The sequence below is a fragment of the Vigna unguiculata genome, chromosome 7 (assembly GCF_037176805.1).
Source record: "Vigna unguiculata cultivar grain cowpea cultivar isolate G323 ecotype 2 chromosome 7, ASM3717680v1, whole genome shotgun sequence".
NCBI lineage: Eukaryota > Viridiplantae > Streptophyta > Magnoliopsida > Fabales > Fabaceae > Vigna > Vigna unguiculata.
Window position 1 is genome coordinate 4,076,687 of NC_140798.1, and position 287,137 is coordinate 4,363,823.

Here is a 287,137-nt window from a genome sequence, read left to right on the forward strand (position 1 = left end):
TTCGATCTTCGATCTTCCCATGCATAGGATCTGCTCTACATGTTATGCGCCGATCGGTGTCATGCAAATTACTTTGGACACCGACCGGCACTTGATTGGCTGACTGCCCTTACGGTATAGATAATATATTTAAATGATCTTACTTTTATATAATAAAAAAAATACAAATTAATAAAAAATTTATAATATGACACAATAAAATACGAATACATATGTATGCAACACCAATTATAAGTGTGATGTTACATCATCATGAACAACAAATCCAACGAGTTTTATTTCATAAAGTTCTAATAAAACAAAATAACAATACATTGATAAATCCGAAACAATCCTGGAGACAAACATAAAAAGAAAAAAGGTGACTGGAAAGTAGTATATTTGTTGTTGTAACTTGAAGCAGCAGTAGTTGTTTGAAAGGGAGGAGGTAGTGTGTAGCTATTTTTAGCAGTAAATGGTTTGGATTAAAGTGAGGACGAGGCCCAGAAGTGCAGCAAGAAAGGCAATGATGGACCATGGGTTGCTGAAATAGGTGTTATAGCCAAGAGCTATCCAAGTGGGCAAAGATTTATGAGAGTAATGCTTCTCAATTTGAAACATGACATGAGCATACTTCTCCATGTTAGGCACCAAGTTACTACTTATGGTAGTGAAGAGGTTGAGCACATCTTGGTCACTCCCTAGATTGTTAACAAGAATTCGTGCTGATCTCAGTGCCTTCACATCATCAGGGGTCTCTATGAGGGACTTCAAGAAGGATATATGATCACAAAACCCGTAATTCGCAAAATCAGGACACATCTCATATGCTATCACGTTCAGTGTAGAAGTAGCTGTTGTCTCATCCATAATCATCACTGGAAGTCTCAATTTCGAACGGAACCTTCCACGGGAGAAAGATATGTCACTTAGCCTATTCGTCCTGCTTGATTTTAGCTCCACCCCTGCCGCTTTCAGTTCCGTTATGTTTCTGTAAAGGGACACTCAGATTTCTTAGTAATAACCTTTTTAATAATTATACTACGATAATGTCTGAGTAGCGTAGTTTGACGTGGTTTTACCTTGACCGAGATGGATCTCGGTAGGGACCATTCAAATTGAAATAAGGTTCAACCTTGATCAAGAAGGGTGTCCACAGAAAAGGGACCATTCAAAATGAGTGTTGTGAAATAAATAAACTCCGTACCTGTATGTCATCACAAAGCCCTCAGTTGCACTATAATATTCTGTCTTTACTGGACGGACGAGTCCAGTTTCAAAATATTTGGTATCTTTTGGAGGGCTGTCATACAAGACGAGAGAGAGTTGAAGATGGAGAAGATGAGTAGGTTCTTCGAATTCCATCCTCTCTTTATACCCATTTGCAGCGGCCCATTCATCGCACCTGAGAAATTTTTTCATGGTTTCCATCAACTCTCCGTCGTTGCTTCCTCTCCATAGCAGTTTGAGCAATGGGTACGGAAGCTGGTTCTCCAACAACAGAACATCCTGCACCACCAGCATCAGTTGCTCAACCCTAACATTCATTTTCTTTTCCCACTGTTGGGCGTATTCCAGGATTCGTAGCAGGGCACAGCCATCCACCAACAGCGTCCAGCTTATCATTTCCTCCATGCTGCTGAACCCTTGCTCGGAATACTTCAAAAACAGATGGTTTCCGGTGAAAAGATCCGGCGCAAACAGCTCTTTCAGAGCTTCAACGTTTTCTGCGATCTTTCCGAACAGAAACTGCGAGGTTTGGTCGGTGGATCTGAAGAACATTGCTGCCCACATTTGCTTGTACTGCTCTCCTAGCTGCAGTTCGGGAGCACCGTAGTGGATGGGACCCAAAGACATGAGCTTCGGCGTGAAGTGTTTCTCATAATGCATTGTTCCATCTCCCACAAGATGACGTGGTACGCGTTGTATCTTAGCCTTCAAACCTGCTTCTGATCTATCAGAAGTGTTTTGGAGTCGCGCCAACCTCTCTTCAATTCTTACTTTTTTTGAGTTCTCAGCCATTGAGGGATTGATCAGTGTGATGTAATAATATTACAAAGCTTTGATTTGCTAAGCAATGAATTCATATATAAGTGTCTTTACTGTGTTTAGTTGCATAGGAATAAGCTTAATTTCCAGTAATACCAAAAGTATATTGCACGCAAGGGATAAAGATTCTCACTTTAATTGCTGTTATCTGCCAACTCTCCTTACATTTTCTTCGTTCTTTATTGCTTCTTATTCTTAATGCACTTCTAACCTAATTATATTAACATATGACATGTGTTTTTTTGGTAAAACAATTTGTTTGAGTTTCATGTTGTGTAATTATTATTTTTTTTAATAGATCAAGATAGTTTATTAACTCCGACCAGATATAAGATTGGACTAAGCCAGAAATATTACAGCTTGAGAGAAAAAAGGAAGAAAAAAAAAACAGCTTACATCTTTGGATGAATACTGCACCTATTTTCAGCTGCTTGTCCTATTAAATAGTTTCCAACTTTCAGATTTTCATACCTCAAAAGTGCAACCCAAGTATATCATAGTTCAAGGCAATAACTGAATGAGAAATAAGAAATATAATTCACATGTACGCCGATGAATCTATGTATTAGACAAAAATAAACAGCAAGAAATTTGGAAATCCTTTAGAATACTAGTTTTATTCCACGATAAAAACTCACAATACAATGTCATTTAGAAATTATGCAGAGTTTGGGAGATGTACAACATTCCACAAACTACCTATTGGTCTCTCACACTTCACTGCATTATTTTCTCATTTGTGTTATGTTCCGTTTTGCAAGACTAATTAATTAAGTAATAAAAGATATCACATTTCAGCAACCAAATTTTCCTTTTGAGCTCGAGATTCAGCAAGGCTTCCATTAGTCCACTTCTTCAGCATCTCTAATGCAGCCTTGGGCTGGTCCATTGGAACCATGTGACCCGCATCATGGACCTGTTTTAGTTACAGAAAATTTTGAACTGAATAAACATTTTCACTGACCACGCGCAAAGTCGAAAAGGAATTTGATAAATAAATGGAGTGTGTATTTCTGGGGAGTATTAACTTGTTAAGTTTGGTGTTAGCACTGCACAAGCACGAATTTAAATTTGAACATAGCAGAAAAGAGTTCGATTAGCCCGCCGCACACAATGGCTATTCATTCATTAGTGTAAACCAATCGCTCTTAATTTCAACATGTCCGAATTATTAACATTGAAAGCACAGCACTAGTTATCTTTTCAACCTTTATCACCTTTGATTTGTGTATAAAGTTAAAATTGGGGTAAATTGCACAGCTAGTATAGTATATCATAAAAGTTTTGGGGTATCTCACACACAATGCAATGTTCAAGAAGGTAATTTATAATTTCCTGCTAATGTAGAATATGGTCTATTCAAGATGGTATTGATTGATAGTTTTCATAGTGCAAGTGTTAATAAGTTTATGTGGGTGAAGAGAGAAAAGAAGACCTTAAGGAAACTCAGAGGTCCATAGCTCTTCAATAATCCAGCTTCTGACCCATCAACAACGAAAGGAACTTCAAGTGAGCTTGTAAATTCTTTCTTACCAGACCATTCCAGGGCGTGAACCCATCTTGAATTACCTACTCATTGCCAAAAAAAGGTCCATCAATTCATTCATTGCAAGGTTATAATAAATAAGAATATTTAATTTCTCAACAGATCTTAAAATTTATTGCAAGGTGTCCATCATTCATTGCAAAGTCCATCAGTTCTTCGTCAAGCAAAGAGTAAATACGTACCAAGCCAGTTGCAGATTAGATCATATTCCCCGGCATAAATAAGTAAATTGATTCCATCCTCAAGAAGGGCAGGAATACCAACTTCAAGATTCCTCATCCAGTCCACCAACATGGCCATATAAACTTCAGTGCTACAAGAAACAAAATTAATTTTCCCAACCCCTAGTGAGTCCCGAACAGATTTTTGGTTCAGGAACTTCTCCACGTTTGAAAAATCATAGCAAAGGCTCCCCTCGCACTTTTTTCTGATATCATAGTACTGCAGCATAAGTATATTTAGTTGCTGGTAACAGTGATGAATATACCGATGCATTGCTTCAAGATCCAACGGACCATAAGTATAAGCATATGTTTCTTTCTGATATGTTAGTAGCATAAATGGCTTTTTTTTAACATATTTCATGAAATTCCTCAACTAAGAAACAATTAAGGTGTTTATACAAAAGATCTTTTGCTTGGAAAATGGTTAATTATCTGCTTGCTTACTTGTAGAGAGGGGAATAAATCAATTTAACTAAACGTGAAAAAGTCAGCTGTCAACCACGCCAGAAAAGTTTGTTTACTCACATTTGTGTCTCCGGCATGTAACATAATGTTACTGAATATGAGATTGCAAGCTACGTATGCAGCCACGCAGGAAGTTTTTCCATTAGTGCCTGAAAGGATAAAAACAAATATTATGGAGTTAACAGGCAAACCAGAAGGCTCCAAACAAGGGAAAGCACTGGTTTTCAGTGAAAATCAGGCAGTGATCTTGACTTTTACTTCCTGTGAGAATGATCACTTGATCAGGACAATAAGTACCTTACATGATCGCTAGAAATCAACAAACTTGTAATCTTACTATACACTTCCATTCCTAGAGTTGTCCGTGGATTTCATAAGATTTCCAAATAATTCAGAAATAGCAAATTGTTAGTAAAATTTACGATAATTATACATTAAAAAAATAATAGTTTGTGTACAAGGAATACACACATGTGTATATGTATATGGGGTTTGATGCATAATATAGAAAATAGTCGGAAAAAAATGGGACTTTCTAACTGACAGAACGCCCAATTTATATATTGAAGAACTATATTAGATATTTTTGATAAAAAAAAATACTGTTTCTACTTTCTACCAATAATTATCGTAACTGCCCCAAACTCTCAGCTCCTATCATTACCCCGCTGAAAAATCAGCCGTAATAAGGTTCTTCTATTCCATTCAATAGAAATGTTGTCAACTCCTCACTCCCAGGTCTTGTAGTCTTGATCGAGGAAATATACTTCCCCACCAAAATCACTACAATTTACACACTATTAAAGGTTTAGTTTGTCTACTAAACGTTATCATTGGATATAAATCTAGGTCAAGCAGATGTCAAGAGCGACAGGCCAACTCATGAGCGAACGTTAATTGGAACGTTTACAAAACAAAGTGATATTTTGTCCATTATTTCAAATATTATGGTTTAAAATACTGGAAATGATTTGTAGGAGCTTAAAAAATCAATCCAACAAATTCAAGCACTCGGTAGCTGGACTCTTCAACCCATCATAGCTCTCATTACACACATTCCAACGTGACAAGAAATGTAACATCTGTAAAAAGGTAAAAAGCCAAAATGTAAATTATTACCACATAGTTTTATAGCCAATTCACAGGCTGGAACCAGTACTTTGTTAAGGCGGTTTCGTGTAGCCTTCTTAATGATTCCCATTTCCAATGCATAATCTGGGTAAGCTTTATACTGAATTGCAGGGTTAGTAAGTCCATTACCAATGGCAAATCCCTGTTCAAACAATAATACTAAGATAAGAAATTATTCTTTCCTTCAATGAAATTCTGTCACTGAAAGTTAAATTGGTTTATCACGTGATGTTACAAACCTTCAGGTTTATATGAATTCCTTCTTTAGCTTTGTTGCCCCGATGGATCCGTGATGCAAAAGCAGGAATGTAGTGTCCAGCATATGATTCACCTGTAATAAAGAAGTCATTTTTTGCATATTGAGGATGCTCCGCGAAGAAGGCCTGAGGGAAAAAGAAATTAACTGTTAAGACGGTCTTTTAATCTAAAATTAGTTTTACTATGCTATACATATATATCACTCTTACTTCCATGCCATGCTCTACATATACACACACGTGTGTTTCAGAAGGTGGCTGGGATTGAGATCAACAACAGAAATAAATGAAGCTTACATGGTTAATCTTTGTTGTGAATTCATCAAGAAAGACAAGGATTGGCCCAAAATTCTTGCAGCTAGAGTTCTTTTAAAAAAGGTTTAATTACTCGGATGGTATCCATTTTGGTAGGAGTGTGTCAATTTGGTACCCACGCGAAAAAAATTGTCAATTGCGTCTCCACTTTTGAAAAGGTAACTCAATTAGGTCCCTTTCAAGAAAAAATAATTAAAGCCTTTAACGGCAAGCCACGTGTCACTCTCTGGTTTTTTTTTATTTTTTTATTTTTTTTTTGCAAAATTTTTTTATTGTCACGTGTCAAGTCTCTATTGTGACATGTGGCAGTGTCAGTGCCACGTGGTAGGATAATGCCACGTGTGGCAATTTTCATTATATTGATTTCAATTTATTATCCATATATACCTCATTGTTTCAATTTAGTCTCCATTTTTGTGTCTATGGTTCAATTTTGTCCCAATTTGTTTTAATAATTGAAGTACATTTTCTAATTCACTTTTACATAAGATTAAAAGTAATTAATTACAAATATTTTTACAACATTAAGTGTTGATATTTACATTAAAATTTAGTGGTAAAAAAAATGTTATACTAATAGAACAATATAGTCATCCACTTTTTTTTTTCAAAATAAAGCAATATTGTCTATCTCCAATTCAAGACCAAATCTATTATTTTTATACATGTTATACTAATATTTTTTTTATTAAAAATGACATTTTAGCATATTACGTTATTGTATATTATTATCTCATATCTTGTCAATGTATTCTTTGACCACTAAATTTTAATATAAATATAATTACTTAATTTTGTAAAAATATTTATACTTAATTAGTTTTAATCTTATAAAAAAACGAATCAAAAAATATACTTCATTTATTAAAAAAAATTGGGACAAAATTGAACCACAAACACAAAAGTGGGGATTAAATTGAAACAATGAGATATATATGGTTACTAAATTGAAATCAGTACAATGACATTTGTCACACATAGCATTATCCTATCACGTGGCACTGACATTGCCACGTGGCACTGACATTGCCACGTGTCACAACAGGGACTTAGCACGTGGCAACAAAATTTTTTTGCAAAAAAACAATTAAAAAAATTAAAAAAACCAGAGAGTGACACATTGCGTGACCTTAACGGCGTTAATTATTTTTTTCTGAAAGGGACTTAATTGAGACACTTTTGCAAAAGTGGGGACAATTGACACTTTTTTTTTTCGGAAGTGCCAAATTGATACACTCCTACCAAAGTGGGTAACATCCGAATAATTAAACCTTTAAAAAATGATTCTATGGTAACTTTTTGTTATTTATTCTATATGGGAAAGTATAAAGAAAATTTATTCTCAAATAAGGAAAACAAAGTTAGGCAACTTGATAATGACGGATTGATTAATTTTTGGTCTGACCCATGGTTCACAGATTCTCTTGGGACCATGATGAGTATTGACAGAAGTGTACATAGTATTGACAGAAGTATACATAGCAACTAATATTCCTATTCAGCAGCAAACACATGTACCTGAATAAAGTCATACAGGTCATTGCTGACACCATCTTCATTATGACGAATGTCGCGCAAATCAGTACTGTAGCTAAAGCCAGTTCCAGTTGGTTGGTCAACATACAAAAGGTTTGATGCCTACAAGATTACCAACAAACATCATGTCAGAAAAAACTGTTTCTAATATTGTTCTTAGAGGAGCCATTGCTCATAAATCGAATACAAAGGCATAATAACTGAAACTCTTAATTTATGATGGTATAACCCATTCATACAATTCACGATCAATGATCATGTACACTAAATATAAAATATACAATCAGATCAGACCTTAAATATGGAATGCAATTAAATCTCCTAATTATGTAATTAAAATTGTACAGGGAAATATTGCCTGCAGCATAAATCATTGGATTCTGACACTTTACTTCCCATAAATAATTTTCACATGAAACGTACCTTGCAGAAGCAGTTTAAGGTTATGACAACTAGGTATCTTGTTTACTTTTATCCTCAAGACATTAGCATTGAAGACAACTCTCCACGTGAAAACATATTGAAACACCATATTTTCTTGTACATATAAATTTAATAAAAAAACATAAGCAAATTAAATTGGTTTGGTTCAGTATGACAGTTGAATCCTGTCTTATGCCTGTTTTTCAAGAAGATGTGAAGCCTCTTAAGAGATCATATTGTACAAAAATAAAACCTTAACAATTGGTCAGTAGTCACTTCAAACAAAGAGCCCCAATTATGACCACTAACATGACACCAAATAACAACATACCAATGAGTGATTTCAATAACAAACTTGATGTTTTTTGATCAAGTGATATCATTGTTTCTTAATGACAATTCTATTATAATAATGATTCACTATTTTAATAAAACATAGTAGATCAGTTCAAAATGTTTTAAAACATTATATCACGGTTGTTATTTTGGCTCTAAATCATGATTGCCTAGCGAAGAACACAAAAGTTCGTTTACAAGAAAACATCTAGAAGTGTTAATTTTAGTTAGACCGTCTATTGTCTCCCACCTGTATTAGATGATGTTTTGCCTTAACAGCTTTATGCTATCCCTAAGTTCTACATACATAGACATGTTATACTCTTCGGATTACACGGTGTTGATAGCTACTCTATGTATGTATAGAACCTTTTGTTATGATACACTTGCTTCCTTTCACTCTTGTTCTTGTGTTTTCTTGTATTGTTGAGCAAACCTAACAATTGGTGACATCTGTGAGGAACTAGATGAAGAAAGTTAAGAATAGCAAGGTTTGAAGACATGGCCACCAAGTGTGACATTGTTTTGTGAGAACGACTTCAAATTATGGAGGAAAAAGATGGAAGCTATCTTGATAAAGCAAGGATGCGTTGATGCAATAAAGGGGATGTACATCAAGTCCACACACAAAAATTTGATTGTAAAAGTCATTCTATGAACTCTTAATTTACCTTTAGTGGGTCTCCAGTTCACGCCACTTTCAAGACCTTGTCATTTTTACTCTAATGGAAGACTCTTATAAGACTCACAAATTAATTAATGTATTCTTTGGTTGTGCAGCATACTCCAACAGGAAGGTTTTAAACTTGTAACACATGCAATGGAGATGGCCTAAGGTGTGGGCAGCTGTCCCTCAAGAAGCAATATGAATTCATTCAAAATTAGGTTTAGATTGTTTCCAACACACACACACACACATAAAATTTATAAAATGAATGTCAAATACCTTGTCCCAACCATACTCGTTCCAAACAAGAGACAAGTCATCAGCAACTTTGAAAGGGCCATTTTCATAAAACAAAGCCAATTCACTGCTACACCCAGGTCCCCCTGTCAACCAAATAACGACAGGATCCTCCTTCCTGTTGCGTGATTCAAAGAAGAAGTAGAACATCCTGCAGAACGAACCAAATGTAAGAAACAACTGACTTAAATATACTAGTCATTGAAATCTACAATTTACAACACTACTACAGCTCATGAAACAACTGAATAATATCACACAATAAAATTTTAAATGTACAAGGTTACGAAATCTACAATTTACCAAACTCGTGCAATTATAATTGTCCCAAAGTTCAAGACTTTATATATAACTTTTGCAATTTAATATACAATTTGACCATAAAAGTAGCAAAATGTGTTGCTTTGACCCTAGTAAGTGCACGTTTATAGATAATGATCTTCAAAAGTGTCAGCATGGTCCAAAGTTTACCCAGACAAGTTTTCAACTTGCTAAGAATTTCATAAGTCAACAAAGTGACTTGCGTAGACAAAAACTCTCACGGAACAAACCAACACAAGTTAGCACTAGAGAGGACTAAATTGCACATTAATTTACAATTTATAGTGAAGACAATGCTATTTAATATTAAGAAAACGATTCTTTTAAATAAATAATACACATCTTTTAAAATCTTAATACTATCTTTGTCTATATCATTTAAATTTTATCTAAACTATTCACACACATCTCTTTGGTAATTTTTCTTTCCTACTAATGAAATATAAGTTAATATACAATCTAATCACTTAAATTAACGAGTAAAGCACGTAACAGGTCCCTACAAATTGAAGGCGCTAGTCGACTGGTCTTTGAATTTTCTCTCTTTGCCTTTTAGTCCCTAAATAATATTTCCTTTAGGGAAATTAGTCCTTTTGTCGGCGAGTCTAATAAACAAAGTCCAAATTAGCAGTCAAGTGTCATGCTGACACTTTTCTACTCGTAGTTAGCATTCAAGTCCCTAAATCAAATGATAATTAATAAGCAATTTATTCCATGATACTATATGTCATTGATAAAATTCAGTTTGTTATACACATGATCACGCATGTCCTTCTACAATAAAGTGAGAAACCACCTCCAATTGTCCTTGTTCTCTAAATCCACAATTGGAGTAAAATGATCGGCAGTTATGTGGGAAAACATGGATGAGGTCTACATTGAGTGCTAAAGGACTTGTTTGGTTTGTATAAAAAGTATCATAAGGTTTAGGACATGTACTTTGTCATGACAAGGAGGGGCATGGAGGATGGTCTACACTTCATTGTGGATGATGCTAACATTATTTTGTTGTTGAATTGTCTTGCGATTAATGTTTACTTTGATCATAGAGGCGATCAAGAAGAAAACAATGAGGAACAAGATGTTGAAGAAGAGAACAAAATGATGAGGAAAAAGAAGTTGTTAAAGTAAATGGCAAGGAACAAGCAGCTTATTAAAGAAGAAAGTAGCAAGGAACAAGAAGTTGATGAGAAAGAACCTGGTAGAGAACAAGATAATGAGGAATAAGAGATTGAGTAGTTTTATGATGAAGGTATGGACATTGATGGGGAAGAAGGTGGTGGTGACGACTCATTCTTATGAATCAACTGAGGACAGTCTATTCATGTCACCACCTCCTATGTGAGACACCAAGATATTTAGAGCTATGAGAGAAGGGAGAGAATAAGGATAACTGTGTGGAGCAATATGAAGATGTAGTTGATTATGCTCATGCAGTGTTAAGAAGCAATCTAGATCAACTTGTGAGATAGACTACACATCCACACTAGGATTTATGCCTTGGTTTGAAAGTTTCAATGTTTGTCCAAATTCTTGCAAAGAAGGGTTCAAGAGAGGTTGTGGACTCTTTATTGGTCTAGATGAATGTTTCCTCAAGGGTTACTTTGGTGGCAAATCGTTGTTTGTTTTGGGACATGATGCTAGGAACCACAATTTTGTGATTCTTTATGCTATTGTGGATGTAGAGAACAAGGACAATTGAAATTAGTTTTTGACTTTGTTGAAAGAAGACTGGGGAGACTATATGCATAACAAACATGGAATTTTATCTATGACATGCAAAAGATACATGCAATATGGTTGACTAAATTTATCTTTTATCATTTTATTTATGGACTTTGATGTCAACTAGGAGTAAGAAAAGTGTCAGCATAACATTAATAACAAGTTCGTTTTGCTAACCATGGTATCGTATTGGTATGTCGAACGAGTGCCCAAGGTAGTTTCCTATTCCAACATGGTTTATTTCAAACATCACCATGATTCAAACCTTAGACCACTTGATTTAGAGACATAAGATGCTAACACGTGTACTAACCAATGTTGGTATTAGATTGATAATCTTTTTACACTGGAGAGGATCCATCATTATAGACGTGGATTCAATGCAACAGAAATTGTCGCTATTAGGGATCAAATTATATATTATCTCTATAAATACTTTCTTTTTTGTTTGTTTTCCTGAAATTTTATATAGTTTTTGAAAACAAAGTGTTAAAAAATGTCTTAAATTAAGTTAAGGAAAGAATTAATGCATCCAAGAAATATTTTGAAACACTTGAAAATTAAATTATAAAATAACTTCTCTGTCCTCTTAACCAGTACTCAACCTGCACTCGTGTTTAAAAAATAAAAATGAGTTTTTTAAGGCTAATATTTAGTGTGAATAAATAAAGGTATTTCCATTAAGCAAATAAATAAAGTCATTTCAAGTTTAAATCTGAATTAAACTATCCCATAAACTCTAAACAAGCAAGAAAAGTCAAATTAATTTAATGGCGGGACCCTTCATTGTTAGTGCAACAAATTATAAAGAGAATACGGCCGTCCCCATTGCGTTAAGAAGCTAAGTTGCATGCACAAACTAACATTTTCGCTATCTTCTAAGAAAAAAATTAAGAGAATACTTATTTGAAGTTATCTTAAATACGGAGAGTAAAAAAATATGTAAATATGTTTTAATTTTTCCACTCTCACCTAATCACGAAGTGAAAATTAATTCAAAAAACTTAAATAAATATTATCATCTAATCACGCATTGTCATATATATGATAAATTTGTCAGTTTATTTCAATAAATTTTTTAAATATCATGCCTAAATTAATTAACTGATAATGCAAAAATATTGAGTGATGATTTTGTTGTAGTTTGTGTATTCCAAAAGACAGATGTTTCCCATTGTCTAGTTCACTCTATATATCATGACACTCTTTTTACTTTAAAATGGGGAGCATAAGTTATGGGAGCTAGCACTAAGGAAGTTTAGGCATCAAATTGGATCTCCTTTGAACTTTCTTTTGTTTTCCTCCTAGTTTTAGTTGTATGACCCTCATAGTTAGTATGCATTAGTTGAGAGTGTAAAATTCATTGACGCCATCAATTATTTCTCAGATTTTATGAAACTAAACAAACTGTTCCTGTTTTCATCATACTATTATTATCATACTATTATTACATCATATAGCGCAATATAATATTTTTCAAACAACTAAGCAAATTAGTGTAATACATAAAAAATATCACATAATATTTTTAAACAATCAAGGAAGGAAGGTTAGTTTATGAGTAAGAAGGCTAGAAAATTTATGTAATAGGAAAGTTGTGATTAATGCAATTTACTCTTCAAGTTACATTAAAATTAAACTCTATTTTTATTTACTAAAATTGATGAGTGCATAATTAAAAAAATAGTTGCTAAAATCCCTTAGCAGTCAATTTCATCAGTTGAATCAAAATTAGAACCATGCTACTTTCATTTACAAGCATTTCCGAGTAACGGCAAATATGGCAGAAGTGTATAACTTAAAACGAGTAAAAGACAAAACGAAATTAGGGTTTAATTAAGAGTAAGACAAACTCAGAAACTAAGTTAAACATAAAATGGAGTTCACGAGAGGCGCACCTAGCAGCATGTGAATGTTCAATGGGGTAATAACCAGCATGGTGACCCAAATCCTCAACCGAAGGCTCGGAATCCGAAGCTACCAGGTTCGGGAACCTGAGGCGCTTCTCGACGATCTTGCGCGGTTGGAGCGAGGAATTAGCAACGGGAACGACGTTGACGGCATCGTCGGGGAACAGATTGAGGTCACTGATGAGCCTCTTCGCGAGCAGCGCTGCCTCATCGGATGCAGATGCATGAGTTGATGGAGAAAAGAAGAGAAGAAGAAGAACAAGAGTGCAGAGAGAGATTATAGAAGAATGTCCCATTTTTCTGAAGCTGCTCAACTGAAAGAACTGTGTTATGTTATTTGAATCATCGCTTGATCGTTTGACTTTTGAAAATATTCTAAAAGAAAAGAAATTTTAAAAATTTTAAAAAAATAATTTTTTTAAACAAAAATTAAAAAAAAAAAAAAAAAAGAAGCTGACACGTAACCCTGTGTTAATTTTATATTAATGGAAATGACCTTGTTACGGACCTAATTAAGACGAAGTATTTTAACCAAAAAAATATATATGACCAAGTTTCTCCTAAATTATTTTAGAGAAAAATAAAATAACAAAATAAACTTATCTATTGATTAAAATTAATTAATTTGTACATTCGACACAAATGTTTCAAATAATCTATAAAAACTATATTTATCTATTTAAAAATATATTAAAGAAACTTCTCCAAACACCGCGATTTGAAGAAAAAAATGTCCACGTAAAATAAACGAGTTTTCATGGTGATCATCCAGATCTTAAATTTGTGACGGAAAAGGACATATTGCGATTTTATTTTATTTTATTGTTATTTTTTAATTTATTGTAGAATTATTTTATCGATTATGAGTATGTCTATTTTGGACATTATACAAAAGTTGTTTTAAAATACAATTTTCCATTATTTCTTTAAATGAGGACCGAGTTTAAGATTTTTGGTTGATGTCATGCTTTTAAATTAACTTTTGTAAAGAAAATGACTTGTATTTTGTTAATTTTGAATGAAGATTTCAACAAATAGAAAAGAAAAAACAAAAATTAAGGGAGTCAATGTAGTATATTATATTTGAATACATGAGACAATGATAGACGACATAGGGTATTATACATTGATCCCATGTTTATTGACATAAGTATAAAGGCTAAGCCACACTAGTTTAGTTTACACACGATAAAGAAAATAGTTTGGAACAGATTATATGTCTAGATGGACATTCTTTAGTGCAGATTATTTGCTCCATGCAGCTGATATGTTCTGCTCGGAACAACTTGGAGAACACCTGGTTGCTCTGCACAATATCAAGTGTTAAAAAAATTAAACATGCATCCACTACTATACTATTCATAGGAGGAAACATTTTCCACAATGAGAAGAATCAGCACAAATAGTAATAAATCAGCACAAATAGTAATAAATCATTTGCAAGACAAAATAATATCAGTGATTCAATGAGTCCTTAAGTTACTTCAAGTCTTTTAACTTCTAGGATTAAAGTTTTTGTCCCTCAAATTTTACTGAAATTTAAAATTAGTCTCTTTTCAAAAATTTTGACCAATTTAATCTTTCATTTATCAAAATACGTGAATTTAATTCTTTTAATCAAATTTTGTTAAGTTTATGTGACATTTCAAAAATATTTCATGATAGTATTTGAATTATTTATACCGTTTGACACATTTTTGCTTCAATGTTAACTCAAATATTATTATAAATTACATTTAAAATGTCAAATAAATTTAATAAAATTTGATAAAAATGACTAAATCCACACATTTCTAAAAATGAAGAACTAAATTAGTATAAAATTTTGAAAAGACACCAATTCCAAAATTTAATAAAACTTGAGGGATGAAAAACATATTTAATTCTAACTTCTAAAATCATTCAGTGAACAATTTTTTACTGAAATGGAATGTTTATTCATACACACTTATAAAATCTTATGTATAACTACTTTCATTGTTCCTCATCCATCTAACACTTTTCAAATTCAGTTTTAATCCTAAAAAAAATGCCTTAGTTAGTTCCATCCATTGAATATGAAAATACTCCATTCTTTTTTATCCTCAAATGTATACTTTCTGGTGGTCTATAACTGCCATTAAGTACCAATTATAACAACTTTCAGAACAAAAGTAGGGTATTTTTATATTAGAAGAATGCGAATAGGACAAAAGGAATGAAAGACTAAACCAGAATTTGAAAAATTTTAGAGCGACAAAACACATATTTTACCCTATGATAGAGTAATAAAATAACATCTGAATTTCCTCCTCCATCTGTCTGTAGATGGGGAGAACCATGATTTCCAATAAAGCCAGAATTTGAAAAGGTCGAAATTCTCAGTATGTTTTAGGGCGCCTCTTAACCTTCTGTGAAACTTTAAGAGCATGGGAAAGAGCATTTTGTGGAAATAGACATGCATGGCACACACAAGAGCGTCATGAAAACTTTGGTTCAAAAAGTTCTATCAGTTGAATGTTTGAAACCCTTTTCACGAGATATCAGAGCATGAAAGAACATCACAATAGTGTTTCCCCAAAAGATCCAAAGACAATGCCAACCGGTTTAAGAGGGGTAACATGTTACATGTACTATAGGAATGCAAAGGTACCAGAAACAGCTCTCCCATCGATTACTAGTTTACTTGACTCAGGTTGTCTAGGAAAAATAATTAAAAAGATTTTGGTTTGAATCCGTTCCCAATATTTCATAATAAAAGCTGTGCATCGAGAGAATTCAGCTAAAAAAACAGATTCTGCATAAAAACTAAGCAAAAGCTAAGTGATACTTGTCTGACCAATTCCACAGAATTAAGTCATACTAACAAAACTAATCCAAGTTCCACCAACTACCTCAAACCAAAAGGATTATTATTGTTTGAATAATCTATCTTTAAACATTAAATAGAATCTGATAACAACAATCACATTGGAAACTATATAAATTAAAACGAAAGAACAAAGATCTCAGACATTCATCCAAAATATTTAAATGCAAAAACATAAAAGAGTCACTATATATCAGGGATTTTCAAGATAATAGTCATTAACCAGAAGGGTAAAAAATAAAGTAGAAAAAATGAAACACAAAACACCATGCATGTTAAAAGAGGGGGAAAAAACAGATTGAAAACAACCAAACTTACTTGAAATCTGTTCAACCTGCTCTGGAGTAAGCTTAGCAGAAAACCCACTAGCTGCAGATTTGTAACTATACAACAAAGCTTCCTTGGCAGCCTCCTCGCTGCAATCGTTAACCAATCACACCATTACGTTAAGAAAACACACACACTGAATCAATCAGGTCCCTTAAGTATTTACCTTTTCTCCTAAGTAATGTGGTTAAATTAAAGTATGAGTGAGGACAGCCGTCGCTTTACAACACTGGTTATATAGAATTGAATTAAAACTCAAAACTAATTTTCGAATATGGCATTGAAGCCTATCATATCAATTGTTGCTGGCTTTACGAGCCACCTGGACTACCCACAAACATTCAGTCTTACAACCTTCACATTCAACGGTCTTATAACCTTCACATTCAAACTATTGAATCCTTAGCATGAAAGGTTTATTGAAGATTCCATTTGACTAATAACATAAGCAAATTAAATTACATAAGCAAAAGAAAACACTCACCTTACAAACAAACTGATTTCATATGGTTGAGTTAGATCCTACACTCTAAACCCAAATTCTAAGCGCAGTCTATAAAGTAACAAAATCATACAAGTAGGCTAAGTATCAGAAATCATGTCACTTTGTTATGAATAATAATTTTATATAACACACTTTAGGTATCAAATTTTCTTCAAATTAGTCCCAATTCAGGACAAAATCGATATAATTCAATACTCTAGAGACCAACTATACAATCCCAACAGTGTGAAAACTACTCAAAAGAGAAAAAAATCGATGGTTTATTCTAGAATTAAGGCATTACACAGTTCAATTTGTGATTTCTTCACAGAAGCATATATCGAATAGCACGATTTTGTATGAAAAGAGCGAACCTGCCAAGAACAGCGGAGAGGGTTCGGATGTGGTAAGCCTCAGGCTCCTCATCCTGTGGCCTCTCGGTGTAGATGATGTGAACCGCCGGTGCAGGGGAAGAACCGGTGGCGTGCTGGTCCAGCGGTGTGGCGGCGGAATCCGACATTGTTAAGCAAACTGAAGCGAACAAAAGGAGGATTGCGAGTTCTGAGATTCTGAGGTTAAAGGGCGTGTCCATTGTGGTTTTGGAATCGCGTTTTATAAGGGAGAATAGAACGATGGAAGCAAAGCACACGACAACAGTTTTTCAAAGTTGCTTATCGCTTAAGTATGAAGCGACAACGCGTTGTGTTGGTGTCACCGCCTGATTCTGCCACGTGGAAAACGTGATTTGTCAACGTTCTTTCCTGCACAGATTCTGTGTGAAACAACGGGATTAATAAATTAAATAAGACACTATTTACGGAAAAATTATAAATACAAATTGTATTAAAACATATTTTGTACAAAAAAAAATGTTATATAAAAGTTTATTCTCTTAATTTAAAAAAAAAAAAACATATATCTTTTGTATTTGAATACAAATGTTCAAACCAATGAGTTTTCATCAAATCTATGCAAAGATTCAATTAACGAGAACATCCATAGTATCAAATGTTCTTCAAAAGAAAATTACCACAAACTACCACATTGAAATTAAAATATAAATTTTCAATTCAGCATTTCCCATAAAAATAAAATTTGGAAGTAGTGAAATTGAAGTTCCTAAAAAATTTTCCGAATTTGACATGAAAGCCCGATATTACTAATCAAAATATTATATTTTTTGAATGTTAATTATTTTAAAATAATTAAAGTCGGAAAAAGAATTATATTTGCATAAATATTAAAGAAAACGTTCGTTTAAGTGAACACATACTTTATAACATTAGATTCATTTCAAAATATAGTATGTCAATTTCATTTTAACATTATCTCAATAAATTGTGAATTAAATAAACATAATGAAATATGAATAAAAATTTAGGCTTAAATACATCATTGTTCTAATTTTTGTTAACTTTGTTCACTTCCATCATCATTTTATTGAAATTTTAAAAAAGGTTCTAATTTTGTAAATTGTAGTTAATTTGATATTTTTTTAGCCGTCGTTTAATATGTTACTTCGTGATTTTCTAATTTTATTTTTTAATTTAAAAGAAAATGTGTTCACGTGTCAACTCATCATTGTAACACGTGGTAGTGTAAGTGTCACGTATCAAGCTAATATTATTGTCATGTGTCATGTCCGTGTTTCGTGTCTTATATTCAATTCAGTCCCAATTTTCATTAAATTTATTCAATTTAGTCCAAATTTTTGTTATTTTTGTTCAATTTAGTTTTACTTTTGTCTCTCTCCAAATTGACCAAATTTATTTTTTATATAAATGTTATACATTATTTTTATTAAAATTCACATTTTATTAAATATTTTTTTCATTTATTTTATACCAAACTTTGACACGTGGCACTAACATTACCATGTGTCACAATGTTGACTTGACACGTGGACAACTTTTCTAAAATTAAAAAAATTAAAAAATTTAATTAAACCACGAAAGGACATGTGGTAGTCATTGTTCATCTTTCGTTAACAATTTAAACGGCATCTAGAAAAAGGACCAAATTTATTTTTTATATAAATGTTATACATTATTTTTATTAAAATTTACATTTATATTAAATATTTCTTTCATTTAGTCTCATACCAAACCTTGACATGTGACACTGACATTGTCACGTGTCACAATGTTTATTTGACATGTGGACAATTTTTTTTAAGTTAAAAAAATTAAGAAAATTCACAAAGTGACATATAGCCATCATTGTTCACATTTTGTTAACAATTTAAATGGGGTATAGAAAAAGACCAAATTTACCAAATTAATTTTTTATATAAATGTTATACATTATTTTTATTAAAATTCACATTTATATTTAATATTTCTTTATTTATTTTTATACCAAACCTTGAAAAGTGGGACACTACCACGTTTCACAATGTTGACTTAACGTGAACAATTTTTTTAAAATTAAAATAAAAACACAAAGTGACACATGACAGTCATTATTTACCTTTTGTTAACAATTTAAACGACGTCTAGAAAAATGACCAAATCGACCATAATTTACAAAAATTATTATCTTTTTGAACATTTTTAAAAAATGAGGACAAAAGTGAACAAAATTTACAAAAATTGAAACTAATAATATATTTAAACAAAAAAATTAAAAGGAACAAATCTCATATACATTATATTAAAACAAAAATGCAATGTGTTATTTTTCTTAAATGCTTAAATACAATAAAGTTTAAAATTATAGTATAAAGAAGGTTTTTTTTAATAAATGTTCTATAAATTATGAGTACATGTGCACTCTTGCTCAATTATTTTTCTAGCACGATTTGTGTTTTTGTCACTTTTTGAAATAGAAACTATGAAACATTACTTTCAAGTATCATATAAGTTGTATAGAGAAGAGAAGAGCATGTAATGTTACATGAAACACATTCAATGTTTCTCGATATCAAAGTTTGATAGAAAATATCAAAGAGAAGAAAAAGATATTCATCTTAGTTCAAAGCTAATCAAGAGGCAAACAAAGAATTACAAGAGTTACTTTTTCATGGACATATATAAAGACACTATTTGAAAAAGAAGATAAGAAGTATAGTCATTGCTTATAAGTACCAAAACTTTGTTGAAATTCTTCCTTGTTTTTAAAAAGCGTTATAAAAACATTATTTGTGTTTTTTTAACAAATTAGTAGATCGACTCTAAACCTTGTATACATAAAAAATTACATGTCTAGTGAGAGCAAATTAGGATAATTTGATCACCAAAAAGCATTGTACTTGTCTTGAACTAAAAATACTTAGTTTAAGCTAAAAGTGATTTGTGAAAATAATATTTAAACGAAATAAATTATGAATGGTTAAAATCCGATTAAAATTTATAATAAATTTAGATATTTTTAATTGAATACTTATTATTATTGATATGAAAATTTAAAATTTATATATTTTTTAATCGAGTACTTATCAAGTTTTATCGGTGTATATTAAGTATTCAAAACATTTATATTTTGAATTTAGCACATGTTATTTGATTTTTCAATATCAATCAGGTGAAGTGATTGTTATCTCACTTTGTTATATTTATTACTTTTCTCTACTTAAAGAATTGTGAAGTTATGTATTTTATATAAAAATAATTTTGAGTGGTAGTGAACGTGATAGTCTTGGTTGCTGTAGGTTGGCCATCAAAGAGTATGACCACATCGGTTCCACTAATAGGGTAATAGAATGATTTCTCTTGTTATAGGTGCTAACATAGAAAGTATAATGATCTTATTATCTACCATGTATTAAAAATATAATAAAGTCATTCATATTTTATATTAATTGCAAAATTACTTTTTATATTATCCATATAACCAAACTCGTATTTCATGAGAGACAATTAAAAAAAATAATAAGGTAAAATAACACAATAAAAATTGAATTGAAAAATATACAAGTTCTGGATACTCAATGTATTAATAAAATGGTTAAGTATGTTTTTTTAATTTTGGAATTAGTTTATTTCGAAACTTTAGACCAATTTAGTCATTCATCTTTCAAAATACATGAATTTAGTCATTTTAATCAAATTTTGTTAAGTTTATTTAACATTTCAAGTACGTTTTATAATAGTATTTGACTTAACATTACAACAAAAATGTGTCAAACAGTATAAACAACTCAAATACAATACTGAAATGCGTACGAAATATCAAATAAACCTAATAAAATTTGATTAGAATGATTAAATCTATGTATTTCGAAATATGAATGATTGAATTTGTCCAAAATTTCGAGATGAACTAATTCTAAAATTCACTAAAAGTTAAGACACCTCCAAAAACATATTTAACGCTTAATAAAACTTAATAGAAATACAATTAAAAATGCTCAAAATTTTAAAGCTCGATTAAACCTCTAACATAACATTATTATTATTTTATTCATCCTAATATCCATCTCATATTTAAGAAGAATGCGTCATGAACGAGGTGTCATTTAAATCAATCTATCTTGAAAGTTGTACTTCAAAATTGTACGAAAGTCTCCTATGCCTAAATAAATTTGTATTGCTTTTGCGTGCCTATAACAACTTATACATGCATTGTTATATCAACAATTGGTAATTTCATCGTTGAGTGATCTTTTTCCACTTTAAGAAAAAAAATATTGGGAAGGGATTATTAGATTAAGAAAATAACAATAAAATATCTTTTTTTATATAGAAATACATACCATGTTCAATCAAATATTCTAAATTATATAAATACGTTCACTACTATTTAATTAAGATATGTAAAAAATATTAAAAATATAAACGTGGTATTTAATAAAGTGCTTTCTTACAATTTATTGAAAAATATGTATTATTAAAAATTCAGAATTTTTGGCAGACTATTTTTTTTTTTCTAAATTCCGACTTCGATAACTTCCACGTAATTTGTCTATTAAACAATCTCATCTAAACCTTTGAATTTTGAGACTTTTCTGGCTATGTTTCCTTTTATAGTATCTTTTTATATCACACGTTATCTCTTAATATCTTTACTAGAGGTGTATAAAAATCTCGTGCAGTACATAATAATCTTCTTTTTAAATATCATTATAATGAATTTCTTATTAAATTAATAAACCAATTAGCATGATAACAAACAAACTACTATTGAACTTATTGTTTAATCCTAGGAATATAACTAACATGTTCGTGCATAAAAGTATGAAAATATACTTTAAAATCAAGGTTAAAATACTCTAAGTTCACTTTTTTTCTAAAATCTCAAATAGATTTTAAGATATTTTTTAGTTTCAATTAGGTCCATATTTTTAAAAAATGCATAACAATTAGGTTCATTCTGTTAGTATGATGTTAACCGTGTTAAGGATGTATCACGTGTCAGCTCCTCATTTTTTTATTTTTTTTTAGAAGTTTTGATTTTTTTTTTGAATTTTTGATTTTTTTTTTAAAAATTATTTATGTCACTTGTCACGTCAATATTGTGTCCATGTTAAGTCATTATGGTGACACGTGTCAAGTCATTGTCTTAATATTTGGTCCATATATTTGTTATTTTGATTACATTTTAGTACCATTTTTTAAAAAAAATTCAATTTCATCTCTCCAAATTGAAACCAAATTTAACTTTTATATAAATATCATAATGATATTTTTATTATAAGTAATAATTTTGTGACATATTTTTAACAATATTAAGTTTATTTAAATTTAAATTTTACATTAAGTATATTTATTTTAACTTGTTACAAAATTGTTTTAAAATTTTATATTTAAATTTATCAAATGGTTATTTTTAAACCAACTCTAACATTTGTATATAAATTATTTAAGACAATTTTATAACAAGTTAAAATAAATATATTTAAAATTTTAAAACAAAATATAAGTAAAGTTTAATGTAAAATATAAATTTAAATCAACTTAATATTATTAAAATGTTTATAAAAACATCATTATAAAATTTATATAAAAGTTAAAGTTGGTCTCAATTTGGAGGGGATGAAATTGAAAAAGTTTTAAAAAATTATGAATGGATCAAAATAACAAATATATAGACCAAATTGAGATTCAGACAATAACTTGACATGTGTCACCTTACTGACTTGACACGTGACACAATATTAATATGACATGTGACATAAATAATTTAAAAAAGAAATTTAAAAATCTAAAATAAAAAAAAAAATATTAAAAAAATGAGGAGCTGACACGTGATACATTTTTGACACCGTTAACACCATACTAAAGAATAAAGTTATGCATTTTCAAATATATGGACCTAATTGAGACTAAAAAATCTTAAAATTTATTTGAGATTTTGAAACAAAAACATATACCAATGGAGTATTTTAACCTAAAATCAATTAGTAGTAAAAAAATGTGTTAATTTTAATTTTGACACTACACAAAATATTTATTTACGTTTGCTAATACTCTTAAAAAAAAAGAATATAAGTAACATTCAATCTACAACCACTTTAATCATACTCAAGTGCATTTTTATGAATTGAATTTTAATGAACTCGGTTAAATTTAGGGACAGGTTCATAAATTTCAAATCGATAAATCCAACCCAATTTAAATTAATAGTAAAATATTAATTATTTAACAAATATATCACAAAAAATGTTTTATTATATGAATATTATTTAATGTATTTATATAAGTAATGTCATTACCATACTGAAAACATAAAAATATGCATCTCAATGTATATTTTTATTAAGAAGTTTTTTTAATATTATTTAGATTGAATTAAATTCGAAGCTTTAATTTTTCAATTTTGTATTATTTCATAGATGCTATTAGTTGCATGAATCTTGGATTTATAATATTATGATTGTAAGATAAATTCTCTCAAATTTCTTATTAACTAATTTTGTCATAAAAAAAATATAGATGAGAGTAAATTTTTTATAAAGGATTTGTAATATTTTATAATAAAATAAATTATTTAGATAACAAATTTTGAAGAAAATTAAAATTTTAAAAATCTATAGAAATTTATTAAAATTAGAGAACTCTAAATTCTATCTAAAATGTAAAAATTAAAAAATTTTCATAGTTCTCGTATATCAAATGTGTTTCTTTTTTCCTATATTCTCACTTTAACTTGATCTCAATTGGGATAGTGTGGAGTCAACTTTTATTATAGGTTAAAATACTTTCTTGGTCCTCATTTTTGTACCAAAATCTCAATTTGATTCTCGTATTTTTATTAGTCTTAATTAGGTCCTCAATTTTGTAAATTAGTATTAATTAGGTCATTTCCGTTAGTGTAAAACTAACATAGTTAAGTAAGTGTCATGTGTCAACTCTTCATTTTTTTGAATTTTTTTTTGAATTTTTAAATTTTTTTAAAATTTTTTATTTTTTTTAAAATATTTATGTCATGTATCACGTTTGTAGTGTGCCACGTGTCACATTTATATAAAAATTAGACTTGGTCTAAATTTGGAACATATAAAATTAAAAAAATTTTAAAAGAAAATTGGGATTGAAATCAAATCAAATTAACAAATATGAGGATCAAATTGAGATTCATACAATAATTTGACACATGTCACCATATTAGATTGACACGTGACACACTACAAACGTGACACGTGGCATATATTTTAAAAAAAAATTAAAAATTTAAAAAAATAAAAAATAAAAATTCAAAAAAATGAGAAGCTGACACGTGACACCTACTTAACGATGTTAGTTTTACACTAACAGAAATGATCTAATTGATACTAATTTACAAAATTGAGGACCTAATTGAGACTAATAAAAATACGAGGACCAAATTAAAATTTTTGTACAAAAACGAGGACTAATGAAGTATTTTAACCTTTATTATAATGTTGTCAACTCAAATGAGATTGAAACATCATAACCTTGATAATATATTATACATACATCAAACAAAGTGTATAAAGCAGCTTCTAATAAAGAAGTTAAATTTAGACAATAAAAAGATAAAAAGGACAATACATATAACAACATCTCTTAGAAAGTGATTAAAGCAAAATAGACAACATTGTCTACCAATAGATTATTGATTTACTTTCATACTATCATGAGTTTTATATATAAAAAAAGTTAAAATATAAATAATTTAAATTCAATATATCAATTTCTAAAAATTATAAGGTAATGAATATATTCCTACAACATTTCAAATTATCTTACACATATTCAAGTCCGTAAATTCTTATGCAAGTTGTATTCTTAAAAAGCCTTTAAGAATCCTCAAAACTATTCGTATTAAATATATATTTTTTAATTTCAATCCAATGTTCGATTTTCATCTGAATAGATTTTTTTTTTCTAATTCTAAATTCTTTAAGTAAGAATTAAATATGAATAATTTTTTTATAGAAAATTAAAATTAATTATCATAATTTTAGGGACCATAAACTTTTTCAAGACAATAAAAATGCATACATTTCGATATCCTTTTATCCATTCCAAGAGTAGTTAAAGCATAAATTATATATTGATTTTCTACAATATTTTTACTACAGCTTAGGTTTTTCTTATAATTTTGCACTGATCCGTTGTTAACAACAGAAGAAATGTCACCATGAAGCTACATGTCATGATTTTTACAAGCTATATACACTGTACCCGGTGTGTCAGTGTCACCATCACGATATCCACAAGTTGTGCATGTTATGCAGTTGGATCATATCAGTACCCTTCAGGGACATCTTGTAGAGTTCTTTGATCTTTCCACCATCTCCAAATCTGCTAGAAGTCGAAGATGGTTGACAAGTAGTTTTGTTTGCACTCGATGAAAGTAACGTGGCCAACATTTTCTTCAAAAGCATCTGTAACTGACTCCAATATTTTGCATGTAATTCGGGATATCTATTACTGAAAGTGTCCTCAGTAGTATCTGAAACATGGCGCCCTTCAAGCATATGGGCCAAAGCTGATTCCAGCACCTGAAACAAAATTCTGGAAGAATTAGCGGATGACAGAAATATATACACACCTCATTAATGAAATTTTGATTGGTATATCAAAAACTAAATTTCAATAAAATCTAGAGTGAGGTCTTCATTATTAATGTATAATTTTAATGAATATCACAAGATATTTACGGCGACTAATTGATTCAAAAAAATGCAAGTCAGAAATTTCATCATGTTATGTATTCTTTGATCCACCTTATTCCCAGGGTGGTCGAGTTTGTCAACTAGAGTACTTCAGCACATTATGCAGTTGACATCACAATAAAACATATCTAAGATATCAATTTGACCCAACACGTCGGAGACATTTTTTACCAAGTTTCTGAGGAAGTAATTCTAAGTTGCAAATACGGAACCTAATTTCGTGAATTTTATAATACTTTTGTAGCTGGGAAGTGCCTAAGTTACTTCTATAAGTTGACAAATAAATCAATGTATTCTGCCCAAGTATGTAAATTCTCAAGGAGTCTTTATTAGTAACACACACATGATATTAGATAGAATAGAGCAACAGAAAAGGTTAATGATGGAATTAAATCATCTCAATGAATATTTCAGTAAAATATAGAAATAAAGAATTTAATTAATGTGTAAAAGAAGTACGGGACAATACCACATTGGAGTGTAAATAGCTTGAAAGGCTTAATGAAAGAGCTGATCTCTCCATAACAATAGTCAAATACATATTAGGATGAGTTGTAGGGCCATAGAAGTCCAGCGCTTTTTGCCAGTTCCTCTCTGCCAGAGATGCATACTGTTTTACTCGCTGTAGAGCACTATTTTCTCCTTTTTGCAAAATGCTTTTCTTATTTCCAGAATTCATAAATTTCAAACAACAGTCTCTCTGATAGCAAGCCAACTGGAAGTAAGCATATGCAGCCTCCTGTTTGCGCAGTTCACCAAGTGACTCATACACAGATAACGCTTCCCTAATGGCCTCATTAGCTGAAATCTCATGCTTTCTCAAATCTTTTCTGGCTTTTCTGTCTTGGGGCTTCGTGTGACTTACACATGTATCTTCCAGTGATCCATCTTCATAAACTGCTGTAGTATTTTCTCTTGCCAAAAGCATTCCAAGCCGCAGATAAGTATGAGCAAACTGTGTATGTGCCTCATTCCTCAAGCTGCTTGTCACAGAATCATCATGATCATTCATGGCATTCAGTTCTAACCTTGCTGCCCCATAATATCTAAGGGATTCTAAATATTTCAGTTTTGCAGTTTCCAATGCATGATTGTATGCACTGTGGAAAATATTATGTAGCTTAAGATTCTCTATTTTAGATACCATCTCCTCAGCCAATGCACGTCTGCCATGGCCTAAATTACAGTTTATTAATATTATGTTGGTATGATCGGAAACTTCTCTGAATGCATCTATAGCATCTGTAAATGCTAGTTCAGCCTTAATTGACTCTTTATTCTCAAGTCTGATTCGGCCCAATTCATTGCAAACCCACCCTTTCTTTTTAACCACGGATTGTAACTCAGACAAACTATTTGGAAGTTTAAGTAATGCTTGTCTAGCTTCTTCATAGCACTTTAGAGCAGCTATAAGATTTGACTCTACACTTCCCACTAGAGGTTCAACTAGGTACTCAAATATCCCACCATTTTTTAGTTTCTGTGTTTCAGTTGAATTATTTTCTGGTTGAGAAACAACACTAGAACATGAGGCATCCATCTCTGAGGATCCCTCAAGAGTTCTAGGGTTTATAGCAGCCAAAGATTCGATTTCCATTCTACTCTCAGGAGTATCTGTCTGATTCAGATCTCCACCATAATGACTATGCTCAATGTATTTGTTGTCAAAATCTTTTCCATTGTCCCTGCCATTAATCAACTCGTCTCCTGGGTCTTTTGGAGGCGAGTAATTGGCATTTTTAGCAGATAATCGTTTACTATGCTTTCTACCATGAGTCATGAGGCCCACAGCTGCACTACTACTGCTTGCACTGTTTCCACTGCTAGCTCTGTCACTCTGGCAGCTGCAGTTTACCAAGGAACATGAACTGCAGTTCTGATTCATTTGAACCAACTTCTTTTTCAGCCTTTTAACTTCCTTCACAACCTCAGATGACATTCTCAATTCTCTGGTTGCAGGTCTTTTCAGATCTTGTATTGAAATTTCTTTACCTTTTATCCTATGGAATTCAATATAAATATCTCCCACTAGTTCCCATGCCTTTGCCCAGAAAAGGTAAACAGAAGACTTTCTTTCAATATAGCCACTAACAGTCTCATCTTTTACATCATCCCGCCATGTGTTTTCATTCAGATCAATGAGTTTTCTCTCTAAGGATGAGCCACTAGCCATTGAAGAAATAAATTTTGTGTCTTCAAGATGTGGAGGCATTGATCCATATACAGAACATGATAGCTGAATGACCTTTAATGCTTGATGCAGTTGGCCATCCTCCTTATAAGCTTCTGCAAGTGCCAAATACGATTCTCCAAGCAAAAGAACAAGCTTCCACAACTTATGATCCAACTTGGATGTGGGAAGCCATTCTCGAATGTCACAAACTTCAATACAGTCAGCATCTCCACAAGCACAAACAGAAAGATTAAAAGATGATGACGGTCTATCATGATTTTCAGTGAATTGATCCATCACCTCTGGTTCTGAGCTCTGAAGCTGTCGCATCCATCTCAGAGACTTAATGGCCTGCGAAACATGATGTACAGCAGCTAACTTAGATGAGATTGGATCGGCAACTGTCTGAACCACAGGTGTTGAAACTGGACACACTTCACAAACTGAAGAGCTAACATCAGGATACGTGAGTGGTACATCCTCTTCGTGATTGCTCAATTCTATGTTACTGACCACTATCAGTTCCCCAGATGAGGATTTGTGTCCTTCAGAAACCATCTTTACAGAACATTCTGATTCTAAGTGCTCAATCAGATTTCCATGTTCACCTGATTTGTCAGCAGCATGCAGATAAAATACCTCATGGGCACCTTCTCGTTCAGAATTACTGTTTTCAACATCCCAAGATGACTCTTTGGCTTCAGTAACAGTCAGTTCACACTCTAGGGCCAAAGATTCAGACGTTAAATTCAACTCATCATCATAATTTAAAATCAGCCTTGCAAATTGTTCATGGGCTATTGCTCGCACTGCCTGTTCAGTACAGCATGTATAAGAAATACAATTAACTTAACAAAGGATAAGTGGAAATACTACTAGGCAAAAGGGGTGTGAAATACATCAATTTTGTTGTTCCAAAAACATACCAGATGGTCTGAATCATCAAGAAATTCCAAACACTTTCTAAAGAACCTTACACACCTAGCCCTATTTGTAGCAGCCTACAGCAAAACAGAGAGTAATTAGTAAAAAATTAGTAGAAACTACCAAAAGCAGCATTAACCCAGAAATATGTTCCATTTTTTCACACCATTGATAGTGAAAGCCTGTGCGCGATTCGATAAAGGAGAGTTCCCAATGAATATACTGCATCACTTCGACCCCTACTGATTGATGATGGCAAGGACCTTGAAGAGTCATCACTATCATCTGATGAACGGTTTTTGGGGATAACGGAAAGATCAAAAAGTTGTATATCATCTTCACCAGCACCTTTATAAAGCTGTAAAACTGTAAGTCAGATTTCCTACAACTAATAAGGATAATAAATTTGTTAAAAAAATTAACACAGTAAAGCTAAAAACAACAAAGATATAAATGTAATGAAAAAAAAAATAATAGTACCCAATAAGCTCCAGGATCCTGTTTGCAATTATCCTGAAGGAATCTCAAAACAGACAAACCATTTTGCTGTACAACATGAGGATGAAATGCAGGTGTCCCATCCTCTGATATCCCTTTCAAAAGAAAAATATCATCGGTTTTCAAAAGCTCATACCCCTGAACAACACCATTGCGATGATAACATATAGCCAACTCAGGTACACTTGCCATGACATTGTCTAACCATGCTTCAAGCCAAGTCAAAGGTGTGACCTACAAAAATTGGGAAAACTTAAATATCAACAATCTGCTAATACAGAGTTTGACGCATCACCTTTTTTAGAAGAACGTTGCTCACCTGTCGTGTGACATCCCATAAATGCAAGCTCACAGCAACATACTTTTCATTACTGAATAAAAGTAGATCACTTCCCAAGAGCATGCGGAAGTTATGAAACTGCCAGAATAAAATCCTAAGAAAGCTATCATTACCAACTTTTCTTTGTTTTTCAGATTCTTGCATTGATGATCTGGGTTTTTCACCAACTTGTGACACCTTTTTCACTGGACTCCGGTTCTTATTTCTCCTGTTCTTCTTGCTACCCCAATAGAAGTTTTCCGATTCAACCTGTGAGTACTCAGAATGGCAATTGTATCCTTCAGCTTGAACAACATCATCATTTTGTACCACAATATGGGGCGGTTTCCCTCCGGGAAGTACAGAAGAATTTGATTGATCTTCTGATGGAACATGATGTGTTGGTGGACAATCACATGCCTCCATTCTGACTGAATGCATAGCAAAATTCAAGAATAAAGATTGATCCGCACATTTTGCTTGATTGTTATGCCTCCTTATAAGTTTTTCTCCCTCTTCAACGTCTGGCCTGCACTTCATAAATACTTCGTCACTATTTAATCAAATGCTTGAATATTGTTTGGAATATTGTAGTTATGTTATATGTTGTGTAAATTAGGGATTTTATGAACTGCATAATTATATAACCGTTGTACTTAAATAAAAGCCTCCTCCCTGTAGTCAACAAAGATTCATTCACATGACCTCCAGTTTTTCTCCATGACAAATAGTAGGTTGCCAAAAACATAGAAAAATAAATAAATAAGTCAATTAGCAAGCTTCAGAATAAAAAATGATGATTAACCTAGCACAAACTAATAACCAAACATTCTTAACTAAGATTTTTTTTGCCCAGATATAGTTGAATCCGTGTAAAACATCTGAATGAGTTCTAAGAAAAAAATCATATTTTAAGTATCATAGATCATAAACTAGAATGCACAATTTATACACAGTGGATACAACAAAACCAGAATATGCGACTATTTAGCTGTCTGTACATTTCCTTGCTTGTTGAATCTTATAATATCGTAATCACCAATGGTTAATGATTTCTTCTAATGAAAATAAAGATTCCAATTTCTAAAGAGACAAATATATCATCAATCAAAAGACAAATGTCAACAGCAATTGTAAGGGGCCACAATCAAGTGGGAGTTAGTCATGGCAACAAAATGAAGTCCAGAGTGGTCAAATACACACCCTGTGAACTAGAATGCAAAATTTATACATGGTGGATACAATAAATGCAGAATATCAACTATTTAGTTGTCTATAATACATTTCCTTCCTTGTCTAAGCATATAATATTGTAATCATCAACTACTAGTATTTTCTCTTGGTCAAAATATAGATTTCACTTCTTATTGCTTCAAAAGCCAATGTATAGGGAAGCTCAATTTTCTAAAGTGAAAATCTCATCATGAATTACAAGACAACTGCAACAGTAACTATAAGGGGCCACAATTAAGTGGAAGTTAGTCATGGCAAAACAATGAAATCAAGAGTTGGTCAAATATACACCCTGTGAACTAGAATGCACAATTTATACATGATAGACGCAATAAAACCTAATTCCTTCCTTGTTTAAGCACATAGCATTGTAATCTTCAACTGCAAATATTTTGTTTGCATCAAAATAAAGAATTTGGTTTCGTATTACATCAAAAGAGAATAGACAGGGAAGCTCAATTTTCTAAAGTGAAAAAAAATTATCATGAATCAAAAGACAGTCAGCAAAATGAAGTCATGAGTAGGTCAAATACATACCCGGTGTTTAAAACAAGAGTATGACCAATGCGACGAACGGCAATTGATAGTCGAGCCTTGGAATATGGCATTTTAAATATCTGCTTTAAAATGTCTACTGGGGCAATGACATCAATCTCATCTCCATAATCAACCAAGCCAGACACTGCAAGGGCCTCACATTTCCTATTGAAATTTGATGCAACAGCAGTGCCTTCCGAAGGAAAATCTGTCAACAACAAATTGAGATTTAGAAAAATTGAAATATCTAGCGTATGAATCTACCATAAGGAAATGGAAACCAACCATACACTGGTATTTCACAATAGCATGCATTTGTATTTCATTACAGCACTCTTTTTTCAGTGACTAATAATGAGAACAGTATCAACCCAAGAAGGAATTATAGATTTAACTCTCTCAATGTGCTGGAAAGAAATAATACATGAACAGTGTGTTTGGTTTGTGAGAAATGCAAAGGGGAAGAGCTCCATTGAATAGATTTGCTTCATTTGTGTTGACATGGTCTCAAAAGAGGATTAAACCTGTTTGATTCCTGATTAAATTTGATTTCGTATTTATTCCTGTATAGCTAATTAACTAGTAATCATTCAATTCCATTTTAAGGTAATTCATTATTGTCATATTTTCTTTCCTTTATTAGGATTTTGTTACCCTGTTTTAGGATATCACCTTAAGTAGTTCCCCTTTATAAAAAGGAAAAATCCCTGCAAGTTATTTCCATTCAAAAACAATACTCCATATTTTCAACTTGGTACCAAAGCACAACCTCTGTGCCTCTGATATGCAGAGCCCTGGGTGACAGCTCCTCAGCCACCACCGATGATCAAAATTTGCATCCTCCAAAATAGGAGCAGAAGGTTGTTTTCCAGTGATTCTAATTCATTTTAAATCACCTCTTTTTGACTTAATGGGTTAAACTATCTCCAGTGGCCCCAATTTGTTTGGATATATATCCATGGTAGAAGTTTAGATAACTCACTGGCAGGCAACTCAAGCTCAACACTACAGATCAACAATATGATGTGGGTTGCTGAAAACTCCATGCTTATGACGTGGTTGGTGTCCACAAAGACATCAGTAGCAACTACATGCGTTATTCAGCAGCCAGAAAATTGTGCGATAGTGTCACAGAAGTATACTCAGATGTTGTGAATAAATCTCAGATATATGAACTCAACTTACAGGCCAGAGAAATACAGCAATGTCACAAGATACTTCCACTCTTTGAAGTGGGTGTGGTAGAAGCTAGATCTCTTAAGAAATTCTCAAGTGGAAGTCAACCGAGAATGCCAAACACCACCAACAAACAGGGGAAGAAGGATGAATACTTCAGTTTCTTCCAATCTCAATGAAAAGCTAGATGAAGTTTATCGTAGAATCACAGGGAGAGCAACATTGCCTTCATTAGGTGAAACCTTTGAAGAGATCAGAAGAGAGGAAACTCACAGAACGGTGATGATGACAAAGACAAAAATAGATCAATAAACCACAAAACTCCTCAAATCTCTAGCATGATCATGGCAATAAATCACGTCACACCCGAGAAACATACTAGAAAATTCACGGGAGACCAACACAACTAAAGGGCAGTAATTTAGGTTCTAGATGAAGACCTAAATTTGGCCTTACAACTCATGAGGCAGAAAATACCTCTTTACGTGAGGAACAAGTTGATGAATCGACAAGGTTGCTTAAATATAGCTCGCTATTGTATTGGTTCTCTAGTACAAACAAAGTAATTTTGGTACCTCCGATTCTTTTACTTGCACCTCAAACATGTGTGTACCATGCATCATGGGTTCAAGTGCTTGATCAACCTTTCTTATTTAAAACATATTTCCTTCTTGTGGAAATAAAATATTAGAATGAAAGAAATACTACGCTATCCAAAAACATTTACTTAAATGTGCAACATGCACTGAAATTCTCAGGAAATCTCTCTATTAGTAAAATTTGCAAGGAATCCAATTGTAATGAGAAGTTCTCTATTACTCATTACATTTTTCAGGACTGGACATCAGGGAAGATGATTGGCAATGCTAAAATGACAAATGGTCTTTATTACTTTGAAGATGTTTTCGAGAATAAAGTAGCCCAAGGTCTTACAGTTATTAATTCTTCCCCTGTGTGGGACTAAATAATGCTGCAGCATAATAGACTGGGGCACATCATAAACATTTGTTTCCACATTTATTGAAAAATGCTGATTTTATTTGTTTCAATGGGAAAGTTGTCTTCTAGCTAAAAGTCATAGAACTCCTTACTCTTCTCAACCTCGTCACGCATTTAAACCTTTTCATTTAATCCAAATCAATGGTCAAGGTCCATAAAGAATTAAAACCCAATTTGGAAATAAAACAGTTTGTAACCTTTATTGATGATCGCACTGGGATATGTTGGATTATTAGAATATTAGAATAAAAGAAAATAAGACATTTTCTTCTGTCTCTTTGTGTCTTGCTGTTACATTGTTTCTCTCTAATTTGTTTTTCCCGCTGTCTGTCCCCTTTGGTGAGTCTGTTTTGGGTGTTTTGGTCTTTTTGCTTTCAAGGGTAGCTTCTATACAGGCTCCCTTTGTATTCTGCTTTATATCACATCAGTTTCTCTGAGATGGATCTACCTTATGCATTAAAATCTAGTATCCCTAATATATTTAAATGTTTTTCACAAATTGACAAAAAAAAAAAATCTCTATTTTCAGAAGTGACAACACTGAATAATTTAATAAGAATCTCAATTAATTCCTTCAAATAAAGGTTTAGTACAAGCATATTTAGGCCTTTGGGTCACACTTCAGGCTTAGTACCAGAAAAATGCATGATGCAAGTTTCAGCAAGTTACTGTCAGAATTGTGTAACTTATTTGGATGGTTTAACTTGTTAGAATAGGTTAACTAATACATAGTATTACCTATCTGACCCATATGTGTAGGATTAATCATTAACTTTTTGTGTATCTTTGATATAAGGAACTCCATAAATGAATGAATGATCTAAGAGATGGATTACTCTTTTAAGCATACTTTCCATGCTTTTATCTCAAGTTGGTATCAAAGTAGGTGGATCCTGCTTTGTTTGTCACTGTCCAGTGAGTCCACTGCCAGCCACCATTGTCATTTCTCTCCGACAAGCACCTAGTTGAGTTCATCTCGTTGAGGGACACAAAACCCAAGCGTAACTGGTCACCATTGTTCCCCATCGGCCACCACAGTTTTTTCTACTGAGCACCACTCCGAGGAGCAGGTAACCCCACTAGTCATGGAAACAGATTCCTCGTCATGCATAGCCACATACATCTTCACATGGCCAACCTGTGCAGTCCACCCACCACTTCCAATCACTGGAACAATGGTGTGTCCCTCTTGTCCCTCCCCCAACATCCTTTTCCTCCTTTCCCACTAATTAGACTTCAGGACGCCATTTGAACACCTTGTAAGTTCGTCTTTTACACCTATGGTCTCTGTTTCTAATCTGCAATGGCATCTGATCTGTCCACTGATTTTCTGGTCACCCACACTTCAAAGAAGCTTTAAAGGAAATTTTTTTTGTCTCAGTATAGGTTGAAATGTGGTTTGTTGGCAAGTTTTCATGACCTCTCAAAAGAAGATGGTAATAAAATGCCATCAGACAAATTTGAACAGTGGGAAAAGATGGATTTTCATCCTTGTAACTTGTTGTGGCAATCTGTCTAACCCAACATACACTGAGAACTCTTAGAGTATTCAAATTGTGTCACTCTTTTTGGAAGAAGGCTAAGAGTATATTTGCAAATGATATTTAACACCTCTATGACATCTCTTAAACAAACACAATTCTAACATTTACTACCTCAGTTTGGCCATCCATCTGATAGTGTAAGCTTGAGGTGCCTGGTAGTCTAGCTGATTTGTCCAAATAGGACTAATGAAGGCATTGTTTCGAGCAAACAATAGTCTATGTTGGCCTGGCATCCATGCTAGGCTGCAATCACCATAGAATCTGTGTCAACTATTAACCATCTGACAGACAGTCAGCACTGTTAGTAATAGACCAGCATCCCAACTTTCCATTATCATCTTTTTATTCCTAACATAGACCCTAATAATTGGAGACCCAATAACAATAACCACCCTTGGGCCCGAAAAATAAGTTTCACAATATCCTCAAAGTTTAAAATAGGAAAAAAGGTCCTAAACATCTGATGCTAATTCCCATAAATTCTCACAATCAGAGAGATTTCTGACACTTATCAGCACCTTGGCCCCTCAAGAAGACCAATCTCTAAAATTCAAAACCTGTGAGGTTGAACCTCTATAACTGAGTAATCGCTGAGAATATGTTTCCAAAGAAAGTGCCTTCTTCAACACAGAAATCTGAAACACTGGATGCAATTGACTCACCAATAAGCACAACCATGAGCAGCTGGGCCAATACTTTTGAAAATCTGGAATGAGACATAATTTTGGGCTTAACTCCCCACTGGTTGCTTGTGACTGTAGTTTGAATCTGTGAGGTTGAAACTTTAGAAAAACCTACTCTCCCTCTAACTGGACCTCAATCCTTGGCTTACTAGATTGGACTTTCATCCTTGAGTCCCAAACCTCTACTGTCACCCTTGCTAACATAGACCCTTTTAACTGTACGTCAGCTAAAAAAGTCCCATTACTATAAGGCCAATAAATACAACAGATAGCATACTGATCTCAGAACCATGATATGACAGCCTTCACAAGGCCGTCAACTAACGTTCACTTCAAGACAACAACCAAAACTTCTCCACAAGGTGTGATAACAAGACTAAAGACTTTCACTTTATTCAAATATTACTAAAGGAGACTCTTTGTGGCGTACATTGATAGCATCCATTTTCAAATGATTACAACTAAATATATGCATCTAAATTCAATGAAAGTCCACAGAACTAAGAATGGAAAAAATAAAAATCAGATAACAAACTCTAAAAGAGAGAGATCAAATTACAATGAGAACTTCCATCAACACACCCTAAGTAGTATACTAGAATACAATGGAACTACAGATCAAGGAGACTCGTCAAATAAAGAATAAGACCCACCAAATTATGTTTTCCTATCATGTCAATTGCAATTTATGATAGCTTTGAATAACATGAAAACAAAAATACACAACCACCAAGTGCCAAAAGGTAGAATAGAACATATTCAACCATTGAACATGAATTTCCACTTATAAAATATAATTAGTTTGCTCCAGGGGTAAGGAGTAAGCACCTCCGCCGGTTGTCTTGGAGTGCACAGCGCCAACAGGAAGAACCTTGTCTGGAAAATTGGCCAGAAGCGGGGGAGTATTCAGATCAGTCTCAGTCGGCAGCATCCGGTAACGGTAACGCGGAGCATTCACCCTGAAACAATCACAAGCAACAGTTAATTCTCAAAACAAAACACATAATTCAAAAGAAAGCAAAAACAATTATTGAGTGAAAGACAGAGAGTATATGTGTGTGAATACGTTTGGGGAATGGGGAGAAGAGCCGAATGGAAAGCATGGTGGAAGGACTTGTCGGTTGGAACGGGGATTGAGCCGCAGAGAAACCCGACGGGTTTGGGAGTGGCGATTTCCAACGTTCCCACGCACACTAGTTCCCTGGAATTCTCCGAATTCGAAGAAGATGACGACAACTTCGCCATGTTGATTGCTCCCTAAAACTGCTGAGCTATGCGCGAAAGTGAGTTGAGACAAACAATTGAAAGCAAAAACCCTCGATAATGAATGCAGCAGGGATTGTGTTTGACGATTGGTTTCTGAGGTTTATGAGGTCGCGTGCACGCGCTCCTGAAGCAGTTATGGTTGATCTTAGATGATATGTTTCTGGATTTTTCCTTCCAATAGTTCTGTTCTTTGCCTCACTCCCTGCAATCACTTGGCACAAACATTTTCACAAAGCATCTACAAAAATATTCATAATGGTTATACTTATTCAGGCAAAAATACATTAAAGTTGGCCTAAAATTTAATCTGAGATGAGTGTCTATATATATAAAATTTAATTATGAAAATAGTTATTTTATCAAATTTAAATTTAAAATAATGATATTTTATTAGACTTAATGTTGAATTTTTAATATTTGAATCACTTGGCACAACCTTTTCATAATTCATTTACAGAAATATTTATAACGGTTGTACTTGTTCAGGCGAGATTACATTACAAGTTACGCTTAAAATTTGACGAGAGTGTATGATAAATTTAATTATGAAAATAATTATTTTATATTATTAAAATATATATATATATATATATATATTGCTTTCTTATGACAATAAAAAAATAATAAAATTAAATATAAACATTTTTTTATAATTTTATTATATATAAATTTTATTTATTTTGAAGGTAATTTTGTTATAAAAATGGTTAAGTTTGAAAAACGGCTAAACAGAAAAAAATAGTAAATTTTAAAAATATTTTTATAGACTAAAATAAATAAAATAATTATTTTAATCTAAAAATTATTTAGAAAGTAAAATGGAAAAATAAATGTGAATACAAAAAGAAAACTTACATAATTTAAATTTAAAACAATGATATTAGAAAAATGTGCTTATAATATTTTTAGTTACAACTTATTTTTTAAAGACTTAATGTTATATTTTTAATATTTTGTCTGAATGTTTGTAATGTTATGTTGGAGTGATCTGGTAATAAAATTTTATTTTGTTACATTTTGGTTTTTAAATTAATAAAAAATGTATGATCACATAGAAATCATAATGAAAGGTAAATAATATACATATTTGACTTATATATATATATATATATATATATATATATATATATATATATATATATAAAAGAGATCAAACACTTCTAAGCGTCCAAAGTTTAATTATCGATACAAAGAGACCAAATATATTATAATTAAAAAAATAATATTTATAGTTATATATTAATTTTTATATATATATATATATATATATATATATATATATATATATATATATTTTGAAGGGTTAAGAATATAATATTTTATTTTATGTACGAATATATAATAATCAAGGTTTTTTTTAGTTTTTATTTGCATTTTTGTGTTTTAAAAAAAAATATATGTATGTGTAATTTTAGTAGTTAATATAATTCAATGATATTTTGAACTTAAGAAAATTTATGTTTTTACTTTTTATAAGGATACAAAAGTAAGAAAAAAACAGTCATTGGCTTTAAAAAATATGAAAAAAAAATGTTTGCATGTATATACACCTTTATGATCATGGTAACTTTTTTCCTGTAAAAATAATTCAAAATAAAATTTTAAAATATAAAAGAGTTAAGTAAAATTTAAAATTAAATTATAATTTATAACAAATACACTCCACTTAGAGAAATCATTTATGTTGTGTTTGTACGAGGCAATTTGATGGAGCAATTTATTTATTTTAAAATTTTAAAATTTTTTGAAGTAAAATCACTTGTTTGGATGAGGAAATTAAATTAAAATTGAAATTAAGAAATTTTAAGAAGGTATTTCAAATAATTAAAATATTATAATTTGAAATTCATTCAAAAAAGAAAGAAATTTAAAAATTCACTCATTTTCACTCTAATATCACTCTACTCACAAAGGTTGAGCTGAGTCGGCTTGTGATAAGATTGAGTCGAGTCAACCTAGGTTGAGAATTGAGCTGAGTCAGCCCGAAAAGAAGGTCAAGTCAAGTCGGCACAAGCCGATGGTCGAGTCGATTTGACCTAGGCCAAATGTACAGTCGAGTCGGTCTAGGATGAAGGTCGAGCTGAGTGGTCTAGGCTGAAGGTTGACTCAAGTCGGTCAAAGCCGAAGTCATGCTGAGTCAATCTAGGCTGAAGTCGAGACAAGTCAGCCAATGTCAAAGGTCGAGCTGAGTCAGGAAGGTCAAACCGAGTCAAGTTAGGCCGAAGGTCGAGCAGAGTTAGCACGTTTCGAAGGTCGAGTTGAGTCGTCCCAAGTTGATGAACGAGTTGAGTCAGTTCGACCAAACCAAAGTCAAGTTGAGTCTGCTAGAGCCAAAGTTGAGCGTAGTCGGCCCGAGCCAAAGGTCGAAACGAGTTGGTCTGAGTCGAAAGTCGAAATGAGTCCCAGGAGGTCGAGTCAAGTTGACCCGACCCGAAAGTGAAGCCAAATCAACACGGACCAAAGATCGAGTCAAGTTGACCCATACCAAAGATCAAGTGAGTTTGTCTTAACATAAAAATTTAAATTAGTTTATCTAAAAAAAATTGAAATATAAGAATTCTAATTACTGGATCCAAACAAACTATTTAATAAATAAAAAAAAAATTAATTATAAGTAATTCAAATATTACGTATATCAATTTCTTAAAATTTTTGAAATCCTTCCTCGAAACACATGGTAGGATTTTAAAATATGACAATAGACTTATACGTCACCATAGTACATATACTGTAACTAAAATACTTATTTTATTAAATAACAATCGACTTATATAAAACTTAAATATAAAAATATTATCCTTACCATGTTGTTAAGTTATAACTTATGCTTAAATGAAGATTGTGTTAATTAATTATTTTTAATTTATTAAAATATTTTGAATGTTACGTTTAAATTTTTTTGAATGTTTTTTATTGTCTTATGATTTTGTACTAAGTAAAATTAACTTAGCAACCAAGTTAGTTGGTGTACTAGTTAGGCACCATGTGCTCACACATTGTAGAATAATTTGTGTAGCTTGTGTTTGATCCCACCACGTGAAAAACTTGTTGAAATAATGAAAGTAGAAAAGAAAAAATTATAGATGACGAGTAGGAGTATACCCAATAAGTGTAAAAATGAATATTAAAAGTATTACTTTCACAACTCTAACATCAATATGAATGCCTTTTCAAAAATATACCTATGAAGACGATTCTACCCAGATTTTATTCATTGTGATCCGGAATTTTATTCTATTGTGTGATGCGCCTTCAATGTAATTTAAATATGAAAATGAGTTTTATTCAATGTAAAATAGTAGTAGTGATATCATTAAATTAGTTAGGTCATATCATTAAATTAGTTAGATCTAACATGTGTACTAGACTTTTTATTTGAATGTAGTACTTGACAATGCAAAACTTATAGTTTACCTGATAATCTTTTTATTTTATTTTTTTTATCTCGCATCTTTAATCTTTAAATTGAATATATCTCTATCTAATTGTTATAAATTTGAATTTTCTATTTTACTCTTGCAATTTTAAATATTATTTTTTATTTTTTTCTTACACAAATCGAGATGATTTCAAAATATTGACTTTTTATTTACTTATTCTTATCTAAATGTTCTCTTATTTGCATGTTACAATTTGATATGTTTTGTTTTTGTTTATGGTCTGACATTTATTTGCAAATGCATTCAACACTCAAATCAACAAAATCAAAAGAACAAGTAAGATACTAAATGTGTAATAAATAAAATGATGTTTTATCTATGTGGGTCTAGGTTGATTGTACCACTCGTTCTAGCATCTTATTAAAGTTAGTTTTGGAAATTAGGTACATAATTAATTACATTTTAATCCAAATTATTGTACTTTTTTTTCATAAGCATAATTTTGGACGTTGAATAACACATTGACTCCTAAAGGTATTGGTGTATTCAAAGGCTTTTAGAGAATACTTTCACGTCTTTAGTCTAGCCTTTTAGTGTCATATGTACATTGGCTCATTAAGTTCAAGAGTGATTAAAATGACAATAAGTTGGGAATGATAAAGGGTCAACATGTTTTGAAAGACAAGTGTCATATATTTGATCGAGATCACCTAGATGTCATTTGTACACTAGTCCCCTAGTTTCAAGAGTGATTAGAATGACAAAGTTAATAAAGATGAAGGACCAAAATGTTTTGAAAGAAAAATGCCATATCATCGGTCGAGATGACCACAATGTCATTGTACATTGATATCTGAAGCTTAAGGAGTGATTGGAATGATGAAGAGTCGTATAGCTGAAAAGATGTGATTACCTAAAAGATCAATGTAATGATTGCTAAAAATTGTTCATATCTCTCTAGCTTGAGGAGTCATTCTTAGCAATTACAATGATTGCCTAAAAGCTAAAAATGATTTAGTTTGTGACCTTTAGATCAAAGAGATATAGTAAATGTAGATCATTGTGACAATTTATATGATTACCCCATTTTTCCTATAAATACGTAGTGGGTAGTTATTACAGAGACCACCTATTATTTTGAAGAGGACCAATAATTGGCTAGGTGTAAATAATTTACTTTTATATCACATTGATAATGATGTCCTATTTCAGATCTTACATCCCATTATATAACATGAAGTGTTAATTGTTAGCATTAGACAATCAGTGGCGGAACTTGGACAAAAATGTAGGGGAGCCAAATAGATTTGTTATATATAATTTTTTTTTAGTTAGAAAAAAAACTCTTCATCTTTTCTCTTCATTTCCTCTGCTTAAAATAAGCACATAATAGTAGAATTCAAAAAAAATATTACTATCATTCACTATTATATCATGCTATTATTTCATGATACCAAATTATGAACACCATTTTAGATAAGCCTTTCGTACCTTATCAATTTGATTTTGTGGTATTGTCAAATTTGAGGCCGTTTTTCTCTCGTTGTAATGAATTTTTAAATTCAGTATATTATAACTCTAAGAATTTTAGATATTTGTTTTTTATTTTCTTGAATTTTGGTTCTCATGAAATTTCTCAAGTTTAGTTAACGTAAATGCACATTTTTTTTATCTTTATCACAAGCCTACCTCTTTAAAAAAAATCAATTTTTTTACTTTTTATCATAATCTTTCTAATATAAATTTATCATCTCTCGCCTATGTGAAAAAAATAAAATTTATATTCACAAATCACAATCATCACAATGCAAAACATAACAAAACTCATACCACTTTAATTAAATAAACAACACCGTATGAGTTCAAAACTTAAAAAAAAAATTACCATAGACAGCAAAAAAATACAAAATCCCTAAATTTCACAATTAAGGATTATAATAATATGGGGAAAATTATAATTAGGGTTCATACCAATTTCATAAAAGAATCCCTAAAATCATAATTATGGTTTTATTAATTTGGGATAAACATTCTAAAAAGAATCATAAATTTAGCATACATAAATCATAGTAAAATACTAACTTTGATCTGAGAGATCATGCAATAATGTATACTTCAATATAAATTTATGTGTTTTCCAACCTCTATTTCCCACTCTATCTCTTTGTATTTATTCCTCTTCACACACTTTCATTATAATTTACATGGTGGAAAGATCTTATAACGAGAAAAAACAAATTTAATCTCTTTTATAAATCAATGTCTCCATTAAATTTTTTTATTTTATCTTTTATTATAATTTCATAATATAAACTTAAAATAAATAATATATAAATATAATTTAAAATATATATAAATATATATAAAAAAAATTAAAAAAAAAATTGGGGGAGCCACGGCTCCCCCTGGTCACCACATAGGTCCGCCACTGTAGACAATGGAAACCCTATTAGACAAGTCTGAGATCGAATAAGTTTTGATGATAACAAAACGTATAACGAAACAAACAGAGATAAGTCCATATATATGTTCCAGATAAGCTTAAAATGATTAGAATTATATATTAGATAAAGCTATGGATATAAGAAGGGTCGGTCAATGAATATAATTCATTAGACATACATACATGACCATTAGACGACCCAAAAATGTGTGCAATGATTGCTTGTGAATATGAATATATGTGTGTGTGTTTAAGCCAAGCATTACTCAACAGGGAACATGTTAATGTTTGAAAGAAATAAACAACATATTAAAAAGCAAGGCTTAGACAAGCTTAGTTGAAAACACTTGTTTAACGAGTTGAAGGTTGGATCAGACGACCAAGCCATTAGACAACTCAGGTTCTACACAAGTGTCAAACAACTTGAATTAGTTAAACGTGTAAGAGTGTAAAACGACTCAAGACTATGAGTGACATTACAAGAACCAAGTGACTCAAACGGTAAAAGAGAAAAATCAATGTATAAAATGTCTATGTTAAGCGACTATATGAGTCAATTTAGAAATTATTAATAAAGATGATTTGTTTTATTGATGTAATTAACATAATCTTAGTGTCAATTTTGATAAAAGAATCATTGATTCGCTTCAATAAATTTAACAAAAATAACCAAATTGCATCAATTTTTTAAAAATCGGGACCAAATTAAAACTTATAACAACTCGAGGACCAATTTGAAACTTTTAAACAAAAACAAGGACAAAAAAGTAATTAAACCTATATTTTACTACAATATTATTATTATTATTATTATTATTCCTAAAATATATTTTAAACTAATAAAATAAAAAAATTCAACATAATGTCATGAATTTTCTACTTTTATGTTAAAAAATTCACATTTTTTTAAATTGATTATAATTTTTTTTAAATTGATTTTATGTTTTATTGTCTGGTGTTAAAGTGAAATTAGTCTCAAATGTTATTATGATCATATACAACAAATATTTAATACGTGGAGAGTTAGGTTAATAATTTTTGATTTTTAAATATCAATAAATACGAAGTAAGTATATAGTTTATAATGAAATAATCAATGAATATTTTATTTAATAATAACAAAAAATTATAAATAACATGATTAATTTTTTTAATAAAAATAAAAATAGTTATAATATCTTTAAGATATCATTCACAATACACACTAATATAGATAATATTTATTATTATTACTCACACAAAACATAATGTTGAATACAATAACTAATAGAATTAGTTATATTTATAAAGGTAAAAATTATAAAAGGAATATGCAGCTAAAAGTAACAGTTGCAAAATCTAATAATATTTATAAAGACAGAAAGGTAAAAAGAACAAACAAATATCAACAATTGGACATTACCTTATTTTACATATATACTATATATAGTTACAAATTAATAGAACTTTATTTGAAATCATGTAACATCTGTGCCTTAAAACTGTCATGTGTGACACGGAATCACTTTTGTAAAGATGGCCAGTGATAATATCACAAATGTAATACTTTTTATTTTTAGAATTAATTTTTTTTATTGAAAAAGGGTATTTACTCAACATAAAAGAATGGGAGAATGAATAAGGAGAAAAAACAGTTTGTTCAGGGAAAGAGGAATCACCTTTCGACTTCGGTCTGAAAGTTTTTTCCATGTTTGGACATTTGAATAGCGAATTCCAGTTCTGATAAAAGGAGGAATGTATAGTGATGCTGCTGCTGAGGCCGAATCTGAATCTGAGCGCAACAGAATGAGTTGTGGCGCTGATGAAGAAGAACAAGGCTCCTTCAAGAGCTTGGCCAAGCAAACGGAGCAGAGTTATCAGTTGCAGCTAGCGCTCGCTCTTCGTCTCTCTTCTCATGCTTCTGCTTCATCCGATCACTCTTCGTCTCCGGCTCAGACATTATCACACCGTTTTTGGGTATATTGTTATCTTATGAAAATAGCTGTTTCTGTTTGTACAAGTAGGATCATGTTTAGGTTTATTAATGTTAAAATTGATTTAAGCTCCTATTATTTGGATTTAGGATTTTTATGTTATGTAGTGGATGGATTTTTGTGTTTTGTTTTTGTAGACCTTGGAATACTAAGGTGGAAACCCAACTCCACGGGATTTTCTAGTATATGATTAGAAAGATATCATTATTTATAAAAGAATGGACTAACATCAACTCGTTTTATTATTATTATGATTATTATTATTATTTAAGTAAATTAGTAGGTATCTGAATTCAGAATACAGAGTACACAGAGGGGAGGGATAAGGAGAGAGAACAAAGAAAGAGGACGGGACTGAGGGAAAGAAGAGATAATAGAAGACATAATACGGAAAGAAGTTGACTATTTTTTTTTTTTTTTTGTTTAGTCAAAAGCTGTTGTAATTTATATGCAGCTTTCAACCCAAATAACTATAAATCTGCAATCTCAGTTATAGGAAATAATTGATTTCCAAAATATCCTCAATCTCATGACACATTACATATCACATAATTACAGAAAAGTTTATTTTATTTTATTTTCTTCTAAATATGCTTATGGAGGATTTTACCCAAACAGACCTAAGTTATATTGATTTGACAACTTTGTCTTTATTCAGTTCATTTCTTACTTGTGAGATTATACCATTTATTGATTCAACTCAGCTTAGTTTAGTGTAGCCTGTTTACCAGTTATAAGTAATCTGGATTTTGATACTGTGAAGTAACTTTAGAATCATCCAGGCACCTTTAAATTGAATGCTTAATACATGAAGCTATACTTGTCATGTGCACATGTTTTGTGTTTAAGCATTAAACTTTTCTTCAACAGTAAAGATATTGAGTGTCCATATGCTTTCATATTTGTCAGGTGGATGGTTGTTTGCTATACTCTGACCAAATTCTAGATGGCTTTTACTTAATCCATGGGATGGATGCATATACATGGACTCTAAGTACTGATTTGCAGAATGTTGGTATTATTCCATCGTTTGAATCACTCATGTCAGTTGAACCTGGTGATGACTCGTCAATTGTTGTGGTTGCCATTGATAAATCTAGAGATCCTGGTTTGAGAGAACTGCAAAACAGGGTAGCAAGTCTTTCAAATAACTGGATTACCACTAAAGATGCAACTGATCAGCTTGCAAGTCTTATTTGCAATAGGATGGGGTCAGTAAACTGTCTTCATTTTTTGAAGAAATGAAAAATAATTGTTTCGGAAAGTCACAATTACATCTTCCTAATGAGTTTTATTGTGTTTTGAAGGGGAGGGTCTTTAACCGAGGAAAATTTAGGTATACGCTGGAAGGAATGCACCCAACTTCTTAAAAGCTGCCTGCACTCTGTCATTCTTCCAATTGGAAGCTTACCCATTGGCCTTTGTGTCCATCGAGCGTTGCTGTTTAAAGTATAAATCATTCTTTAATGCTTTGTTTATAATGATTTTCTGGTTACATTATTTTTACATCAATATCACTCAGATTAACATACCTGTATTTCTTTATTTATTATTTTCATTGTTCCATCGTAAAGCAGATAACTGGGAGTTTCTAACAGAGAATATCCTTTATTTTACATATTAGTGAAGTTTGATTGTTGAATGTTCTATAACAATTTCAATTGTAGGTGTTGGCTGACTTAATCAATCTACCATGCCGTATTGCAAAGGGCTGCAAGTATTGCAGAAAGGATGTGGGAGCTTCATGCATAGTGCAATTTGGTTCTGACAGGTTTGTTGCATTAGTTAAGTAATTAAATTTACACATGGTAAATTTGATAATGAATATATATTTTTTAATTATTTGCATCATTGAGAGGTAGGTAAGGAATGGTAGAAAAAGTAAAGATGGGTGTTTGAGATTTTTTTTGTCAAACTTAGCCGCTTTTGAATTAAGTAGTATTCAATAAGGAAATGTATATTAAACTTTATATTTTTTCCATTTTCTATTTACAAATTACGTTTTATTTGGTTGATAAGTTAAATAGGTAGGAAAGAAAAACAATAAGAGAGGAAGGATTTGAACTTTGTTTGGTTGAGAAGTTAAATAAGGAGGACGAGAATAGTGTGAAAAAAATGTCATTGGATGGATAGAAAGAAGTGCAGAAAAATTTTCTGTTATTTAGATAAATAGATTGTATTATTTTTTTTTACCATAATTTAAAATATTAAAATTTTCCCTTTTTTTTTAAAACTTTTTAATCTTTTTATAAAAAATGTTTATCATTAATCATTATTTTTTTAATGTTATAGAAATATTTTTTAAAACAAAAAATAGAAGTACTCAATCAAAAGACAATTTTCCTTTACTTGAAGGGAATGATGACTTTTTCTTGTCTATGACGTGGAGTGCTTACTGTTGCCTTTCCTAAATTATGTGCGCGTGTTTGCGGGATAATTGAAGGTTGAAATCTTTCACTAGCTGTGATTAAAGAATGAAAATTATGCAGTGATGAATTTACAAAGGTACTATTTGAAGAAAATTTTATTGGTAAAGTTTGAACTTTAAACTACATTCTTCCCAAATATTGGCTGGCCAACAAAACAGGGAAAAAGATTCTTTTTCTTACCGTTATTGACAACCTAGGTTCTGCTTATTTTTACAAATGAATAATAAATAAAGCATAATACTTATTCAGAATAAAATAGAAAAGACAAATAGTAATTTTCATATTTATAAAATTAATATATTGAAAATAGTTTTAAGTACATTCTTACTCTATTCTTTATAAAAGAATTATAAACATAAATTGCAAACTACTCTATAAAGATCCCGACATTTATATACTCCATATGAGCTTATACGTATTTTCCTTTGATATATTTCTTAAAAAATAAAATGGCCCAAGATATATATCTACATTTTTATGTAATTTATGACACCTTGGAATTTGAAAATAAATTTAAGAAACATCAGTTAGAACTTCGATTGTTTCTTTCTTTTGTTCTCTTAGTTTTTCTCTTTAATGTTTTGTTTTATCTTCTGGTCTTTGTTTAAAAGGATTCTTTATAGCTGATGGTATCTAATTCTTTCTCTTCATTTCAATGTATTTATTCTCTTAAAAAAAATCGTTGGTGTGTGTTTGAATCTTGTAAATATGTTAGAATCCTATAGATATAGTAACAAATGATATTAGGATCAATCGATGATATTAGGATAAATTAGATTGATTCTGTATTTGTGTTATTAGCCTAAAATATGGCAATTGAATATTCTGTAATCTTGTTCTCTCCCCTATAAATTGATTAGCTTCGCTGTGGTTTAAACACAAGAAATTCATCATATGCCTTGGTTTCTCAACATGGTATTTAGAGCCTAATGAGGAATGAAACTTAATTTGTTCTTTCCTTGTGGGCACACTGTTCATAGGTGTAGATTTGGCTTATCCATGGGAACCCCGAAACTAAATGCGCTTGTTTTCACCAACTCTGCCACTGAATGTTATCTACTGACAAGTAGGATTGCAGTAACTATGATTCTCGAGTCTCAAACATCATACTCTGGCTCAAGGGTCAAGGTTATCTTGACCATCTCACTAATAAAGAAGAAATTGTGGTTGAAATTGATTAATCTAAATGTAGTAAAATTGATGCTCAACTTTATGGGATCGTCAAGTCTACTATTCATCTTTCAGTCAATTAGATTTTCTACTCCCACCCAGGACATGTCTGAATCGGTTTGGACATAGGCCAAGTCGATTTACATTATTGATGTACAAAATCTCTATAGTATGTTAGCAAGCACCTCATGGATGTGAAAGCATTGACACTTAATGGAGCAATGTTGACCTGTTTGGGTAGTATAAGCGGTTTTCTTCTAGATTTTATTGAACTTTTGCCTGCGCCACAACCCCTGCTGAGGAATTGGAGAATCATCAGACCATTTTTGTGTTACTAGCTTTTATGGATTATTTGCAGAGTATTTTCGACATCAAATTTTAGGATCTCCCTTTGCCCACACTATGTCTATTCCTTGGTCCTCTTTCCTTCGCATTCTTGCTAAAGCAATCATTGACTGGGCAACTAGTCTGGCCTTTGTGCCATCTATCCTTATTGATTTTCAGCCTTAATCTCAAACAGAGGTGATCGCAGTCATTCTCGTAAAAACAATGGTGATCATTAATCGCGATTCAAGAGTGACCATTGCCACAAACTTGGTCACACCATTGATCGTTTTAATACCTGCATGGTCCCCCCTAAAACAGTTAATCTGGTAAACTTTGCTCTTACTGATTCTTCTGCATAGTTTACTCCTGCAGAAGCTGCTTCTACTCTCAATATACCGCCAACAATTTTTTCAATGATTTCCTTCAATGGTATGGGGACCATTACTCTTTGGGTCCTTAGTTCCTTTCTGTGGCTATTGATCATATAACTATTAATAAATCTTTTGTTTCTTCTCTTTCTACTTTTAGCCATTTATCTTCTATCACCAATGCAAATGGTTCTCACACAGTCCTGAGGTGTTAGCATTGTCCATCCTCCTCCCTCTCTTTCTATTCGTAAGTTGTTTATGCCCCTGTGGTTCTCTTTAATTTATTTTCCATCAACAAACTTACAAGGTCCATTGATTATGTCATTTCTTCTACCACAAATTATGATTCTTTGTACGACTACAGGATGGGCAGACGATTGGTTTCAAATATAAGAGTCTCCATCCCCCTCTCAACCCATCTCCCCCACCCTTGCAAGTTTATCATTATTGCACTCGTCTTATACTGTTGGCACCTAACCAACAACATCACAAAGCCTCCTCCGATATACACACAGGAATGGCAATTTGGTACAGATAGTGCCTACCCTCTACTTGTTCTGTCTAAAATAATGTGTCCATTACCCGCTTTACCAATCCACGAAAAAATGTCTGCGGATATTTTTCACTTTTTTTGTTTTAAATAAAATTATTTAAAACTAGTTCTTTAAAATATAAACTTAGATAAAAGAATTAATTTTAAAGTACAATTCAAATAAAATTGCACAAGAAAATATTAATGCAAATAACTTGATCTTTCTAAAATACAAATTTAAATAAGTTGCATCACAAAGTATAAGTTTAAAAAAATAATCTTTTTGAAAACAACTTCAATTTCATATGTCTAAATAAAAAAATATATAAATATATAAAATTAAATTCTAAACAATTCTTCAATGATTAATATCTCTCTTTCTAAGAACTTTATTTTGATCACTTGATCTTTAAAAGTGGGTGTCCATTACTAAAAGGAATTATCTCACAATGATTAGTGTGTATACATTGGTTGGATACCAAAATTGCCTTTGTTCCTTACTCCTATATTTGCTTTAGTTTGAAGGGGGAGTATTAAAATCTTGTAGATATGTTAAAAATCTTAAAGATATGATAAATGATGATATTAGGATCAAGATTGATGTTATATTTATGTTATTAGCCTAAAATAGCACAAGTGAATATTTTGTTATTGTGTTCTCTCTCCTATAAATTGAATAGCTCCACTCTGGACTTTTAAAGAAATTAGAGAAACACTAACAAAAATTTAAACTAGTAATATTTTCTATTCCACCAAAAATCTATTATTATGTAATGCATTTTCAAATGGGGGACTGAACTTATCTGCAAGCTATGTGAAGGAAGGTTGTGCTTATGAATTTTGGTTAGGGGTGGAAACTAATTTTTCTGGTACATCAGTTCAATGGTATTTTACTATGGTTTGTTTTTTGGTCGTAATTAAATATCAGGGTAACCGGAGGGAATCTTTTTTACCAATGTGTTTCATTGTTTTACTTTTTCTTATTATATATAAAATGTGTATGGCATGGTTTTATTAGCTGAAACAAAAGCAAGCTCAATTAACATAGAAATATGCGTATGCACCTCTGTAGGGAGTATATGATTGATTTAATTGGAAGGCCTGGGGCAACATGTCAACCTGATTCTTTTCTGAATTCTGCTTCTTCAATGTTGGTTGCTTCACCATTATGTCATCCAAAGTTCAAGCCAGTTGAAACAGCTGAATATACAAAGACACTTGCTCAATTGTATTTCTTGGACAGTCAAGCACTTCATCTTGTATTTGATACTACATCAGGTTATTATCTTTGCGCTCGATGCTTTTTAAAATATATATATATATATATTTATGATGGAACTAGTCTTGTGAAAAATAAAAGTTATTTGTCTTTATACTGAAAATTACTAACTCTTCCTTCTCTTGATTACCTTTGCTTTTACAGTTACATTGCTCTATTTTTAACCTTAACTGAATTTTACCTTTGATTTTACGTGAAACATTGAAAGATACCCTACACACAGAGCAAATTATTTAGACAATTTGCATCCTTTTTTTTTTTTTTTTTTTTTCCTTTTTGTGCATTTTCCTCTAGAAGCACATGATTGTTGAAGTTGTGGGGTGCCAACCTAGTTGGGTTTGTATACAACGTTAAAATATATTGACTAAATTGAATAATTATTTTCCAAAAACATGTTTTACTAGTAATCTGCCATAATAGTTTTACATTAATTAATTTTTATATTATAGTCAATATGGGACTGTTACTATATATAGTGTATGATAGTTTGTGGTTTGTGGTTAAGGAGGAAATAATATAATCATGATTTCAGGATATAAAGGTTGTATGAGGAGTATTAAGAGATTAACATGGTTTCTGTCCATACAGCTCTAAAATTACTAATTTCCATCATAACAGGACCTGCTGTTAATCACAGTGACAAAATGGATATGCAGCGAACTGAAGCTTTGGGTGCAAATTATGCCGGTGGAAACAACCATCTGATTGCTTTGAGTAAGAATCAAGTGTTTTTCTTGTCCCATATGAAAAGTAGAGAAATAGTGGAACCATGCCTTTCTCAAAAAGAGCATACAATACATGACAAGGACTGACTGATATATATACTAGCAAGTAGGATTTTAATAATTAAGCTCAAAATGCTCTGTATGCTCTATTTTTTATTTGTAGTGGCATTGGATTCTCCACATTTTATATTCTTATGCAGTTCCTGGTGCAGAGGAGTATGAGTATTTCAATGAAGTAGACCAGACAGTCTTGGATTATCCAAGTCATGAAGTTGATCTTGACGAGGAGGATCTGGATATTCCTTGGAGTGAACTTATTTTGAAGGAGAACATTGGGACAGGTTTTATATTTTAATCCTCACACATGATGCATACACTAAAAATATACTGATTCTGTGAAAGCTATCATTTACTTAGGAGAAAATGTATCCTGAAACAATGAAATAAGGACAATGATAATTGTTTTTCAGGGTCATTTGGAACTGTCCTTCGTGCAGACTGGCGTGGTTCCGTAAGCATTTCTTTCTTTGATTCTTTACATATTCCTTTGTCCACATTTTAATGATGATAGTATTCCTGCTAATTCTATTCCATTTATTATGGTTTGTGGAAATTAAGCATGGGAATGCAACTTGATTGGATTTGTCCATAAAAAGAAAGAAAACCTTCTTACCAATATGACCATCATTAATATCATGCTCATTCACTTTGTTTTCACGGTGTCATTTTTTTTATATAGCCATGGTATACAATCTATAGAAATTGAATTCTAGACAAAATTCAACTTAGATGAGTGGAGCTTTTCTCCTTAAACCATACAAGAGTCAGTTCCATGAAACAGAACAAACAGGAAGCAAAAAAGTTTAAGGAAGTAGTTGACATTCTTCCTTAGGCATAAGCTTTCTTCAATACGAAAAAATGATCAGATACCCTATCATATTTTATCCCCTCCCATGATTTCATTCATCATTTCATTTATGGTTCTCCAATTACCAACCCCCAATCTTCTTTTTGTCAGCTGTTCATTCTATTAAGAATTTCCCTCTCTTTTCCAGGTTCCTGATTCCTCCACTTCTTTACTTTTTTCGTCAATTTTCCTTTTTTATGTCTTTGCTCCTCTATACTCATACACCAAGAGGTCTTACTGCTACTGGTATGCCCACTTTTCTGGTTCTTTTCTCTCCTATATATTGGGTCAGTAGCCCACCCACCCCACCCCAATCAGTTTGACCTTTCCCCCTGGGGAAAATATGGTAACCACCTGTGGATATCTTGAAAGTTCTCCTGAGTACTGTCATGATAAGTTTTGTTCGAATTATGAAATAGGCTAGGATGTTAGGCTTGAATCAGCAAACAACAAATCATAAAAGAGATTAACAAACCCATGAACCTTTTTAAACTTGACTCATATATTCAGCTTTTTAACTTTTAAGAGTTTATCTAATGTAAAAATAATATTAAAAATCGATTAATGACATATATGCGTAATATAATACTCTTAATGCAACTAAAACTCAATATTTCCACACCATAATAAAGAAAAGTAGAAAAATCACAATAATAAACTATGATAGCACATTAATGCTAAATAAGATTAAACTACTTGGGTGATTAAATCATTTATAAATTCTTAAAAATTGTAAGTTCTTAATATTAAAACAATTCAAAAAGGAATTAATTTCTTCAAGTAGTTTGAATGTAATAAATTATTCATTGTTGGGTAAAAATTGGACAAAACATACATTTGATTTCAAACTTGTTAGCTTGCTTCTTGATTCCATAGTTTGTGCGAGTTTAGCACAAGTTTAAAAAGATTACCTGGGTGTATTCAGAAAAGAGCTTGATAGTGAGTTAACTTGTTTTCTCTCAAGGCTGTTGCGTCTTTCAGAGCAGGCCACTTCCAGACATTGCCTCCACTTTTTTCGTGTCAGCAAGTATGCCTAGACCAGATATGATATGACACAAATATTCCAAACTAGGATCGTCAACATATTCTCTTTAATCACCGAGAGCACTTGTGTTAAATGTTGGACATGTAGTTCAATAGTGCCACTATCAACTAAAATATCATCGAAAAAACTAACACATGCTTCCTTAAGAGAGGTCGAAGAATCTCATTGATTAAAGACTGAAAAGTGGCCGAGGCATTAGTCAACCCAAACAGCATTACTAAAAACTCGTAATGACCTTCATGAGTCCTAGATTCTCTTTTCTCAATGTCCTCTTCCTTCCTTAGGATTTGATGATACCCTGATTTTAGATCCAATTTAGAAAAAAATGGTAGCTCGTGCCAATTCATTCCAATAATTCATCTATGATAGGCATGGGAAATTTGTTAGGAACAATTATCTCATTGAGGGCCTTGTAATCTACACAAAACTGCCAACCACCATCCTTTTTTAATTTGAATCATAGGTCTGGAATAGGGGGTAATACTAGGTCTACTCATTCCCGCTTTCAACAACATATCAAGGACCAACTTTTCAATTTCATTCTTTTGATGATGTGAGTATTTATACGACCACAGATTTAGAATGGAAGCTCCTTCTTTTAAATGAATAACATGATTTTGTGTCCGGCTAGGAGGTAATCTGGTTAATTCTTGAAATACCTTGGTATGTAAATTCAACACATGAGCTACCTCCTTAGGTACTGGTTGGATATGGAGTTCTTCTTGCACCAGGTCTACCAAATACCTTATATCTTCTTTCTGTAATTGGCTGAGCAATCTTTTCAATGATGTTGATGTGGTAGATGACACAGGATCTCCTATAACCATCCACTATGACCTCTTCCAATGGTCAATTTTAGTTTCCCAAACTCCACCTTAACCTTTGCTAAGTTGGCCAGCCATTCTAATGCCAAGACCACATCAGCTCCTTCTGGATCTAAACTGAACAATTCCTGTTGAATGTTCAAGCCTTGTAACTCCAAAACAAATCTTGTGCATTTTACATGACAATGCACCTTGTTACTGTCTCCTACCTCCACCACATAAGGACGGGTTTCTTCAGCCTTTAACCCACATCTATTGACCACTTCTTGAGAGATGGAATTGTGAGATGCCCCCCAATCTAACAAGACTACAACCTCTAAATCTCCAATCTTGCCCCAAACCTTCCAAAACTTCTTAGTGGTAAGTCCTACCATAGTAAACATGGATAGTTGCTAAGCTTTATCTTTTTTGACATACTCCTTTCTGTCGCCTTTGCAAGTCACTAATTCGTCATAACTTGATAAATCTTCCTCTATTGTTAACATGTGTAATTGCTTATTTCTACACAAATGGTTAGGTCCAAATTTCTCATCACACCTAAAAGACAATCCTTTCCTAATTTTATCTTGCATTTCCTCATCCAATAATTTTCGAAATGTGGCTCCTCTGTAACGGTTGATTCCTTGAGTTTTAATGAGAGATTTCATGGCTTCCACCGGCTCCCCTTTTCCCCTACCAAAACTAGCTACCTGATTGCCTCTTTCCCATGAATAACTTCTCACCGGCCAACCTGATCTATACCCTATGTTCCCCTTATTCTCTTCCAACACTCCTCCTCTGGACATAATACAAACTTTACTCAACCATCTGAGCCTTCATCATCAATTCTGCGTGATTCGACGGATCATGTAACTTTACCTCCACCTTAATTTCTTCCTTAATCCATTCAAGACTATTTCAGTCAAGTCATTTTGTTCGATTCCTTTTAGAAGCCCTGCATATTGCTCAAATTGTTCTATGTAATGTTCTACTTTATTTGTCTGTGTTAAAGCAATCAACATTTCAAAAAGGATTCTTTAGCATATTAGGCTGGAACCATCTCACCACCGCCATCTTGAAAGATTCTCAAGTTGGATTTGGATTACGGAACGCCCACCCAATATCTTGACAAAAAATTTTGGAGGGGCCAAAATAGTATACTTAAAATTTACATATTAACATAACAAGAGTACATAATTTAGTATTGATATTGAAATCTTCTTGGATGTTTCTCTTTAAAAAGTTATAGTTTTGAATTTGTATTGAATATGGACCCCATTATAAATGATAGCTTAGATATTCTCATACTTAAGAACGTTTTCCTATATTATGTTTCAAAGAATTAATATGAAACTTCTCATTTGTAACTCTTTCAATCTTAAAAAACGACTGACTTTTCTAATTGAACAATTGAAGTTGAATCGGTCATTTTCACAAGTAGCTTCCCTTTTATCATTATGAAAGAAATGAATGTAATAGGTTATGATAAGTAAGTCACAGTTAAGAATCGGTTATGAAAACACACATAATACATTACATTTCCTTTTATATTCATACAAAATAATATACAAAAGGTTCTTGAGATTAAAAACAAATACTAACTTTTAAATTAATATTTTCCGAGACAAGAGAGAATTAAATTTTTTTCTTCAATAATGAAAGAGAAAATATAAAAATCAAGATTAGTTTGTGTTTAACTTCATGTTTTTTCTTGATAAATAAAAGAAAAGATGTGAAAATAGAAAAAAAAGTACAATTGATGAAAAACTGAAAAAACAATAAAAGAAAAAATAAATAATATTTTATGTTTTTTTATTCTTTAATATATTTAATTTTATATTTTGTTATTTATTAATATTATATATTGTTTCATAAAAAAAATAATTTAAATTTCATTAATTTTTAATAATATATTACATATAATTTAGGAAAATTTTAAAAAGTTGGGGGACATGGCCCCCTCCGGTCACAACTATAATCCGCCACTGTCCCACCATTGAAACCAATTTAACGTCTTCCCTTCTAAAGCAATCATAATTGCCTGCATTCTTTCATCTTCCGATACTTCTTTCAAACAAAATATCTTTCCAACCTATTCGTCCAACCATAAGCGTCATCTCTTACAAAGATTGCAAGTTTTGGCTTCTGCCATTGAGAGTGGGACTGTGATGACCACACTTCTTCTTCATCCTTTGAACCCATCTTTGTTTTCTTTGAACTATCTTCCATCATTGATTTCGACCCACTCGACATTCTTTCTACCACCACTATGAGCCCACTGATAAAGTTTTATAATATTTGACACCTCTCCTGTTGTTCGTTTACAGCCTTCTCTCCATCAAGAACCATCTCTTGACACATGCGCACCAAACCGTCTAATCTTGATTCCATCCTAGTATTGATCATACCACCGAACCCACGCCACAAATATCAAGAACGAGGCTCTGAAGGCCAGTTGATAGAACTATTATTCAAAACTAGATGAAACACACTAATCTTGGCAATCTTTATTATTATACTGAATCCAGTTCTTGCCACTGTCATAGGAATAGGATGGATTCTAAAAGAGTTACAATTGTTATCCAGCGAGGTTATTCAAGAGAACCCCACTCTCCTCACTCCAATTACAAAGTTTTTCCCCTTCCCCCCAAAACTTTCCCTGAACTATTTAAATAGTTCAGATACAATATACAATACCAAACTTATCACTGACAGTCAATAATGTTAAACCTTCATAAATCAATTTGATGCAAGAGTTTGAAGATGATGTGTTGAGGAGTCGGTGACACATGGTGGTGGTTGGCAATGAGTCAGGTACTGTAGTGGTTGGGCAGTTTCAATAGCAAGGTCATGTTAGAGCTACAAGGATGCAGCGGCTGTTGGAGAGAAAAATATGTTTGGAGGACATGGCGACTGATGAAGAGCAAGAATACTCGGAGAGTGTGGTAGCCCTTGCTAAAAAGCAAATATTTTTGGAGGACATGGTGACTGACGAACAACACAAATGCTTAAAAAGTGCAGCAGTTGCCTATCAGAGAGAAAAATGCTCTGAGGGCACAAGTATTGGAGAACAAGAAAAACACTCAAGAGTGTGTTGGTTAACGAAGAGAAAAAAAATACTCTAAGGGCATACTAACTATCAGAGAGCTAAAGGAACACTTGGAAAGTGTGGCAGTTGCTGGAGAGCAAAAGATGCTCAAAGGGCACAATGTAGTGAACAAAATGTGGCACCTGGTATTGTTTACCCGACAGAGAAAATCAGAGTGATGAAGTCAGGGTCAGTGTCTAGGGAAAAAAGGTATATCCTTACCGTGGATTAGTGACAAAGGAGGATGGTATTGCTCTGATGTCAATTGAAAGAGTTACTGGTGGTTGTGTGTTTTGTACACACGAGCATTCTTATTTATAATAAAGAAGACATACAATAATAAGGAAAAAATTCAATACCTAATAATGGGAAATATTTAGTTATGCATTCCCTATTTAATGTAATCAAAATCATATCTCTAACAAGATTCAACAACAATCACAATAGATATGGGAAAAGTAAAGTATAGTAAATTAGTATAATGTCCTTGCCATTCCTCACTTCATGAGCTAGTTTGAGTTAAGCTTAGTCCAATTTAAAGAACATTACCCATTTCTTTTTCTGCTTCTTTTCTCTTTTTCTATGTCTGGGTCAATCACAATCCAATCACTAAATGTTAACTATCTAATCTCTTAGGATGTTGCAGTGAAAATTCTTAAAGTGCAAGGTTTTGATCCTGGGCGATTTGAAGAATTTCTAAAGGAGGTATCGTTATTACTGGTTTTAATATGTATTTAATTTTCATGTTCATTTTTATATTTCGAATGAGGTTGAGGAAAAATTTTGCATTAGTTTTGTACATATAATTTTTTTTGTCCATGTGGATTGCTATTCATTCCCAGTTTATTTCATAGGTCTCACTCATGAAGCGCCTACGGCATCCAAATATTGTACTCTTGATGGGTGCAGTTATTCAACCCCCTAAGTTATCAATTGTAACAGAGTATTTATCTAGGTACAAAAGTTTCCTTTAACAATAAAAACTGTGCTCCTCGCTTATTTTTATAATTGGAGAAGATTTGGGGTGAGTGTGATATTCTTATGCTAATTATTTCTTTGAATTGCAGAGGCAGTTTGTACGAACTTCTGCACATGCCCAATGTTGGATCATCACTTAGTGAGAGGTGTCGCTTAAAAATGGCTTATGATGTGGTATAAATTTGATGATTAAAACTGTTAATAGTTTTACTATTTATGTGTTTTTAGGCAGACCTAAATGTTCATATGTTTGTCTAGGCAAGCGGAATGAATTATCTTCATCAAATGAGACCCCCCATTGTTCATAGAGATTTGAAGTCTCCAAATCTTTTGGTTGATGATTCATACACTGTTAAGGTAACTGTTTACTTTGTTGGAGTATCTGAAAAATATGTCATCATGTTATTGTTGTACGAATAAAATATGTTAATCTTATATGATATCATGGTAATATTTTGATATTTCGCACCATGCTTATTTAGGTAGGATTGGGAGGTTATCATCTGTAACAATATATAAAGAGATACTCCCACCTTGTGCACACAATTCATATTCATATTTATGTTTAATTATATTTTAAATTTTCACTATTTTGAACCTCAAACTATATGTTACATATCTATCTATCTATAACAATATATAATGTGATACCCTTATTTTGTGCACACATTTAATGTTCCTATTTTGCCCTTAATTAGATTTTAAAATTTCAATATTTTGAACCTCAAAATCATTATTGCTACATACATATACCAATATATAATGGGATACCCCATTGTGTGTACATATTTCATGTTCCTATCTTGTCCTTAATTATATTATATTTTAGTTTTTAATATTTTGAACCGCAAAACTATTAGTATGTTGCCTTTACATCTGTAACAATGTATAATGCAATACCCCAATTTTGTGTTCACATTTCATCTTCCTATTTTGCCCTTAATTATATTTTAAATTTTTAATATTTTGAACCTCAACCTGTCATATTATGTATTCAGCAATCAAAAAGAAAAATAGTGCAGATAAACTACTTCACAACACAGTTGATATTGCTTCTGCAGTGTTGTTTCTGATTCAAATTATTGATTACAAGTAAAATATAGAAAATAATAATACATATTTTTTTTATTTAAATAAATATATAAAATTAAAATTAATTTATGTATTAAATTTAACTCATTAAAAAAAGATAGTGTAATAGTGTGCCTGTGTTTCAGTTAGTTAGTATAAATAATATTAGTGCCTTGTCTTTCCTTTTGGATCATCACATCAAGCCAATATCAATTTAGATTGTTCAGTATCTATAGATTCCACCTTTTCTTTCTCCCCTCCATTACTGTATACTTCTTGACATGCTTCCTTATTTAATTAGGATTGGGAGTTTAGGATTAATATAAACAGGGTTAGTTCTGTCTTTTGCTTCTTGTCACATCTTATCATCACATTAAACCAATATCAATTGCACATCATTCAGTCTATGTTCACCTTTCTTTCTCCTCTATCTAAAGGTCCTATATTTTCAACATAGTATAAAGCAACAACATCCTTTATGACTTAGTGAGAAACAGCAGAAACACTCTTGTTACGTATAAAATAAAATTAGAAAGGGTTCTCCCTGATTTTGTAACTCTCCTTTTCTTTTTCTGCCCATAAATTATTAGCCGAATTTTAGGATGTATCTAGCCATGACAATTGATGGCTGCTAGGGTTATGTTAACTGTTCCCCATTTGGAAGAACCTAATTATTAATGCTTAACAGTGCCTGGATTGCTATTGCCTGCTGTACTAACAACCCCACCCTTACCAAAAACGAATATTTTTGCTTAAGCTAGCAATTTCCCATGCAGCCATTCACTAACGGCTCACATGTACATTTATGGATTTATATGAGCGTGCAGATAATTGAGCGTTGATGTTTAAATTATGTAATTCAGGTATGTGACTTCGGTCTTTCACGCACAAAGGCAAACACATTTCTTTCTTCTAAAACCGCAGCTGGGACGGTAAGTTCTTTTTATCAACTGAATCATTCCTGTGTCAAGTTTTGTTAAATTTCTCTTAACTACAATTATTTGATGATTTGACATTATAATAATTTATTCCTTTTCTTTTTTTCTTTCTGGACATGACAGCCTGAATGGATGGCACCCGAAGTCATCAGAGGCGAACTGTCAAACGAAAAGTGTGATGTATTCAGCTTTGGTGTAATTTTGTGGGAACTAGTGACCCTGCAACAACCATGGAGACATTTAAATCCTTCTCAGGTTATTTGCTTCTCCCCTGTGATTTTGATTTATTTAATTTCTAGAATACTGGATACTGTAGATAGAATAAAAGAATACTCTGAGCAGCTTGATCTATCCTCAAACACATACATAGCGTGTCCAATACAGGACACTAACCATGTTCTGGTCTTAATGTTGGAGTTGGTGTTTCATAGGTACCGATTCTACTTTTTGGACAGGTCCAAAATTCTTTGCCTTTGATTTAGATCATCTATTGCACAAAAGTAGTCATTTCCCTAATCACTTGAGATAACTTTTAGTAAAATTCTCTCCTATAGGTTGATATATATTAGGATATCTCACATGGGCTAGAATAAGGTATGTAATAGATTTTTTACCCAAAATAGCATGGGTCTTTTTTTATTTTCCAATAGCATACTATGCCTATTACTTACATCGATAGCACACTTTCTTTTTATTGGTTGCAATCTCATTGGAAAACTAGCCGAAATTCGGTTCTCGAGAAACTAAATTCCACGTTGGGTTTTCTATTCTTTTTGTTTTTCGACTTTTAAAATATTGGGACAGGGGAGAGGAAAAATTTAGGAAACAAAAGAAGAAAATGATTAAATTCTGAAATTATTTAATTTGATAATTTATAAATAAATAGATTTTTTAAAATTGAAATTACATAGATATGTAAATAAGATAAATCTTATGAAAGAAAAGGAAAGAATTGTAACAGAGCAATGAAAAGTCTGATATAATTTAGTTTAAATGTATTTATTTTAGAAAATAATTGTATGTAATTTATAAATGTAGAGAAATAAAATTTGAATAAATATTTTTTTAGAAACAGACATGTCTTAGGAAAAAATAAATAAGAGAAATGTGTAACTAAGAAAAATTTGTGAAGAAGAGGGAAGAAGGAATTGTAAAAAAAATCAATAGTAACTGTTTGATATTATTGAAATTATTGAGTTGTGTGTAATTAATAATAAAAGATTTTTGAATTGGGAAATTTGTTTCTTAAAAATTGATGGAAAGGTAAGAAAAAATTATTGAAAAATATTTTTGAATTAACATTTTTTTATTTCATTAATAATTTATTCTTATAATACTGATGTTTATGAATGTAATAAATATAATATTTGTATATTAAGTAATTGACTGGGAGTATTTTATTACCATAGGATTTAGTTTATATATATATATATATATGTGTGTGTGTGTGTGTATCTATTTATATATATATATATATATATATATATATATATATATATATATATATATATATATATATATATATTAATAATTTAATGTAATAAAATTTGGAAAGAAGTAAATTAGAAGTACATAATGGTAGAATGGATAAGAAAACATTTGGATATTTATGTAAAGAGGAATTGAAATTTAACATCAAATAATTGTAAGGGAAATGCACGTGATTGGATGAACATTAATATAAATGAGATTAGACTCATAAACACTTAGAGAATTTTAGATCTTCTAATGTTGTGATGGTTGATATAGGTAATGTCTTTGAAGTCATGAATGAGTTCCTAAGGAGTTGGTCTATGTAAATCCTTCGTTTGGATAAATAGTTTAATGTTGTCCCAAAGTGTTCATATTGCATGCTTGGATGTTGAAGTTGAGTCTTTTTCCAACAATTGTTCGTTGGTGCAACATTCTTATCACGTTTGATTTCTACTATGCACAATGTGGTAATTAACCACTCTAATTGGACAATGGTAGTTGATTTTAGTGACTTGTTTATAGTCTCCGCATAGTATTATTTTGGGTTATGTTCTTTAACAATTGATGAAAATACTAGTTGTGTTGGAATGGCATTGATTTTGGGTTGTCACATGTTTAGGTAAGACCATAGCTTTTTGGCCTTTCTATTATGTTGGCTCTTTGTATAGGTCCTCCGAAGTAAACTATTGCTATGCTTGTGTGGAAGTGATGTGGTTGGAGTTTGTGGAAGAGGTTGCAGTAGGTGAGTTTTAAAGCGTTAGAATTTGTTTTTGTAGATCTTGCAAACTTAGCATACAATTCAATGATCGTATTGAAAGGAAATTGAGACTCACAAGTTATCACTTGATAGGCATGGACATATGTTGATATTTCAACATCATACGTAATTAGACTATCATTGTTGAGTTTATGTTGTTAAAAGTACAAGTTTTTTAAATGTTGTATTCTTTGGAAGGTCCAAATATGTGCACATAGTCTCGCAATGATGCCGAAGTGTTCCATTTGAAGATGAAAAAGAATGTTGATTCTTTGGAGAGAAGGATGTTTAATTAGGTTTGTTTGGGGACGAATTGTTTTGTTTAGGGTTTACATGTTGTATATGGTGGATTTTCTAGCGTTAAGACCCCATCTAAGTTCACATGTGATAAGCACGCATTCCCTATGAGGTTGACAAGTGCACGTACAAAGCAAATGCTAATGTGCATGTCAGTGTAACATCTCATCTCATCCAAAGTCATCTCATCTTTGTTGAGCAGGCCTTCCCATTAAAGTTGATAAGTCTTGTTTGCATGGTAGAGTACGTGTTTATTTGATGACATGTGTCCTGGGTCGCTCATCCACCCAATGCATGTGAGAGTAACATTTCACCCTAGGTCACCTTTGTTTAGCATGCCTTTCCATTAAAGTTGGCAAGTCTTGTTTCCATGACAAAGTGCGTGTTGATTTGATGACACATGTTTTGAGTCATCCCATCTACCTAATGCATTTCAGGGTAACATGTCATCCACCTTTTATGCTTCTAGTAGAATAGAATGCACTTGGTTGATTGAAAAGGTGTCTTTTGGATGTGATAGAAGTGAAAATGGTTCACTTTGAAGAAATGAATCCGAACAATTTGTTTGGTGCCTCACTTGATCATTTAGTCATATGAAAATGATAATGACTTAGTGTAACACCATTTCAAAACCTACAGAATGCATACATCCCACCTTTATAATCAACTAAGACACCAAACAAATTGTAAGTATTAATTTCTTTAAAGTGAACTACTTTCACTTCGAGATTCCACACCCTTTCAATCAACTAAGTGCACTATTTTATACATGAAGCATACAAGGTGGGATGAGATGTTATCCTATGGTGCATTGGGTGGATGGGGTGCCTTAAGACATGTGTCATCAAATTAGCATGCACTTTGTCATGAAGACAAGACTTGTCAACTTTAATGGGAATGTGTGTTAAATGGAGGTGACCTTGGATGAGATATTACCCTTACATGAATTGGGTAGATAAGGACACGTGTCATTAAAGAAACATGCACTCTGTCAGATGGACAAGACTTGTCAACTTTAGTGGGAGTGTGCTCAATAGAGGTGATCTTGGATGAGATGTTACATTGACATGCACATTAACATTTACCCTGCACTTGTCGACTTCATTGGGAATGCGTACTTAACACATGTTACCTTGGTGGGGTCTTAACGCTATGAAACATATCATATACCACACCAGAACAATTCGTCCCCTGTCAAACGCCATTCTCTCCAAAGAATCAACATTCTTCTTCTCCATTTTCACATGGAACATTTCAACATCATTGAGACTAAGAATTATTTCAATTCTTATCTCACCGCTCTATTTGCAAATGGCCAAATTACCCAATGTGTAGACTGTGTGCACTACTAATGTGCATCTCCTAAATTTTTTAGGATATCATATAATTGCACCTTCAACCTCCTAAAAGACAAAGTCTGCACATATTTGGACCTTCCAAACAATAGAATATTCATGACTTTGTACTTTCGACAACCTAAACTTAGTGAGGACGGTCTAATTAATTACGAATGATGTTGTTGAAATGTCAACAAATGTCTATGTATCAAATGATAACCCCTTTAGTACAACCATTGAGTTGTATGCTAAGTTTACAAGATCTACATAACAAATTCTAACTCTTTTAAACTAACCTATTGCAACCTCTTCAACAGACTCCAACCCCGAGCCACCATAGTAGAAAACCCAAACAGCTACTGTCTTACCTATACACGTGACAATTCATCACAAATGGTTTTTTCATCAGTTGTTACATAACATAGCTCAAGTAATATAATGTGGAGACTGCAAATAAGTACCGAAATCAATTACCACCATCCAATTAGAGTTGTTAATCACTAAATTGTGCAAGATTTAGCAAAAATCAAATTTGACAAGTATGTTACACAAATGATCAATTGTTGGAAATAGACTCAACTTCAACATCCAAGCGTGCAACAAGAACACTCATGGGGCAACATTGAATTATTTATCCATATGAAAGATTTATGTGGACCGACCCCCGAGGAACTTGTTCATGACTTCAGTACCGATATAAACCGCCATGGCATTGGAAGATCTAAAATTCTCTAAGTGTTTATCCATTTATATTATTGTTCATCCAATTACATGTATTTCCTTTACAACTATTTATGTCAAATTTCAATTCCTCTTTAAATAAATATTCAACTTTTTTATTCATTCTACTATTATTTACTTCTTTCCAAATTTTATTACATTAAATTATTAATGTATGTAAATTAAATTGTACAATAATAAAATATTCCAAGCCAATTTTCAATTTACTTTTATACAAATGTCAAATTTGTTTACACTCATAAACATCGCTACTATAAATAAAAAAAAATGTTGTTTCAAAAATATTTTTCTTACCATTCCATCCTTTTTAAAAAAACAAATTTCCTAATTCATTGATATTTTTTTTATCATATTGATTACACACAACTCAATAATGTCAACCCTTTCCATTGATTTCTTCTTTCAATTCTTTCTTTCCTCTTCATAATTTTTTCTTATTTAAGCAATTATTTTTTAATATAAATATATTTTTAACAACTGAATAAAATTAGTTATATGACAATTTTAATTGCTTTGTTACAATTCTTTCTCTTTTTCATACAATATATCATATTTATGTAACGTAGATCTAAGAAAAAAAATCTATCTATTTATAATTCTTTTATCTAATTAATTAATTTCTGAATATGATCATTTCCCTTTTTTTCCTAAATTTTTCACCCACTAATATATCAAAAAAAAAAACAAAATTATCCAGCTTGGAATTCGGTTTCTCATGAACCAAATTCCAGCTGGTTTTTAGGTGAGATTGCAACCAAAGGTCAAAATTCGGCTCTTCAAGAGCGAATTTTGTTTTGGAAAAAAAATATAAAAAGTTCGCTATCTGTGTAAATAATAGGCATAGTATGCTATTGGGGAAATAAAAAAGAAACCAACTGTGTTGTTTTGGTGAAAAAATCAGACAAATTAATCTGAGAAACGGAGTATAATCCTCCCTAGTTAACTGTTGAGATTGAGTTTAGCTCAGTCTATTTGTATATGATATTAATGTGTAGTCTTAATGGGTAACCTGTAGATGTTTACTGCTGCAAATTTCTTACTCAAGAATCCGTCCTTGGGCACAATGAGGAAGGGTGTTATGATGTCTCACATTAACTAGAACTCTGGCCAAACTGTAATAGTATGATGTCCATCTTTAATATAGTATTAAGACCCTATTCAGTCCTAATATTGGATCAATTGCATACGTCTAGTTCTACAAATTTCATGTCTATTTGGATGCTATAAGGCTTGGTTTGTTGTTATAGCTTCCCCCTACCAGAATTAAAATTGAGAGTAACATTTAAATAATTAAATAATGGTAAAATGGTTTAATAGCAACAGAGATAAGTTAAGATAGAGAGAACAGTAAGAAATTTCGGGAAGAGGATAAGTGAATTCTCACTGGAACAGTAGATTCTTTTCTCTCTTATTGGGATATATTGGCTGGCTGATCAACCACGTTTTTTTCCTTAAGCAAATTTGACTTTCTTATTGGCCTTGTGTCTGGAGATTCCCTGGCACAGATGTTGGTAACTTCAAGTGCTTTGTTCCAATGATTTTCTCTTTTTTTCTTTGTTGTTTTTTTGTTTTTGTATTTTTCCAAGGGGGATTCCCTATCTTACCTTCTGTTTGTGACTTTTTTCTCTTAATCTTATCAAAGTCTTCTTCTAGAAAATAATTGTTATTCCTAAGCACAATATCATTCAGTTAAAATTAGAGACTGAGGCAGTTAGGTGTTATAATTGAGTATTTTCCTGGGTCATTTTTCTAGTAGCCTCTCTCTGCATGATGTTTTGTAATATGCATCAAGTGGCTTTTAGTTTGATATGGGAGTGCCATCTTTTTAATCGAAATGAGAGTGCTAAGGCATCACTATGTTGTTTGCCATTAGTGTAGGTTGTTGCGGCTGTTGGTTTTATGGACAAAAGGCTAGATATTCCAAGACATGTGAATCCTGAAGTTGCAGCCTTGATTGAGCTCTCCTGGGCCACGTAAGTAGATTAAATAAATAGTTTTGATTTCTTCTTTTTGTTTACATGAAAACTTTGGTTCATGGATGGCTGTTTCTCCTATGATCAAGGTAAGTGGTACTTCTGAAGTAATTACAGACTACCCATCAACTATGGCCATACTAGTTGTAGATTTTACTGAAATAATGTGTCTAGTCTATATACTATTGATTTATTTACAATAAAGGAATAAATAATGTAATAAAGGGTACATGGAAAGTAAATCGATAAAGAACCCAATTTTTAGTTTTACATGTTAATATATTTACAATCCAATCATATATTTAAGAACCACCTGATGCTAGAGCTTATGTGTGTCATATGCATCAAACTATTATTACATATGTCATATACATGAAAGCTTATATATTTTAAAAAATAAAATAATTGTAAAGTCTATATATAATCCTCTTCCTTGGGGGTGCAAGGTCAGGATGGATAGTAGTATTGTAAACAGGAATGCTCTGTGAAAGGAAGATTAGTTCCTTCTTAAACAATTATTGAACAATAATAATAGTTATATTCAGTGGAAAAGGGTCCTACCTACGCTTTCTGAGAATTATTCCGTTTTTCGGTCAAGGCGTGTAACAAGTACCACATAGGTTTTACTGAAATAATGTCTCTAATTCGGACACTATTTATCTTTATTTTTAATCAAGGAATAAATAATGAAATCAAGGACACAACGAAAGTGAATAAAAAAGGGATCCCTACGTTCTAGCTTTCCAGATTTCTATATTTACAGTAATCTATGCATATCTTTAACAGTATGATTTGAACTCAAATCAGTAATTAACTTGATTCGTATTTACTACTTTTACCAACTAATGTTGGTCAATTAGTTTTAATTCTTTGTTCAACAGATTCTGACACTTTTCCTTTTACCTTTCTTAGTTTTGAATCTGAAATTATTGTATGATATTGTGACATCCACGTTCAAACTCCTTCACAATCATTCTATTTAATATCTGTTGGTGCTGTAGGGAACCCTGGAGACGGCCTTCTTTCTCCTATATTTTGAAATGTTTGCAGCAAATAATTGCTGATGCTAGAGGTTGAACAAGTTCATACCTCATATCGATAGTCTTCAGCCTATATATACAGAGGAGAAACAGCAATATTGAACAAGAAAATAAATGGCATTGCGATTCATTCAGGTCAGGTGCTTTCTAATTTGAATAATATATTTGCTGCAATTTTATTTTTATGTTCAGTATAATACATGTTCAATCTCAAATTTAAAATAATTTATGAACATAGTTTGCACTAACTAAATAAACAAATGGATTGAGTGCTTTTTGATTTTTCCGGACTCAATTTTTAAATGCTTCTCTGCGGTTTTGGCTTATTTATTTAGGAGAAATTAGAGTAACATCAAAACAAGCTTAGAGGGAATCTAATGACATGTAGGGAACATACCTAGGAATATTTTCTTACAAACCAAACAGATGTGAGTCATTCTTAGGATTCATGATTCTCGGGTATGAAATAATTTCCTTATCCTTTAACTTATTGGGCTCAGGGGTCTCATCAGAACTACTAATACAAACATATTTGCCGTGATTAGGCATTCAAGAAATTCTCACAGTTGCGGCAATGACAGCTGAAATATCTATAGATTTTCTGTTTGAAATATTGTGAATAGGGAAGTGAGTTCTGTGTATTATGGTAATCACTGCAGTAGTTTGTATTTACTACTCTAATTATAAATAAGACTCTGCTGTGTAATTGTGACATGAATTTCACAAGTTTCTTGCTTTTTATCGTGCTCGAAAGAGCCTAAATAATAGGTTACCCAATCTTTAATACTCAAACTACACTTACACTGCTTTAGTTATGCTAAAATATATACCTCAAATGTGCTTGTGGCATATCAGATTGATGATTTGTGTGTATGTTTGGTTTGACAGGACCTTGCTGAAGAACAAAATACACCATTTTAAAATAACCTGCATTTTTTGTTGTATATGCTGTTTATATAAGCATACTCAGATTGTCATCTATATTACTGTTTGCTTCGGGTGCACCTATAATAATAGTATGACACTGGGATTCTAATTTATATTTACAAATAATGCTTTTTTATCTTATTAAAAGGGGATTCTAATTTATATATACCAGTAATTATTTTTATCTTTTAAAAACATAATGATGTGTAATTTGCTCATCATTTTTATTAGACCGAAAAGCATATTTGTACGTAGGAGTCCACTCTCTGCAACTCGCACTCTCCCCAAACCATTTATGTACATATCATCATCACCGAGGAACAAAAGATTTTATATATTAGTTTCAAAAATTTGAACAAAAATTTTGAAATTTGATGTTCTACCACTCAATTAAATCAATAATTTCAAGGGAAAAAATTCAATAATAATTTGTTCTAAGAAACCTTGGTTGCTTCCACTCACTTGTGTTGACTTCGTTACCCCACGCGTAAGATGTGTACATATACTTAAAACAAAGTAATCCCTAGTTTTTTTAACCCATTGAGCCTATGATATAAGTTGGTTCAGAAGCCATAATTCACATTCAATACTTTAAGCTTGTATAAATAAGTGTATAAAAAATGCTTTTAATATTGTAAAATGAATAAATTTTAATTTTGATTCATGTAATTTTCTTTTTCATTTCTATGTTTTTATTGTTGATATGACATAATTTTAATTAATTATTTATATAATGAATTCAAGGTCAAACAATCATCGTATTTAATTTCAACCCTTATTTGTAATATGATGGCAATGTAATATTTCTAATATACTTTAAAAATTTTAAAATATTTATCATGTTAAAATAAATGTTAGATATTAAAAAAAATATTTTAAATTTAAAAAAATTGAATTTTAAAAATTTTTCTATAGAACCTAAAATCAAATTTGACTCAACGACGAATCTTGACAAATATTTTGGAGTGTTAAAATTGTATTTAAAAGCGTATAAAATTTGAGAAAACCAAATATGGTAGAATTAAAAAAAATATATATATATATATATATATATTTATATTAATTTTTATGTATGTAAAAGAAATTTAGCTAGACATGAAGCTCCACCACTTATTTGACTCATTTCATAAGAACTAATAATAATCAAATTGTAGAAAGATAAAATATATATTAGTTTAACTCTGGCAAAAATTATTTTTTTAATAAAAACATTAACAATGAAATTTTTATTTAGTGAAAGTTACACAAAACTGAATAATCAGATTTTGTGATCCAACTTATTATAAGATTATAACAAACACCACTAATTTTGTAGTATAAACTACTAATTATGTGGATGGAAAATTAACATAGGAACAATTTCAAAACGACGCATACCTCAGTCGCACAATCCCATGCACACCACAGAACGAAGTAGATTATAGCATATCTGATTTCAATTCTCATTTACTCCACCATTTTCTTCCTTCTTCGCCTTTCCATTTTTTCCCAAAATCCCAATATTTGATGTAACTGCAACACAGTGATGAAGAATGCTTTGATAGGGTTGAAACCCTCACTCTCAATTCCTCTTTCTCACTCTTTTCAGTTCTCTTCTTCCCTTTCTCTCACACCCCTCCCTTTTTCTCTCTCCACGAAACCACACACACTTCTCGCATTCGCTAACAGCAACAAAGATTTGAGGGAACAGGAAAACTCACAGCAGCCACAGCCACAGCCACCCAATGGTTCCAAGGAACAGCAAAAGCCGCAGCAAGAGAATAGCAATGATGGGAGTAATCAAAGATTGCCCCTTTTGGGTTTCAATTGGAGGAACCTGTTGGACCCTGACCCCGACAACGTCCTTGCACTTGGCCTAACGGGAATTCTCACATGGGCAAGTGTGCAAGTTCTCTGGCAGCTCTTGTTCATCTCTTTCGCCATTCTTGTTGCTGCCCTCAAGTACTCTTTCATCGCTGCTCTTCTTGTGTTCATTCTCATTGCCCTTCTTTGATAATTTTAGTTTCTTTTCTGCTTTCTGTGATCCTATTTGATATTATGGAAGGTATGACTTTTGAAAAGTAGTTGGGTCTGTGATTGAATGATAATGTAAAAAGCAATTAGTGAAAGTAAACAAGCTTATCTTCTTGTTTTCATCATCACTGCCCTTCATTGAATTGCTTTTAGTTCTTCTTCATCGCGATGTGACGAACCAAAGTTTGAATCTTGGTTCATGCCCATATTTCGTGTCTGGAAAATGGGATTGTGTGTGTATTTTGGTTTTATTTACCGGTTGTGGTGTTTGATAGGATGGTGTTTTTGTATAGTATGATGGAAAATTTGTCTATGGTAAGTATCCAAGCATTTGAGGAACACAGTTACCATGAAAGTGAAGCACTTCTCTCTTCTTTCACCCCTACCATGGTTGAATATGCTACTTCGATTCTTCTCCTCCTCCATGACACCTATCATCAACCACCTCAATCATTTCTAACTGTTCCACCTGTTGATTCTCAAACATCATCTCGTGCTCCAAATGTCCTTTTACCAATTTCACTTGCATCAAAACTTCCCATTTTCATACGAAAAGATATTTGGTCGGTCCTCTTTCAACCTTAAACCTTTATATGCTTGTTATCTTCATTATAATCATTTATGCCTTCTTGTTTCCCCTTCACGTTTTATTTGGATTCTCTATCTATTCCTAAGCCTACACTTGGCAACAAATCGTGCAAGACATGGTGGCTTCTTTACAAGCCAATGACACACATGAACTTGTTCCCTTGTCTCATGGTAAAACTATTGTTGGTTGCCGCATGGTTTATACAGTGTTAAGATTGATCGGTTTTTAGAGCTTGCTTGGTGGTTAAGGGCTATGTTAAAATATTTGGCCTCATTATGGGGACACCTTTTCCCTTGTGGCCAAAATTACTTATGTTCATTTGTTTCTTGATATGACTATTGTTTGTGATTTTCTTCTTTACTACTAGAGATAAAAAAATGTCTTCTTGCATAGTTAGTTGCAAAAGAAGGTTTTACTAGTTCTGGTGACACATGCCTTGTCTACATCTTTTTGTTTCTCTTTCTATGAGCTGAAGTAGTTTCCCTGTGCTTTGTTTGGCTGTTTTAGCTCAGCCTGCTTTGATATTAATCATTTTATCTTCTCCCTCCATTCTCCATCTGGCCTATGCATTCATCTTGTTGATTATGTTAATGACATTGTCATTGCTGGAGATGACTCTGACGGTATCCACCACTAGCTCAAATCCCACTTTCACAATTAATTTTGATCTAAAGACTTAGGGCCTCTAAAATATTTCTTAAGCATTAAGGTCACTCAATCCTCCTCTGCCATTGCTATTTCTAAGTAGTCTTTGAATATCTGTAATCCTATATTCTTAAGTGAGAATTCATTTGTCCTTTTCCTGAAATCTCTTACTCTTCTCTCTCTAAGCCTTTTCCCTGTTTCTATTAAACCATTTTACCATATTTAATTTTTAAAATGTGATTCTCAATTTCAATTCTGCTAGGGGAAAGCTATTATAATAAACCAATCCATTTTAACATCAAAATGGACATGAAATTTGTAGGACTAGACGTATGCATGCATGTGATCCAACATTAGGATTGGATAGGGTCTTGAGGCTATACTAAAAATGGTCATCACAGTCTTACAAGTTGGCCAGATTTCTAATTAAACGTGAGACTTCTGACACGCATCCTCCTTGTGCCCAAGGATGGTAGGCACTTGAATGAGAAATTTGCAGGAGTAACCATCTAAGGGTGATCCAATATTAATCTTATATTAGAAAGAGACTGAGCTAAACTTAATTTCAAAAGTTAGCTTGTGAGGATGATTGCCCTTGTCTCAGATTATTTTGTACCATATCCAAGCCCATGTGAGATATTCTAATATATACCAACTAATAGGAGAGATTTTTAATAAAAATTATTTCAAGTAATTAGGAAAGTGACTACTTTTGTAGAATAGAGCTAAATCAAAGGCAATGAATTTTGGACCTGTCCAAATTGGACATGCTATGTGTGTGTTTGAGGATAGATCCAGTATTCTGAAAATTAGCCAAATCAAAAGCACTGTAGTAAACCTGTGAAGGATTTAAGTGTCTTCATGGTTGTTGGAGAGTCAATAGTTCCCACAAGATTACACCAAAATAAATAGATCTCATTGTACGTGTTTGGTTCTGTCGAGTAGAATTGATTTTTTAACGTAGAATCGATCGTGTTTGATTTTGTCACGTAGAATTGATTTTTTAACGTAAAATCGATCGATTTTTTTAACGTGTGTTTAGTTTTTAAAATCAATTAAAGAATACAATCACGTCATAAGATGTAACTAATTTACAGAATTAATTCAGCTTAAATAAGTTTTCCTACACATAAACAATCACATTTTTAGTTTGACAGTTCACCTGTCATGTCCTGAAAAGAAAAAGGGAAAGTATAATGTTATATCATCAAAGAGTTATTGTACTTGAGAAAAATTTAACAAAATCTGACACATGAATGCTTCAGTTAATAAAAAAGAAATGCCTTTGGTTTTAGATGAAAGAAATTCGTTTGCCTTTGTACCTGAAGTAAATATTTTAAACAAGATGATCTCATCAACGCCCAATTATCTGCATGTTCATATATACATACATAAATAAAGAAGTATGTTAATAAATATGATGAAAGGGGAGAAAAAAAAGGTGGAAATATAGATGCTCAAAAATTTGAAATTGATATTGGTTTGATGTGATAATCCAAAAGAAAAGACAAGAAATATTAAAAGATTTTGAGACTGCAAAAGATTTGTTAATTAACAGAATTGTGTTTTGAGTGTTTGTGAAAGTCTGATTGCTTTATCCAATAACTAAGATCTATTGTCAAGAGTTTTGAAAAAGTTTTTAGAATATCTATTAAAACATTTTCAACCCCTCTTCTTGCGTTTGCCTTGTTTTACAGTAATATACTAAATTAAAAATTGTACTTTATTACGCTATTTTGTGAAATCTTGGAAAGTTAATGTTCTTCATGGCAATTGATTACATAACAATTCAATTGATTGCACCTATTGTTATATTTTTTTTAGAAATCCCTTGGAACAAAGCAATTCTTTACAAAACTTATAACGATTTTTCTATACAAAGTCCACATCTTTGTTTTTTTTTTTAAACTAAAATATGAAAGTGGTAAAAAAGCATTGGAGAGAAAGTCAGGAAATATTAACTCAATTGTAACAACCTTTGAATTTATGGAATTTTGAATCAAAAATGAATCTTTGATTACCAACCTTTAAGAAAGGAAGGATTTGTAAGTCATTGTTTCTCATTAAGTTGTATCTTTCATTTTCTTTATTAGATTAGTAACCCAAAATTTGCGAAACATCATGGTTTCCCAATCTTTAAGGGTAGAGTAGAAAAAGTTTACTTTACTTTTATTTTGGATAAGGTTCAAGGAAGGATAGTGGATAAGAAAACAAGAACTTGAATAAAGCAAATTATGAAAGCCTGAGTATGTAACATTCCATGAGCAACCATACGATCTACGATTAAGGAAGGAATAAAAGAAGAAAATTAGATTTTATAACGATAGTAAGCTTGTTTTATAACATTGTGATGCTTTCTATAAGCTATTTGTTTAGTTTCTGTACATATATAGATATTATTGTTGAAAAAAAGTTTATGTTGCATTAGAAATTTTTTTGGATATACATTTTTTTTCATTTTATTAGAAACATTAAATAACTCGTAAGCATATTCATAATATAATAATTAATTCCATCTCTTTATGTATATTTACCAAAGTTAGACTATCATTTTTAATATTTCACACAATTTTGAATGAAAAAAAAAAGTAAGTGAACTTAACATATTTCTCTTGCTTTATTTTTAAATAAGTGAAAGTAAATAAAGAATCCAAATTCTCTACTGTTTTTTTTTTATATATTATCATCAGTTGAATATTAAAATTATATTATGTTAATATTTTAAATATTTTTTTAATATAATTTAAAAAGTTAAATTAATATAATAAGTATATTATAAAAATACAATAAAAAAATAGTAAAAAAAAATTCAACAGAAAATCTAAATTCGTAAATAAGAGTTCACCATTCCATTTCCATAGTCACTCTTCTCTTCTCCATGAAGAAGATAGCAAAAGAAATCAACCAGCTTAAAAAAAGTAAAAAACTAAAATTATAAATTTAACATAAATTAATCTATCTGCCGCCACTTAGAAGTTCATTTTTCAACTAGATTCACGTTCACCAAAAATTATGAACGATTCTTTTTAAGTAGTAAACGTAACATTAAGACAGCGCCACTCTCCTCGTGACCGCGAGTGAAGCACGCTTCTATCTCTCTTCCTTCTCACTTTTCTTCTTTCATTCCTTTCCATGACTCGCCTCAGGCGACTCGGCACCGCCGTCGGAGCCGCTGTTGCCACCGCATACGGTGGCTCCATCCTCCTCTCGCCTCCTGTATCCGTTAGCGACGGGGGATCGCACCTAGCCGCTGTTCGGGAGAAGATCCACGATCCATTTGCTGCTGTGCCGTCGAGAGAGGTCCAGCGGTCGGCGCTGATCGGCGCGGGTGCCACAAGTCCTCTGGACGTTCTCGTTATCGGCGGCGGAGCCACCGGCTCCGGCGTGGCTCTCGATGCCGTCACTAGAGGACTCCGCGTCGGCCTCGTTGAGAGAGAGGATTTCTCTTCCGGAACTTCCTCTCGCTCCACCAAGCTCATTCATGGAGGTACAAGTGTGCGTGCTCGGTTACCTGTTCTTTTTATCTTATTAATAAATGATTAGAGATACTTTATCTATTGAATATCCGATAATCGTAAGATAGTGCTCTGTTTACGCTTTTCAATAAAATAATCCGGGTAAAAGTCGAGAAAGTGTACAGTACTTTTGCATTAGTATCCGAAAATGTAATTTGTTAGTAACTTTAGTTCAAAATTCATTATGTCTGTTCAACTACCAAAATAATAGAAAGTGATTAAATTTAATGACATTTATTCTGAAAGGAGTGATGTGATCAGGTTTTATATTTTCAGGAACTGTTTATCCGAACAGCTTTCAATTTTTTCTTTAGTTTCCTTAGCAAGACTCCTAGATCTTCCTAATAGAAAAGAGCAAATAGTCTTTGAGCTACAAGTGTTGTTATACTTTAACCATTGAAGAATTCTTATACTTTAATTAAATCACAAACTGCTGCTAAAAAGATCTAACTTAAAATAATGATGATTTCTTAAATATTTTTCTAATACCGAAAGTAGAATTGAACAAAGGGGGCTTTAGAGAAGACTGTTTCATTAAATGATGACGATGGATTTTTTTTTCTGCTAAAGTATGTCTATTATTGAAAAGAACACATTGAGTATATTATTTAATTGATTGTAAGGATCAGCAGAAGTTCTGTTATATTTTGGTCAAAAGGGAATCAGTGGAAGAATGGAAAATTCAAGAATCTGAAAGGGAGATTCAAGAACAAGGATATGAGAAGGAAGGTGTGGTCCGAAGTGGCTAATGACTTTGGGGGATATGTTTCGTTGCGTGAACAGGTTGGAATGATACTTCCAGGTAAGTAAAGTTGTGGGAGAGGAAAGGGTACAGGTTCCAAGTGGTGTTGGTGGCTCTAAAAGGCAGATATTTTAGTTGGTTCCAATGGTGGGAGGTTGGTTTGTTCTATCTATCTCTGAAATGGTTCAAAGCTGCTGTAATCTGAAGGTTTCGACCATTTATTATAAGGGATGAAATGAAACAAAATATCCAAATATCAATTGTAGAAGAACTTTAGGAGAAATTTGAGTTGTGTCATATGACAGTCCATTGAGGTGTACTGGTGTGAATATCTCAGGTATTTTTTTGAATTGGGTTGGCAGAAGAAGTTAGGGCAGTACTTAATAAAATCTTTACAGGAGAGGATAAACCATGCAGAAATTGATAAGAAAAAGTGGATATTAAACAAAGAAAGGGGATATTTGGACAGTTGGAATATTTAGTTGGTTAGATGATTAGTTAGAGAGGGGAAGAAGACAGGGTTTAAATGACTGGAAGGGTATAAGGGTGAATTTTAGATTTGGAGTACATGTTGGAAGGGAAAGCCTTGGTTTCTCAAATAATTGAGTGGAAGGGTAAAAGAGGAGGGATAAAAAAAATGACTGATGTATCAAATTTTTTTATTTGTATTTGTATCTCTGTTCTTATTTGTATCTTGGCACTTTCATCATTCTCATTATTTACTTAGATATTTATTAAACCTTGGAAATATACCATGCTTATAAATGTAAAAAACCTTGTGATAATCTGGTAGGCCAATCAATTTGTTTTTGTAATTAATATTGATGTGTTTATAAAGGGTATGCCATAAAATTACTGTTTTTAAATTGTTTTTCATACTCTTTCAAAGGACATGAAGCAACATTAAAGGTAAAAATCTACAACCTTCTAATACTTTTGGGATTTGAAATTTGCAGGAAGAAATCATAAGGAAGCCTGTTTTCATTTGAGCCTTGTGAAATTTGCTTTGGTCTAGGTTGTCAAATAAGATTAATAAAACCAATCTGCATCTTAACACTGTAGATTGTTGATTTTGACTGGCAGAAATTTTCAGTCCTACTGGGAAATACTAGTCATTTTATGTGTCCTTATGTTATAAGTCGAAAGTACTTGTTGCTCTAACATTTCCATGTTTGTGTAAACTCTTAGGTGTTCGTTACCTAGAGAAAGCTGTCTTTAAACTTGACTATGGCCAGCTAAAGCTAGTATTCCATGCACTTGAGGAGCGTAAACAGGTTATTGACAATGCACCACACCTATGCCAAGCTTTGCCTTGCATGACACCATGTTTTGACTGGTTTGAAGTACTGTACTACTGGATTGGCTTGAAAATGTACGATTTGGTCGCAGGAGCACGACTCTTACACTTATCAAGATACTATTCGGCTAAGGAGTCTGTTGAACTCTTTCCCACTCTGGCAAAGGAGGGAAATGGTAGAAGTCTGAGGGGCACAGTTGTTTATTATGATGGACAGATGAATGATGCACGTCTTAATGTTGGACTGGCTTGCACTGCAGCATTAGCTGGTGCTGCAGTGCTGAATCATGCAGAAGTTGTATCTTTGCTGAAGGATGATGCTGGTGAACGGATAATTGGTGCACGAATTAGGGATAATTTAACTGGTAATACTTTCTTTTATTAATTTATGTTACTGTAGACATTCATGGTTTACATTTTTTCTAGTTTGGACTATGGGGTAAGTTGGCAGAGTGTATCATAGGATATTATATCTGATTAAACAAGGGATCTGAGATATTGTGAGGAACACACACACACACACACAATATGAAGAACCATTTGGTGGAAGTCAATCATTTATTCTTCAACTGTTAATTTGTGTCTTTTAGGGGTTGCCTTTAATTTGCAAAAAGAAAAAACGATGAACGAGATACCACAGTAGCACTTTTCCCATGTTTGACTTTTAAATTGATCATTGGACAATAAAAAATGAAATGAAGCACAACATAAGATCTAAATTTTTTATTGCGTACCAAAACTTGAGACAAATTTTTTGTTGAGTACAATTTTATGAAAAAGTCAACGTTATTTTTCCCTCAAAGCTGTAAACCGGCACTTTCACTCCCACACCAAAACACTGTAGGTTATTTGATTCTACGAACAGAATAAGTATTAAAGCATTTTAAAACTTCCAACCAGCTCAGTATATATCACATGAATGTTATACTACATACATAGTTCCATTGACATATCATATTTTCATTGTTCAAAAACTCATTATGTGTGTATAAGGGATTTTTTGTTGTGTACCTATGTGCACACCATGAAGAATTAAAAATAGAACGAGTTCTATTGGAAAAAATATTTTATTATATAAAAAAACACGTAAGTAATCCGGTACTTAATTTAAGTAATTTAGCACATTTAAGTATTCACAAACTATGTGTTCATGGGCAGACAGCTGATAACCTGTGTAAAAAAGTTAGAATTATGTAATTAATTAGAATGTAACAATAATTGAATGAGAAACTAGAATGATTAATAAGAGTACCAAAAGGATGGCTTTATGCTTTGTAATAGTGTAAAATAAATGTCATACAATACAAATGGTATTTAAGTACATAGGGCATCTCTAATGGAGCAACTCATGAAAGTTGCTGAACTGTATTGTTTAGATTTTTTATGCAGGGTCATGTCTTGACATATTTTTTTCTTTTTTAATTTTATGTCACTTAAGCAATTGTACTTTCCAATGGTGCAACCGTCTTGATAGGTCACTAAATATGTTCTATTATTCATCCTTCTTCTGCGAAAGGGCCCCAATTGGTAACCTTTGCTTATTTGTTAGAGTTGGTTAAAAAATTTGCATTTGAGATGTTCTTATGCACATGAAACAACAAAGTACAAAATTGGTTATGTTGCATCAATCACCTGATAATAGACATAACAGCAACTTGAGTACCTCTACTGTGCTGTTTTGCTCGTACTCTCCCTTCATGTCCATTATAACGCACCTCAAGCTTAAAGAATAATGTCTTTGAAAAGTTCAATAGTTAATTACTTCTATTCCTTATTTTGCATGCTGTAGGCAAAGAGTTTGATACATATGCAAAAGTAATTGTGAATGCTGCTGGGCCTTTTTGTGATTCTGTAAGGAAAATGGCTGACAAAAGCGCACGTGACTTGATTAGTCCAAGCAGTGGTGTACATATAATACTCCCTGATTATTATTCCCCCGAGGGAATGGGCTTGATTGTTCCGAAAACTAAGGATGGACGTGTTGTTTTCATGCTACCATGGTTGGGAAGGACAGTTGCTGGAACTACAGATTCTAATACTAGCATTACCTTTCTTCCTGAACCACATGAAGACGAAATACAATTTATATTGGATGCCATCTCTGATTACCTTAATGTTAAAGTATGTCATTCCTGCCAATACAGGCAATTTTTAAGCTCATTAACTTTCCTTTTCTTTCTAATGTTCTTTGCAGAAATAAAAGGATTCCATGCTAATTGCATGTTTGGAAATGTTTTGGATAATCCTAGGCAGAAGAAAAAAATAGTAAATTGCATCTTATATCTGTTAGCTCCATTGCTATAGAATTAAACCTTTCCATCTTATATCTTGTTTTAAATTAACTGGGTCTGTCAATCTCTGTTTAAATCGAAGGACAATGATCCAATTGAGTTATCACACAATCTAGATGTCCTTTTCCTTCATCTCTTTCTCTTCAAACTTCAAGTAATGCTTTTAAAATTTAGGTCCGCCGCACTGATGTTCTTTCTGCCTGGAGTGGCATTCGTCCATTAGCCATGGACCCATCAGCTAAAAATACCGAGAGTATCTCTAGGGATCATGTTGTCTTTGAGGATCACCCTGGTTTGGTCACCATTACTGGTGGCAAGTGGACTACCTATAGAAGGTAATTCTTTAATGGTTCAAAACATGATGTAATTTGTTCAGATACTGGTTCCGCAGTTAGGTATTGTATTAATCATGTTAACTGTTCAGTTAGTCCATTTAACAAGTGTTTAATTTCTTTCCAACTTCTGCACCAGTTGTTGTTGCCTTTCCTTCTTGATGTTCCCTTCCGACGTGCAATATTTCTTTTGTACATGATATTATTCTGATTCCAATGTGTTTCAGCATGGCAGAAGATGCTGTCAATGCAGCTATAAAGTCTGGGAAGTTGACCGCCACCAATGGATGTGTCACCAACAATCTCAGGATTGTTGGTGGTGAAGGGTGGGATCCTGCATCTTTTACCATTCTTTCTCAACAGTATGTACGCATGAAAGTAACATACAAGGGTAAAGTTGTTCCTGGTGTGATGGACACTGCTGCAGCAAAGCACTTGTCTCATGCATATGGAACATTGGCTGAACGTGTTGCTGCCATTGCTCAGGTTAGCTTGTATATATTTCATATTGTATATAGTAGTAGTATTAGCACATGAACTTTTGAAAATGTCTTTGATTGATTTTATTGAAAATTTTGTTTTTGATACAGCCTAGTGGCATCATTTGATCCATGTGACTGGCTCACCTAATGGCATATGACTTCATTGTTTGTTGTAAGCCATGAGCTTGAATGGATATCAAATATTGGTGAATCTTGTTGAAGATCTAAAAATTATTCATTGGCTCGCTAACTATTTAGATTAAGATTTTAGGATAGTTGGTTCTTAACAATATCAAAGTCTCTATAATTAAGTGGTCAAGAGTAGGATCTTTGGTGTTTCCATTTTTTATAATTCAATTCAACTTTGGAATACGGAAAAGTAGATTTGATCATTGTCCATGCTTTGAGCTCAAAGGAATCTTGCATGCAAGGTTGTTTAACTTTAGGTTTATTATGTGAGCTTAAGAGTTCACAGGGAAGAGATTAGAGAAATGAGGAAACCCATATGTTGCCGCCACAAATTCCATCCCTAAATACCATATTTGGATTATGCATCAACTTATCAACTTAACTTAAACTGTTAGATAATCCTCATCAGGTGACATTACTGTTACCATCTCTATTACAGAACCGTACATGAGAACCAAGAGTTTACATGCTTGACTGGTAAATTCATAACAGTTTACCTATTTGTCCATGCTTTGATCACAATGACAGATTTCCATTAGTTAGTTAGTCGGGGGTTGGGTTTGGGATGATTACAGAAATAAGTCATATGTTGCCAATAATAAGAAAAGGGGTTCAGAGGAGAGTTGTATTTTGTGATTTGAAAGGAAATTTGAATTGTGGGGGAGAATTCAAACTTCTTAACTCGCAGGAATCATTGTACAGTTTTTTGTTAATAATTAGTTATTTTTTTTATAATTCTGATCCAGTTTTTATAGTACGGAACGGTCTTGCAGGAAGAGTTGTTAAATGGGAGAGTTTACATACATTTGTTGATGGTCAATAGATTTAACTTGTAAATTATACTTTATGCAAAAATACTACTAAGAAAGTCTTATGAGGGTATCCAAACAAAATATAGTACTCTAAAATTATAAATATCCGTCATTACAACTTGATAATAAAGCAAACAATTGTAAGAAAGTATGATATGCGGAAGAACTCTAGATATGCTGGAAGACTGAAATTATGTCAAACTGTTGAACTTATTTTGACCTTACTGGTTCTGAAAGGTAATATAATCCATTACATGATAATTCGTTTCAAACCCTCACCTTATGCTTCTATTCTAGTTTGACAGATCAAAATCCAATAGAATGTGCTACCCATTGATGTAAAGTGTGCTTATGCAGTTTGTACAAGTTTTGGTCAGTTTCATGGTTTCGTAAATACCAAGGTTTAAATATATATTTCTTATGCAGAACGAAAATTTGGGGAAGCGACTTGCCCATGGTTACCCTTTTTTGGAGGCTGAGGTGGCCTACTGTGCTCGTCATGAGTATTGTGAATCTGCAATTGACTTCATTTCGAGGAGGTCTCGACTAGCTTTCCTTGACACTGATGCTGCAGGGCGGGCATTACCTCGTGTCATTCAAATATTGGGAGCTGAGCACAAATGGGACAAGACAAGGCAAAAACAAGAGTTGCAGAAGGCTAAAGAATTCTTGGAGACTTTTAAATCCTCCAAAAATGCTCAATTCCATGATGGGAAGCATAATTAGTAAGTACTGCTTCATCTACTCTTGACTTACATAGAATCTTGGCTTCATTCACATTTTAATTCCCATAATATACACCTCTTACGGTTCTGGTCCCTAGGAAAATTTATGGTGGGTTTTGATTCTTGTTAATTTTTTTTCCAGCTGTTACTGTTTTAGTCCCTATAAATTTATAAATTTGATATAGGTCCCTCTTATCTTGAAAGGTTTTTGTTTTAATCCTTCTTATTTAGAAAACTTAATATCTGTTTACTAATCTGTCACCCTGGTTATCAATGAAAACGAGTTGGACTAAAATCGAAAAATAAAAAAATATGGAATTTTTTCTATCTAAAGTTGAATGAGGTGTATATTATTGGGAATAAAAAGTTAATTAAGCTTAGAAATTTAGTGTATTAATTTTAGAAGTTCAGTTCAAAGCGATGAATAATTTATAACCATATACACATTTTTAGGCTTTGAACTTGGAATGAGAAGGGAGGAAGTTCCAAAAACATGGTATTATTGCCTAGAGATTGGGTCAGTAAAAGATTGCAGCTACTGTAAGTAGCTTGATACATCTCAGAAGTCAATTATTTCGTGATTTTGTCAAAGCTGTCTGGCAGAATGCATTCAAATTTGATGAGTTGTCTGAGCTTGAACTAGCGTTTTTCTCTTGCAAGAAATGCCAGTAACACATTCTCTGACACTCTTTTCTTTTAATGATTTATCTTCTATTGGTTGAAATTTTTAAAAATAATAAAAGTTGTGCCATTGTCTCATTTAATAATTTCATATTATTTTGAATAAATTTCAACCAGAGGAATGTATAAATTGTGTTAAGAGTATGTTGCTAACATATATCTCTTCTGAAATGGTTGTGTTATGTCATGTGTTTTTAGGAGTTGTGACTGTTGGTGTGGAGGAACATAATCAAAGTGTCTGGTCAAAAGGTAAACAAATAGAATGTTGCAAACCACTTCCTGTTAAGAGAATCTTTGTTTCAAACAACTCATTCGGAAAAATATTGTCCTGGTCATTATTATGTATTTGTTTAAACTTTTCTTTGTTGTAAATATTTGAGAGATATTCTGAAAGTAAGATGAAATATAAATATGTTTAACTTCAAATTATATTAGGACCATTGCTGCAGAATTGTATTAAAAAAGATACAAATCTTAGTTAATAGAATAAACCTGACATTCTAAGACTTGTTCATATTGCATACACTGATCTTAAATGTTTTTCATATTCTAAGGTTTAACTTCCTTTTTTTCTATTTGTACACCAATCTTATTTGTTTGGAAAAACACTGACATGTTTATGAATTACATAAATTTTCTTAATTGATTGAAAAACATACACAAAGGAGTAGACATTTTAAAAATACGAGAATTGTGTTTCGTCTGAAGAGGATGTTAATGTAATTTACTCTAGTTAATATATCTGAAAAATATATTTATGCTATATTCTAAGCTATAAATATCACCAAATTATAAATATATCTATTAACATTTTTACAACACTCATCATATCACCTTCAACCAAAACATATACTCAACAACCAAATTGTAACAATTTAAAATCTCAATCCATATGGTCATACCATTGCTCCAGCATCAAACTAAAAAACATCACCAAAACATAATACTATCAGTGCCTCTGTTTACAGTGTCTTCTCTCTTTACGCAAAACCTCCTTCTGGTACAGCTGCCTATACAATCCTGCATGGCTTCACTTCACTCTTCCCGCTGCACATTTTTGTTAAGGACGTCACTTTGATAGCATTTTCCATAGTCCCTTCGCTCATTTGTTGTTTCCCTTGTCATTTGGTTATTCACCACCCTGGAGTTGGCAGCTGCTGTTTGTTGGTGGTTCTGCAGTTTGATCTACCTTTCCTCGTCCCCCTTTATCTTTTCTATTTAATTAAAAGAAGGTTCCAAAAGGTCAAATAGTTAAGGATAAAACAAATTCCCCAGGTGAAAGAGTGGTGTAGCTACGTAGCATTCCCCATCATTTTCTTTTTCTTTTTTCTTTTTCAAAATTCTCTTAACTAGGTCAGAATTTTCTTTTGTACAGATTCTCTTTAGAACACCAAAATCCTTCAATTTTTAACTGATGATAGAAACACATTGTCTTTTAAAATAAACTAAACACATGTGATAGATGATTAATTTAATTCTCAAAAAGAAAGTTAAATTTTAATGAATAGCCATTTAAAAAATAAAATGATAGATAATTTTAATTTAGAAACAAATAAATTTAAGTTAATAGTTATTAAAAAATAATTATAAAATGATTATATCAGTTAAATAGGGTTATTTCAAAAAAAAAATTGTGTATATTTGAAGAGTATCTTTATCTAATAATATATATACACAAATTTACTAATCTTCCATCAATTAAAAAATTTGAAATAATTCACTTTTTCCTAACACAAATAATCCCAAGTTTTTTTAAAGTTGTTTAAATTATTAAAAACTAAAAATTAAAAGTTAAAAAAAATTACAATGGAAATTTTTACTTGCCACAATGTTTTACCATTTTATTCTAAAAATCATTTTTTCTAAGATTAAAATAGCAAATTATAATTAAAAAAATAAATTTATAAAAAAAATACTTTTATAGATTTTATAAAAAAAATAATAATATTTTATTTGAAATAATTCACTTTTCCCTAACAAATAATTCAAGATTTTTAAAAGTTTACATTATTAAAAACAAAAAATCAAAAATTAAAAAAAAATACAATAGACTTTTACTTCTCACAAATTTTTACCATTTTATTCTAAAAATAACATTTTTTAAGATTAAAATAACAATTTGTAATTAAAAAATCTATTAATAAATTTATGAAAATTATTTTTTTTATTTTTTTTTATAAAAAGTTATAATTTAATAATATTTTATTTTAATAAAAAAATTATTTTGTTACCGTACAAAAATGTACATGTGCACATGTTTCCACTTATATGAATTACTAAAACAATATTTTAATCACAGTCGGACAAGATGATTTGAAAGATTCTTAAACACCAAAACAAATCTCATACAAATTAGAAGTGAGTTTTAGAACTTTAATTATAATTGTTGTTTCACTTCAAAAGGTAACTCTAATTTTAATTATAACTGCAATCTCAATAGAAGACATTACACAAAGAACTGTGAAGTTTTATAAGCATAGCTACCACAGGTAATCTGAAGTTTGCATAGAGAAGTGGAAAAAGTGCAAAAGAAACATTTTAAAATTAAATCTTCTCCTGTTTGGGATTAATAGTTAAGAAAGGGAAACAAAATACCAATGTCAAACTTCAAAATTTTTCTCTAACAACTTGAAAATTACATTGAAGGTCTATCAAACAATCTTGAATAATAAAAAAAGTCATGTTAGTTTCAGTCTCATCAAGTACCAAGCTTAGCTCTGTCGACAATATTGTTGTCCATTATTCCACTGTATAAAAGATAAATTTTCTGAATGGGATTTTTCATGTCCTGCAAGATGTCCGAATTCCAAACTTAGGACACCTATCACCTCTTCCACTCAAAGCTGCCATCTAAATTCCAACAAAGTAGAAGAAATCGAAATTTGATCTTACAAAAATTCCAGACTTAGGACACTTATCACCTCTTTCACTCAAAGCTTCGGTCCTAAATTTCAACAAAGTAGAAGAAACTGAAATTTGATCTTATAAGCCGCAGAGACAGAATGAACATAAGAAAATGATGTTCAAACACCTTCTACATTCAATCTTCAACCATCTTTAATGAATGATGCAGATCCAGCAGGGTCTGAGGGACTTCCTGACCACATTGTTCAAGAACTGTAATGAGGGGTGAAGCAAGTTCTCTATCTCTTTTAGTTAAGAAACTGTACAATACACCCTTGGCACTTTGGCGAGCCATGTTAGTCAAAATATGCACATAAGTGTCAATGGAGGGTACAAAACTAGGTAGGATTACTATATCATATGTCCCTATATCTGTGGTAGAGATATGCTCCAGAGCAATGGCAGAAACCACTTCTTTGTTGTCTGAATCCACACTGTATTAAAAAATAAAAAAATCAAGTCAATAAGCTCCTATTGAGAGTTAAATAAAAATAATAGCCTGAAAAGTCTTTCTCCAACAACAATCTTCACCTTCCTCCTATCAAACAAAAAAATCAGTTATGCCAAAAATAACTGAGCATTTTCTGATAAAAGGGACCAAAAATCATTTACATAAGGGAACTCTTTCAAACAAGAGGGAAATCCTCTGGAGAACACAGTAATACTGCATTTTAGACCGAAAAAAATGTCAAAATATAAAGGTACCTAGACATTGTAATAAGAGATCTTTAACCATGTTAATGGCCATGAATTTTACACCAAAGTTCTCTTCCTCTCTCCAAAACCTCACATACCCTGCCTATATAAGCATTTAGATATCTCCTTGCTAGGACCCTTTTATATTATTCACATGCTGCCAGTTATCCTGTTCCGTTATGCTCAGGACACACCAGTCACTTTGGGCTCACTAGTGAAACTTTTCTCCATTCTCCTACGTTAACCCTTGTTTCAGACTATAGTGCTAAACAACATTCCTTCATATACATCCATGGTAAGAATCTTACTAAGAACCAAATATTCTTATTGAACACAGACCATTGTTAACTACTAGAACAAATCTGTCTTTCTAGAAATAGAAGCAGTAGCATTAATGGTGCTCAAAATATGGAAAAAAGAATTTGGTGATTTACCTATCATCCAAACTTGCTGAATTAGAATCCAGACAAATGGAACAACCCTTAGATTTGAGAATCTTGAGCAATTTATGGCACTTGACATCTTTCCTTAAAATATATAGCATGTTAGAATTCTGATTACTGCTGTTCTGAAATTGTTTCAGGGTCTTCATGCTCTGCAAGAATTAAAGATAATTGCATCATGAGTGCTTTAAAAATTACTCATCTTAACAAATGCATGACTGACTACATGCAAACAAAATTTCAAAGCCTAATGTCTGTAAGAATTAAATAAAACCAGACATAGGAATCTGTACAAATAAAACTAACAAATGGAAGATATGAAAATCCGATTGTGTGAAACAAGATGCAAGTTACTGAAAAATATATTATTATTTGACAATTTTGAACATAGAACGACAATGAACAGATACCAATTGGAGTTTCTTAACAAAATAACAAGGAATTTTTCTAATGAAGTTAAATCCATTTAAACCTAGTTCTTAGTTTCATCATATAGATAATAAGTACAACCAAAGCCTAGTAGCCAACAAATAGAACCTAACCATTTAAAAACCAAAGCCAAGACATGTTGAACTCATCCTGTAATTTCTAGAAATTACAATATAACCAATCCCTATCCAATGGGTGAGGTTGTGTATATGAATCAAATACCATTGGGTTCTATTCAATACCCAATTATCTCTAAATCCATTTAGAACAAGGACTTTTAGCGATTGCTCTACAAGTTCTGGGCTTCCACCATTCATCAACTGGACTAATCTACTTTCTCACTGGGACTCATGGACGTCTTCTCACATGACTGAACTACATTAGACAAGTTTCTATCAAATCCTAAATAGGTGCTGCTCTGAATTTATCTGATGCACAAAATTTTAATCATATTTTATCTTTGTAACCATTCTATATTAAAGATATGATTTGATCTTTATAAAGACGAAAATATGTATAGCTGATAAGTGGAGATTATAACCATGATTAGACATTATCAGGTTCCTTAACTAGTATTCTTCATTATTATAAATAGAAAATTACTTGGGTGGTCAGAAAAGACAATCACCGCAACATATTCTACATGGTATATGTTAGAATAGACTTAGAATCACTTAAGATTAAAACAAAGAAAATATATGTTTAGAGAGCTTAAAGGACCCTTCTCATGTTCTGCTATTTATATTGATCAAGAGACCGTCCTAGACTGCTAGTTACAAAACTAGGAACAATAATTAGAGATAACCCAACACACAATTCCCTACTTTAGGCCTACACAAACATAAGTATACCTAATAATAATTCCAACACTCTCACTCAAGCTGGAACATACAAATTGTATGTACCAAGCTTGGAACAAATAAATTCAATCTGAGGTCTCCTTAAAGACTTTGTCAACACATCTGCGAGTTGGTATTTGATCCTACAAACTCAGTACATATTTATTTCACCAACAACTTTTCACGAACAAAATGACAATCAATTTCTAAATGTTTAGTTATCTCGTGAAACACAGATGTAATGTGGAGAACAGCTTGATTATCGCAATACATCTTCATAGTCTAGATGTCACAGAAGTTAACCTCTTGAAGGAACTGCTTTACCCATATAAGTTCACAAGTAAGTGATGTCATTGCCCTATATTCAACTTCAGCTATAGATCGGGTCACTACATTATGTTTCTTACTTTTCCATGAAATAATGTTTCCTCCAAGGAAAACACAATATGAAGTAGTAAATTGTCTATCAATAGGCGAACTTGCAGCACAATATCTAGAGACCTAAATGCTTCCTTTATCTTCATATAACAACCCTTGCTTGAAAGCCTTTTTTGAGGTACCTTAGAATGTTAATGATAGCATTCCAATGGCCAACACACAGACCTTGCCTGAACCAACTAACAACTCAAACTACAAAACAAAAATCAGGCCTTGTACTAGTCAGATAAATTAGTTTTCCAACCAGCCTCCTATATCTCTCTGGATCGAAGAATAATTCACCTTTTGTCATTAACTTTTGATTTGTGTCCATAGGACTGTCTACTAATCTACTATCAATCATACTTGTTTCTTATAATATATCAAGGGCATACTTTCTTTGAGAGATTACAACTCCCTCTTTTGACTGAGCTACTTCAGTGCCCAAGTATTTGATGCCTTGGTTTGAAAATGTCTACACAAGTACTCCTTCAGATGAGATATTCCAGTAGAGTAGCATCATTCCCTGTAATTATTATATCATCGACATATACTAACAAATAAACACATTTCCCAAGAGATGTATGATAGTAAAAGACTAAATGATTTGTTTCACTATGTCTTAGCCCAAATTTTTGAACCAATGAATTTTCCAAACCAAGCACGTGGTGATTGCTTGAGGCCATATAAAGAGCAATGCAATTTGCATACCATACCAAACTTCCCTTGAACAACAAACCCAGGAGGTTGCTCCATGTAAACTTCTTTCTCAAGATCACCATGGAGGAAGGCATTTTTTATATCCAATTGATGAAGTGGCAAATGACTAATTGTTGTCATTGCAAAGAAGAGGCCAACAATAATTATTTTGGCCATAGGAGAGAAAGTGTCACAATAATCAAGAGCATAAACCTGAGTGTACCCTTTTGCAACTAATCAGGCTTTAAGCCAATCAACTTAACCATCTAGGTCAACTTTAACAGCCAACATATACCAATCGACAACCAACAACCTTTCTCCTGATGGAAGGGGCCCGAGCTCCCAAGTATTACTGTGGTCAAGAGCCTACATTTTTGCAATCATGGCTTGTCACCATCCAATATGATCAAGTGCTTCATTCACACTTTTAGGAATAGCAACACAATACACTAAGGATAAAAGGGAGAAATAGGAAGGCAACAATTTGTGATAACTAAGAAAATGATAAATGGGATATGGGTTTCGAGTGGAATGAGTACCTTTTCTGAGAGAAATGGACCATCTTGATCCGCTTTCACCAGAAGTTGTGGTATAAAGTGACGAGGGAGAAGAATTTGAAGTAGGGGATTCACCATATTCTTGGAAAACTGAACTATGCATCGAGGTCCTATTGGAGAGTATTGATATGTGGAGATGATGGTTTAGGAGGATTCTGATCAAGACTTGGATTAATAGAAACATTGGAAATATTGGACTCAACCACTAGAATAGGCAGGACTCAGCCAAGAAGACACATTTGATACTATGAGCAGAAAACTTGTCTAACCTTGGAGACAGGTCATGAACAAAACATACACAACCAAAAACTCGAAGAGAAATGTGAAATGGAGGATTATTTGGAAAAAAATGGAGAAATGAACCTTATGATTGAGAGAGGAGGACGGCATCCTATTAAAAAGAAAACATGCAGTTAAGATGCAATACCCCAGCAATGGACGAGAAGATGAGCATCAAGCAAAAGAGTACGAGCAGTTTCAACCAAGTGTCTATTTTTTCTTTTTGCTATACCATTTTCATGTGGTGTATGAGGACAAGTGGATTGGTGTAATATACAATGTGAACCCAAAAATGCAAAAAATGTGGATGAGAAGTACTCTTTGGCATTTTCACTTCTTAAGGTTTTGATTACTTGACCAAATTGATTCTTGATTTCATTCAAAAGAGATGTGAAGATGGGTAACATCTCGAATATTCATCAATGAACGTAACAAAATATCTAAAACTAGACGATGAGACACAACTAGGTCCCTAGATATCATAATAGATTATAGAAAACTATAATTACACTATGATGGAGACATTTTAGGAAAGGTAGATATGACATGTTTTCCTAGTTCACATGGCTCACATTCTAAGGTCTGGAGACCACTAAGTTCAAGACACTTTTTTTTAATTTTTCCAAATGAGGATGACCAAGTCATTCACGAAACATTTTAGGACTAGGAGTTGCAACACAGAACACATGTGGATGAGATCCAAAATGGTATAAAATCCTTCAGCTTCATATCCTTCTCCAGTCTGTCTCCCCGAACCAAGTTCCTATATAACAAAAGATTTGTTATTGAAGGTTATTGAACAATTTAACGATTTGCTTAATTGGCTTAAAGAAATTAAATGAAAGTACAATAAGGGACAAAACTTAAATTCAGGGAGGAAGACAGGGAGAATTGATTGACTCCCTTTGAGGAAGTTTTAAAGCCATTTGCTAGGGTTATGAAATGATGTTTTTTCTTGAAAGGAAAAGGTTGAGAACAAAGAGGCATTACCAGATATGTGATCACAAGCACCTGAGTCAATTATTCATGAATTTTGACCTTCCATGGATTGAGAGACGCAAGTTGTTGATGCACTTGGTGTTTCAGATGATTGTGCAAAGATGTTAGACTTGAGTAGTAGATACTCTTGATATTCATCCTCAATTAACTTGGATTCGACAATTTCAGCCTTAGAAACATTGGTTGTTTTCGAAGGAAAACCATGTAAGGAGTAATTGTTTTCTTGGGTGTGACCCATCCTTTTACAATACGTGCATTGAGGACGCCCGCGACCTCCATGTCCGCTGCCTCTAGTTCCACGTCCTCCTCTTCCTCCTCTTCCTCACGTGGCAACAATGACAGATGGTTCCACTAGATCATGAGCTTTCTGAGTCTGAGGAACTGGGACACAAAGAAGGTGAGCGGTCAAGGTATCCACGGAAGAGACCTCATGACTTGTCAAAAGTTGATCTCTGATATGATAGAAGTCTAGATGTAGAGCACAAAGGATCATCACCATATAATATTCGTCAAGTTTGTTCATGACATCGTCCAAAGACTTGACCTCAATGAACATCTTCAGTTTTTCCGCAATTGATTGGGCTTCAGCTATGAAGGACACCATATCATGGTTTGTCATTTTAAGAGACTTTAAGAGATGCTAGCCTGTTTGCAAAATCATAGAGGCGTTGGATATCGTTGGCATAGATGGTTTGAGCTTACTTCCAAAAGGAGTGACATGTTTTGAAAGCTCTAGAGGAAATCAGAAGCCTTGGTTCCACAAATTGCCACTACAGGGCACACAACTAGAAATATGCTTGTTTCCATTGCTCAGCTTTTTCAGCAGACACAAGGCTTCCATCTTTCTCAAGGTGATCATGGTGTCCTTGGCCAAGAAACCACATTTTGCCGACAATTGTCCGCCACCGGCCATCGTCCCAATTTCGACAACTGACCACTGGATCTAGATCGTCTCTCCAAACGACGCACAACACCGCTAGTGTCAGAGGCCTATCTCGCCGAACGTTGTTGTCTCCATTTTGACAGTCAAAGTTCCGTTCCAACGTGGTTTGAAGTCACCCCTTGTGAAAAACCCCCTAGGGCTTTCGTTTTTTTTTTTGCCGTTTTCACACATTCTCGCCAGTTTCTTGTTTTCGTCAAATAATGGCCACTAGAAATCCTATTTCATTCTTTGGAAGCCCTTGCATTACCTCCAAGAAACTAAATGGCCAAAATTATCTCTCTTGGTCCGCTGTAGTCGAAATGTGATTTCTTGGTTAAGGCCATCACGACTACCTTCAGAAAGATGGAAGGCATGTACCTACTGAAAAAGTTGAACAATGAAAACAGACATATTTCCAACTATGTGTTCTGTTGTGGCAATCAATGGAACCAAGACTTTTGTTGTCCCTCAAAGCCTTCAAAACATGTCACTCCTTTTGGAAGAGAGCTCAAAACATCTATGCCAATGATATCCAACTCCTCTATGATTCGGTAAACAAGCTTGCATCTTTAAAAATGACCAATCATGATATGGTCACCTTCATGAATGAAGCTCAATCAGCTGTGGAAGAACTGAGGATGTTCTTAGAAGTCGACTCTTTAGATGAAATGAAGAAGAAACTTGACAAGTATTATGGTGATTATCCTTCACGTCGTACATCCAGACTTTAGTCATATCAAACATCATCTTCTAACCTCTCGTGAGGTCACTTCCATGGATGCCTTGATCACACACTTGATTCATGTCCCAGTACCTCAAACTCAGGAAGTTCTTGCTTAGTGGAACCATTTGTCATGGTCGTCAATCAAGGAGTAGCACTAGAGGAGGAGGACGTGGAGGTCAAGGGCGTCCTCAATGCACCTACTGTAAAAGAATGGGTCACACTCAGGAGAACTCTTATTCCTTACATGGTTTTCTTCCAAAATTGCCAATGTCTTAAAGGCTGAAAATGTTGACTCCAAGTTCATTTAGAATGAATACCAAGTGTATCTACGGTTGAAGTCTAATAGCTTGGCACAAACTTCTCAAAGTCCAAGCACATCACCTGCTTGCGTTTCTCAATCGTGAAGGGTCAAAATTCATGGGTAATTGATTCAGGTGCTTCTGATCACATATCTTAAGTGTGAATGTGGTCGTCTCGACCACCTTCAACATAGTTATCATTTTGACCACCTTCATAGTGGTTATCATCTCGACCACCTTCATAGTGGTTATCATCTCGACAATCTTCATCGTGGTTATCTTTCTCGACAACCTTCATTTTGGTTATCGTTCTTGACAACCTTTTAGCCTGGTTATCATCTCAATTAGCTTCAACCTGGTTATGGTCTCACCATCAAGATGACCACATTCACATTCAACGTACGTGCTGAGACCAAAAATACCAAAAGTGAAAATAGAAGTGTTAGAATTATTACCTATTGTATAATTAACCCTATGTATTGGTGTTGAGTGTGGGAAACCCATTACTGCCATATCTACTGCTGCATCTAATCATGCCTAGTATCTTAGAGTAGTCTTTTCATATGTACTTGCTTCATTATAAATAGAAGAGAAGGAGAGTGGTACTGTTGTCCACTACTCATATATTTCAAAGTCTCAGTCTCAAGTTGGTATCAGAGCGGGTTGATCCCGCTCTGGTTTCTGTCTCATCTGGTCGGCGGTTAATCGCCGTTAGTCACCGCCGCTGTCCGCGGCTGTCCAAGTTGTTTAACCTCGTTTCTGAACTACCCAACACTGTCAAACAACATTTCAACACTGTCTGCCACTGTCTGCAGTCCTCCACCGCTGACCGCCGCCGTCCGCCGTCCACCGATACAGTTCCGTCCGAAAACCACCGCCTCTCCGCGCGACAGCCAACCCCGCCGGTGTCGCAGGCAGTGCCGTCGCCACGCGCCTCCACGCGCGTCATCTCTGTTCGCTCCAGTCAGGCGCGTGACGCTCACACGCCACCTTCCAGTCGCCGGTTCGTCGCCGCGCCACCTCCGTCGCCATCGTCGGAGCTTCCTCTACCCGTTTTGACCCTCAAACCTCTGTTCCGGTGAAGTCTAGTAGCACCCCTTGTGGAAATCGTCACTTTCGAATTCGAGAATCATCACTGTTTCACTGTTTTCCGAGATCCTCTCTGTTTTTGTTTATTCTCTTGATCATATCATGGCCACTGGAGGTACTGGGAGTGCTATTTCATTCTCCGGAAGTCCCTGCATTACATCCGAGAAACTAAATGGCCAAAATTACTTATCTTGGTCCGCTGCCGTCGAGATGTGGTTTCTCGGTCAAGGACATCACGACCACCTTGAGAAAGATGGCAGCCACATTCCTTCTGAAAAGGCTGAACAGTGGAAACAAGCAGATTTCCAACTATGTGCTCTATTGTGGCAGTCGGTGGAACCACGACTTTTGATGTCCCTACGGGCCTTCAAAACTTGCCACTCATTTTGGAAGCGAACTCAGAATATCTATGCAAATGATATTCAGCATCTCTATGATTCGGCGAACAAGTTGGCATCTATGAAAATGACTAACCATGATATGATTTCATTCATGAATGACGCTCAAGCTGCTGTGGAAGAACTTCGAATGTTCTTGGAAGTCGATTATCTAGATGAAATGAAGAAAAAGCTTGACAAGTACTATATGGTAATGATCCTCCGCGCTATACACCCAAACTTTAATCATATCCGAGATCAGCTTTTGACCTCTCATGAGGTTCCTTCCATGGAAACTTTGATCTCCCGCATGATACGTGTTCCAGCTCTTCAAACTCCAGAAACTCTTGCTATAATGGAACCATCTGTCATGGTCGCCACCCGAGGAAGAGGAGGTCGTGAAACTAGAGGAGGTGGACGTGGAGGTCGTGGGCGTCCTCAGTGTACGTATTGTAAAAGGATGGGTCATACCCAAGAAAACTGCTACACTTTACATGGATTTCCTGCCAAAACAGCCAATGTCTCCCAGGCAGAGACTACTGACTCCAAGTTCACTGAGGACGAGTATCAAGAGTACCTATGCCTCAAATCCAACAGCTTAGCACAATCATCTCAAGCTCCAAGCTCCATGGAAGGTCACAATTCGTGGGAAATTGACTCTGGTGCTTCTGACCACATTTCTGGTAATACCTCCTTGTTTCAACCATTTCATTCCAAGAAAAATCTTATTTTATAACCCTTGCGAATGGTTCTAAAACATCCTCAAAGGGAGTCGGTCAAGCCAACTTATCTTCGTCCTTAAATCTAAAATATGTCCTTTTTGTCCCTAATTGTCCTTTCAATTTAATTTCCTTAAGTCAGTTAACCAAAACATTGAATTGCTCTGTAACCTTCGATAACAAATTTTTTGTTATACAGGAGCGTGGCTCGAGGAGACAGATTGGAGAAGGATATGAAGCGGGCGGATTATACCATTTTGGATCTCGTCCACGGGTGTCATGTGTTGCAGCTCCCAATCCTAAAATGTTACATGATCGGCTTGGTCACCCTCACCTGTCCAAGTTAAAGAAAATGTTTCCTGAACTTAGTAGTCTCCAGACTTTAGAATATGAGTCATGTCAACTAGGAAAACATGTTAGATCTACCTTTCCTAAAAGGTCTCAATCAAAGTGTACTTCTAGTTTTTCTGTCATCCATTCCAATATCTAGGAACCTACTTGTGTCTCATCTTTTGGCTTTAGGTATTTTGTTACTTTCATTGATGAATATTCGAGATGTACTTGGGTTTATCTTATGAAAGATCGTTCTGAATTATTATCCCTCTTCACATCCTTTTTGAATGAAATCAAGAATCAATTTGGTCAAGTAATTAAAATCTTAAGAAGTGACAATGCCAAAGAGTACTTTTCGTCTACTCTTTCTAATGTTTTGAGTTCCCATGGTATCCTGCACCAGTCTACTTGTCCTCATACGCCACAACAAAATGGTATAGCAAAAAGAAAAAATAGACACTTAGTTGAAACTGCTCGTACCCTTTTGCTTACTGCCAACGTTCCTGTCCATCACTGGTTAGATGCCATCTTAACTGCAGGTTTTCTTATTAATCGGATGCCATCTTCCTCTCTTAATCATAAGGTCCCTTTCTCCATTCTGTTTCCAGAAAATCCTCTCTTTCACACTTCTCCTAGAGTATTTGGTTGTGTATGTTTTGTTCATGACATGTCTCCCGGGTTAGACAAGCTTTCTGCTCGCTCTCTCAAATGTGTTTTCTTGGGCTACTCACGTCTTCAAAAAGGGTATCGATGTTACTCTCCTAGAACCAAGAAATATTACATGTATGCCAATGTTACATTTTTTGAACAGACCCCTTACTTCTCTCCATCTGTTCAAGATGTCCATGTCATACAGCAAGTCCTTCCTATTCCCGTGGTTGAGTACAATATTTCCAATGTCCCTGTCACTCCAAGTCTCGACCAAAGTCCTCCTGAGCCATCATCTCCACCTATTGATTCTCTCCAAACAGGACGCCGACGACTAGTCCAGTTGTTCAAGAACATGGTGAATCCCCTACTTCAGATTCTTCTCCCTTGTCTCTTGATCCCACGACTCCTGGTGAAGGTGATTCAAGTTGGCCCATTGCTCTCAGAAAAGGTACTCGTTCCTCTCAAAATTCACATCCTATTTATAATTTTCTTAGCTATCACCGATTATCTCCTTCCTATTGTTCACTTTTATCCTCAGTGTCTTCTGTTGTTATTCCCAAAAATGTGACTGAAGCACTTGATCATCCTGGATGGCGACAAGCCATGATTGCAGAGATGCAGGCTCTTGAAAGCAATCATACTTGGGAGCTCGTGCCCCTCCCTTCGGGCAAGAAGGTTGTTGGTTGTCGATGGGTGTATGCAATTAAAGTTGGCCTCGATGGTCAGGTTGATCGACTCAAAGCCCGATTGGTTGCAAAAGGGTACACTCAGGTTTATGGCCTTGACTATTGTGACACCTTCTCTCTCGTGGCCAAGATGACTACTATTCGCCTCTTCTTTGCAATGGCAGCAATTCGTCACTAGCCGCTTCATCAATTGGATATCAAAAATGCCTTCCTTCATGGTGATCTTGAGGAGGAAGTTTACATGGAGCAACCTCCTGGGTTTGTTGCTCAGGGGGAGTCTGGTATGGTATGCAAATTGCATCGATCTTTATATGGCCTCAAACAATCACCACTCAGTCTTTTACAAACATACCTCTCCTGGGAAATGTGTCTACCTAATAGTATATGTTGATGATATTGTTATTACAGGAAATGATACTACTGGAATATCTCAACTGAAGGAGCACTTGGGTAAACATTTTCAAACCAAGGATCTCGGAAGCCTTAAATACTTCTTGGGCATTGAAGTAGCTCAGTCAAAAGATGGAGTTGTAATCTCTCAAAGGAAATATGCTCTTGATATATTACAAGAAACAGGTATGATTGACTGCAGACCAGTAGAGAGTCCTATGGACCCAAATCAGAAGTTAACAACAAAAGAAGGCGAATTATTCTCCGATCCAGAGAGATATAGGAGGCTCGTTGGAAAGTTAATTTATCTCACTATTACGAGGCCTGATCTATCTTTCGCAGTTGGAATTGTTAGCCAGTTTATGCAGACTCCATGTATTGGACATTGGAATGCCATCATCCGTATTTTAAGGTACCTCAAGAAGGCTCCAGGACAAGGTTTGCTATATGAAGATAAAGGAAATGTTCAAATCTCGGGGTACTGTGATGCTGATTTGGCAGGTTCTCCTATTGACAGACGCTCTACTACGGGATATTGTGTCTTCCTTGGAGGAAATGTTATCTCTTGGAAAAGTAAGAAGCAAAATGTAGTGGCTCGATCCACCGCTGAAGCTGAATATCGGGCAATGGCGTCTCTCACGTGTGAACTTATATGGGTAAAGCAATTTCTTCGAGAGCTTAACTTCTGTGAAATTCAGACCATGAAGATGTACTGTGACAACCAGGCTGCTCTCCACATTGCATCAAATCCAGTGTTTCATGAGAGAACTAAACACATAGAAATTGACTGCCACTTTGTTCGAGAAAAATTGATGACCAAGGAAATTTGTACTGAGTTCGTTGGGTCAAATGACCAACTTGCAGATGTGTTGACCAAGTCATTAAGGGGACCTCGGATTGAGTTCATTTGTTCCAAGCTTGGTTCATACAATTTGTATGCTCCAGCTTGAGGGGGAGTGTTAGAATTATTATCTATTGTATCATTAACCCTATGTATAGGGTGTTGAGTGTGGGAAACCCACTACTGCCATATCTATTGCTGCATCTAATCATGCCTAGTATCTTAGAGTAGTCTTTTCATATGTACTTGCTTCATTATAAATAGAAGAGAAGGAGAGTGGTATTGTTGTCCACTACTCATATATTTCAAAGTCTCAGTCTCAAGTAGAAGTGTTAGAGCTTCCACATCAACTAGAGATAAGAAAAGTTTATAGTATATAAGAAGATGCAAACGTCACCTTAGAAGTAGGTTTTGTGGGGTTAAGTTAGGTTTAAAGTTCACTTCTTAACATCGTACCAAAATCATGGATTTGAGCCTATCCTATAAAGATTTGAAGTTGTTCTTAGTCATCTAACGCAATGCACATGGCAGATTGTTCCCAACGTAAACCAAAAGTCAATCACATGGCTATTGTTAAAGATATGATTTGATCCACCGTCAATCGGGAAATATGTATCGCCACTAACAGGGCATATACACATTGGTCATTATTGAGTTTTGCTTAATAAGGAATTTGCTTATGTTGTTAAAATACACAATTAAAACAACACTATATTGAGGAACCAAAAAGACTAGGTAATAAGTTTAGTTGATATTAACACCAAATATTCCACTTTTATGGAATTCATTAAACATTGCCAAAAGATAAGTTGTAATAATATCCTAACCACCCTATAAAATACAAAAGGTCATAGTTTTTTGGTATACATACTCCAAGTAGCCCTCTCTATTTCCTCTTCTTTAAAGGGTCTCTCATGGAACAAAGCCATTTAGTGAATAGCCCAATAAACCAAAATATCAAAGAAAGCACTACATGACTAAATTAGTTGATTTACATATTTGAAAATCATAATGGCTCAATTAAGTCGTTTTCCCTATCCTAAAAGATTGCAATTTACACATCAAATTGGAGAAAAGTTCCAACCCAGGTGTGTTTTAAATTTTAATTAATATATTCACATTTGATTCATTTATTTGGTGCGACTTGGCAATCTAAAATTTTACTTAGATCTTCATTTTCAGTCAGTTGAAAATATCATGATTCATGACAAATCAACTAGAGTTTTGAAACAAGCTTCCATAAAACTAATCAAGAGCCTGTTTGGTTAAGAATTTGCACTGCAATAGGTGGATTGACATGCCAATGCATGTAGGCAAGAATGAGAGGTATTTCCAAGGAATTTACATGCCTTCAAATTCTCAGTTATACATTTTCAGGAAAATAAATCTGAATTTCTTAACCAAACAGACTAGAAAAGAATGGGCACGGTCATAAGTAAACACTAGTACATGATAAGTTTATACATCTAGAAAGGATACTATAGTGAGGCTTGTAGATTATCAAAACAGAGTAATAATTACATAACAAATAGTTTCATGGAGTCCATGAGGTCAACATTGATGCATAGATAAACTATTCATGTAATGCAACTGTAGCCTCATAGAAAAATAAAATATATCCTGTTTTAAGCCAAATATAATTTGATCCTGTCATCCGATAGAGGAGATGCAAAAATATGTAAGTTGTTATATTATATATCATTGTACTGTTAAATTTCCCTTTGTAAAAAGTCCCTGGTACTAAGTACTAATCCACAGCATACCAATAAACTTACCTTAATAACTATATCTTCTTCTGATGTACACACTGTAGCAGACTGGATAATGCTTGAACTTAGGCTGGTAATTGAATTATTGAGAGAGAGTCGGCAGATTGATCCAGTCAGAAGATACGGAACCACTGGAACAGATATGCCGCTGAGGCAATCATTGAAAATCACCATATGGGGATTGCCAGAAATACACTTCTTAATGGATTTTAATGCATCAGCGTGGCCAGCATTACACATTGCATTAAGCCCATCGATAACCTATTAATATGAAAACAGTAATTAATGAACCATGATAAATAAAATAAATTATATTAAGAGATGATAGGAACTAAGGTACCCCTTTTTACGGATTACTTTATTTGTAGAAACATGTATGCCAGCACATACAGTAATACATTAATTTTCATACCAAAAGATGCTTACAATTTCCTACTCAATTCCCAAATATATGAATTCTGCTAAAGTAATAATGAGTAAGCACAACTGTGGACATAACTTCAGTAAAATTAACCATGTCTCAACATCATTCTTTCTTTTGATTAAAACAATATATCCTATAGACTAGATGAAAGCAACACAGATTAAAATTTAAAATACATTTTGAAGCCATGAGATAAAGTATGAGACACACTCATGAATTTCATAGCAGGAGTAGATGTCTCAGTGTAATCATGACCAAACTGCCAATGAAACCCCTCGGCCAGACTTTACACTTATGAAGCAATCAAAGTTTTCTTTGTTGCAAAATACCCATTTGACATATGGGATGGTGGCCAAGTAGGACATGGAAGTGAGTCCATGAGTTTTGAGCTAGAAGTTTGACTATTCAGTTGGCACGACAACTAACCAAGTGGGACCAATCAGAGCCTATATGGTGGATTGAATGTTGTATTTGGTGTGTTTGCATGGGTGTGTTTTGAGGACTAGACAAAACAAGTGAGGGAGGTGTTGTTGGTATGGATGGTTCAAAGGACTTGAAAGGAATAATATGAAAGAAAGAAGATTTTTATTCAATTGATTAAATTGAAATAGTACATCAACCTTTTTATGTAGAGAACTCTAACCCTATAGTAATAATAATTACAGAGATACTCTAGAATATTCTAACAGCTTCAAAGAGATTCTAGCGGCTTCTAGTAGTACACTTAATATCCTACTAACAACACTCCCCCTTATGCTGGTGAGTAGATATCTATCATTCTCAACTTGCATGTCATAATGTTTAACAGAAGTGGACTTAGACAAATGGAACACTAGAAAGAAAACTTACCAGCATGGAAATACCAGAAATATCAATCGCCTTCACAGAAACAAGCTCCAAAAGCCTCTCCGGAGTAGAAACAAGAAACTCAGGCTCGCAAGTTTTCATACTGTTGAAAACAATACAAATAACAATGAGATGGATACCATAACAGGCTAAGAAAACATTTAAAACTTATATATATGCAAATGCCCTTTGTTTGTTCAAACAATTATCTTTTCCTGTATCTCCTTACAACTGCCTATTTATTCCACAAACAGAGACATGTTTCTCCATGTAATGTCGCTTGCAAATCAAAGGATCTTTCAAAAGTAAATTAATTAATTTGAACTGCAGTAATTCAAAGTAGTTAAGTTATTGAGCCAATCACATGTTAGAGAGGCAGGTAGTAGACTTAAAATTATTCTGAAAACACTGTAGAAATTTTACAAAATATCAAATGACTTACTTACCAATAAACTTGAATAAATGAGGAGCATGCCTTAAAAACAAAAAATGACCAATACAGAAGATTCCCTATTTACGAAGTATAGCATGCCTTTTCATCACACCCACATAATATTTTATGCAATGAAAATATTGAAGTTTCAACAATTACCCTTGAATTTGATGATCTAAGGAAGCACCTGGATGAATACTCACTGTATGTATTCCAACAGATTTCAAAGGCTTGCAAACTGTCCGAACCTATGCATCATTTTGTTAATCTTAGAATACAAGCTATAAAGGACAGATCAATAGTTTGTAAAGGTCCACAGTAACAGGAAATGAATAAAATAGCAACAACAACAACAAAGGCCTTTAGCCCACCAGGATCAAGCAATGAAGCAAATTAGTGAAACTCTCTTCACTTTTATTAAATAGACAACAAAAAGGTCATGTTGTAAACTGTGATGACCAAGTGCATCAACCATTTTCATTATAGAAAATTTAGTTGTTTATAGGAAAGTGAAATCCAATATCACTCAATATATAACCGTAAATTTAAAAGAATAAAAACGTAAATCTCTGAAAACAAGGTCAAGTGCCAAATTTAAACAACACAGAATATAATATCGAATTTAAAGACAAAAATGACATCTAGGGTCCCATGACTCAATTTGTTTTCAGAATAAATCGGGGAGGAGTGAAGACAAGCTAGTCATGTGTATGTGTAAGTAATGATTTTTATCTAAGGAGAGCAAAACCAAAAAGATAAGCAAGAAAATTTTAAGCATGAGAATGGAATTTAACTAACCTGGACAGCTTTTTCTTGAGAAGGTACAAGGAATAAAAGAAAAGGTCCAGAAAAGGACAAGTCTTCTTTCTCATTTCTGCTAAATGTATCAGCTGCACTAGAAACCATCCACGCAATTTGCTCAGTCGTAGCAGAGGTCCCACTAGTCTCCATCAGATCTTTTCCAGTAGAATAACACTTTAAAAACTCTAATCCCCATGGATTCAGAAAGAACGAATTACCCTCTCCATCAGTGTAGGCATCACCACGTCGCAATGCATTTTCAATTGAACTTAGACACCAGAAGACAAACTTAGAAGGGAACTCTGAAATGTCACAATCATGCCTTTCGGTGCTGGGATGATGAGCTGTCTCAGTCGCCTTAAATTTTTTCTTTTCTGAGTTAATGATATGTTTCTGACCCAGATCATTGTTGGCTTTGACAAACTCCTTTTTCCTTTGGAAATCAAGCAATTCTTGATCAATATTCCTCCCAGGAACTGCACCTTTCTTTCCATCTGCACTCTTCTCGTTAACCATCTCATCTATTGGTTTTGATTTTGAATGTGTTTTCTTTTTAGGACCCTTTGTTTTGAATTCCTCTTTCCCACCTCGATCATTGAATGGATCCTCCGGTGTAGGTAGACTAAAACACATCCCCTTTAATATCATCAAAAAATCAGGTTTAATCTCATTTTACTTAAGTCAAGAAGAAATCACAATAAATACAGTTATAATTGCCAATGTTACTTACTCAATCTAATATGCTAAGTTGTCCATTAAAATCAGGGAGAATAAGAAATTTTCAACCATTGCACCAACAGTAACTGAAAAAAAATTGTACTTCATCTTCCAAAAATGGTGGGTGATGATAAGGGGCTGTAAGGGTACAATCTACAGTAGAGCATCATTGTTTTCTTATTCATATATAAGTTAATCTGTAGAAGTTTTCTAGTTTAACTTCTACAAAGTCAGATTTTTAACTTAAACGGTCCCTCAGACATAACATGAATTATGGTCAATGTCATGTATGTCATGCATGTAGATTCTGATTTTGGTATTCTCAGGTGAAATTTGAATTCATCCGCATTTCAAACTTTCCAAACCATAACACTCCAAATGCGCCCGTGCTCGCGCTAACATACCTTACGTTAAACATAAAGTGTTAAACTAAGACCGAACCAATAAAATCATCATAAACCATAGTTGACATGTTTCCATAAAACACATAACCACAACCAAGGAAAGCATTGCAATCATATAAAACCAGACAGTTCAAAAGAGATTAACCAAAAATGAGGAAAATGTGAACACGGCAGCGGAAATAAAGAGAGGGAATAAAGATATTTTTCTAATGAGAACGATACAGAGTAAATGAATAGATCAAACAAAAAACACGACACTAAACCCCCAAAACCAAAACTTAAATAAATAAACATTTTAGAGAAGAGAAAGAAGTGGTAGGTTTTGTACCTGGCACATGCGGCGTTTGCCGGCCTTACGGCGCTTCTTGGCGGCGATAACGGCGGCGACCTTGGCAGAGACTGAGGAAGAACTGTTATTGTTCTTCTTTCGAAGCTTTTTGTTCTTCTTGCGAAGCACAGCATCTTCACCCTTCACCATTGCTACTACCAGTGGAGAAGTAGGGTACGTGTGGTGCGGCTATGGCGGCGTTTATCTATGGATTCCTCGATTAATAGCGTTTCACATGCGCCTTTGATTTTGCGGCATGTTCAAATTGAACCAACACTGTTTGTGAAAACAAGAATGGGTTCAACTACTAAATTGATCTGTATATCAATGTAATCTCATTAGGGTTTAAAGGCAAAACCCTACATCTTAAAATCATTTCACAGGAACAGAACAAATGATTATTTGACTTTTAAATACATTTTATAAAAAGTAGTAAATATATTATAAATGAAAATTTCTGATTCGATAATAGTATAAAACAAGTTTACACTTGTTTATAAAAAAAAAATTCTCATCTAATTAAATTTTTAAATTAGATCTTTATAATTTGTTAAGCAAAAAATACTTTTATAATTTTATTTGTCCTCGTTTACATATTTTCAAAAATTTAATATTAATGAATATGTTACGGTGTTATTTATTGAAAAAAAAATGTGTTTTGTTCAACTTTGGTTTTAATCATTAAATGTTTAAATATATAAAATTTGTATTATATTTGTTTTTTTTAATGTGATCGTGCTACCATTACAGGTAGTGAGGTAGTGGAGAGGATGAAAATCACATCAAAATATAAAAATTAGAATCAAGTTTATTGAAACCTGCAAAGAGACATAATCGGCTCGTGTGTATATCCATATTTTTTTTATTATACTCTTATAATTTTTTCATAAATAGATAAATGTATATAAATATATATATATATATATATGATTTGTTTATTTTATGAAAATAAACAATTAAATATATTATTTACTTTGTATTATATTGAAGCTATGTTATAGAAAGGTAGTGATTATAACAATTAAACATTTGAAACACTAATAAATTAGTTATGTATATACTTAGAAAAAAAAATCTTGAACGTGTATCTTTGAACAGATAACAAAATTTAAGTGGTTGTTTGAATGTTCTTAATAACCATAATCCAAACATTCATTGTCCAAAAAGAAAATTTCTTATGCAAAATATTGTGACGCTAAAGTTGATAAGAAGAATTTTGGATCTCTATGAATATATAGGTGAGGTGAGTAATGAGTAAGTGATTGTACTCTATTGTATAACACGTGTATTTATAACTTTTCGGATCATATGAAATTTGTTACAAAATAAAAGATAATAAAAAATAATTACATTTATGATAAATCTTATTAAACCAGATTAATCATGTATTGTATTGTGTTAATATATGGTATTAAAAAGGTATTTATGATATAATTAGACTACTTATATTTGATCATATATTATACAATAAATAAATATTTCTACTAATATTATTTAACTATTTTAAGCCAATAATATTGAATGAATCTGCGTGAACAGCAGCGAAACTTTACAGTGACACGCGGTTCCAAAAATTTTGGAATTTTTTTATATATATTTATATATTTTTTAAATTATAATTATATATTATTTATATTATGAAAAATAATAATAAATAAAATAAAAATTTTTATGAAAACATTAATTTATAAAAAGATTAAGGTTTTGTTTTTGTTATAAGATTTTTCTACCATGTAAGTTATTATGAAAGTGTGTGAGGAGAAAAAAAATATCAAGAGATAGATTAGAAAATCGAGATTGGAGAACACATAGATTGAAATTCAAATATACATTTTTGCATGATCTCTCACATATAATTATTTATGTATGTTAGATTTATGATTCTTCTTAGGATGTTTATCCCAAAATAGTATAAACCTAATTATGATTTTAGGGATTCTTTTATGAAATTGGAATGAACCTAATTATAATTTTTTCTAAATTAGTATAACCCTTAATTATGAAATTTAGGGATTTTGTATTTTTCTGCCTATGGTAAATTTTTTTAAGTTTTAAATTTATAATGTATTGCTTATTTAATTAAAGTGGTATGGGTTTTGTTATGTTTTACAATGTGATAATTGTGATTTGTGAATATAGATTTTATCTTTTTCTAAACACGTGAGAGGTGATAAATTTATATTAGAAAGATTATGATAAAGAGTAAAAACATTGATTCTTTTTTTAAGGAGGAAGGTTTGTGATAATGATGAAAAAAAATGCATATACGTTGACTAAACTTGAGAAATTTCATGAGAACTAAGAATTTAAGATTATGAAAAACAAATCTCTAAAGTTCCTAAAGTTACATATAATGAATTTAAAAAATTTATTAGAACGCGATCCGGGAAAAACGTCCTCAAATTTCACAATACCCACCATATCAAATTGATGATGTACGAAGGGCTTATCTAAGATGGTATTCATGGTTTTGTATCATGATATAATAGCGAATGGTAGTCATATTTTTTTGAATTCTACTATTATGTGTGTTTGTTTTAAGAAGAAATGAAGAGAGAAAATGAAGAACTTTTTTTTTAACTAAAAAAAATTATATATAAAAAATCTAATTTGGCACCCCTAAAATTTTTGTCAAAGTTTCGTCACTGTGTGTGAATATGACGCTTTATATAGATTTCGTATACTCTTCTTTGTAGATACCTAAAACATATAGATGAGCTTAAGAAAGTACAATCTAAATAGAGTTAAGAAAATGTGTCGAAGATTTTCACAATTCGTCCTATTAGAATTTTGTAAGGGATTGTAAAGGCCTTTTAAAAAGTACACAAAGAAACATCGAATAGGAGCAATGCATAAGTAATAAAAATAGACGGTGAACACTTTATTTTTTATAACAATTCACCATTCTCCCATTCAAATTAAAAATGATGTTACTAAAATGAACGTTTACAAGTATTTTTCTAACTATTTTAGTATTATTTATACTCATACGTAAGTCTAATCAACGTGAGTATTCTCTATCAAAGTCATATATAATTTTGAAGAATACTTGTCAATGTGAGTTTAATTGTCATCCGTAATTAATAGAAAAACTCTCAACAAAAAGGATATAGATTATAAGTACGCCTTGTTGGAGAGAAAGGTAAAGTTACATAGTTGGTGGATTTTTTATTTTTTTTTGCAAATATGACATATTCTCTTTATCATCTTGTTAATCGTTCTATAAATCTTGCACTAAGAGAATTTTCATACTATCATTGAATGGAAAGACCTTTTAATTCTCATGAAATCACTTGCTTACTATACACTTCATTCATTGGTTATTTTCTACATGGAGAGCTTTTATATATGACATATTGAAAAAAGATAATTGGAGTTTGAACGTAGAGATTTTGTATGTCAATGTGTTTAAAACAAGTTGGTAGTATTTTAACCCATACATTTTTCTATTGTATTCAATTTGCATGCAAATAACAATTTGTTTCTAAACATACCTTTATAGTACTAATAACACCAACATATAATCTCATGATGAATTAGTCTATTCTTTTAAAATTAATTGATGTGTGATATGAGTAGAATAACAAATTAAATTTAAGTTACATGTATCTTTAATGTCTACTTATTGATCATTGACTTTGAAAGTTAGCGTCTAGTCAATGTATTCGCGAGCATCTACAGATAACATCTATAATGAATAGTTAGTAATCACGAATATTGATTACCGATTACCTATGCGTAGGGATATTTTAATATTTTATAAATGGGTTGGATGCAATATCACACTATTCGTATCCCTGATATATGTTACTCGCAAAAAATTAAAATTAAGATTTCATTTATATTTTATTAAGTAAAATTAATTTATATTTTATTAGATTTAATTTATTTAAACTTAAATTTTAATTTATATTTAATTTATACTCATTTATATTATTTTGTAATTTTATTTAAATTTTTTTTAAATGTTTTACAAAATATATTTTTTTAGATATATGTGAAAATATATTTTTTTAGATATATGTGAGTATCTACGGATATTCGCGAGTTTTTTAAAACTCATGGATATTTTTTACACAAATATCCATCAAGTAACAAGTGATAAATTTTTTTGATTACAGATCAAATTGCGTGTAAGTCGTACTCAACCCGACCCATTGTCATCAAAATCATGTAATTTTGTCTTAATAACTTATTTTCTCCTAGGACAAACACATTATTAAATCTAAAAAAATTAATATTATCTATTATAATAAAAAAATGCAAATAATATTTATCTTATTGATTAATAGAAAATGATTTTTTATGATAATTCATCCATCTACTTATCTTCAAATAATTTATAAATCTTCACTTGGTTTTATCTATTTCCATAATTATCGGATTATTTGTACATTCGTATACTTTCTTAAACCAGACTTGGTTTGATTTATTTCCACCAATGTCTCTGACAATAATAAAGTATAAATTTGAAAAAAAATTATATAAACCTTTTAAAAATATGATGAATAACGTTATATAACCGTTTACTTATAAATTTTAAATATAATGTTAAATTAATTTATAAGAATAACTTTTATAAATTAGTTCATGGATTTATTTTTAAAAAATTCTTACGGTGTAGAAATTTTCAATATAAATGAACTGGTTGAAAGTTATATTTAGAATTTAATTTAAGTGAATAAATAGTCAATTGGTAGTAATTGTATAGTACAATATTCTAGTGACACATTAACACAGATCCAACGTATTTTTACACATGGTATCTCTTTTCTAATCTAAATACATTATACATACACAATTTTATACAAATTGTTTTAGTAAGATCATTATAATTAATTATAAAAAATCTATTTTGGAGTATAATTTATGTCATTATCAAATTTTAGTACAATTTTCAGGGGAAAATATAAATATTATTACGTTTTTCAGTATAATTTTTTAATCAATCTTTGCTTAATATTGATTTGTAAAAACTATAAAAAAATAATTTACTAATTTTACCAAATGATAAAATAAGTTTGTCTTTACTAATTTATAGGTTTAATAAGTTTCTTACTAATCTTTACTTATGTATAGGTTTAATATACACACGTCGATTTCCTGTCACCTATGACCTTCGTATGACATGATATTTTGTAAATAAATTATGTTATATGTACCTTTATGTTAGACTAAAATAGTATAATTTTTAAATATATTTGAAAGTGGATAAATTTATGAAAATCTCCATTTAAATATATTTCTAAATCATTTCAAATGTATTTAAAAAATTATGTAATTATATTTTAAGAGATTAATTACGTGGTTATCAATCTGCATTTTTATTAATTAATGAAGTTACCTTTTATTTGGTAAAAGAAATAATTTAATTTCAAAAATAATGTGTTATAAAAGTGTATTTTTTTTAAACAATGATATCAATTACAACGTTAAAAATAATAAAATTTAATTATCTACATCTGAATTTAAATATTTGAAACTCTTTCTACATATACGAACAATTATAATTTTTGAATGATATCATTATAATAAATTTCCAAAATAGTTTATTTAGGGCATTAAATTTTAGTTAGTTATAAAATTTATTTGTGATTTTTTTAATACAATACCAATGACAAAAAAGTATAATCATTTTATAAAAATTAAAAACACGTTTTTTTTTACTTTTTGTTTTTTAAACTATTCTTTTAAGTACAATTTTGAAATTTATTGCAAGTATAATTGTTATAAAATAACTTGTTTTTTTTATATTATATGAAAAGTCCAATATTAATCATTTAGTACTTACTAAACTACTTTTAAATTGTTGGAGTGACACTTTTTTTTTCTTTTATAAAAGAAAAAAAAAAGTGAAACACGATCTAATTTTGCAGAATATTACTCATCCTAATATTTAGTACGCTAATTGTAAAGTTCTTATAAGATTTGATACATTATGATAGTATGATAGTATCTAACACGGCATTAGCTATTTGTATTATAATTTTTGACAAAAAAAATCAATAGTAATAAAATATATTTCAATGATCTTTTCTTAAAATAAATAGACAAAGAACAAAAGAAAATGATGAAGTAAATGATAAGGAGTATTATTTATATTAAACATGATATTAAATCCTTACAATAACAAATGTGGACACCTACTTATATTGAAAATACTTGTTGTTACACTTGTTATTGTGAATAGACATGAAAGATAACAATATTGCTAGCATAATTACTAATACATAATTCAAAATTTAAACCATGATTTAAGATTTGATCGATAAATCTAACCTTCAAACTTAAAATGGTTGGTTCCCAATATTATACTGATTTCTCATAAGGCTACCAAGACTTGGACGAGCCATGGTGGCTCCATTGGTTGGATTAAATGAATGAACTTGGTTATGTTCAAAACCAAACCCTAATCCTCTTTGATATACACTTTGTGGAGTTTCAACACTTATGCCTCCAAGGTTTGTCATCCCAAATCGTTGCCCTGAAGTGGAGGTGTTGTGTAACCCTTGATTTCCATAGCTAGGTACAAGTGGCCATGGCATGGTTGACATTTGAGTCATAGGGTGCATGTTAGGCTCATAATAAAAGGGTATTGGACCACGAAAAGGGTGTTGATGAGCCATGGTTGAATAAGGGTACATATGAACACCAAGTCCAAAAGTTCCCATATCAATCTCTCTATCTATTCTTGAGAGAACTCTTTCGCGTCTATGAGCATTTTGATGCCCTCCTAGGGCTTGGGAGCTTGGAAACTTTTTGTTGCAAAACTTGCACGAGAATTGTCGTTGCTTAGGCACAATCAATTGATGATTAGGGTTTTCTACTGGTTTTGGTGATGAATTTGGTGAATCCATTGAGTTTTTCAATGATTTGTAAATGGACATGGATGAAGGCTCACCAACCATTTTGTTGTTGCCAAGACTCATAGATAGTAATAACTCTGAATCTACAATTTCAGAAGAAGATGCTTCATCGATCTTACGCTTGAGTTTTCTACTCTCATCACCTCTAACAAAGAATTCGTCTGACATTATTTTGATAAAGTACTTTCTTAAGAATATGTATATTTATCTTGGTTGGTGTTATGTGATTTGAAAGAAGAGGTATTTATTAAGAGATAATTAAACATTGCATTTTGTATAAAAAGAAATTTGTGTGTTGGTAAATGCATCACATAACATTGGAAATTAATAAATATTTAATTATAAAAGAAAAAAAATAATTTAAATGGTATTTGAAAGTCAAACTTTAGATTTAATACATTTTTCAAACTAAAAATAATACAATATAATTAAATTTTTCCAATATTTCAAATTAATAGGAATATTTAATATATCAATTAATTATTACTACAAACACAAGTGATAAGAAGTCAAGTTTGAATTGTTGAGAATTCTTTTTACATGTTTAATTTAATAATGATCCATGTCTTGAATCCATTTCATTTGTAGCCATTCCTTCATGCAAACATTAAATTATACTTTGACTAGAAAAATAATACAAGTATGACATGTTTTATTTCAAAGTACTTTGAAAACTCATTGACAAAAAGAAAAAATGAATAATTGAAAACTAATAAGCTCATTAATGTAAAAGAATGTATAACAAACAGTCTAAAAAAGAATTATCAACAATTCATGACTTTTTAACCTTGATCTTTGTAGTAATTATTAATTGATATATTAAATATTCCTATTAATTTGGAGTCTGGGAGAAAATTAATTATATCATTTTTAGTTTGAAAAATGCATTAAATCTTTTGATCATTTTAAGTTGACTAAGGATCGACCTTGTTGTTCAGTAGATGTGATTCATAGTGGATAAAAAAAATTGTACCCACAAATATTTGTAGTTAAAATTAAGTTCAACTTCTGAATAATTTAAATATATATAAATATCTTTTTACTCATTGTTAAATCAAGACAATTGTCCTATACGTAGTTGTTATTACACAATTTAATGAATTTTATTAAATTTAGTTTCAAAAATTTGTATTTTGGTTAGTGTGATTGTGTTGAATATTTCACTAACGTATTTGTTTGTATTTAAACCATTTAAAAAAATGAATAATTTAAAACTAAGGTCAAAGTGTATTTGAAAAATATTTTATTGAATACATGTATACATTCGAATATTGAAAAATTAAAAAATGTGTTCAATGGATACATGCATAGAGGTAGGAAAAAACATAAAATAAATATTTATGGAAAACTATACTATGAATGAGAAAATGGGTCAGTCTAGTCCTTTTTGACACGCAAAGTGTGGGTCAGGTTGGTCTGCCTCGTAGTTTAATATCAGGTTCATTTTTCTGGCCCGCCCTGCTTACGGGTTGGTTTGCAGGTCCGCAGGCTAGTCCGCATTTGTGATGAGCGAAATATTTTTTTTTTATGGTGAGCAAAATAAAAACTTTTTTATTTTTTCATAATAATTGATATTCATTTTCTATTGAAATAATTTCAATTAATTTACCTAATCAAATACAAGAAAAATAACAACGAAGATTATAACTAAAGTACAAAAGCAACATATCACCTTACAAGACATTACCTAAAAATGCATAAAAAGATATTCCATATTCAAGAACTAAAATCATTATCTTATATACAATGATTATGCATAAACATAAACATAAACATAATAATAATAATAATAATAATAATAATAATAATAATAATAATAATAATATTAATATTAATAAAAGGAACTTAAAGAAATAATGTGAGAACTAAAAAAAAGAGAACATATAATTTTATAAACGGACCAGCGGGCCAGCCCACCCCGTCCCGTGTTTTTTTGTACGGGTCTGCAGGCCACCTCGCCTGACCCGTCCCGAATTGTCATCCCTAGACTCTACTATGAGTGAATTTGTATAGTTTGTTATCAATACATATATAACTTATTAATTAGTCAAAATTTGTAAAGGTAAAAGTGAATTTGGATTCTCTTATTTATATATATATATATATATATATATATATATATATATATATATATATATATATATATATCTATAACAATATATAAAGGCGATTTTCCTTTTTGTGTCCACATTTTAAAATATCAATTTTACCCTTTAAATATAATAATTTATTAAATTTTTAAAAATTGACTGTTATTTTTACAAGTTTTTGATAAAATCAGCTATCTCTGTTTCTTTTCTTCTTCTTTATTTATCAATGGTTATTCTTTCATCTGTTCAGATATATTTCACTTACTTATACGAGTTTTTGATAAAATCAGCTATCTTTGTTTCTTTTCTTCTTCTTTATTTATCAATGGTTATTCTTTCATCTGTTCAGATATATTTCATTTACTTATATATTAACTTAATAACATTACAATATTATCACCTACTTATATAATATCACGCATATTTAAAAAATACATACACACAGGCGCGATAGCGTCTGTATTTATGCTAGTATATATATATATATATTTATTTGTTATTCTTATACGGTATCTTTAGAATAAATACATTAAGTTAGTGTATTTTAGAAGTATAACATACGGACATCACAAAAAAATCTAGTATGAATTTGATATAACAAGAAACATGAATTATAATTTTTTTTATAAATATCAAATTCTAATGCATTTTTAATTGTTTTGCCTTTTAAAATAAATTACTTTAAAACAAGGAAAAAAATAACAAAATCATATAAGTTATTTTTAAGGTTAAAGATGTTTTTATCCTTTAACTTTCAGTGGAAAATAAAATTAGTCTCTCTTCGAAATTTTACTTAAATTTAGTCTTCCAACTTTTGAAAATATATGGATTTAGTCTTTTTAACCACATTTTATTAAGTTTATTTGACGTTTCAAACACGTTTCAGGATAACATTTGAGTTTTTTATATCGTTTGACACATTTTTATTTCAATGTTAGATGAAAAACGTGTTAAAACGTTGAATAAACATAACAAAATATGGTTAAAAGAACTAAATCCATATATTTTCAAAAGTTTAAAAACTAAAATGCACCAAAGTTTCAAAAATGAACTAATTTTAATTTCAATAAATATTAAAAGACTAAAAACATATTTAATCCTTATTTTTATATGATATCTCTACCACTAATACTATAAGTTCTTAGAAGTTATCAAATTTAAGTATATCTTAGTGTTTTGCAAATATTTTTTCTTAATACTCCAAAATTATTCGGTTTAATGTAGCATAAACATTTTATAATATAAGATTAAATATGTTTACAATTCTTAAATTTGAAGGTGAAACTGAAATTTATCTTTATTTCAAATATCAATATATTTTGGTTCTCAAACTTTAAAAATAAATAGATATAATTTTTTTAATCTAACAATGTTAAATTTTTTTGTATTAAACGACGTTTCAGGCTAAATTTTTTTACGTGTTAACCATTTGACACGTCAAAAAAAAATAAAAATTAAAACAGTTAGGTTAAAATAAAAATTAAAAATTAAAAAAAAAAAAATATATATATATATATATATATATATATATATATATATATATTAATCTTTAAAATTTGAGAACTAAATTATTAAAATTTAAAAAATTAACGAATTTTAAATCCAATTTTAGAAACTAAAACCTCAATTAACTCTTATAATATATATTATATACATATAAATAGATAAATAGATAAGTAAATATTATTAATATTAATATATATAGTTATTTAACAAGTATATATACATGCCAACTTAAAATATTACAAGCATATATACATAATTATGTTGTAAAATATCTATGTTAGCGTTTCTTAATCTACTTTCCAAGATCTATCTATCCCACACATCAAAACATAATTGTAATAAGATTATAAAACATAAACAGTCAAGAAGAATTAGCTATTGAATTAAACGTATAGTAAATAACATTACAAACAACCACAAGTTAAGCCTATCAAAGGTTATCCATCATACCGATATATATATATATATATATATATATATATATATATATATATATATATATATATATATATATATATATATATATATATCATAATTGACGATTTCCAAAAGGCTAACGTTAAATTCAATTTAAAAGACTAACACGTGTCATAATATATGGTTTGCGTAACCATTTAACCACTCTGGTACAAACTTCATTTATCAATTTTCTATGATAAGATGGTTTTTTTTTTATCACATTTTCTCAAGGATTAAGGATATTTCACCTCAACTTAATATTATAAATTTTTAGGACTCTTGTCACCTTATATCTTCACTTATATGACTCAATATATTAGGTAAAATCTAGAATATCAATGAACCTCCTAATTTAACAATACATAAATTAAACATCAATAACTCAATGGCAGTTCCCTACTTATTACTTGTATAACATATGTATTTATCACATTAATATCATCTAGTCATATTTACCAATGTCACAACGTCTTTCAATTCAATCCACAACATAAAGAAAGAGTAACATAATCAATGTTCAACAAATCCAGTTATAATACCTAAATAATTGTTGGATTCTCTCGTGCGTGCGTGCGTGCGTGCGTGCGTGCGTGCGTGCGTGCGTGCGTGCGTGCGTGCGTGCGTGCGTGCGTGCGTGCGTGTGTGTGTGTGTGGGGATGACAATGCGGCTCGGCCTGTATAAGGTCCGCACATTGTGGGTTGGCCTGTCCCGCCTCACATTTGGTCCATGGGCTGACCTACTTTTTTAAAATTTTTATGATAAAATTTTCAATGTTTACAAATTGGAAAACTTTAAAAACTCACAAAATTAAGTAAAGACTTTGGGGAGTTGAATGATAAACTGATAATTTAACATTTTCATCATATTCATATTCATACTATAACATACACAATATATTCTTTAAATTTTAGCACATTAAAAAATACATAATACTTGTATTTTCCAGTTATACAAGAATTTGAAACGTTAATGAAAGAGTCCATAAAAAAAGTAATTAATATACACAAGTGTAAGTTTTTTTTTATGCGACCGCGGACCAGCCCGCGCAGGTTGCAGGCTTATGCGGGTCGGGCCACTGCGAGCCTGCGGGCTCACTATCCTGGCCCGTCCAGCGTTTTTTTCGCAGGCCTGGCCACGGGCTCACTATCCTGGCTCACTTTAGTAAAACATTTGAACGTTGAAAGTTCATATATGTAAGTTTTTACGATCAAATGTTTAGAGTTCTCAAAGGAGAAAGTGTTGAAGTAAAGCATTGATTAAAACATACAACTAAAGAAGAATTCTAAGCATATATACTACATTAATACTCCATGAAGATTTTGAATCAAGCAATGGAAGACCAATGGAAGACCAATGAAGAATAAAACATCAACAAGCACTCTAGTCAAATTTAGAAGAGTTGTTATATATTTAGATTACTCTGGAGAAATAATGTGTAAAAAAGAGAGATAGAAAAGTGATACACTTATAATGAGAAGAAAAGAAAAAGAAATAAATGAATATTGAGCTTATATTGTCAAATATGGAAAACCTTGGGATTATGAGCTCAGTTATTTTAATATCATTCACAACTATGGAGTATACCCTATGAATTTAGATTGTACTCTCTTTTATTGAGAGCGTTATTTTTATTATCATTCAAATTGAGAGTTCTTAATCACAAGGAAAGATTAAGAATGTTCACCTAAAGAGGTTAAACATATAATACATGGAGATGTTGATACTCATTTGACCAGGAGTGGTTGATACTCATGTTTCCTATAAAGGTTAATGATACTTGTATTTAGAAAGACTATACTCGTGATACCTAGAAAAATTAAATTCATGTTGCAATTATTTGAATTGATTAGTGGAACCTCTCAAATAATGTTATTAAGAGAGAACTGGACATAATCTATGTAGTTGGGTGAACCAATCTAAAATTTGTTTCAAAATTGATTTATTTTCCGTCGAGTATTTCATATTAAATTGTGCAAAAAAGTTTAAACATTTACATATTATCCTTTATAAAGCTAATTGCACCTTCAACAATATATATAGTTGCCAATAGGTTGTATAGTCAGGTGGATATAACTTGTGAGCTACATGACCCTATGGAAAAAAGTATAGCCAAGAGTAAAGTTAAGAATAAAGCGTAAGGATGTTGATTAAATTTACTTTGACTAATTGTATACAACAATCTAGGATAACTATGCAATTACTCTATATTCCCTTAGGTCTACCTCACCTTTATTCAAACTCTATATCCAATATGTATCTTTGTAACTACTAATCATGTAGTTCTCAAAATTCACATAACTTTACTTTATTATTCATGTACCTTAATTACCCTCGTTGCAATTTACTTTAGATCTGAATATCATATTTCATCTTGAAATCATGCTCTTACATTCATCTTTCCATACACCTTTTGAAACTTAATTTCATTAACAAAAACTTCATATTAATAAAATTTGACAACGTAATGACTACATTTCGAATGTCTCAAAATAATAATAATAAAAATACTACACAACAAATACAATTCATGCAAATACATATATGATCTCAAAATATCAATGTTCAAGAAATTGTACATCTCCAAATTCAATTTAATCTTCAACAAAAGGTTATTCAATTACATTATAATCTTACAATTCGAAAGACTTATTCATGTGCTTTAAGTCACACATATATACATGTAAGTAATGAGGACATTATTTAATTTAAAACATTAAATAAGATGCTATCCATAAGACAATGTAATTATAGAAAATTAAAATGAAAACAACAAACAACAAAAAAAATTCTACGTAAGCATTTCAAAAGTAAAACATTAAACATGTTTTATTTATAATAAAAAAAAACTCTAAAATGAGGTGATTTTTTATCCCAACCCCAAAGTTTCCATGTTAAAGGAATCTATTTTGGACTTAGAAATTTCAAATTGTGAACTTACAAACATAAAACTAGGCATATTGTATATTTGGAGAAAAATATGCCAAAATGAAAAGTTGAAGATTGAGATTCACTCCCTTACCTCAATGAAGTAAACAACACTATAGTGTTAAAATGGAAGGTTCAACGTGATGTAAACAACACTCTTCTGAACTCATTGTATTACTTATTTCCTATCCTTTTAATAGGTTTGTGAACATGTTTTATAAATCTATTAATGATCTGGAGACCATTATGAAATTTTTTTCGAAAGTGTTTAATTAAATATAGTAAATTTTAAGTCTAATTCAATCTTATAAAACTCGTTTATAAAATAAGGATTGTATCTATTTATATATTATGAATTGACCTTATCTATAATCGATGTGAAACTTTCAACAAAAATACTTAAATTTTTTTTAGAACTAATTTGCTCTTATAACAATCCGTGACAAGCTATACAGTACATTCTTAAAAGTGCAGTAAGTGGTATCGGATAAAAAAGATTTTTACTCTTAAGGAACTTATCTCAAAAAAAAAAAGTTTTTTTTTTTCAAGTCCTGTTACATATTTTGATAACACGTTTGGAATTATACATAAACATTTAGATTCCTCTCTTTCTCATTTTTGAGAAACCTGTCTTTCTCATTTTGAGAAAACAGTGCACAAAATGACACTATCTTTATATCACCCATTCATCCATACACATTTTTATCCATATACACACACGAAGTATAAAATGATATCTTGCTGAAAAAAAAATTAAAATACTTAATAAAAATAAAAGGATTTGAGGAAAAAAAATGAAAAATCAAGAAAATAACATTGGAAAAATGAAGAGAAATAAAAGAAAAATCTGTAAAAAAATTAAATTTTTATCTTTACATTAAAATACAATGGGATAAAACTATTGGTGAAAAAGATAAAATATATTAAAATAAAAGAAAATATATTGTGATAAAATTATTGAAAAAGATATTTTGAATGCAATAAATTTTAATGTGGATCAATTTTTGTGGTACACAATTTCACGTAACCCAAAATAAATACACTTAAATACGTTGAAAAAAAAAAATAATACAAGGTCCCACACTCGTACGGACACGATCTGTTTGCGTTACTTTCGTGGACGGTCTCTTCCTTTTCTCTTCTTTTCTTCCTCATTCATATCATTTTTTGATGCTTTTTGTGTCACTCACTCTCACGCACACTATCAGAATCTCTTCGCTCTTCTTCACCCAAGTTGACCGCTTCAGTTTTCGCCAAAATGCAGTCCAGTCCGTTGATCCTTGAGGAACCCATCAGAATGGCTTCCATCCTCGAGCCATCCAAGCCTGTCAGCATCTCCTCTCTCTCTCTCTCTCTCTGTTTTCAATTTTGTTAATTTTGTGGTATTTTCAATTTTCAAGCTATGTGATGAAAGAAAGAATATGAGATAATAATCGTTTTTCTTGTGTGCTTGTTGTTTCGGAGTTGCATTTCTTGATGCTTCGTTTGGTTGGTAGTTGTTAATTTAGCAGTCGGAAATGAGTTTGTTGGTGTTTCATTGGTGAATCTTTGAAATATTTAAACACAGGAAGGGAATTTGTAATTAGAAAGTGAAGTCAAAAGATGAAAATGCCAAATGAAAGCGTGGGTAAGCGGCCTTTAGTTTTTTTTCGGAAACTAAAAATGTTTTTCTTAGGGACTGTTTGTTTCAGATCTCGCTTTTTTTTTTTTTTATTTTATTTTGAAAACTGTTTTTGTGAAACAAAGTTCAGTAGTCAACTTCTAATTAATCACTGGCTTTTACTGAGAATGAAGATGTTTAAAGTATTTTCTGAGTTTTTCTCTTGTTTGCATCTTCCTTTTAGAATTCGAATTTTAAGTTAGCAGATCGGAGAAGACTTCTTTTCATGGTCGGAGTAGAGTTCGAATTCGGTGTCTGAGATTTTTATCAAAGGTCTCGATTGGGAAATTCGCTTTTTTAACTACTTTTCATTTGGCAACCTTATATGGTGCTGCGCCAGCTCGAGTTGAGGGGAAGGTGTGTATTGTGCTTTTAAAATTTTCAAAATTGGAAAAAAAACTTTTAATTTATGTAATGTGCTTCTATCACTAAAGTCTTGATAAAGGTTGTATTTTCTTTTTTCACATTTTAATTTTCTTTTGAAATAAAAGTTAGAAAAAGGGGTCAAACTAAAAGTACAATCAGAACAATGGGGCAGCTGCTACGGAAGTACCACAAATTTGGTCACAAGATTGTGATCTATTTTAGCTTTCATGTTGCACTCTAGGTTTGAGGTTTGGAGCTGGTGGGTTATGTTGTTGTTCTTTTGTGTATTATTTTGGTGTTGAAGTGTGAAACTACAAGCATCGTTAGCCTATCCTAGAGAATTTGTGCGCCTTGTCAATTTAGATTTTGATTAAATGGTTGTTGAAATGCCTCTGCAGAGTTTCTTTCCAGGCATGACAAAGATCGTTGGCACACTTGGCCAAAAGTCACGATCAGTTGATGTGATTTCTCAATGTCTTGAGGCAGGAATGTCTGGTATTTTTCCAATGCAACCTTTGATTTCTTGTGATCTTTATTTAACAATTGAATGCAAATAGATAAGGGACTGCCTGGTTATTTTGTCTTTCTAGTAATTGTAGTAAGAAAACTTGAAATTGGATAGCTTTGTCTTATAAAATCAACTATTTTGGAATTAGAAGGCCTTTCTCTTTCTCAAAATCTTTAACTATTGCACGAGTAAGAATCTAGTAGCATTAGTGTTGCTTCTTTATGGTTTGCAGCTTCCCTTATGTGTCTACTGTGATAGTTGACAAGCTTGAGTTTTCAATTGGTCATGACTCGTCTTATTCTTCTTTTCTTACAATGTACTAGTGGCAAGGTTTGATTTTTCATGGGGTGATCCAGAATACCACCAAGAGACGTTGGAAAATCTAAGGGCTGCTATTAAAAGAACTAGAAAACTCTGTGCGGTAAATGTGTTATGTTTTTTGTTTGTTCATTTAAATGTTATGTAATCACTCAAGCTCTAATGGGCTATCTTCTTGACTATCTCTTCTGAAGTGGTCCCTCATCTTGGAGGTCTACTAACAGATTTAAGCATAAAAGAGAACACTACTATCACCGGCTCATTGTCATTTGGTGTCTAGTTAAAAATAAGCTAAGAGTGTTTAGGAGAAATTACGTGTCTTGTGTATACATGATCTATCTTATTTATAGTACTGGTGCATTTTATACAAAAGAAAACCAAAGGCTAAATATAGATAGTTTGATATAATTGCGATAGGAACTTGGATAATATGGGGTGCCTAAGTCCCACATCGTTTAATATGAGATATCTAGATTTTGAGTGTAAGTTCCCCAAGTGTTTGGATGTTTATCAATTCGTATCAGAGCTAGTTGACCAACATGGAAGTTGAGTTAAGTGTTATTTGTTAGATTAAGCTCTTACCATTAAGTCAAAAACTAAAACTAATGGTCAAGGTGCGATTATTTCTACTTAAGATGGTAGTAGTCTAAGCGCCATATTCGGTTGTGACTTGGTCCACCTGACTCGTGCCATGGGACAATTGATGCCTCCCGCCACTCACCCCCTCTACTCTTAATTATCTCTTCCTTTCCTGTGAAGGAACAAGGCATGCCTCCTAAAGAAGGTCTTTTATGGTCTTAAGCAATCTCTAAGAGTATGCTTTGGAAGATTTATAGAAACAATGGTTTCATTAGGATACAAGCAAATCCAAGGAGACCATTCTTTATTCATAAAGCACTCCCTTACATGTAAACTCCCTGTACTATTGGTCTATGTAGATGATATAATTATAGTAGGAGATGATGAACCAAAGAAATCGACTTTAAAGGAAAAATTGACAGCTTCATTTGGAATGACAGACCTGAGAGAACTCACATATCTCTTTGGAATAGAGGTTGCTTATTCTAAAAGTAGGATTTTCATCTCTCAAAGAAATATGTACTTGATCTTTTCAAATAAATAGGTAAACTGGGATGTGTATAACATCTGGAGTTCCTATTGAACATAATCATAAATTTGTAAGTGAAGAGTTATTCTGTAGAAAAGATCCAATGTTAGAGATTGGTAGGAAAAGTTATTTATTTATCACACAAGAGAACAAACCTTGCTTATGCAGTTTGCATGATTAGTTAGTCTGTGGATGATCAAAGAGAAAAACACACATGTGAGCAATTGACCAAATTCTTCAATAGTTGAAGTCAAGTCCAAGAAAGAAGTTACTATTAAAGAAGACACTTTGATCACGTGGATACATATTGACGTAGACTATTCATGTTCTGTTATTGACATAAAGTCAACCTCTAGGTGTTATGTGTTTCTTGGAGAAACTATGGTAGCCTGGAGAAACAAAAAACATGATAAAATGTCTCGATCTAGTGTAAAAGTTGAATTTTGAGACCTTGCTCAAGGAATGTGTGAATGACTCTAGATTAAAATCATAGTCATCATTACCTAACAATCAAGGTTGATATCCCTATGCAACTGTATTGCGATAACAAGTCAACCATGAGTATTCCCATAAACTATTACAACATGATAAGATCAAACATATTAAAATTGACTGACACTTTAGATAATCTTGGAAAAGGTATTGTGGCTACAATCCATGTCCCTACAGGACTTCAAATAACAGACATTCCCACCAAGAGACTTCCTTTGGGCACATTTCAGGATCTTGTAGGCAAGTTGGGGATGAACGATATTCATTTTCTAACTTGAGGGGAAATACTGTAAATAGCGGATTGTAAATAGCACATAGATACTGAACGAAACAATAAAAGTTTTGCTATAATACCCTTTCCATTGTGTAATATTTGTTTTACATGTAAAAAAGAGCAAGGTAGTTTTTTGACATTTTAAATTATTTTAATGCTTATTATTCAGTCCTTTATACACTCTAATAATTCACATCGTTCTTTTCAATTATCTTTTTATATTTAATATAATGTTTAAGAATTTACGCATTACTAAAAAAGTGTAGACCCGTTCCTTTTGGTATTTAAAGAAAGCTCAAATTTATGAATACTTTAATACAATCTCCTCATTAACAATCTGAAGGAAAATTTGTCAACCTTTATGAGTGGCTATGAAGAAGTTTTTGGTAGAAAGTTGAATTTGAGGAGCAAAAGGAAGAACTGGAACAAGTTATGACAACTTGGTTGCTAACCCATGCTGGATGAAAATGGCTGTTCATGGTATTTTCTTAGATATCATCAGGGTACTTAAACTTGGTGGAGCAGTTAAGAGGCTTGGTGAGGGATAGAACACAAACAGTGTGTTTGGGAAAACATTGGGGTTAATGTAACCCACGTTTTTTCCAGCACACCAATATACTTGCTTCTCAATTTTCAGCTTTGGAAAGTGTGAACTTTTGTTTGGTGCCTCAAATTGAAAACTAAACATGCAGAAAGGGGTTGTAGGAAAGACAATTACATTTGAAAGAAAACCAGTTTTAAGTAGTGCTATGCATTAGTCAAAAATTTGTAGTAACAATTTTAACTTTTTCTCCTGTCCTTCACCTTTTCTTTTTGTGCTACCCTTACTCTATTTTTTTTATTCAAAAACGTGGCACAACTATTTTTTTTTTCTATTGTACTTTTTATTTTAATATTTAGTTTTTACTTGTAAAACATATTACGTTACACTCTACAGGCAAAGCATCAAATTCCCTCAAGAATGTTTTAATTACAGTTACACCACTTCCATTTTGTATTTTTCTCCTCTGACCTATTCCTCAATATTATCATCCTCGTGTAGCCTTGAATAGTAATATAAAATAGATTAATTCTATTTGGGTGCATGTTATTTGTATAAGCTACCATGCGTTAATACTTTTAACTGTTATTAACTTGTATGGCTCAAAATTTCGACTTTTGTCTAATACAGTCTGAAGCCTTGCAAACATTCATTCTGTTCATTTATAGGTATCTATTGTAAAAAAGTCTGGACAAGGAAACTAAGATTACCGTAACCATTACTCCTTGCACATGACATAGATAAGATGACTTATGGTATATCATAAAAGTAACTGATATTAATTCCTTAATATTTATGCTTCAATATGCTTTCAAAATGTGAAAATACTATCTGAAGGTTAATTTATGTTAAAATAAAGATGCATTTTTGTCTAACTCCAGGTTATGCTAGATACTGTGGGTCCAGAACTACAGGTTGTCAACAAAACTGAGCACCCAATTTCCCTTCAGGCTGACACATTGGTTGTCTTAACTCCTGATCAGAACAAAGAAGCTGGTTCAAATCTTTTGCCTTTAAATTTTAATGGGCTTTCAAAGGTCAGTAATGTTATATCTTTAAGTTTTAACAAATGTTTCTGAGGAGAGAAGGGGCATTATATTTATGTTGAATCTTTTTGAGGTTTGCATACATGTGTATTGTAATAGTAGTCAAGTGCATGTTGTCGTCATCTTATCCAGCTGTTTACTTGTGGTATCTTGGTCTTTAATCCATATTATTAAATAGCTACTTGGTTACTTGGACAAGCAAGAAGCAGATTTGAAGGCGTTTGTTCCAATGGATGCTCAATGAACTTGGAATTTCTTTAAAAATACTATGAAAGTCTTGTACGATAGTGAACTGCTATTATCATTGCTACAAATCTAGTTCATTGTTAGAACCTAAATTTTAGAGATGGATCACCACTTTAAAAAGGGAAAAGTTGATGATGGGTAGTTCCTTGTAATCACTTACGGTGTTGCTAGATTTCAATCCATCTTTCTTCTAATCCAGACAAACAGATTTATTCACTTCATACCTTGGTCTCATTTTCATGCAAATTCTATTTTGTATTTTTTCACTTCATAATAATAAAAAATCTATTGCTGGTATGAGAGGTCCCTCTAAGCAATGAATTTTTCCATTTGGATAAGTTTATTTGGAAATCCATTTGCTCTGATGTCAAATTCTTTGTATAAGCAGAATTACTATGAATTACTTTTTAATTCGAAGGCCTATAACACCTTTACCTTGTGAAATGTGAAGACTGAGTTCTGAAACTAATTCTCACTAGTTTACACCTTGCTCAGAAGTTTCTCTTTATGGATAATCTTTTTGGTATTTTGGTGAAGATTGGGCTTGCCTAAGAATCTCAAGCAGCCCCCTATGTGTTAATTTTAGAGGATTTGATTCTGGCAAAGATATTAAAATTAAAAGGCTTTAGTACTGTTCTCATATGTAGTTATCTGGTGTATTTGGTAGAAAGATATTTTGGTTGATGCATGTGTTCACTTGGGATCAAATTGTTCACCTAACATCTTTGCGACATTTAGAGACATTGGCATGTTATATATATATATATATATATATATATATATATATATATATATATATATATACATATATATACATACATATATATATATATATATATGTATATATATGTATATGTATGTATATATATACATATATATACATATATATATATATGTATATATATGTATATGTATATATACATACATATACATATATATATATATATGTATATATATGTATATATATACATACATATACATATATATACATATATATATATATATATATATATATATATTAAGCAATTTCTGTTTTACCTACTTCTATCTTGGTTAGGTAGAGCTTTTTTTCTGACTCCTAGGTTAGTGTTCAATTTTTCCTATTTATTCTGCTACTTTCTAATTGTTACTTATAAAAAAATATTTTACAATTTTACTCCAAAATTTGCACCAATATGCCTTTAAGCACGTGGTCACCAAAAGCCATAATTTCTTGATGCATGTAGGTACTTGATGGCCATGGAAAATATTCAGATATGCTTTAGATTAAATTTTTTTTGAAAGATTGCAATTAAGGTGGGGAATATGGATATCAAGAGACAGCATGATATTGGTTTTTTGGCAAAAGGAATAGGAAAACTGAATAGGGGACAAGAGCCTGCATTTTAATGGCTGATTTTCCTTTATAATGCGATATTTTATAAAATTTGCAAGGACTTTTGTAAATATGCTCAGAAGTATGCATATTGATTTAAAAAGACCATATGAAGGGAAGGAAATTATGTGAAACTAGTACTCTTCTGAGATATGCAAGAAAGAATTAATTGTAAAACTGGAGGGAATTTCTGAACTCATGGCAGCACTTTCTGTTGTCTTTCCTAGACAGTCTGTTTAATATTTGCCTAAAGATCCCAATAACAGAGAGTCTGCAAGTAGAGTTGAAATTTAGTGATAGGCTATAAGTCCGTAATTAATGATTTTATTTTGTTACTTTAGGTGTCTATAAGAGACATGCTGAGTAATATAATGTTAATCATAATTTTGTATTATTAATTGAGGAATTATAACAATTTCAGTGGCTCCAATCTTGACCATTTTACTTTAAAATTATTATATAATAACAGTTTGTGGTTTTATAAATTTAGCTTCTTATTTCTCATGCTTTTAGGGATGTACAATTTTGCAGGCTGTGAAGAAGGGTGATACTATTTTTATTGGCCAATACCTGTTTACTGGAAGTGAAACAACGTCAGTGTGGCTTGAGGTAATGCAATCTTGGATAGATTAGTTCTATCTTCAATGCTTCTGCAAATAGTTTTTGCTGACTATTTTAGTAATTTTGTTTTTATAGGGTTTAGATAGGGAAAGGAAACTTTAAATAACATGATAATGGGTTGATATGTTCTTATAATTATATCAGGAATACTGCATATGATTGAAACTTGTTGTAATTCTAACCTAGGTTAGGATTCTAACTTGTATAGTGATGCAATAGCATTCTTATCTTGATTTTGAAAAGGATATTATTATTATTATTATTATTGAATATAGAGAAAATAGGGATTGAGATTAATCTCCCTTATGTAGAAAATACACATAGAGACTGTATTTATAATAAAGAACATATGGGCTAAGCCCAAAATACATATGAAGAATAATAACAATAGAAACAGAAAATAAGATATTAAAAGATATCTTAACACTCCCCCTCAAGTTGGTTACTTGTTACAAATATAACTAATTCTCGGTCCCCGTAAAAATTTAGTGAAATATCTGCTAACTGATCACTTGAGTTAACAAACTCAGTCTTGATGTCTCCAGACATAATCTTTTCTCGAATGAAATGACAATCAATCTCATGTGTTTAGTCCTCTCATGAAAGATAGCATTAGAACTGATATGAAGAGCAACTTGATTATCACATATAAGTATCATTTGTTTAACATCTCCAAAATGTAACTCTTTGAGCAACTGCTTAAGCCAAACAAGCTCACAAGTGGCTGAAGCCATGGCTCTATATTCTGCTTCTGCACTAGACCTTGCTACAACACTTTGTTTCTTGCTTTTCCAAGAGATCAAGTTACCTCCAATTGAGACACAATATCCGAATGTAGACCTTCTATCAGAAGGAGATCCTGCCCAATCAGCATCTGAGTAACAAACAACTCTTGTATTGTTATTACAACCACATAACAACCCTTTACCAGGAGATCCTTTAATATACTTCAGTATACTAATGACTGCATTCCAATGATCTTCGCACGGAGAATTAAGAAATTGCCTTACCACACTGACTGCAAAGGAAATGTCAGGACGAGTAACTGTAAGATAATTCAATTTCCCAACTAATCTTCTATACTGTTCGGGATCTGACCTACTCTTCCCCTGATTTGGTAGAAGTTTAGTATTGGGATCCATAGGTGTGTCAACAGATTTTGAGTTTATCAATCCAGTTTCTTCCAAAATATCCCGTGCATACTTTCATTGAGAAATAGCAATACCATCTTTGTCGAACTGTGGACCAGAGACCGAGGTAGGAAAAAAAATTTCCTTAAGCTCTAGATACCAAATTGAATATAGAGAAAATAGGGATTCAGATTAATCTCCCTTGTGTAGAAAATACACATAGGGGCTGTATTTATAATAAAGAACATATGGGCTAAGCCCAAAATACATACGAAGAATAATAACAATAGAAACAGAAAATAAGATATTAAAGATATCTTAATAATTATAATAAGAAAACCTGTTTCTTGATGTGATGTATTACTACACATATACAAATAATTAGGTCATGCACTAGTTCCAGCAGTACAAACCCATTAATATACTAGGATTAATAATATGATGAGGACCAACTTTGATTGGTTTTGCTTCTAAAATATATGAAGGGGAGGTTCTTATAGTATTGTGAGTGTTTTGTATTTAAAATTTTATTTGTTGAAAAGGGGGAGGACTACTTGGTAACTATTATTTGTTTTGTATTTATATTTATTTAGAATCCTTAAATTGGCTGCTTTTGGGTGAGGAGGGTTTTGACACTCAGTCTGTAGCCATGCTCCAATCCTCTGAGCTACAGGCCACCCTGTCATTTCAACTGGGTATCAGAGGACCTTAAAATGGGAGAAAGTTCTGTTTTGCCTTGGATAATAGTAGCAACATGCTTGCTTCTTATTTGCACTCAACTTTTCTGACAAAGTGTTTTAGATATGGAATGCAGAAAGTAATTTACTGCTTATACCAGTCATAATTAACTCATCATCATCACTCAGTTAGTTTTTATTTTGTAATGCAGGTCAGCGAAGTGAATGGTGATGATGTCACGTGTGTCATCAAAAATTCTGCTACTCTTGCTGGGTCACTGTATACTTTACACGTCTCACAAATTCGTATTGATCTTCCCACTCTAACCAATAAGGATAAGGAGGTAACTATAAGAAATTTGTGTGCATAAAGTAATGAGATGCACATTATATGGTCAAATTTCTTTTCTACTTTTGTGCTTTAGATTGTGATTTTCAATTTTTAATCTATATTCATGAGTATATTTTATGGATGAAATTGTAATTATTTCTTTGTTGAAATTATAGCTTATTTTAGCAGTGCTTTATACTCATTTTTTTTTTCCGAAAAAAGACTTATTCCTGTTATTTTTGTGAGGAATGTTTTACTTATTTTAGAATCCAAAACAATCTGGATTGGTTTTCTTTAGGTTTCGGTCAAATTGATTTTGAAAGAATTGGTTTGTGAAGTTGATTCTTAAAATATTGTGTTGGGGAATTATATTCTAAGAGTGAGTTTTAAAGCGTTGATTTTGTCTGGATGAAGTAGAATCACCTTAGATGTGTAAATATGGGTATGTTTTTAAAAATTTTGTGGGTCCTGCACCTAAATAAATTATTTTCACTGGAACTAAAAGAAAAAAAACTTCAGGTGTTTCAAAATAAATTCTATATTGTCTGCACCAACCACAAGACTATCATGATATAAGTTACAATGTTTTGTTAGTTTCTTACGGTACTGCTAATCTTGTCATTTCACTCGCTAACTCAGGTAATAAGCACCTGGGGTGTTCAAAACAATATAGACTTCCTCTCATTATCATTCACCAGGCACGCTGAAGATGTTCGCCATGTAAGGGTTATTGCTGATAGGTTTCATCCTATTAATTATGTATTATTTCTTTTTCCTCATATATCGTTTGCTACAAAGACTTCACTCTTTCATGAAAACGCGTTCAAAACTTGAATTAATGGAAAATGTTGCAACTAAATCAGTCCCTCAAAAATGCTGTCTAGCATATGATGAATTCTAGTGATGCTTACGATGTTCTCGTATCAATTTCTATTCCTAGCCTTCTCTAGACTCAGAAAGCTGAATGGAATGTTCATTTTGTTTTCAAACATTTGAATTGAAGATTGAATTACACAAAATGTACTCTTCCCCTTTCGCAGCATACTCAAGGCTAAAAGAAATTGTCAGAATGTCATTTGACTGATCAATGTTATATATAACAATATAACATAGACTAGTTTCTGGGTGTACCTAGCTTTAGTTTAAGGAACATAGACTGTAACCTTCTTTAAGACATAATTTTACTCATCTTTATATATTTATGTACACTAGTAGATGTAACTAAATATTTGGGCCTTGTCCCATCTCTTTGTATCTTTTTTGCATTTGAGACATATATATATATATACATGGTCCACTGTTGTAATAGATACACACAGATTATTATTTTTCTCTTCACCATACATCTCAACATATTCAAATACATGGGCTGTGAAAAACTCACTGATTATTTGTGACATTCAATTATAACCAACCATTTTTTAACAAATTTGTTGCCATAGCAACTGTTTAGATTTTAGTTATGAACTTATAATTTATTTTTCCAAAAATACTCAACTGCTTTGGCTATTTTTTCAAAAGAATTGGGGCCTTTATAGTCAATGCAAAGCACAAGGGGAGGGTAATTTACTTATTTATCTGATTTACTTTTAACTTCTAAATTTGTTTTGTTGTACTTGTACAGTGTTGTTGATTTAGTAAGTCATTCTCTTTATTTTAGTTTTCCTCAAAACACTGTAATGAAATTTGACTATTTGTTATTTGGCAGGCACGTGAGTTTCTCTCTAAATTAGGTGACCTCAAACAAACACAAATTTTTGCAAAGATTGAGAATATAGAGGTGAGAAACTTCAAATCTTTTAGAACCTTATTACAAATGAAAGCAGTAGTTCAAGATTGTTGATGTGTGTGCTTTATATTGATTTTGAACTGCATCTTTTGTCTGTAAATTGTAATAGGGATTGACTCATTTTGACGAGATATTGCGAGAAGCTGACGGTATCATCCTCTCACGTGGAAATTTGGGGATAGATCTTCCACCTGAGAAGGTTTTCTTCTAATTCTGGACAGAAGAATTCAATGTTTATGATTCACTTATAAGTAGATTATAGTATTATGATATTGTTTCCATTTGTTTGGTTTTTTTTTTAACATGTGTCTGCATATGGCTATTTATAGCAGTTTTTTCTTACTACATAGTATTGAACTTGTTGACAACTCCCTAATGGACCACACATCTCATTTATACTCGTAAAATCTTGTGACCTGCATAATATAATAATTTTCTCAAATTTGTCATGTATCTATATGGATTTGGCAGGTGTTTTTATTCCAAAAGGCGGCTATTTACAAATGTAACATGGCTGGAAAACCGGCTGTTGTCACACGTGTTGTGGACACAATGACTGACAACCTAAGACCTACTCGCGCTGAAGCAACTGATGTTGCCAATGCAGTCTTAGATGGTAAGTTTTATTTTCTTGAGATAGTTCATTTAGTCAAGTTTTGATTTTTGATGGATTTAAAGCATCGGCTGCACTGCATGCTCCTACCCTTTTTAAATAAAAAAAGAAGGAAAGAATGCTATTGCATCAATATACAGTTTGCAATCCCACTACAACCTGAATAGATAATATGCAGCATTTTATTAATATTCCTTCAATTTGTGGCGCTAATCCATGGTTCTATCATCTCTAATGTTTTCTCTTTTACTCATTTTATGGATTAATGAATTATCTAGTCACTAGCATTAGATGCACTTCTTGTTTCTGTTTATTTGTTAATACTTCTTCCACTTCTATGGTGTTTATTAATGGTTGTATCTTACTTTGTTTTTTCCATTTTAACGGTGTAGGCAGTGATGCAATTGTTCTAGGGGCAGAGACTTTGCGGGGATTATACCCTGTGGACACTATTTCCACTGTTGGAAAAATTTGTGCCGAGGTGGGAACTAGAATGTATTCTTTTAACCATACACTTAGTTAGGCCTCAAACACAGAGAGTGTGATACCTTTTTAAGGTGTTGGCAAGCATTCTCTTAACCAAATGCTCTTTGCAGGCAGAGAAAGTTTATAATCAAGATATTTATTTCAAGAAGGCTGTCAAATTTGTGGGTGAGCCAATGACTCATTTGGAATCAATAACTTCCTCTGCGGTACTCTTGTCTTTTTTCGCTAAAATTTATTTAGGGTAGTTTTAATTTTTTCCCTCACTGCCATTACCTTACTCACTTGCTTCAATTTTTTTTTTCATAAGTAAAATGCATATTTGGAAATAATTTCCTTGTGTCAACATGCAGGTTCGGGCAGCCATTAAGGTTAAGGCTTCTGTTATTATTTGTTTTACTTCATCCGGAAGGGCTGCAAGGTTTCATTTCAATTCTTCATAACTTGCCTCTTATTATTTTAAGAACTTTCTCATGCTTTGGTTATGGATTCAAATGTTTGTGCATCTCTTGTTTATTAGTAATTAATTATGCTGCACAAATCATTTGAGTTATCTCTTATTGTGTAAATTTGTAGGCTGATTGCCAAGTACCGTCCAACCATGCCCGTGATATCTGTTGTCATTCCTCAACTAAAAACAAATCAACTTAGATGGACTTTCACCGGAGCTTTTGAGGTATTTAATTGATAAATGAACATAATTTGTTTCATGAAATATTCAGCATGATTAGGTTCCTTGAGTCGGCTCAGTCTTTTTGGCATTGGTATATACTTTTTAAACCTGGTGCTTTGTATATATTCTTCTGTAATGGAGCTTGATAAAACGCCTGATTCGAGTGGACTACTGACTAAAATTATTCATACATTTTTTTTCCCAGTTGTATCAGCTTTTGTACGTTGATAACTTTAGTTTTATGTACAGTGGAATAATGATTTTATAAGTGATCAATTCTCGTGTGTTGTATGTTGTCTTTGACTTTTGTGCATTCTTTAATTTCTCTTTGAAGCACTATGGTGTGCCTTTATTTTGGTGTATCGACTAATCACACAAGCAGTGCCTTGAAAGTCCGTAGCAGATGCAAGCTTTGCTTGTTTGTATTATTTCCATAGAAGAGGAAGCCATTTTGCCAATGTAAAAAACTTGATTTGATAGGGAAAATGGAGAAAAAAAATATTATTTTTCTGTGATTTTTTAATCTTGATTTAAACTGACTGATTGTTTTCATTCTTTTTCTTGACTTGTATTGTAACATTCTGCTTTGAAACTAATGTGTTCTTGCTCTTTCTTTTTATGATTCTATGGCAGGCAAGACAATCACTTATAGTGAGAGGTCTTTTCCCTATGCTGGCAGATCCACGACACCCAGTAAGAATTATTTGACGTCAATTGATCTAGTAATGTAAAATGGGGAATGGGAACCAATGTAGATCTCAAAACCTCGGAATGTCTAATATTTAAAATCTTAAAACTTAATGTGCCTTATATAATGCAAATCAATTAAAGAAATTCTATTATCAAACCTAACTTAATCCCAATTCAGAATAGCAAGTAAAATACTAGTCCAACTGCAAGTATTCCAAGGCCTCAACATCTAATCACTAATTTTCAAATTACTACCGATTGTACCTTAAATCTTAGTTTATTTCTTATATTGAAGCTTGGTACGATACCGTCGTTTTCTATTTCCCTCATCAGAAGCAATATTCTAGGACTATTGGAATCTCGTTGACATTCTAGTTTGGATTTGAATATTCCTTTATTCTATCTATTTTGGGGTTAGCCATTACAAAACTGTGAAAGTTTAGTTTTTATATGGTATTGCTGAAGTATATTTGTGGTGATTAACTTGTTAACATGAAAGCATGTCTTTTGGGTACAGGCCGAGTCTAAAAGTGGAACAAATGAATCAATTTTGAAGGTTGCTTTAGACCATGGCAAGGCTTTTGGTATCATAAAGCCACATGATCGAGTTGTTGTTTGCCAGAAAGTTGGCGACTCCTCAGTTGTGAAGATTATTGAGCTTGACGATTAACACATGGATCATTTCCAAGGCTGCATTATAAGGTTTCTTTGTTTTAGCATTTTCTGTTGAATGTTGTAATAATAAAAACACTTGAAAGGTCCATTAATAATGTGTATCTCATTGGAAGAAATGCACTTGGCGAATGGATATCATCCATTCGAAGCATGCCAACTGATTGTAACATGACACCACATAGTTAATCTCCAGTCTATGTATAAATTGTTCCACTTAAGTATCTATCTACTTCCTTTTGCTTCCCATGTATTAGATAATGGGCAATATTTATTATCGACTTGTCACAATATAATGTCATAGGTCCTCTAATCTTCCAACACCAAGACTTTATTTTGGTCAGAGTTCCCAAATCAGAAAGGCTGTTGCTTTGAACTATACTACTGCACTTGATCGTGCAACATTTCAATTTATGTTTCTTCAAGTCTCTAAATTCTCTCCGTGAGAAGTGCAATCATGGGGATAATAGATCTTTTATCATATGATCTAGCCTAAGATGAGTTCTGTTGGGATTATACACAGGTAAACTTATTTCATTTTTTTTTTCTGAAGCATTTATTGCAAAGGAGAACTAAAGAAGATGGAAGGGGAATTACAAAGGTTACTGTAGCATGATTTTCGAGTGCATAAAGGAGTTACACATGGTTTGAATCACCGTGAAAATAATTATCAGTAGCAATAAACTATTTAAACCCTCGAGCAATGAGATGGATGGGCATGAGCAATAATTTTTATATTTATTTTCATATAAATTTAAAGGTGGTATTCAAAACATTGGGATAGGAGAAGAAAAGTCCAAGATATAACGATTGACTATGTGAATCATTTGAAGACTTTTTTTTATTTGCTTCAACACGAAGATTCTTTCTCCATCTATAAGGTTTTGTATTGTCCTAATTAAAAGGTAAATAAAAATACATCGGATGAATAAAAATAGTTTTTCTTGATTTCGCTGTTCTATTTCCTAGTACGATGTCAAATTTTTTTCTTACTTCCTCAGGTTGTGTTAACGTATCAGGGTGTTGCAATTGAAGATTTATGCCGTGCTTTTCGTTCTTTCTTAAAATGATGTGTTATATAGTTTTATATGATCCACACAATGGTTGGAAAGCCATAACTATATATTGAGTTATGCAACTTAAAAAATGATGAAATGAATAGTAAAACTAGTACACTTTCAGCACCTTTGTTTCTGTTTTGTGTTTTAAATCAATGCTATATATAATTGGAACCAAAATCTGTAGTTTCTATCCATACCATAAAAACTCAAGTCACTATGTTTTGTAAGCACAAATAATATAGCTTAAGAGTAAGTCTCCTTTCAAAATACCAGAAAAACAGTTTCTTGAATTAATGTTACATACACACAAGCTTATATATATATAGACACACACACACACATATTACAGTAGTGTTTCTTCGGCAACAATCAGCTTCAGCAGCATGGTTTTTGGAATTACTCACAAACTCTCTGCATAAGGAGCATTTCAATGTATAAATCTAACTAATGAAATGAGAGTAGCAAAATTTGATTTACATTATATTGGTTGCCCAAATGAAAAATAGAGTTTGTCTTCGAATATATATATATATATATATATATATATATATATATATATATATATATGTATATATATATGTATATATGTATTGTAATACCTGATATTGAGTTCAAAATCTAGAGGATTTGGACTTGTGCTGCCACTGGAGGCATATATAACACAGGTGCCGTCTGTTTAAAAAAGAATAATTGATTGATGAATGGGTGAATATATGTGGAAAAGGAATTTTGAAGCCTGAGTTATATGTGGAAAATTTTGAGAACCTGAAGTTGAAGAGGGAAGAGCTTCTTCCATGTTTGAATTTCATTGTGATTCTCAAGCTTTCTGATTCCTCCATAGTAGCCACCTATTCGATCACCTTGTTCTTCATTCTTCTTTCTACACAACTTTATTCGTCTCATGTTTGATACTTCAGGGTATTGTCTGAACTCCACTATCAATGTATCTATCAAACAACAACATTAAAAACTTTTAAAATTATCACATAGGTTTTTCCTAAAGATAACATAACATAACTTTCTTACCATTGTAATGACAGTGACAACAATTTTGATTACATAAGTCTAAGTGACCAATAACAGCGTACCACCAATCTGCAACATTTCAAGAGTTATATTCAATAAAATTAAATATAAAATTTCTGAATTTCATATTTTAGAAAAAGTAAAAAGAAATAATGTTTGAATTTAGAATGATACCATAAGGAGATTGTGTATTTGGTCTCCATTGAATCTCAATATGATCCTCTGGTTTCAATGTGTCTAAACAATGAGAGAGATGTAGAAGATATGGAGGAGTATGAACTGAGGGAGCTCTCACCATATCCCACTCAATGTTCTTCCCTAAACATCTCCAACCTCCATTTTGATACCTACCATAACATAAATCTTTCACAAAACAAAATTCTTTTGCCAAACAACATAGATTCATTAAAAGTTATTTGAGTTATAATTAGTTCATTTATAAAAGTGATCCATATGAGTTAAAATTAATTTTTTTTAAGTTAAAATAGAAAATTTAAAGAACTATGTAAAAGCATTTCTACAAATTAGTTTATCCATAATTTGAACTTATGTAGAAGTAGTTAATTTTAACTTTCTTTCTCCGTCTTAAAAAAATGCAAGCTCTCATAGAGTGACTTGAATATTAGTCCCACATCTCACACTTTGCCTGATAAGTGTCACGCACACAAAAAAATTATATGTATAACCCTATATATTTAGTTATTCACCTACATATTTCAAAGACATTCCATACATTTTAAAAAGGACTAAATATGTTTTTTTATCTCTCAATTATAACATAAAATTGTAATTCGTGAATTATTGAAACTTTGATTTTATTTAATCTTCTAACATTAGATCTAATCTTTCTTATTTAATGATGTTAAATTTTCTCTAACGTGTCAAATGGTATTTTATTATGGATTCAACAAATAACAATTCTTTATAAAATAAAGATAATCTCTAACTTATTACTTTGATACCTTGTTAGAAATTGAATTTTAAGTTTAATTCAATTTTATAATTCAACAAACAACAAATTTTGTTAAGATAAATTCTAAACAACAACTTTGAAACCATATTAATAAATAGAATTTAAGTAAACTCATCTTATAAAACCTATAAAATGAAATTTGTATTTAGTTATATATTATAAATCGACCTGATCTCTAGTCGAAATAAGATTTTCAACGGACCACTTTTTGTTTTTCTAATCATTAGACTCCATAAATTAAAACTTATTTTTTAAAATGTAAAAAACTAAAATAATATTTTCTTTTTCATTTTAAAAGATCTACAGGTCATCATTGTCTCAGGAAGTAAAAAGGAAAATTTTCAGTTCATGCATTCAAAGAGGTCTCCATTTTGCAAATACCTTGCTTGAAAAGTATTAGATTGTGAGTCATACTTAACCAAGGCATTGTGAATCATCAATCCCTGGAAATACATAACATTAATTAATATATATAAATATTAAAAAAAAAATTAAACCTGTAGTTATAGCTTTTTACCTTGTAGACCTCAGCAGGAAACCAAAAGGTACCAGTCTCAAGAGAGAAATACAAAGACATCATGAAATTGTTTGAGTTTTTACCATTGAGAACCTTGAAATGTTCTAAGTATGAAGAAAGATATAGGTTGGGCCAAACACCAGAAAAAGAACCCATTGAGCCAGTTTGATTGGTGTGTTGATTGTTCAACAAAACTCCATCTTTTGCAATTGCTATGTGCCACTCCCACTCCTTGTAAACAGCATCACCAATCACTCTTCCCCATTTCTCTTTTATGTGATTTTCCCAAAACTCATCACTTTCACATTTACCCTTCAACAAAACACACACCTTTGACATTCTGCAAAGGTCTATTGGAGAAAGGCACTTGAGAATGAAATCCAAGGTGGATTCAGGCAAATCCAAGAGGGAGATAGGAAGAGGATCTACTTTACTATTCTTCTCCATCTTTAACATTGTAATTAGGCTAATAATATTTTCTGATATTAATAGAAGGTGAAATAATTCACCCTTCATTGAATGTGGCAAAAGAGGACCCACTTTGATTATTATATCAAGCAAAAATTTGGGTTTATAGCCAAAGATATGATTAAGCTGTTTATTACTCATTTGTGAGAGAGACACAATCTAAAAATACACACGATAAGTTCAAGGTCTAACATTAAGGCATGTCTTTTATTTATGTTATGTGAAAAAGGCTTCATTATTGAGAGTTGCAAAATCTAAATTTACACATAAAAAAATCATCTTCATTATTGATGTGGAAATAAATAATTGAGTATTAGAATCTTCTCAGATTATACTTATATTATTTTCTTAACTATTAGTAGTTTCCCTTGTCATAAATAAAAATATATATATTCAAAATTTCAAGGATATATATATGTAATATTAATAGGATTGATAGTGTAACTTTTTAAAACAAAAATAGAATATTTAGATAAAAAAAAATAAACAAAAAAGTTTTAGTGTGAAAGTAATTTGGTCTAAATAATTCTATGGCGTGCCGGTTTGGTTAAACTTTGAAATGACTGACATTTTTATTTATTGAGGAAAATAAATGTTTAATAGAATGGTATCGTGAAAATGAAAGGTTTATACGTTAATAAAGATTGCTACAAGACAATTAAGAATAAAAGAAATGCTATGTTATGTATATATCAAACAATTGAAAGTTTCGAGGAATTTTTGTTCACATTATGAAAAGATGTCCCGAATAACTTGCAGAATGATGCCTTGTAAATCAATTTCAACATTGAAGAGGTTTAGCTAAGTTGATTCAACGTGTGTATGAGTTAGACCAAAATTCAAGTTTTATAAAAAAATAAAAACTAGGATAATTTTTTTAGAAATATAATTCTTGAATATAACTTTTTATGTTCTACTAAATTGTAATTTTGTATTAATTTAATTCTTAGTTATGAGACCAAACACATTTAATCAAGGAGTTTAACATAAATTGAATCTTCCGAAAATAACTTCATCTAATTTTTGTTTAACACTGATATTTTTATAAGTGAAAACAACAAATTAAGTTAGACTTTTTAGTATCCAATGTAAAACATATTATTAACGTTAAATACTACAAAATCTGAAATAAATGATATGTTTTACATCGCACACTAAGACACCCAATGTAAATTTCTTATGGATTCTCTTCCTCGTTTTTCATTGTGTAAAAATAGTAAAATTGTTTACAAGTTAGAGTTTGTTCTCTCATAACAAGATAGTGGTGGTTTGGGGATTCATGTCTATCTATGTCATTGTTAACCGTGACTGTTTATTTGGAAACTCAATTATGATTTTGTATGAATGTTCCATTTGTTTGTCATGTCATTGTAAGAATAAGTTGTATTGGTAAAATTAGTTCACTTTTGACTTTTCTAACACTTAAAATCAAAATTGAACCTCGTTTCTCACATTAATACTCATATGCATGATTAGTGAAATGCAAGATTAATTTCATAACAAGTACTAAATAAAGTTTAAAAACTTTTTGCAAAAGGTCAAGAAAACAAATAGTTCTTACTAGAAAGTCTAAAAGGCAATTGTCAAGTAGAATAAAAATATTTTAACAAAATCAATTTTCAAAGAAGTAAAATAAAAGACAATAGTCTACTAATATAATAACCCATTTATACAAATTTATTCAAACTAAATTATGTTTAGTGTTGTAAGGTGCATCAATTTTTTCACGACCGTCGTCAGGTAGGTTGAGTCACAATCAAATTGTGATGCCTAAATTGTTATGCTCTTAAGTAAAAAAATTTATATCATGACAAAACGGATCAATCTAGCTTGTTTTAGTCGACCCGTCATTGAACGACTAAAAATGAGTTAGGTTCGACTAGCTCACAACTTCAAAACGGGTTGAATTGCAAAACTCGTCCTGCAACAAGGCAAGCATGGGGCTTACATGCCAATTTTGATTTTTTTTCTGCACTGCTACACAATAGATAGCTTGCATCTATGCAGATAAGGGAGGGGAAGAATATGTAGATATCACAGAGAATGCTAAATACACTCACAAGACAAAATCACATAACCCTAATCAGGGGTGGTAAATCATTCAGTAGAACCGTAATTAGTAGAACTCAAATCAATTAGAACAATCACACAACAAAACTAGGGTGTGGGAAATCAAAAAAATTAAGGGATAAATAAGCGATCGTGCTCATGATGCTGGCCGTTGTCGCCGTTGGGGAACCACCATTGTGCACTTCCTCTCTCGATCTTGCTCTTCCTAGCGTCGCGTGGTGCATTAGTTGTGTTGAGGAAGAGAAGATGAGTGAGACTAGACTGGGGTGGCTTTCTTGACAGTTTGATTTGTTGAGAATATTACTTAATATCTTTTTTATTTAAATTAGTTTTTAGGAAATATTTCAATTTTATAAATTAGTTATTATTTTAGATTAGGAGTGAGATATTTTAAATATTTTCTACTTGATATTTGTTACATTTTTTTCTCTATATATAGAGTATATCAATAAAATACAAAAAATGTTCCTCCGTATAACATATCACATATATCTCTCATATATCTCATATCTCTCATATTTTCAAAAGCCCTACAAATCCCAACATGATTGAACCTTTCTCCAACTCTCTCGCAAGACAGAAATGAAAATGAGAATGCCTCTTTCACGAAAACAAACAACAACATATAGTAAATTCTCTACAAATGGGTTGCTGTTGAAAGGGGGAGCTACTCCAACTCATATGAAGATGGTTTTGATGATGTCCAAGGCTACACTTCATGTGCATTACCAGTTTAGAATTATTCATGTTTTAGTTAGGTTGTGCATTAGACTGTTTGTATGAAATTATCATATGTAAATCAAGCCTGCATTAAGTTGTAATTAACCATCACACTCTTGCTTGTGCAATCATGAATTGATTAGCTGTTTAACTAATGGATTAGCTGTGAGTACTGCACTAAGGCAGTGAAAATACACTCACGATAATCGATTAGGTAAATTCCTAATCCATTAATGACAGCAGAGAACTCTGTATAAAAGTTGTTTTCTGAAATTTGTTTCGGTTTGGAAAAAATTACAAGTCACTGAAAAAAATTCTGAGAAACATCCCTCTGAGATTCACAGAGTTCTTAAGCATTCTTGAAGATCATTCAAGTGAAGATTCAAGGAGATTGATGGTTGATTCTACCTTGATGGGTCTAGCTTGAATCTAGGAGCAAATTGACAAATCTGCACAATAATAGGTGTATTTGTTTCTTGATTCTTTTTTATTGTATTTCTGATTACAGTTGCTTCATTGGTGAAGTGTAGGCCTAGGTGCAATTGCGTGGATGCATTGCTCCTAGGGGGAGTTCTTGATTGGTAGATCAAGTTCTTTGGTTTTTTGATTTTAGAATTATATAGATGTTCTTGTAATTCTTGGATCCTAATTGTATTAGTGGAATCCTCCTAAGTGGGTTTACTTAGGAGAAAACTGGACGTATATTCATCTTGAATCGAACCAGTATAAACTGTTGTGTCTTGATTTATCTCTTCTCTTACAATCTTTTTTAATTGCGTTAAACAGTCCATTAACACAGAACTGCGAAATTGATTAATTGGGTTATAAGACTTAAAGATTCTTTCAAGATTCCACTTAACCAAGTGAAAGACTCATTAATCAATTCTGATCCCTTTCTAGGTTGAGCTATTAGACAGATATGATTTTAACAGTTGCGAGTTGGCCTGTGCAAACCCGCCCTTTGAACTCGTCAGGTGGCCATCTTTCTTAGGTCGGTCTGCAACGGGTTCGCAAGTTAAATCATATGATTGGATCCACCATTTTCAAAATCAGAGTGACGAGTCGGCCTGACATGGATCAGGTCCGCGTTGAGATCCTTTAAGTGTTAAATGTTGAATCCAAAATTTAGTTCTCTTTTAAGATATATTTTATAATATAATAAATATTAAGTTAGTTTTGGATAACTTTTATAATGTTATATTAAAAAACCAAGTATTTTTTTTTAGATATTAGGTTTCTTCTACCTTGTAGGAATATTCTTCCATATTCACTCCTAACTCAAATAAATATAATAATAAATTAAATTTTTGTTAAGTTTCAATAATAAAATAATGAATTAAGTTTAAGTTATTTTAAAAGTAATGTACTCATTTGTAACTTTTTGAATATATTTCATTCTATATATTTCTCTTCAACACATGTATAAAGACATTTTAAACGAGAAACTCTTGTAATTAGAGAATGAGAACTTTCCATGACAACTCTTATCATTATTAGAAAATAAAATTGCAACTAAAGATTAAAATCTAATTATAAATACCTTTTATGAAATAATTACACTCATTAATATTACTACAATCCATTATACTAAGGACTCAAAGTCAATAACACTTGTAAGAATAAATTTGTGACGGAACTTCAGACTTCAAAGCAGACACAGTACCTCAATGGTTGACCCTAACAATGTTATCTGAATCTATACTCCAAAGTAGACAATACCTCAGATACAATGATTGATCATATTCTTCTTGTTACGTGAAGTCATAATGTGTGTATAACCAAATGTGAATGCCATGAAATTAAACACATCTACTGCATAATTGTGTAAATGACATGTTATAGTTTTATAAGATGCACACAAAGGTTGGAAAGCTTTAAGTATATATTGTGAGTTATGCAACTTGAGAATGATGAAATGAATACTAAAACATGTACACTTTCCCCTACCTTTGTTGCTATTTTGTGTTTTAAATCCATGCTATAAAGAGAGTACGGATTGATATGAAAGGCTTTTACAACAATGACTAAATTTTAAAAAGAAATTACGAAACTTGACAGATTTTGAAAATATTACAAAGAATAGGCAAGACGTGTAGATGGGTCATGATTTTACACATAGAAGTCACGTACCCCCTAGTTTCATAAGTCAACACGTCAACACCCAAATGAATTGAAAGTTGTGTGGGGTATGCGACTTCAACAAGAATGTCATAAGGGGGTATGACTTCCAATTTGAAATTGAAAGTCGTTATAGTTGATTTTTTTTTTCCGTAATGGATACAAAAAGAGAATTGAGGCCTAGAAAAATTTTTAATGGAAGATCTTTGTGATAATCTTGGGATAGCTTTCGTGAAGTGAGGATAAGGAACATTATTAATTCAATGACATAGAAGCAACTATTTTTGAATCCATTGTTGCAATGTTGGTCTCTAACAGTAGATGGGAAAAAACCAACTCTAACATAAGTTGTGTCCCCCCAATTTCAAATTGAAAGTTGTTTACCCCAAAGATGACATATTTGTGAAAGCCAAACGACTTCTAATAGGATAAATCTCGTGTGCACATTGATGTATTGACTTATGAAACTTGTTAGAGGATACACGACTTTTATGTGCAAAATCTTTTATGTGCAAAATCGTGACCTCTCTACACGACTTGCTTCCTATTTGTAATATTTTAAAAATATGCCTAGTTTTGAAATTTCTTTTCAAAATTTATCCATTGTTGTAAAAAAATCGCCAAATCACTATGCTCTCTTATCATTGTAAATTTAGGTTGATTTCACTTTTAATTCTAATAACTAACATGAATCTATATAAATGGTAACAGGAGCTTGATTATGAAATAGGGTAGATGTGCCTCCCAAAATTTACAAAAAAAAAAAATTACTATATAATTATATAAGTAAAAGATTTTTTTTATTTTATTAAGTACCTTCAAATTTGTATATATTTATAAAAGAAAATTTTGATATCCCAAAATATTTAATGAAAATTCATCAGTAAATAATAGTTTTTTCTTTTATCGAAGGGTGATGTTTGAGTATTGGTTAACAAATATATTTTTTAAGCACAAATTATATAGCTGAAAAGTATGTCTCCTTTCAAAATACAAGAGAAAGAGTTTCTTCTTAAATTCATGTTCCAACCTATTTTAGATTATATATATATATATTACAGCAGCAATGTTTCTTCAGCAACAATCAGCTTCAGCAGCATTTTAGTCACAAACTTTCTGCATAAGGAGCATTGCAATGTATAAATATAACTAATGAAATGAGATTCTGTACAAAATCATAAATCAAACAAAAAAGACCACACTGTATGATTTACTTTTTATTCGTTATATATATATTGTCATACCTGAGATTTACTTTTAGAGCCTTTGGACATGTCCTATTATTGGAGGCCCCGTTGGAGACAAATGTAACACATGTATCATCTGTTAAAAACCGAAAATCAGTTTAAACAGTTAAATAACGGAAATTTGTGAGAGTAAAATGATGTACCTGAAGTTGAAGTAAGAGGTTGTTCCATTTTTTAATCTCATCTTCGTTCTCAAGCTTTCTGATTCCTCCACAGTAGCCACCTATTCCATCATTTTGGTCTTCCTTCTTCCTTCTGCACAGTTTTATTCGTCTCAAGTTTGATACTTTAGGAAATTGCCTGAACTCCACTATCAATGTATCTATGTCACACAATATAAGTAACAATCTTGTTATCTCTTTCATCAAAAAATTAAGTTTAAAATATTTTCAACATTCAATAAAAACATGGAATCAACAATTTTCTTACCACTGTAAACACACTCACAACAATTTTCATTACACGACTCCAAGTGCCCAATCACACCGTAAAACCAATCTGCAAACATTTCACAAAGCCATTCAATTTCAAATATTTGGAATTACTTTTTCTATTCTTAAATATAATAAAGAAATAGTTGTTTAATAAAATTAAATATCATTATAAAAAAAAAATTGACACAATTAAAATTAGTCCATGTCTCAGACTTTGTTACAGTTTGGTTCTTAAACTTTAGCAATGAATAAAGGAGAATGCTAACCAGTGCTCTTAGGAAACTGGTTAAGGAATAATAAATGTGCTTTGATATCATCATTTTTACATTGAAAGCTGAAATAATTAAATACAGTAATTAAAATAGTATAAATGCACATAATAAATTTTATAAAGACAAAAATACCCTTTTAAATATGTAGACAATAACTTACTGTTACAAAACAAGTTTTTGGAATTTTTAAGGTCTCTACTAAAAAGAAAAAAAATCAATTATGTCTTAAATTGACACTTTAATTATTCTTTTTTTGTAACAATTTTTAGATGTTTAACGGTATTTTTTGTTGATTTTTCTGTTAATTTATACTTTCTTATATTTTTTTTAAGTTTTAGATGTTTACCACTATTTTTTTGTTGGTTTTTTGTTAATTTAAATTTTAACAACATTAAAATATTTATTTTATTATTTAATTAGTTTTTAAATTTTATTTGTGAACATTAAATAAAATATTAAATACACATGTACAATATTTATGCACATTTTTGTCTTTTAAAGAAAATAAAGTTGCATTAATGGTTATTAGGTCAGGTTTTATTTAATATTACACTTATCTATGTATTTTTGTAGGATCTAATGTATATTAATTATCCTTAACCAGTGTCCTTGTGTTTCAGATATATGATTGAGCTGTTTACACAATTGTAGTGATGTTTAAGCTTTAATGACCATTTAACACAAAACAAAATTTAATACAATTGAGTTAAAAGGGTCATATTTATTTATTTAAAGTTTGAGAACCAAAATATATCAAAGTTTGGAAGAGAGATAAAATTATAATTTCACATCTGAGTTTAGAAAATAAAACATATTGGCTTAAATTTAGAATGATATACCATAAGGAGATTGTGCATTTGGTCTCCATTGAATCTCAATATGATCCTCTGGTTTCAAGTTTTGTAAAGAGTGAGAGACATGCAGAAGATATGGAGAAATCTGAAGTGAGGGAGCTCTCACCATATCCCACTCGATGTTCTTCCCTATAAGTTTCCAACTTCCATTTTGATCCCTAACATAACATAAATCATATCCACTTAATCCTTCACAAAACAAACCTCTTTTATGGATCTATGAGTAAAAACAATTTATATTTGATATTGCACATGCATCAAGCTTTTGAATTTTATAGTAAATAATGTTCTTTCTCTATTGAATTGAAACAAGAAGAATATATGTTCTCTATTGATTATATAATGCTACTAAAGTATTTCATACATGCTTATTTTCTAACGGATCCGTTTTTCTTTTCTAATTAATGTTATTTGCTCCATAAATTTTTTTTTAATTTGAGAAACTAAAATAATATGCTTTTTTTTTTCAGTTTAAAAGATTCAAAATTCATTTTTGTCTCAAAATTTAGGACCTAAAAGGGTAATTTTCAGTTCATGCATGCATACTTCAAAGATGTCTCCATTTTGCACACACCTTGCTTGAAAAGTATTAGATCGTGAGTCATAGTTGACCAGGGCATTGTTAATCATCAGTCCCTGGAAAAACACAATATTCATTATATATATAATAAAAGTATTAGAAAATTTAGACCTGAAATATAAAATCTAGTTAGTTTTTACTTTGTAAACATGAGCACGAAACCAAAACCTACCATTTCTAGATATAAATACAAAGACATCATGAAGTTGCTAATCTTAAGAAAGTTATATAAAACACGGTTTTAAACTGAATTTTTTTGTTAAAATATGTATAAATTTAGTTTATGAACAAAAATTCAACTTTTCAAAATAACCTGAAAACCTAAATCCTAAACCATAAATCGTAAATCCTAAAACTTATTTAATTTTGTTATAAAATTTAGACTTAAAATATACAATGAAGTTAGTTTTTTACCTTGTAAACCTGAGCTGGAAACCAAAACCTACCACTCTCAAGAGAGATATACAAAGACATCATGAAGTTATTTGATTGTTCACCATTGAGAAACTTGAAATCTTCTAAGTATGAACAAAGACACATGTTAGGCCAAACACCAATGAAGGAACCCATTGAGCCAGTTTGATTGGTGTGTTGATTCTTCAACAAAACTCCATTTTTTGCAATTGCTATGTGCCATTTCCACTCCTTGTAAACAGCATCAGAAATCACTCTACCCCATTTTTCTTTTATGTGATTTTCCCAAAAGCTATCACTTTGGCATTTTCTCTTCAAGAAAACACAAACCTTTGACATTGTGAAAAGATCTTTTGGAGAAAGACACTTGAGAATGAAATCCAAGGTGGATTGAGGCAAATCCAAGAGGGACATAGGAAGAGGATCTATTTTACTATTATTCTCCATCTTTAACATTGTAATTAGGCTAATAATATTTTCTGATATTAATAGAAGGTGAAACAATTCACCCTTGATTGAATGTGGCAAAGAGGACCTATTTGATTATTATATCAACCAAAAAAATTGGGTTTTTTTTTTTTTTAATAGATAAAGATATGATTATAAATACAAGCACATAGTCTCTTCAAAATTCAAAGGAGTATAAGTATGTATATAATATTAAAAGGAGTCGTGATGTAATTTTTTAAAACAAGAATAGAATGTTTAGATAGAATTTTGAAAAACTTAATTGAGAAAAATCATGATTGTGAAAAGTAATTTAATCTAAATAATTGTATGGCGTGCCGGTTTGGTAAAACTTTTTGAAATGAGTGGCATTTTTATTTATTGAGGAAAATAAATGTTTAAATATATAGAATGGTATATCGGGGAACTGAAAGGTTTATATATTAAAAAAGATTGCTACAAGACAATTAAGAATAAAAAAAAAATGCTATGTTATGTATATATCAAACAACGAAAAGTTTCTCAGATTTTTTTTTTTTACATCAAAGAAAGATATCCCAAATAAGTTAGAAAATGATGCCTTGTAAATCAATGTCAATATTCAAGAGGTTTGGCTAAGTTGATTCAACATGTGTATGTGTATGTGCATGAGTTAGACCAAAATTAAAATTTTATAAAAATAAAGTAGGCCAATTTTTTTAGAAATATAATTCCTGAATATAACTTTTTGTGTTATAATAAATTATAATTTTCTATTAATTTAGTTTTTCAAGTTATGAGGCCAAACACATTTATTTAGTCAAGGATTTAATACAATTCGAATCTTTTGGCAACAATGAGGGAACCATATAGGAGAAAATTTTGGGTAGAGTTTCATTATTTATTATTATAAGTTTTTTAATCCATATTTTATTAGTTTTAATTTTTTTTAAGTAAGAAATGTTGAGATATCTGAATGTGAATTTAAATTCTATATTAAATAAAATGAAAAAAAATTAAATAATATATAAGAAAAAGAAATACATAAACGTAATGTTTTAAATTTTTGATTTGAAAATACTAACGATCTCTTATTATATTTCAATTAAACTCATGTTTTATGAATATTAAATTTATCTTATGATTTTTTATCGAAAGAATAATCAAAGGTATCAGAACCAAAGAAAACAAGTAAAGCAACAATGATTAAAAGGGGTTAAATATGTTTTTATCCTTCAACTTTTAGTAAAAACTGGAATTAGTTCTTCTTGAAAATATCGAACCAATTTAGTTTTTTAACTTATAAATGCGTGAATTTAGTCATTTTAATCCAATTTTATCAAGTTTATTTTACGTTTTAAACATATTTCATTATAATATTTTTGTTTGTTTACATCAATATTAGTTGAGAAACACATTTAAAACTCAAATAAACTTGAAAAAGAAAAGTTAGTTTAAAGAACTAAATTGGTTCAAGATTTTAAGAATGACTAATTCCAATTTTTAGTAAAATTTTAAGGACAAAAACATATTGATCCTTAAAAATAAAAATTATTATAGCGTTCTTCACAAATTGTTTTCCTCTAAACCCCGAAACTTCAATATATCATAGTTTATTTGTTTTTTCGTTTATATAGCCGAGGAAATGCAAAGGAGTGAAGAAAGTGATTCTGAAATATTAAACTCACTACTGTTTCTGTGTTTCATCAAAATGAATTAGATAAAGAAAAAAAGAAGGACATTGCTTCCTCCACCCATGTATTCTTCCAGCACTCCATAGACATGTTGAAATGATAATTTTATCTTTAATAAAAAGATATTTTTTTTATAAATTGTATAATTTAAAATATCTATTTTAAAATATCTAAGAGACTTTTAGGTAATGCGATTTCGAAAACATAAAAAAAAAAAAAAAACCAGTGTTGAGAAACTCCATTTTTCACCATAACTTTCCAACCACACACTAAGTTTAACACATTGTGCTTAATTAACACTCTTTGTCAACCATTGCACCATCCACTATTAGCCATCACCAAGGGACAATAATGGAGTCTCGTTGCAAATATAAAAAATAAAGGAGGCGAAAGATTGGGGTGTAGAGAGAGATTATGAGGGTGTAAGAAGTAGAAACCAGAAAAAATGATTGAGTAGTTTTGTAACAATCCTACTACAAATGAGACAAAGTTGGTTAGCGAAAGTGAGGGCTAGCTAACTATGAACAAATAGAAATTAAAAAAAGCATTGAATGTTTGCCCTAAAGTTATTACTAAGGGGTGTGGGTAGTCATTTTCAAGATTTAATTCAAAGCTTATAGTCTCCCATGTAACACCTAAGAGAAGACATGGTTATAATATCATAAACAATGATATTATGAATAATAAAATTTACAATGAAAAGAGATTTACATAGTATAAAGTTTTATATATCCAAACTAATAAGATAAAGAAAAATTATTTTTTAACAAAGTTTTGTCGACAAACTTTTGACAATAACCCGTGATGAGATAAAAGAAAGATTTGATGTGACTTAGAGAAAGAAAAAAAATGTTTGGTGTATATTGAAAAGTAAATTTTGTAAAAAAAAAGAATTGTTAAAATATCACAGTTTCTAGAAAATATACAAAGATCCTTATAAAGAGATGTCTAAAAAACTTAAGAAGTTGCATGAAAACTCAAGTTCAACTTCATTCTTCAAATGTATAATTTACTTTGAAACATGTTTATTTGGAATACATAATACATAATACTAAGTGAAATTATCAGTGATGATAACACTCTCATGTTTTGACAAATCCACTACATAAATGCTTCAAGAAAACTTCACCGGTTAAAGGGTTTCCACAACTACAGTTTCAACGGGCAATGAATGGAAGCAAACTCCTGTAGTTGCAGGTAGCAAACTGAGTACACAGGAAAGTACTTTTTGGGCTTGGAGTTATTGAATGAAAAATTATATTTATATCCACAATAAAGATTAATAAATAAATAAAATGGTGTGTAAATAATTTCAAGCGATAAATAGAGACAAGTTTTAAAGAGCCATTCTAACCTATGGAATTTTCACATTAACTAATGGTAAAACTAGTTTAAAGTGTATAAATGGATATAAATTTTCTTTTACAAATTAATTTTATAATATTAAATTAAATTTAAAATTCACTTATTAACATTAACAAAAGATAATCTATTATATGTGAGACAGACTAAACCACATTTTTTATGCTGGATGAGAGAACTCGTTTTTTGCATGACAAATGAGGTGAGTCGATCCATATTGTCATTTATCATTTATGTCGAATGTGATGGTGTTGTCACGACAGTGTAAGCTACTCGTCAAAACTTACCATCAAATCTTATACATGATAGATTTTTATAGAGTTTATCAGAAATAGATGACACAATTATGACATGAGTGAAACTTGAAAAAATTCATAAAATAATGAATTTATGAATTTTTTTTTCAGATAACAATTTTAATAAACTTAAAAATCCTTGGAGAACATTTCGACAAAAAGGTTTAAAGTGTTACTGTGACATCCCATTTTAATAGATTACATTACTAAATAAAACATCACACAGTTATAATAACGAGAAGCACTCAGATGAACATGAAGCGTACGAAAGGTAACTATTACAGTCATCCTGAAGTACTTAAAAGGAAACTTAGGCATACCACATAGCCCTAAGCAAAAGGAAATTTTTAAAAGTTTAACAGTCTTGCAAAAGGGTTGCCCTCAAGGCAACTAATACAAAAGGCCTCATGGCCATGAAACTACTCCTAAGACATCCAGACAGGGAATCTAGGCCGCACCACTCCGTTTCTCAGATCCATCTCAAACCTCCCTCTCATCTGCTCCCACCAGAAGGTGATCATCGCAAAAGAGGAAACATAACAGAAACAACACAAAAAGCAAGGGTAAGCTAGTGTAACATGAAACTTATCATAGAGTAAAAGAATAAGTGCATAAACATACACAAGCATACAACACAGAGACACATAAATCATATGATGGCAAACAAGCAAGACACCTATGACTCTATTATCCGGATACATATATTAAGATCGGATTCACTGGACGCTTGCACTTGTGGTGGCCTCTACTACTCTGCAGAGCCATTGTCAATGGGTTTCACCCTACCACACACAAGGTTAGCCTTTAAGCATCTAAGGCCATTATCCTGCCAAAGACTAGGGCCTCCCGCTACTCTCACCACTTGGGTCAGTTTGCTCTACTTGAGACTCACTGACCCTTTAGAGTTTCGGGATGCAATCCTTACTTGAATCCTTACCTTAATATATACATTACACGCCACCATAAAGTCTCCCCACGAGACTCATGGAATTATGCCTATTTCACACCAATCTCATGTTTCATATCACATAACCACCACTTGTTACCTCAACATTAATTTCTCATGCTCATTATCAACCATCCAAACACAACTTCATACATTACTCATGCTATCATACAGATTTTAGTGCATATAACTCATACAACTCATGAAATCACACCATAATCTTGCATGTTCGAGAGAAATAGCCACACTCAAGTAAACATGAATTCAAAAACATAAAACTACCCTATTCTCGCCTGGGCTAGAAGACCTCGCCTAAGCTAGGCCATCTCGCCTAGGCGAGGCCTGGAATAGGGCACTCTGCGAGCATCTCGCTTGGGCGAGACCAGCTCGCCTGGGCGAGACCGTCCTTCGCCCAAAAATAAAACACCTCGCCTGGACGAGGCTGCGAACAGAGCACACCAGCTTCTCCTTCGAGAACTCGCTTGGGCGAGGTACTCTCACCTGAGCGAGACAACTCAAAGACAAGGGCCTTTCTCCTGGGCGAGCTGCTCGAGTAGAACCTGGGTGGGTCTCAGACACTCTCGCCTAGGCGAGACGAGCTCGCCTGGGCGAGATTGACAGTTCTTGCAACTTCCACATACATGCAACAGAGTAACAGTTCAATCCAACAACCAAAAACACATGCACCCAGTTTCAATCGATTACACATACTTCTCAAGCATATAAACATGCAACAAACCAAAATGGCACCCAAAAACAACTTTAAACGGTTAAAACTAGCTTCCCTTACCTTGGTTAGATGCTAAAACGAAATAAACCCGCAACTAAGAAGTATTTCAGCTCCAAGGGCTAGAGCAGTGAGCTGAAACATGGAAATCAGCACAAAACGAGGTAAATAAACGGAACCCTAACTGACCAACATGCTCAAACAGCGGGAAAAAAGGGAAGAAAGTAGACCCAAGGCTCAAGAGTTCGACTTACCAGGAGGTACAGGGTCGATTTTTGTTAACTCAGGATGGAAGAAGATTGTGCCCTAGCAGAGCACCTTGTAGGGGATCAGAGGGGAAGAGGAAGCTGCTGTTTCTGAAAAGGGAGACAAGATGCAAATGAGGCAACTGAGTGGGGTATAGGGTCCTACTGAAGGGCTGGCCCTGGACCTCCGAAAAGGCCAAGCCCAAAACTCTATGACACTGAAAAAGGGCTTACAGTTATAAATGCAATTTATATCGTAGATGTTTCAGAATAGATAATTCAAATAAATTTATTATGGCAATTTAGTATTTCGAAGTTTCGGAAACTTATGTGCCAAAATTGTTTCCATTAGTTCTCGAAACGTCCATTCCAGTTTTTTTTTTTTTTTTTTTTTTTATCGCAAGTGCATTCCCAAATTACTTTGTATACTTGTTTGCACCTCCCATAAAATAAACAAAAATAAATGTTACTTGTTTGCACCATGGAAATGGAATATAAATAAAAATAAATGTACAATAGATAAATTGTGGAGTGCATGAAGCAAAGACAAGATAATATTATACATAGGACTTCCAACTAATTAATATCATCAACTATATATATTCATCACTGATTAATTCGTGTAATTTGCTAATAAGTAAACAGACAATAAACTTGGACAACATACATTTTGGATATTAAAACGAAAGGAACTAATAATAATATCATTGTAATTTGATGAGCCATGTTTGTTTGAAGCATAAAATAGTAAAATTTATTTCCAAATCTTTACAGATTTGTCATGACTGGCAGAAGCAATCATCCCTGTGACGGGTGATTGTGCTAATGCAGATATCACACACTCATGAGCTGGAATTGTCATTATTTTATTCTCAACCATGTTCCATAGCTCCAATGACTGCAAATCATCAGTAAATAAAATGAGAACATATAAATTATTAATTTCCATAACACACTATATAGAGTGTTTGTGACATCTCTCTATAAAAAGGAAAAGCTTGTATTGAGAAGGGGAGTGTGAAACTAATCAAGAGTTTTATGTGAACATGTTTTTTCTCTAATCTCTCTCTTTGATTACCTTCCTTCTATGATCCATATTATTAGCCAATGCACAGCCAAAGATACAAGGAAGGATTACTCTAAGAGTAACTATAAGAGAGTTACTTTCTATCTTCACCTTCTGTTTATTTTCTTAATCTAACAGTTTTAATAAGTAATCACTTTTAACAGTTTTATTTATGAGAAAAAGTGAAGGGTGAAGTAACTTTTTTATTATTACTTTACATATATAAAACAAATAAATAATAAAAGAAGTGAAAAGGAATAGCAAACAACAAAGCTTCATAGGCATATACATACCTGGTATGCTCCAATAACCAAGAGAGTTGAGTAGATTGGGTGAAAAACACAAGAACGAAAGGCTTCCCCATTGCAATTAAGTTCATGAATGCACTCCCCAGATGCAATTGACCACACTTTCACACATTCTTCACTCACAGATGCCAAGTAATCTCCATTTGGATCCCAACACACGAAATGTACCTCGGCAGAGTGTCCCTGGAAATGCATTAAATTATCATTATCACACAAAAAATAGGTCAGAAGAATTTTATTACTTTCTCAGATATTTGCAGTTTTGTGTCCATGTTAAAACCTGAAATGTATGCATCTGCATACAAGTCTCAACATCAAAGAGAGACACAAAACTCCCACTTGCTGCAGCCAGAAGGTGACCAACCCTTGGCTGAAACCTCACCTGGGTAGATCCTCCCTGATTCATTAATTTAATATCGTTTAGAGTTGAGAAAAACCCTAATTCATAATAATATCTAGAAAACTAAAAGTAAATTTTGTAAGTGACCTTAAAACCTTGGATGGAAGAATATTGGTTAATATTCCAGAAACGAATCTCATTGATATCATCACAGGAACAGAAAAGATCATTTTTCGTTGGGTGAAAATCAAGGGACGCCACATGTGAAGTATGACCAATATGTACCTGTAAGGAAAACAATGGCTGCAGAAGTAATAGTCAATGGTAAGTCCAGTAGCAACTGAACCAATAACAGAAAGCAGATCTGATTTTCATAGCAAGAAAAGAAAAGGAAAGGTCTGCATTCAGAAGAGAATAACTTACATCAGCAGCATCCCACAAACGAACAGTTGAATCAGACGAAGATGTTGCCAGCTGAGTTGAATTCGGTCTGAAGCGAACATCAGTAACAGTAAGACTGTGTTCCTCTGCTGTACTCTCTGTTTGCAGTGTCTCCATGTTCCACACAACAACCTAGTAACAAGAAATAGGATGATAAGTATAATTTACATGGACTTTAAATTTACAATTACCAAAAATAGCTAAACAAAATAAAATTAGAGGACTATGATCAAAATTTGATACATTTGAAAGTGCAAGTAAACACATTAGACCTGCCAGAAATCTTTACACCATAATCTATAAAACAAATTTACAATTTGTAAGGGTGGCATGGATTGGATTTTTCAAAATCCAGTCTAGATCCAATAAAATAGATTGGATCCATAATCCATTTCCATGTTAACTAGAACAACCAAATTTGATTTTTTTTTCCAGTCCAATTCAAATTGGATTAAATCTAGATTCAATTCAATTTGTCAAATAAATTAAATTCAATAAACCAATATAATATAACTAACTATTAGGCCAATTAGACATACATCGAGCCGATCTAGCTCGACTTAAACTCATACTGACTTATGTCCACCTAGTCCGATTCATTTAGTTTGACCTTTGTCCGAGTCAACTTGACCTTTCGTCTTGGCCCACTTGATAAGTTTTGACTAGGTTGACTAGACTTTCGTTCTTGACCAACTTAACTCAAACTTTGGCTTGGGTTACTTAACACGACCTTCGACTGGGTCGATTAGGGCCAACTTCACTCAATATTCTACTCTAGCTGATAAAGAAAATATTCCATTTTACATTCCACGAGCAGAAATATAATTGATGATGCTAGTGTCTTGTAAAAGGAGAATGAAATATGTTCTACCTTTTTGTCATTTCCGGCACTAGCCAATAATTTTCCATCTGAAGAGAAATGACAGCAAACAACTTTGCTGTTGCTGTTGCGCATAGAACCAACTTCACCGAAGGTAAAGCCTGAGAGGGAAAGCAATATAGCCAGCACCCTGATCAACGCCAATGGTAAAAGCTTATACAGATGCATCAGAACATGAGATTACCTTGCGAAGCATCTGTATGATGCTCAGAAGGGTTCGTTCCATCACCATCATCCTGTGAGAGAAATGATTCCACATTATCGTCTAAGGAGTCAACATCTCCAAAGTGTTCCATGTCATCATGTGAGTGAAATGATTCCACACTATCCTCTAAGGAGCCAACATCATCAAAGTCTTCCATGTCATCCTGAAACTAGAAGGATATGAATAATTAAGATTCAAGAACTATCATCAGTAACTTAAAAAGGTTCAGGTAAGTATATTAATTTCTATAATACTTTAGGAATCATGTTAAGAATAACTTATGATCGATCAATGGGTGAACATAATTAAATTATTTTTTCCTTGATCCTGTTAAAAGCAAAGGAATTTGGAACCTTGAGTTATGCAAAATTGTGACAAGTAACTCCAAGAGTGTACCTGAATTTGAAGTGGGAAGAGCCTCTTCCATGTTTCAATCTCATCCTCATTCTCAAGCTTTCTAATTCCCCCATAGTAGCCTTCTATTTGATCACTTTGTTCTTCATTCTTCTTCCTACACAACTTTATTCGTCTAGAGTCTGATTCTTCAGGGTATTGCCTGAACTCCACTATCAACGTATCTATCACAAAACAAGATCAAATGCAATTTAGATATGAATAAAATTTCGTATGGTTGTCCTAGTACACTTTTACTCTGGAAAATGTAAGAAGTCAGTAAATTTTAAGATGGAATTTGTTTATTTTATCATTATTTTACTCTCATTTTTTATTTCTCTACTCATTTACTTACTAATCAATTCTTATAAACTAAACTGGCTCATTAAGTTCTAAGTATCTTATCAAATTGAGTTTATATGAAAATAAATTATCTTATTAAATGTTTAAAATATTTTATTATTTTGATCAACTCATTCCTTTCATTTTCAATCACTTGTCAACTTATTTCTTCCCTCTCCAATAACAAAGCTAACTTTCGAGTTGAAAAAAATTAATGAAGAAAAACACGAGTTGATAGATAAGAAGACAGAAAGACAAAAATAACAGTTAGGTCATCTCCATAATGACAAAATGCTTAGATAAAAAAAAATATTTTGAACACTAAATAAATGAATTTTTTTTAATAAAAAAGTAGTTTAAAGTAATCAAATTTATTTATACTTAAATTTTGTTAAGTCTAAATTAAATGAATTTTGATTTAATTTGTAGATATGAAAAAGTGAAAATCATTGATAGTTATTTTGAAATAAATAACCGATATTTAATTTAAAAATATTAAAAGCATTTAAAATTATCACATGCATAGGTTTTTCTTGACAAAACACGGAATCAGAAATTTTCTTACCGCTGTAATGACACCGACAACAATTTTGATTACATGAGTCCAAGTGACCAATAACAGCATACCACCAATCTGCAATACATTCCACAACTTGTTTGACATCAAGCTATAAAGAAAACAAGGTAAATCCATTCGGAATTACTTTCTCTATTCTTAAATATAAGAAAAAAAATAGTTGTTTAATAAAATTAAATTTAACTAATTTTAGAATAATACCATAAGGAGATTGTGTATCTGGTCTCCATTGAATCTCAACATGATCCTCTGGTTTCAAGTTGTGTGAACAATGAGAGACATGGACAACATATGGAGGAGTATCAACTGCGGGAGCTCTCACCATATCCCACTCAATGTTCCTCCCGAGAAATCCCCAATCTCTATTTTGATACCTAACATAACATAAATCACATCCACTTAAATATTTCACAAAAAACAAAACTCTTGCTAAAGAAACTAAATTCAAGAGATATAGCCATCCGAATCTAGGTTATTATTTCACTCTCTTTGCCTAAGAAGCAAACATTATTGCACTTAAATCTAAGCTAAACCATTCATTTGGGTTTTTCCATAAACACCTTTAAAAAGAAAAGTAAAATAATTCATCTAAGTTATATTTATTTATAACTTAAAATAAAAAATTTATAGAAACTATGTAAAAGTGTTTCTACAAATTAGTTTATCCATAATTTGAATTATATAAAAAAAAATTAATTTTAACTTATTTTTTTCTATATGTATGGTGAGTGTAATTTTTTTTATAAGGGGCGTACATAACAAGGAACTTTTCCTGTAGCTACATTATATTAATAAAGAAACAAGATATAATAAAATGATTAAATTTCACTGGATGTATGTGTAAACACAATTTATACTTGATAGTTCACATACATTAAATTGACCTGATCAAGTTTTTAATTTCTGAAATTTATATAGTAAAATGTATTTCTCTATTGAAACCAAATTTATTTTAACTATTTTTTTGGTTGTTAAGAGGTGAAAATTGATGATATATAATGTTACAGTATTTGATACATTATATTCAGTTCATGCATGTATATTTCAAAGAGGTCTCCATTTTGCATATACCTTGCTTGAAAAGTATTAGATTGTGAGTCATACTTAACCAACGCATTGTAAATCACCAGTTCCTGAAAATACATAATATTGATCAATATATATATATATATATAAAAGAATATTAAAAAAATTTAGACCTGAAATATAAAATGTAGTTAGTTTTTACCTTGTAGACCTGAGCAGGAAACCAAAAGCTACCAGTCTCTAGAGAGAAATACAAAGACATCATAAAGTTGTTTGAGTTTTTACCATTGAGGAGCTTGAAATGTTCTAAGTATGAACCAAGACATAGGTTAGGCCAAACACCAGAAAAAGAACCCATTGAGCCAGTTTGATTGGTGTGTTGATTGTTCAACAAAACTCCATCTTTTGCAATTGCTATGTGCCACTCCCACTCCTTGTAAACAGCATCACCAATCACTCTTCCCCATTTCTCTTTTATGTGATTTTCCCAAAACTCATCACTTTCACATTTACCCTTCAACAAAACACACACCTTTGACATTCTGCAAAGGTCCATTGGAGAAAGGCACTTGAGAATGAAATCCAAGGTGGATTCAGGCAAATCCAAGAGGGAGATAGGAGGAAGATTTAGTTTAATACTCTTCTCCATGTCTAAGATTATAATCAGGCCGATAAATAGAAGGTGGCACACACTTCACCCCTGTTTGAAGGTAGAGAAGAAGACCTACTTTGATTATTACATGAAGCGAAAAAAATGGGTTTATAGCCAAAGCAGTTCAGCTAGAATCGTTAGAATATACATTACGATTGGAAAATCTCGATTCGTTACAAAATTCTTCCTCTGTGATTCATATCATAACATGAATCGGAACTGAACCGTTTGATTAACGATTCAGTTTCCGATTCGATTGGTGAGGAAGGAAATCAGGAATAAACACAGAGGAAAAGAAGGAACAGCAGAGAGAAGATGAACCAATTCAGAAGATAAACAGTGAAAAGAGAATAGAAGAAGACGAACTGTGAGAAGGGAGAAGATGAACACATAGAAAGAGTGAAGAGAGAAAGATCAACAGTGAGGAAGTAGTGGAGAATAGGTTCTGATATCTTTAAAGTGTAAAATGCTTTTTCATCTTTTCTTTTTTTTTAATTTCTTCCACTGAACTTTAATCATACCAACTTTTATTTGTTTCTAAAAAAAAAAAATAATATTAAAGAATGCGATGTTAAATCTGTCGGAAATAGTCTAAGAATTAAAAATCTCATATTAAATATAATAAATAAAAATAAATATTATATAAAAATAAATATTCATAATATCGTCCTCTTAAGATTTTAATATAAAATTAATATCAAATAATTTAGATATATAAAATCAATATCATATATAAATATATATATATATATATATATATATATATATATATATATATATAATCTTTCGATTCGTATAAAAAAATATAATCCAACACATCAATAATAACATTAATTGTCACATCGAAGAGGTGTTAACTAATTTATTCAACAAGAGTATGAATTAGACAAGGTCAAATTTTGAAAAGTAAACTAGTCTATTTTTTTTAGAAATATAGTTCTTGAATAACTTAATGTTTTAATAAATTGAATATTTTAGTAATTTAGTTTAGAAGTTATGATAGCAATCAGATTTAGTGAAGGATTTGAATATAAGTGGTTATGTGTGAATGTATGCATTCAGTAAAGGGATTTAATAGAAGTGGTTGGAGTGTCCAAATTAAGCATTTGGTCAAGGAATTTAATTGTGTTAGTTGGTATGCGGAATATAAGCTTCAATTATTCTGATAATACCGGTGTGAAAGTCAGTAAACTATGAGTTCTATCATTTGGGATTAAACTAAAAATATGATATCCAAACATATTTATTATTTTTTGACTAGTGTTCTTAGAATACTGTTTAACATTTTTATAAACTAAAAAATAGTTAAATTTAAATTACTTTTTTTTGTGAAGATGAAATTTTGTAATTAAGTTTAATTCACCGTTAATTTATAAGTTCGGTTAGTTCATTTGTTTAATTCATAAGATGTTCGTTCTCTTAACTTATTTTATATATTTATTATAATACAATCAAAGCAATATAATTAAGTTGTTAATAATATTTAAAAATTAAACTATCAATTTATATAATCGAATAAATAAATATATATAGATTCGAACTATTTATACATCATTAAATAATATTATAATTTTTTAAAATATTAAATTGTCAAATTATACAATTAAATTAAAGAATTACAATAAAAAAGTTAAGAGAATGGTGAAAAAAGAGTAAAAAGGTTGTGGTTGGGGGACTATTTAAAACAACCGAACTTTTTCTAACAGAATCTGAATCAAACAAGTGGAAATTAGTTAAAATCCTTTTTACACCTCTAAATAGGAATAGTAGAATCATGCTATTTCATTTCCTAATAATATAATGGGGTTTCTGTAATTCACAAATTGCTTCCAGCAGTCCCCAAACTTCAATGTATTGTCATTTTTTGGCTACTTTTTTTTCTGTATTCAACTATTCAACGTCAAGTAAAAAATAAAGTAAGTAAAACACTTATTTCATACCTCTAAATAAGGTTTAAAAGAAAAGTTTACTAATATTTTTTAAATTAATTATGAAATTATGTTTAAAAAAAATCCTAACTTTTTTACTAATATATTTTTATTAAATTAATTATAAAAATTATGTTTAAGAAAAAAATTATCTTAAAAAATATTTTATTATTAATATAGTTTATCTTAATTAATTATAAGTTTATGTTTGAGAATAAAATTTAATTAAATTATTATTAATATCTTTTAATGTTGTTGGTGTTAAAAACGGTAATTAATGAGCTAAAATATTTATTTAGTAAATTATAATTTTATTTAGAAAATAATAATTATCTTTATTCTCTTATAATTTATCTAGATTTTTTTAATTTGTTTTTTTGTTATGTAACTTCTCTTGTCTCTCCGTATTTTTTTATTTTCTAAGAGTCCTTTAAAAGTTATGGCATATTATATATCTTGAATCTCATACTGTCAGTGTGTACCAATTTTTTCAACCTCATTTTTGGTTAATATATTTTTTTTTCTATTTGTTTTGTTGTTTTTATTTTGTTTTAAATTTGTATTAAAATTAGAAATGTGTTTATTTTACACGGTTTTGTTTTTCGGTACTTTTTTATTTATGAATTTCAAGACAAGAAATTGGAATTTTTCTACAAAACTATTAATTAGATGATGAGTTAATCTTTTGGTAGATAATAGATTAATTGAAGTATAATTCAAAGGTGGATTTTTTGTAAAAATAAAAAGAATTCAAGTTAAGGGAAAAGAACTTACTATCGAGTTGAGAATAACCTAAATTTTGTGAAAAATGTATTAGACACAAAAAGAAACAATTTGATGAAAACATTGAGAATGAAATTATAAAATCTCTTCGAGAATTATTTAGAATTAATTCTCACAATTACCACGATTTCAACAATTTAAAACATACGAAGATATTTATGTTTTTTTATGTAGTGTTAACAAACTAAAGTCATTAGATTGTTCATTTTTGAAAGAAAAATGCTTAAATTTTGAAAAATCTTTAAAACACGATAATTTATTGGATATTGATGAATTTGATTTATTTTCAGAATTAAATATCTTAAAATAAATTATAGATTTGGAAAATGATAAACAAATTGACATTCTTAATTATATAAAAAGAATAAATTATTTTCCTAATGTATATTTAGTTCATAGAATAATATTAACAATTCTAATATAGATTGTTTCAAGCAGAGTTTCTCAAAACTAAACATAATAAAAACTTAGTTAAGATCAACAATGTTTTAAGAAAGATTTAATGAATTATCGTTATTATCTATTAAAAAATATTAAATGAAATTAATTATGATAATTTAATAAATAATTTTGTATAAAAAAGTTCGAAAAAGTAAATTTTAAATGAAAATTTTCATTTTTTAATTTTCTTTAGGTCTCTTCGAGTCGCACCGCCTACAAACCCATAATTTCTTCATGCAACTCATACTCTTGAAAATTCCAATTTTAATCTCTTGTTTAGGATTTTTATTTTGAACTAGTATTCTGACCCGTGCGTACGCACGAGACGTATTTGTTTTATTTTGTATATTAAATAATAAAATAGTGAAAGTATTATGTAATGAAATATTATGAAAATTAAGTTATATTATTGTAAATGTTGTTATTCAACTAATGAAATAGTAGATCTAAGTGATGCAATAATAATTTCAGTTTTAAATATAATAAATAGAATTGATATCACAATATAATATTGTTAATTGAGCGAACATTTTTTTACTTTTTTTTATTTTAAATTTTTTTAGAATAATAATATAATTGCTATTATATTTATTTAACCATTAAAAATACTAATATTAATATTAATATAAATTATAAATTATAAAAATTTAAAAGATTAAAACTCTATTTCACAAAAGTATTTAGTATAACAACATTTTCTATAATTGAAAAAAGCATACTTATAATAATAACACCATTATAAATAGTAATAATAATAATAATAAAAAAATAATAATAATGATACCACTAATAATAATAATATTTATGCTATAAATATTAATATTAATATTAATGCTAACACTAAGGCTAATGTCAACTATAATAATTTATAATTATATACAAAGATATACATTAACAACAAAATAAATAAAAATGACAAGTAATTGAAATTTCGTAGTAAATTAATTTAAGATGTATGTCTAATATAATAATAATAATAATAATAATAATAATAATAGTAATAATAGTAATAATAACAATAATATCATTATAATAATATCTCGTAGTGATAAAAATAATAATAATAATACAATAACTACATATATATATATATATATATATATATATATATAAAGATATATACATTTGTTGTGTCCTCTTTTGTTTATATAATTTTATCCTCTTAATTATTATTTGTTAAATTAAAATAATTATTCATAATAAAAATTATTTGTATATTTTATCATTTTAATAATTTTAGTAACTATTTTTATAATTCAAATAATTACACAAATATAAAAATAAACAACAAAACAAATAAAAAGTGCAAGTAATTGAAATATGATCCTGTAGTAAATAAATGTAAAATTGATTAACCACAAAATAAATATGGTGCCAATTGTTAAAAACAGATCTGTCTAATTATCTTAACCACAAAGGGATCTAAATTGATTAACAAGCTTTTATATGGTTTAAGATGAATCTTGAATAAAAGCTCAATTAATCAATTTCGCAGTTCTGGGTTAATGGACTGTTTAAATCAATCAAGAAAGATTATGAGAGAGAAGAAAGAAGCAAGACACACAATTTATACTGGTTCGATTCAAAAAGAATCTACATCCAGTCTTCTCCTAAGTAACACACTTAGGAGGATTCCATTAAACAGAAAGGTTCCAAGAATTACAAGCACACCTATGTAATTCTAACCCCCAAAACCCAAGAACTTGATTCAACAATCAAGAACTCCCCCTAGGAGCAATGCATCCACACAATTGCACCTAGGTCCACACTTCAAACACTGAAGCAACTGTAATAAGAAAACACAGAAAACAAAACAAGAAACGAATACACCTAAGCTGTGCAGATTTGACTTGATGCTCCTTGAATCAAGCAAGATCCATCATGGTAGAATCAACCATCAATTCTTCTTGGATCTGTACTTGAGTTATCTTGCAGAATCTTCTGAAACTTGTGTCTCTCAGATGGCTCTATCTCAGATGAAGACTGCGTGATCTTTCTAATTTTTCCAGACCCAAAACAGATTCCAAAACAACTTTTATACAAAGGTTTTTGTTGTCACTAATTCGATTAGCAATTTACCTAATCGATTATCGTGAGTATACTTTCACTTACTTTGTACCATACTCACAGCTAATCCATTAGTTAAAAAACTAATCATATGCAGAATTACACAGCAGGCTTGAAATACATTTGATAAAGAGAAGTTAATTGCCTAATGCATATCCTAACTGAACCAAGCTATGTTTTATCCTAGATCAGTAGACATCATCAAAAATGTTCTTCATTTATGGATGAAAGCCTCCCCCTTCCAACAATTAAGAGTTAAATAAAATAGACAATCAATCAAGTAAAATATCTTTAATTCGTTTGTTTTTGTTAAAGATTGACATAATTCAATAATGGTTGACAAATCCTTCAAATTTGAATGGGTATGAATATCAACATTGAAATATTGGAGTGAAATCTTAAACTAATTATATATTTATCAATATACCTTTTTTTTTTAAGTTTAAGAGAAAAAAATAATTTATCATAATCTAATAAAAATTGAGATGTAATTACTAACAAAAATATATAATAGTAATAATATTACATATTACAAATAAGAGTAATAACTTTACTACTAATAATGTTAATAATACTAATAGTTATAATATATAATAGTAACATATAATAATAATAACTATTATTATTATTATAATATTAATATTTGTTATAATTTTACTACTATCACTATAAATAATATTTATAATAATATATTATTAATAATTAGAAATATTAATACTTATAAAAATAATAAAAATAATAATATATTTATAATTAATATTATAGTTAAAATTATATAGTAAAAAAATTTGAACTCATCAATAATTTATTCAAAATAAAAATCTCCGGTTATTGGTTTTTGAATGTAAATAACCATATTGCATTCAAGAAATTCATCTTTCATCTTATTCCAATTTTTATTTTGATAATATTTGTTGTAAAAAATGAAACATTAAGAGTTAAATAAAATAAATCAGACAATTAATCAAGTAAAATATCTTTAATTTGTTTGTTTTTGTCAAAGATTGACATAATTCAATAATGGTCGACAAATCCTTCAAATTTAAATGGCTATGGATATCAACAATGAAATATTGGAGTAAAATTTTAAACTAATCATATATTTATCAATATACCTTTTTTTTAAGTTTAAGACAAAAAAAATAATTTATCATAATCTAATATAAATTGAGATGTAATTACTAACAAAAATATATAATAATAATAATAATATATATTACAAATAAGAATAATAACTTTACTACTAATAATGTTAATAATACTAATAGTAATAATATATAATAGTAACATATAATAATAATACTAATATTTGTTATAATTTTACTACTATCACTATAAATAATATTATAATAAGTTACTACTATCACTATAAATAATATTATAATAATATATTATTAATAATTAGAAATACTAATACTTAAAAAATAATACAAATAATAATATTATTTATAATTAGTATTATAGTTGAAATCATAAATAAATGAAAAAAATTAAAATAAATTGACTTTTGTAGGATTTGAACCCGTGTCCTTTTGTATTAGAGTTTTAAAATGACGAAAGCTAATTTCTATGACACGTGTCAATAAAAGAAAATGGATATTGTAGTAATTTTAGTGGTATCTTCTTTTCTTAATATATAATAGATTTCGAAACGCGAAATCTAGATACGTTCCAAAATATACAACCTTAAAAACAAATTTTTGTATATTTTAAAATATAAATTTGTATTTTAGGTTATATTTTGGAATATAGAAATATAAAATTTATATTTCACATTGCATTTTGAAGTACAAATATGAAACTCATCTATCATGCTCAATCTTCACACTCAGTCGTTTCTCATTCATTATTCATTCATATATTATAGAAAATAATACTTTAACTTGATTTTTTTAACCCGTTTTTTACCAGCTAAAGTGTCGGTGATACGTGGAATTTTTTAAATTGTTTTTGAATTAAAAAAAAATAGTCGTGATGTGGCAGTTCTGAAATGTTTATGATAGAGTGGGTTAGTGGGTAAAGTATTGTGGGGCCCGTGAGGAAATCAAACGCGCAAACGAATTCCAAGAATTTGATTTTTTCACTTTTCAGAAATCAAATCCAAGCAAGCGGTGTCGAACACATGTTCCAGAAGCGATGGTGGTTTGCAGAATGCGGTTGACGAGAACACTACTTCAGCGAATGAAATCAAAAGAAAGTAGTTGCGGTGCCGAACAAATCTTCCAGAAGGGGTAGTGGTTTGACGAACCAACTCATAATCTTCTACAGAAAATCCGAACTTAGTAGCGGAAGAAGAACGACAACCACTTGAGGAGCGGAAGAAAAGAAGAGAAAGAGGCTGCAATATTTTTTCAGGTGAGGTTTTTTTGTGTTGTTCGTGCGTGTGCGGAGCGAAAGAAAAGAAGAGCACAACCTCGGTGGTTCGTTTTTCAGGTGAGGTAACCACTTGAGGAGCGGAAGAAAAGAAGAGAAGGGGCCTGCGGTATTTTTTTAGGTGGGGTTTTGTTATGTTGTTCGTGCACGTGCGGAGGAAAGAAAAGAAGAGCACAACCTTGACGGTTCGTTTTTCAGGTGAGGTTTTCTTTTCGCGGTCGTACATTGGTGTTGTTGTGTTTTGTGTTACTGCATTGGACAGAAAGATTGAGTTTTTTTTTTGTCGCTATTATTAGTAGAAAAAAGGTTGGGTTGCTTGAGCTCATTTTTTGTATACGCGCACGGCTAACGGAGATGAAATGTTAATTTATTTTTTGGGCAGGTGATTCGGTGAAAGGGAAAGTGAAAATTGTTTGTGAAATTTATGTTATGTTTTTTAGTTGAGGTGAATTGATTTGTTGTTGTCTGTTTATTGCTTTTGTGTAGGTTGTTGAGTCAAAATGGCTCGAAAGGAGAAAAAACTGGACACCTTGGAAGAAGAAATGGTTAGTGCTCTGAATTATTATATGGTGTTCGATGTTGTGCATGATAATATGGATGTTGTGCATGATAATATGGATGTTGAACATGATTTAATTTCTTAAAAGGGAATGGAAGGTTCAGTTGATTAATTTTGTGGACACAAAGCACATCGTGGAGATGAACAACCTGTTGACGGATGGATATCGGGGGATGTATAGGACTCACACTTTTTTGTGGGGAAATAATCACTATTAAAGGTATAACAAACATGATTCTAAGTGTAATAGGATATGTTATGTTTATTTAATCTATCTTAAGCATTTCAGGATTTTATTTGAATTCTTTAGTCAAATATTATTATAAAATGAGTTTAAAATGTCAAATAAACTTAACAAAATTTAATTAAAAAGACTAAATTCACATATTTCGAAAGATAAAAGACTAAATTGGTTCAAAGTTTCGAAATAAACTAATTTTAAAATTCACTTAAAGTTAAGCCTAAGTTTTAACGGGTTGGAGGAAGGGAAGCTAAAGGAAGAAATATCCACCTAGAAATTAACACCAGTCCAATTAAATGGATTTATAATGGGGGAATTTTTTCTTACATTCCTGTAAACAAGGTAAAAAGTTAAATTTGTCCTCTTCTTCTCTCTTCCCTCCCCCATAGGACCTCCATGCTTTTCTTCACCTTCATCTAATCTTCTTCTTCCACCTCCACCCTATCTTTTATTACCACCTCCAACTCCACCCATTTTCTCCCACCTTCATCTCCATTGGTGAGGCAATTCCTTCTTATACATATATTTCTTCCTGCATCCCATCAATTTTAAAAATGACCATTTAATTCTTATAAAAGTGACTTTCGGATTATGAATTTGAAAGTAGTTTTTCATAATAAAATTTTCGAAATAAAATTTTCGGATAGATATTTTTCAGAATAAAATTTTCGAAACAAGATTTTTAGAATAACATCTTTGGAACGTGTGAAATATATTTCGGAACTCATTTTTCAAAAAATATAATTTGCATATAATAATTTTTGAAATAAATTTTCCAAAACACTCCTACATGAAATGGAAATGGGTTCCGAAAATTTCAGAAATATATGAGGTGAAGGAAACAATGATCTTGAATTTTTCTATCAACCTTAGGATAGTTTAGCCTATTCTCTGGTGGAATGGTATAGTCTCAATCACACATTCCTCATTTCTTACGAACTTAACAACAAAGTTAAATGCCAATGAATTTAGTTCTTGCACCTTGATAACCCAAAAAAAAGGTTATTATTCTTGGTAGATTTTGAGGGATTTGTTGATTTAAGATAAAATATTTTTATTCACTAAAATAATAATAAATGTAAATAATATTTAAAGTGCTTAAATCTTTGAGATAAATATTAAATATAAATGTTGGAAATAATCTTAAATATAGTCTTGGGATAAATCTTAAAGATGATCATAGAGATCATTTTGGATAATTTTGGAAATAATCTTGTAGGTAATCTTGATAATCTTAGAGAAAAGCTTAGGAATAATCTTAGAGATAATCTTCCTCCATGTCATTGGGTGACTCCACATGAAAGATTAATCTCTCCCTTGATTGATTTTCTTACAACTTCATATCGAATTATGATGAGGTTATGTACAATTAAATAGATGTTCTTTTAATTTATTTATCGGAAACTATTTTCATCTATTTTTCTTGAATCTGATTATTATTGTTTTTAAGATTGTCTCATAAATTCAGCCTTAAATTTTAATTAAGATTTTTGTGTGTTTGGTTAGTTATGATAATTTTATTTTTTTTTGTAAGTGAAAAACTAAATCTTAAGATGTTTATACTTGAAATATAAATAAAGTAATACAACACTTGTATATGCACGAAGCAAAAGAAGTGTTAATAGGTTCTCGTATTAATCGAAACAAGCGAGAAATTAAATGAATTAATTTATGTTTATTTAATTAATTTAAACATATATATCGGTTTGCATAAAAAGTTAGAAGAACAGATTATTACTTTAGTCATGGTTGGATAGAGTTAGCAAGTATAACAAAAAGTTTAATCATATACTCTTGGAATAAATGAAAGTTTTAATTAAATGAAAGTTTTAATGAGATAATTGAAACTTATTTAATTAATATGAGGTCTTTATCTATAAATTAAAAGAATAATAATAATTTAATAACCATTGAAAAAATTCAACTCACTATGAATAATTAAACAAAAAAATATGATATTAATTTATTGTGTTGAATTTGGTGGAAGGCAACTTGGATTATCTTAACCTTTCTATTTTCGTTCATTTTATATGTGATGCAATGCAGTAGAGTGGTGACATTTATTTGATAATTTCATCGACAATTTATCAAATTTGTGATATTTCCCACACCTTACGAAGGTGCAAGATGAAAGAGTCTCATTTTTCTTTTTCATTTATAGCAAAGGTGTGAAGAAAGTAATTCTGAAAATATTGTCCTTAATATTTTTATCCCGAATGGAGATTTTTGAAAGTAATAACAGAAAATAGTGAACTTCAATCGAGAATATTTTATTAACACTTTGTAATTATTCGGAAATGCATTCACTGTCATTCATTCTAAAATACACAATCTTGATTTAATTTTTTAATTACTTAAATTATTCATTTTGAAACAATTTAGAATTTAAATTTTCATTTGAGAATAATTTTTTGGGATTAGTTTAGACTGCACTCCAAAATGTTCTTTCTGGATTGACTCACAACTGAAAGGTTATTTTTAGGATTAAATATGTTTTTATTTTTCAAATTTAAATGAAATTTGAATTAGTTCCTCTAAAATATGTTTATCGTTCAATTAAACTCATTATTGAGTCTGTGTTTCTTCAAATGGTTTCAGCGGACAATGCATAAGTGACGCCAACGTAATTCATTAACGCTCAGAGACAATTAATAAACTTAAAAATCCTTCCCTAAGGAACATTTTGACAAAAATGGTTTAAACCGTGCCAAATGCAATTTATATTGTGGACGGTACAGAATAGATAATTCGAATACAAAAAATATTTTGGTAATTTAATATTGCGGAGTTTCTGAAACTAATATGCCAAAATTGCTTTTGTTATTTTTTGAAATGTCCATGCCAAAACTGCATTCTGAAACTACTCTGTATAAACAAAAATAAATGTTACTTCTTTGCATCTATTATTTAAACAAAAGTAAAATTACAATAGATAAATTGTGGGGTGCATGAAGCAAGGACAAGATAATATTATACACAGGACTTCTCCAACAAATTAATATCATCAGTTATATATTCATCACTGATTAATTGATGTAATTTGCTAATCAGTAAACTTGGATAACATACATTTTTTATATTAAAACGAAAGGGGCTAATAATAATTATAATAATGACAAAACCTTCATTGCACGATAACTGGCTATTAACCAAGACTTTTAATTGAAATATTTTTAAGAATAAAAAAAATAAAAAGATTAGGAAACTACCCATGAACAGAGAAAATGTGCTACTGAGCCCCTTATCACAATAGATACAACATCAGAGAAGTTGGGAGTGGTGGGAATAAGTGGAGGCTTCTGGTATCATTGTAATTTGTTGAGCCATGTTTGTTTGAAGCATAAAATAGTAAACTTTATTTCCAAATCTTTACAGATTTGTCATGACTGGCAGAAGCAACCATTCCTGTGACGGGTGATTGTGCTAATGCAGATATCACACACTCATGAGCTGGAATTGTCATACATCTATTCTCAACCATGTTCCATAGCTCCAATGACTGCAAAGTATCCATGAATAAAATGAGAACCTATAATTTATTAATTTCCATAGTAATCACTTTTAACAGTTTGATTATGAGAAAAATGAATAGTGGGGGAAGTAACTTTTGTATAATTACTTTACATATATAAAACAAATAAACAATAAAAGAAGTGAAAAGGAAAGGCAAACAACAAAGATTCATAGGCACATGCAAACCTGGTATCCTCCAATAACCAAGAGAGTTGAGTAGCTTGGGTGAAAGACACAAGAATGATACATGTTTCCACTGGAATTAAGTTCATGAATGCACTCCCCAGATGCAAGTGACCACACTTTGACAGATTCTTGACTCACAGATGCCAAGTAATCTCCATTTGTATCCCAACAGACACAATGTACGTCTGCAGAGTGTCCCTAGAAATGCATTAAATTATAGTTATTACAATATATTTATCACAAAACAATAGGGCAGAGGAATTTTATTATTTTCTTAGATTTCCGAAGTTTTGTGTCCATGTTAACACCTGAAACATGTTCATCTGCCTATCAGTCTCAACATCAAAGACAGACACCAGACTCCCACTTGCTGCAGCCAGAAGTTGACCAACCCTTGGCTGAAACCTCACCTGGGTAGATCCTCCCTGCTTGATTAATTTAATATCGTTTAGAATTGAGAAAAAGCATAATTCATAATATCTAGATAACTAAAAGTAATTGTAGCTGACCTTAAAAACTCGGGTGCAAGAATATTGGCTAATATTCCAGAAACGAATCTCATTGTTATCATCACAGGAACAGAAAAGATCATTTTTCTTTGGGTGAAAATCAAGGGACACCACGTGTGAAGTATGACCACTATATGCCTGTAGAGAAAAGGTTGGCTGCAAAAGTAACAGTCAATGGTAAGTCCACTTACAACGAAACCAATACTAAAAAAGATACTTCTTTTCGCAGTGCAAGAGCTATATAAGATTTAGCACCCAATTTTCATGTACAGCTTAAAAGATCCAAAACAATATATTTAATTCAGAGCAACACATCTTCACAACAAGTTTTATCCACAGGGTAAAAAACAAAACTTATAAAGAAGGACACCTGAACATACAACAATAACAATAATCAAGCCGATTCTAACGTGGTTAATTCTTTTTTTTTTAACTACGGTTCAAACTACAATCTTTTGAAAAGCTAGCAACCATAGAAACAAACCATCAACGTAACTGCCAGAGAACAGTTCTCACTTCCAAAATATAACTTTCACAAAATACCATGGGTTCTCAATTACAACACATTTTTAAAGTCCAGCAATCATTGGTCAAGAAAGATAGGTTTACTGAAAGCTGGGCGTCTTGACTTGCATACATGTATGTCTTAGTTATTTATAGTATAATTAGAATCAATCAAATTAACTAAACCAATTTCAGTGTTCACCATACAATCAGCTACCTATTTATCAATGTGCAAGATATGTTATTATTTTAACTACTGATATGTACCATCAGGGCCCATAATATTGGAGACAAGAACTAATGAATTATATTTTGCTAGAATCTGTTGTGGAGGCTTGGAGCCAGGCCAACATAGAGAAAAGGTAAAATCAAGGCTTTCATGCAATCTCTTTTAGTTGTTGACTCTGAAACCTGAAGATAAACAACACTTTCCAAGACATAAAATTATATAAGGTGTCTGTGTCTATTGACATAGAGGAAGAGATTTAAGAACTACGTTGAAAATCTAAAGTACAGCATAGACTGAATGAACAAAATTACACAGTAAATAGAATATAAATCCATGATTATCAAAAGGAAAAGAATCTACTTATTCCAAAAGAGTACTGATAAACACCACTGAAGGACATTTTTTGAAAATTAAATCTGATAATCTCAGTTGTTAGATTAAGTGATTGAAGTGATAAAGTGTACAAAATTTTAAGAAATGTAAAAACTTGTTGATATTTTATCAACTAACTTCATTTTAATGGATATTTTACTCTTTGAAGTATATAAGTAAATGTAAGTTGCAAGGTTAGAAGTCTATGAATGCCTAATTGATCTAAAATTTGGTACGTGATCATGAAGATATAATCATTCAAGAAAGTTATCATGAAAAGTAAACATTCAAGACTTACACTTTTTCATGGAGTAAATGAAATCTTTCATTTTTCCAAAGTTCTCTATTACTATATTTTTATGTGCCTAGACATCATATGTTTTCTGACAATAATCAAACTACAGTCTAGTCTCCGTTCACAGGGCATTTCGTTTAACAAAAAGCCGAAAGCAGATATAATTTTCATACCAAAGAAAGAACATGAAAGGTCTGCAATAAGAAGAGAATAACTTACATCCGCAGCATCCCACAACCGAACAGTTGTATCAAATGAAGATGTTGCCAGCTGAGTTGAATTCGGTCTGAAGCGAACATCAGTAATAATAAGACTGTGTTCCTCTGGTGTACTTTCTGTTTGCAGTGTCTCCATGTTCCACAGAACAACCTAATAGCAAGAAATAGAACGATAAGTATAATTTACAAGGTATTACTAGGACATTAAATTAACAAGGACCAAAAATAGCAAAAAAAGTAATTGGAGAACTAATATCAAAATAAAAATAAAAATTTGATACATTTGCAAGTACAAACAAACATACCAGATCTGCTAGAAATATTTCCATCATAATCTATAAAACAAATTTACAATTTGCAAGGACAAACAACCATTTTATTGACCTACTCAAAGGCCAGACTCTTTATCTGAATAAAGTATTAATGCAACCGCAGGGATGATAAGTTCACCAAATCAATTGGGTATATTATATCTCTTCATTCTTTTCATTCTCAAAATCTTTCTCATTTTGTTGGACTAAACCTGGAGATCCCACAGAATACGAAGACCACAAAATGCCTGCATAAAGCTATCTTTTTTTATTGAATATAGTATCTCATAAAGGGGTATGAATTTTAATTATCTAGAAATTGTACAAATGAAAAAATTCAAAATGTTTTTCTGGGTATTTTTGAGACAGACTAATTTTTGCAACTCAAAAAGTGAATTAATTGATGGTCTATGTTAAGTATCAAACAACCACCAATCAGACTTAATATAATAACATGGCGCTATGACTAAATGGTTGAAATTTGGCCCCACCTTATTTTCTAAGTAATTGTTTAATTAAAGCAGCACAAATTTATTGCATTAGGGGGTGCAACAGACATAAATCACTCAAGAACATTTCCTGATTAGCTTATGCTTTCAGAACATACTCTTGACATTAAAAGTATATGCAGCAAACACAGGGAAAGGACAAATAGATACCTAAGCTTTTAATCTTTAGCTTTTCAACTTAATTGGAGGGTGCTATTGGGTAAACTAATTAATGCTTGTTCTTGTCCGAAGTGTTACATGCTGATGAGAAGAGTAAAAGTTGCGTTTTCTCCCTATGGGAAGGGAAGGTACACCAAGCCTGTTAAAATCACAAGGCACATATGCCCATTTTATAAGATTTCGCATGAAATGTCTGCCTGTACCTTGGCATTCATACATTTCATGCGATTCATGAATATTGAAATGCAACAAATAATTTAAAATAGGTAATTAATCTTGTTAAGTTTTAAACTACAGAAAGAAAATATATATATATATATATATATATATTCAATTTTACGTTTCACAAGCAGAAATATAATTGGTGATGCTAGTGTCTTTTAACTATTTTGAAGCTCTGCCATTGCTTTAAACCTGTTAAGTTAAAAAAATACATATATTCTACCTTTTTGTCATGTCCAGCACTAGCCAATAATTTTCCATCTGAAGAGAAATGACAACAAACAACTTTGCTGTTGCTCTTGCGTATAGAACTAACTTCACTGAAGGAAAAGCCTGAAATGGGAAGCAATATAGACAGCAACCTGGTCAACGTGAATGGTAAAAATTTATACATGCATAAGAACATGAGATTACCTTTTGAAGCATCTGTAGCATGCTCAGAAGGGTTCCGTTTCAACGTGCCAAACAAGTCCCTTCCATCACCATCATCCTGTGAGAGAAATGATTCCACATTATCCTCTAAGGAGCCAACATCTCCAAAATGTTCCATGTCATCCTGCAACTAGAAGGATATAAATTATTAAGATTCAAGAACTATGATCTGTTAAGAAACAATATTATTTTCAGAGAACTATGAAAAGAAAATCTAAACTTCCTTAATTCAGCAATTGTACAAAATAGTTAAAAAGAAGCACTTTTCACTAGACTATTCCGGTTACAAGAATCTTAAATCTAAAAAAACTGCCCACTTTTCCCTTCTAGCTTCCTAATGGGCTCCTTTCATCTAACTCTTATTTGTAAAAACTACCTAACAATATCACCATTAAGATAGTTAAAATTGAGATTATGATCAGGATCGTGAACAACTTACAAAATCATAAATCATAATACAGATAGTAGATTTTACTCTATTCAAAAGTATCTTTTATATATATTTACCAAGTTGACATACATGACAAGTTGCCACATACTCCACTATTACTCTTTCCTACCAATCCAATAAAGGGATTGCACAGCGCTTCAATAAGTGAGCTATACTCCTGAAAGTCCTCCATTAAGCATAGAATGATACTCATTGTAACTCGGGAATCCACTATGATGATGCTGCCAACACTAATCTTCCTTTGTAATATAGCCACTCATGTTCCAAAGATAATGGGGGTACTGGTTTGGACCCTTGGTTAAATCCTCCTAGATTTTTTACGAAACCAGGTACAGATTAACCTCGCCGTCAATAGATTCAATATCCTACATAAAAGGTTCAGATATGGCTTGCAACTCCTTAACTCCTTCTTTCCTTGATAAGCCATCTGCTACTTGATGTGTTGCTCCCACCTTATATATTATTAGAGTATTAGAATAAAATACTATATTTTGTACAACTGTATGTTTTATACTGTAATATGTTTAGATCTGTTGACAGCTGTAAAGGTGTGGTTACAGAACCACTTACCTATATATACTCTAAATGTACATGATACATGTTAGTTTTTCGTTCTCAATAAAGTCATTGTGTTCAATTCTCTTCTTCTCTCTTCTGTTCTGGTTATCTAAGATGGTATCCAGAGTTTTTTTGCGGCAATCCATTTTTTTCTCTGCCTTTTGCTTGGTTCGATGCATTCGCGTCTCTCATTCTAAGCTTCCGCTGGTTCTGATTTGTTGATAGTGTCTCTCTCCTACGATTTGATAGTCGATTGTTCGTGTTTCTCATTGCGATCTGGTCCAATCGGTGAATCGTTCTCTCTCCTCCAATTTCACTATCAATTGTTCACGTTTCTCGGTGCGATCTGGTCCAATCAGTGAATCGTTCTCTCTCCTCCGATTTAGTCGTCGATTGTCCGCGTTTCTCGTTGCGATCTGATCCAATAGGTGGATCGTTCTCTCGTTCACTGTTTATTGATCGGTGCTAGGTATTCTTCTCGCGCTCGTCTTTCTGCGCGGTTTCAATCGATGGTTGACGGTGTTTCGACTCTCTGTTTTGCTTATGTGGTCTCTTCTCATGGCTTTTCACCTTCGTTTCCAACGTCGATCGCGAAAAAACTTGATGATTCTAATTACTTCCACTGGCGTCAGTATGTTGAACCAATCATAAAATCACACAACTTACAGAGGTTTGTGGTTAATCCTATTGTTCCTGCACGTTTTCTTACGAAATTTGATCGTTTAGATGGCCTGGTTAATCCTGACTACGAAGCTTGGGAGGTCCAGGATCAAACTCTTTTGGTCTGGTTGCAGTCTACTCTTTCTAAGTTTATGTTGTCCCACGTGCTTGGTTGCACTCACTCGTATGAAGTCTATGAGAAGATTCATGAGTATTTCAACCTCCAAACCAATAAGTTACGTACATCTATGAGAGGTGTTAAACTTCATTCTAAGTCTATGGATGAATACTTGTTGAAGATTAAAAACTACGTGGATGAGCTTGCTGGTGTAGGTGCTCTTGTTCGTCATGAAGAGCATGTTGATGCTATTTTGGAAGGTCTCCCTTCTTATTATGCATCAATAGTTTCTGTCATTGAAAGCAAGAAATGTGTCCCTCCTATAGTAGAAATTAAAGCCTTGCTATGCGGTCATGAGACTCGGTTAAACAAATATGTTCAGGACACACAATCCTTAGTCACTCCCTCTCTTCATTACACTCAAGGCTCCTACTCCCGTGATACTCATCAACGCAGTGGTTTTTGTAGTTCTTCTCGTGAAGGAAATAATTTTGCACGAGGTTGTGGTCACAAGTTTGCCAACTTTCAGTGCCAAATCTGTCTCAAATTTGGTCATACGGCAAATGTGTGTCACTTTCGGTCTGATTCCTCATATCAACCTCCTGAATCTCTGATGTTCATTGATCCTGCCACACAGCAGTCCATTCCCTACTCTACAAGTTCTTATAAAGCCTCTCATACTTGGACAAATCCAAACACGACATCCACTCCTTCTATTGGCCCTAGTGCCATGGTTGTCCAGTCTGATTCTCAAGGTAAAGCTACTACTTCATGGATCCCTGATTCTGGTGCTAGTCTCCATGTTACCGGTGAATCTCTAAACATTAAATAAATGCAACATTTTGATGGACCAGACCAAATTTTCATAAGCAATGGTGCAGGTTTGAGTATTTCTGGTGCTAGATCTTCTATGTTTGAATCTCCTTTTGATTCTCGTGTTCTTTTTCAACTCAATCATTTGTTGCATGTTCCCTCTGTAACCAAAACTTTGTTGAGTGTCAGTCAATCTGCCAAAGATAACTGTTTTCTTTGAGTTCCATTCTGATAAATGTCTTGTAAAATCCAGGGATCGAATAAGGTTCTTCTTCATGGTGGTGTTGGACCATATCGATGAACTCTACTCTATCCATAATATTCATCTTTTCTCTCAATCAAACCATGGCAGTCACCATCTCTGCTCTCTGCTGCGTCCCCTTCTTTTTCTACTACTTTAAATCATGTAAATAAAGTTGTTTATGACAGTACTAGTGTTCATTTGTGGCACACAAGATTAGTTTATCTTAACAACCATATTATGCATCTTGTATTCAAACATTGTAATCTCTCATTCCCTAATAAAGTTGATTCTATTTTTTGTCAATCTTGTTGTGCAGGTAAATCTCATAGGTTGCCTTCTCATGACTCTAAATATGTATATTCTCCTTTGGAATTAATTTTTACTGATTTATGGGGACCAGCTCACATTACATCTCATACTGGCTATAAATATTATGTAACTTTTGTTGATGCTTTCTCTAGATATACCTGGATTTTTCCTATCAAGACTAAAATTGAAACTCTGTCAGTTTTCCAGACTTTTAAACAAGTGGTTGAATTGCATCTCAATTGTAAAATTAAACAAGTTCAATCTGACTAGGGTGGTGAGTTTCGTCCTTTCACCAATTATTTAGCTCATCATGGTATTGTTCATAGACTCATATGTCCTCATGCTCATCATCAACAAACATAGACACATTGTTGAGTTAGGTCTTACCTTATTACATCAAGCATCTCTTCCTTTGCATTTTTGGGATTATGCATTTACTACTGCAGTCTATCTTATCAATAGATTACCCACTGTATCTCTTCAGTTTGTTGTTCCTTTTTCTGTCTTATTTCATAAAAATCCAGATTATCATTTTTTTTTTAAACTTTTGGTTGCTCATGTTTTCCTCTGTTACGACCTTATAAAAGTCACAAACTTGACTTCAGATCTGAAGAGTGTCTGTTTCTTGGTTATTCACATCTTCACAAGGGATACAAGTGTTTGGCTTCTAGTGGGCGCATCTTTATCTCTAAAGATGTTTTATTTAATGAATAGAGATTTCCTTATTCTGAGTTGTTTCCTCAGTCTCCTAATTCTGTTAAAGATATAAATCAGTATTTTATACTACAGCCTAACTTGTCACCACCTGAATCTTCTATTTCTCCTGTTGTGGCTTCTCCGATTCAGGTTTCTGCTAACAGAACCTCCCCATTCAGCTCAAGTATCTCGTTGGAGGTTGAATCTGTTTCTTCTCCTGAGACACATCCTGGTTCAGATTATGTTCCTGCACTCTGTAAAAACATTCATCCTATGCAAACCCGATCTGAAACAGCTGCCCAATAACATCAAATTCATCAATTCATCCTTCTCTGTTGCTTTTTCATTCTGAGCCCAAGACAGTTAAACAAGCTCTTAGTAATGCTAATTGGACAACAGCAATGCAGTGTGAGTATGAAGCTTTACTCAAACAGAAAACCTGGGATCTGGTTTCTCTCCATCCTGGCAGAAAAATGATTGGCTGGAAATGGGTGTTTAGGGTAAAGGAAAATGTTGATGGCTCCATCAATAAAAATAAAGTTCGTCTTGTTGCTAAAGGGTTTCATCAAATTCATGGGTTTGATTTTCATGAAACCTTTTCTCCAGTCATTAAATCGGTTACTATACGTGTTATTCTCACAGATGTTGTTTCTCATAGGTGGAAATTGTTCCATCTTGATGTTAATAATGTCTTTCTCAATGGGATCTTAGATGAAACAGTTTACATGCAACAACCACCAACATTTGAGGCGTCTGATCAATCCTTAGTTTGCAAACTGAATAAGGCTCTTTATGGCCTAAAGCAGGCTCCAAGACAATGCTTTACACGGTTGCAACATACTCTCCAGCAATTGGGTTTTGTCTCTAGCTCTTGTGACACATCTCTGTTCATTGATCAGCATAAATCTGATGTTATCTATCTTCTGGTGTATGTTAATGACATTCTTGTCATTGGCAGCTCTCTAAGTCTGATTCAAATTATCACTGCTAAACTTCATGCAAACTTTTCTCTGAAACAACTTGGTCAGTTGGACTACTTTCTTGGTCTTTAGGTCAAACATTTAATGGATGGCTCTATTCATGATTCAAACCAAATATATTCGTGATTTACTTCAAAAAATAAACATGGCAGAAGCTCATCCCATCTCTTCTCCTATGGCATCCAATTGTAAATTGTCTAAACAAGGTGCAGATTTATTCTCCGACCCAACTCTGTATAGGTCTGTTGTTGGAGCTCTCCAATATGCTACTATCACTAGACTAGAAATTGCCTTTGTTGTCAATAAAGTGTGTCAATTCATGGCTAACCCTTTAGATTCTCATTGGGTTGTAGTAACGCGTATCCTGAGGTATCTTAAAGGCACTCTGTTTCATGGTCTTCATTTTCAACCTGCTATGCTATCTCATCCAGCTCCTTTAACAGCATTGTGTGATGCTGATTAGGCATCTGATGTGGATGACAGAAGGTCTACATTTGAACAGCTGTATTTCTGGGTCCAAATTTGATTTCATGGTGGTCTCGCAAGCAACAAGTTATTGCTCGATCTAGTACTGAAGTTGAGTTCAGAAGCTTGGCTCAAACATCTGCTGAACTCACATGGATAACTTGATTACTTACTGAACTCAAAGTTTCTTTTCAGACACCTCAACTATTATGTGACAATCAGAGTGCAATGGCTATAGCACACAATCCTGTTTTTCACAATCGTACTAAACACAAGATTGATGTTTTCTTTGTCCGAGGGAAGATTTTGGCTCAAAAATTGACTGTTTCACATGTTCCAGCTCTTGATCAGTGGGCTGATGTGTTCACCAAGGCCCTATCTTCTACCCGCTTTACTGTTCTACGCACCAAACTTAATGTGAAGCATTTTTCTGCTGAAAAATCTTCAACTTAAGTTTGAGGGGGGCTATTAGAGTATTAGAATAAAATACTATATTTTGTACAGCTGCATGTTTTATACTGTAATATGTTTAGATCTGTTGACAGCTGTAAAGGTGTGGTTCCAGAACCACTTACCTATAAATACTCTAAGTATACATGATACAAGTTAGTTTTTCGTTCTCAATAAAGTCAGTTTGTTCAGTTCTCTTCTTCTCTCTTTTGTTCTGGTTATCTAAGATATATGACTTCAAATTCATACCCTAATAGTTGGGGAAACCAATTACATTGATTATAAGTTGTGATGCATTGTTTTAACAAGTGCCTTTTTTTTTATTTGTATACACTGTGAATTTATGTCCTAACAAGGAGGCCAATGCTGAATGGCCAAGACCAGAGCCATAAGTTCTTTTTCATATGTAGACTTTGTGAGAGAGGTGTTTGCTAGTGCTTTGCTGAAAAGAGCTATGGGTCTTTTGTCTTGGAATAAGACGACCACCAATCCTTTCCCAGAAGTGTTGCATTCTATGGAAAAAGACTTAGAATAATAGAGCACCCTCAAAATTGTAGTAATAGCTATCAGCAACTGTGTAAAGGCACCTAGACTGTCTTGAGGCCACTCAAAAATCTTTTTTTTTTTTTGAAATTGTCAAAGGCATGGCTATCTTGCAATAATTCCATATAAAACATCAATGATACTTGTTAGACCAAAAAAAAACTCTCAGGGCCCTACTGCTCGTGGGAATAGGCCATTACAGTATAGTTTCAGTCTTTTGAGGATCCATGGAAACTCCTTGTTATGAAATAACATGACCAAATACCCCAGTATAATTTTGTCGTATATCAAAATATCATAAAAAAAGCACTATAACATATCGACTTAGAAATTGCTCTAAAACTGATTTCATTGCACAACGAAAAGTAGTTGGTGATTGATTAAATAAAAGGCATAACCAAACATTCATAATGCCCTTGATGTGTTCTAAAAGTTGTTTTGTGTGTATCTGGCTCATACATCCTAATTTGGTGATATCCTCCTCTTGAGTAGAAAAATATTCAGTTCCATATAATTCTCCAATCATTGAGTAGGGATCTTATTTGAAAAAGTTGCTTTACTTAGGGTTCTGTAATCAGTACAGACTCTACAACTTCCCTCCTTTCTCATGACTAAGAGCATAAGGCTTGAGTATGAGGGTACAAGATTTGTCCTTGCTTAAACAGGAATTCAGTACTCAACTGCTATAATGGGAGGCAAACCAAAGTTCTACAAATACCACCGCATACTCATTTAAGATTTGTTGAAGTGGCCTATCCTCAGTTGCAGAAACCATAATTGCAGGTGCTTTTCCTTGTTGCTTCTCTAAATTTTTAGTGGCTTGTGTTCAACTATCCAAAGCATGCTTCCATTTTTATCAACATCAACCTTTTTGATCTTGATGAGAAAAAGTCATGGTAGGGGTCCTCCAATTGACCTTAACCCCCCTAAAAGTACCTAGGTCATGCCCAAAATGACATCTACTCCCCCTAATTCAAACAGAAAAAACTCCCGTGAAAAAAATGTAATCACCCATTCTCACATTCAGGTCCCTTGCATTGGCTGAGTTTGCTTTTCCTACCCATCTCCTAATCTCACCTTATTATAAGAATTTGTTGGATCAATCTTTAACCCCAGGTTGTATACTAAACCTACTGATATGATCTTGTGACTGGTGTCACTGTTTTTCACCCTAATATTCCCTTGTGATATCATTGTTTGCAGTTGAGTCATATCCCTAACTGCACAAGTTGAAAACTCCAACCATTAAGAGTCTAACTCAATTATCAGCCTCTTTTCTTTCAACAAAATCTTCTTCAACTGCCACTAATTGCACTATCTCCCCTGCCTCATTAATTAGTTCATTTTCAGCCAAAAGAACAAACCCCAAAACTCTTTTCTGGATGGACACCAATGACTGGATCAAAAGCTCCACCACACGATAACAAAGATTCCCTTCTCTTGATGTGTTCAGGAAATGAAAGATTCCTGGTTTCCCTAATCCTTGTCCCTGTCTAATCCGAACCAGGGTTGGCCACTGATGATCCGGATAATGATTTTTCACCCCGATGTTTGACAAGACCCATTGGACAAGTGTACACTGAGTGTGGTTCCTTGAGGATAAATTCGAGACACAATTTCTCTTCCACCTTAATATCAGAATCCTAAATTATGTTCACAATACAAAGGTCCACTGATGTGTTGTGTATCCTTCATAGCCTCCTCCATGTCTCGTACAATTTCCATGGCTCAAAGCAGGTCTTCTCGATCATGTGGATGAACCTGATTTTGTATTTGTATATTCTGATATAGCCCTGCAAAAAAATACCCAACCAATTGATCTTTTGATGTTTGATTTGATTGAGATACCAGGATTTCAAATTCTTGGATGAAATCTTTTACACTCCCAATCTATCTAATTGCAGCCAATCTCTTAAAGAATATGCTTTGCCCACAACCCCTCCAAATCTCCATAACAGTGTTGTTGCAAGATCTTCCCAAGAAGGGTTCTTGGGATTTTGTCACCAGAATCTGAACCAATGGTCAGTGTTTCCTTCCATGCCAATTAAGGTTATTCAAATTTTCCAGCCTTTTGATGTTCCTTACTTCAAAAAATTTTCCGGGCTATCCATCATAGTAGATCACTCCTGTCAAACATGGGCAACTCCACCCATTTTATCCAAGGGCAGATTTGTTCTTCCTCGTCCCTTTTAATTTCAAGAAGCAATTTCTTTCGTTTCTTAATTTCAAGAAGCAATTTCTTTGTTTCAGAGTTTGATCATGCGTAGCAGCATACTCATGTGGCGAGCTATACAAGCTCATGGTCATCAAGAATGTATTATGGTTCTCAAGATCCTTCGTAAAAGGGGCTCAATAAAATCACGCAAGGCAGCATGAAATCACCCAACATAAAACACAAGACCCTCAATCGCCGTGGGGCAAGGAGTGTTCAGAGATATTGGCAAACACCGTAGTGATATTGTGTGCCATTGGTATAAAGGACACAAGCCTCACTCCAAACTGATGGACATGTCTCGTGTACCGAAAATAGGTTTGAGTGAGACATAAATAAGTGGATTTAATAGCACTATAGAATTAAGCATCAATCTTTATCCATCGTTCTCGACTTTTCTAGGAACACATTCGGCAGCAGTGGCACAACCCACTTAATCATAACCCAATTTTGGAAGCCTAAGTAGAATAGTTAAACCCATCCATATTCTCAATACTAACAATATGGTTAGAAAATATGGAAGAATCTGTTCTAGACATTGATGTGGTGTTGAAAGAATTTTTCTTTTTTTCTGGAAAACAGGAGAAGAAACAATATGGTTAACTGGATTTTGGAAGCCTAAGAAAAAACAACAAAGGAAACCTTGCCAAAGAAAAAGGTGGTTAGGAAAACTTGCCAGAGTCAGCACTGAAACATAGTGTTGAGAATAGAGAAAATAGGCTTTGAGATTAATTTCCCTTGTGTATAAACCACACATAGGATAATCTATTTATAATAGAGAGAGGTACAATTAAAAAGAGTAATTGAAAATAAATAGAGTAAATAGAAGATATTGTTTGATATTGTGATTAACGATATCTAACAATATCTTAAAAATATCAAATAATATCAAATAATATCTAAACAATATCTAACACATAGAAAGGAAATATGTGAGAGTTTCATGAAAAAAAATCCTTCAAATACATTAGGTCTATCAAGTCAACATAATTTTGAAAAAGGCTCTAGACACCATGTTAAACTTTATGGAAGAGAAAAACACTAAGTAGAAACTGAATGTTTATGAGACAGCACAAGTACCTTTATTTATATTGAGAAAGAAGAATCAATACAATAAACAGAGAATTCTCTGATAACAAATATATGATATGGGAATAAATAAAAAAGTTCCTAATAATACATAAAATCTAGATATTCCTGATTATATAGGACTAGCTCCTTATTTCTATAATTATAACAGTCTCATAAGGATACTTAATCATTAAAGTTAAAATAATACTACAGTTTTTTTACAACAAATGTTTAATTTGGAAGCAACAAGTGAAGTAGATTCATGCTCCTCAAGTAATACAGATTATAAAATTATCAATTTGATTTACCAGTTGATTTGTGGAAGATGCAAGACCACCCGCTCCATCAGTACCATACATCATCAAGCCTTTGGATACACCGGCAACATTCTGCAAGTTACCCGCCATAGCAACTCCATCACCAGGAGTATGAGTCGATGGCGTTGATGGCTGAGAATTAGAAGGGCCAAGTGTATTTCCTGTCCCAGTACTGTTTGCAGGTCCTGAAGATGTAGGTCCCTTCCTTTTCCGGTTATTCTAAAAAATGGTTGGCAATTGATTATTGCATGCAAGGGAAAAAGCATTTAAATATAAACTGCTAGCTCGTATAACTTTGGTCAAACAAAAAGGTAAAGGTATCTAAAACTGATATAATTTTAAGCATAAAAGTAAAACCTGCATCAATTGTTGTGGATGCAAAGGATCCTGTTGTTGCTGGGAGGTGGATTGTTGGATCTGTGGCATGTTGATCTGCATCAAAAATGACAAAATAATCATATTAACGCAGAGAAGATGAAATTTCTATTATAAAGCCAAAATTGATTCTTTATCAAACTTCTATTAACAAAATTTCCTATTTAGGCAGAGTAACAAGCTAAAATATTTATGGGTACCTTAAATAGAAAATTCTTTAAACTTTCTCATGGCTAGAGTATATCAAGAAGACAGAAACTCTCTGACTTGTTCCACAATTTGTCACTCCAGTAGTAAGTGCAACTAATTGTTTCAATCAAGTCTGTGCCATGCCACATTACATGACTACAAGGAATATTTATTTAATTTTCAGAAAAAATGAATACTTGACAACTTCACAAAACTAGGTCTAGTTATTCATATTAGGAAATAGTCAGTAACAAAGTATACGCCCTAGAATTAGGATCATTTTATTGTATTTTTTTTATTTTGATAAGGAGTCCTATAAACATTGGGATAATATGAATCTAGTTTCTTTTTCTTCTAAGGTACTTCCAGTAGATACTTAACTCGTTTATCTATCTTCTAAATTGTGAATAACATTCCACATTTTCCAATTTCATACATTGTCACAGCACAACAGTTCAGTTCAGATATAGGACTGCATCTTCTTTTATATAGGCTACCTGAATGCACTCTCAATCATACTACAAGTCTTACAATTTGAGTTTAGATCCTAACTCACTTGTAATGTGAAAACTGCCCAAGCTTTATAAGCTCTATGTAAGCCACATCTCTAGTCAATGTGAATATATCAACCGTCTTGAGGTTGCAATCAAGGAATTCAGATAGAGGCCACAACTAAAACGGCATTCCAACACTTCAAAAAATCATCTCTTGTCAATGTGGACTCTACCTTAATTGACTAATCTACATTGATCTCTTGTAATGGTGAAAACAATAAGTCCATTAAACTAAGAATATCACACCTCAAGTCTGACCACTGTCGCAGAGTCACCCATATTGTTTTTGACAGGTTTGCTATGCATTAAATATGTGCCCCTTGAACTATGAATGTAACACAGAAGACTCCGTCCGGCTCCCTCTTAGCCCAATTACCTGACTTTTACTAAGCCACTGCTAGCTATCCTTCCGGACTTCCTCAAGTGGAATGGGGATCACCAAACCTCTAGTTTCATTGCTTTTATTGTACACAATGGTAATTCCCATCATAGTCCTCTCTCCCTACTTCAAGTTATTTAATTTTTGTTACTATGATTAAAAGGTCAAAAACTGTCTCAACAACTTTGTACTGGTCATCTCTTTCACCTCTCTATTGATAACGTTTGTTAGGCTCTTTGGTCTCCCTTTCACTTATTATCTATTAGTCATCAGACTCCTATTTCTTCATTGTGCCATTTCATTCACTAAAGACACTATTTTGTTGATTGACTGGAGTTCAGAATGGATGGTTGGCATCAGATAATAGTGGTATGGGCTATATCACCTTCAATCCTCTGTTGACTCTACTCTTCTTATTCACTTCTTATTCACGCCCAACAGGGTCACCTTAGTTTTCAAAAGTTATAGAAAATATTGTTGGGCTTTGCCACATTATCTAGTTTATCTTGTGTGTCATGTTAATTAGGAAAACATAGGGATGGCAACGGAACGGCACGGAAACGAGTTTCATTATCTCATACTCATTACCAAGGTAAAAAGATTCATCCTTATCCCCAACGTGTATAAAATTTTTGTTTCATTCCCATCCCCATCGAGTAACAGGTACCCCGTACCTGTGCCCATACCCACTTTCATATTGTTTCAATGCCAAATAATTGTTTTCATAAAAAAAAATAATTACATCAAACAAAGCATAATATTATCAAATATTAAATACCAAAAAAATATATTTTCATATCTTCGATGTTAAATATTTAGAAAAAAATTATAATAGTATAAATTTCAAATCAGAATACCAAGTACCAAAGAATAATAAAATATTTCACAGTTAACATGAATAAAATTTCACAACCAAAACATCTATAAATTTTGCAAACATTAATAAAACAAAGTCGATAAAGTTAAGAAAATATTTAAAAAATTATAAAAATAAAATAAATATTCAAGTTTAAAAATATTTTAAATATCTCTTTATTAATCTAATCTCTTTTACTATAAAAAGATAAATATTATATTGAACAAAATCACACATAAGAAAAATATTAAGTTAATAATAATTAAAATTTAAACATAAATATTTCATTTTTTGAACTTGAATCAATCTATGTTAGATATTGTAAACAAGACTTATGACAATTACTTTAAATTATTATATTATAGTAAATGAAAAATCTTTAATCAATTACTGTGGTAAAATTACACGTATAAGAAAGAATTATGAAATAAAAATAACTATAAAAAAATCATCAAAAAAATATTTTACATAATAAAACTAAACAACAAATAAAAATATTAAAAAAAAGTAAAAAAAGATAAACCAATTTGATACACCATTGAATAAAATGTACAAAGGAAAAAAGTATAATTAAGGATATGATAAGATGGAAAATACCTTAAAAGATATGAGAATTTTTTTCAAATATCATAATAGTTGGATTGTTGAGAGACAATGTAAGTTGCTTTAGCAAAACAAGTTTTTCAAATAAAACAAAAATTAAGGATCATAGAGAATAAAAGAAGATAAGTTTTCATATTACCTAATAAATGAATGACTTTCGCAATTGAACACTTGAGAGTCAAACTTTTTTTCGAGAAAAAAGATAAACAATAAATACAAATATTAAGGAGTAAAAATAATCAAATTTGAGTCCTAAAATATATCTTATTCACAGAAATTGATAATATACTAACTGAACATAACCACACAAAAAGAAAAAAAGTGTAATCAAGGTTGTGATAAGAGAGAAAGTACCTTGGAGATATGTGTGGATTTTGTAAATATATAACAAGTCAAACAATTAGAAGAGAGAAGAAACACACACACACACACACACACACACACACACACACACATATATATATATATATATATATATATATATATATATATATATATATATATATGTATGAGGCTACTTAATAAAGTATGGATACTTTAGTAATTTAAACAAGATCAAGATGAGGACGAGATATGTATTGGCACAAGTATGAGAACGGGTCGGGGAGGGTATATACCCATCCTAGACTCATACCCAATTGAAAAAATTGGGTATTACCCATACCCGTATCTGGTAAATACGGGGATTCCCCGTCAAAATGAGAACGGGAACAATACTTTAGTAATTTAAACAAGAAAAAGATGAGGACGATATATATATATATATATATATATATATATATATATATATATATGTATATATATATATATATATATGTATGAGGCTACTTAATAAAGTATGGATACTTTAGTAATTTAAACAAGATCAAGATGAGGACGAGATATGTATTGGCACAGGTATGAGAACGGGTCGGGGAGGGTATATACCCATCCTAGACTCATACCCAATTGAAAAAATTGGGTATTACCCATACTCGTATCTGGTAAATACGGGGATTCCCCGTCAAAATGAGAACGGGAACAATACTTTAGTAATTTAAACAAGAAAAAGATGAGGACGAGATATGTATTGGCACAGGTATGAGAACGGGTCGGGGAGGGTATATACCCATCCTAGACCCATACCCAATTGAAAAAATTGGGTATTACCCATACCCGTATCTGGTAAATACAGGGATTTCCTGTCAAAATGGGAATGGGAACAAGTTCGAACAATACCCACAAAGACGAGTTAATTTGCCATTTCTAGGAAAATATGGTTATAGATCTTTTTAAAAGTTGTCTTAGTAGTTAAACTGCACCTCCTTTAATTTTAGTTCATTATATGGTGTTTGAAGCCAAGTTGGTACAGTCTCTACCTTTACTAATGACTACTCGTAGTTTCTTTTAATGAAAAATTAAGTTGGGATGTTATGCATTTTTCTATCCTTTTACCATTAAATAAATTAATTTTTGTTCCCATTTGCCTCTAAACAGTTATAATTCTTGTTAATACCTTCCTCAATTATTTCAAAACTTTATGGTTTCACATGACATTCTCCACCAAACATGTACTTTAATGATAGTGCTTTGCTAGGAATCCAAAAACTGAAAAGAAGCAAACAACAATCTTATCAACTAAAATGGGAGATAATCCAAAGGCTTCCCCCTTTTACAACAGAGCCACTGATTTATTCCCACAAGAATTACTGACTGAATTCCTCTACTTACAAATAGGATGAGCCTGTCCCATAACATCCTATAATTAATCTCTTTTCCTAAAAATAAGGAAAGATCATAAGAAAAATGAATAGACAAAGATAAAAGGATAGCTAACTTATTCCTTATTTTCTTGATAAAGATAAATAAAAAGATAGGTAATTTATTTCTACTTTTTCTAGGAGAAATAAAAGAATAATTAACTTATTCCTAATTTCTAGGAAGTCTCCTAACATGTTCAGGCATCTTATAACATAAAGACTGACAAGTATCATTCTTTGGGGAGAGCAGAAAAGACATTCTCATTAAAAGGTACCATAATCTAATCAGTTGCACAAATAGCTATGTACACAAAGACATCCTACAGATCATCCATAAACACAGCAATGCTCTAGACAACACTATCATATAGAAAACTCTTCGATTTAAATGATCAAATTGTTCTAGATTTACCACATTCAGGAAACATGATGTCAAGAATGTAAAATAAATGTTACCTTAGAGGAAGTAGATTGCATTGGAGAGCCTATAGATCCATCATTTGCAATTGATTGACCGTCTTTAGCATTCAAACTTCCCCTAGTTAGTCCCCTTAATCTTTGAGGATCCATATCTCCATAAACTGGTGAATTGCCAATATTTCCTTGTGCCTGTACCTGTGCAAGGAGCTGCTGCTGTTGTTGAGGTAAAAGCTGAAACTGATTTGCACTCTGAAGGAGTGGTTTCTGAACTGGTGCTCCAAAACCAGGACGAATTTGATCAATGCCCTAGATCATATTACAATTTATTTAAATTGGATCAGAAATAGTGCTAGATATGTAAACAAAAAGTAAACTGAAGTCTCGTAGCAGAACTTACAGTTAAAGGCCATCCTTTCAGTGTGAGACTACCTACACCAGCATTTAATCCTGAAATGGGAGAAGAAGAGAACATTGAAACCAAGTAATATGATTAGCGAATGAAAAATGCATAGTAATTATGTGAACCTCATAAAACATTTTAAAGAAAATGATCTTCAAAACCTTTATGACAACTGAACTAGCGCAGAAACCCCAAATAGTGGAAAGCATAATAAACTAAAGTATCATAAAAGGTTTTGAACAGCATAAAAGTTTGGGTAAGTTCGTAAAGCTTCCATAGACTCAATCATAAACTTGCAAGATTACCAGTTAACCTCGTAAAAAATAATATTAAAAAACTTATTAATAACAAATAGGCATAACACAATACTCTTAACACAACAATGTCAACTTTTCAACTTCCACAGTAGAGAACAGTAGCAAATCACAATAATAAGGTGTGATACTACATCAGTACCAAATAATTCAAACTACATAAATGACCAACTCATACATAAATTGATAAAAACATAAGTTACTAAAATGTGAAAAGATTTTGAAAAGGCATTAATTTCTTCAAATGATTTGAACCTTAGTAAAATGTTACCCTTACTTGAGTACAAAAGCCACGCATGAGCAACTAAAAGACAGTTATTGTTGGGTCATTTAGGGTCAAAAGTTACATTTCATTTCAAACTTGATAACTTTCTTCTTGACTAAAGTGTTTATGTGATTTTACATAAGTTCAACTAGTTCACCTGAGTTTATCCAAACAGAGGTTCATAATGAGTTATCTCATTTTCTCTACCTAGACTCACGAACTTGCAAGAGTCTTCAAGTTAATTAGAGGCTTTAGTAATAATGGTAACCAAGCCTTGTTGCCTGTTTTACATTTATATAGATGGTGGAAATACAAATATGTTTTAATTTCATTCCATCTTTAAATTGCTTTTCTCTTGTACTGATTTTACACCTGTGTTTGCAATGCCAGGCTTTGACTGCATTCCTCCCTGCCCGTAAATTGATGAAGGGTCCATAGGCAAGGATCTCTGCATGGCACCCATGTTGACTTCACCTTTGATATCCTGCTGAGGAAGAAAATGGAAAATCAGCATTGTAATTTTATAGAGAGAAGAAGTAAAAGAATTAAGATGAAGACTGAGCAGTAGAAGCACATACAGGTGTTTGCTGTGTTCGAGCCTGGATTTGCTGCAAAGCTGCCGTCACACTTCCTGAATTTCCTTGAACCATCTGACTGTTAGGGGAAAAGGCACAAAATTAGTAAACCTGTACAAGACAATTGCATTTCAAGTTAAATAAAATTTACCAATAATATTACCCAGGATGATTTGTTGATTTCAAAAGGGCCATTCTGGCATCTAAAAGTGGTTGGGATGTCTCTGTATCCATGGGGTTAGAGTGCTTCATCCGCTCCTCATACATTTTTGCAGCCAAAGCGCTTGCAGTAGATTGCCCAAGCACTCCTTCTGTAGTGATAGAATTTACAGGGCCTCCAAGGGGAGGATGATTAGAATCCCTTCTTTGAAGTTGAGCTTGACGAATTAATTGCAGCTGCTGCATTTGCAGTTGCTGTTGTTCTTTCACTTTATTCTGTTGTGCCTGCGAGTCATCAATAAAGGAAAGGCAATTACTCTTAAATGTAGTGAATTATCAATTAACCACCAAGTTGGTGAACCTAATGAATGATTTTATCTTCAGAACTAAAGGAAGAAAAGGAGGTACCTCCAAATATGCTGCAGCAGTCTCTGAATGTTTCTCATTTGTCCGTGCAATAAAAATATCCCAAAAAACAGACCACCACTCAAAAAGAAAACCTCCAGGAGCATCAATTGCTGCAATTGCAAAGTGTTAGCTATAATCAATTGCTGTACAAGTACCACAAAAACATCCACCCAGAAGATGTACACAAGCCCTGTACGGAACTGTAGGAATCAGGGTATCCAAAAACTCACATGTAGAGGTCGGGGCAACTGAGTATTTAATAAAAACAACTAACAAAGAATAAAAGTAATTAAAAGCATTAAATCACCACATCAATTAGCTCTTACCGACGGGATCAGGAGAAACCTTCCCTTCTGTCATGAATGCTTTAGCAGTGTTATGCAACTTCTTCTTCACCAAATAATCATAAATATAAACATCAAGCCTAGCAGCATAATCGGAAAGAAACACCATATAAGTAGTAAGAACACAAAGTAGACAACAATAGTCAATAAATGCAATCAGCTACGCGGATCAGTAACTCCAGTGCCTCTATCAAACATAAACTATTCTACTCACATCTTATCTGCTTCCCAATTACTCTGCGCCATGATTCCCCGTTCAGAAGCAAAATTAACTGCTAAATTTGACAAGATATCAAACAAAACAATTTCAACAAAGTCTCAAGGCAAGAAAAAACAAAATTAACTGAATTACACAAAACTCAAAGAATAACAAAATGCACGTAAATCGCGAGAAACCGACCTCAAAACGCAACAAATAGATGGATCAAACTCGTACATTACCAATCCGAGACTGCATGCACCAATGATCACCACCGACAAAGAATTGCGCTCAGTTTTGAAAACCGCAAACCGTGAACAGTCGCATCCGATTGAAGGAAACGGAGCCACTCATAGAAATCACGTGAATTACACAATTGCTGTCACCGAATCGTGGAGAGAAAGATCGAAAGCGAAGAGAACAGAAGAGAAAGGGAATTAGGGTTCGCAACGCAGTGACAGTCAGGCCTAGTCGAGTTTCAACTATGAACTGGTTCCAACAAGCTTTTCAACTGTGAGTTATGGTGAAAGATGAAAGAGTTTGAATGAACGATGTTCCGAAGCTGAGGCTCGTTAACAAAACGAAGCTGAGGAGAGGTTCGGGTGTAACAAGCTTCCGTACTGGAGTATTGATTAATATACAGCTTAGAAATTGTAGATCGACAAACTTTTAGATTCTGCATCTCAACCGTTGATAGTGTTGATGGACAAGTGTACGGCTGATGTTATGTGATTCCCATCACTGTCAAGTATCCACTGTCGCCATGTATTATGCATGATCTCATGAGAGAGTGTGTATTAATAGGTTTTTTCTGCACCCATCCTTTATTACTATATGCACCTCCATAATTCTTAGATAATATTTTATTCTTCATAGTTTATTTCAACTTTGTCTTCTCTTTCTCTCCAATTTTTTGGCTTTGAGTGTGTTTATATTTCATTGCTATACTATTTTAAAGTTTCTTTACCCTTTAATAGGTACAAAAGGTATCAATGAGTAATATTAATAAAAAAAATTTAAATTTCATTGCAATAAGCCTAAGGATTCCAAAGTTTGTTAGTATCTAATGGGTACAAAAGCTATGAAAGAGTAATATTACTAAAGTTTTTTTTGTTTTCATTGTTTAATTTGCAGCTTCCGAATTCGAATTACTCAATTCAAAAATGAACTTTTCGTAAATACAATAAAAATTGTATATGTAAAGAAAAATAAACACTTTGAATTGGATGATCTATAGTGTGTGAATTTTTATTTTTGGATAAAACATTTTTATAGTTTATAATTTATAGTTTATAATTTATAGCTTATAATTTATAATTTATAATTTATAATTTATAATTTATAATTTATAGTTTATAGTTTATAATTTATAATTTATAATTTATAATTTATAATTTATAATTAATAGTTTATAATTTATAATTTATAAATTTATAATTTATAATTTATAATTTATAATTTATAGTTTATAGTTTATAATTTATAGTTTATAATTTATAATTTATAATTTATAATTTATAATTTATAATTTATAATTTATAATTTATAATTTATAATTTATAATTTATAATTTATAATTTATAATTTATAATTTATAATTTATAATTTATAATTTATAATTTATAATTTATAATTTATAATTTATAATTTATAATTTATAATTTATAATTTATAATTTATAATTTATAATTTATAATTTATAATTTATAATTTATAATTTATAATTTATAATTTATAATTTATAATTTATAATTTATAATTTATAATTTATAATTTATAATTTATAATTTATAATTTATAATTTATAATTTATAATTTATAATTTATAATTTATAATTTATAATTTATAATTTATAATTTATAATTTATAATTTATAATTTATAATTTATAATTTATAATTTATAATTTATAATTTATAATTTATAATTTATAATTTATAATTTATAGTTTATAGTTTATAATTTATAATTTATAATTTATAATTTATAATTTATAATTTATAATTTATAATTTATAATTTATAATTTATAATTTATAATTTATAATTTATAATTTATAATTTATAATTTATAATATATAATTATTAATTTATAATTTATAATTTATAATTTATAATTTATAATTTATAATTATTAATTTATAATTTATAATTTATAATTATTAATTATTAATTTATAATTTATAATTATTAATTTATAATTTATAATTTATAATTTATAATTTATAATTTATAATTTATAATTTATAATTTATAATTTATAATTTATAATTTATAATTTATAATGTATAACTTATAATTTATAATTTATAATTTATAATATATATACACACAAAAGGGTCATGAGATAAAAAGATAGTGCTAAATATTAAACGTATTTCACTATCAAGTGAGACTAGAAAAAATTACTTTTTTTCCTTTTTAAGAATAAAAGGAAAAGATATAAAAAATGAGGGTAAAGATAATAAGTTTTTGTTTAACCTTTTTTTTTCTTCTAGGTAATATAACAAAATGAAATCAGGTAAGGGAGAGATAAATACAACATGTGAAAAAATAAAAAGACAATTAGAATAAAAAATAAAAATTATCTGAATAATTTATTTTCTTTATTATATTTGATTTTATATTTTACAATTTATTAACATTAAATGATATACTATATAATAGTAATAAAAAATACCTAATTTTGCTTTTATTAAGTTTTCAATAAAAAATAATATAATGATATATCAATATGACGATATAACTATATGACAATATAACTATATAACGATATAATGATATGACGATATATTGATATAACGATATGATCATATAACAATATGACGATAAGATAGTATAACGATATGATAATATATCAATATGACAATATGACAATATGACGATATAACAATATGACTATGACACTATAACAATATATCGATATGATAATATAACAATATGACGATATAATGATATGGATAATATAACAATATGACGATATAATAATATAACGATATAATAATATGATGATATAACGATATAACAATAAATTAAAAATTTATAAAATCATAAATTATAAAAGGTATAATTACTTATTTAGTCCTATAATTTTTTTTTGTTTAATTCATTTTTGTTCCATTATTATCTTTTGGTTCAATTTAGTCATCCAATTATTTTAAAAAATTCAATCAGGTCATTTCCGTTAGGTTGACGTTAACACTATATCCGAACATGTCACGTGTCAAGTCATGAAATTTTCAATTTTTATTTTATTTTATTTTTAATATATAATTGTCATATGTCATGTTACGGTCGTGTCACGTGACCGTGGTAGTGATTATTTTTAATTTAGTCTTCCATTTAAATTTTTTATTCAATTAGTCTCTCTATTCGTTAAAACGATCCAACTTGGTCCTCTTTTTCTTGGAAACAAAATAGTAATTAAGTTTAACTACAACTTATTTATATATGTTAAAATATTTTTTAGAATTTATACATCATATCACTCTACCTAAATACTCAAATTATTTTAGTTTTTACAAATATAAAAAATTTTAAGTGTAATATAACATGTGATAGCAACAAAAGAGTTAAAATAAACCAAACAAAATCGGAAGAGTAAATCAATAATTATATTTTCTTTTCTTCACTTGTCTATGTGATTTTCCTTGTTGTTTATCTTCCATCTCTTTCTTAACACCCATATCTCAGGTAACTTCTTTCTTACTTTTCTATAGCACAAAATTTCTAAAGTATTATATATATATATATGATTGTTCTTTTTCATTCTTGGACGGAGGAGTTATATGTTATTTTTAGTTCATTCTCAAGTCAGACATTTATATCATCATTTTTTTAATGTTCAATTTTTATTTATTTATTTTTAAATAAGCTTATAATCACACACTTATAAAGTATTTGTAGTGTTTTCTAAATTGGTCATAGTCGGATATATATATATATATATATATATATATATATATATATATATGAAAAGTATTGCATTGTGAATTTTTAATGCTACATGTAGCGAATCATTAGATTCAATGCAAATCAAATGAATGAAATTGTGCTTTCTGATTTTTTATGCGATCAATCACAAATTTGTCTATTGAGTAAGAATTTGATTTGATCTTTTTGAATTGAAAGAACTTCACATTACTGATAAAGTTTATATGAGAAGTCGGTTTAATGCACCTAAGTAATTTTAGAAATATTTATTGTGATTTCAAATAACCTAGATCAAGGTTCTAGAATAACTTTGAGGGCAAGTATTTCCTTGGAAGACATATAAAAACCTTAAACTTACAAATAGGAGAGAGACTCAGAAAAATAATTAATATATGAATGCTATAGTTAGAAATTTCTCAGTAATTTCGAATAACATATTTTTGTTACAAAATTAAGGTGAATTGAAAAAAAAAAAAGACTCTTTTTAGTTTTTAAGCCAATTCAAGTTTATGATGAATTTTATTTATAACTAAATTTGAAAAAACAGATGTCAAACATGATGTAATGTTAAGTGAAAACTAAAGGTTTATTTAGTAAAAAATGTAAGTTTATTTGCATGTTTCAACTGAAATCCCGATACATCTAGAAAAGTTTAAATAAATCATACATGTATCATATTTAGATTGTTAATTGAATAATATACAAAATAATTATTTACAATGACAAGTTTAAATGGAAAATAAAAAAGACAATTACCACTATTTTAAGTTGATTTTTATTTTTTAAGATAAGAAAACTAAAATTGTAATTTAATATTCTTTTAACTATATGTTTTACCTATTTAAAACCGGTTTCACTCATTTTATACATCACTAATTTTCCACCACAATTAACTGAACAGAGGATAAGTTCCTCATCAAAACTCTAGTTTTGACAAACTGACTTCATTCTAGAATATAAACTAGTTACCCAATACATTAAAAAGAGAGAGAGAGAGAGAGAGAGAGAGAGAGAGAGAGAGAGAGAGAGAGAGAGAGAGAGAGAGAGAGAGAGAGAGAGAGAGAGAGAGAGAGAGAAAAATAAGAATTATGTCATATGTTTGTAAAAATCAAACTAGAAAGTACTTATTAAAACAATTGAACATTCAATTAAATAAAATCTTTTAGTACAATTTAATTAAAATAGTTAAATTTATGAAATACTTATTTTTATGTTGCTTTTTATGAGTGATAACCGGTCTTCAAGATATATATATTGATAAGAATTCAAAAGCGGGTTTATTTTGGGAATCTGATAATTTTAGTTATCTTTTAGTGGTACTTTTTATTTATTTTTAATAGGTAAAGATTAGTTGTTAGTTTTTTTATTATTAAGTGAAGTTGAATTTTTGACCTCTTACATTAATTTTTTTAAAAAAATTCAAATCAATTTTATTTATCCAAATTATTATTAAGAGAATTTTTCAAATTGTTAGTAGAAAAAAGATTTAATATGTTTTTGGTTTCTCAAATTTCGGTAAAATTTGAAATTAGTCTATTTTTAAAATTTTTGACTAATTTAGTCCTTCATCACTATAAGTGCATTGATTTAGTCCTTTCATCCTCATTTTATGATAATATTTTTGTTAACATTGAAGTGAAAATATGTCAAACAGTATAAACAATTCAAATACTATCATGAAATGTGCTTGAAATATGATATAAACTTAACAAAATTTAGTTAAAAGAACTAAATACACACATATCTAAATATTTAAAGATGAATGACTAAATTGATAAAAAATTTTGAAAAAATAACTAATTCTAAATTTTACTAAAACTCGAGAGACAAAAATATATTTAAAGCATTGAAAAAATTAATCTTACCTGACAAATTGTAACGTGATTCCAAAATATCTAAATGAATCAATTTATACTTTCTTAAGGATTTATTTTTCTTCTATAATTTGTTTTGGATCGGAATGTGGAATTTTAGCTTTCAAATTAGTTTTCAATTATTGGGTATATATATGTCAAACTTAAATGGGTCAGTGTTTAATGGTTTTCATTTTCAGGAAGAAAAGTATTTATCGTGCTGCTTCTATCAGACTCATTTCTATGGACATTTATTGAGCAGTGGAATTTCGTGTGTGAACAAACTTATTTGTGATGTAAAAGATATTTCTCACAAGATATAGAAATAGGCGAGATCCATATAAATTTTAGTAAGTTTTAATGTGTTTTGTTTTTCTTAAAGAATATAGTTTGAATTTACCCTATTACTTTTTATAGATTTTTTTTAAGGGCTCACATTCACGAAGTCTACTTTAATATAACATGGTCTTTAAACAAGTTATAAATTTACTTTTAATAATCTTATAAATTTAATCCTTTATATTGGTCAACATATTGTATAAATAAATAAAAAATATCATTTTAATATATTATAATATATTAAATATCTATATTTATGTATAAAGAGAACTTTTCTTTCTGGTCTATATTGTTTTCTAATTTTACTCTTTAAATGAAAGTTTTTAAATTAAAATGATTTGACTATGTTTTTAAAATTTAATTATTTTTTAATTAAAAAATTACTTTCAAAATAAAAATTATTTATAATAAAATTAGAAAATATTCATATTTAATTTTAAAATAATAATAATAATATTACTTTTATTATTATAGAAAAATAAATAAATGCATACGCTTCACACATGTGTTTTCAGGTAATAGTAATAATATAAATAAAATTTTGTTATTTATATTTGTTTGAAAAGTAGGACTTGTATACAAAGTCACTTAATATTATCTCCTTTTGAGATAAAACAATATTTTTCTCTTTGTCATATGTCTTGGAAATGATCATATTAGAATATCTAATTTATTATTATCTTTGACAAACTTATATATGATTTTTCTTATAGTTTCATTACTTGATAGCAAATAATCTATTCTTAAATAATGATAGTAAGATGACATCTTTTTCTATATGCTTAATTTTTTTTAATAAGACAATAGTACTTAAACTTTGATCTTACATAAATGAAACTTATTTAAAGATTTCTTTTAACTCAACATTCATTTAACATATATTTGTTTTTTTTTTTTAGAAAAATTATATACACAATTTACATTTAAAGGGTCGATCTATTTTGATAAAATTTTTATTTTTTATTTTATAGTTTTTTCAATCTTTGGAAAGAATAAATGAATTTGATAAAAGCTCATTCAATAATATAATTTATCACGTTATTCAAATTATTTGGTGAATGTTCAAAACATAGTGTCAACCATCAAGAAAATATATTGCAAATTTTTATAGAAAAATGAGATGTTTTGAATTCAAAACAACATTGAATATCAATCTTTCGACTATTCTACTCTGAGAGTCTTTGTAGTAATGTTTATCTTATTATAGACTTTGAAAGGGAGGAACATCTTTCTAAGGTAGTTCATCTTGTTGAAACTCAATCTCATAAACATTGATATTGTATTTGAATGAGACAATTTAAGAGAGTAATTTATTTATTTATTTAGAAAATTTGAAATTTTTTGAATTTAAATGATTTGTTTGGATGAGAAAATTAATACGAAATTGAAATTGAGAAATTTTAAGAAGGTGTTAAACAAATATAACAATAGAATTTAAAATTCACTAAAAAAATAAGAAAAAAACTCAAATTTTATAAGTTGGGGGATTCCTCATTGGTTAAAATGAAAAAACTCGACAAGTCAAAAAGATCAACTCATATCAACTTTCACTTTGGGTTGAATCATCTCGACATCTAGTAGAAGTCAACTCAGCTCGACTATAAACTCAGACTAAATTGATTTGATCTTTAATCAAAACTAACGATCGAGTTGAATGAACTAAAGCCAAATCTTGTAAATATAATTATATTATCACAATGTTTACACAAAGAACTCCACTATTAAATATTTTTGTTAAACATACTTTGGATATTCTCATTTTTCCTCCATGTTGGTGAGATTAAAAAGTCTAATACAATTTAGAAGCGCTAGTTGACCTTTATATATAGTGAGAGCTTTTTATGATAATAAATATAATTAAGTATTGAAATGTTGATTTCATTGTTGGTACTACCATGTTATCTAAGTAACAAGAACACACCTTTACCAAATGTCTAATGGCTATAGAGTCTAGTGTGCAAGCTTTGTTAAAACGTAGATATTTAAACAAAAATCTACATGATTGTTAACTAACAAATAATATTAAGTTTTGGCACATTTAATAAGTTTGTTTAGGGTAAATCAACTTAAGTTACTTCCATAAAAAACAAACTTAGTGACTTGATAGAGAAACATAAAAAGCATTATGATGTGAGATGACACATAAAGAAGCATCAAAGATATATTATCATTAAACATAAATAAAATATAGAATACTATTTCTAAGGACATAAAACATTTTTAAGTTTTTATATTATTATTAAAAATTCTAAAAATAAAAAAGATATTTTATAACCATTCATGTTATACTGTCCAATTAATATATAAAATTTATTTATAGTTATTTTCAATAAAAATAAAATGTCAAATAGTAAGTTATGGAGTGAAAAAGCAAAATGAATTCTATTTACATTAAATAATAAATATATTAATTAAATTATCTACATATAAAACTTAACTATCGTACTTTAAAATATTATTATCGATTATTATTAGGGATGTCAAAAAAATTCTTACCCACGAGTGCGGATAAAACCCACAACGAGTAGGAATATATATTGAAAGTAGATATCTACGAACAGTGGGTATGAGTATTTTTTATATCTGCATGTTAAGGGGGCGGATACATGTATCATAGTATCCGTACATACCTGTGGGTACCCGTACTCACTATACTCTAATTTAAATTTAAAAAAATTATTAAAATATTAACACATTGATCTTGAATGGATTATTTTTTATCAATTGATTTTAAAAAATCTTCATGTATTTGTAAACTGTCATTCAACACTATTTAAATGAGTTAGTTTCACTTTGTTTAAAATTTATAAAGATTATTCATTGTATTTTTATTTGAATTTATAGTTAACTTTTTTTTATTAAATATTAATTTTTTCTTTTATAAATATCCGCAGGTACCCGTGAATATCTGTAAATATTTAAAAAATATGTGGGTACCCACATAACAGATACTTGCACAGGTACGTGTACGTACGAGACGGATATTTATCCAGCATGTAGGATATGAGAGAGCTACTATCCGTACCCGTACCCTACCCGCCTCATTGACATCCCTTTATTATGTTGAATACAATAATTAATACTTTTCACTTCAAAATAAAAATAATTAATGATATGATAAAAAATGAACTATACGATAATGTAAGAAACTTAAAACTAATAAATATTTTTGAAGGATTAAGAGAATAAAATATATTTGTAGAAATAAAAATATATAAAGATTTAACATAAGTTATTTTTTATAATTAATTGGATTTTGACCTTTCATGTCTATTTTTTCAATATGTTTATTCTAAAAATAAATAATTACCCGTGCATAAATAAATAATGTTTCAAAATGTAATTATTTGAAACATTTATTTTTTATATTGATGTAACCTACAGGTTGGAATTCCAAATAAGTTCAAATAATAATAATAATAATCTTACACTTTGAATTGGGGTTGTTGTTACTCAAAGATTTGAAATGTTATACGTGGCTATTAGAACACCAAAAGCATGGATTCCTAGTTTTAAGGGTGTTCATACTTTCAACCATGCATTTAAATCGACTTCTCATTCTTTTATTGAGGTTGGAACTGATTTTATTTTAAGAATAACAAATATTCAAAATCATAAAAAGTCAAACATTATACGAAGAAGGTAAAAAAAATATGAAAAAGTGAAAAAGTTCGGTAGAGTTAAACTTAATTTAGTTAAACCAGAAAGAGGAAACATGTAATAAAAATTGAACCTTGAAGTCTTCTTTATCTTTTCTAAGAAGAAGTGGACTTTAAACTTTGTCGGATTAAGTTAAACTTAAAATTCACTTATTAACATGTTACCTATTATTGAGTCATAATCGGATCACCCATTAATGTTTTGTCCTATATTCGAGATGTATATATCTATTAAGAAATAAACTTTAAGTCTAACTCAACCTGACAAAATTAACTTGTAAGTGAGGCTTGCACTCACTCATATATTCTAAGTTGGTCTTATCTCTAGTCGATGTGAGACTTTCAACAATACCTTGGCGTGAGAGAATGTGTTGAAAATCTTTCATCGACTAAATATAAAACTAATTTAAAATTTAAAGTGTATATGTGGGTGCAAATCTCACCTTTTATGAAATTGAGACAGACTTAAAGTCTATTTTTTTTATGAAAAAAATATATAATTTTTTTTCAAAGGTAACAAATAAGTATAACTTAAAAGGCTAAACACTTATTTTTGTTATGATCATATTCTCTTTATAACTTATACCATTATACCATTATAAGTAGAGATATAGCATTATAAGTACATAATGATCTCATGTAAGTTGAGACGTGTTTATCATATACTTCCAAAATGTATTGCTAGATTTGAGTGAAACGCGATAAGTCTGTTTCTTCAACATCCATTGATGTTTTCAAAGAGCGTTTGTGGTGGATGGACTTCATATTCATATTCATATTCGTGTTGAAAAATCAATCTATGCCTATTGCCAATTGATGCTTGATTTGAGAGGTGGTTTAGAAGCTGTGATTCAGATTGGTTAAACCTACCCAAAAGTTACCACAATACCCTCAAACTTAGTATTGATTTTTCTCTTTATTTTTTTTTTCACTTTGTCAGTAATAAGGATAGAGAAAAATTTAATATGAAGGTTTAATTTATCGGAATGTCCCATTTTTGTTTCAAAATTTTTAAATTTTAAGTTGTTTTAATTGTTTTTTTAATTGTATATTAAATTGATCTTTTCTGTTATGTATTGAATTAAATATGAAGACTCAATTGAAATTTTAGAATCAAAATTAAGATATTTCGAGAAATTAAAATGACAATTTTAAAACTTAAATTTTATAATTAGAAAAAAAAAATTAGTTAGATATATATTATCAATACTATGGTAAAAATGGTAAAAAGTGATCCATATTAGTTTTACATTGATTGTTATTTATTACTAAGTTCCTAATACTTAGAGTTGGATATTCAATTGAGTTTCTTATTTTAAATCTATATTTGCATAATACGTATTAAAAGTAGTCTGTCTCTGTGGTCGGCATATTAAATATGGGTTTCAATTTTAATAGATTATAACCTCTTCCAAAACCCATGCTGGTTATATAACTATTTGTTTGCATATGTAAAAATATAATTAAAAACAATTAAGCATCGTACACTATTATCATTTTTATTAAATTATGTAAACAATATTTTTAATTATAAATTTTAAGGCTGAAATAGATTATTGACAAAAGATAGATTTTATATGGTTAGTTTTTCATAATCCCACTACTTATCTATTTTATGTAGTTTTAGATATATAAAGACTTAATCAGTAGACCAGTAGAAAAATATAGGACAATTTATTATATATGCATTATTATACCTTTTAAGATTGAAATCATTTCTTATTTTACTTTATTGTCACATAACTATTAGTAAGTTATGTAATTAGGATTTTGAAATAAAAATAATCTTCTTAGATCACAAAAGTACAAATTAAGGACTGATATCATCAAAACCAATGGGAATTTTTTTTTTATTACACAATTTAAAATTTAAACCAAGTGGAACATTATTTAACAATATTGGTAGATAAAAATTAGAGGAGAGTAGGGAAAATGGTTGTGTGTAGCTCTAAGTACTACGATGAGCAAATAAGTTATTTTGTCAATTGGATATTTAAATTGGAGGGGTTTTTTTTTTATTCTTTAAAAAAAAAAGTCTCTCAATTGCAGGATGTGAAGGTGATGATTACAATAAAACGTGAAAGTTGAATGTGAATATTTATATATATAAAAGATGAATATAATTGCAAATAAAATTTTAAAAATACGAAAAATTTAATTTAATTTCACAAAATTAACTAAGTTAAATTTATTATATATATATATATATATATATATATATATATATATATATATATATATATATATATATATATATATATATATATATATATACTTTATATTTAGTTGGATATCTAATCAATCTTTCTCATACTAAAGACGTTGAATGTAAAAATGGAGAGGCTTGCACGTCAAAATCTCAACCGCAATAAATTGAGTGACATTATATAATGTCATAAATTATTTTAATACGATATTAAATTAATAAAATTTATCTTTAGTTATATGTTGTGGAATTTAATGTTGTATATAATGGAGATAAAATCTTAAATGAAACATTAGAAAAAAAAATAAAACCTAATTTGTAGAAATACATCAAACTTATTTTTACATAAAACTAGTTTTAAATAGGTATATGCAAACACATATTTCTTCCATCAACGTGCCATTTCAAGTTTTTTGCATCTTCTTTAATGGAAAATAGTCGTTTGAATCTAGGTATTATAGGAAGGTACCACATCATCTTAGCACGTGGACCATCTTTGTCTTCATCGCCACTATTTCCATCAATTTTCTTTTTAAATCACGATAAACCACATGTTGGACACACCTTTAGTGAAGCAAACTCTTCTTTGTATAAAACACAATCATTTGGGCATGCATGTATCTTTTGATATTCCAAATCCATTGGACATAAAACTTTCTTCACCTCGTAATTACAGATAGGTAACGTGTTATTTTCTGGAAGCATCTCCTTTAACAACTCCAACAATTATGTGAAACTTGTATCCGTCCATCCATGCTTTGCTTTTAAACTGAATAATTTCAAAGTTGCTGACAGTTGCGTAAAGTGAGTGCATCCTGGGTACAATTCTTCCTCTGAATCGGACTTAAGTGAATCATATAAATGAACTTTTCTAAAATTCTCCTTCCCAACATCACGTACCATATCTTCTAAATGATCATTCATCCAGTCATCTACATAATCTGTTCCTCGTGACGTCGTAGGCTTGTCTAATACTTCTCCATGCCAAGTCCAAAGTGTATAACTTCTCATTATACCAAAGATGAATAGATGATCACGCATTGTTCCCAAGTCATGACATATTTGATTAAGACAACAAACACAAGGACAAAAATATGTCCCGTTACTTGAGATTGCGTGTTCTTGAACATATTGCAAAAACTCAGAAACCCCCTTTTCATACTCTTCACTTATGCGACGCTCATTCATCCAGCTTCGATCCATACTATGTTCGTAAAAAACGCAATCAATCTCAAACTTTTAACTCTCACAAGGTGAGGCCCTACCTATTCGAAAAAATTATTTTTCATAATTTTTCTAACACATATACAAATAAGTCAAACATCATAAATTTCACAAAATTTCGACAACATTTCGCATTGGTCTCTGAAGTACACGAAATGAAAGTGATTAATCATGATCACAATCAAGTATGCATCCAGAGAACAACACAAATTAGCCTCAATCGAAATTTTGTGAAATTTATGCATAAACCTCAATGTATGCGTTATAACAAATTATGAAAAATAATTCTTCCAAACTGTCCAATCGGACAATTCAAGATTTATTACAAACGATTAAAAATTTAATCATTTGTACTAAATCTTAAACGGGAACTAAGGTTTGCTCAGTATTTAATTAAAATTATAATAAATCTTCATATATATAAAACAACAATGCAACCATAGTATTAAAAAATCAAATAAAATTGAAAATATTTTAAATAAAAGAAATCTAACAATAAACATAAATTTCTTTCAAAATTATGTAAATATTAATAGAAAAATTCAAAATAAAAATGTAGACCCAAAAAACTAACTAAAAAAATATTCAAAATGTTAAACTACAACGGTAAAAAAAGAAAATCAATTTCATACATACAATATGAACACACTAAAAAAATGCAAAAAGAAGGATAAGTAAAGCTAACCTCTTGTTGCAAAACCAAAATCGAAGTTGGAGGAGAGTGGTCTTAGGGGCCGAACGTGCTACTGGATGGCCAAATATGGGAAAGAAAAACACTACCAAATGGGAACGAAAACGATAAATATTGTGCTCAAAACTCAAAACCAATCCACAAAGCAAAATCCAACAACTTTCAGTGGTGGAAAATGAAAAACCGTACCTGCAATGGCGTCGTCGCGGGCACGGAGGGGAGAATGTGCGAGGCCAATATTCCGTTTCACACACCACGGAGACGAAGAATAACATTGCAAAATGGGGACGAAAATGAAAAATATTCGGTTCAAAACTCCTAAATCAATCCACAAATCAAAACCCAACAATTTTCAGTGGTGGAAAACGAAGAAACTAACCTGCAATGGTGGCTCTCGCTGTCGCCGGCACGGAGGAGAAGAACGCGCAACGTAACAGAGGGGAGGAGAGGGGTTCGCGCTGATTTTAGGAAAAAATTAACGTTTGTGTTGTGCCAGGCCGACGTAATTTAACGTCGGGGAGCTCTAGGGCCGACGTAATTTGACGTCGGGGAGCTCTGGGGCCGACGTCCTTTTGAAGATGACGTCGGGGCGCTGGTGGACCGACGTTACTTGACGTCGGGGCGCTAATGGACAAATGTTAAATTTGTCCAGTTATTTACAAAACTGCCACCGGTCATTTTTTACGTGGGTGTTCTTTTGAGCAGACGTTAAACAGGTGACGTTTAAGGCCTTTTTTGTGTTAGTGTATGCAAACACATATTTGTGTTTTTTTAATGTTTAAAAATATATATTATATTAAAAATAATTTAAAATAAAGAAAGGATATAATAAATATTTTTAAATTTATAATTAAGTTTTGAAAAATATGATTAGAAAAGTAAATTAACTTTATAAAAACATATGCCAAAAATATTTTATATTTAATTCGTGAATTTTTTTTCTAAATGGCCAGTTATTGTTAAAACTGCCTAACATCAAAAGTACCTCATTGTGTCCAATTATTATTCTATAAAAGTGTCAATTATTATGTTCATTAAAGTAGGTCTAAGAAGTCAACAACTACAAGTCTCTTACAAAATGGTATTTCTTTGTGTGGATGACATTGTTTGTATATATTTGTATAGACTATTATTCTTTTGTGCATATGTGGATCGATTTACAAAAGCTAATTTGAGGATCCCTACCATATTCTATTTTCATATATATATATATATATATATATATATATATATATATATATATATATAACAATTTGAGAGTGTTATAGTTAATTTTACCAAATTAATTCTATAGTTGAGTTATTTTTACCAAACATGTTAACTTTGTCATTAAATGGGTTGTTGTGCACCTGTGTGATTGTGAATGTTCTTGAAGGATTTGGAGTGGATATTCTCATATTTGTCTCTCATTATTCGAAGGTGAGTGGTGATGCACTGATGTGGGTGGAGTGAACCAGTGGTGGCAGTGTTATGTAATGACATGTACTAGTGTGAGGGAAGTGAACCACTCTTGGTGATGGACTATGTGTGAGTGCACATGAGGGGTTGTGCACTGGTTACATAACCGGTACAATTATGTGTGTGTAACACTAGTTATGTAATCTGTGTTGGTGCAGTGTGAAAAGTGACACCAATTACGAAATAGGTGTTGTATTGTGTAATGTGTGTATAATAATATTTATATATATATATATATATATATATATATATATATATATATATATATATATATAATCGGTGAATTATTAAAATAAAAATTCAGATGACTATGAGTCATTTCTTAGCATGAGAATCATTACAATAAAATAATAACAAAAATCAGTGTAAATTATCAAAATAAACATTCAGATGACTATGAGTCATGATTAAATTAATTTATTATAACTTTGATAGACAATAACAAAGACACCAAAAATTATTGTCCAAATATAAATTCGATAAATGATAAACACGGATAAAGTTGAACAATTTTTGACGGTTAAGACACTGAAATTGCACAGGTAAAAAGCATGAAGTGTGCTTTTATTTATTTATCTTTGCCTTTTAAACAAATCTATGATATGGGACTGATACTGATAACATTGTAACACCACAAAATTTTCAGCTTGACCCTACTATTTGAGTGAGGAAGAAAGAAGATACACGTTGGTAGATGGCACAGTTTTGGAGTATAACGTGAACATTTTTTTCGGTGACGGTGGACTTTTTAGCCTCAGAATTTTTCTTCAACAAACCATTTGGAAAATTACAGCTTCAAACTCTGTATAAATTCATCACCATTTTCCAAATTCTTTGCTCCACTCACTTTCAGTATTCAGTTTTCAGCTCATTCAGAAAGTGGTGCTGAAAACTAAGAGTGAAGAAGAAGAAGAAGATGGAATCTTCCAAACAGAGTGGTGGAGAAAATGGTGGAAGTTCTGTGAACAATAACACCAAAGGCTTCACTCTGCAAGTCCTTACAGGGCGTTGGTTCATGGCTTTTTCCTCATTCATGATCATGTCTGTATCAGGAGCAAGCTACATGTTCAGTCTATACTCAAGGGAAATCAAATCAGTTTTAGGGTATGATCAATCCACCCTCAATCTGTTAAGTTTCTTCAAGGATTTAGGGTCCAACATAGGCATCATTTCAGGCCTAATCAATGAGGTAACACCCCCTTGGGTGGTGTTAACAATTGGTGGGGTTCTCAACTTTTTTGGCTATTTCACAATTTGGCTTGCAGTGACCAGAAAAATCCCCAGGCCCCAGGTGTGGAAAATGTGTTTGTACATCTTCATTGGAGCAAATTCTCACTGTTCCACTAACACTGGAGTCATTGTGACCAGTGTGAAGAACTTCCCAGGCACAAGGGGCATTGTCATTGGCCTTCTGAGTGGCTACCTTGGTTTGAGTGCAGCAATCATCACTCAGATATACTATGCCTTCTATGGAAATGACTCCAAATCTCTGATTTTGCTCATGGCATGGCTACCAACTGCTGTAACTTTTCTTTTCTTGCCAGTTATCAGACACCACAAGGGAGTTCAGCAGCCAAATGATTCCAAGGTTTTCTATAATTTCCTCTACACCACTTTAGTTCTTGCAGGTTTCCTCATGGTACTGATCATACTGCAAAAAACTTTCAACTTTACCAAGACTGAGTACTATGTCACTACTATACTCATGCTTGTGTTGCTCATTTTTCCACTTGTTGTTGTCATGTTTGAAGAACAAAAGATATGGAAGAGGAAACAAGTGTTAGGAATCCAAGTGTGAGTCTAAGTCCCACATTGACCAGAATTGAGAAAGTAGAGCACCATATAAGGATCAAGGCCCATAAACCCATTGCCTTAAGGTTTTGGGTTGAGAGTGGTGTCAATGTCTTATGTGGTTGGGCTCAGATCTCATTGGTGTTGTTCTCCCCAGTGAAACCCCCTCTGTAAAACCTGACAAGTGGTATCAGAGCCGATGGTTAAAATCGGTTCAGACGAGTGCAGTAAGGTCCCTGTATCGAAAGTCTTCCTGGCAAAGGATTCCAGGTAAGCGTGTCCCGTTAAGATGAACGGCGGTACGAGAAGGGGTACTCGTGTGGTTGGGAATGCTTCCGCTGGAGGGGGAGTGTACTAATGTGGTTGAAGGGACTCACCCTTGAGGGGGAGATTGTTAGGAATCCAAGTGTGAGTCTAAGTCCCACATTGACCAGAATTGAGAAAGTAGAGCACCATATAAGGATCAAGGCCCATAAACCCATTGCCTTAAGGTTTTGGGTTGAGAGTGGTGTCAATGTCTTATGTGGTTGGGCTCAGATCTCATTGGTGTTGTTCTCCCCAGTGAAACCCCACACCACTCTCAACCCAAAACCTTAAGGCAATGGGTTTATGGGCCTTGATCCTTATATGGTGCTCTACTTTCTCAATTCTGGTCAATGTGGGACTTAGACTCACACTTGGATTCCTAACAACAAGAACACAGAGACAGTGAAAAAAACCCTCCTAAGCCTTTGAATATAGCAACAGAGATGCCAAATCTAGAGAGTTCTGCAGAGGATGCACCAAAGCAAGTTTCCTGCTGGAAAAACATGTTCAGTCCACCAAGTAGAGGTGAAGACTATACAATACTTCAAGCCATTTTTAGCCTTGACATGGTGATTCTTTTCCTAGCAACAATTTGTGGACTTGGTGGTACACTCACTGTGGTAAACAACTTGAGCCAAATTGGTACATCCTTAGGATATTCATCACATAGTGTTACAACATTTGTGTCCCTTATGGCTATTTGGATCTATATGGGGAAAATTGTGCAGGGTGTGATCTCAGAAATGATCATAGCCAAATTTAAAGTTCCTAGGCCTATTTTGTTCACATCAATTCTTGTGATGCCTTGTGTTGGCCACCTTCTGATTGCTTTCAATGTGCCAAATGGTCTCTATGCAGCCTCAATTATCATTGGATTCTGCTTTGGGGCAAACTGGCCATTGCTATTTTCCATCATATCAGAACTTTTTGGTCTGAAATTTTACTCAACTCTGTATAATGTTGGGTCAGTGGCAAGTCCAATTGGATCATACCTGTTCAGTGTGAGGGTTGCAGGGTATTTGTATGACAAGGAGGCCAGAAGGCAAATGGAAGCATTAGGAATGAAGAGAAAACCTGGGGAGGAGTTGAATTGCAATGGAAGTGAGTGTTACAAAATGGCTTTCATTATAATCACTGCAGTGAGCCTGTTTGGGGCACTTGTGTCTCTCATCTTGGTGTTAAGGACTAGAGAGTTTTATAAAGGTGACATATACAAGAAGTTCAGAGAAGAACATGGAACTGCTGAAGCTGAAATTGGTCTCACTCAGAACAAGATTGCACAACAACATGCTGCAAATCAAGGCTAGATATCTTTGCCAAGGAATTCATAGATACTTTATCATTAGCATAATATATATATATATATATATATATATATATATATATATATATATATATATATATAAAGTAGATCTTGATTAATAAAGGTTTGATTACTAATTTCATTTGTTTTTATTTCGATTTTCTTTTCTTTTCTTTTCAATAAAGTTGCATGCTAGATGATTTAATTTAATATTTTCGTTAAATTTGTATAAATGACATTTATGTGGTCACAGTAAATATCATATGTCAATTCATCATATTTTTATTTTTATTTTTGGTTTTTTCTACATGTTAGGTTTGTAATGTCAGCATCAATTTCATGTGTTATTGTCAACATCATGGGAGAGTATTTTTGTTAAGTGACAGTATGTTGTATTTAATTCGGTCTCAATATTTATTCTTCTACCCAACTTAGTCCCAATTATTTTTTAAGAAAAATGTACAATGTTGTTTCAGTCCAAAATATAATTGAATTCAGTTTCCTTCGTTGTAACATCTCATTTAATAGTATAAAACTACTAAATAAAATATTAAAGTTTGACAAAGCAAAACAAATAGTTATAGGAATATATAAAATATTAATACAGTTATTCGAAATAATAACTATAATAATATGAAATATACAGAGAATTATTCTATAGATATCTAAGATTTTTTTAAAAAAGAGACAACTCCTATACTACTAAGGAAGTCTAAGCACTACTCCACATTCTCTTGTTGTTCTCCAGCAGAGGAGTATCCTCATTTGTGTTCTCCTATGCTCATAGAGTTAAGTGATCATTGCAAAAGAGACAAACAAAACACAACCAACGCAAAACACACAATAAGGTTAGTTAGTTACAAAAGAAATATTCATATATAATTAAATCATGTCAAATACCTACAAACATGATATAAAACATATATATGTCTATAATCACATAAGAAGTTGACACTAAACTCAATTATCTGGATATACGCCTCCATATTAAATCCATATGTTAATGCATACACTACAATTATCACCACATAAAATCTCTCCTTGAAATTCCTTCAATAATACCATTATTATACATACTCACCACAACATCTTTTTATCAAATATTAATAATTTTAAATTATCAACAAAGTAAATTCAGCCAAATAGAAGCATTCACAACCTAAAAATAGCAAACTGAACAAATTAGAGAAGATTGGTATCCGTGGACAAAATTCACGGTAGATAGTTGGTATTTATGGATATTTATTATCCACGGATAGCAGGTAGTAGATATTTTAATACCCGTTCATAAACAGGTCAGATGTAGATATCATACTATTTCGTACTGTATCTGTAGGTATCCGTTACCCGCAAAAAAAATTAAAATTAAAATCTAATTTATATTTTATTAAATTTAATTTAATTAAAATTAAAATTTATATATTTTATTAGATTAAATTTAATTAAAATTAAAATTTATTTTTTAATCAATTTAATTTTTATTTAAGTTTATTTTAAAAAATTAAAAAATATCCTTTTTAAACCGTGGATTTTAAAAATCCACAAGTATTTTTAAAACGAGTACCAGTACCCTACAAATAACAAAATGGATAATGAGTAATTTTTTCTATTATATATCAGATTACGAATAGACATTATTCATACTCATATGGATTGTTATTTCTAAACATTCTTTTTATCAGCATATCGAAATATACGGTAGATGATATGGTTATGTTTAGGGATGGCAACGGGGCGGGGCGGGGATGAGTTACGCTATCCCATACTCATCCCCGTAAAAAAAATTCATTCCCCATCCACATACCCAAACTCAACGGGTATCAAACTTTTGTCCCATCCACATCCCCACCGGGTAACGGGTATAATCTCGTACCCATACCCGTACCCATTTTCTTACTACTTTAATATTAATTTTGAATAATTTTTATAAAATAATAAAAAATTACGGTAAAGGAAACATAATATTATCAAATATTCAATATTAGGAGGATAGTTGTTTCTTCGATATCAAATACTTTGAAATAAATTATAATTGTTTATATTTTATATTGGAATACCAAATAAAATTTCATGAGAACTAAAACATTTATTAAATTTGCAAACATTAATGAAACCTAGTTGATAAAATTTAAAAATAGTTTTTAAAAAAAATATAAAAAGAAAAAAATATTCAAATTAAAATATATTTTATTTTAAATGTTTGTTTACTTCAATTTCTTAAATTATAATAAATTATTTTTTTATACACTAATACAAGTTATAATACATCACTTGATCAAAATGACGCAAATAATAAATAATAAACATTAATAAACATAATAAAATTTTAAAATAGATCTTGTATCTTTTGAACTCCAATATATGTTAGATGGTGATAAAAAAAATATTTATAGCAATTACATTAAATTTTTATATTGTAGTAAATAAAAATTATTTATACAATTAAAGTGAAAAACTTAAAATATAATTGTAATGAGTTAGAAAATAAAAAATAGATTTAGTTATGCCTTTGGTCCCCATTTTTATAACAAAATCTCAATTTGGTCCCTCTATTTTTTTATCTCATTTTGGTCTCTGTTTTAGGAAATTTGATCTCAATTTAGTCCTTTCCGTTATTGGTACAGTAACAGCGTTAATTGAGGTATCACACGTTAGTTCTTGGATTTTCTGAATTTTTTTTTTGAATTTTTTTTGAATTATTTATTTATTTATTTTTATGAATTTTTTTTAAAAAAAATTGTCACGTGTCAAATGATCGTCGTGTGGCAATGACATAGTGATGTGGCAGTGATAATGTCACATGTCAATATTATGCCAGGTGTCATTTCCTCGGTCTCAATTTGGTCTTTGTATTCTAATTTTTGTCTCAATTTAGTTCCTATTTTTGTAAAAATAGTCCAATTTTTTCTCTCTCCACATTGAAACAAAAATTAATTTTTATATAAATGTTATATAAATATTTTTATTAAATTCGATATTTTTATTCAAATTGATATTTTTATTATATATTTTTAATATAACTAAGTTTATTTAAATTTTTGTTTCACATTCAAATTTACTTAAAATTGTTTTCAAATTTTAAATTTATATGTTTTTTATTGTTACATGAATTAGTTAAAATTATTTTTAAACTTTTTATAATTTTTATTTTTACATCAATTCAAACATTTGTGTACAAATTATTGAACTTTACACATTTTAAAAATATACAATTATTTGAAATATAAATTCAAATAAAAAAATAATATTAAAGTATGATGTAATAAAATATCAATATAATTTATGATTTTTTTATTAACATTATTATTTATTAACAACTTTAAAACAATTTTAAGTAAAGTTCAATGTAAAATATTAATTAATTAAACTTAATTTTGTTAAAAATATTTACTTGAAATATCAATTTTGATAGAAATATTTGTGTACATTTATATAGAAATTAAATTTGATTTCAATTTGGAGAGGGACAAAGTTGCTCAATTTTTACAAAAATGGAACTAAATTGAGACAAAAATTAAAATAATGGACCAAATTGAGAAAGTGGAAATGACACTTGTCATATAAGTGACATATGTCATTGTCACTGTCACATCACTTTGTCACTACCACGTGGCACGACGACACGACAACTTGTCACGTGACAAATTTTTTATTTTTTTAAAAAAATTCAAAAAAATAAGTAAAGAATAAAAAAAATTCAAAGATTCCATAAACTGACACATGACACCCCTTTAACGGTGTTACTATACCACTAACAGAAAGGACCAAATTGAGACAAACACAAATAGAGGGACTAAATTGAGATTTTGCTACGAAAATGGGGACCAAAGGTATAATTAAACCTAAAAAGTAATTAGATAAAATATATCAAAATAGTATTCTACATGATGAAAATAAACAAAAAATAAAAATATTAAAAAATTAACAAATGTGTGTCTTATAAACAATTTGGAGACTATTGAAAGGAATTACACAAAGAAAAATAAATGTATAATTAAGGGTATGATAAGATGAAAAATATCTTAGAGATCTAAGAAAAATTTTCAAATATCAACATATATACTCAATGTTTGAGAAATAACAAAAATTGTTTTAGCGAAACAAAAAAGTTCTTCAAATGAAACAAAAATTAATAATAAGTATTTTTTTATATTACCTAGTAAATGAAATATTTATGATATTAAACATTTAAATTGAAAGTATTAAACATTCTCATGTGAAAGAAAAATATACAATAAATAAAAATATTAAAAAATAATAGAAATATTCAAATGTTAGAAATACAATTTTTTTTATTGACATATATCATTTTAACATAATTACATAAATGTTATGATAAGATAAAAAATATATTGGAGATGTGAATGAGTTTCATAACAAACCAAATAATTAAAAGAAATAAAAAATGGAAAGTATATATATATATATATATATATATATATATATAAAATTACTTAATTAATTGTGAATATTTTAATAATTTAAACGAGGCTAGAGATATGGCGGGGACGGATATTATGGCGGGGATATTTATATTCTCATCCCCATACCCATACCCAATTGAAAAAATCGGGAATTTCCCATACCCATACTCATACCCAGTCAATGCTGAGATTCTCCGTCAAAACGGGAACGGGTTCAGACAATACTCATGAGGACGGGTTTATTTGCCATCTCTAGTTATGTTGTCACTGAAATTAAATATATTACGTATCATATAACAGTTTGTAAGTTCTCTTTAATGATAGTTTACACAAAATATTGTCTCATTCTTTTAGTGCATCAAAGAAATTGTTGACATATTTTTTTAGGGTTTCTTTCTTCTTAAGCACTTGTAGAAAAGAAAAAAATATAAAGAATTATTAAAATTAGTTTTATAAAATAAAATCAATTTATGTATAAAGTAATTTATAGAAATTCTCTCATAATTTATCTAAATTTATATTTGCCTTTGCTAAAAGATAATAAAAGTGGAAATAAGGTTAAATGGAAAACAACTAGCAATTGGTACCGTTAACACACAGCAAAAATTAAAGCACTAAAGATAAACAGTAACTAACTAGGGAAAGATAAATAGTAAATGAAAAATATTTACCACTAAAAGTAATGGTTCAAGCTTGGATATTCATATAGTATTTTTTATTTTTTATTTTTATGTTTTGCTTGAATTGTAGAGAATGAGAAAGAAAACAAATAAAGAGAAAAATACTGGAAAATTGAGAATTAGTTATATGAAGAAAAAGTAGTAAAAAGTGAAGAAAAATTAATAAAAAAAATTATAGTTGGTTCAATTGATAACTTGTTGGATTCTCTTATATATATATATATATATATATATATATATATATATATATATATATATATATATATATATATATATATATATATAGAAAATAATCTATAAAATAAAACTTAAAATTATAAATTAGAATTAAAATATAAATATAAATCAAAATTTTAATAAATAAAAAGTTTATATTTCAAAATAACAAATTTATATTTCAAAAAAAAAATATCGAAATAAATGAATTTTCAAAATATCAAAATTAAAATTAATTACTTGGATTTAATTTATTATTTTATTAATTTAATTGTTTATTTTCTTATAATATAAACATATATTGGTAAAGTATTAATAATATATTTATTAAAAAGATTATCAACGTTTAGAAAAACTGATTAAAACGTGAAATAATAATTTTTTAAAGAAATGATATTATTTCAAGCATAATAAATTATAAATATTTTATTATTAGTTATATACATAATTAATTATGCATAAAATATGATTGGTATAATCATTTCAATCTACCATGAAAATTTTCTTGCTTAAAAAAACGTATCTTATTTTTCATGTTTTAATTTTCATTTTTATCTATTAGGCATGTTAAACAACAAATTACTGTAAACAAATACACTATTGTAAGTTTACAATTTATATTTATTAAATAAAATAATAATAATATAAAACTCTATTTAAATAAATATAAAATTTTAATTTATTAAAATAGAATAAGATATATTAATTAACATTCCTACAAGGAAAAGTAAAGGATACAAATACGAGATCCATGTATATCTTAAAATAAGGAAGAAAATATTTATTAAATATATGATATAAACAAAATTCATTCATAATTAATTAATAAGATTCATTTATCTGTAATTATATTTTATATATCAACAAATCTAAAAAGCTTATAAACACATTTTATTAAGTAGAGTATAATAATCTTATACTCACTTTCATCTATATAAATCTTTTAAGGCTAAATTACTCTTTTTATCCTTTATTTGTTAAGTAATATCAATTTGGTCCTCAAATTTTTTTAAAAATATTCAATTTAGTCATTACTGTTAGTTTGACCAGACAGTGTTAAAATCATCGTCACGTGTCAATTTATGGATTTTTAAAATTTGTTTGAATTTTTGTGTGTCAAAATGACTCAATTTGGTCCCTATATTTAGCTTTAGTTTCAATTTAATCCCATTTTTTGTAAAAATGAAGTAATATTGTCCCTCCTTAAATTGACACTCAATTTATTTTTTAATAAATCTTATAGTGATATTCTTACTAAAATTAACATTTTTATTAAATATTTTTATAAACATTTTAAATTAACTTTAAATCTTATGCAAAACATTAGACTTTGGTTTTGTTTTGAACATAAAATTTTGTTCCTAAACTTATATGTGACAAGTTATTTGATTTTTAATCTTCACTAAGTTTGTATAATATGATATACTTGATATATTTATATATGATGACAAATAATAAAACTAAAAAAAAAAACTTGTTTAAAAATATTTCTACAAATATTTAATAAAAATGTCAATTTTATTAAGAATATCATCATAAGATATAAAAAAAATTAAATTAAGTGTCAATTTAACTAGTGACAATATCATTGCTTCATTTTTACAAAAATTGAAACTAAAAATAAATATAGAGACCAAATTGAGTCATTTTGACACGTGACACAATTGTAAAGTGACACATGTAAAAAATTTAAAAAAATCAAAAAATAAAATAAATAAAAAAACAGAAATTGACACATGACGTTGACTTTAACCCCGTCTGGTCAAAATTAACTGATCAAAATTAACGGCAATGATCAAATTAAATCATTTTTAAAGAGAATGATGACCAAATTGAGACAACAAATTGAGAATCAAACTGATATTATTTGACAAATAGAGGAAGTAAAAGAGTAATTTAACCATCTTTTAATATGAATCTTTTTATTATAATAACTCATAGTCCAAATATACATCATTAATAATATAATTAGCTCACCTTAAAGATATTTCGGTCAAATTCTCTATTAACAACATTAATTTAATTTAACTATACAAAATAACCAACATAAGTTTTATTTAAATAGGAACTATAAAAAAATATTTATTGGTATTTTCCTTTTCATTTTTATCTAGAAACTCATAAGAAAAGTCTTAATCATGCCATCCTTTTCCTTCATGATAACCATATGAATGTCAAATCATTCACATGAATCCATGATATAAAAACTATATTGATTATTATTGAGAGTTGAACTATTTTTTTTATTTGTATATCTTAATAAATATAAATTATTTAATTTACAGTCATATATATTTATTATATATTATATTTATTTATTATATTTTTGTAATTATAATTAATTATAAATGTATAATTAATTTAAGTTATTATTTTAAAATTATAGTTGTTTTCAATATAAATTTTTTATTTTATTTTGTATTATTATATTTAATATTAACAAAAAACAATTAACGAAATTACAAGTTGAAAGAAATAAGTATGAATAAAGACAAAATTATCAAGAAAAATATCAAGAAATACATCCAAGAAATATAGAGAAGAACTTACCTTTAAAATTAGACATTTCAGAAATAGTTTTCTTTATATGATTGTAAAGGAATAATTGATTAGAATCGGAAAGCAACACAAATGCACTTAACACAATTTCTGGAAAAAAAAAAACAAAAAACTGGAATTGAAAACAAATATGCATTGATATAAAAATTGAAGATGGAAAAACATATTTATATTGAATTCAAGAATTAAAATAAAAGATATTATACTACAGCCACCGAAGATCACTCTACTCACAATATTTTGCACTATCCGCAAAACTGAAACTAGCGACGCAATAACATACTACATCATTTATACACCTCTACACCTACCTATTTATACACTTCCCTACACCTACCGATTTATAGAGGGAAAAAATTACTCTTAAATTTTACAAATAAAAGAAGATGAAAGAAGTTAAGCCATATTGGTTGTGCGGTTAAAGCTTAGATGGTTTGTTATGATTCATCAGCTCAGTAAATATGTTAAGCTAAGTTCAAATATTTTTTAGTTAGGTCAGCCTTGTTTTAATTTAAATTGGTTTTTACCCCTTTGAAACCAAAATCAAAAGAATTCAAATTAGTTTTATTTTTCTTTTTATTTGCACACCACATAACACTAGGGTCTCTTACTGCAAAAAAGAGTGAATTGTGTCAAAACACAACCAAGTTAGAATTTACTAAAATACGACAAATACATTCATAATTGATCCAACCAATCTTTAAAATCAGAACTGAACCCACGGTTGCTTAGGGTTAAGTGTTTCATCTCTCAGCACAATAGCACAATAGGAATATTAACAGTGCCATAAGCTTGAAAAATTTCTAAAATCAACCACTAGATTAGAGCAATGTACTTATAATCAACAAAAATTTCTTAAGCTTACAATGTGGTTTGAGTTATGTGGTTTGAGTTAGGATGTGGTCAAGGAATGGATGCAAGGCTAAAATCAGGGAAAGGTAACTATGGGAAAAATCTCGAAACAGCAGCAGTGTGAGTTCAGTGTTTTTACCTTCAACATCATTCAACCATTCATATTTTTTCTTCTTTCTTTTACTTTTCATTACCAACGTGAAAATAAATTGAAAGTTATATAAGCTTATATTGTTAACTAAACCAATATGATTATTCTTGTTTTTTTTTTTTTCAATCAATCATTTTGTAACTTGAATTAGCTATTAAATTGCTTTGTATCCTTTCTTCCAAATAGAAGTTTCACAATCTTAAATATAACAAAGAAATTTGTTTTAATGATTTCTGCTAGGTTTTTCTTTTCATCTATTTATAGTTTAATATTTTTACATTGAACACCATATTCAATCTATATAATATTTTGTCTCTAAATCTTACAATTGGATACAAACTATGATTCACAATTCAAAAATTAGTTCATCAATTGACGATTCCAAAACAATGGCATAATAACAGTGCAGCCTCACTATCAATATGAATACAATCTGAGAAATTCTCTATAACCACCTTTCAAAACAGATAAATCTTTCCTTCCTGTCCATCCTTTTAGAAACATTCATTGAAACAAATGAATTTTAGAAAACACTAGACCGTGCTATGATGCTAATCTTTTTAGTATTATACACTTACATTGTATGTCCTGTTTGTAGAATAACTTCAGGATACATCCAATGTGGTGTGCCCTTCATTGATTTTGCACCATTGGTAGTATAGCCTATATCAATCCACAAATTCAGAAATGATGGCCCAAAACATGTTACCCAAGAAACTCAAAAGATCATAAAGAACTAATAGCATCAACAGTATCATACCAGTTCAACAACTTTCTTGGATACACCAAAGTCTGCAAGTTTAATGCACCCGAATGTTGCCTCCCTATGCACATTGACCAAAATGATAAAGAGAGGCACCAAGGAAGATAATCTTTTAGAATTAAGAGTAAAAGCAAAAGCACGGCACAATATCTCTGAATAATCCCATTATTGTGGAGGTATTCAAGGCCCAGTAAAAGCTGTTTCGTATACATTCTTATAACCTGAAAAAAAAATTGTGAATATTGAGCATCAAAAGAATCACAACGCGATAGATTTTGAATGTGCTTCATAAAATAATAAATGAATATCACTTACGGATTGGGGGAAGGATCCAAACTTCTCTAAAAGGGATGAGATATAGAACCACCCGGTACAAACTCCAGTAGAATATTTAAGGAGTTCTCCTCTGTGGCAGTTCCCATGAATCTCTGTCATAATAAATAAATAACAACCAAAATGGAGAGGGGAAACAATTACTACATTATTGAACACCACGGAATCAAAGTATACTGATTCGCATAATAAGATCACACTCAACAATATTTGGATGCTTAAGATTCTTGAGAAGTTTGACTTCTTTTTCTAGCTCACGAATATTAACCTGACTCATCAGGGCATAAAGAGATCTTCTATCAATCATCAAGTAGAACATTAACCAGCTTACACAAAAACAAGAACACTATTGCTTTACACACAAGATGTGAAGTGATACATCATCACTCATTAAACACCATGACCACTAAAAACACATCAACGAAGCTCAACAATGCAAACCCATAGCACAGTAGCAGTACTAAAATCACGTAAAAGTGAAACCAGATTTTTACCTGTGTATTCTCCTTGTAAGCGCGACCAGACGCTATTAAAACCTAACAAAAAGACATAAATAAAACAGTTAGAACGTAATTAAGCAAGATTGTAGGAGAAAAAGAGGTGAAACAGAAATAGACCTTAATCAGCTTTTTGTGTTTCCATTGTTAATTGACTATTTCAACTTTCATGTGCTTGCTTAACTGCCCCAAGGTTAACTGAATAGCCTCCAGATGTGAATGCAAGTAATCACCAGCCACAAACTCTCTAAAGCTTCCATCCACCTCAATGACACTGCAAGCAACCTCTTTACTTGTTCCTCTTTTCTTCATCATTTGTTTAACACCCTCCACATCTCTCCACCTTTGCTCCGTAGCATACATGTTTCTCAACATCACATAGTTTCCCGCAACATCCTCATCAATTTTCACCACCTTTTTAAGCACTTTCTCTGCCCTTGATACATCATTGAAGTAAACACAAGCAAAGAGAAAAGAACTCAGTATTATCCCGTTAGCATCGTAAGGCATGGCTTGAATTAATTCTTCAGCCTCATCCAAGCATCCAGCTCTTCCTAGAAGGTCAACTACACAACCATAATGCTCAATCTCAGGCACGACTCCAAATCTCTCCATTTCTTTGAACCATCTTCTTCCTTCCTCCACCAAACCACAATGGTTGCAAGCAGATAGTACACTAATCATAGTTACCTCATTTGGTCTAAACCCTTCTTCCATCATCCTTGCAAACACCTCCAATGCTTCCTTGGCACAGCCATTGATAGCAAAACCATTTATCAAAGCATTCCACGAAGTCGTTTCCCTCTCAGTCATCTCCTCAAAAACCAATTTCGCTTTCATAATTTCACCACATTTTGCATACATATCAATCAAAGCAGTGCCAACACGAGCAGACCTATCAAACTTCTTCCTTTGGGCAAACCTGTGAATCCAACCACCAAAATCCAAAGCACCCAAATCAGCCACAGCGGGAAGAACACACAGAACAGTTACCTCATTTGGCTCCACCAACACCGTCTGCATCTCACGAAACAACTCCAACGCTTCATGAGACCTTCTATTCTGGCAATAGCCTCCAATCATGGCATTCCAAGTAAACAAATTTTTATCCGGCATAACGTCAAACATCAACCTAGCATTTTCGACGTCACCATTACCACAATACCCAGAAATCATACTAGTCCAAGAAACCACGTTCCTCTCCTCCATCTCATCAAACAACTCCCTCGCCAAACCCACACATCCCGTCTTTACATACCCATCAATCATTGCATTGAAAGCAACAACGTCCCGATCCTCCATCTCATCGAAAAGCCTCCTAGCCTCATCCATATCCCCACACCTCGCATACCCCACAATAACCGCGGTCCACGAAACCCTGCTCTTTACAGACATTTCATCAAACACCTTCTTCGCATTATCCAAAATCCCAAACTTCACATACATATCCACCAAAGCAGTTGACACGTACAAATCAAAGCAAAGCCCGTTTCTTAAAATCACCCCGTGAAGCTGCGAACCCTCCCACCTGGCCACACGAGCCGAGCAACCCTTCACGAGCGCAGTGAAGGTGTACCCATCAGGCGTAAAAGGCGGTGTTTTGCGGCAAAGGTCTCGGAAGAGGGTGAAAGGCTCGGAGAACTGGCGAGCCGCGAAGTGAGTAGCGATCATGGAGTTGCAGAGGAAGGTGTCGCGGGTGCGAACGAGGTCGAAGAAGTTGCGCGCGTGTTGTACGAGCGCGTGATGAGGCGTAGCGGATATGGCGGCGAGGGAGGCGCAGGTGGTTATGAAAGCTGTGAGGAGTTTGAGGTTGTTGTGGAAAGAGTGTCGCAGCATGAAGGCGTGAATTTGAAGAAGGGTGGTAACGCTCTTTGTCTTGCATTGGAGAAGGTTTAAGCATCTTCTCTCTGCGTTGCTCCATAGCATTCTTCGTTGAGGTTGGTATTCATCTCCCATTATTCTTCCTTCTTCTTCTTCCTCTACTCTTACTTTTTACATGTTAAAAGCATATATTAACCCTTTTATATGTTAAATGTTATTATTTATTGAATGTCATCATATGTTAATAATCAATTTTTGACTATGAATACTCATCTAACACGATCAAAATAATCTTAAAAATGGAAAATCATTTTGTAAATTCAATGCTTTATGACCCATTATTTTGAAGTTCTTTCTTTACGTTGGGTGCTTTCATTTGTTTAAAAAAAATAATGATATTTTAATTATTAAATTTTGATTAAAAAAATAATAATATTTTAATTACTAAATTTTGACTACAAAATACTATTCTATGACATATAAGAAGTGAAGGTGACTTGTTAAGGTTTTGTGAGATGTTTATATATAGGAAAATTATTTTTTGACAAAACTTTTTAACAAACTTTTGAAAAAGTTTCTATAAATAAAATTAAATAGATTAATTTTTTTATTTTTTAATCAAAATAAAGTAATAATTGTAATATTTTTTTTTTACTTAAAAAGGTAATTTATCAAAAGTTTTTCAAATTTTTTTTGTTAAATTATCATCTTCCTTATGTATAATGGTGAACCTGTATGCTAAAAAAAATGTGTGAAAAAAAATAACAATATGCATATAATTTGATAAAAATACTAATACTATGATTAATTTTGTATATACATTTTACATTTATTACGTGATAAATGTTTTTTAATTGCTATAGAAGCGTTGACATTAGATAATTTTATTTTTTAGTTTATGTACGTACTATTTTCACTGTTACTGTAATTTTGTATGCTACATGATAGGTTAGAAGTATTTGTTGATATTATTAATGATAAAAAATTTAAGGAACTAACTATATGGTTTTATGTTTCGGGACATTATTTAAAAATTATGATACATCATACTTCAATTTAGATCATGTATCTGTGTCCGATACATATCGTATACAATACTTTAACGATAATTATCAATAAAGTATATAATTTATAAAGTATCTAATTTATAAAGTCGTAGTACAGTACAATAAATTTTTTGAATAATAATTAATTTTAGTAACAAAAAATAATTAGTCACTATATAGTGACCAATTTGACAACTAAAATAATTCCAAAAAATTATAATTAATATCTAAATTGATAATTAAAATAGTTTCAATTACAAATTAATTTTTAAATTGGTCACCAACATTAACTACCAGGTTTTGACTACCAAAATAATTTGTCTCTAATTAGAAAATTTGGATTCACATATTAACAATCTTATATTTATTATGTTTGTAAGAATTATGGTAAAATTTTCAATATTCATATATCATGTATATATCACATATTGTATTTTATTATTTTAAAAATAAATGTATCGACGTATCAAATATGTGTCGTATCTAATATACATATCGTATTTGATCATCATACTTTAAAAACTTTGTTTAACGAAATTGAATCCAAATATATCACAACCAACAACATATTTGGAATATGTAAGACTTAAATTTAGTTTTAGTTTTTTTTATTGGAATACGTGTAAGGGGAGTTAATATATTTACTAGGAAAATTATCCTAGACAAGGAAGAAGATAACTTCGATCGGACCTTAGTCTGGATTCGAAAACAAAGAAGAAACAGCTTTGACATTGGCAAGTCACACATTTTATCCCTCTGAGTCCCTTTATTTAAGTTGAATTGAAATTTTAATAGAATTTGAAAATATACAAATTGTATATATATTTTGTCTCGAGTAATTTTCAACTAAGTGGAATTATAAATACTTTTCTTGTTAAAACATGTTTAGAGGAACTTGTGTCGTGCTTATATGGACACTTATATTTATATATTTCCTTAAAATAATAAATCATAATAAATGCTAAAATAATTTTAAAGGTAAAAAATGTTTTTAGTCGATAATATAATATATATTTCTCTAGATATATAAAACAAAAGTAAAAATAGGGTTATTTTTATTTTATTACAAATTTCTCCCTTCATAATAATAAAACAACAACAAAAATAAATATGAAGAGTACATGCTACAAATAGAATAAGAGATTACTCTTGCAAATTGTTTCTCTAATGAATTATCTTGACTTTTCTAGAATTTCTCATAGAGAAGGAAGTTATATATATATATATATATATATATATATATATATATATATATATATATATATATATATATATATTCTCTATAAATAAAATATGGTAACGAGGGACAAAATATGTAATGAAATAAAAATAACCATATTTTCACTTTTGTTATATATGAAAACATATCAACAAATACGTATAAATGGAAAATACAAATGAAAACACAACACAACAACAAAAACAAAATAAAGAGTAAATTAGTGTTACAAATAGAATAAGGATAATGACTACACTATAAAGACAACAAAAACTATTTACAAGAAAGAAAAAAACTTATAGATAAAGGACAATCAACATTGCTCAAATACCAAATATTACTAAGACCATGAGATTGACATGTAGTTGCAGTTATCAAGATACAAATGTCATTTAACCAAACATTAATTTCTTCATTATAAAATATAAATAATAATTAATTTTATATATTATAGATAAGCTCAAACACATTTTGAACATAGATTGTTATTTGATCTCTAAATGAGAATTGATTGATGCACCATTGTGAATATTAATCATGTAATCTAATGATTTTTTTTTTCCAATAAATATAGGTATACTAATGAATATTACATTTGCTCATAATTATAAATTTACTTTAAATAACAACTTACTCAAATTATAATATTATCACCTATTAATTGTTAAAATGATATGGTCAATCTTCTTAAACAAGAGGAAATGAATTGGTATTTAAACATTTAGCTTGATTTGGTCTTTTCGAAATCACTTTTTAAAAGATTACTTATTAACACAACATAATTTGATGCTCAAGTGTTGGATTGTTTATACATAATAAAAAAATGTGAATGAAAGATAGAATACATAAACACAAGGATTTTTATACCGGTTCGATTCTTTTGAATCTACATCTAGTTTACTTTAGCAAACTTAGCTAGAGAATTTTTCTATTATGTCTCAAAAGAATTATAGGATTAACAAAACACAGTCAATATTAACTCTAGACACAACATAATTGACAAACTAATTAAAAAAAATTATCATATAAGACTACACACTTGCAATAATACAATCACTTAATGAAGTTAGAGAAACAGTTTTTAATTAACCTAATAGATTAACCTTATAATCTATAAGATTATTTATCTAATGAATTAATTTGACAATTTTCAAATACTTTTAAAATTTTCGCGCCATATTTATTCGTAATAGATTATGCATGTATGAAGATAATTCTAATAGATTTTAGTTTGACCTTATACTAGACACATGTAGACTTCTATTATGTATTTTGGAAAACATACATAGCATGTATACTTTACCATTTTGGACATCATAACAAATAGTTTTCTGACCAATGCTTTTGCTCTAGGAACAACACTAATATAATATTATAGGTATTTTAAAAAATTACTATAATACTATTGGTATTTAGAAACTTGTATATTTATGTTACATCTTTATAAGAATAAATATAATTAAAATCAAACAAATTATCATTCATCTGACAATAAATCACTTAAAAATAATAATAAAATAATTATTTTTATTTTGAAAATATTATTCAAAAAGTAAAACTAAAAAAAAAAACAATTATATACTAAAGATAAAAAAATATTTTATTAATAATATAGATAAGAACAAACATAAAAAAAGTGATTGTTTATCTTAACTAAAATAATTATTTTCTTAACATTTATAGAAATAACTTATTCCCAATTTAGAGAGTACAACATTTCTTAATTTTAAAATAAATTGAGACCGAACTAATAAAAAAAACATATATAAAAAGTAAATTAAATAGAAAATAATGACATTTGGTACTAATACGTGACACCACTAATAATAACATATGATATTATTTTGTTACGTGATATTAACACCACTAAGTGTCACACTACATTACTAACTAAAAAAACTTAAATGAGTTAATTTTAAATAAATTGAGATTTGATTGAACCAAAATCCAGAATCCAGAGTAATAAGTTACTTACAACTTTTTAATCAAAACAGAAAAAAAAAATTTTAAAAATAATTATTTATTTAAAATATAATTAATTTTAAATAAATATAATTAATTAGATATTGATATAAAGATTTTAAATTTGCGAAACTAATAATGTTATTTACGAATTAAAACAATAATTTATTAGATATTAAATTATAGAGTTAAAATATATTTTCATTTTTACGATAAATAATTTAGAAACAAATCAAATTGATAAAATAGTTAAATAACTCTTTAGAAATGATTTTTTATATGACAGTATAAATAATTTGTATTAATAATAAATATATAATTTTTTAAATAATTTTATTTAAAAAAAATAGTAAAATATAACTTTCTAAATTTAGTTTTATTAAACGATCATGAAATTAGAAACCATAAAATATAAAATTAAGAATGAAGAAAATAATATAAAAATATATTTCTATTTTTAAAACACATTAGTTTAAAATTAAGATTAATAGATAAAAGAATAAATTAACTTTTACATACATATAATATAAGAATAAAATAAATCTAAATAAAAAAATTAACAATATCAAATAATAAAAAAAGTTAATTTTTAAAATTCTTCTCAACAAAATAACTTAAGTTTTCTAATGTTTTTTTATATTCCCAAATTCTCCTCTTTCCCGGTAATTCCTTTTCCCTCATCCAAAATCACCTTAAAACGGAGCAAGGAATGGTCACGTGGCTCACGTGACAACGCATTCTTGGCTCACATTTTGTGGCCACGTATTCGCTATAATTCTCAATTGCTGCATCGTCCCGGTGCTATCTCTATCCATCTCTACTCAACAGTTTGGTGTATGGCTTCTTCTTCTTCTTCCTTGTTTCGTTCCATTCCGATTTCATTTCCCTCCACCAAACAATGCGCTCTTAAATCCCTCCGCCCTTCGCTTCGTGCTTCCGCCACTCCAATGCAGAAGGCTCGGTTCGTCGCTCGCCGTAAAGAGTCCGTTTCCGTTCGCCAACTGCAGCGTCCCCTAAGTAATGTTAGAGCAATATTAATTAATCAATACTTTTAATTAATCTATAAATCTGTTTTAGTATCTGCAGTAGATTAAGTACATAATTGATGGAGTTTTGCCTGAAAAGTATCTTCTCCATAACTTCAAATTAGATTAAGCTAATTTGCAATTTTTTTATGAGTAGTTTATTTAAATTATTGCTTTATTTGTAGATGTTACCATAATTTTAGTTTGTAAAGAAATCCACACCACTTTTTATTCTCTGGAAGAGTTTAGGTAGAAGCTCATCTGAATATACCTTGAATTGTGTGAAACAAATACAGGTTGTGTTCAGACAAATTTTTAGTAAATACTTAACATAAGAAGGAAAACAAAATTAGATAGTTTCTCCATAGGTTAAGTTTATGCACATATTAAATTAAAAAAGTTTTAGAAATTATGCACAAATTAAATTAAAAATAAGAATTTAGAAATCATTCACAGATTAAACTAAAAATAAGAATTTAGAAATTATGCACAGATTAAATTAGAAATGAGAATTTAGAAAAGTTATATGACAATGCCTCCATAAATTAATTATGAAAAAAATTAATTTTATTAACTTATGGAAAAAACTAATTTTAATTTTTCTTCTCCTATAGTTGTTTGCTCTTCTGCTACAATACAAGTTGATCCTAAAGTTGTGGAAAAAGTTTGTCCAAATTGATCTTATATGTATGCATAAAGATTGAAAATATTAGTTTTAAAGTGAAAGGACTTCACAGATAAAGATTGTGTGAGTAAGAACTAGAGTAGATGAGGTTTTCTATATATTTGTTTGATTTTGAAAAAGCGGTAATTTTTTTTAGTTTTATTGTCTGTGCAGTTGAGTACATGCGGTTACCGGCGAGTCAGTACTCGGTGTTGGACGCGGAGAGGATTGAACGGGTAAATGACGATACGTTTCGGTGTTACGTTTATAGGTTCAAGTTCTTCAACTTTGAGGTTTGTCCAGTGTTGTTGGTTAAGGTGGAACAGCAGCCTGATGGATGTTGCATCAAGCTCTTGTCTTGCAAGGTGTCAAACTTATTGGATGTGTTACTGAATGTAGTTTTCTACCGTGTTCATTTGTTTCGTTATTTTGATTATTTGCTTTCACGATTGGTGACAGCTCGAAGGATCACCGATGGTTGCTGCACAGAACGACAAGTTTGATGGTGAGTTTTGTTAAATGCATGTCAAAATGTGTATAGTTTTAGGTTGTGGTGTGGTTGTTAGGATTGTGTTTTGATTAAAAAAATTGGGAAAACACAGCACAGAATGCAGCTGCAAAGGGTTGTGTGGACCTTACAAATTGCAATGTTGCAGCTTCCCTTTTGATCATGGAGCCCAATTTAAATCTATATGATAAAAGATGTCTGTTAGAATTTGATTTTCTTTTTATTTCCGTTCGTGAATTCATTAAGAATAAATGATTATGAATTCATACTCTCATAAGGTTGTGAAACTCTTAAGTTACGATCCTAGCAAGAGAAAATGATTTATCACGCAATCAAACTATTTTCTGAATGAACTTGGATGAACTTTTAAACTCGTGTAAACTTGCATAAATTTTCGAGTCAAGGAGTTTGAAATTATTAGTAATTTTTGCCCTTTATTAACCCTACAATGACTATATTTTATTAGGACTCAAACTAGTTGAAGAAATTAGCTACTTTCTGAAATGTTTTTACTTTAACAACATACTCTTTTGTAAATATATATATATATATATATATATATATATATATATATATATATATCATTTAGATTTATCTTATTTAGACTAGTACACTATTATCAAAGTTTATGAATCGAATATGCGAGTCAAGTCCACTTCAAGTTCAACAACCTTGCATATATAACATCTTCATATTTACTAAATGAAGAAAGTGTTGAATGGATGACATGAATTTGTTTTTCTACTTAATGCTTTTTTATAAAGTATTCAGAGGGCATGGTATGAAGATGCAGCATAATTGTTAAAGCTGTGTTTAGATGAAGTTACTTTACAAGTTAATATTAGTTTACGCATAAGTTAATTTATAAAAGATTTTCTTGTTTACTTCTCCATTAGCCGGTTTTATGTATACAAACTAATTTTAGCTTTAAAATAATTATTTTATTTTTCTTTCTTATGTTTTACTCCTCTAAGTGTTGATGGGGAAGGTTATTCAAACATAACCTAAGAAATATCAGATTGAACTTGTTTATATGAGCTGAGATGTATGTGATTTCTTGGAAAGTGTTGGTCTTGTCAAATTGTTTGAAAAAACAACTACGATGTGAATGGCTAAAATGGTATGAAAGTGGATCAATGCTTATTCCGCTCAGTACTGCTTTTGATGGTAGCTTACTGGCTATTCATTGGAAGCAGTAACTGTGATAATTACGAAACTATATGTTACTTCCTTATTTATAGCAGCAGCTGAGGCAATTCTTTTGTACTCGAGGAAAGCAATATAGGGTGTCATGCTGTTTGGTTTATGCTACTTTCAGGAATACCTTTTCAATACTTTAATATGGTAATGCAGCTCTAATGGTTAACCGGATATCGTGTGATAGTAACGCTGATAATGATAAGTCTTTGATGCAGCAACTCACCTCAGACACTATAATTGAGGTAGTACTCGATATTTATTTCATTTTCTTGTGATTTTATATATGTTGGATTCCAGTTAAAGTGTCTTTTTGGGTTGCTATGTGGAATGCAGGTAAGCATTGAAATACCTTTTCCTTTCCTAGCAATACCAAAGCAAGCAATTGAATCAGCTGGGACTCAAGTCCTTGAACAAATACTCAGGCTTATGCTTCCCCGATTTATGTCACAGGTTTGTTAAAGCTTAGTATTATCTGCAAATTTTATTTTTAAGCTATGTTCTTCCTTTATGGATTAAAGAAGAAATTCATTTGAAGAAAAAAAATTACAAGGATATGGGAGGATAAGGATCCTATCCTCCTTAACATAAGAAAAAAGACAACACAACCCAATTGAAAAGAGCTTCCCAATCCTTGACAAATAGACCCCTAACTTGAAATGCCTAATCTTTGTCCCAAATCAAATTTTGTGTAGAAGAAGCCTCCTTAAACATATCATAGTTAAGATCCAACCAAATGCACCATGGTGTAGCAGGTTGTACTTGCACATTGGCACAAAAATTTGCTTTTAAACAAAGCCATGCATGAACTGGTCAAGAGACCTACGCACCAGATTTTCGGAATGAGAATTTCCACAAAGAAAAAACAGCCAAGCTGTTTAAAGAACAGATGTGAAGCGGATTATTAAGAAGCAACACAGTATATACACCTGGGTAAAAGTCTTGAGCAGGCTACCAACATGCAACCAGTTGGTTTTATAGGATCTGCTCCTTATTTCTATAAGTATAACATTTCCTGTCAAGTTGAAGCATATAAGTCGTATATGCCCAACTTGCTGCAAAATATAATTGATTGTTGGTTTATTTAGAGATTTGGTGAATATGCTAGCCATGTTTACTAGAGTTGACAAATCTAGTGGTGATTTTTCTAGACTCCACTTTTTCTCTTATGAAATGATAATTCACCTCAATATGTTTGGTCCTCATGAAAGGTAGGATTGGAGGTAATGTGTAATGCTGCCTAATTGTCACATATATGGTGCAATTGATAACTTTCTTCAAATTTAAGCTTTTTTAGGAGTTGTTTTAGCCACATGAGCTCACAATTGACTATGTCATTGCCCTGTGCTATGATTTTTCACTTCATCTTGTCATAATATTTTCTTTTTACTTTTCCATGATATTTAATTACCTTCAACAAGAACACAAGTCCCTGAAGTGAAGCATCTATCACTTGGTGACCCTGCCTAGTCAATGTTAGAATGCCTTAAAATATTTGATTATTTCCCTTATTTTCAAAAAAATGAGGCCTTTTCCTCGAGTCTTCTTAACATACTTCAAGATCCATAGGATTGCATCTCAATGGTTTTGACAAGGAGTGTTTAAACATTGACTTACTATCACAACAAAGGTGATGTTAGGACGAGTCATAGTGAGGTAATTAAGCTTACCAACTAACCTTGTGTATCTCACACGATTAGAATATGGTTCTCTTTGGTTGGGTACAAGTTTCACGTTTGGATCCATTAGCGTGTCTACAAGCTTAGCATTTAACATCTTTGTTTCTCCTAAAATGTCAGAGAGCATATTTTCGCTTAGATATGACTAAACCTTCCTTGGATTGTTCAACTTTTGTACCAAGGGAGTACCTCAAGGGTCCAAGGTATTTTGTTTGGAACTTTTGAGCAAGATTGTTCTAGTTGTACGGTGTCCTCCTTGTCACACTTCCTGTTATTATAATGTTCTCCACATATACAATATACATCTTTGGGAAGAATCACATTAAAACAGAGAATGATCAGCCTCGCTTGTATCATTCCAAACTTCAAGATAATAGTTTAAGACATATTCTCGAGTTCCTGCTTCACAATCTTCACTAAGTCATATATAAGGCAACATGAAGCTTCCCAACATAAGGAGCCATGTGGCTCTCAAATCATCATGGAGCAAGAAGGGTTCAGAGATATTGGAAAAACATATAAATGTTGTGTGCAGTTGGTATAAGGGCCATGGCCCTCAGTCCAAACTAATGCACATGTTTCATGGGGACGAAGAATAGGGGAGTGAAGTATGAATAGTATAATAACACTACATAGTGAGCATCAATCTTTATCCATTGGTCACATTGTTTTATAGGAACGAATTCAACTTTCGTAGTGAGATGGGATTTGTAGCCGAACCCACTTAAGCATAACGTGATTTTAGAAGCCAAGTGGAATGTTATACCCATCCATCTTCTCAATACACTAACAATGTGATAACCTAACGACAGTGAGTCACAAGTCGGGCTTGAGGGTGTGCACAAAAGGGTGATTTGCATTCATATTTGGGCGGTGGATATATCGGCATGATGCAATCCCAACCCAATGTGCATGGAGAAAAGGTTCTTTTGCTTACTCTTGATTGTTTTGTTGTTTTTCATGGATGAGATTATCAGTTTGCACTTGGCAGAATTTTGTATGAAATTGCAATGTACTTCCGGATTTATAACAAGCATTGATACAACTTATAAGGCATTGAATTGTTAGTATGAAGCACATTTCAAAGTTACTTCTTTGTAAATAGAAAATTATTAGGATAAAATGATCTCAATATTTCCATAGTAATTGATATGGTCAAGTTATAACATATAATTGAGGGCAAACCTCGCTTTATAAACTAGTTTTGTGAGGTTGCGTTAGGATGATATACCTTTTAAGACTTCTATTGTAAGTTTAGGATGACCCAACACGTGACCAACCCAAAATGTTTGTGATGTGACCAGACTAGAATCTTTTTATAGGAATTGTGACTGAAAGGAAGGATATGTCCAATGATTTCAGTGTGTTGTAAGGCTCTCACACAATTAGCTTGATTTTTCTAGTGGCGTTAACATTTGTGGCTACTTGTATTTGTCTTCCAATATTTTGTATTTGTCTCTATTTTACCTCGTGAGCATGAGCCTACTGTTCTGTTGTATGTTGAACAGTTCGGAAACCAGCAAAAATTTTCACAAGAATTTCAAAAATACAAGCACAAAATAGTACACAATTTCCAACGCCTTCCGCTCCTTAGAGAAAATTCTCTGTCCACCTAAGGCTCTATGCAATTTAAAATTCCCCCTTTTCCCGATTACTTTCCTTCATTTGTGATATTCGAACTCCCTAAATACTTCCTCTAATTGGCATCACAAACTGACAATTTTTCTAATTTTGAAAATAATGAAAAATAAGGTATAGGATTAATTCCCCTTGTGTAGAAAATATGCATAGGGTAATGAAGAATAATAAAGGAAATATGGGCTAAAGTCCAAATGTACATAATATTGTAACTAACATAAGATATTGTAACTAACAATATCTAACATCCCCCCTCAATTTGGTGCATATAAATCGTATGTACCAAGTTTATTATAAATATAATCAATTATAGATCTTCGTAAAGACTTAGTGAAAATATATGCTAATTGGACACTTAGTTAACAAACACAGTCTAGATGTCTTCAGATAAAATGATAGTCAACCTCAGTGTGCTTGGTCCTTTTCTGAAAGACAAGATTAGATCTAATATGTGTCATTTGAGTGACATCTCCAAATTACAACTCTTTAAGTAATTGTTTAAGCCAAACAAGTTTACAAGTGGTTGAGGCTATAACTCTATATTTTGCTTTTGCACTGGATCTTGCCACAATTTTTTTTTTCTTACTGTTCTAAGAGATCAAGTTACCTCCAAAAGTATATCTCCTATCAAAAGGAGATCTTGCTCAGTCAGCATCTAAATAACATACAACTTTAGTATGGTTATAACAAACATTTTCCAAGAGATCCTTTTTGTACTTTAATATACGAATGATTGCATTCCAATGATCTGCATGTGGGGAATTGTGAAATTGACTCACCACACTAACTGAAAAGGAAATGTTAGGATGAGTAATAATAAGATAGTTCAATCTTCCAACTAATCTTTAGTACTTCTCAAGATATGAGAAAGGCTCTCCATGATTTGGTAGGAGTTTTGGAATTGGGATCTGTGGGTGTGTCAACAAATTTTTAGTTCATCAATCTAGTTTCCTCCAAAATATCCAATGCATACTTCCTTTGAGATATAACAATACCACTGTTTGATTTTGCTACCTCAATCTCTAAGAAATATTTGAGTTTGTCAAGATCTTTGGTCTAAAAGTAGTGACAAAGGTGTTGTTTCATCTGGGAGATGCCCCAGCGACCACTGCCTGTAAGAACAATATCATTTACATATACTATTAAATAGATACAACCAACACTTGAGTGATGGTAAAAGACTAAATGGTCTACCTCACTTGTAAGTCATACAAAACTGTTGAACAACACTGCTAAATGTTTCAACCAAGTCCTAGGAGATTATTTCAGGCCATAGAAAGATTTGCAAAGACGACATACCAATCCAGAAGATTCTCCCTTAGCAACAAAACCTGAAGGTTGTTCCATATAAATTTCTTCTAGCAAATCTCCATTAAGGAAAACATATTTTACATCCAGTTGGTAAAGAGGTTATCGTTGAAGAGCAACCTTGACTATAAATAAGCGAACAGAAATCATCTTTGTCATTGGAGAAAAAGTATCACCATAATGCAAACAAAAAATTTGTGTGTAACCTTTGGCCATACATCGAGCTTTGAGACGATCAATAGTGCCATTAGGAGCAAATTTTATTGCAAAGACCCACCAACAACAACAACGGATTTCCTAGACAATAATGGGACAAGCTCTCAAGTTCCACTATTTTGAAGAGCATAACCCACAATTCCCTAGATTGGAACCATACTCTAATACTAATTTAAGAACAGGACTTTATGCCTAACTCAACCCTACAAAATTGACTTGTAAGGTGAGGTTTGCACCCATTTATATATTATAAATTGGTCTTATTTCTAGTCGATGTAGGACTTCTAACATACCCCCTCACGTGGAGGCATGTACATCTTGAGTGTGAGACTAGATATTAATGGGTGGTCCAATAGCGGTTCGATAGCGGCTCGATAGCAGTTCAAACAATAGGTCCAATCAACAACAAACTTCGTTAAGATAGACTCTAACCCATAATTCTAATATCATGTAAAAATAGTGAAAAATTAGGTATAAGATTAATCTTCCTTGTGTAGAAAATACACATAGGATAATATATTTATAATGAAGAATAATACCAAAAATATTGGCTAAGCTCAATACATAATATTGTAACTAATATAAGCTATTGTAACTAACAATATCTTAACAATATCCAACACTTAACCATCATAACCAACTGAGATCTCATCCTACACGTCTAACACACTCTTCGTTTTCCCTACTCTCCTTTCTCCTAGTGTAAACCTTCCACACCTTGGGCCTATCTGTGTCCTGACAAATAGTCGGCACATCACCTAAGTCACGGATTGATGGTAGAACCGTGCTTAATTCTGTCCATTTATTTCTCTCCGTTCTCTGTTGTGCGCCTAGTTATAACAACATAAAAAATCTGGTTGTTTATTTTAAAAATGCAGAAGAAATATATTGTCTATCATCGATATTACTATCGCAAAACTGAATTCATATTTTACAAATTGTCTTCTAAGTGGTACTATTTGCAAACTATCATATCGTACATTCTTATTTTTCTTTCCCAAGTGCACTCCTGCTATACTGAAACAAGACCTAAATGTTGATGACAGAAAGCATGGCATTTCATACCTCGTTTTCAAACTTTTTTCTTTTTCTTCTTGCTATTTGTTTCTACATGCATTTGAAGTTGAAATATTTTGACCATATTTTCATATTTTTCAGATTTTATTAGTTTCCCTGTGTTATTTGATACATCTTTCTTTTGTTCTTGATTGTGGTTGACTTTCCCTTCTAATTACTAACTTATTGTTTTCAATATCAATGGAATTATATAAAATCAAGGCAAGTAATTTAAGGATTACTGTCATATTTTATATACTGAAGAATTTATGAATTTGATTAGTTTGTTATATATTTTTCTTAAGCAGCTTGTGAAAGATTATCAAGCTTGGGCCACTGGTGATACCTCAAGACAACCTCTCGGAACAGGTGAAATATGAAATAATGCGTCATTGCAATCAACACAGGTGCGCCCTTAAATTGCTGTATAGTCAATAGGTCCTAGAAATATCGCTTGTAGCATGTGCATTATTGCATTCTTGGATAGTAGCTGAGTTTCTTTTGTTTGGAGATGGTATTGTTTGTAATGTAATATCTATGATTAAATGGAATTTGAAAGATTCATGAATTTTAGATGTGGATACTTAAATTACTTCTGCTACTTCATGTTGCTGCTCTGTGTTTTATGAATTTTATGTGGGTACTTTAATCTTGAATGCTCCTAGGTGTTTTTTTTTGTCAGGTTGTATAGTGAGGGAAGTCCTTAATAACACATTATACTTTACCCAAACAAATTTTATTGGCTTTTTCTTCGTGCACCTCGTAATTTTTAAATTTTTAGAATGATCATTTTACAAGTAAAAGTGACTTTGGATTATCTGCTCTCAATCTTCTAAAACAAGCCTTTTGAAATTTTCAGAACATTGTTTCCAGAATAAATTTTCAGAAAAAGCATGAAATATACTCTAGAATGCGTTTTACAGACCTGAATTTTCGAAACAAGCTTTTCAAAATATATAGCAAACTTTTCAAAAATAAGTTTTTCGTAAAAGGCTTTATTTCAGGATGAGTATTTTTTTTTTCCTTTCCATTAGAAAGCGGAGGTGAAGTCGCAATGATGACAGTGGTGATATGGTTCAATGAAGGATGATATTTTATATTTTGTTAGTATGGGATGGAGTTAGCAATAATGGAAGTGCGGGAAGAGAAAAAAAAGTAAATTGATTTTAGTATGGGATGAAATTTTAAAATATTTTTAAAAATATTTATTAAAAACATTAATTTTAGTAAGAATATCACTATAAAATTTATAAAAAAGTAAATTGAATGTCAAAGGAGGAGCAATATTGTTTTATTTTTATAAAAATCAGGACTAAATTGAAACTAAAAACAAATATAGGTATCAAATTAAATTATTTCGACATGTGACACAAATGTGAAGTGGTACGTATAAAAAATAAAATAAAAATTTTAACATTTTAAAAAAATTTAAAAAAATTTAAAAATCATAAATTGATATTGGTGTTGATTTTAATACCGTCTGGTCAAACTAAAACTAAAGGTAATTTAATGTAATAATTAATAGATGTTTTCTCTAACCTTAAATTTAAGATTAATGTTAAATTGGCACAAAATTTTTGAAAAATATTAATTTTAATTTTGACCGAAAATTAAAGAAGAAAAAATATATTTAACTTTTAAAAAAAATAAGAAAAATTAAAAACACAGGTGTTAATTAATTTATTAAAACGAACAAAGTCTCTTAATTTCCTTTTCAATATCTCTTAGCTCTTAAAAAATATACCTACAACTCAATAAACCGATTCATAATTCAGAGAAATAGCCGAGCTTAAGCTTTCACCATATACCTTAATGTTTCAATTCAAGTTTTGATCTCCAAGTGGTCAAGTTACAATTTATTAAATTTCATTTCAACACATGTTGACAGGTAGATATTGCTAATTTCTAGTGTTCCAATAATTTTTATTTGTCTAATGTATATTTTTAACCTCTTGTCTACATTCTTTTGTTTTCATATCATATTCCTTAAAATGTCCCTGTCAAAATAAACCGGCCCTTGTTAACGATTTTACACTTTATGACACAAATCAAACCATGAAACATGTCAAGTAAAATAAACATTGTTAATATAAAAAAAATAAAAAAGAGAGTTGAGAACCAGTTTAGTATTATAAGTACATTGTAAGAGGTTAAAATGAAACTATTTTAAAAAAATAAAATAAAACAAAAGTATATATTATAATTTATACTTATTTATGTATTAAACTATTATACATACAATTTAAATTTAATGATATACTTCAATTTTAAAAATTATATATTTAGTGTTTTTAAAACCTGCCCATTATTTAGAAAAGGAATCAGATGGAGCATAGCAATCTCTTGCAACATTTTCAAGTGATCTTTTAAACCAGATTAAATGAATCATAAAAAAAGAACTATTTGAGAAATTTGTCTTATATTGGTATCTGAAAAGTCATAATAGCTAGAAGACATAACCTATGACCATAATAATGTTCTTGGAATTGAAACATTGGGACTCACATGGGGTTACCCTTTCTGTCATCTTTCAATAACCTCTTTTCACTCTCACAATAATTGTTCACTCTCTTTCACCTAATAATAGCCACATATTTTTCTCTTACGAAGAAAGCCATGTGTTTTGTATTTTTATATGAATGTAGGGATATGAGATAAAAATTTATAAAGATTTGAGACGAAAGTTTATCAAAGTTTTCGAATAATGTGATAGATTGGATAGATTAAAAAAAATATTTTAATTAATAAAAATAAAATATTATTATTTTATCTTTTATTATACAAATAATTTAAAATAAAATATAATTAATATTAATTATATTATTATTATTGTTATTATTTAAATCACTTATCATGATTAAAAAAAAAAACTCCAGTTAAAATGGGTAATAGGCTTAACGTTGGGAAAATTGAATCCCATGCCTACCAAAACCGATTATCTGCATTCAAAAGGAGCAAGAATCGATTCTTCTTTAACTAGAATCGATTCTTCCCTCCCTCAATTAATTTCTCCTACACTCAAACTCTAGGAAATCTGCATTGCATGCATGGAACTATCCATACTAAAAAAATCCAACAAAAGTATAGAGTGATTAGGTAAATGCAATGAATTTTCTCTCAAATTACCTTATCTAATAGAGAATAAAAATTTTGACATATATATATATATATATATATATATATATATATATATATATATATATATGACAGTCTCGTCCATCCACATCTATGGTACATATATAGAACCAAACACATCATAAACTGTTTATTTATTTGTTATTATAATTTTATTTAAAAACTAAATATGTTTTATTTTTATAAATTATTATAAAAATAATGTTTTGTCTATAAAATTAAATTATAAAATATTTTATTTTTGTGCTTTATAAAGGTTAATTAAATCACTCTCTTTAATAACAACATCATGTAGAAGTTATATCATTATTTATTGAAAAATTTTGTTTATTCCATGTACATTCTGTTTAGTGGAAATGATAAATTAAATATTTTACATGGAGAAATATAATCTTTTTACAATAATTTGAAAAAATATATATTTAATCTTTATAGAAATTTTATCCTATATATATATATATATAATGCAATCCCCATATTATAATTTTATTTTGACAGGTTAAGTTAAATATAAGGTTGCTAAGATATTATTAAAGTTTGTTTTAATTAAATTTTGTAAGATATTATATTACTGATAATATTTGGAGGTTAAGTTAAATATAAATTTACTTGATATATTTGTTTTCAATATTTCTTTTAATGCTGAGATTAGATTAGAGTGATTTTTTTATTTTACTAAATATATTTTTCCTTATTTTCATTTTAATATCTTTATGTTACGATGAATCATGCTGAAGTTTTTGAATAATCATAAATATTCAGTGCGTGAATAATGTTTATATTGAATTTAATGTACATATAATCTTATGATATAATATTTAAATATCTTCATTTGATGATGTGTTTCAAGTATTTTATCACATTATTAGTATTATAAGATATCAGTAATTAAATGTTATTATATTAGTGGATCGAGATGGTAACTTTTTATTAAACTTTGATAAATAGTTTTTTTTTTTTAGTTGAAGATCATCTGAATGTGTATTTAATACTTTTTTAATAAATAAATAAATGGTTAAATATGTTTTTTTTCTCAAGTTTTAATCAATTCTGGAATTAGTTTCTCTTCGAAACTTTATACTAATTTAGTTCTTCATCTCTACTTGGATTTGGTCATTCTTACCAAGTTTTATTAAGTTTATTTGACATTTTAAATGCATTTTATGATAATATTTGAGTTAATACTGAAGCGAAAATATATCAAACAGTGTAAATAATTCAAATACTATCATGAAATGCGCTTGAAACATCAGATAAACTTAACAAAAATTGATTAAAAGAACTAAATTCATGTATTTTTAAAAATAAATGACTAAATTAGTCAAAAAATTTAAAAATTAACTAATTCTAAATTTCAAGAAAACTTAAAAGACAAAAACATATTTAACCCATAAATAAAATATCTTCTTAATACATTATCGGCACTACAAATAACTTTATTGAAATATATATATTTTTCTAAATCTGTTTGTTTGGTTCATTGTACCTTTTTTATCTTTAATTTGTACCCCACTAATGATTAGTTTGTCTTAAAATAATTCAGCTTTACACATGTAGGTCACAGCCATTTGTTTGTTATGCTTAATAATTAATGGGAATTTAAACTAAACTCAACACTTATGATTATAATAGATTCCTAATTAGCTTTCAATTGATTTCCCCATCATTAAACAATAAATAAATCACCACACCACTAACTTAACAACATATATAGTTTGCTGTCAATTGGTCAAGAGCAATCTGAACCATAGAACAGTCCCTATTAAATTTTTCTGAAAATTAATATTCTTATTAAAAAAATCTTACTTTTTTTAAAAAATATTACAATATAATTTTAGTTGTAATTTTATCCTATCTATTTATAAGATCAACATTTTTTACTTCTTACGACTTTAGTTTTCATGATATTCATTTTAATTATGATTATAATAGATCAATTTATAGTACATAAGTTATACAAATTTTACTTTATACATTGATTTTATCAGTTAAGATAGACTTCAAAATTTATTTCTTCATTTAATATTATATATTTAAAATAAAAGCTGAAATTCGTATTTAATTAGATTGACATTATTATACTTTCGTACAACGTGTTAGTTTGTAATATTTTTATTTACCTTTTACTTCATTTTTTTCATATATTATGTCATTATTAGATCATGTGACAATGTTAATATTATATATCAGTATTATTCTTACGTGTTAGTGTGTGTTAGTGTTAGTATCACATAAAAATATTTGATTTTTAATTTAGTTTCTATATTTTAAATTTTAACTTAATTAAATTTTAATTTTTTTTAAATGGAACAATATTCTCCTTGTTCAAAATAAAACTACACTGATAATTATGATCCATTAAATTACATGTATAAATAGATTTTGAAAAGACAAAATTCACATGACTGAAAAAAGAACGGAAGAGTGAAAATTGGAAAACAATCATTGAAGATTCTTAATTCATCCATGTTATTGATTGATTTATGAGTTAATGCATGTTATGCTTTGAGAATCATAACTTAATCAATGATCTTAAGATTGATTGAAAAAAATAGTCTTCTTATCATGATTTCGAATGGATCATCATCCGATAATAAAACATAGTTTTAGGAATATGATTTGATATATTGTTGGTTTCCATTATTATTATTAAGAATCTGTTCTCGAGATTATTATTGAGAAATTAAGAGTGATAAACAAACCCAATATCTAATAGTTCAAGAATTAATAATTATCAATAAAGCAATCACATCAACATGAGTGAGATTGAGATTGAAAAAAAATAATATATATATATATATATTAGTAATGATAAACTATTTTAATTACTAATTTAAATATAAATTATAATTTTTTTAAATTATTTTAGTTATTAATAATTTTTAGTTTATAAATTAGTATATAAATTAGTCACTAAAATCGATCATTAATCAAGAATTTTTTTTAGTATATATATATATATAAATTTATATTTTTATATATTTGTTCATTAATTTTTCATAAAAATAATAAAATTATATACATTTTAATAATGTAAATAAAGATGGGAAGTGAGTTGGAAGGACAAATTTTGGCACATGACATGTTCACAAAATATTTCAAAAACAAAAATCAAAATAAAATCAAATAAAAGCTAAAAACGAAATCAGTTTATAAGGCCCATTATATGGTAAAGCAAGCCCACGTGCAATAACCTTAAAATAAAAGAAAAATATACTTTCAGTATTTATGTAATGTTGTAGATGCTCTGAACAATATACTTTCATTGTTTCATTGAGTTGTGATGATATGTTTAATGATTCTAATCATATTCATGATTGAAGCTTCAAAAGTCAAAGATTTTGATATGGGAGTGCATGATTTTGTTGTTGTAATGGGTTTTAATAAGTTTGGGATGAATCGTAAGTGATTCTACAACTTTTAATTTAATTTTTAATGAATTAAAGGGTGTTTAATAGTAACTTGAAAATTTGACTTATGTTTTAATGGATGTAAAGTATTTTAATATGTTGAATTATTCTTATATTTGTTAGATTTGTCACGAAAAGCATTTTAATATATTAAAAAAAAATATTATTATAAATCAAGCATAACTATTAACAATTTTTTTTATTGATTTGAAAACACTTTTCCAAACCAGATGTGCCAACTTAATAATCTAGACATTTTTTAGAGTTTTTCTTTTCTTTTTTTTTTCTTCTTTCATTCAAAATCTTTATTTCAAAGTTCATATAAATTTATTGACAAACTATTACTCTTCCTTAGTCGCTTCAATATTTTTTCTTCTTCTTTTAGCCATGTTTCTCTATCTCTTTGTCTATTTCTTTCGCTTCATGCTTCGTGATACAACATGAATAAAGTTTTGATGATTTTTTCAGTTATTTCTTTCTTTAAAAGAAGAGTTTTGATATTACAACGCACGTTGTTTGTAACATCCAAAAAATAGAGAGAAAAATACATTAATGATTTTTGAGCAAAACTTTGATTATATGAATATAAAAGACATACATAAACAAATGTCAAATGTGTAGATATAGTCCACATCCAAATGTTAAGAAAACAAAAAGAAGTTCATTACAAAATTTAGTATTGTCATAAAGAAACCCGACTACAAAATATTAATTACTAGTATACATTAGACAAAACACTTCTATATTTCGCCTCTTCCTCTTCCTCTTCCCCAAATCGTCTATCATTATTGTCGTCCATAAGTTTGTTTGCTCATGCTACAAAAACGATCATCACAAAAGAAATATAAACAATTAACAAACAAGGAGGGTAAGGTAATGCTAACATGAACATGCATAAAATATATCAATACAACAAACATAGCATTTAATGATTCAATCATCAAACTATTCAGAAACATATAAACAGAATATAGTACTAAACTTGATATCCAGATTTATGAATTGAATTGGACACAATAAGCCTTGCACTTGTCATAAAACCTCTTAGTGGATTGCAGTAACAACTTTGACTCCACTTGGTCTAACAAATCGATCAAATTCCTCTTGACAGGGTAAGTTAACTTATGACATCGCCAGACAAGGGGTCTCACCTCGAATATAAGAACTTTTTTCAACTCTCACTACCTATATTACACACTTTATGTGAGTTTGTAAGCCTAGTAAAATATAATATGACTTTTGACCAACACGTATCCCTAGTCAATGCATAACACTAGACTAACAAGGATTTGCACTTCTTCCTTAGAAGCACAACCCTCATACAACAAATAATTCAAGTCAACTTTTCTCATTTCATTGATCCATTTTCACTTTCTTAAAACCATTACACTTCCTTAAAACACCATTCAAAACTATTTTCACTAATCTTTTCACTAATCTTTTCACTCGATACATTACTTGTTATCATAATATAACTTTCCCAAACAAGTTTACAAATACTATAACAAAATTCCACAAGGTCTCTCCATACTCTTGTATTCTTTGTATTTCAACATTTAAACTATACTCTATTCAAATAAACTCCACACACATACACACACACACACACAATTATTTCATTACATTGACATGTTTTACACTTCATATCACACACATTTATCATTCCCAAAATACTTACTTTTACTCCAAAGTCAAACCAAGACCACAAATAAGGACATAACAATCCTATGACACATCAAGTGGAATTGTTTTTTCACAAAAAAGAGAAACCTAACAAAATGGAGCCATCATAAGAGACAAATTTTATAACTACATACATCAAATCAAAGATCCTACTAGGAAAAGTGAAGAATCACATGTCTAGGATCAATTGTCAAAATTTTATCTCAATCCTACAGTTATTGAAGAAAAAATCTCAATTTTCCCGAAATTACTCAAAATAGAAAAACACAATTCTACAACTAGTAATCGATTGCAAACGTAATGTAATTTATTACCGAGCCATATTTTTGCAAATAACACAATTCTGCGACTAGTAATCGATTACCAACACAATTATGCAACAAGATGTAATCAATTACCAAAGCCAAATTGGTCTACAAATAACACAAATCCTGCAAATTAACCAATGTCAAGCATACCAAATATCCATTTCAAACTTCTGCCAAGTCAAAATTATTTTTAATTTTCATTCTAAACCTCTCACTTACTAACTTAACTCATTTAATATACGTTTATAGAAAACCCCAAATTTTCACAATACATACATATAAAAACTTGCAATTTAGGGTTTCTTCATCTGATACCCGCACAAAACAAAATCTAGAGAACAAAATGAGTTACCCAAACACAATATCAACAGACAACTAAAGAATACAAACAAATTTCATTAATAATAACTTAAAAATTTAGCTTCCCTCACCTTAAATTAAAATGTTAAGTTATTGCGCAACTTTGTACAACTTCCACTCACAAGAAAACCTAATTATAGCCATAAAAAGATCAAATTAATGATCTGAAATCATGGTTGGATTCACCAACACACAAAATTCATAGAGGCAAAGAAAACTCTATACAACAAAGAAATTCCAAAAGAAAAAAACACATATTAGGTTTTCTGTAACAAGAGTGAAAGAAACTTACTCTATTTTAATTTTGTATCGGTGAAAATGATAGGATGTTTCGTGACGATTTAAAAAATAATCTCTAATTAAAGAAAAGATGAGATTTGAGTGAATCTCAAAAAAGAAAAACAAAGATTTTAGAAAAAAATTGTTTGTAGTAGGGTTTTTACATTTTCTTTCACCAAGTTCATTTTGATTTCCAATCCATAAATCTCATTCAAACAATTCGATATAAAAAATAGATAAAAAGACAATTTATTCAATTCCATATTATAATAAGTTTTCAATTTATATTTTTTAATAGATTTGGTTGTCAACACCTCATTCTAGTTCAAAGTCAGCATTAAATTCTGATAATAAAAAAACTGCAGTTAACGAAATTTAAAATTAACTACAATTGTAATCAATCATTATTATTTTACTTTATCTTTAAAAGTAGATTGTCTTCACTTCAAACATGCCAAATCTAGAACACAAAAACAGAGAAAGTGGTAGTAAAACAAAAGGGTATTATGGTAACTTCGTTCCCCACGTGGAGTACGAGGGTGAAATATAGACCCAGTCATAGGTTTATTATCACCTTTGTGTAAATCTCAGCAAACACCAATGCTTACAAATCCCACAAAAAACATAAATTCTATAAAGAAAAAATATCATGTTTTTATAACATACAACTCTCGATAACCTTATTAATAGATAATTATAAAAAAATTAAGTTTCAAATTTGTTAAAAATGTAAATATTTTTAATTGAAATTTTATTAAATTTTGTATATATTGAATATTAAAATTTTTACCTCTTTTATATTTATTTATTTTTTCTCTTTTTATACACCTTATTTAATAAATGTGAAATTTTATAGTGATTAATATAACAAATGCAAAACAAAATAAAATATAAATCAATTTTTAGTAAAAAGTTTAGCTACATTAATTTTATGTGAAAAACTTTACCAATTAGTAAATACCTATTTAATTATATTCATTATTAACAAAATTCAGACAAAATAAATAAAATTTAAGTTGTTGTATTAAATAATAGTTTTATTATATTAAAAAGGATATATATTAAACAAATTATTTACTAAAAAAGTAAATAACATAAATATAATTAAAAAAATATAAACTTGTTTATAATAAATGTAAAAGACGAAAAAAGAAATAATCATATAAATTTGTTTGATTATGAAAGTATCATAGTATCATCCAATTCTTCCTTAAAAGGCCTAACAATAGGAAGAGAGAAAATAACAAGACAGAATGAAAAGCTGAAAAGAAGAAAACAATATCCACCTCGAACCTCTCTCCAATTTCTTCATCAAAATTCAAAAACCCACATTCAAAAGTTAAAAGCTTTAACAAATTCCAAAACCAAAATTGATTAGGAAGAACAAGAAGAAGAAGAAGAAGAAAAGAATGAGAGAAGATGAATCAAATTGGTTCTCAAAGTGGGAAGAAGAGTTACCTTCACCAGAGGAACTCATGCCCTTATCCCAAACCCTAATAACCCCTCACCTTGCCGTAGCTTTTGACATAACCAACTCTTCCCAGAACAACCACCACCAACAGCAGCAGTTTCCGCTTCAGCCACCTTCCGGCGCGGAGGAGGAACCGGCGCGGACTCTGAAACGGCCGCGACTGGTGTGGACCCCACAGCTGCACAAGCGCTTCGTGGATGCCGTGGCCCACTTGGGGATCAAGAACGCCGTTCCCAAGACCATAATGCAGCTCATGAGCGTCGACGGGTTGACCCGCGAAAACGTCGCCAGCCACCTCCAGAAATACCGCCTCTACTTGAAGCGCATGCAGGGTTTGGCCGGAGGTGCCGCCGCCGCAGACTCCGCCACGGACCACCTCTTCGCCAGCTCGCCTGTGCCGCCGCACTTCCTGCACCCGGCTGCCCGCTCGGCCTCTGACCACTACCTGCCCTTTGTGCCGGCGTTGCAGCAGCACCGCAATCACCACCACCACATGGCGGTGGCTGCTCATTTTGGTTCGCCGCGGAATGCGCACTTTGAACTCCCCGTTCTGTCAAGGATGGGAGCTTCGGTGCCGGGTTATGTGGAGGATGTGGAGTCGGAAAGGAGGAAGGTTCTTACTTTGTTTCCAGCTGGAGATGATTGAATGTGATCAATGGTTGATTGATGGCAAGGTTTTAAATTGTGGGTGGGGTTGTGATTTATTAGCGTTTTTTGATGTTGTAAAAAGTTGTGATTCACAAATGTGGTTGATGCAGTTACAATAGTGGTTTAACTTCCAAATAGTTCAAGTTGTTTGTGACTGAGATTGCTGTTGTTTACTGTTTTTGATGATAATACTATGGTTTTTTCCACTGTTGTTCATAGTTATTATTATCTTTGTTTGAACTGTGTAGTTTCCACCCTGTGAAACTAATGTTTGATGGCGTGTTTTAGGTTTGGTTAGGGCCAAGGATTTTAAGAACTGTCTATGAGCACAATTTCAGGCTCAATCTGAAAGCTTTTGAACTCTTTGCAACCGCAATTGAGACTGCTTCTGTCTGCAATGACAACGATCTTGAAGAGAAGGCATTTTGAAACCTTGGCTAGTGTCTAAGTAGGTAACTTTGTTTCTCAAGAGATGTATCAATTGGTCATGCTTAGGTTTGCATAAAGGAGTGTGTTGTAATCATTGGAATTTTGAATTCATTGTACATTCAGCTGTGACGACTTTCCTATAGACACTTCTGGGACAAATAATGTTTTGTAACTCATTTTTGTTTGGATCAGTAGTTGTTGTATATGTTGCTTTGTTTGGTAGATCGGCTGCATTCAAAGCAATCTAGATTCTATGGTGTTACCAATTGTGAAGTTTTATATCAGCATTGGTAAGAACAAGTTTTCTATTTAGGAGCCTGAAGATTGTAATAACTGAAGTGTGTTAGATATGGAATGTGCTTTTTGCCCTGTTTCTTGTTACAATTGTAACTTGTTTGTCTCTGTAGAAGAATTAAATGTGTAATGGAAAGCAAATTAAAATTCAGGTTATATTTTTGTTGGTTTAATTTTTCCCAGTTACTTGAACTCAAGAGCACTGGTTTTCATAAGTTCATCTTTACATAGTCATAAATTTCTTGTTTTGTTAGACAACCAGATTTCTTCTTCCTCATCTACTTAGGGTCCTGTAGTGATTCTTTTCTTAGTGATTTAAATTATTTATTTGATGATCAATTTTCCCATAACGAGGATCTTAGCAAAATGTCATATATGTAAGAAAAAACAATGAAAGAGATGATGTTCTAACCATTTGTTTGTATTAACTTTCTTTGTTGTGTTCTGAATGACAGTAAGATGCATTTGTTGACACAGACTGAGATGCAGTAAAACACAGGTCCACTCTTTTCTTCTTCTTGAGTCTATTTTTTCAGAGTTTCAGCATGTGGTGTTTGTTTGTCATGATTTCATGCTTCTTCAATCTACATATAGAAAATGGCTTATGGTTTCAACATTAAATTGTTATGTTAAATGAATGGCTTATAAATAATTTATTGTCTGCTTTATTGCATAACATGTTTGCATAACATGTTTGAATATGTATTCTGTTGTTGACCCTAGTTAGAATTGTCTTGCGAAAATTATAATCATTTACTCTCTTCTTTTTTCTTATCTCTTCTCTTATTACATCATATATCACCCTTTATTAGTATATACTTCTTTTTCTTATTACTTCTTTCTTGATTAAACTAAGTCTATGGCACAATGAATTTAATTCCCTAATACGACAAGAAAATTATTCAATTTTGTTGTTTTGTTAGAAGATATTTGTTAAAGTTATTGTCTTCATCTATATGTTCATGGTCTCTGTACTTCACAAGTCAAGTTGTACACATCACATGTGATAGTTTAAAATGATTATTTTTTATTTTTCAATAATTGTAATATTATAAAATATTTATTTTAAATTTTACCACTTAATTGCATATAAAATAGATATTATCATTTTTTTTCCTTTTTTATTTCTTATTGCTCATATATTTTACCTTCCTTTTGTACAATTAATGATTCATCTTTTCCTTTGTCTCATCAAGTTTATCATTTCAAATTTAATACTTTTAGAATTTAAAACTCTTATATAGAACATATTAAAGTTGTATGTTCTATACCTAACTACAAAGTTGTGCAAAAATTGCATATATATTGATCATGTAACTATTCAACTAATCTATGAATGTTTATCTACAATATTTGTTATTGATTAAAATCAAGACATTACTAATAATATTTTTTAAGATTTAAAATTAAATTTTATATCAAAATCAACTTAATAACATATATTATTAAAATATTAAAACTTGTGGAACGTATTTTTAAAATTCTTATGATTATGTTACGCACTATTATTATAATAAATTTGGTCACTTATAATTTTTTTTATAGCAATCCACTATTTTACTGTTTTGACGTGGATGAATATATAGAGCTGTCAAAATGGATAACTCGGTCTGATTCGGCTTAACCCATCATGGGTTGATGATTTCTTGAGCCAATCCAACCTAACCCGGCTCACTTTTTAACGAGCCAAAAAAATTCGAACCCGACTCGACCCATCACGGGTTGGCGGGTTAAACGGGTTGGCTCATGGGTTTATTTAATTAAAAAAAATTATAATTTTTTTAGTCAAAACTAAATTATAATTCTAATTAAAATCTAAATAAACTTTAATACAATTCAAATATAAACCAAAATCAAAAAATACAAATTATTTATGTGTTGGCTAAAAAAAAATCTAGCATGACCCAAATGTAAAGTAAAACATAATAAAAAATAATTGTGTGACCCTTTTATCTGCGGGTTGGTGAGCCAACCCGGATTCAACCCGGATGAGCCGGGTCAAAAATTAACTCGTATTAAAATTTGTAAAAATATTTCAACCCAACCCGGCCCAAACTCGTAATGAGTCGGGTTGGCTCGTGAGTTCCAATTCATTTTGACATTCTATGAAAATATGCTCATGGAATTTTAAATAAAAAAAAAAAGACTAAGATGTGATTAATTCAACTCAAAAGAATCAAAGTAATTAATTTGGTTTAAGACTTTAATTTTTTTTACAAAGTTTGCTATTCTCTAACTGATGCTATATCATCCATCTTATTTATAAAATCGAAATGTTTTATAGTGAACATCTATAAATATATAGTACTCATATTGTAATTAAGCTAAAATAACATCATATAAATATAAAAAGTCAAACAAAAATTAAAAAAATTGTTATTACATTTTAATATACATTCAATTTTCTCCATAAACCAAGAAGAAAATTAAGAATAAAAATCATTAATAATGAGAATATATATTTTTATTTTAGATACATAATTTATTCAGTACAACCAAATATTATTATATTTTATTTTTAGTTAATAAAGAAACTATCATCTTAATACAAAAAAAAAATTAATTTTATTAATTTTATTTAAATTTCATTAATAATTGAACTAAATTATGTGTTTGTTTTTTTAAGTAGAGTTTGAAAACATTAACATTAATATGTAATTAACTTAAAAAAAATGTTTATCTTTAATTTATATTTTTTATAAATTTTGTGAGTTTACTATTTTTAGGTATGTCCTGTTGACGAAAAAGGAAATTCTAAGGTATGGATAAAGATAAAAAGAAGGGTTAAATATGTTTTTGGTCCCTTAACTTTTAGAAAATTTTGGAATTAGTCCATTTTGAAACTTTGGACCAATTTAGTCCTTCATATCTTGAAATGCGTGAATTTAGTCATTTTAATCAAATTTTGTTAAGTTCATTTGACATTTTAAGCGCGTTTCATAATAGTATTTGACTTATTTGACTTAACATTAAAGCAAAAATATGTCAAACAGTATAAACAACTCAAATACAATTCTGAAATGCATACGAAACATCAAATAAACCTACCAAAATTTGATTAAAAGGACTAAATCCACATATTTCGAAAGATCAATGACTAAATTGGTCAAAAGTTTCAAAATGGACTAATTCCAAAATTTACTGAAAGTTAAGGGACCAAAAACATATTTAACCCTAAAAAGAAAGCTAGAGAAAGTGGGAGTTGGTGGTTAGTGACTACGGATGCTTTTGAAATTGTTCAAGATTAATAGTCGGATAATAATAAAATAAATGATAATAAATTAATAATAATAATAATAAATTATAATAATAATATTCTTTTAATAACAAATTCAATTTTATTTTAAATTAATTTTATTATTTACATTTAATTTTATAGATGTTATCTGATAATCATCTAATTTTATTTATTAAAATATTTTTAATTTATTATATTCATCATTTCATACTCAAATTTTTATCTCAAATTCACTCAAATCTACCTCTTTTTAATCCAAACTACAATCTCTTCTCATCCTTTCAAATTTATTCACTCTCTCTCTCACATTCATTCTTCAATCCAATCACAATCTTAATGTTAATTCATATTAACATTACTTTTTTAATTTCTTTCATAAATTATTAAAACTAAATACATACTCAAAAGAGTTATTATATGTCAAAGTGAACATAGATTAGCTACACATTTAAACCATGAATGCCTCATTAAATAGTGTAACAAAATATAATTTTTCATATACTTGGAAAACAGTATTTCACTACAGTTCAGTATAAAACTGTCACTAGAAGAGTACCAAATACCAAAAACTCACTACTACCACCATAAAAACAGAAAACCTAAATAGGAACATGGGGTCTATAACAGTGCAGAAAAATTGTATCTAACTCTGAAACTCAACAGCCAAAAGGAAAACTGTCCCCTAAACGTCATCTAGTAATTTTGTGAATAATCAAAGCTCAATGGGCGTTGACCGAATGGAGCCTGCAAAGCAGCAAAGAGAAAAATCAGTATTCTACAAACATCAAAAGGAAACAAAATGTGCCAATCCTCTTCATACAGTGTCGTTTATGGTATTTAATGCTTTGATGTTCAAATAATAGGAACTGAAAACCATTCTTCACATTGAACAGCAAAGTAAAATTATTAGCTGTAGATTACCTGGAAAATAGCATGTCTAAATTGGTCATATGAATGTGCATACATCATTGAAGCACTTGGCCACTGCTGGTAAGCAACATCACCAGATGCCAGATTCAATCCAGTGACACCAAAAGGATTCATCATAGGATTCGAAGGAGGTCCATAGCCAAGCGAAGCTTGATTTGGTGACATCTGACTCAATTGATTAAAAGCAGTGTCATAATGCGTGAATGGAGGTTGAACTTGTTGCAAATTAAAAGGTATCAAGTTAAGGGAAGGAGGTGGAATACTCCTCGCATACCTGCATTGGTAATGATATACAATATGGTAAACAAACTTCACAACAAAAGTTAATACTCAAAATACCCAATACAGGTTCATATTTTTGACTATGCACATAACAGAAGAAAAGGCCAAAACCAATATGTGCAATTTCTCCATTCATTGCTAACACAACTCTCAAAAAAATCAAATAACACAGTACAGTCATAGAACAAACCTTCCATAGTTACGATCATAATCTGGATCACTACGATCCTTTTCCCTATCTCTGAATATGGCAACTCGAGTAGAATTAATATCCCTACCAGTAGTGCACTTTTCAGAATCAACCACAGGGGACTTGCTAGTTTCACTCTCATCTTTGCTAATAGGAAAATTTTTCTCTTCTGTTGAAGCCTGGGACTGAGTATCATCTGAATCACAACCTCTGGAGCCACTAAAAATGCGTGCTCGTGCCCGATCATATTCCTCCTTCCTCTCTTCCACACTTCTAAGAAGATTGTTTTTCTTTCCAACTTCATTGGATTCATTTAAACTGGTTCCATTTGGCCTAGGCCTTATGGCAATTTTTATCTGCTCAGGTTTATCATTTTCCAACTGTTTAGCAGGTATTTCAGACAAGCGGACCACAGGATATCTGCTTTCAGCCAACTTTCTGACCATAATCCTGGTTCCCTGACCATCTAAGCCATTATCTTGAACCATTGTTTGCATGCCATAGTGTTGAGCAACACGATGTGCAGCCAGTCTGAGATACGACGAAGGGAAATGTTGAAATTCAAAATGCTGTTGATCTGCATTATTCAGGAACCTTTGGATATCCAGCTCCATTCGCAAAACTATGGCAGTGAAACAAAGTAGTAGTTAATGAAAAAGGAAAATGTCAAGATGTACAATTACATATTGGATGAAAACTAAAAACAAATAACCCAAAAGATAGCAAGAAAAAAGATATTGGTACGGGAAATTATAGTCATGAAAAAAAGAATGATGACAACCACACGATCAAAGAAAACCCCTATAATTCTCCTATATATTAATCCAATCATCCTCTACCAACCAAATTAGGCTACACAGTTACACACATACAGCACAAGGGAAACAACTCAATCTCAGGCTAAGTTCCTTTTGGCACAATCATGACAACAAATATCATGGATACCAATGAAAAGCAAAAGATACATTATTTTCAGAATTTGTGGCCCTTGGCATTTTATATAACATTTTTGTAGGCTTCAGACTTCACTACATGTGTCCACTTATTATGACATTAAGATGGAAGTTAACAGTTTCAAATTATAACACTATGCTGTCTAAATTATTGAAAGCAAGATGATTACAACCTATTCCAGTGTCATGTCACTTAAACCCTATTTCTAGACAACGTTTTAAACCTTTGATTGGTAGGAGAAGTGTGCTACAATTAATTGGTCCAGGGTGGGTACTATCTTCCTAAAATCTCAAATTATATCCATGCTAGTTCTACATTAAAATTGATAACTTCATAATATAAAGCTTCCTTTACTATCATCACAGATTAATCCATCAAAATTTACATGAAGCCACACAGATTTGACCTACATACATTCTCTCCTCCGGATAATGCAGTTATCTGTACTGAGCTCAGGATCATAATACATCAACAACGAAGCCTTATACTACTGCATGGGATCTATTACATGGGGATGGAATTATACCATCATGCTCTATCATAAACCCTTTTTTCTCTAACATAAACGGGTACAATTCAACAACCGAGGAGTCCAAACGTCTCATTCCCATACCAACTCCTCATAATTGAACATCATATTCAGATTCGAAACTTTTAAGGTAATCCCAATCATCCCAGATCTGACACAACAAGACCTACCCACAACCCTAACTTTAAATTAAGAACAAAAATTGATAAAAATTGGGTCATATATATCCAAATTAAAGAGACGAAAAAAAAAACAAATCCACTTCAAGCTATGATTTTGAGGCCTACCCATTAACCAGAGCGGAAAAATAAAAATAGCAAACAAACCACCCAAGCAAAAGAAAGTCACAAACGGCAAAAAAAAAAAAAAGTTTCGAAATTAAGAATTGAGAGAGAGGGAGAGAGCACTGACTGGTGACACGATGACGAGGGTTCTGAAGCGCCTCAACCAAGAAAGGGTCAACCATTGACTCCTTATCTTTGAAACCAGAAACGTCGCCGTTTGAGATAAAGGATGAATCCATGGCGTGAAGAAGAAACTTCTTGTGACTCAGAGAGATAAAAGAAAACGGCGGCTTCTAGAAGGTTCTGGCTTTTTTGCGTTTCCTTCTGATATTGGTCAGAAGGAAGAAGAAGAGGTGAAAGATTTGTGCTTGTTACCTGACATAGAGAAGAGATAGGAAAAAAGAGGCTCTTGGGTTTTTCTCCACCTGTCTCTCTCTCTGTTTCTCTCTCCAGCAGCAAGGAGAGAAAGAGAAATTTTAGAAGAAAACAAGGAAGAATATATATAAAGTTACGCAAATCTTCGATGTGAAAATGACAGAGATAGAAAGAAAATCACAGACAGGGCAAAATCTCCATTACTAGGGTTGGTGTTGTGGGTGTCAAAAACAAAATCATTAAAAAAATCTATTATCTTTTTCTTATTTTTTTTTTACATTTTCTTTTTACACTGGTCTATCTATTATCTAATGTAAATATATTATTTAAATTTTTTGTGTGTATCTATCTATATCCTATTTTTATACTCGGCGTGAATCGAGGTATTTGTTTTTTTTTTCTATCTATCTAAATTTTTAAAAAGTATTAATTCGTAAAATTATATAATATATAATATTTTTACAATAAATATACATTTCGTTCAAATCAATTAATGATTAAATTTCGTATGATATTTTTGTAAGCCCCTTTTTTTGTGCTTTAGAGTTTTGGGCCTGGCCTTTTCGGAGGCCCAAAGCTCTGCCCTACAGAAGGACCCTATACCCTACACTATTCACTCATTTGCTCTTGCCTTCCTTCTCAGAAAAACAGCTCCCCTCTCAGCTTCTCTAAGAAAAGCAGGAGCTCTGCTAGGGCACGTACCATCTTCCATCTTCAAGCTAGCCTAACCCATTCGGTGCTCTTGGTAAGTCGAACTCTAGAGCTTTAATTTACTTCCTCCCTTTTTCTTCGCTGTTGAGCGCTCTGAGTATAGTAGGGTCCGATCTCCTAACCCCGTTTTGGCCTGGATCTTCATGTTTCAGCTCCGTTCTAGCTCCGGGAGTTGTGGTGTCTGTAGTTTTGAACCTGTTTGTTCGGTTGCTCTCCAAAACAAAGGTAAGGGGAGCTAGGTTTTCAAGTTTAAAGTGGTTGTGGCATGCTTATGTTCTGTTCTACTTTGTGGGTGCTTGAATGGTGTTGAAATCGTGAAATAAATGGTTGGCTATATTCGGTGTGTTGCTCTATGTCGTTTTTCTACTTTGCATGTGTGTTTGGGAGTGGATCTGGGCGGTTTCCGCCATTGCATGTGGGTGGACAGTGGTGAACTCTGCTATTTTCGCCCAAGCGAGCTCGTCTCGCCTAGGCGAGAGTTCCAGAGTGCTCACTGCCACGAGAACTCGCCTAGGCGGCCCTTTCCCGTTTTGAGCGACGCATAGTCTCGCTCAGGCGAGAAGGCCTCGCCTGAGCGAGATCTCGTGAAGCCTCCACTGTCGCGCGTCTCGCCTGAGCGAGAATTCGTTGTTTTCTGTGAGGACAGCATCTCGCCTGAGCGAGAATGCGTGAAGACCCCTTTATCTTATCTCGCTTGGGCGAGAAGCCGCTGCATCAGGAAGGTCAGCGTCTCGCCTGAGCGAGTGTGCGAGTGGGTGTTATGTTTCCTTGGCTGTTAAATGATTTATTGCATGCATTGTTTTGATTATTCCTCTTAAATATGATATGGGTGAATATGCTTGGGTGTTTGGATTTTATAAACAAAATTGGCATGCTTGGTATGGGATTCATCATGAGTTGTGGTTTCGTGATGCTTTAACATGGAAATTGGATGAATGACCAAAAAGAGGTGGGAATTGTATGAGAAACATGATTGTGATGATGAGATAGGCGTAATTCCATGAGTCCCATGGGGAGACTTTATGGTGGCGTGTAGTGTATATATTAAGATAAGGATTCAAGTAAGGATCGCATCCCGAAACTCTAAAAGGGTCAGTGAGTCTCAGGTAGAGAAATCTAACCCAAGTGGTGAGAGTAGCGGGAGGCCCTAGTCTTTGGCAGGATAATGGCCTTAGACGCTTAAAGGCTAACCTCGTGAGTGGTAGGGTGAAACCCATTGGCAATGGCTCTGCAGAGCAGTAAAGGCCACCACGAGTGCAGGCATCCAGTGAATCCGATCTTAATATATGTATCCGGATAATTGAGTCATAGTGTCTTGCTTGTTTGCCATAACATGACTTATGTGTCTCTGTGTTGTATGCCTGTGAATGTTATTGCACTTGTTCCTTTACACTATGAAAAGTTTCATGTTACACTAGCTTACCCTTGCATTTATGTTTGTGTTCTGTTGTATTTTTCTCTTTTGCGATGATCACCATTGGTGGGAGCAGATGGGAATACTTCTGGAGGTAGGCCTGATGGTGGTAGCGGTGCAGTCTAGTGGGCCCGTTGACACGGTTTTCGAAGAAGTTCTATGGCCCTAGTGCCTTGTAGTCCCATGGTCTTAGAACATTTCTTTTGCCCAACTGTTAAACTTTAGATTTGTTTTTGTTTATGGCATGGTGACATGCCTAAATCTGTTTTCACAGTATAATTCTGGATGACTGTAATAGTTACCCTTCTACGTTTCATGTCGATTCGATTGGCTCTCGTTATCAAAATTTTATGACACTTTATTTGGTAGCTTAATCTATTAAAATAGGACGTCACAATTTTTATTTAAGATGGCAAGTGATTAATTTGATTTTCTGAAGTATTCTTTTTGTAATTGTTGTATCCTTCTTCTTTTTTTGAATTTTGATTGATGAAAACACATATAAATCAAGTTATTTTTATCTATATGCCTTCTTTTTAATTATGGTTATTAGACTTTTGATTTTTAATTTGAATAGGTTAATAATATCATATAGAATACATTATCCCACAACATTCTTTTTTTAAAACACAGGTAAGAATACATGCTTTACTTGTGATTATTATTATTATATAAATTTTATTTATTACTCGAATTATAACGATTTGATGCGATTCTACGTTTAATTAAACTAAGGATTTTAAAATAATTATTTAAAGAAGGGCAAAATAAAATAAATATACCCAATTCAAAAGTTACAAACATGCAAAATATAAAACCAAAAGAAAACTATGAGCAAGTAATATGTAAGTTTTCAAGAATACACGTTAAAAGTAACTGTGCTGACGAGCAGAAGACTAAGATTTAAAAGAGTAAAGTTGGTGTCGAAGTTTTAAATTATGTGCGGTATATACCGAAAATGGATAAAATATATTTAGTTAAAGATTTTTATATTTTTAATGAAGTTAAACATCTAATATTAATAAATAATAAAATATTTAAAGAATAAAAATATTATTAAGATATTTTTTATATTTGTTAGTGTTTTATAAGTTTTTATATTATTCATCTTTTATTCTCATATTTCTTTTATAAAAAAAAATCAAATATAAACTTTTTTTCTTCTTATTTTTCATATATCTTTTATTATTTTCAAAGAAAAAAGTAACTTTTTTATCATTTGATAATGAAATATTAATTTAATAGTTGACATTTTTTTATCTCATAAATTTTTTGTATATTTATTTTTTTATGAAAAAAACTTATGTATTGTGCTTTTTCGCAACCGATTTTTAAGATTTTTAATTGTAACTTAATTATCATATATTTATCTTTTAGTAATTATGTCTCTCAAATTTTTATTAAATTATGATAAAATTATTATTTTTTGTTTAAAATTTTATTTTATCTAAAATAGGTATATTGATTAGGGATGGCAAAAATACTCGTGCCCGCAAATATCCGCGGATAAAATTCGCGACAGATAGTTAATACCCGCGGGTAACGGATAACGGATATTTTAATACCCGCTTATAAACGGGTCGGGTACGGGTATCATACTATCCGTACCCGTGGGTACCCGTTACCCACAAAAAAATTAAAATTTAATTTATATTTTATTAATTTAAATTTAATTAAAATTAAAATTTGCAGTATATTTTATTATGTCAAATTTAATTGTAATTAAAATTTAATTTAATTTAATATTTTATTTTTATAAATTTATATTAAACAATTTATAAAATAAAATTTTTAAATATTTGCGGGTTCGGGTATCCACGGGTACCCGCGGGTTTTAAAAATATCCGCGAATATTTTTTAAGCGGATACCCGACGGGTAAACGGGCGGGTAGCAGACGAATTTTTTTTGTGCGGGTCGGGTTGCGAGTAGACACTATCAGTGCCCGACCCGACCCGTTGCCATCCCTAATATTGATAAAGAATAAAAAAATAAATTCATTCTTTGGAAATGATAAAAAGAAAACTATTCACGAAAATGAAAACATTCAACCTCTTCATATCTTAAGCATGATACTAATGATTCAGTTGTTCAATTAGAGGAACTCTTTCTTCATGTTTAAAGAACTAAAGAAATATATGTGAAGAATTTCGTATTAATTCTTTGGAATGCGATAGAGGAAAACATCCTCAAATGTGGAAATATTTAATGAGTTAAAAGATGAAATTAGAAGACTTTATTTAAAATGTGGTTCATATCAATTACAACTTCAAAATTATCTTTTAGTAAGGAGAAACATCAAATGAGATTTCAATCTATTTGGTTTAAAATGTTTTCTTTTTTGCTAGAGTATTCCGATTAATGATGAAGCTTATTGTTTGGCATGCTATATATTTAGTCTAAAGACAGTTGGTTATCTTCTTAAAGGCTAAACAATATCTCTTATAGAGCTATTCAAGATGTAAAAGAAAAACACAAATGATAGATTAGAAATATCAAAAATAGATCGGGTCAAATAAAATCAAACGATCCAAAAATTTCTTTTTTTTATTTTTATTTGTATATTATATATATATATATATATATATATATATATATATATATATAATACCTCCAAGATATTATGAAATATATTCAATATTTATAGTTGATATCTTATAATATAATAACTTATTATTAGATTTAATTATATCTTTAAAATATTATGATATAATAATTGATTATCTAATATCTTCAATGTATTATATAATAATTTAATATCCACATTTCCAAGATATAATATTTTATTATTCAAGTAATCAAATTTGTTTAATATATCTATTCAGCTCTTAATCTTTGAAGCCCATAAATATAGCATCTCACCACAAGGAGTAAGGACTCATGTATGATACTCAATGGTTGATACTCAACTATGACTAAACACTCATATTCATATATTTTATTTATTATTACTCTAATACAAATCTTTACTCTCTTAATGGTTTGAGTGTCAAGAGAATCTTTTATAGATGAATCTTTCGTTGTTTGGCTTCAAAACTACAAGTTATCTTATTAGGAGGCAACAACTTAGCTCTTAAGAGCCTAGTAATCCACCTCAAATACATCTAGGTCAAATTTGGTAAAAACATTTAGTATCTAGCGTGGGACTTAGGTAAAACTATTCTCATACCACAAGTCTTATGATAATGTACTACAATTGAATCTTGGATAAGAATAATGTTACTATTTTTCCTTAACTCAATTTTTGTCTTTATTGAGGGTTTTTTTTCGGAAAAGTTATAATGAGACACATTATATAAATAAAATATTCTCTTTCAAGTAATTGTATTGTTACTCGTAAACACTTTATTGTCTTATACTAATGTATCCAAAAGGCTTTGAATTTGTTATTTGAATGTCAAGTTTGAGATCACTGAAATTTTAAAGGTTGAAAAACATCGGACAATAAGATGCAAAACAATTTGGTCTGACACTGATTGGGAATAAACTATCAACAAACATCGATTATACATGTCAAACATGATAGACAACAAGAAAAAGGCTTGTACATTCATTGAAAAATGTCACAAATTCCATAAGTCTTCTTCTATTTAGAATATGAGTTACATATTGTTACTCTTTGGCTCTTCACCAACCCTAAAGGAATCAAATTTAAAAAAAAAAAAGATCAAATCCGATCTTGAATCCTTCCTCTAAGCAAAATAGTAATACCACCACCTCAATCGTTAGAAACAAAGCTTCCTCCTCTATGGTCCCTCCAACATTGAAGAATTGTGTTTCATCATTGCCATGGCCAACCTTTCCTACAACATGTTAACCTAAATAAAATCTCGAGTGATTCAGATATGAAATCGCTCTTGCATAGGATGTCGGATGAAAAGTCATTTGAGAACTATTTGAAAAGCGTTAGGAAGAACACATTAGCTTGGATGAAAAACCATATGATAACTATTTCAAAAGTGTTAAAAGCAATGCATAATCTCAAATGAAAAGTCACTTGGAAACTATTTCAAAAAGCACTAAAAGCAACACATAAGTTTGTATGGGAATTAATCTAATAATTACTTTAAAAACGTCTAACCATGACACATAAGTCTAAATGGAAACATACATGAGGACTACTCCCAGTGGCTAAACATGCACATGTTACACTTTTGGCAACTAATTATCATAAATAGATGTGTACTATTTATTCTTAGATTGAATTCCCCCCGCCCCCTAAATTGGGTTTTTTACCGAGCAAGGATTTAATAAGACACACTCTTTTAAGTTTGATACACCCGACATCTGCAAACTACAACTAATGAAGAATGATAAACTCGTTCATCCATCAACATGATCCACTTACACCTTATTTTTTAATTCCGAGATGGAGGGCTTATGTAGATACCCCTAAGATATTATAAAATATCTTCAAAATATTTATTAATATCTTATGTATAAGATCTTATTATCAAATTCTATTATATCTCCAATATATTATGATATAATATTTTATTATTCAACTTACAAAATTGGTTTAATATATATATTCACTCGTGATTTTGAAAGTCTATAAATATAGCATCCCACTACAAGGAGTAAGGACCCCTCTATGATACTCAATGATTGATATTTAACTATGAGATTCAACTCTCATATTCATATCTCTAATTTATTATCACTCTAATACAAATTTGTATATCATATTAACTTTAGCGTTGAAGAGCTTTTATGGGTGAATCTTTCTTTATTTCTCTTCAAAACTTAGGTCTCTCGTAAGGAGATAATAACTTAGTTTTTGAAAGCCTCATAATCCACCACGAAAACATCTATGATGATCACACATTCACAAGTTACAAATTTGGTAATTGATTATCATAAAAAGACGTGTAGTGAAAAGTGGTGGAGCTTCTTAGAGTGACAAGGAGGCTTTGGCCCAATTTTTTTTTAATATATAAAACTTAACATGTAAAAAAATAACTTTATCTTAATTTTAGTATACTTTGTATATGTGACACTTTTCTTCAATATATTTTGACACTTATAAAATATTTACTAAAAATACCTCATTGGTTGTCAAATGGTGTAAAAATATTTTTGATGTAAAAACACCACTGTCCCAAATGGGTGTAGAATTATTTTGGGTTTTAAAATATCATCATTATCCCAAATTATAAAATTTTATTTATCACCGTTTGAGAACCGTTTGAGAACCGTTTGACAATTATGTGGAGTAAAATAGTTATAAAAAAATAAATTATTGTATTTGTAAATTAAAAAAGAAAGTGAAGAGTACTAAAGGATACTGTCAAAATGGGTGTAAAAATAATTTGGGTGCCAAAATATCATTTTTGAAAATGAAAAATAGTTTATTGATATCATTTCACAATTATTGGACACGTATGTATGGATAAGACAATCATAAAAAAAAGTTAAATTTCGGTAGTTACAAAGATAAATTGAAAAGTAATGAAGAGTGGTATTAAATAGTGTAAAAGTATTTTAGGTGTCAAAATACCGTTTTCTGAATGTGAAAAATATTATTTGATAGTATTAGACAACTATTTCACATTTATCTAAGGGTAGAATCGTAATAAAAAGATGGTAGAATCGTAATAAAAAGATTTTTTTATTTGTAAAAGAAAAGGAAAAACTGAAAAGTACGGAATGTTGTCAAATGGATATAAAAAAAATTATGTAAAAAAGTTTTGGGTGTCAAGATATAATTATTCCAAATGAAAAAAAACTTATTTGACACTTATGTAAGGGTAAAAGTGTCATAAAAACATATGTATTTGTAATTCAAAATAAAATGAAAAAGTGAAATGTAATTAAGAGTAGTGTCAAATGACTGTAAAAATATTTTAAGTGTTAAAATACCATTTTTGAATGTGAAAGAAGGTCATTTGACATCTTTTAACACCTCCATAAAAGTAAGGTAGTGATAAAAAATTGAATTTTTTTATTTGTAAAGAAAAGAAAAGTGAAAAGTAGTGAAGATTATCGTCAATAGAGTATAAAAATATTTTTTGTATCAAAATATCATTGTCTCAAATGAAAAAAAATTATGTGACATCATTTGACAATCATTTGATACTTATGTTTAAATAAAGTAGTCATTAGAAAATTAATTTTTTTATTTACAAAAAAAAAAGTGAAAATTTTAGAAAGGTGGTTTCAAAATGGATGTAAAAAGATTTTGGATTTCAAAATAGCATCATTATCCCAAATTATAAAAGTTTATTTATCATTGTTTAAGAACTATCTGACAATTATGTGGAGTAAAACAATTATAAAAAAAATGTATTTGTAAATAAAAAAAGTTAAAAGTAGTGAAGGATAATGTCAAAATGGGTAGACAAATATTTTGTGTGACAAAATATCATTGTCACAAATGAAAAATAGTTTATTGATGTCTTTTTACAATTATTGAACACCTATGTATAGGTAAGACAGTCATAAAAAAAATTAAATTTTGGTAGTTAAATTTGAAACGGTGAACTTAACAAAAACTTGATTAAAATAATTAAATTCACGCAATTATATAGAATTAAATTAGATAAAAATTTTGAAAGATGACTAATTACAATCTTCCGAATCAATATTTAACCATATTTCATATTTAGTGAAAGCGCATGGGACTGAGATTTGAACATCTTAAATCAACTCTTTAAAATGGTATTCTTCTTCTTTTTTAAACCACTTTTAATTCCAAGTTTTAACAGAATATATTATTATTTTTATTTATGTGCCTATGGAAAAAAATATTCGAAATAAATTAATTAAACAGAATAAAATTAAAAGTGGGAATGAGGCTTTTTGTATCTCTTTATTTTTTTAGAAAATAGAAAAAAGAAATGATGTTTATTTTTTTTTAGAAAATAGAAAAGGAAATGATGGATAAGATAAGAGTGATTGGTAGAATGTTGTAGTGTTAAAATGAGTGCCTATATAAGTCTTTTTAATGTAGGAGTATTGTTTAAAACGTGTAGAAGAAATTGAGAATCCTATTTATATATATACTCATGCCTCTATTTTTTTAGAAGATTGAAGCGCGTGTGGTCCGCATTCTCTCTATAAAAGCTTCTAAAGCATGCAACATCTTTTCATCTTCGATGTCACCATTTCTCTTTCCTTTCTGCAACTTTGTCTCAAAAGATAAACAATTGCATCGTAATGTCTTCTTCTCAAAACAATTGTGTTCTTCCCGAAAATATGCTCATGGAAATTTTGTCATGGCTTCCGCTCAAGGATGTCGTGCAATGTAGATGCGTTACAAAAGTGTGGAACCACCTTGTCTCTGATTCTGCATTTGTTAAACACTCACATCCTATTGACCTTTGGAAATCAAGAAGGTAATTATGCCATAGCTTGTCCCGTACAAGATTTACTTGAAAACCCATCATCCACCCTTGAAACTTTACATCGCAACAATCGCCCATTCAATCACAGTTGCAGTATCTTGGGTGTCTGCAACGGCTTAGTATGCTTACAAGATCATTGTGTTGTAGATGAATTTGAAGAATACTGGGTTCGGATTTGGAATCCAGCCACAAGGGTCATGTCTAAAGACTCCCCACATATTTGTCTTCAACGCAGCGATTATAAAGATGATTCCTGGTTTATGTTTGGGTTTGGGCATGATGAATCGAGTGACACTTACCAAGTTCTGTTCTTGGATTATAATAAGAATGAATCGCAGAAACTAGAGGTAAGTGTTTGGTCTTTAGGAGATACTTGTTGGAGAAATACTTTAACTTGCGACGCTTTTCCCACTGTGATCGGGCGTGAAAGTCGTGGAACTTTTGGAACTTTTGTGAGTGGTACTTTAAACTGGTTGGCATTTCCCAAGTCCTACTATGGTTATGTTAGAATGAATCAGCTTGAAATATTTTCTTACAATCTGAAGAATGAGACATGCAAATATCTTCCTATGCCTGATGGCATTTTAGAAGTATATGTTTGTAATCCTGAACTTGAGGTTTTGAAAGGTTGTTTGTATCTTTGTCATCATTATGAAGGTAATTTTATTGTTTGGGTGAAGAGAGAGTTTAAGGTCCAAATTACTGAGTTTAAGTTACGAGGATCATTATGAATATCTCGATGGCTTTGCGATAGATTTGTCGATTATCTGGATATGTGAAGATGATGACGTTGTGCTGCTTGCAAACACATATATACATAAAGTGGACTTTATTCGGTACAACACCAGAGATAATAGAATAGATGGGCGTGAACTTTACAAAACTGAGAAATGCTTTCTTTTCTCTTACGATTATGCTCAAAGCTTGGTTTTACCGCGGCTAGAAATTAGGTAGCCTTAAGTTTTCTTAGTTGATGTCGAGGAAAACACCAATTTAGATTCTCTATTTGAATTTTTTTTTTACTGATTATCTGTTCTATCTCTATAATACACCGATTATAATTAATTTTAATAATTTTAAAATATATTAAAAAAATATTTAAAATATAAATACAATATAATTTTAATATTCAGCAAAAAAATATAAAAAAAATTAATAAAGAATTTGAACTCGGAAAACACCGACCATTTGTTTCTTCGATGCAAAACACTGCTATGAAGGTTTGGTAGATGTGCTGTGCTGTCAAGTTAAGGATGATATCAAGTTTCACAGTATTTCTGGAAACGTACTTGGAATTGTATAATGTAAGATGTTTTTCTGAATTATGTAATTCATACTACATTATTTTTAATTTTTGATTACATAATTTATAATAAGTTTTTAAATTATGCAAATAATGACATATTGAGACTTGTTCTCACGCCTTCTGTTAGAATAATGGTTCCTAACATTATTTGTTTAATGTTTGAATAACAATAAAATAGATATTTGGTTTGTTCCTCTTTCGTTTGTTTTAGAATTTGGTTTGAACTCTAAGAATGTAATATTGTGGATGTAGGGTATGTTTGGTTCTAACGTTGAAAAATTGATTTCAATCGAATCAACTATTCAATGCAGAAACAAAAATGAATTATTTTTCATTCAATATAAATTTTTTATCCTTTAATTGATTTCGAAACCAAACACATATATCAGAACATTAATTTTAATCATTTACATCAATTTGATGTAAAAATAAACACACACATAATCAATTTCCAACTTCTATCAAATCAAGATTTCTCAAAACAATGCAGCCAAGAGAAACACAGACATATATATTAAAGCAAAAGAAGAAAAACGTGATGTATAGAGATGATTTATGATAGTTTATAAATATATGGATGAAATAAATTAGTGCTTTTGTGATGTTTTATTCTTTATATAGTTATTTTTAATGTGAGTATTGGTTAAAATGTAATATAAAATGTGCAGAAGGAATCCAGAATCCCATTATGCCTCTAATTCTTAGAAAATAATAAAAAACAATTCCATAAAAAAAAAAACATAAAATTTAACGGATGGTTTACAATGTGTTGTGTTAGAACAGTTTAATGATTTGTAATACGTGCACCTACTTATAATGTAAGATAGTATTTTATATAGATTTTTTTTTTCTAAAACACAGTTAATGGTAAAATAAAATTATATACCAGGTATATATCAAGCAGAAAATTTTCATACTAATAGTGTTTTTATTGTATATTTATAGCAATAATAAAATAATAAATTATATACTTATAACATTATACATTTACAAAACAATTATTTTCTGAAATAATATTCTGGAAGAATGACTTTAAATTCTTGTAACATGTTATGCATACAATTTTGATATTTCTTTATCCATATAAAATTTGATTTTTCATTTTGGTGCAAGAAATTTATGTTCACTCGTTGTGTCTTTATTAATTTCTTTCCCTTTTCATCCCTAAGGACTACCTAATTAATGATGATATGGCTAACAAAAGTTGAAAAACACACATGTTACCTAAATGATGGGAACTAAAATAAAAATACTCCCACAAAAGAGGAACCTATATTAAAAGTTTGTAAATAAACTTAAACAAACTTGAAAGTGTTTAAGGTAAGAAAATGAAAAAAAAAAAGTCATAATTGTAAAGATTGAAAAACATGTTATTTCCTATTTCCTACAAAATATAAGGCACCCAATATTTTATTAGTTTCTAATAGCTTATGTTACTTTATAATTGATTTTATATTCGTATTGTTTATCAAGTGCAAAGTTATAGATATTTTTTAAATTGTTGTATATAATCGTAACTAGTTAATATATAAGACTATTATACATGTTGTTTAAGCTAAATATCACAATAGTACTTATTTAATACGGTTAAATATATTTTTATTCTCTCTAAGAATAAAATTGATATTTATTTATGTTCTAAATTTTAATATATTGTAGTCTTCAAATTTTAAAAATAAATAAATATAATTATTTTAATTCAATTGTGTTATTTTTTTAACGTGTCAAACATGTTTTAGACATTTGATATATCAAAGTTCGATACAAAAACGAATTATAATTTTGCGTTCAAATTTAAGGACTAAAAACATAATATTTAACTTTATCTTAGTAACTGAAAAGTCTAAAATTGAAATATGTAATCAAGATAATTAACTCATTCCTTAAAATACATAGATTTAAAGTAAGGACAGTTAGTAAATAGACTAGGTCTAATGTTTGTAAAACAAATATAAGTAAAATGTTTGAACTTAACATAGTAGCATCAAGTTTATACGAAAGATTCTATATTTTAAAAGGACATGAACTTTTTTATTTTAGACATGAATAGTTAGACGTATGTTTGATCATAATAAAAATCAAAATTTTGTATAAAAAATAGGATTAAATATGTTTTTGATCCCTTAACTTTTAAGTGAAAATTAGAATTAATCTTTATTTGAAACATTGGATCAATTTAGTCTCCTATCTCTAGAAATACGTGGATTGAGTCCTTTTAACCAAATTTTATTAAGTTTATTTAACGTTTCAAACGTGTTCCATGATAACAAAATAAACTTAACAAAATTTGGTTAAAAAAACTAAATCCACACATTTCTAAAGAGAGATGACTAAATTATTGAAAGTGAAGGGACCAAAAACATATTTAACCAAAAAAATGTAAGACCAATACAAAATTTATCCTCTTAAATTATTTGCCTTTTTAGTTCTTTTTAAAAATTAGCATGCTACAATTCTTTAGATGAATGCCTACATGTTTGAGTTATGTAAGACTTAAAAGTCTCACATTAGATAAAAATGAGCAATATATAAGAAGAAAGACTTACATTGTCTTTAAATAGTGTGTTGAAGGTTATGTAATGGTTATAGCTTTACTCATGACTTATTAGTGTTGAATCTTCTTAGTGTATCTTCCATCGAAAAAACCTGACACCATAAACATAGACATGATTACAGTCTTCTTCTTCATGTCAAGCACACAAGTATAATTTTAGGTTTTTTACGATCTTAAAAGTTCTTACCCATGGTCTTCACTTTTTAAGATTTTGTCAATATGATCAAAATTGTCATTAGTTCTTAAAAATACAAGTTCATTTATTATTATATGAAATAACCAAACATACTTTCTACTCCTCATTTCCTTCCAAATTAAAAAAAATAAGTGTATTAAAGATTAAAAAACTGGGATTGTTTCATTTTACCTTAATAATAGAAAATTTATACATTAGAATGAAAGTATTTCATATCTTTTTTATCTTAAGTTGTGTACCTTCTTGTATACCTCTTCATATAGTAAGCACATGATGAAACTTCTTGCTCTAATATTGAAAAAAATCCTACGTTTCATCGTAATATTTTCTTATGAGTTCACTGTTGTTTTCGTATAAGAAAATGTGATTCTCACGCTTCACAAAATTCCTCATATTAATATAATAAGAGTTAAAGGACGTTATCATTTATTTCTAGTAATCGTACATGATGCCTTTGAACGTGGATAATTTGCTTATAGATCATCTTTCATTATTCCTCTTTACTTAACATCACTCCCCTTTACTTTACTAAAAGTTTATCCCTAAAGACTTGTCTATATGCCAACTAATGGGAAAAAGCTCACTAGAAAGTGGATTATATATTTGTGCTAGTGTATAAATGAAAACCTAAAGGTGGTTTTGAATCTTTTTCATAATATTATAATTTCACAACAAATATGAAATTTTGTCTAAATATTTTCGAAACATGCCAGAAGAAGGATGTGAACAAGAAACAACTCATTTTATATTAGCTCACTAATTTTAGCCACATCTACTTTAACTTCAATCTAAGGAGGGTTCATTAGACAATATATGGTAAAAGTCCTTATTTTAAAGAATAACATACAAATAAATAAGTTTTAAGGTGTCATACGAAATATTGTCTAAAGACTTCACATTAGACTACTCATTGTGTTAAGATATATTTTCCACGTTTAGACAACACATTTTCTAAGGCCTGGAATTGATGAAACAACTTCTACACTTAAAAGAAACATAATCTAGGTAGAGTTAAGTGTATTTATAAATATAAATGCTTTTGATATCATTCTTCAAAGGTGTGTTTTTACAACATTTATAAAGAAAAAGTTTGTTTTAAGCACAAAAACATATATTAATAAAGTTTATTGATCAAAATGCATTAAATGTCAACTAATGCATAATGCATGCCTTCTTTAGCCTCGTCAAGTTGTAGGCGATATGACTAGAAGGCATCATAAATGTCTAACAAAGACTAACTTTCAAAAGTTTCATACATAATCATTCACAAATAATAAGACATATCAAGGCTTTGCTAAAAATGTATTATTTTGTCTTTTAATGTTTTGCTAAGAAATGTCTCATGTCTTACTTCAATTTGTTTGGTTAATTAATGAAACACTCAATTTGCAACAATATGAATATCACTTGTCTTGTCAGCATAAAAGGACATTGAATTTGTTTAAGAAAATTCAAGTTCATCCAAAAGACCACAAAAGCCAATTGATTTCAAAATAAGTAATAAACAGGGTATGATCCCAAATAGCACAATCCTAATGAAGCAAAGAGAACTATGAAAAGTAATGTGAAAATGAAAGAGACTAGACTGAAAAACTGTAAGTGTGAACAAAAATCATATGCATGAATACAACAAGAAGCACTAACAAAATCACAAATACGAGCAAGAATAGTGAGCACGAATAAAAATCATAAACAAAAACATGAACCACAATTAAGAATAGAAATCACAAGCACAACCACGAAATTGTAATGTGAATAGAAACCACAAATCACAATAAAGAATAGGGACCGTGAACATAAACAAAAATAATAACACAAACATGAACCACAAATCATGATCGAAAATAAAGATCATATGTAGAAATAAAAATTGCAACACAAATGAAAACCACGAATCACAAACAATGATAGGAACCGTGAAAACAAACAAAAATCACAAATCATAGGTCGAGAATTGGTCATGACTTGAAACAACAAGCTTCATAATGAAAACATGAAAGGAATAATACTAAATTGAAACAAATATGATACCATGTCAAGAAAGAATTTGAAACTTTTGTTCATTATTTTTCATTTTATAAATAATAGCAACAACATTTACATATCGTTACGATTCATAATAACATGTATCCTATTTAAGAATATTGTTACATATAAGATTCAATACTTTTTTGGCTCCAAATTCTATCAAAATTATTCAATAGGCTCTCTCAAATTTGTCTTCTTCTAAATATAGTCCTCACTTTTGTTAAAAAAGTTAATAGTTTTTTTTCATTAAATTGACATCGACACAATTTATATGATAGATATTTTGAATATTTCAATGTCATTCATATCGTTTGTATTTTCTAAAGAGAGCAATAACTTAGCAATAACTTAACAAAAGAGGCTACACTAATTTTCTTTTATATCTTCTAAAGAGAGCATTAACTACCTTAACAAAAGAGGCTACATTAATTTTCTTTTAACAAAAGTGATGACTATGAGATAAAAAGAATATTAAAAAACCACATTGAATAATTTTAATAAAAATTAAAAAATAATTATTAATCCTATATATAATTAAAGATTTTTATACCTTATTTTTATGAAAACATATAAATATAATTACGGTGACAAATTATTTTAATGTTTAAGACATTTAATTATATAGAGATTTAATAAATTTGTCTCTTTCAATTTAATAAAATAAAAAAACTAATTAAATCTTGTATTCTATTAAACCGAGAGAGAAAAATCTATTAAACCGATACCCATAACTTATCTTTACAAAATATAAATACAGTTAAGATGATAAAAATACTTAGTGATTGACAACATTTCTGTTCTACTTAATCATATATCCATTATATAATAACAATATATTAATTATTACAGTAAATAACATTTTAGTAATATAAATGAATTCTTTCAATTCATTAAATATTCAACTTTAAAAATTTAAATTTAAATAAAATTAGGTTAAATTATTCTTATGATTCTTTAAAAATTACTCTTTCAATTTGATTTTGAAATTTTTCGTTATCTCAATTTGATCCTTCTTCTAAAAATGATTTAATTTGGTATTTAACATTAACTTTGACTAGATGATGACGTCATATGTCATATGTCAATTTCAAATTTTTTTAAATTTATTAAATTTTTAAAAAAAATTATAAAAATTAAGACTAAATTAATACGTAATATTAACTTTAAAACAAGTCAAACTAACAAATTGAATATTTTTAAAAAAATTAAGATTAAATTAAAATAAAAAATTCCAACATCAAACTAAAATATTTTAACAAATAAAAGACAAAAAGAAAAGTAATTTAATCATAAAATTACAGTGAGGCCAAGCAAGCACAATAGTGCAGTGGTAGTAGTAGAAGTGTTGAGGAAATGATGCATGCGGTGCCAGCTAGGCTTCAGATGTCGGTTCCTCCTCAATAATCCTCTTTCATGTCCCATCCCTTCATCCACTGGTTAGGGTTCTTCACTCGCCAATGCCCTTTCCTTCACTCTTAGCAACACCACCTTTTCGATCCACATTCCCCTCTGGTACGCCGTCGTTTTCTTCCCAATTTCTTTTCTCTTTCATTCTCTCTACCTTTTCTGGGATTCCGAGGGATGCCTTCCACACACCACTGCTCTCACACCTACATTCCAAAGATCTCACTTTCTCTACTTCTTTTTTCAACATTTCAACATTGCATAACAAAATAACATTTGCTTCTCCACCAAAATCCTTCTTTTCTTTTTTTCTTTTTTCTCGCTGGGGTGTAAAATAATTGAACAGACACGTTTAAGGTAAAAAAAAATCGAATCTGAGGAACTTTTCTCAAGTGTCCCTTTTACAATCAACGCGTTTTTGCGTGTGATTTTTGCGTCATCGGAGTTTTTGGGTTATGCTTAGTTCTTTGCAATTAAAATCCTCTATCTGTGTGGTGATTTACTTTTAATTTAACGCAGAAAGGATGTGTCTAGTTTGATGGCTGCACATGCTTTGAATTTCTTTTCCTATTGTAAGTTCGATGAAAGTGCCAATTTTGCACTTTTGAATCTGATTAAAGTGTTTATGCTCGTGCCGGTTTTGTGGGTGAGTCAAAATGAGTAGCTTTATTTTGGGCCTGGAATCGTTGTGTTCAAGTCTTGCTAAATTTGAAGTGGGAGATTAGTGGTTATTTATGATCGTGGAAATGAACAATGTAGAAGGTTTGAGGTGAAATGTATGAATCTATCACATGTCTATCCCCTTGCCTTTTAGAGAGTTAAAAATCATTGATGAATTTGATAGATAGCTCTGATACGAGCATTAATGTTTGCTATTGATTAATGCACACTGCTTCGTACAGACTACTAGAATAGTGTTTGTTCTGGAGAGCAGTATAAAATTTAGTTCAGATGCGTTTATGATCTAACTTTTAGCTGACAAGAACTGCATTGTGTGATTCATTAGCCAACCTCATCTAATAGTGAAAAGGGATTTTGTTGGTTAATGTATAATCTGAGTGATATGATATGATATCCAATGTTCCTTGACTGTTTTCAAAATTATTTTGCAGTATATAAGTGATCATGCTGTTGTGACAGTTGAAGACAGTGTATTGTGGGGAAGTAGGCTTGTGATTAGTTGTTTGAGAGTATTAAGGAAGTAAGCAAAAGGATGTCAAATAGTAGGAACACACATTGGTGTTACAGTTGCAGGAGGCCGGTTCGGCTGGGAAGGCGAGATGTGGTTTGTCCTAGCTGCAATGAGGGATTTGTTCATGAACTTAATGATATGGTGCATGTGAATCCTTTTGATTTGTTTGGAATGGACAACAATGAAGAACGAGATCAAAGGGTTGGACTCATGGAAACCTTCTCTGCTTTTATGAGGCATCAAATGGCAGACAGGGGCAGAAGTCGTGACATCATCAGGGCACAAACAGATTCAAATGCTGAACACAGTGCAGGGTATGCTCCTCTGTTGATCTTTGGTGGCCAAATACCTTTCAGATTGTCTGGCCATGGTGGCTTTGAAGCTCTCTTTAACGGGGCCCCTGGAATTGGTCTCACACGAGGTAACACAGGTGATTATTTTGTTGGTCCTGGACTTGAAGAACTGTTTGAACAGCTTTCAGCTAATAACAGGCAAGGTCCAGCACCAGCATCAAGATCCTCAATTGATGCTATGCCTACTATCAAGATCACACAGAGGCATCTTCGATCAGACTCACATTGTCCTGTGTGCAAAGATAGATTTGAGCTGGGGTCTGAAGCAAGACAAATGCCATGCAACCATTTGTATCACTCAGATTGCATTGTTCCATGGTTGGTCCAGCATAACTCCTGCCCCGTTTGTCGCCAAGAACTGCCACCACAAGGATTGAATTTGAGTAGTAATAACCGAGGCACAAATGGTAGAAGTAGAAGTGGAAGGGTAAGTAGTAGTGGTAGGGAGAGCCAGGGAAGGAGAAATCCATTTTCCTTTTTGTGGCCTTTTCGTTCTTCTCATTCTAGCAGTAATGATGAAGCAACCGGAAGCAGCACACAAGCACCAACCATCCCAGAGAATAGCCATCATGCAGGGTATTCTGGGTGGCCATTTGAATGACTGAGTGTGAGTAGAACCATTTCTTTTGTTTGTTAATCTGCTCCTGTTGATTGAAAAATCTTGTGGATTGATGCTGCTGCTTGCTTGGGGTGAAAACGGTTTGAGACTGAGTCTTCTTCCACTCTGGATTTGCTTTCTGAAGTTGTGAACTATTTTGTATAAATGGTTATTTATGCACAATTGTTTGAAGTTAATATTCAAATAACAAGTTCTTTTCTTATCAATGGAAAATATTTCATATAAACCTGAACAGGTGGTGGCTTTAACAAAAGGCTTATTTATAGTCTATGCTTTTGATGGGAATTCTGTTTGAAGTCTAAATGTACTCGTTCAAAGGAAAAAAATTGTGACTGAATTTTATATTTTATATTTTTATTAATAATATTTTGGTGTTTATTATAGATATACCCAAGTTATTATATATTTTTTTTATGTTACATGTTATTTTGTATAAATGTCTTGTTGTGGAAAAGTTAAATTACAGAAGATCTTATTTAACCCTTGTTTTTCATGTCTATCTTTGATTCTGAGATGAAAGGGTTTAAATTGAACTTTCGTAATAACTGGAACATGAAATTTTGTTCGAGTGCAGGAGAGTGATTTTCTCAATCTCTTTTCGAAAAAATAAAACGTTATTTGCAGAACAACATTTTGGGATATTTCTATACAAGTAAAAGATAGACAATGCAAATCATGCAGATAAAATTTATTCATTAAAAAGCAGAAAATTGTTTGTTAAAATAAACATTAAACGCAAACAAATTCATCCAAAATCTTTATTAAACTCATTCAATACAAATAAAAATAATAAAGATATAATTAAGGAATAATTATTATGAAGATTATGATAACTAAATTGCTACAGTATTAATTATTTGAGTTAATAAGAGGTACACGAAATTTAAATGTCTAAGCAAACTCAAATTTATTTATTTTTCTAGTAAAAGATACTTTCTGGTACTGGTTATTTTTAAGATTAGTAAAGTTACTTTTACTCTTTCGGTTTAATTAAAAGGAGGTTTTTATTTGGTGGATTTCCTTGAATTCTTTGTGAATTTCCCCATAGGGCTGCTTCTTCGTGCAACTCCATAGTTTCTTCCTCGAACTTCAATATTTAAAATTTTCAATTTTATCCTTTATTTTATTTGAATTCCGAAATACATAATTCAAAAAATTTTAAAATTATAGAATTTAGAATACAAAAATTTTGTATTCTACATAGTATAATCTAAAATGTGAAATAAAAAATATATTTTAAATCGTATAATCTAAAATATAATTTTATATTTTTGATTATATAATCTAAAATATATTTTTTTATTTTATTTTTTATTGTACAGTTCAAAATATAAATTTAATATTCTAAATGATATGATTTGAAGTCAAAATAAAAAATATATTTCAAAATTTTCCAAATGAATGTTTAAGAGGGAAATGAAGAATAGGATGATAAGGGCTCTCAAAGGAAAGGGTTGTGGAGTGGGGAAAGATGAGAAAGAGAGAGAGAGAATTAGTGGCATATCTTGGTAAATCATTTTGAGAAAACCGAAATAATACACCAAAAATTTATGTATTTATTTATTGTTAATAATACAATAAAAATTAATACATAATTTAGTATAATTAAAACTGCAAAATAAATTATATATTAAATATTTTGTTTAATCACACGGAAAGTTCTAGTTTTCGTTATAAAATTTCAATTGAGTCCTCAACTTTAAAGTTATTTCAATTGAGTCCTATTTTTTGGAAATTTGTTTCAATTTGGTCCTTTCTGTTAGGACATTATTGACGGCGTTAAGTGTGTCATGTATCATCTCGTGTTTTTTTTAATTTTTTTTCACTTCTTTTTCTTAAAAAAAGCAATTGACACGTGTCAAACTAGGGTTTTGCCACGTGTCAGCTTGTGATTTTTTTTTTCTTGAAAAAATAGCTATTACGCGTCAAATTATGACTTTTTCACATGTCAGCTTGCGATTTCTAGATTAAAAAAAATGTCACGTGTCAAAATATGATTTTGTCATGTGTCAATTATTTATGTAAAAAATCTCGATTTGGTCCTGTATTTGTTATTTTGCCTCAATTTAGTCCTAATCTCTTTTAAATCTAAAGTAATTTCATCTCTTCCAAATTGAGACCAAATCTAACTTTTATATCAATATTATAATGATATTTTTATTATAATAGATATTTTTAACCAAATTAATTTTATTTAAATTTAAATTTTGCATTGAACTTTATTTAAAAAAATTGTTTTAATAATTTCTAAACAACTTACATTTGAATTTAAAAAATATCTATTATAATAAAAATATCATTATAATATTTATATAAAATTAAATTTGATCTCTACTTTAGATTAAAATGAGATTAAGACTAAATTGAGACAAAATAACAAATACAGGGATCAAATCGAGATCTTTCACATAAATAATTGACACGTGACAGAATCATATTTTGACACGTGACAATTTTTGTTTAAATTTAAAACTTAAAAAAAAATAAAAATGTCACAAGCTGACACGTGGCAAAACCCTATTTTAACATGTGTCAACTGTTTTTCAAGAAAAAAAAAGTAAAAAAAAAAATAACATGCTGACACGTGGCACACACTTAACGTTGTCAATGATGCCAAAGGACCAAATTGGAACAAATTTTCAAAAAATATGACCCAATTAAGATAACTTTGAAGTTAAGGACCCAACTGAGATTTTGTAATAAAAATGGAGACCTTCCGTGTGATTAAACCTAAATATTTCTATACATTTGAAGACATCTTTCCTATCAAGTTTTCAATAATAAATACAAAACTCTCACCCTTGTATATAAAGGAAGTTGAATTTATTCTCTTAAAAAATAATTTATTCTCTTATTTTTCATCCAAAATAAAAATAACTAAATTAAATCAAATAGGGAATTAAATTGAAAAAAATTCATTATAATAAAGTTCAATGAGTCATGTTGTACCATGAGTCATGTTATAATAAATCATGGTACAACATGACCAAACACACGTGACGTTTTTTTAATTAAAAAAATTAGAAATTAGAAATTCTATTAATTGACATGTGACATGTATGAATACGATGTTAAGGTCAATTTAACCAAAATGACTAAATTGGACAAATTTTAAAAAATTAAAAGACTAAATAGAAAAAATAAAAAACTAAAAATCTTTTTAAAAATTCAAATAAAATTAGAGGAACAAATTAGGTATTATATCTGTAAATTTTTTTTTTATCTATTTCTACTTTAAAAAACAACAAAAATATTTAATTTGACTTTATATATATATATATATATATATATATATATATATATATAAAATTTATTTCACTTCTATTTTCACGTAGATATGGAACAAATGCTTAATGCTGGGTCTATCGCAATTTATTGGCAAGCTATCCACCTCTCTTTCAGAATTGAAAACAATTATAATTTTTTAAATTAAAAATAATAATAATAAATACAGATAAATTCTGAAAAAAATCCTCCTTTTTCGTTCCTTTCCCTCCTTCTTCTCCTTTATAAACTTAAAATCCAATTTTTCTTTTTCCATCGATCAACAACAATAATAATAATAATAATAATAATTATTATTATTATTATTATTATTATTATTAATAAAAACAAGTTACTATATTTTTATAATAAAAATAAATATGAATAATTTTTTTAATTTGATTATAAATAATTTTTATTCATTTTATGAATAATTTTTATTTATTTAATTTAAAAAAAAATAATTAAATTTAAAGAAAAGATAGTTAAATTTAAAAATTAATTAAATTTAGATGAAACAATAACTTGAAAGGTAAAATTAAAAGGAATTTTCTTAGATATAAATATAGATTATTGTTATTATTAATATTTATTATTATTATTATTATTATTATTATTATTATTATTAGTGTAGATAGATATCATGACGTTTCTTAATGATTATAAAAATATTAATATATTTTGGTTTTAGTATAATAAGAAAGCAAAATTACAATTTTAATGTAAGAACTTTAATTGAATTTTGTTAATGTGTTTAGTATTTAGTAATTGTTAAATGTGTTTATTAAAAAATTAACGTTAGTAATTAATATTTTAAATTTACAATTAACATTAATGTGGAAGGTTAATTGTGTTAATTTTTCTTTTAATTAATACACATGAAAGGTTAATTACATATTAATATTCATTTTTTTCATCTTAATGTTAATTTTTTTCTTTGATAAAGATCACTAACAATTACTAAATATTACATACTTCTTCAATTATATTAATAATTAAAAAAATTTAAAGATATTAATATAACTAAAGTTTTTATACCGATACTATATTATTTTTTCAAATATAATAAAAGTATTGAAATCAAACTCATTCCTAAAACATCAATATTTTCTTGGATGAGATTTTCTGCGTCTAGAAAATTTTAATTTAGCAGAATAATAAAAATTATAAGTTAAGTTAATTTAGCAGATTAATAAAAATGATAAAAATGATCCTTATCTAACTCTTGGATATTAGAGTAGAATGTATCTGATAAATTTCATCCACTTGGCAAAAAGAATAAGACAATTGAGCTCATTATTCTGATAAGATGGTTCTAATCTGCATCACCAAGTACATCACTTCCATCACCCCTCTTGGAAATGGGAGTAAAATGTGAATTTGGTTTCTTCTTCTGAGAAACAATTTCAGCATTCTTCCGCAAGACAGCTCCAGGCGATGGATATGGTCGTTGTTGAAAGAGAGGACCCTGATAGGACCCTGAAATTGATCGACAAAGAACTTATAGATCATGTTCAGTTGAGGAATGTCAGGAAACTGAAACCAAAAATATTATTATGGCACACATTCTACTTCTCTGTTTCTGCATAACAAGTATCACTGCTACCCACTGGCACTTGATACTAGCAACTCTAGAGGCAGGGCCTAGTTTGGCATCAAATAGAAGCTCAACATCCACCAACTCTACACGTAATCTTTCATAACACAATTTCACCTACTTTTATATTCTTTACACATACAACATTTTCGCGGATAACTTCATTCTATTATAAAATTCTTCTGAGAATTAAAGCATTCACGTAAGTACAACTTATCAAATCAAAATCCTATGAGAGCATTAGTTCAAATAGTCATTCAAATTCAATATTTAAGAACTAATCCTCATCGCTTCCATAGTTTTGAAGCAAAGATTGTAGTCCACCAGCATTTGTTCTATTATCTTCTTCCTTTTGTTCTGGTTCTCCGGTACTTTTATCTGATTTCTTGATGACAGAAATTCTCACCAAAGAATTAAGTTTTCCACCGTTGCGTTCGTTTTCTACAAATAACCAATGTATGATTAACTATGTTGCATTCTCATATTAATAATATTATTAAACATCTATTCAAAGAAATAATACCAAACGTAACCAACTAAACATGAATGAAAACAAAACGATGCAAGTATGAATGGTGCATAGCTATCTTCCCCTTATCCATTTTCTGCAAATCATTCTAGTGTTACGAGACTCCAGAAATATTACATAAAGATCAGAATTGTGCAAAAGGTTTTCCTCCTAATAGGAAGGAGTGGTGCCGGTATAACATCAATGTAATGTTCAGTAGATGACGGGTAAAGTGGATTGGGTTCATTGACTGATACTACCAAATGTCAAACAAATGATGGGTAATGTGACTTGGGTTATTTGACTGATACTAGCTAGTGAAGGTGGGATAACAAATGTAAGAGGTAAATCTAGATCAATTGATATGATACACAACTGAAGATGGTCCTTCAAATTGATATGCATTCATGTCAATTCTTTACTAGAAATTACTTCATTGAGCGATATCATTTCTTAAAAATCAGTGTATATAATGCATTAATGAATTTGGATGCATCTATCTAGTTGATAAACACGTTAAAAGCACATACCTTGTTTGCCATAATCATCCAAAGTAGCTTTTGTCAGAGAATCAGTTGGTTTGCTTGGACGATCTTCAGACATCTTTTGCTTCTGCACACATATACAACACAAACACACACACTCAAACAGTTGTTTTTGTACAAGATTTGATGCTTTAGATGAATAAATCACATACGGAAATAGATGATAAATTTGTAAATTTAGAAAAACTTCACCTATAAATTTCTCAGAAAATTTTATGAACTTCACATGTATAATATATTTCTTCCATATTTCAAAGTCCACACTCAAGAAAATAAAAATAAAAAACTTCCTTTGAATTTTTTTTTTCTAAGCAATAATTTATTTTAAGAGAGACAAATATTAAATGGTAAAAGGAAAAAAAAAATAAAGATCAAGAAACATTCAACAAAGCCTGCCAATATCCATTTGTAAATCTAAGAAAAAAAGCTAGAATTATGTAAATTCAAAATCTAGATTATCATATTTTTTTTCCCATATAGGTATTTTAACTGCAACTTCATCTTCTGACTGCCTCAAGAAAAACCAAGAAATAAATGTATTCAAGCAGCCATTACGATCCTCTAGACACTGCTACAACTTTTTGTTTCTTTCCTTATAAAAAAAAGCCTTCTTTTTTCCAACAACATTTACCATCCTCCAGGTCATTTGTGCCCCCTGTTATTAAAATCGAAAGCTTTACAGAACCTAAAAAGAAATTTTCATTTGATACTGCCTGCCATACAAGATTTATGAATGAATAGTGAAATCAAACTCAGGGACAGCTGGTTTAGAGAGAGCGAACTGAGAAATGACTCAGAACAGTGACTGAAAATGAGGGATATCATAGTTCAAGAGCAATATGAGGTTGAAGGTTAAGTCTTGAATTTCAGTAGTTAAGAACAGAGAGTGATGAAAACATAATTGAGTTGGTGTATAATGATGATGATAATTTATTTGGAAAACAAGACAATAAAAAAAATACAATACTGCAAGCACACACATACCTTCATATTATAACTTGTTTCGCCATGTCCATGTGAAAGCTGATCTATTTGCTCCTCAGCTTCAAAATCTTCATCACGAATTCTTTTGACATAACCTCCTGAATTCTGGTAAATATAGTATACAGAAAAAGCCATATAGGATTAAGAAAACAGAAAAAAAAAAAAAAAAAAAAAAAAAAGTAGCTAGAAGGAGGAGAACTAGAACTGCAGGATAGTAATACTTACATGGAAGACAACTGATTTTATCATTGCTTCATCTTCTTCTTCCAGCCTCTTCTCCTGAAACCATTATAAATGAACTTGAATTATTGAGGAAGATGATAATTAAAGAATGCTTCAAAATTAAGTATCGTGTTTATGCCATAGCCAAATATTAGAATAAGAAATAATAGACAATCAATGTTTAGACGGGTTATCTTGCAATAGTATAAGTTCAGGGTAAGCAATTAAAGGGGATCCACTGGAGTTGCAACAAATGTTGTCGCAAGAGAACTAGGATTTAGGTTCCAAAAGCAGTGATAACATTGCAAGAATATACTGAACGGCAAACCAAAAAATTGGTTTAGCAAGACTCCAAATATACTTCCATTCTTTTTGTCACTTTAGATAACTACTTTTGTTCAATTTGATCTCTCACTTTAGTAAAATAGTGAGGCACTAATATTTTTATTTTAATTTTTTAATTTTACACATGTTATTAACAAGTGAAAGAGAAAATAATAGGATACTAAAATACTGAGTATTTCAATTGAGGGAAATTTAGTAATATACAGTAACAGTTATTATTCCTTATAGTCAAGGATATTTATGATTGTCTTGATAATTATGCATTTCAACAACCATAACTGACAAATAAATAAAATGGACTATGGAGAGGACTACGGTGAGAGTGATCATTTTATAATCAGTTCACTGACTCTGGGCCTAAATTTCTACCTTTACAAATACTTTAAAGTTACCAATAAATTACATTTCAAACCAAGCTTAAAGTTTTCAACTTGTGTATATTCCTTTCGTGAACAATAATAATTAAACCTTGCTTCAAAAACAGGAAATTTCATGTACAAACTACAGAGTAAATAATTATATGCAAGTTTTCTCATACCTTATCAGCTGCTGTGCGCTGCAGAGCCTCCAGCATTTCATCAACAGAAACAGTTGCATGCCTAGACTGAAATGAAAGAGTCATGTTAGCAATTACTTACCACAAACAGACCTTATGTCCACGGACAAATGTAATTATTAATTAAAAAATGGTTTGAAATGTCATTCTTTTACAGAAAAAAGAAGCATATTCCACAATTATAATGCTAGCATCCCCATTGAATCATTTATGAAGAGGCTTCAAATTTAATTCATCATTATATATATTCAGTCACAACAATGATTACCTTCATTGACTTCATCTCATCCAATGCAGCTAGGATGTCCATCTCCCTTTTAGAATCCAAGGTTCTATTTTCCAATGATTTCATAGCATCTCCCATCTCTTCAGCATCCCTCTTCTGCTTCATTTTATCAGCTTCTTCATCTTCAGCACGCCAAGGTTCAAAATTTCTAGTTGCACCGGATTCAACAATATAATCTGAATTTTGTGGATCAGTCTTCATGGTAACTTCAGCTGAGCACTTGGTGCATTTAAAATAGAACCTGAATATTTGAATTCCAAGATACGTCTGCGCAAAAATTCAAAGTCAACGTCATCATTGATAAAAAATCACACATGAAGCAATAAGCAAATAATCCTACCAATATATTAAACAGCAACACACAATCAATCATAAGATTGAAGGAATCCAATACAAAATCCAGAAGGATAAACACTAGCGGTATCGGCATCTCTTTTAAGAATGTACATATGATTGTGCCAAAAAAATTAACTATAAAAATTGAAAATTCAGTGAACTTTTAAACTAAACAAACCTCGCCAATAACATCTTCTTTTCTAGAATTGAACTTGGTGCCTTTGTAGATGTAATTTCCACAAGTATTACATCGGATGCTCATGGGAAGCATCATGCGAACCTTGATTTGCTGGTTCTTGGGCCTTCTTGCTCTGGGGAGCTTGGAGGGATCAAAATCCGGTGGGTAATACTTATTCAAAACTTTCCTTTCTCCCATCTTTCAAAATCCGGTGATGTAACGCTATCCAAGGCCGACGGCGAGGCACGGAGATGGCAGGGCGAGGTGATGCACGGCGGCGGCCGCCTAGGCAAGGCTAGGCACGGCAGCGACGACGGAGAAACGGAGAAAATACGATAGGGGTCTTCTAGTATAATCTTAGGGCATTCGATTTGGGTTTCTGGATTTTCTATTTGAGATTTTTGGGGGTTTTAAAGGTTTTGAATAATTTATTCATTAATTGTAATTAGTATTAATAATATTTTAACAATAGTAATATTAAAATTAAATCTTAAATTAATAATTCGACCACTTTTGTTCCAAATCATTTACTCCTACAAACAATATATATCAATAAAATTCATACAAACAAAATATAATATAATATATATATATATATATATATATATATATATATATATATATATATATATATATATATATATATATATATATATATATATATATTGTATTGTATTAATTAATAACATGCCATAATATCATTAATTATTAATTCAATAATTTATTTAGTTAGTAAAATTAAGATCACCAAATAGTATTGTATATAGATTTAAGATACCTAACAATGGATAATTTTTTTGAAACTTATTTTCTTGCCTATTCATATTATACGATCAATTATTTATAAGTGAGCGAAAATGAAATTTGCATAAAGAAATAAATTATTATTTTTCTAATCGTTTTCATCTACGTAATTATTCATACTTCATATTTATATATAAATTGATTCTCATTATTCATATTTTTTCTATTTTATTCTTCAAATTCATTTTTAAATTAAAAAAAAATATGAACTTTACCAGTAACTATTTTTATTTTAATTTTACTGTATTACTTTTTAAACTTAATAATTTTTTCAATTATAAAACTAAGTTAAAAATAAATAAAACTAATATAATAAAATTATAAAAATTATTTATATTTACAGTAAAATTATAAATATTTTAAAAATTTATTATTTGGATGAATTTTTTTAATTAAAATAATTATTTTATTAATTTTATCAATTTTTAAAATTTAACTATTTTTTTAATTTGACTTTATTTAAATTTTATTTTTTATTATAAAACTATCTATAAAATAATTAAAAACCATTATTTATAAAAATATAAAAGTTTTTTATATTTAATTTCTAATCTATAACAATATACAAAGAGATACCTTCTTTCGTCATTTCAATTTTACCCTTAATTATTATTTTAAAAATTAATTATTTTATAAATAATTTATCTGTAAATGTTATTCTAAAAACTTACCGTTGTTTTAAAAACTTCTTTTGTATACATATTTTATTTTTTTAATTTTACATTTAACAACTATTTTAATAATTAATTATATATTTTTTTATTAATCTTAATTTATGAAAATTAAAATTGTGAATACACATAAAATAATAATTATTATATTATTTTTATTATCATAAAAAATAAATATAATATAATTTAAGATTACAATAACTCAAAAATATTATTTAATCCTAATAAAAAAGAAACAATGCAAAGTTATTATCAATGTATTTTATCGTACGACACATAAAGTTTAGTCTGTTAATGTCTTTGAGAGATAACTATCACCTGGATATATATAATCTTGAAGAAAAGCTTTTAGCTTTAGCATTAAAATGACATAACATAAGACACAGAGATTATACAATTAAAGAATAATTTATATAATTAAATTTAATTATGTAAATGATCCCACTTGTCCTTTTCCTATTTTATTTTATCTTTTGATAGTTTGTTATCTTTTTGATAGTTTTTTATATATTTGATATCTTATGATATTTAGGATATCTTTTGATAGTTTTTTATCTTTTATATTTTATCTATTCAGGCATGTAAATACCCAAGTCTACAATAATTGTAATCCTGTTGGAGTCATTAACAAAGTTATTTAATTAAAGAGATATTCTGGCTTGGCTGTCAAGGTTTTTAGCAAAGATGGAGATCTTTGGGGCGAATCTTTTTTGACTTATCAAAAGTTAGGATTTTTCTCGTGTTAATATTATTTGGTTCTTATCAAAGATAAAGGTTTTTGTGGCGAACTTTCCTTAAACTTATCAATCTTGATTGTGGTATCTTGACTTATCAATCCTGGATTGGATTTAGTAGTCTAGACTTGTCTATCTTTGATTGTGGTGTCTGTCCTTTTTTGTTTAGGTTCTTATCAAAGAGAAATTTCTTTGTGGAGAATTTTCCTTTCTTTTGTCAATATGCTTGACACATTTCATCTCTGTCTTATTTCGTGTTCTTTATAATTATAAAATTATAAACTCTTATTTATATGGTTTAAATATTTTGTTATTTTACATAAGTTATTCAAATTCAGAAAAGATAGTAATTTTTCTGGTAAGGATCGTATCACTAGGATCTCATACTCCTCTTACCAAAGACTCCACTTCATTCTTATTTACTTGAGCATTGAATGATTATTAAAGCATTACGATAACTTCCAAGTGAATCCATATATTAATGCATACTCTACTATAAAACACTATTAATTATCCTTAAATTAGTATAAAAAATTCTCCCATCAATTTCATACAACCAATCTCAATTTGATCTTATACACCAATCATTTCATAAGCAACAATCCACATTTTGCCACAAATCATCATAATTAAGCATAAGAATGACTACTAGACTATGATGCATTCACTCAACAAAATTATCCATTCGCTAGACGAAAAGTGCACAAATGCCCATTCGTCCAGTGACCAAATGGCTCGGCCAACGCGTGAATCACGAGAACTGACAAAGGTAAATTCCTCCAAAATTTACTCATGAGAGTGTTCGCAATCAATGACTACAAAGTCAGTAAGCTCTCTAACTTTGTATTCACTCAACGAATGTATTCTCGCTCAACAACTACAAAGTCAATAAGTTCTCTAACTTTGTATTCGCCCAACGAGTGTATTCTCGTTACAAAGTCAGTAACTCCATGACTTTGTATTCGCTCAACGAGTATATTCTCGCTAAGCTTCTATAAAGTCAATAACTTCCTGACTTTGTATTCGCTCAATGAGCACCCACTAGACCAACAAGTCTGCATAATTTTGTAAAATATGATTATGCATAATTATATCAATCTAGTCAAATTTATGTAGTCCAATAATCATCACAAATGTCCCAAATCACACCAAACTCAATTTAACCACAATCATCAATGTCAATTGATCTCAAATGCAATACCAATTCACCCAATTGTTTTTATGTATTAAACATCAAACCAAGACTAAAAAATTCACACAATCATGTATCTTTTTACAAATCAAACACACAGGCAGATCATAATAGAATCATACCAATTACTATTTAAGTGTTTTTATAACTAAAACTAAG

The 287,137-nt window shown here is 30.7% G+C and overlaps 22 protein-coding genes, 2 long non-coding RNA genes and 1 pseudogene across 47 annotated transcripts; 12 read left to right on the plus strand and 13 right to left on the minus strand.

Moving 5' to 3' along the window:
• Nucleotides 1–253: 253 nt before the first annotated feature.
• Nucleotides 254–2,151, minus strand: LOC114192544 (UPF0481 protein At3g47200-like). The gene is made up of 2 exons (XM_028082296.2): nucleotides 1,187–2,151; nucleotides 254–970 (listed from the first exon to the last, which is right to left on the minus strand). The coding sequence occupies exons 1-2, from the start codon at nucleotides 1,999–2,001 to the stop codon at nucleotides 445–447; spliced, it is 1,341 nt and encodes a 446-aa protein (XP_027938097.1). The 5' UTR covers nucleotides 2,002–2,151; the 3' UTR covers nucleotides 254–444.
• Nucleotides 2,152–2,618: 467 nt separating this feature from the next.
• On the minus strand, nucleotides 2,619–13,511 carry LOC114192543 (serine carboxypeptidase-like). The gene is made up of 9 exons (XM_028082295.2): nucleotides 13,170–13,511; nucleotides 9,208–9,376; nucleotides 7,485–7,604; nucleotides 5,634–5,777; nucleotides 5,383–5,536; nucleotides 4,324–4,412; nucleotides 3,757–4,015; nucleotides 3,464–3,597; nucleotides 2,619–2,944 (listed from the first exon to the last, which is right to left on the minus strand). The coding sequence occupies exons 1-9, from the start codon at nucleotides 13,475–13,477 to the stop codon at nucleotides 2,816–2,818; spliced, it is 1,506 nt and encodes a 501-aa protein (XP_027938096.1). The 5' UTR covers nucleotides 13,478–13,511; the 3' UTR covers nucleotides 2,619–2,815.
• A 725-nt stretch (nucleotides 13,512–14,236) lies between these two features.
• On the minus strand, nucleotides 14,237–17,497 carry LOC114192545 (subtilisin-like protease SBT3.11). Its single transcript, XM_028082297.2, has 3 exons — nucleotides 17,215–17,497; nucleotides 16,348–16,445; nucleotides 14,237–14,487 (listed from the first exon to the last, which is right to left on the minus strand). The coding sequence occupies exons 1-3, from the start codon at nucleotides 17,430–17,432 to the stop codon at nucleotides 14,417–14,419; spliced, it is 387 nt and encodes a 128-aa protein (XP_027938098.1). The 5' UTR covers nucleotides 17,433–17,497; the 3' UTR covers nucleotides 14,237–14,416.
• A 7,749-nt stretch (nucleotides 17,498–25,246) lies between these two features.
• On the minus strand, nucleotides 25,247–37,518 carry LOC114191521 (erythroid differentiation factor-like protein). The gene is made up of 9 exons (XM_028080733.2): nucleotides 37,075–37,518; nucleotides 36,837–36,967; nucleotides 31,607–31,814; nucleotides 29,837–30,365; nucleotides 29,500–29,751; nucleotides 29,186–29,377; nucleotides 29,022–29,096; nucleotides 26,392–28,908; nucleotides 25,247–25,748 (listed from the first exon to the last, which is right to left on the minus strand). Exons 1-9 carry the CDS (start codon nucleotides 37,251–37,253, stop codon nucleotides 25,449–25,451), a joined length of 4,383 nt encoding a protein of 1,460 aa, XP_027936534.1. The 5' UTR covers nucleotides 37,254–37,518; the 3' UTR covers nucleotides 25,247–25,448.
• Nucleotides 37,519–44,711: 7,193 nt separating this feature from the next.
• LOC114191852 (serine/threonine-protein kinase CTR1-like) lies at nucleotides 44,712–69,422 on the plus strand. Of its 5 annotated transcripts, none has more exons than XM_028081282.2 (17): nucleotides 44,712–45,053; nucleotides 45,980–46,281; nucleotides 46,378–46,519; nucleotides 46,738–46,841; nucleotides 50,969–51,174; nucleotides 51,794–51,889; nucleotides 52,101–52,241; nucleotides 52,371–52,411; nucleotides 58,380–58,448; nucleotides 58,598–58,698; nucleotides 58,811–58,895; nucleotides 58,980–59,078; nucleotides 60,656–60,724; nucleotides 60,854–60,985; nucleotides 67,209–67,308; nucleotides 68,310–68,483; nucleotides 69,237–69,422. In XM_028081282.2, the coding sequence occupies exons 1-15, from the start codon at nucleotides 44,832–44,834 to the stop codon at nucleotides 67,248–67,250; spliced, it is 1,851 nt and encodes a 616-aa protein (XP_027937083.1). In that variant the 5' UTR covers nucleotides 44,712–44,831; the 3' UTR covers nucleotides 67,251–67,308; nucleotides 68,310–68,483; nucleotides 69,237–69,422. The 5 variants fall into 5 exon arrangements, with proteins under 5 accessions (XP_027937083.1, XP_085531918.1, XP_027937080.1 ...); XM_085675792.1 differs by lacking the exon at nucleotides 69,237–69,422 and adding an exon at nucleotides 68,849–69,140; XM_028081279.2 differs by having other exon boundaries at nucleotides 44,713–45,053; nucleotides 67,214–67,308.
• A 1,232-nt stretch (nucleotides 69,423–70,654) lies between these two features.
• Nucleotides 70,655–71,413, plus strand: LOC114190618 (uncharacterized). Its single transcript, XM_028079578.2, has one exon. The coding sequence runs from the start codon at nucleotides 70,801–70,803 to the stop codon at nucleotides 71,266–71,268; it is 468 nt and encodes a 155-aa protein (XP_027935379.1). The 5' UTR covers nucleotides 70,655–70,800; the 3' UTR covers nucleotides 71,269–71,413.
• Nucleotides 71,414–75,553: 4,140 nt separating this feature from the next.
• On the plus strand, nucleotides 75,554–84,017 carry LOC114191586 (glycerol-3-phosphate dehydrogenase SDP6, mitochondrial-like). 6 transcript variants are annotated; one of them, XR_003605983.2, is made up of 8 exons: nucleotides 75,556–76,009; nucleotides 77,968–78,441; nucleotides 79,866–80,197; nucleotides 80,542–80,702; nucleotides 80,927–81,185; nucleotides 82,609–82,907; nucleotides 83,361–83,575; nucleotides 83,787–84,017. XR_003605983.2 is itself a non-coding variant. In XM_028080845.2 (7 exons), coding segments are annotated over exons 1-7 (1,881 nt in total). In that variant the 5' UTR covers nucleotides 75,554–75,654; the 3' UTR covers nucleotides 83,788–84,017. The 6 variants fall into 6 exon arrangements, 3 of the variants coding, with proteins under 3 accessions (XP_027936646.1, XP_027936647.1, XP_085532293.1); XR_014996753.1 differs by having other exon boundaries at nucleotides 83,361–83,571; XR_003605984.2 differs by having other exon boundaries at nucleotides 83,361–83,447.
• A 2,094-nt stretch (nucleotides 84,018–86,111) lies between these two features.
• On the minus strand, nucleotides 86,112–104,976 carry LOC114191716 (P-loop containing nucleoside triphosphate hydrolases superfamily protein). Its single transcript, XM_028081075.2, has 7 exons — nucleotides 104,604–104,976; nucleotides 103,152–103,790; nucleotides 102,513–102,601; nucleotides 101,924–102,023; nucleotides 100,657–100,911; nucleotides 87,623–87,783; nucleotides 86,112–86,926 (listed from the first exon to the last, which is right to left on the minus strand). The coding sequence occupies exons 1-7, from the start codon at nucleotides 104,751–104,753 to the stop codon at nucleotides 86,629–86,631; spliced, it is 1,692 nt and encodes a 563-aa protein (XP_027936876.1). The 5' UTR covers nucleotides 104,754–104,976; the 3' UTR covers nucleotides 86,112–86,628.
• A 5,914-nt stretch (nucleotides 104,977–110,890) lies between these two features.
• LOC114190187 (uncharacterized) lies at nucleotides 110,891–111,637 on the minus strand. The gene has a single exon (XM_028078985.1). The coding sequence runs from the start codon at nucleotides 111,635–111,637 to the stop codon at nucleotides 110,891–110,893; it is 747 nt and encodes a 248-aa protein (XP_027934786.1).
• A 7,894-nt stretch (nucleotides 111,638–119,531) lies between these two features.
• Nucleotides 119,532–134,284, plus strand: LOC114192117 (pyruvate kinase 1, cytosolic-like). 2 transcript variants are annotated; one of them, XM_028081720.2, is made up of 16 exons: nucleotides 119,532–119,777; nucleotides 120,875–120,971; nucleotides 121,308–121,405; nucleotides 124,599–124,754; nucleotides 126,916–126,993; nucleotides 129,025–129,156; nucleotides 129,783–129,863; nucleotides 130,852–130,923; nucleotides 131,042–131,131; nucleotides 131,404–131,548; nucleotides 131,938–132,026; nucleotides 132,142–132,237; nucleotides 132,382–132,449; nucleotides 132,605–132,704; nucleotides 133,335–133,394; nucleotides 133,909–134,284. In XM_028081720.2, the coding sequence occupies exons 1-16, from the start codon at nucleotides 119,709–119,711 to the stop codon at nucleotides 134,059–134,061; spliced, it is 1,584 nt and encodes a 527-aa protein (XP_027937521.1). In that variant the 5' UTR covers nucleotides 119,532–119,708; the 3' UTR covers nucleotides 134,062–134,284. The 2 variants fall into 2 exon arrangements, with proteins under 2 accessions (XP_027937521.1, XP_085531750.1); XM_085675624.1 differs by lacking the exons at nucleotides 119,532–119,777; nucleotides 120,875–120,971; nucleotides 121,308–121,405 and adding an exon at nucleotides 124,380–124,472.
• A 1,077-nt stretch (nucleotides 134,285–135,361) lies between these two features.
• Nucleotides 135,362–138,094, minus strand: LOC114190188 (F-box protein At2g26850-like). Its single transcript, XM_028078986.2, has 7 exons — nucleotides 137,641–138,094; nucleotides 137,505–137,566; nucleotides 136,325–136,497; nucleotides 136,151–136,219; nucleotides 135,890–136,071; nucleotides 135,724–135,796; nucleotides 135,362–135,535 (listed from the first exon to the last, which is right to left on the minus strand). The coding sequence occupies exons 1-6, from the start codon at nucleotides 138,085–138,087 to the stop codon at nucleotides 135,743–135,745; spliced, it is 987 nt and encodes a 328-aa protein (XP_027934787.1). The 5' UTR covers nucleotides 138,088–138,094; the 3' UTR covers nucleotides 135,362–135,535; nucleotides 135,724–135,742.
• A 5,858-nt stretch (nucleotides 138,095–143,952) lies between these two features.
• Nucleotides 143,953–147,301, minus strand: LOC114190026 (F-box protein At2g32560-like). The gene is made up of 7 exons (XM_028078774.2): nucleotides 146,818–147,301; nucleotides 146,398–146,459; nucleotides 145,809–145,981; nucleotides 144,693–144,761; nucleotides 144,407–144,585; nucleotides 144,261–144,339; nucleotides 143,953–144,132 (listed from the first exon to the last, which is right to left on the minus strand). Exons 1-6 carry the CDS (start codon nucleotides 147,271–147,273, stop codon nucleotides 144,274–144,276), a joined length of 1,005 nt encoding a protein of 334 aa, XP_027934575.2. The 5' UTR covers nucleotides 147,274–147,301; the 3' UTR covers nucleotides 143,953–144,132; nucleotides 144,261–144,273.
• A 3,457-nt stretch (nucleotides 147,302–150,758) lies between these two features.
• LOC114191803 (F-box protein At2g32560-like) lies at nucleotides 150,759–159,185 on the minus strand. Of its 4 annotated transcripts, XR_003606024.2 has the most exons (14): nucleotides 158,294–159,184; nucleotides 158,137–158,198; nucleotides 157,267–157,439; nucleotides 157,054–157,122; nucleotides 156,150–156,331; nucleotides 155,733–155,922; nucleotides 155,540–155,649; nucleotides 154,651–154,800; nucleotides 154,375–154,530; nucleotides 154,168–154,284; nucleotides 153,873–154,070; nucleotides 152,523–152,624; nucleotides 152,332–152,403; nucleotides 150,759–151,092 (listed from the first exon to the last, which is right to left on the minus strand). XR_003606024.2 is itself a non-coding variant. In XM_028081199.2 (13 exons), the coding sequence occupies exons 2-13, from the start codon at nucleotides 158,738–158,740 to the stop codon at nucleotides 153,268–153,270; spliced, it is 1,998 nt and encodes a 665-aa protein (XP_027937000.1). In that variant the 5' UTR covers nucleotides 158,741–158,791; nucleotides 158,892–159,183; the 3' UTR covers nucleotides 153,034–153,267. The 4 variants fall into 4 exon arrangements, 3 of the variants coding, with proteins under 3 accessions (XP_027937000.1, XP_027937001.1, XP_027937003.1); XM_028081199.2 differs by lacking the exons at nucleotides 150,759–151,092; nucleotides 152,332–152,403; nucleotides 152,523–152,624 and adding an exon at nucleotides 153,034–153,411 and having other exon boundaries at nucleotides 158,294–158,791; nucleotides 158,892–159,183; XM_028081200.2 differs by lacking the exons at nucleotides 150,759–151,092; nucleotides 152,332–152,403; nucleotides 152,523–152,624 and adding an exon at nucleotides 153,034–153,411 and having other exon boundaries at nucleotides 155,733–155,916.
• A 6,825-nt stretch (nucleotides 159,186–166,010) lies between these two features.
• LOC114190921 (uncharacterized) lies at nucleotides 166,011–167,190 on the plus strand. The gene is made up of 3 exons (XR_003605885.2): nucleotides 166,011–166,533; nucleotides 166,822–166,880; nucleotides 166,983–167,190. It is a non-coding gene; the product is annotated as an uncharacterized LOC114190921 (long non-coding RNA).
• Nucleotides 167,191–170,118: 2,928 nt separating this feature from the next.
• On the minus strand, nucleotides 170,119–192,866 carry LOC114191503 (transcriptional corepressor LEUNIG_HOMOLOG). Of its 7 annotated transcripts, none has more exons than XM_085675622.1 (18): nucleotides 192,498–192,866; nucleotides 192,276–192,333; nucleotides 192,044–192,141; nucleotides 191,718–191,827; nucleotides 191,314–191,594; nucleotides 191,154–191,229; nucleotides 190,948–191,062; nucleotides 189,994–190,043; nucleotides 189,633–189,902; nucleotides 184,839–184,913; nucleotides 184,473–184,700; nucleotides 174,577–174,724; nucleotides 174,386–174,495; nucleotides 172,963–173,112; nucleotides 171,344–171,499; nucleotides 171,143–171,259; nucleotides 170,835–171,032; nucleotides 170,119–170,634 (listed from the first exon to the last, which is right to left on the minus strand). In XM_085675622.1, exons 2-18 carry the CDS (start codon nucleotides 192,305–192,307, stop codon nucleotides 170,491–170,493), a joined length of 2,358 nt encoding a protein of 785 aa, XP_085531748.1. In that variant the 5' UTR covers nucleotides 192,308–192,333; nucleotides 192,498–192,866; the 3' UTR covers nucleotides 170,119–170,490. The 7 variants fall into 7 exon arrangements, with proteins under 7 accessions (XP_085531748.1, XP_085531749.1, XP_027936505.1 ...); XM_085675623.1 differs by having other exon boundaries at nucleotides 192,276–192,336; XM_028080704.2 differs by having other exon boundaries at nucleotides 174,577–174,718; nucleotides 190,948–191,059; nucleotides 192,462–192,866.
• On the plus strand, nucleotides 176,113–177,321 carry LOC146884542 (uncharacterized). Its single transcript, XM_085675477.1, has one exon. The coding sequence runs from the start codon at nucleotides 176,113–176,115 to the stop codon at nucleotides 177,211–177,213; it is 1,101 nt and encodes a 366-aa protein (XP_085531603.1). The 3' UTR covers nucleotides 177,214–177,321.
• Nucleotides 192,867–208,280: 15,414 nt separating the features above from the next.
• On the plus strand, nucleotides 208,281–211,363 carry LOC114190836 (protein NUCLEAR FUSION DEFECTIVE 4-like). Its single transcript, XM_085675635.1, has 3 exons — nucleotides 208,281–209,416; nucleotides 209,676–209,683; nucleotides 210,110–211,363. Exons 1-3 carry the CDS (start codon nucleotides 208,539–208,541, stop codon nucleotides 211,024–211,026), a joined length of 1,803 nt encoding a protein of 600 aa, XP_085531761.1. The 5' UTR covers nucleotides 208,281–208,538; the 3' UTR covers nucleotides 211,027–211,363.
• Nucleotides 211,364–219,501: 8,138 nt separating this feature from the next.
• On the minus strand, nucleotides 219,502–223,492 carry AHG11 (Pentatricopeptide repeat (PPR-like) superfamily protein). Its single transcript, XM_028079126.2, has 5 exons — nucleotides 221,618–223,492; nucleotides 221,495–221,536; nucleotides 220,983–221,095; nucleotides 220,665–220,888; nucleotides 219,502–220,567 (listed from the first exon to the last, which is right to left on the minus strand). Exon 1 carries the CDS (start codon nucleotides 223,451–223,453, stop codon nucleotides 221,645–221,647), a length of 1,809 nt encoding a protein of 602 aa, XP_027934927.1. The 5' UTR covers nucleotides 223,454–223,492; the 3' UTR covers nucleotides 219,502–220,567; nucleotides 220,665–220,888; nucleotides 220,983–221,095; nucleotides 221,495–221,536; nucleotides 221,618–221,644.
• Nucleotides 223,493–228,293: 4,801 nt separating this feature from the next.
• On the plus strand, nucleotides 228,294–237,437 carry LOC114189954 (RAP release 2, galactose-binding-like domain protein, putative (DUF1997)). 2 transcript variants are annotated; one of them, XR_014996836.1, is made up of 7 exons: nucleotides 228,294–228,562; nucleotides 229,409–229,599; nucleotides 229,694–229,739; nucleotides 231,096–231,184; nucleotides 231,276–231,392; nucleotides 233,431–233,541; nucleotides 237,145–237,437. XR_014996836.1 is itself a non-coding variant. In XM_028078685.2 (6 exons), exons 1-6 carry the CDS (start codon nucleotides 228,382–228,384, stop codon nucleotides 237,214–237,216), a joined length of 696 nt encoding a protein of 231 aa, XP_027934486.1. In that variant the 5' UTR covers nucleotides 228,294–228,381; the 3' UTR covers nucleotides 237,217–237,437. The 2 variants fall into 2 exon arrangements, 1 of the variants encoding a protein (XP_027934486.1); XM_028078685.2 differs by lacking the exon at nucleotides 233,431–233,541.
• A 9,799-nt stretch (nucleotides 237,438–247,236) lies between these two features.
• LOC114190020 (transcription factor MYBC1 pseudogene) lies at nucleotides 247,237–248,871 on the plus strand (annotated as a pseudogene).
• Nucleotides 248,872–252,558: 3,687 nt separating this feature from the next.
• On the minus strand, nucleotides 252,559–255,733 carry LOC114192218 (uncharacterized). The gene is made up of 4 exons (XM_028081860.2): nucleotides 255,388–255,733; nucleotides 253,494–254,115; nucleotides 253,013–253,295; nucleotides 252,559–252,835 (listed from the first exon to the last, which is right to left on the minus strand). The coding sequence occupies exons 1-4, from the start codon at nucleotides 255,497–255,499 to the stop codon at nucleotides 252,785–252,787; spliced, it is 1,068 nt and encodes a 355-aa protein (XP_027937661.1). The 5' UTR covers nucleotides 255,500–255,733; the 3' UTR covers nucleotides 252,559–252,784.
• Nucleotides 255,734–256,205: 472 nt separating this feature from the next.
• On the plus strand, nucleotides 256,206–258,128 carry LOC114189485 (uncharacterized). Its single transcript, XR_003605683.2, has 3 exons — nucleotides 256,206–256,380; nucleotides 256,499–256,571; nucleotides 257,837–258,128. It is a non-coding gene; the product is annotated as an uncharacterized LOC114189485 (long non-coding RNA).
• Nucleotides 258,129–264,992: 6,864 nt separating this feature from the next.
• Nucleotides 264,993–265,835, plus strand: LOC146884543 (F-box/kelch-repeat protein At3g23880-like). Its single transcript, XM_085675556.1, has one exon. The coding sequence runs from the start codon at nucleotides 264,993–264,995 to the stop codon at nucleotides 265,833–265,835; it is 843 nt and encodes a 280-aa protein (XP_085531682.1).
• A 6,666-nt stretch (nucleotides 265,836–272,501) lies between these two features.
• On the plus strand, nucleotides 272,502–274,982 carry RHC1A (RING-H2 finger C1A). 2 transcript variants are annotated; one of them, XM_028082085.2, is made up of 2 exons: nucleotides 272,502–272,700; nucleotides 273,705–274,982. In XM_028082085.2, the coding sequence occupies exon 2, from the start codon at nucleotides 273,806–273,808 to the stop codon at nucleotides 274,736–274,738; it is 933 nt and encodes a 310-aa protein (XP_027937886.1). In that variant the 5' UTR covers nucleotides 272,502–272,700; nucleotides 273,705–273,805; the 3' UTR covers nucleotides 274,739–274,982. The 2 variants fall into 2 exon arrangements, with proteins under 2 accessions (XP_027937886.1, XP_027937887.1); XM_028082086.2 differs by having other exon boundaries at nucleotides 272,694–272,949.
• A 4,270-nt stretch (nucleotides 274,983–279,252) lies between these two features.
• On the minus strand, nucleotides 279,253–283,971 carry LOC114192754 (uncharacterized). Of its 3 annotated transcripts, XR_014996467.1 has the most exons (8): nucleotides 283,578–283,968; nucleotides 283,046–283,330; nucleotides 282,760–282,825; nucleotides 281,880–281,933; nucleotides 281,655–281,759; nucleotides 280,656–280,737; nucleotides 279,586–280,058; nucleotides 279,253–279,499 (listed from the first exon to the last, which is right to left on the minus strand). XR_014996467.1 is itself a non-coding variant. In XM_028082562.2 (7 exons), the coding sequence occupies exons 1-7, from the start codon at nucleotides 283,773–283,775 to the stop codon at nucleotides 279,336–279,338; spliced, it is 954 nt and encodes a 317-aa protein (XP_027938363.1). In that variant the 5' UTR covers nucleotides 283,776–283,971; the 3' UTR covers nucleotides 279,253–279,335. The 3 variants fall into 3 exon arrangements, 2 of the variants coding, with proteins under 2 accessions (XP_027938363.1, XP_027938362.1); XM_028082562.2 differs by lacking the exon at nucleotides 279,586–280,058 and having other exon boundaries at nucleotides 283,578–283,971; XM_028082561.2 differs by having other exon boundaries at nucleotides 279,253–280,058.
• Nucleotides 283,972–287,137: the final 3,166 nt, after the last annotated feature.

What these genes read in the sequence shown, in the direction of transcription:
- LOC114192544 (XM_028082296.2), bottom strand. Translation starts at nt 2,001, where the DNA reads ATGGCTGAGAACTCAAAAAAAGTAAGAATTGAAGAGAGGTTGGCGCGA. An exon ending in GGCTTTGTGATGACATACAG is followed by an intron (nt 971 to 1,186) that starts GTACGGAGTTTA and finishes GTCCCTTTACAG; the next exon opens with AAACATAACGGAACTGAAAG.
- LOC114192543 (XM_028082295.2), bottom strand. Translation starts at nt 13,477, where the DNA reads ATGGGACATTCTTCTATAATCTCTCTCTGCACTCTTGTTCTTCTTCTT. An exon ending in ACGAGTATGGTTGGGACAAG is followed by an intron (nt 7,605 to 9,207) that starts GTATTTGACATT and finishes GTAATCTTGTAG; the next exon opens with GCATCAAACCTTTTGTATGT. An exon ending in ATTGGCTATAAAACTATGTG is followed by an intron (nt 4,413 to 5,382) that starts GTAATAATTTAC and finishes TTATCCTTTCAG; the next exon opens with GCACTAATGGAAAAACTTCC.
- LOC114192545 (XM_028082297.2), bottom strand. Translation starts at nt 17,432, where the DNA reads ATGGACACGCCCTTTAACCTCAGAATCTCAGAACTCGCAATCCTCCTT. An exon ending in CTCTCCGCTGTTCTTGGCAG is followed by an intron (nt 16,446 to 17,214) that starts GTTCGCTCTTTT and finishes TAACGATTGCAG; the next exon opens with CGAGGAGGCTGCCAAGGAAG. An exon ending in GCAGGTTGAACAGATTTCAA is followed by an intron (nt 14,488 to 16,347) that starts GTAAGTTTGGTT and finishes GATATTGTGCAG; the next exon opens with AGCAACCAGGTGTTCTCCAA.
- LOC114191521 (XM_028080733.2), bottom strand. Translation starts at nt 37,253, where the DNA reads ATGGCGAAGTTGTCGTCATCTTCTTCGAATTCGGAGAATTCCAGGGAA. An exon ending in TTGATGATTCAGACCATCTG is followed by an intron (nt 28,909 to 29,021) that starts GTATGTTTTTGG and finishes TGTACTGAACAG; the next exon opens with GCAGTGCGAGCAATAGCCCA. An exon ending in GCTATTTACACTCCAATGTG is followed by an intron (nt 25,749 to 26,391) that starts GTATTGTCCCGT and finishes ATTTTGTTTCAG; the next exon opens with GTGCTGGAATCAGCTTTGGC.
- LOC114191852 (XM_028081279.2), top strand. Translation starts at nt 44,832, where the DNA reads ATGTATAGTGATGCTGCTGCTGAGGCCGAATCTGAATCTGAGCGCAAC. An exon ending in CATTATCACACCGTTTTTGG is followed by an intron (nt 45,054 to 45,979) that starts GTATATTGTTAT and finishes CATATTTGTCAG; the next exon opens with GTGGATGGTTGTTTGCTATA. An exon ending in GAAGGAGAACATTGGGACAG is followed by an intron (nt 52,242 to 52,370) that starts GTTTTATATTTT and finishes ATTGTTTTTCAG; the next exon opens with GGTCATTTGGAACTGTCCTT.
- LOC114190618 (XM_028079578.2), top strand. Translation starts at nt 70,801, where the DNA reads ATGAAGAATGCTTTGATAGGGTTGAAACCCTCACTCTCAATTCCTCTT.
- LOC114191586 (XM_028080845.2), top strand. Translation starts at nt 75,655, where the DNA reads ATGACTCGCCTCAGGCGACTCGGCACCGCCGTCGGAGCCGCTGTTGCC. An exon ending in CACCAAGCTCATTCATGGAG is followed by an intron (nt 76,010 to 77,967) that starts GTACAAGTGTGC and finishes GTAAACTCTTAG; the next exon opens with GTGTTCGTTACCTAGAGAAA. An exon ending in CTGATTACCTTAATGTTAAA is followed by an intron (nt 80,198 to 80,541) that starts GTATGTCATTCC and finishes TTTAAAATTTAG; the next exon opens with GTCCGCCGCACTGATGTTCT.
- LOC114191716 (XM_028081075.2), bottom strand. Translation starts at nt 104,753, where the DNA reads ATGGTGAAGGGTGAAGATGCTGTGCTTCGCAAGAAGAACAAAAAGCTT. An exon ending in CTCAAGAAAAAGCTGTCCAG is followed by an intron (nt 102,602 to 103,151) that starts GTTAGTTAAATT and finishes AATGATGCATAG; the next exon opens with GTTCGGACAGTTTGCAAGCC. An exon ending in AAGAAGATATAGTTATTAAG is followed by an intron (nt 87,784 to 100,656) that starts GTAAGTTTATTG and finishes TAATTCTTGCAG; the next exon opens with AGCATGAAGACCCTGAAACA.
- LOC114190187 (XM_028078985.1), bottom strand. Translation starts at nt 111,637, where the DNA reads ATGTCAGACGAATTCTTTGTTAGAGGTGATGAGAGTAGAAAACTCAAG.
- LOC114192117 (XM_028081720.2), top strand. Translation starts at nt 119,709, where the DNA reads ATGCAGTCCAGTCCGTTGATCCTTGAGGAACCCATCAGAATGGCTTCC. An exon ending in TAGATCTTCCACCTGAGAAG is followed by an intron (nt 131,132 to 131,403) that starts GTTTTCTTCTAA and finishes TGGATTTGGCAG; the next exon opens with GTGTTTTTATTCCAAAAGGC. An exon ending in CTTTCACCGGAGCTTTTGAG is followed by an intron (nt 132,705 to 133,334) that starts GTATTTAATTGA and finishes ATTCTATGGCAG; the next exon opens with GCAAGACAATCACTTATAGT.
- LOC114190188 (XM_028078986.2), bottom strand. Translation starts at nt 138,087, where the DNA reads ATGGAGAAGAATAGTAAAGTAGATCCTCTTCCTATCTCCCTCTTGGAT. An exon ending in TCTAATACTTTTCAAGCAAG is followed by an intron (nt 136,498 to 137,504) that starts GTATTTGCAAAA and finishes ATGTTATGGTAG; the next exon opens with GTATCAAAATGGAGGTTGGA. An exon ending in TTGTCACTGTCATTACAATG is followed by an intron (nt 136,072 to 136,150) that starts GTAAGAAAGTTA and finishes GTTGTTTGATAG; the next exon opens with ATACATTGATAGTGGAGTTC.
- LOC114190026 (XM_028078774.2), bottom strand. Translation starts at nt 147,273, where the DNA reads ATGTTAAAGATGGAGAATAATAGTAAAATAGATCCTCTTCCTATGTCC. An exon ending in AAATGCACAATCTCCTTATG is followed by an intron (nt 144,762 to 145,808) that starts GTATATCATTCT and finishes AAATGTTTGCAG; the next exon opens with ATTGGTTTTACGGTGTGATT. An exon ending in TTGTGAGTGTGTTTACAGTG is followed by an intron (nt 144,586 to 144,692) that starts GTAAGAAAATTG and finishes TGTGTGACATAG; the next exon opens with ATACATTGATAGTGGAGTTC.
- LOC114191803 (XM_028081199.2), bottom strand. Translation starts at nt 158,740, where the DNA reads ATGGAGAAGAGTATTAAACTAAATCTTCCTCCTATCTCCCTCTTGGAT. An exon ending in TCTTCCCACTTCAAATTCAG is followed by an intron (nt 155,923 to 156,149) that starts GTACACTCTTGG and finishes ATATCCTTCTAG; the next exon opens with TTTCAGGATGACATGGAAGA. An exon ending in TGCAGATGCATACATTTCAG is followed by an intron (nt 154,071 to 154,167) that starts GTTTTAACATGG and finishes ATGCATTTCCAG; the next exon opens with GGACACTCTGCCGAGGTACA.
- LOC146884542 (XM_085675477.1), top strand. Translation starts at nt 176,113, where the DNA reads ATGGTTGACGGTGTTTCGACTCTCTGTTTTGCTTATGTGGTCTCTTCT.
- LOC114191503 (XM_085675622.1), bottom strand. Translation starts at nt 192,307, where the DNA reads ATGGCGCAGAGTAATTGGGAAGCAGATAAGAT. An exon ending in AATTGGGAAGCAGATAAGAT is followed by an intron (nt 192,142 to 192,275) that starts GTGAGTAGAATA and finishes TTATGCTGCTAG; the next exon opens with GCTTGATGTTTATATTTATG. An exon ending in TGCAATCTACTTCCTCTAAG is followed by an intron (nt 184,914 to 189,632) that starts GTAACATTTATT and finishes TTTTTGATGCAG; the next exon opens with ATCAACATGCCACAGATCCA.
- LOC114190836 (XM_085675635.1), top strand. Translation starts at nt 208,539, where the DNA reads ATGGAATCTTCCAAACAGAGTGGTGGAGAAAATGGTGGAAGTTCTGTG.
- AHG11 (XM_028079126.2), bottom strand. Translation starts at nt 223,453, where the DNA reads ATGGGAGATGAATACCAACCTCAACGAAGAATGCTATGGAGCAACGCA.
- LOC114189954 (XM_028078685.2), top strand. Translation starts at nt 228,382, where the DNA reads ATGGCTTCTTCTTCTTCTTCCTTGTTTCGTTCCATTCCGATTTCATTT. An exon ending in CCAACTGCAGCGTCCCCTAA is followed by an intron (nt 228,563 to 229,408) that starts GTAATGTTAGAG and finishes TTGTCTGTGCAG; the next exon opens with TTGAGTACATGCGGTTACCG. An exon ending in TTCCCCGATTTATGTCACAG is followed by an intron (nt 231,393 to 237,144) that starts GTTTGTTAAAGC and finishes TTTCTTAAGCAG; the next exon opens with CTTGTGAAAGATTATCAAGC.
- LOC114192218 (XM_028081860.2), bottom strand. Translation starts at nt 255,499, where the DNA reads ATGGATTCATCCTTTATCTCAAACGGCGACGTTTCTGGTTTCAAAGAT. An exon ending in TATGATCGTAACTATGGAAG is followed by an intron (nt 253,296 to 253,493) that starts GTTTGTTCTATG and finishes TTACCAATGCAG; the next exon opens with GTATGCGAGGAGTATTCCAC. An exon ending in TTAGACATGCTATTTTCCAG is followed by an intron (nt 252,836 to 253,012) that starts GTAATCTACAGC and finishes GCTGCTTTGCAG; the next exon opens with GCTCCATTCGGTCAACGCCC.
- LOC146884543 (XM_085675556.1), top strand. Translation starts at nt 264,993, where the DNA reads ATGTCGTGCAATGTAGATGCGTTACAAAAGTGTGGAACCACCTTGTCT.
- RHC1A (XM_028082085.2), top strand. Translation starts at nt 273,806, where the DNA reads ATGTCAAATAGTAGGAACACACATTGGTGTTACAGTTGCAGGAGGCCG.
- LOC114192754 (XM_028082562.2), bottom strand. Translation starts at nt 283,775, where the DNA reads ATGGGAGAAAGGAAAGTTTTGAATAAGTATTACCCACCGGATTTTGAT. An exon ending in AGCGCACAGCAGCTGATAAG is followed by an intron (nt 281,934 to 282,759) that starts GTATGAGAAAAC and finishes TAATGGTTTCAG; the next exon opens with GAGAAGAGGCTGGAAGAAGA. An exon ending in TAAAATCAGTTGTCTTCCAT is followed by an intron (nt 281,760 to 281,879) that starts GTAAGTATTACT and finishes TATATTTACCAG; the next exon opens with AATTCAGGAGGTTATGTCAA.